The sequence below is a fragment of the Balearica regulorum genome, chromosome W, assembly GCF_011004875.1.
Source record: "Balearica regulorum gibbericeps isolate bBalReg1 chromosome W, bBalReg1.pri, whole genome shotgun sequence".
NCBI lineage: Eukaryota > Metazoa > Chordata > Aves > Gruiformes > Gruidae > Balearica > Balearica regulorum.
Genome location: NC_046219.1, coordinates 5,849,734 through 6,091,522, shown reverse-complemented (window position 1 = coordinate 6,091,522; position 241,789 = coordinate 5,849,734). Strand labels below are relative to the sequence as shown.

The 241,789-nt window shown below is 44.6% G+C and overlaps 1 protein-coding gene across 2 annotated transcripts; it reads right to left on the bottom strand.

Annotated features, from left to right (window-relative positions):
• Positions 1-3,547: 3,547 nt before the first annotated feature.
• LOC104642371 (junction-mediating and -regulatory protein) lies at positions 3,548-137,582 on the bottom strand. 2 transcript variants are annotated; one of them, XM_075738885.1, is made up of 10 exons: positions 136,282-137,582; positions 89,167-89,340; positions 53,437-53,587; positions 51,049-51,218; positions 36,593-36,758; positions 32,773-32,960; positions 13,215-13,301; positions 9,439-9,534; positions 7,581-8,130; positions 3,548-5,118 (listed from the first exon to the last, which is right to left on the bottom strand). In XM_075738885.1, exons 1-10 carry the CDS (start codon positions 137,164-137,166, stop codon positions 4,811-4,813), a joined length of 2,775 nt encoding a protein of 924 aa, XP_075595000.1. In that variant the 5' UTR covers positions 137,167-137,582; the 3' UTR covers positions 3,548-4,810. The 2 variants fall into 2 exon arrangements, with proteins under 2 accessions (XP_075595000.1, XP_075594999.1); XM_075738884.1 differs by having other exon boundaries at positions 7,581-8,133; positions 136,282-137,581.
• Positions 137,583-241,789: the final 104,207 nt, after the last annotated feature.

Below are 241,789 nucleotides of genomic sequence, written 5' to 3'. Positions count from 1 at the left end.
AGCAATGCATAATTCCACTTAAAAATAAAAATCCACATAGTAGTTTGTCTTTCGCGAGAGGAATGGTGAATGGAACACGCTACACAAAGGACAGGGATTGTATATTTCTCAAACACAGTATATGTCATGCTAGTAAAAATAAAATACTAATCAAAATTCAGTTTTCTTAGAATTGTAATAGGCTGACTACTGTAATCACATGGAGTTTCTAGATGGCAGAAGGCTATTTGTATTTATGTACTGACATAACTCTTAGCACTGTGATATCATAAAAGTAGCTGCCTGCAGTCATTACTCATGAAGTTTAGGATTACTTCTAAGTATTCACTGCAGAGAAAGTTGTAACTCTCCTTTAAAAAAAAAGTCAGGATCAAAAGGGAATTATTTTTTTTTCAGCCAATAGGCTTTTGGGTATGAAATACAAATATTTTTGCAGCCACTAAAGGCAATAATAAAAAAACAGCAAGAGAAGCATGCTTTTCACAACTGAAGTATCATTATGTATGTGTTTTGATCTTTTTTTTTAAAAAGAAGGCTGTTTACAGTAATCAAAAGCCATTTTAAACCAAAAGAGAAAAATAAAGTATGAAATTACAAAATATTGCTTCTTATAACAAATGATAAAGTATAACAAACTTCATTCAACATAGTTAAATATTATTTTATAAAAGCATGAAAATGTCTGCTTTAAAAGAGTGTAAGACTATAAATAAACTTCTAAAAAGGTGCTGCAGTATGTCTTGCTAAATGCACCATGCTGGAAGCAAACATGTTCTTGAACATGTACTGAATTCAACTCTTATTTCTCTTTATGCTGTAGTCACTTGTTATTTTTATACTGACATACACTTCTTCAAACTAAGAAGAAAAAAAAATCTTAGTTGCATTTTACTGAATTTCAGCTACTACAGTGCAACTAGGCATTCTGCTCATTCTGGAACATCACACTGCTACATAGCAAGCCTCTCTGCAAGGAGCTATTTAATTGTTTTTTCAAGCAGATGATATATTCAGTGCAGTGAAAGGGAGGTTTTTATATCTGGTCTGATGTCTCAGCCAAATCCCAAAGTTACTCTAACAGCAAGTATTCTCCCAACTCAAAATGCCCCCCCTCGCTTAACTGGCTACACATTACTAACACAAATATAAAAAGTGCTTAAGAATCGGGCATTCTTGATTATATAAAACACACATCTGAACAACTTAGATTTCTGCCCCAAACAGAATTTTTGGAACAAATTAAAGAAAAGAGTGACCTGAAAATTAATGTCAGGCAATTTTTTCCACATACTGAACCATTTGCGAAAGAAAGACTATTTCTTTGCCAAAGAAAGCCTCCTGTGGAATTGATGGTCAAAACTGCTGGCTCTGAATTTTCAGAAATGAAGAGGAAAAATAATCTTCAGCTGGGGCTTCTTTTCTCACTTCAGTGGCTGTGAATCACCTGTTTGGCGGGGGGGAAGGGAAGGAACATCTGAAAAGCTAAATGGCTGTACACGTACTCTGATCAACATATTTGGCAATTCCAACATGCAATACTGAGCAGTGTCTTTAAAAGCCTTGATTCTCTTTGCTCCCAGGGTAACGACACTTTAACTCTGGAGCCAAGACACACAGAGTATGACCAAGTCTTTTTTTGCCTTTTGGTATTATTGGCAGTGAACACAGATTAGAGCTTGAAGAGGCCCGAAATACTGGATTAGAAGACTATGGAGCAAAAGCTCGCTGCTTCACCCAGTTACATTGGCCGTCACTCCCGGGAACCCAGGCTTCGCATTACTTACAGTACTCTAAATGTACTACAGTGATTTATGCATACCATTATGTACATATACACAGATAGGCTTGGGATACTTTTGATAACCAAATTTCATACAGAAGCTACTGCATCTTTATACTGCTTGTTCAGCTGTACTTCAGATAGATACACAGAATGCTTCAACATTTTTGTACATGGGTTAAAGTGTCCGTAAGAAAGGAACTGCTCTTAAAAAAAGTTAGTTGTAACTTTATGTACAAGTTAACGCACAAAGCAGGTAATACAAGAGACGACTAGATCTCCTGCGGGAATTAGTTACTATTAGTTTGTCTTGAAACTTCAACAATTAAGGAAATCAGTGTGCATTTTAATACTACTGCTGCACATACATTAAGACACTTTTTGGCACTTGATAAACATACATCATTATATCAGATTTAGCCTTCATTCCTAAGGCAAATAATTGCATTACATTTAGCCTATAAGGATGTATGTGTATTAAGCATAGTTTGCAAAATATGTGCCAATATACTTTTGTATAACTGTTTTCAACCGAAAATCTCTATGCAACTGGCTTTTTGGATGTGCAGAGCTTACAGTTAAAAATCAGTAGATCAATCTTTTTAATAAAACATGGTATTAAACTGATAACCTTATAATGAAGAATACTATTCTGCAATTTCCACAACAGAGTTTTATTAGATTTTATTCTCGTGTAATAATTACTGGGTAACTAGTCTGTATGTTCAAGCAAGTACACTCATTTATGTGAAAAGTATTTATTCAGTTGAATTTCACAAGGGCTTTGTTTCAATCTGTCTGTTCTCTCAGATTATTTCACACACTTCCATAGTAGGGGTCCGCTTTTCCTTTCTGAGCTGTTAGCTATTTTGTACAACCATTTTCAAATCAAATCTGTACTATCTGTTAAACAGTCTCATCTCATGAAAACAAGATTGTTTTCATAATAAAATATGGTATTGGTAAGAGAAAACAGGTCCCAGGTGTGTGAAAAACTGCAAGGAGCACACACTCAGAACTCTGACACTGCATCCTGCTTTAGGTCCAAGTGATTTCCTCAGCATTTGACAGGAGTGCATCCTTAAAAGGGGAAAATGCCATAACTGTAGACTGTTAAAAAGGAGACAACAACTGGTGCACTACAGGTACTGACTGCATGGAAATGATTTTCAATCTGCACTCTGAACCGCTTCTAAAAGGCTGCAAAAGATAGCAGAGAAAAACACATGCATTTATATCATACAGCAATGTACACATAAGACTTCTAAGAGGATACATTTCCAATGGAAAACATTTAAGGGGTCCACCAACTAGGTTAAAAAAATTAAAATTGGATAAATTCCTTCTTTTTTTTTATAATGACCCATAGTGTTAAAGAGTATTCTTGCTAAATAATGCAAACAAGATACCAAAGAATACGTTAGGTTTAATAGAACCATAAAGTCAAATCACAAAGCTTAAATTTGCTCAGTTATCTAGGAAATGAAAAGAGAATAATTGCACTGGGAATGCCAAGTAAATTCCAAGGCATGTCTTTTTTTATAGTTATCACTTGATTTCTGAAGGGCTGTGGTAGTGGGAGTTTTTCAGTATGCAAATAACAGAAAAAGTTAGATCCAAGCAAAATTATTCTCACTTTGAGTTTCAGCAAGAGTTAAGTACACCCCCACTCCTGAATTTTCAACTCCAAAACTAACAGTATATTTAGTATAGAAGGAGCATTCCATAATTAAACTGTATTAAAACGTTAGTGTGGACAATGGCTAGTTCATGAATAAAGGCAACATTTATTTTCTTTTTTTAAAAAATTTTAAATATAATTATTTGAAAATAGCATACCAATGGAACAGTTTGAGACATAATATTTCATAATCACAACAACATTCAGCAGATGATGTGCTAAGTCACCATCACTTTTTAAACAGCTTTAGCACTTTATCAATAGTCACTCTCCAGCTATGGTAATAACTAACCAGGATAGAATTGCCTGATTGTAAACATCCAAAAAAGGTTATCTTGCTAGCTACGTTGCAAGGATTATAAATATTTATCTTCCATACTCTTGAAAAAGCCTTTGATTTCTAAAAAATTTTTTTTAATTGTTTAGAGATTGTCATACCTCTCTTTTCTCCAAATTTTAAATACTTGCAAATAAGTTTAATGGAATCTTTTATTCAGATTTAAGTTCATCCATATGCCAGTAGCGGAAAAGAACCACCACAGAAGAATAGTGCTGTATGGTGGTGTTGTAATCAAGAATCTCTCTGTGCTACTGATGCAGCCTTAGTTTTGAAAACTAATCTCTTGCCAATTTCTGGTTTGTTCTGAAATCATTAACTTCATCTGCTGAAGTCTAATATCTGTACTTTCAGGCACTGTAGCTTAGTATAATGCAAGTTCATGGGATTCGTAGCAGAAGTATAAATTATATTTGTATATTTACTGTTTATAGTCTAGAAATTCAATTAAGTAATTAAGTCGGAGTGTTTACAGATTGAAACCAAGCTATCGGAGTCAGTCACACAGGGTAACCAATGAGATTTCAATGTGTTCAGCAGTCAAATCTAATTATCCTTCACTTGGAGCTATTCAGTCTGAAGTGATAAACATGCTAAATTTTTACAAGGCCAGAAGTAATTAGAAAGTAAGTAGAGGGTGTGTCCAAGAGAGATTGTGCTGCTCTGTTACTTAAAAGCTTTTTAAAGCGTTTTGGTAAGCTGCAAACAGTCCCTTCAAATTTACTAAATAAAAGAGCTTTTTATAGGAGGAGTCCTGTCTATTCAGCAAAAGTATTCAAACAATAAGAGGCTAAGATATTGCCTAAAAAAAGTTTTCCTTACTATAAACTTTAAATTCTTTTGAAAAGTCAGTGATACTAAATTCCTATGTGCATGTTTTACCATGTTGGACGTCAGACAGTTTAGTCACATTCATATTAAGTCTCCTAGAATGCATAACTTGAGGCTTAGCAGCTATTGCTATACAAAAAGTGTTGAAGAAACATATTTTTAAATGTAGGTTAATTACAGGTTAATTTTCCCAGTCTGTGCAAGGCAAACTCTCCTCTTCATCCTCTGATTCAGGTGATGCTTCCTTAATTCGTCGCAATGCTTCATGGATACTCCTTGTCAGAGGGTCAGTATCAGGCAGAATTGTAAAGGATTTTCTCAAAACATCTTTCTGCACTTTCTTCAGTTTCACCCCTTTCCTGATCTGTGCCAAGATGTTATTGCTATCATCTTCATCGGGAAAAGGAGGGAGACTTCTCTGCTCAACTTTTCTTAAGTGAAAGCTGCCACGCTTCAAAGAAGCCAGCACTTCATCCATTGGGGAACTCACTGCAGAAAAATCAAAAGACCTTCAGTATTATTTTTACTAAATTTATTCAGTCTTCTTTTGTATTTCATACAGACCAAAAAGTAGCCACATGCAATTAATATGATAGTCTCATACCATAAGCATAAAGGAGACTGTAGTATTTTCAGTTTTATCATTCTGTAGCTCTATTATTGTTTTAGCCTCCAAATTTATCTTCCCTATTACCAGGTCAAAACTGGATTATACAGACAATTATAATTTCTGAAACCAAGTAACTTCCTGTCAGGCAGGTAGCAGAACTTTTTGAACAAGATGGCTTTCCTGTTTGCACTCAAGAAAATCAAAACAGCTGCAATGAATCCAACATAATGAAAGTGTATATTACATTATATTTCTTGACTTTGAAACTCAGGTAATGAGTATGCATCTTAAGTATTGGACTGTGCATTCACAGAAATGTAAGCACAGAGGAGAGCCTACATTCTCAGCACTTGCATTTTGTGGCTGATTTTACCTACTGTATGGCTATTACTACATGCCAGTGAGGGAAACAGCAATGCAGTCAACTGCAACAGCATGCATTTTCCTCCTCCTCTGGATTCATGTATGTATCAGCACCTAGTCACAGCATGCCTATATTATTAATTCCCTTCCTTTATAATTAATGAAAACAGAGAAGTAAGAGTTAATACTTTATCATAAATCCTTCCTTTATCACCAATTTGAAACTAGTTCTCTGCAGAAATAAAAATCAGGCTTTGGCTCTTTGAAGAGCTACAAGTAGGTAAGATCTCTATGTCAGAGAATGTAATATAATAAAGTACAACAGTCCAAAATAGCTCCCACACACTAGCACATACAATGTGCAGCACATATCAATCAATAGATGAATATCCATCTCCAGGTTTTTTGTATATTTGTATATCTTTGTATATTTTTAAAACCTGTTTTGCATTTTTGAGTGGACTTTGTCCATCAAACTAACGGCCCAGACAGTTGGAATAGACACAAGGAAAAGAGAAGAAATAAAAGAAGAAAACAGGACTGCACATTTGAAGGAGGAAGGAAGGATTGTAAAATACTCATCTATCAGACAGACAAATTTCTGAAGCCGCTTAGACACTTGGAACATCTCAGGGAATACAGAGCAGCAGGTAGAGTGCTGTTGCAGATATTAATGATACTCTTAAGAGGGAGGATATAATTTGATTTTATATTTGTCATTTTATGATGTATAATCAAATTGCACACACAATACATGTTTTATATAAAATTGAAAAATAAAATGGGTATCAGAAAAATAAACGTGGAGCACAGCAGCATCAAAATTGATAATGAACTTAAGACACTGTACCTGTGACTTGCAAGACTCGGAAGAGCTTAAAAATTCTATAACTATTCAGTTGCTTCAAGGTTTTTCAGCCATTTAAGGACAATTCTAGAAGAAACACTCCTTGTTTCTGCCTGATAGATGAAAACAGTTCTAATTTTGATTTTATCTGGATGAGGGAAAATGCCAATTGAGGGATGTTTTCTGTAGTTGTAATTGACAGAGTCAGATAGAACTTTTAATAAAAGGTTATTATGATCATATTACAGTAGTGTGAACCAAGGCCCACCTGAGGTACTTTTTCTCAGTGACTTCCAGTAAAACAGTTCAGCTGAGCGCTTTTGAAAATCCCATCTCTGATTTTCAAATAAAAACTTTAATATAGCATGTTTCATCAAAACATCAAGATTATTTTGTTCAAACGTGGCTGCCATTCTCCCATTTTATATATGGGATAAAGGATAAATGGTTAAAAACAAGTAGCACAGAATCACAGTGAAGTTGTAACATCTCTCAGCTCAGCCTTATGATCTATTCACTCGCCTCAGTTACCAAAGAAGTTTTTGATCTTTTAACTTTTTATTAACATGCTTTGCTGAATGATTATAGATTTAATTCTTAATTGTAGTTAAATGTATATGTTCTTACTCGGCTCTCAAGGGGACTTGAGAGTTTGTGGATTTTTGTATGAAAATTTGAAGAAACCTTGAAGAAAGCATTCTCAAGGTTTCCTATGTCCCTAGACAAGTATTCATTTTACTAGGTCATAAATTATGTAAAATTCTGTTATTAAAAAAAACACTGCGCCCTCAGGTGAAGCATATGATATTTGCAGTGCTAGCTGTAAGCAAGATAGGAAAAAAGAATCTTTTAGGCAATGTTTAGCTCCATTTTCCAGCTAGTCTAACGTGGTATATCATAGGATCAGTTTCACAAGTGTTTTTTGTCTAACTGAACAAGTATACTGCACGCTGTCATACAGGTCCTAACATTTGTTTGAATTGCCAACATTTGTCAACTGAAAAGGATTTAGCAACTTTCCCATTAATATTAATAATTATAAATAAATCACAGTATACACTTCTCTATATAGCAATTCAAAAGAGGAATTGATGTGCATTACAATTAAATACACAGAAATGAAAACATTACCTCTCCTCCTGTGTAAACCATCTAGATCACTGGTTTTCTTAAGCAGCTTCTTGGCACTGACTAGCTGACTGCTATCAAACAGATGTGCTGTTGGGACACTGGAAGAGTGCTGGACTCCCTTCTCCTCACTCTGATGTTTAACAAAGCTGTCGCTTTTTTCTAAGGATTTGGTGTCATCTTCCTTGGAGGGCAAAGGTGGAAGCGGAGGTGGAGGTGGTGGAGGCAAAGGGAATGGAAGCGGTACTACAGTAACAGTCTCTGGTTGAAGCTCATTACTGGTGAGTGGAGAAGTACTAACATGAGGCAGTTCAGAGGTAACACCATCGGGAGGTAATGCAGTATCTTGAAGTTGCTCTAAGCTTGTGGATTCTTGCACTTGCAAAGGCTGAACTGTATTTTCCAATTCCACCTCTTCACTTTTCTCTTGGATTTGTATGGTTGCTGGCAAAGACTGAGACTGATCTACACAGGACACTGAGCTGGATGCACATTTTCTTCTTGCATGAGCCAGTCGTAGTCTAGTTGATTTAAGTATTACTTGCCCAGAGTACTGCTAAAGTGAAGAAGTTATTTACAATTAGATAAGTATATGCAAGACACTATTTTAGATACTAAGTACTCATCATTAGGGTTTGCCTTTCTGACAAGTAGAATTCATCTACTATTTTCATTCATTTTGCTCTGGGCATAAACCCAAGACAAATATATCCTCACCTTTATGCAAAAATGATCAGTTTTCTTAATTTATATTCTTGGTTAAGCCATAATTTACATGTGATTGGTCTAGTCAGGGATACACATGGGTTAAAGTCAGGATTTCACTAAGAACTCAATTGTACATTCAAAACTTTTTTCTGAAAACTAAAATTCAAAATTCCCTCTTGCTTCCCTTTTCTAAAACTAGTCAGTGGTGTGCACTGCAACAAAGTCCTCTCTGACCTAATATGCTGGCCTTAGATGTGAATCATACTGCTTAAAAAGGTATCTCTTGAAAATATCAAACATTTTGAGAATTTCCAAAGTGTTTTTAATTTAGTTCTTAAATTTGCTGCTTCAATATCTGTCTTTTCAAATTAGCTTCATCCATAGCCATTTTTACGCAAAAGTAAAAGCTACTTCTGAAATGCAGGTCTAAAACATTTTAGACAATTGTGGCATGCCTAAAGCAATAGAGATCGTATCAATATAAATGTGCTCATACATAAAGTCGGTTCATTAACAGGTGCTGGTTAAAATAAGTAAATTTGCTTTAATTTACAGAAGCTATGTAATTTTAAGAAGCCTTGCAAACAATAAGGATATGAAGAGTGTACTGCTAAGCAAGACAGCTTTCCAGTAAAGAAACTTCTCATACATATATTTTTTTATGTATTCAGCAAAACAACAATAAAAACAAGTCTTCACCAATTAATACAGTCTCTGTTTTCTTGCACTTTCATCCCTCTCCTTATTCTCTCCTTTTCATTCCATCTTCTATTCATTTTCTGACACTTACACTGTAATAGGAAGGGGCAGGTATTGGCAGGTGTTATTGCAATCAATGGTAGTGGGGGTATGTCAGATGATAATGGTCTTTGTGGGAAACACCATTTAGATTATACTTCTTTTTGGAAAGTTTCCTATGTATCTTGTCACAATGTGTAGATGTGGCAGCGAACAGAAGCTTATTATGGCACTGGGAATGCAACGGTCAGAGAAATTCGCTACCACCAATGCCATATTTTGTTGTAAATTTTCCAAAGAACAGTTAGCTATAAAATGACAGAGAATAGCTAATAGCATAGTATATAGTCCTGGAATGAGTGAAAATTTCTTTTGCAAAAAAATTGGTGGAAAATAACAACTCTTCTTCTGTTACCTGTTTAAACATGAGAAGTCTGTCCAGTGTTTTCTGTCGTTCCTGACTAACCCAGGAGCTCGCTCTTTCCTCTTCATCTTGTAGTTGATCTTGCTTCTGAGAAAATATACGGTAAACATGTAAATATTACATCCAATGCTATGGTTAGCATCATAAAAAAATTTGAATTAAAATAACTCTTCTACTAATTGTTAGGAATTACCTAACAATCTACTTCTCAAATAAACATGTTTCTGAACTTCAAAACTTTGCCTTTGTCTTCCCCTTAAAAAAAAATTTATGCATTTCATGTTTTATAACCTTGAAGAAATGCAAAGCTCAATAAAGAAAGATTTCAATCTGGAACTGGAGCACTCGAAGACTGGAACTTTTTACCTTGAAAGATGATAAATAACTAGACATAACAAAATATTATACTGAAAAAAATCCCATAAATTTAAAATTGTATAAATTATCCAGACAGAAAACCAGTATCCATTTTCTCTCATTCCAAAACCAAAATGACAGTTCAAATTGCAAGGTTGCACATTTAAAACAAGTCATATTAAAATTTTTACAGTGCAAGAACTCATTGCCACTAAGTTTTGAAGCCAATATTGAGCAAATTATGTAAACATTTTCATTCTAATTTATACTAGTAAACTAAAGTTTTGTATTTAATTAACTTAAGCTGTCATTATTTAATCCAGCTTGATTTTCTGTAATCTTTAAATAAAGGTTTGAAGCTCTTCCTTGCAGCTAAGACAGTTATATTTTTTCTTGTTTGGGAATCTTACCTCACTGAAAATACACATTTGGATCTACCTCCTTTAAACAGTCATCCATTTTCACAAAACTTCAGCAAAGTTACTACATCTTTGAAACAAAACACTACGCTTCAGTCAAATTCATTAAAAGTGGACACTAGTTATCAGATGGCAAAAGTCACTATATGAATAAGTTCAGAAGTTATCAGGAAAAGTGACAGAACAGGTGACTATAAAGAAAACCTCCTGAGCAGAAACAGCAGCTTTAATTCTTAAAGGACCCACAGAATTAAGCATTATTTCTTTTAAAAGATGATGATCATCATCATTAAAAAAAATTATGTCCTTTATAAAAGGCTAACTCCTGTGAGTTCAAGGGAGATAAGTATAGATGTGTTAAGGAGAGGAAGAGAAGGACATGTCTGAAAAATGGTAGACAGGAATGTATTAGGTTTGCATGGCAAGGTTTTGGTAGCGGGGGGGGGTGTGGGGGGTGGGGGGGTGTGTCTACAGGGGTGGCTTCTGTGAGAAGCTGCTAGAAGCTTCCCCTGTGTCTGATAGAGCCAATGCCAGCCGGCTCCAAGACGGACCCGCCGCTGGCCAAGGCCAAGCCAATCAGCGCCTCTGTGATAACATATTTAAGAAGGGAAAAAAAACCAGTTAGAGAGAGCTTTTGCAGCCAGAGAGAGGAGTGAGAAGATGTAAGAAACTCTGCAGACATCAAGGTCAGTGCAGAAGGAGGGGGAGGAGGTGCTCCAGGCGCCAGAGCAGAGATCCCCCTGCAGCCCATGGTGAAGACCATGGTGAAGCAGGCTGTCCCCCTGCAGCCCATGGAGGAAGGATGAGGGGGTGTAGAGATTCCACCTGCAGCCCATGGAGGACCCCACACCAGAGCAGGTGGAGGCACCTGAAGGACGCTGTGACCCCCTGGGAAGCCCATGCTGGAGCAAGCTCCTAGCAGGACCTGTGGATCCGTGGAGAGAGGAGCCCATGCCAGAGCAGGTTTGCTGGCAGGACTTGTGACCCCATGGGGGACCTACGCTGGAGCAGTCTATTCCTGAAGGTCTGCGCCCTGTGGGAGACACCCACGCTGGAGCAGTTCATGAAGGACTGTAGCCCATGGGAAGGACTCATGTTGGAGAAGGTCGTGAAGGACTGTCTCCCATGAGAGGGACCCCATGCTGGAGCAGGGGAAGAGTGTGAGGAGGACTCCCCTGAGGAGGAAGGAGTGGCAGAAACAACATGTGATGAACTGACCATAACCCACATTCCCCGTCCCCCTGTGCTGCTGAGGGGGGAGTAGGTAGAAACTGGGAGTGAAGTTGAGCCTGGGAAGATGGGAGGGGGGAGGTGTTGTAAGAGTTGATTTTATTTCTCATTCCTCTACTCTGTTTTGCTTAGTAATAAATTAGATGAATTCCCTCTCTAAGTTCAGTCATTTTTGCCCGTGATGATAACTGGCGAGTGATCTCTCCCTATCCTTATCTCAACCCACAAGCATTTCGTTATACCTTTTCTCCCCTGTCTAGTGAAGGAGGAGGAATGATAGAGTGGCTCTGGTGGGCACCTGGCCTCCAGCCAGGGTCAACCCACCACAAGGAAACAGGAAAAGGAGAAGAGGACTAGAAGCATGTGGTGAAAAGAAAATAACTGAGCAATGGGACAAAAAAGTTAAAACAAGCACAAAGAAAAGATTATAGCAAGAAGAAAGGATAGTTCTCCTACCACCACACCTGCATATGCAATCAGGTCAAAATTTTTCCTGAACAGTCACAAACTCGAGGCGTTTTTTGTTTGTTTTGGGTTTGATTGTTGGGGGGAATGGGGTGTTTTGGTTTGGGGGTTGTTGGGGGAGTGTTGTTTTTAAATAAGAATAGTGAAATTGCAATTCTTATTTATTTTCAGATTTGGACACATTTGAGGTTATCTTTTCAAAATTCTTCATGAAAACCAGTAGCTGAAAACCTATTTTACAATAATAGTAGAAATTTTCAGTCAAAGTATTAACAGAAAAAAAGACAAAAATATTAGCATAAAGTTCTTTTATAAAGTCCAAGCAGGCAACTCCATGAAGTAAATAATGGAAAAAGCCCTGTAGTGTTTCAGAGACAAAAAAGTCCTTCAGCTTTGTTGTCTTATCTTTATGAGTGATAAATGGACTGCAATCCACGTCGCAAATTCCTTTGCCTTATTGTAAGAACTGGAAAAAAACCATCAATTTTTCTAACTTCCTGAAAGAGTATGCCAATACGTGTGGTCTTTCACAAATAGCCTTTACATAAAATAAATTATGCAGCTGACTTCCTGGACAAATGTATCGATGTTAAAAATGTATAAGGATGAAATAGAATCACTTTTGTAACCTAATTGAAGCCTGAATTAAAAAGACTTGGATTTCAATGCATCTTTGTCAATGATCTTTATTAAATATTGATACTATATCAGCTCCCAAGACCTAGACCAGTATTTTAATATACTTTAAGATAAAGTCTATCACTAGATAAAGTCTAACACAACAGTCAGACTAGCTAGCCTATTCTCTGCGATGAGACTGTGCAGAGAATCGTGGAGCATACAGCTGGAACTACATACTTTATACAACACAATTCAAGTGATTTCTTTTGTAGGCAAAATAAAAATAACAAACAAGCTTATTAAGATTCAAGAATGAATGTGTATAGTTTCTTTATTCATTTCAGCATATCTGACACTGTACTCGGAGATGTCTGGAATGATCTATGTGCACATGATAAAAAACTGCATGCAGCCTAACCCTAGCAGTAATCTCTTAGACTGTGAACCTAGTATTAATGAACTATTTTATTTGCTTGGGTTTAATGTCATCCTAACACAGCTATATACTCCCTGTTACAGCATAATATGATACAGAAGTCCATGGTCCAAAGGTCAAGGATACACGCCATCTTTTTAAAATAGCTATCACTCCAAATGCTCTACTAATTAATGTATAATGAGAAATGCAAGCTATTAACTAAAGGCTAAACTCAACAGCAGAAAACTCAAACTTACTAGTTGAACAGTATGGTGCATTTTGTATTCCTCCTCACTCTGGTGATGTTGCTGGATCTTTTCGTTATGCTTTGCGATACAGATCTCCTGTAGAGACATAAAATGTTATCCATAAAATATAAATTTCAAATATCAATTTACAGTGTATAATGTCACATTTAGCAAACAGTGCTAAGAATTAGAAAAATAAAAATTACACAGCCCATCTCAGACAAGCTAATTTAACTTACAATAAAACCATAAAATGGAAACAAAACCAAAACAAACAAACCCAAACCTATTACTTTTAACTGTCAAAAGAATATATGCAAGTAACAGCTGCTTGCAAAGTTTATTCTACAATACCAGTACAAAAGTGGCAAGAAATGCCAATTTGTCAAATACTTCATAAAATAGTTGTGCAACTCCATGTATTTGTATACATGGATAATAACTAACTCAAATATACTACGTATTTCTGTTTAGGCAACTAGGCAGCTTCCCACTTATAAGTGTCACTTCATCTTTTGCATGTACAATTTGCAAGCACAAACATTAATAAAGTTGTTACAATTTTATGCATGCACAAGCAGGTTCGCTTACTATACCAAGTTCACATTCTAATGTTTGGTTTAAAAACAAGCATTTATTACATTGCCTGTGAATAAGAACAGGTTAAAAATAAACCAGGACATGTTACAATAGATGACAGGAAGAAACATGACACTCAAAGTTAAGGTAGATTATATAAAAAGAACTGAATTAAGTATCAGTTGCAAAGAAAAGGCATGTGCAGGAATTTATAGTAGCGAAGAGACAGACATAGGTCAATACTGAGGGCCAGGAAATCAGACAGTATGGGCAATGACATTAGGCCCAGTACAAGCACCAAACAACTAGAACAAGGTCAGATGTGCAGTTAGGACTCATGGCTGTGTAAGAGGGGGCAGTGTTAGGAAACAGTTTGGAGTGTGACTGCAGCTAGTGTGACTAGCATTGCTTGGGGCAACTGATGGAGTATCAGCCATCAAGCAAGATACTACAGTAGTGGCAGAAAAACACAAAAAACAAAGAGGGGAGGGATAAAAAAAGCCCACAATTTTGGACACTGGGAACTACAGAAAAAGCTATGTTCTCCTAAAAGCTATGGACATACTGTGATCAGAGTTCCTGTATAGGAAAGAAATACCATGCTGCCTTGAATGTTTCTGAACAGTAAGACCATCAATTCTGCTACTGTATACAGGTAACGTTCCAATAAGAGCACAAGTTTCTGTAGAAATACTGTCCCAGCTTCATCAGAGAGGGGTGTGTGTATATATATATATAAACTCTGAAAGGTTGTATATTTGTTTGTTTGTGGGGTTTTTTTCCCTGATGAAAAGTTTAATACAGCTGGAAAAGTTAATTCATTTAATTTGTAACTGCAAAAGTACAAACCACTTAATTTCTGCATTTCAAAGACACAGCAATAACTTTGGAACATTATTAGAGAATCTGAAAGACTTATTCTAATACTGCTACTGATTTACCTTTATAGTTTATTCTCTATTTACATGTTAAGTACAATTAAAAGAATATTTAAAGTAACAAGAAAGACCGTATGTTAGGTTTGGATTGGTTTTGGGGTTTTTTTTGTTTTTTTTTTTAACAGGTTAGCAAGACTAAAGAAATAAAAACAATATGTAAGATACTTTAATATGCAAATTACAGGAATATACTCTCATAAATACTTGGGGGACACACTTTTCTAGAAACATTTTCTCTTTAGCATCAATATTTAAATCTTTCTGATTAAGAGCAATAATGAAAGATATTTTAAGTATGTAAAGAAAGAGGTTAAACCAGACCAAAATATATTTGGTGCTGACTTCCATAGAATCATTTAGGTTGGAAAAGACCTTTAAGATCAGCGAGTCCAATCATTAACCTAATGCTGCCAAGTCCAACCACTAAGCCATGTCCCTAAGCACCACGTCTACACATCTTTTAAATACCTCCAGGGATGGTGACTCCACCACTTCCCTGGGCAGCCTGTTCCAATGCTTGAGAACCCTTTTGGTGAAGAAATCTTTCCTAATATCCAATCTAAACCTCCCCTGGCACAACTTGAGGCCATTTCCTCTTGTCCTATCGCTTGTTACCTGGGAGAAAAGATTGACGTTCACCTGGCTACAACCTGCTTTCAGGTAGTTGTAGAGAGCAATAAGGTCTCCCTTCAGCCTCCTCTTCTCTAAACAACCCCAGCTCCCTCAGACGCTCCTCATAAGACTTGTTGACATGGTTTAGCCCCAGCCGGTAGCTAAGTGCCACGCGCCGCTCGCTCACCCCTCCCCCGGCGGGATGGGGAGGAGAACGGAAAAACAACGGCAAAGCCTCGAGGGTTGGGATAAGGGCAGTTTACTGGGACAGCAAGGGAGAGGGAAAACAATCAACAACAGTGCTGATAACAGATAGTAACAATGGGTGATAACAGAGAACGATTTACTGATCCCACGACCGACCGACCTGACGCTCGACCTGTCCCGGAGCCACGCCGACATGCCGAACCTGCCCCTGCCCGACTAGCCCCCTTTTATGGTGAGCATGATGTCACATGGTATGGAATAGCCCCCGGCCAGCTTGGCTCACCTGTCCTGGCTCCTTGGGAAATTAACTCTATCCTTGCCAGAACCAGGACATTATCCACCCCTTATTCCATACCATCTACGTCATGCCCAGATTATTTTACAGATCTCATTCCCTTACTCTATGGGCTATCGCTCTAAAATGTCTGTCGAGTTCGTTTAGTCCATGGCTTTGGGTTCCATCTGCCATTACAGTCTCTCAGGGCAGGAGCAATGGTGCGTGCTGCTGGATTGTTGCACGCCGCATCCGGAGTCTTCACAGCCAGTGTATCTGGTATGGTCCATGCTCACAGTCTGGATGCCAAAGATGTGATTTTTCGATAAAGTTTCTGGGCACCAGTTGAAGTCAGTTCTAGTTCCATCATCGTGGCACTTTGTTCAGTTTCAAAGACCATCCTTCATTAGTTGTGGGTGATTCTTATGGTCATACCATTGATACAGTATATCGCTATTAACATCATGCAATTTAATTTATGGGCTATTTTCACCCAAAATCAAATCCCCTTGGGGTACACACCGGACTTCCCCATCTTTTCTCATCACCCACCAAGTGCACCCTGGTCCCTGAGCAAAAGCAATCCCGCAGATGGGCTTGCCTTTGCCTGAAGCAGGGATAACCCAAACTGTTTTACCCAACATATTTTTCATGCGCACTACAGGAAATTTATCCCCTTCTACAGGGCGTGGGAATTTTGACTGGGCAGGACCAGCTTGATTGGCAGATCCCCTAGTGTTAGCTAACCAGGTAGCCTTTGCTAAATGTGTATCCCAGTGTTTGAGAGTCCCACCACCCATTGCCCTCAGGGTGGTTTTTAGCAGTCCATTGCACCTTTCGACTTTCCCAGAGGCTGGTGCATGGTAGGGGAGGTGATATACCCACTCAATACCATGCTCTTTGGCCCAGGTGTCTATGAGGTTGTCCTGAAAATGAGTCCCATTGTCTGACTCAATTCTCTCTGGGGTGCCATGTCGCCACAGGACTTGCTTTTCAAGACCCAGGATAGTGTTCTGGGCAGTGGCATGGGGCACAGGATATGTTTCCAGCCACCCAGTGGTTGCTTCCACCATTGTAAGAACGTAACGCTTGCCTTGGCGGGTTTGTGGGAGTGTGATGTAGTCAATTTGCCATGCTTCCCCATATTTATATTTCAGCCATCAGCCTCCATACCACAGAGGCTTTACCCGCTTGGTTTGCTTGATTGCAGCGCATGTTTCACATTGATGGATGACCTGTGAGATGGCGTCCATGCTCAAGTCCACCCCTCGATCACGGGCCCATCTATATGTCACATCTCTTCCTTGATGGCCTGAGGTGTCATGGGCCCACCGAGCTAGAAATAATTCACCCTTACATTGCCAGTCCAAATCCACCTGAGCCACTTCAATCTTGGCAGCCTGATCCACCTGCTGGTTGTTCTGATGTTCCTCAGTGGCCCGACTCTTGGGTACATGGGCATCTACGTGACGTACCTTTACAACTAGCTTCTCCAGCTGTGCAGCAATATCTTGCCACAGTGGGGCAGCCCAGATGGGTTTGCCTCTGCGCTGCCAGTTGCTCCGCTTCCATTGCTGTAACCACCCCCACAGGGCATTGGCCACCATCCATGAGTCAGTGTAGAGGTACAGCGTTGGCCATTTTTCTCTTTCAGCAATATCTAAAGCCAGCTGGATGGCTTTCACCTCTGCAAACTGGCTCGATTCACCTTCTCCTTCTGCAGCTTCTGCAACTCGCCGTGTAGGACTCCATACAGCGGCCTTCCACCTTCGATGCTTTCCCACAATGTGACAGGACCCATCAGTGAACAGGGCATATGGCTTCTCATCTTCTGGTAGTTTATTATACAGTGGGGCTTCTTCAGCACGTGTCACCTCCTCCTCTGGCGACATTCCAAAATCTTTCCCTTCTGGCCAGTCTGTGATCACTTCCAGAATTCCTGGACAATTGGGGCTTCCTATTCGAGCCCATTGTGTGATCAGCTGTGGTGGGTTGACCCTGGCTGGGGGCCAGGTGCCCACCAGAGCCGCTCTATCACTCCCCTCTTTCATTAGACAGGGGAGAAAAAGTACAATGAAAAAAAAACTTACAGGTCGAGATAAGGACAGGGAGAGATCATTCTCTAATTATCATCACGAGCAAAACAGACCGAACTTAGAGAGGGAATTCATCTTATTTATTACTAAGCAAAACAGAGTAGAGGAATGAGAAATAAAACCAAATCTTAAAAACACCTCCCCCCACCCCTCCCATCTTCCCGGGCTCAACTTCACTCCTGGCTTCAAACCTCCGCCCCCCTCAGCGGCACAGGGGGACGGGGAGTGGGGGTTACGGTCAGTTCATCACGCGGTGTTTCTGCCGCTTCTTCATCCTCAGGGGGAGGACTCATTGTTCCCCCGCTCCAGCGTGGGGTCCCTCTCACGGGAGACAGTCCTTCACGACCTTCTCCAACGTGAGTCTCCTCCACGGGGTGCAGACCTTCAGGAGCAAACTGCTCCAGCGTGGGTCCCCCACGGGGTCACAAGTCCTGTCAGCAAACCTGCTCTGGCGTGGGCTCCTCTCTCCACGGATCCACAGGTCCTGCCAGGAGCTTGCTCCAGCGCGGGCTTCCCACGGGGCCACAGCCTCCTTCAGGTGCCTCCACCTGCTCCGGCGTGGGGTCCTCCACGGGCTGCAGGTGGAATCGCTACACCCCCTCATCCTCCCTCCATGGGCTGCAGGGGGACAGCCTGCTTCACCATGGTCTTCACCACGGGCTGCAGGGGAATCTTGCTCCGGCGCCTGGAGCACCTCCTCCCCCTCCTTCTGCACTGACCTTGGTGTCTGCAGATGTTCTTACATCTTCTCACTCCTCTCTCTGGCTGCAAAAGCGCTCTCTAACTGTTTTTCCCCTTCTTAAATATGTTATCACAGAGGCGCTGATTGGCTTGGCCTTGGCCAGCGGCGGGTCCGTCTTGGAGCCGGCTGGCATTGGCTCTGTCAGACACAGGGGAAGCTTCTAGTAGCTTCTCACAGAAGCCACCCCTGTATCCCCCCCCCCGCTACCAAAACCTTGCCACGCAAAACCAACACATCAGCGCAACCCACTTGCTCCACGTAGCATCGGTTGCATGATGTGTAGAAGGAGCCCTCTCTTTGAACATCCAGCCCAGCACTGGGAGTCGGGGTGCCAGGAGGAGCTGTGCTTCAGTGCCAATCACCTCTGAAGCAGCTCGAACCCCTTCATATGCTGCCAATATCTCCTTTTCCGTTGGAGTGTAGCGGGCCTCAGATCCTCTGTATCCCCGGCTCCAAAACCCCAGGGGTCGATCTCAAGTCTCCCCCGGTGCTTTCTGCCAGAGACTCCAGGTAGGGCCATTCTCCCCGGCTGCGGTGTACAGCACATATTCTTTACATCTGGTCCTGCCCGGACTGGCCCAAGAGCTACGGCATGAACTATTTCTTGTTTAATTTGTTCAAAAGCTTGTCATTGCTCAGGGCCCCATTTGAAATCATTCTTCTTCCGGGTTACATGGTAGAGAGGGCTTATTATCAGACTGTAATTCGGAATGTGCATTCTCCAGAAACCCACAACACCTAAGAAGGCCTGTGTCTCCTTTTTGTTGGTTGGTGGGAACATGGCTGCTATTTTGTTGATAATATCCATAGGGATTTGACGCCGCCCATCATGCCACCTTATTCCTAAAAATTGGATTTCCTGTGCAGGCCCCTTCACCTTACTTGGTTTTATGGCAAAGCCAGCCTGCAGCAGGATTTGGATTATTTTCTTCCCTTTCTCAGAAACTTCCTCTGCTGAGTTGCCCCATAGAATGATGTCATCAATGTATTGCAGGTGCTCTGGGGCTTCACCCTGTTCCAGTGCACTCTGGATCAGTCCATGGCAGATGGTGGGGCTGTGTTTCCACCCCTGGGGCAGTCAGTTACAGGTGTACTGGACACCCCTCCAAGTGAAGGCAAACCGTGGCCTGCACTCTGCTGCCAAAGGGATCGAGAAAAATGCATTAGCGATATCAATTGTGGCATACCATTTGGCTGCCTTTGACTCCAGTTCATATTGAAGTTCCAGCATGTCCGGCACGGCAGCACTCATTGGCGGTGTGACTTCATTCAGGCCATGATAGTCTACCGTCAGCCTCCACTCTCCATTGGACTTCCGCACTGGCCATATGGGACTGTTAAAGGGTGAGTGGGTTCTGCTGATCACTCCCTGACCCTCCAGTTGATGAATTAGCTTGTGGATGGGAACCAGGGAGTCTCTGTTGGTGCGGTATTGCCGCCGGTGCACAGTTGTGGTAGCAATCGGCACCTGTTGCTCTTCAACCCTCAGCAACCCTACAACAGAAGGGTCCTCTGAGAGACCAGGCAAACTAGACAATGGTTCAATTTCCTCCGCTTCTAAGGCAGCTATTCCAAAAGCCCACCTGTAACCTTTTGGGTCTTTGAAATACCCTTTCCGGGGGTAGTCTATGCCCAGGATGCACGGAGCCTCCGGCCCAGTCACAATGGGGTGCTTTTGCCACTCATTCCCAGTTAGACTTACTTCAGCCTCCAACAGAGTCAACTGTTGGGATGCCCCTGTCACACCAGAAATAGATATTGGTTCCACCCCTTCATAGTTCAATGGCATTAGGGTACACTGTGCACCAGTGTCCACTAGGGCCTTGTAGTCTTGTGGGTTCGATGTGCCAGGCCATCGGATCCACACAGTCCAATAAACCCTATTGTCCCTTTCCTCCACCTGGCTGGAGGCAGGGCCCCTCTAATCCTGCTCATCACAGTCACTACTCACCTCTTGCAAAAAGGACTTAGAAGTCCCTTTGAGAGGATCAGAAGTGCGATCTGGCCTTTCACTTGGTCTGGGGGGGCTGCCCGGTGGAAACTGGAGCAGCATTCTTTCTGGAAGAGTCCCTTTGTACAGCTGTCTTGCCTTGTAGCTCATGTACGCATGCCCGCAGGGTTGAGGTGGGCTTCCCATCCCATTTCCTCATGTCTTCTCCGTGGTCACGCAGGAAAAACCACAGGATACCTCATGGTGTGTATGCTCTATATCCCCTCTCTGGAGCAGAAAAACGCTTACTCCTAACAGCTGAAATACTGGTCTGTACAGGTGGGGAGTAAGATATATCCTCTTTGAGTTGCCGGACATCCTGGGACAGTTTCTCCACAGCCGAGACTAGGGAGGAAGAAAGGCTCTCCTCATATTGCCGGAGTCAGCCAGCCACTTCGTCCACCGTGGGTGCCTCTTCACTTTTCCAGTCCATTACTGCCAGTGAGTTGGCATACGATGATGGTGCACTTCGCACAAATTTTCACCGCATGGGTTGGGTACATTGGACTTCATCGGGGTCTGTGGGCAACTGTGCATTGTCCGGATCATAATAAACCATCTCCCGCACAGCTAATTCCCTCAGATATTGAATACCTCTCTCCATAGTGGTCCACTTGCCTGGCCGACATACGACATCTTCGCTGAAAGGATACCTTTCCCTCACACTTGACAGGAGGCGCCTCCAGAGGCTAAGGGCCTGTGCTTTCTTCCCAATTGCTTTGTCAATGCCCCCTTCCCTAGACAGGGATCCTAGCTGCTTGGCCTCCCTGCCCTCCAGTTCCAGGCTACTGGCCCCATTATCCCAGCAGCGGAGCAGCCAGGTAATAATGCACTCCCCTGGAAGGCAGCTGAAATCTTTCCACATATCTCTCAGCTCACTCAGGGACAGGGATCGAGTAATCACTTCTGGTTCTGGCTCTTCTTCTTGTTCTCGTGATGGTCCCGGTTCATCATCATCTCTCACTAAGCGAGCTGATTTCCTTGTGTATTTCTTTTTGTGTATAGGGGCAACTGATACTGGTGTGAGTTGATCTTTTGGCTCGACTACAATGCCTGTTGCGGGGGCCTGGGCAGCTGCAGTGCCTGTGGGTCCGCTCTCTCCCTCTGGATGGTGCTGTCTACTATCAAGCAGTGTTTGATAGATTGTGGCCAGGGCCCAGCAGAGCGCAGTAAGTTGTGTCTCCTTGGAATCCCCACAGCATTTTCCTTTCAAATATTCTATCATTTTATCAGGGTCTTGCAATTGTTCAGGAGTGAAGCCCCAAACCGTTGGGGGTGAGAAGGTCTCTAGATACCCGCCCATACTCTCTCACATGCCATGCCAGCCCTGACCATTCAGCCTTGGGGAAGATCCCCGGGTGGTACTCTTGAAAAGATTTTTGCTAACCCTGAACAGGAGTGGGAAAGCATTCAGGAGACCTAGCAATAGGAATATACTGGCATGAACATTCCAAGGGTATTCAAAATTCTCACAAATTGTTGTAACCAACCAAAAGGGAAAAGGGGAGGTGAAAGAGTGGGAGAAGGTATCCCCCCCCATCTTCCCCATAGATTGGGTCCAATTATTAATCAGTTCTGAAAGATATTGAACAAGGTACGGGCCTGACCAAAATGCTACATACACATACCAGCTCAGACCCATGACTGTCAATGATATCTTATCGTAAGTCATTATCACACAATACAACAACATGAGAACACGAACCCCTCTCCCAGAGGTGATAAACAGCGCCGCAGGGATTGCATAGAGTAAACATGGGTTTACAAAACAGAGCCATGTGACCAAACAGAACATCATTATGACCAGTGACTGTTTCAATAACATTATAAATGCTTATAACAACTTTGTTTTAACACACTTGGGTCAGACTTGTCGTCATCACAACCCCTCGTCCCAGCCGGTAGCTAAGTGCCACGCGCGGCTCGCTCACCCCTCCCCCAGCGGGATGGGGAGGAGAACGGAAAAACAACGGCAAAGCCTCGAGGGTTGGGATAAGGGCAGTGTACTGGGACGGTAAGGGAGAGGGAAACAATCAACAACAGTGCTGGTAACAGATAGTAACAATGGGTGATAACAGAGAACGATTTTACCGATCCGAGGACCGACCGACCGACCGACCGACCGACCTGACGCTCGACCTGTCCCGGAGCCACGCCGACACGCCGAACCTGCCCCTGGCCCGCCTAGCCCCCTTTTATGGTGAGCATGACGTCACATGGTATGGAATAGCCCCCGGCCAGCTTGGCTCACCTGTCCTGGCTCCTTGGGAAATTAACTCTATCCTTGCCAGAACCAGGACACTTGTGCTCTAGACCTTTCACCAGCTCTGTTGCCCTTCTCTGGACACGCTCCAGCAGCTCAATGTCCTTCTTGTAGTGAGGGGCCCAAAACTGAACACAGTATTTGAGGTGCAGCCTCACCAGTGCTGAGTATAGGGGGACAATCACTTCCCTAGTCCTGCTGGCCACACTATTCCTGATACAATACTTCTTTGTACTAATAAAGAAACAACATACTTTAATGTAATTAAGTGTCTATGACTTGAAATAATAAAAAAGACTAGGAGGGGCTGAAAACATGTGGCACATCTGAATCATCTTAAGTAATTACAGAAATGGTAAAAAAAAAAAAGTTGCAATTTCATACAGACAAATAGAGGGTTCTACCTGTAAACAAGTTTAAGTGCCTGCAAACAAAGGATGAAGAAAAAATATCTAGTTGGCAACATTAAAGAAAATTATATGGATGATTATGGCAGATGACAAGCTGAACATAACCCAACAATCTCATACTCTGGCAAAAAAGAAACCATCATAATTGGATGTATGAGCAGAAATACAGCCTGCCACACATGTGAAGTAATCCTTCCTTCTCAGCACTGGGAAAGCAGGAGCATTATGTCCAATTAGAGCCACACTTCAAGAAAGATGTTGACCAACTGTAGAGAATTCAGAGAACAATAAGAAGTAATGTTCATTTCTCTTTTAATCACCTGACTGATTTCTGTAGTATCAAATTGTACTTCTACTGAAAAGACCGAAAGGGAGAGCTGAGCAACCATTTCAACCCTCATCACTGGATACACTACCATGTTTAAGACTAGTAACATGCAATATACGTAAAAGAGATCTGTATTAGTATTATATTTAACTAGTTCCAGTGAGCCTTGCTTTCAGATTGAAAAGCATCTCAAGTAAAATGTTAGCTTCTCATTTAGTAAGCTCAGTATGTGCAGAGAACATATTTTATTATAAGCGTTCTATGTAGTTATGCCCTTAAATAACAATAACAACAACAGCAGCATACCAAGTAATCCTATGTCAGCTGTCACTGCAACTAATTAACACCTGTTTTGGCATGGGCTTTAAACTGTGGGCTTGAAAAGTAGTAAAAGTGTCCTATTAAAAGGACACAACACGTGAGGAAGCTTCCTAGGTCAAAGCACAAGTTATGAACATATCCCAAACAGTTTCACCAACCAGTTACTTCTCCCAGTCTGCTCATGATAAGGAATATTTTTCCTAGATTAAAAAAAATTTGATTTCTTCATAACTATTTTTCAAAGATATTTTTAGATCTTTTTCTAGATGCCTTCTACATCTTTGTGTTTTTTTACCTTGACTCTTTGCTATAAATTTAGCTCCCTAATAAAACAGCTGTTTGCTTCATACGATAACCTAATTAATACTACTGTGCAGCCAGCAGGGGATAGATTGGGATAACAATAGAGAGACATCGTGCATGAAAAATCCATAATTAGCTTTCAAGAAATAAGAAAAATAATGAGACTGCTATTAAAATCTTTTCTTTTTAATAACTAAGTCATCAACACAAAGGAACATCAGGAAATGATTGCTTAACAAATGCAGATAGGTTTGTATAAAAAAAAAGAGAATAAAGAGTTTATACTCAGTACAGTGAAAGAACATCAAACTCAGTAAAACCATATGTTTAAAAAATGCTGGCTCAGTAACTAAGAATAACAACTGAAAGAGGTTTCTAACAAGCCTTTAGCAAAAGTTTCTAAATAAAGATTTTGTACAATTATTTGACAACATTATTAAAAAATAAAATCGACTGCAAAAACAAGGAAAGAATTACTGAAAAAAAAAAGAATAGAGACTATAGTCACAGAAGTTTATATTTATATTACATAAAACCTTATTCTACACATAGTAATTGATTCCCTTTCACTGCGCTATCTCTTCAACAGACAAGATTTTCAAATACCCAGATGATGAAACTATCTCCTCCAAAAAATAAAAACCAACAATAGAGAATTGTTTCCTATTGTTTTCTTAATCATGATATCTGCTGCTAGAAGCAAGGCATTCTCCTAAGGGAATCTTCAGCTGTGAGGAGGAGGAGGAAGAGGAGTGGTGGTGTCAGGAATACAGTCTGAAAATCATTAAGCAGATTTTCATCTCAGATCAGCGATAAATGTTTCTTAATTGAGACAGACAGACAGACTGACCTTCAGAAAGAGTTTTACCACATAGTATGTACTTTCCAAATCCATCCTAAAAAAAAAAAATCATTCTTTTCTCTATTTGGCATTCAGTCATCACTGTGCTCATTCTCACCATCTAGACTCCACTTCTGCATCCCATCTAACTCTTTGTTCTGCATGCTTAAATTAAACTGCAAACTCTTCAGAGTAAGAACCCTTTTTTCCTCACAGGTTTGTAAAGTACAATGGTACACATCAGGTGCTATAAGTAGTGTTCATTAACAATGTTTTGCAATATCACTAGGAAGGTCACTCAAGATAAAATGCTTCCATATGCTTATATCAAAGACACAAGAGTCTTGATTTATCAGGTAATTACTAATAAGCTGTATTGGGTTTGCATGGCAAGGGTTTGGTAGAAGGGGGGCTACAGGGGTGGCTTCTGTGAAAAGATGCCAGAAGTTTCCACCATGTCTGATAGAGCCAATGTCAGCCGGTGCCAAGATGGACCCACCACTGGCCAAGGCTAAGCCAATCAGCAATGGTGGTAGCACCTCTGTGATAACATATTTAAGAAGGGGAAAAAACTGCTGTGCAACAGCAGCCAGGAGAGAGGAGTGAGAATATGTGAGAGAAACAACCCTGCAGACACCAAGGTCAGTGAAGAAGGAGGGGGAGGAGGTGTTCCAGGAGCCGGAGCAAAGATCCCCCTGCAGCCCACGGTGAAGACCATGGTGAGGCAGGCTGTCCCCCTGCAGCCCATGGAGGTTAATGGTGGAGCAGATATCCACCTGCAGTCCATGGAGGACCCCATGCTGGAGCAGGTGGAGGCACCTGAAGGAGACTGTGACCCTGTGGAGAGCCTGTGCTGGAGCAGACTCCTGGCAGGACCTGTGAACCCGTGGAGAGGAGCCCACACCAGAGCAGGTTTTCTGGCAGGACTTGTGACCCTGTGGGGAAACCCACACTGGAGCAGTCTGTTCCTGAAGGACTGCACCCCATAGAAAGGACCCATGCTGGAGCAGTTTGTGAAGAACTGTAGCCTGTGGGAAGGACTCACGTTAGAGAAGTTCATGGAGGACTGTCCCATGGGAGGGACCCCACACTGAAGCAGGGGAAGAGTGTGATGAGGAAGGACTAGCAGAGACAATGTGTGATGAAAGGAGTGGCAGAGACAACGTGTGATGAACTGACCACAACCCCATTCCCCGTGCCCCTGTGCCACTGAGGGGGAGGAGGTAGAGAATTTGGGAGTGAAGTTGAGCCCAGGAAGAAGGGAGGGAACAATATTCAGCAGTACTAAGAGCAGCTACAGTAAATACCTATAACATAAATATCCATCAAAATGGCTATGTTCTTTTCTCCCCAATAAGTGCTGCAAAATGGCACACAACAACTGATTCTGCCTATTCTTTTTACTCAAATCAAAATCTTTGATTTTGTCCTGTAAGTTGAAATACATGTTATTCCAATCTGTGATTTCTTTAGTACCTGAAAGCTAAGTATCTCACTGCAGCACTCAACTGCAGATAATGCTACTCTGGGCATTGAAATCAGTAGAGAGCTGGAACTAGTTCTGATAATGCTGCGATGTCCATGCTGTGATGTCTAGCAGTGAAGTCCCACACGGACACATTACCTCAGGTCCTGAAAGCAGTATAGCCAAGTTCTTCCAGCACAATGTTGAGCAGGCATGACTATATTACTCCCACACACAGACCCAGATGAGCATTACTACCATATACATCTGTGTGATGCCAGACTTGTCCGGGCTTGTTGGTGCCGAATACATTGTCACTGTGAGTTGGCAGAAAGTAGTGGGGTGTGGGGTCTGACTTGAGCGACAGCGCAGATTGAGCAACGTGCTTATCTTGCACTTATCTTGCACCTGAACAAAGGCAAGGGATGAGTAACTTGCTCATCTTAACAGATGTGGTGCCTGACGGTCTACTACTCAATCAACTGAGTGATGCCTGGGGTGAGGGGGAGGCTTCACAGCCCCATGTTACTTCGGTAAAGCTAAACAGACCCTCGTACCTCTGTACTGAATGACTTTGTTGTCTGCTACTCCCCCCTTGATCAACAACGCAACAAGCCTTGTTAAGGGCCAATCGGCACACAATTGACTTAATCTCACCTCGCCAAAAGTATAAATCTGGCATTTAGAATCCTCCATTTTGAGGATGAGAACTCCAACTATCCGGACGGGTCGACAGGCCTGGACCTCTCTCCTCCCCAAGCAGGGACGCCTCTTTGGTAAGACTTGCGCCTCCGACTATGTCGGATGTTACCCCGGGAAAACTATCATTAACAAAAGTGTTGAACTATTAACTTGAGCTCAAAATAGTTGCAGTAAGTGCATTTATCAACAGCAATTCCAAACTTTTTATATCTGTCGCCTCAAAAAATTACCTATTTTTTTAACTTTGCAAAACTGGTTCAGTGAAAGTCCTTGGTGGGGTTCTGACAGGCAAACGTTGACTCTGATAAGTGGCTACACACATAATCCTTTAGACATAAACCGTTGACCAAGTCTGGGACTAAGACTGGACCTAGCCGCACCTAGGCTCCTCTCTGAGAAGGAGTTTAGAAAGCAAGGGTGTCCTTTCTGAACCTCGTGCCTCAACGGGAGGACCTCCCTCAGCCACATGTCAGACTTGTACCCTTTTACGTGACATCTCTGCATCATGTCTCTGTGCACAAGTAGGCATGCTGCAACTAGTGCTACAGCCTAGAACATCTAATTCCTTCTGCTTAAACAAGGTATTTTATCATAGCATAACCTGGAAACAAATGAGCCAGTTGAAGGTGACTAGTTAATTATATAGATAAGAAGGCATGCTAAAAAAATCTCTGCTCCTGCTTCAGGGTGACCTCTCAACTTGATAACTCCCATAAGTTAAGTAAGGAACAGCAACCAGTCTGTTGCTTTTGAACAGGTTTGTGTACTACATAAGGTGCCAGTAGTGTCTTTTCATATTCAGGAGAAAATAGTATAACTATTATAATGTAGCCTATATTAATTAGCATAACATGTCAGATAGGATCTATTCCTTAAAGTACTAAAACACCCAGCTTCTTGATACTTTCTTCTTTTTACAAAATCACATAAAACAAACTCAATGACTCTGAGCAAACTACTTTCCATAACTGGCTAACAAGAGACATTTCTTTTAGAATAATTTATTACCCACTACTGCTCTTCCATGTGGGTGGCGATGAAGCTGCAATGCATAGTGCAAAAGTGATCAAAAGAGACTTCAGGGCCTTGGGACAGTTACTGAGGGAATCTGGTGCACAGGTTATTTTTTTCCTCTCTCCTTCCAGTTGTGGGCAGTGACACTGGGAGAAACAGATGGACACAGTCCATGAACACATGGCTCTGTGGCTGGTGTCACTGCCACAATTTTGGGTTTTTTGACAATGGGATGGCCTACATGGCACCAGGCTTGATGAACTCTGATGGGATTCACCTCTCTCAAAGGGGAAAGATGGTCATTGCCCAGGAGCTAGCGGGGCTCATTGACAGAGCTTTAAACTAGGCCCAAAGCGACAAGCTTTGGGATGACACACCGAGGGACGGGGTGCCAGCGAGGGCCCTCAGCCTGTTGCTTGGAGACATGCCGTATACATTGCAGCACTTGAAGTCTTACTGATATGAGCCAGAGGCTCCTGAGGTAACAGGAACCAACAGGGAAACACTGGTAAAATACCTCAAAGGAATTCCAGCCACTCCAGCCAGTCAGTCAGTTTCATCGGGGGCCCAACTGAAATGCCTCTATGCAAACACACAGAGCATGGTGAATAAACAAGAGGAGTTGGAGATGTGCGCATGCCTGCAAGGCTATGACCTTATTGGCATTACAGAGACGTGGTGGGACAGCTCCTATGACTGGAGTGTTGGGATGGAAGGCTACAGGCTCTTTAGGAAGGACAGGCAGGGCAGGCGAGGAGGGGACGTCACCCTCTATGTCAATGACCAGCTGGAGTGCATGGAACTCCACCTGGGGATGGATGAGGAGCTGACCGAGAGCTTATGGGTCAGGATTAAAGGGAGGGCTGGGGCAGGGGACATCATAGTGGGGGTCTGCTACAGGCCACTCAACCAGGAAGACCAAGCGGATGAGGCCCTCTATAGGCAGATAGGAGCAGCCTCACGCTCACAAGCCTTTTGTGGGGATGTCAACCACCCTGATATCTGTTGGAGGGACAACACAGCAGGGCACAAGCAATCCAGGAAGTTCCTGGAATGTATTGATGACAACTTTCTCCTCCAAGTGATAGAGGAGCCCACGAGGAGAGGTGCCATGCTGGACCTTATTCTCACCAACAAGGAGGAGCTGGTGGGGGATGTGAAGCTCAAGGGCAGCCTTGGCTGCAGTGACCACAAAATGGTGGGGTTCAAGATCCTCAGGCCAGCAAGGAGGGCGCACAGCAAGCTCACTACCCTGGACTTGAGGAGAGCAGATTTTGGCCTCTTCAGGGATCTGCTTGGTAGACTACCATGGGACAAAGCCCTGGAAGGAAGAGGGGCCCAATATATCTGGCTAGGATTCAAGGATCACTTCCTCCGAGCTCAGGAGCGATGCATCCCAACAAAGAGGAAGTCAAGCAAAAACACCAAGAGGCCCCCATGGATGAACAAGGAGGTCCTGAGCAAAGTCAAACACAAAAAGGAAGCCTACAGAGGGTGGAAGCAAGGGCAGGTAGCCAGGGAGGAATACAGAGAAATTGTCCGAGCAGGCAGGGATCAGGTTAGGAAAGCTAAAGCCCTGATAGAATTAAATCTGGCCAGGGATGTCAAGGACAACAAGAAAAGCTGCTATAGGTGCATTGGCGATAAAAGGAAGACTAGGGACAATGTGGGATCTCTCTGGAATGAAACAGGAGACCTGGTTACCCAGGATATGGAGAAGGCTGAGGTACTCAATGACTTCTTTGCCTCAGTCTTCATTGGCAAATGCTTGAGCCACACTGCCCGGGTCACAGAAGGCAAAGGCAAGGACTGGGAGAACGCAGAACTGCCACTGTAGGAGAAGATCAGGTTCGAGAATATCTAAGGAACCTGAAGGTGCACAAGTCCATGGGACCTGATGAGATGCATCCATGGGTCCTGAGGGAACTGGCGGATGAAGTGGCCAGGCGACTCGCCATCATATTTGAGAAGTCCTGGCAGTCTGGTGAAGTTCCCGCCGATTGGAAGAGGGGGAACATAACCCCCATTTTTAAGAAGGGTAAAAAGGAAGACCCAGGGAACTACAGGCCGGTCAGTCTCACCTCTGTGCCTGGCAAGATTACAGAGCAGACCCTCCTGGAGACTATGCTCAGGCACATGGAAAATAAGGAGGTGATTGGTGACGGCCACCATGGCTTCCCTAAGGCCAAATCGTGCCTGACAACTTTAATGGCCTTCTATGATGGGGTTACAGCGTTGGTGGATAAGGGAAGGGCAACTGACATCATCTACCTGGACTTGTGCAAGGCATTTGACACTGTCCCGCATGACATCCTTGTCTCTAAATTGGAGAGACATAGATTCGATGGATGGACCACTCGGTGGATAAGGAATTGGCTGGATGGCCGCCCTCAAAGAGTTGTGGTCAACGGCTCAATGTCCAAGTGGAGACCAGTGATGAGTGGCCTTCCTCAGGGGTCGGTACTGGGACCGGCACTGTTCAACATCTTTGTCGGCGACATGGACAGTGGGATGGAGTGCACCCTCAGCAAGTTTGCCGACGACACCAAGCTGTGTGGTGGGGTCGACACGCTGGAGGGAAGGGATGCCATCCAGAGAGACCTTGACAGGCTGGAGAGGTGGGCCCGTGCGAACCACATGACGTTCAACAAGGCCAAGTGCAAGGTCCTGCACGTGGGTCGGCGCAATCCCAAGCACAACTACAGGCTGTGTGAGGAATGGATTGAAAGCAGCCCTGAGGAGAAGGACTTGGGGGTATTGATTAATGAGAAGGTCAACATGAGCCGGCAATACGCATTAGCAGCCCAGAAAGCCAACCGTGTCCTGGGCTGCATCAAAAGAAGTGTGACCAGCAGGTCGAGGGAGGTGATTCTGCCCCTCTACTCCGCTCTGGTGAGACCCCACCTGGAGTACTGCGTCCAGTTCTGGGGACCCCAACATAAGAAGGACACAGATCTGTTGGAGCGAGTCCAGAGGAGGGCCACCAAGATGATCAGAGGGCTGGAGCACCTCTCCTATGAGGGCAGGCTGAGAGAGTTGGGATTGTTCAGCCTGGAGAAGAGAAGGCTCTGGGGAGACTTTATTGCAGCCTTCCAGTACCTGAAGGGGGCTTACAAAAAAGCTGGAGAGGGACTGTTTGCAATGGCATGTAGCGATAGGACAAGGGGTAATGGCCTTAAGCTGAAGGAGGGTAGATTCACATTAGCTAGTAGATTTAGATTAGATGTTAGAAAGAAATTCTTCACTGTGAGGGTGGTGAAACACTGGAACAGGTTGCCCAGAGAAGTTGTGGAGGCCCCATCCCTGGAAGTGTTCAAGGCCAGGTTGGATGGGGCGTTGGGCAACGTGATCTAGTGGAGGGTGTCCCTGTCCATGGCAGGGGAGTTGGAACTAGATGGTTCCCTTCCACCCCAAACCATTCTATGATTTATTCTATGATGATATTGTGTTAATCAGAGACAAGACAGTGACTGAAGAAATATAAAAAAAATGCGAAATATAAAAAAATGCAAAATATAAGGTGTATCAACTACTGTTTTGCTTCATATTTAGGTATAGAAATAGATATATTACTTATGAAGGGGAGGAAAGATCTGAATGTTTTACCCTCAGCCTACTAGAACTGTTTATATAAAGGTGTCATCTCCCTTGTCAAGTGACATGACTGGGAACGTACAACCAATCCTAATTTAGAATGAGGTCTCAACTGAGACTTCTACATAGCCTTATAGTATATAGCATGGGGTGAAAAATCTATTTTTTAACAACTATTACACTGCTCTCTCAAAACTTTAATCTATTCTACTCATTAAGCTATCTCGCTCATTAATAATGCATATTGAAGTAACTGCAAACTGGTAGGGAACTGTAAATAAGTCATTCTGGAAAAAAGGAATGAACATATTTACCTACATTTGATATACAATTTCAAAACATTAGCTGTATTAAAACAATTTTTTGCAAAACATCCCAGCCATGTAACACATAAAGAAAAGTGGCTCTAAATAGCACACCTCATTTTACAAATTAATAATATATACTGGATTTCGTGTATATTTCCTGAATATAGAGAATCGATGACATATGACATAAGTTTAAAAGGATGAGATGAGAGAATGAAAATAGAACTCATTAGTGAGAAAATACCCTTGATTCTCTTCTGCAAATACTACTCTGTAAAAACATGCATTCTAGCATGTACTTTCCACATGAAAGTATTCTGATTAGTTAATAGAAACAAGTTTATTTGTTGACTTTTAAGTGATTAAAGGTTCCTTTAAAGCTAAAAGGCAAGTTGAATCTTAAATATATCAATTTAATGATACATGCTATTGTACTTGATACTCTGTAAAACAACTTTTAGTAAGTAGCAAATATAATCCATGAAAATTCTGAGACACTTGGAAGTTGTATGTGAAATGAAATCTTTTGAAGTTTTATTAGATTTGCTAATTATTCTAGAAATTTGCAATTTAATAATACCTTCTTATTTCTGAGGTAGGCTTTCTTGGCTGAAATACGTCCACGCTTTGCTTCCAGCTGGCGGATTTTTTGTTGTAACTTTTGCAGCTCCTCTTTTTGCAAGTGTACAGATGTTGTCATAGCTTCTTTTTCAAGCATGGCTTCCATACTTTCGTAAGTGTCATAATATACCACTTCATCTCTCTTGTCTGTTATAAAAATGTCAGCAATGAAAAAGTCAAATCAATAGTATGTATTTGATTAACATTTTGTTCAACAACACCCCCCCCCGAATTGCAAGATTTAATGCAGAAGAATGCTATAGTCCTTTCAGAGGAAGAGCAAAATCAAAAGGTCAGAGGAAAAGCACTAAAGAGCAAACCACTGTAGGGCTTTAAAGTTTACATGAAGAACAGAAATCAGTACCAATGAAGCACAGTCTGGTATTCAGGTAAGCTCAGAGCAGTAAAGAACAAATGCAACTGTAAATGTACGCTTGTGTCTGTAGTCTAACTTGATCACAATGTCCACACATGCCTTTGGGTCTCTAATACGAGAGACCCACAATATGCAGCAATATTCTCTGGTCTTCACTACAAAGTTGGGGATATACAGACAGAGGCTGCAGTGGGAGGGTAACTTCAAGGCAATCCTTCAAAGCATTACAGGCCTGAAAAGGAGGTCATTAGGAATAGTTGTATCAACACATTGTTTTTAGCCTCCTGAGTGAAGCATTCAATATAACATTGAGATAATTTCTGAATGTTGCCTTCTCATCTCTTGCCAAGAAGGAAAGAGTGATGATTATAAATCCTTGCAGAATGTTGGGATGAAGAAGCAGCAAAGGCCTCTCGTTCCTTATTTCACTGGCATACCAAGTAGGATATTTTTGTAATACACCAAGAGGGATATGCATTACTGCTAAAACAGGTAGATACAGTTGGCATGACTATCAAGTGTCTACTCTGCAGCACCACCAAACCTTCTCATTTCACCTTCATCAAATACCTTTCAGGAAGACTGTAACTTCCTCCTACTTCTGCTAGTAGATTATCTGGGGAGAGGGGCAGGGTTTTCTTCAGAACACTGTCCATTTTAAAAGCTGTTGTCACTTCATGTTATTTGTGTGTAAGGTCTCTGCTGCAACCAGAATTCTGATTGTGTCATGCTAATTTCAGCTCAGCACAGGATATGACAGGACCAGAAAAGAAAGAACATCACTATATTAACCCTAAAATAAAACCTAATAGAAACAGACCTACTTGAATCTTTAGTGCTCAGTTAAAAAAATAAAATTTCATCCATTCGTAAAACAGGCAAGTCATTAGAACCCACTTTGAGACATCAGTGAGTAAAACCAAAACTCATGGCTAGCAACAACTATAATTTACTACACACTTATAAAATGGAAGAATTTACATGCAAATTTTGTTTTAGAACACTTTCATGCAGAGTTAAAATAGGAATTTATAAGTGAAACCCCAATAGCTCAGATGCAAACAAGTCACATCTACCACTTCTAAAACATAATGCTAAATTATGTTTTACTGTTTGAAAAAAAAACCTTTGCAATTCTATTGCAACATCCATCAAACATTCCAGGAGTTTTCTACAAACAGCTTTTGAGCTTTTCAAATACCTATAAATTTGGTAAGTGCTTAAGCTTCTAATGACTCCACCACTTATAATAAAACAATTAGAGTTATTCTTTTTTAGATACAATCTACACCATTTGCACTTGTTCAACCCACCCCCCAACCAAAGCAGGAACCAACTATCACATTCTCTGTTGACAGCAATACATCCACCACAAAAAAGATCTTACAAGGATGTATGGATAGTTTGTATGGATAGGATAAGACCCTTTAAAATTCTAACCTAATGAACTCACATTTTGTGAACTACAGTACAGGTATTTGGTTAATGACAGTAAAAAACTACTACTGTTGTTTATAATATGACAATCTATTATCATTTGATACTTTTCAGATCCAATGTGCTAAATTTCCAAAAGAAAATGTTTTTCTTCTAGTCTATGACTTTGCAAATTCAAACTGGCAGTCGAATCAAACTATGCTCTCAAAAAATTCTCAGTTGAGAATTCATTAGTAGTTCTGCAGACGTCCCTCAAATCAGAACAGAATCCAAAACTCTATGAAATATCTCTGCAGAGCCAATACAATCAAAGAGTAAAGAATAGCAACAGCCTCTAGAAGTCACTAAGACGCATGTATTTCAAATGATACAGATATGCTCAATTAAAAGGCTATTACTTTACTGACTATAATTACACTTTAAAAAGGAAGCATAACAAAAGATGCAACAGACCATTCTTTTCTAATCGACTCCATAGGAAACAACATATATTAAAAGACCACTATATTTTCATTCAGATTAGGTACAGAACAGTCTTGAAGAGATGCAGCCAATTCAGTGTCACATTCTTCACAAGACTAATTGTTCTATTCCCCCTGCCTGAGTAAAGTCTGAACAGATAATTTCATCCCTTGAACAAAATACAATTTAGGAATTGTATTTTTCACTTTCTGTCCTATGGGATATAACCGAGAGTTGTTAAAAACCAGTAATTCCTTCTAACATAGACAGCTGTCTTTGATTTAAAAAAAAAATCCTTTTAAATTAACAAATTTAAAACAGCAAAGGAAGCCAGAACAGTGAAATATTTTGTTGTCACAGAGGAAGGAGAGGGTTGTTTGTTTAGCTGACTGGGGGGTTTATTTTCAGCCAGGTTGGGGGTTTCTTTTGAGATTTCTGGAGAAAACATTAATGACAAGTCATAATGACCTATGGTGTTTGTACAGCAAGCTTAATCTCTGAGAGCCCTTAGGTTTTACTATCACTACATCAAAGAGAAAGGATTTTGATACACATTTCTTCTCAGCCTCCTGTTCAAGGGATTTCCTTTGGTCTGCAGGTAAGAAAACCATACAGTGTCTTCAATATCAAAATTAAATGTCTAATTTCCCAAGTAAAAACAACTATCTATCTCTAAAGCACTAACTAGCTCTCCGCAGAGGCAAAGCTGTATATTACTTCAAAGAAAATGTGGCAGTTTTCAATCCTCATCTTCTGTACATGCAGTTAATGTTCTAACCATCACAGGCCTGAGAAGAGGAGATTCACACAACAGTGAGAAGAATCTGTGATACCTGTTTTCTCTTTTTCCAGAGTCAACTCACAATACAACTCAGCTTCAAATCTCTCTTCTTAAGTGACTTTTCTATCCATAACAAAATTTGCTATGCAAGCCCTATGCACTAAACAATAAAACAGAGCTTGTGTAAATAAAAACATTAAGTATAAAGAGATCCAAAGGACAGAACTGGATTCGAAATGCTGTATGATTTACCTGTACCATTTCCATAGTTTGTAAGTACACAGGATATAGTAGGTTCTCAAGACATAAGGTTTGCATCACTGCTCGAAATCAGAGACATGGCAATACAACTAGCTTCAAAGTTTAGCTGAAGGATTCTGATCTGCAGGAATATCTTTTGAAAACCAATCACTTCAAAGAAATGAATAATGCCAATGCAATTTTTTTTAATGACATCAGTCCTGTAATTAAAACATTTCGTCCTCCCTAAGGTTTTTCAAACCTTACATAGTATCTTATATGCTTACTTCCAAACGCAGACAATAAGAACCAGACCAAAACTTCTGTATGTGTATGTATACACCTTATGAACAGGTGTAAATTTTAATTTAACAGTACTTATGTTAAAGAAACTGTTCTCATTTAATTCCCACAGGCTTTACTAGACTCTTAGGAAGAGAATTATCTTTTAAAGACATCTTCATTAAAATGCATAAAAAGCACCTGACATCAGTCTTCTGATGCTTTCAAGTTGTGCTGTCAGCAGCAGCTCTTCATATTTCAAGATCTCAAACTGCACTTCATATAATTGAAGCTGTAGATCATAATAATCAGCTTCTAACTGGTCCAAATGGGCTATGGCTTCTGTACCACCTTTCAGGCTCTGGATCTAAATGGAAAGAGAAAAAAAATAAACATGCAACTCCAGGATAATGAGAACAAAACCACAGACTTTACAATTACAGCTAGATACAGTCTGGTACACTAAATATAACATGTTAAAATTTAACACATCAAGAGAAGAAGGTTTTGATCAGCCACACACTTTCAGACATCTTTAATGCTTGACATTTTTTCCACATGGTAATAAAAAAATTCATGGCATTGGATTACTCTTTGTCATTGTCGAAGTGACAAGTCATATAGTCAGTAGTGTGAATCATCCCTACTGCTCTTTTACTCTACTACTTGATTCTCTGAAGATACATAATGAAATTAGTATTCTGTTATCTTCAGTCCAAAAAGTCTAAAAGCTCTTCTGCTAATGGCATCTGAAAAACTATAGTTAAAACTGTCACTTAAGTTGAATTTGAAATTACATGCACTGATCCTCTTACAATGACAACTTAACTGAGGAGATTCTCTACAAATTAAAAAAAAAAAAAGCGAAGGGGATAAATCAGTGCTTTTTATCATATTTTATATATTTTATTGCATAGTTTACCTTCTTAACAAAGCAGAACATCTGTCAAGCCACAGGCCTTTATATTACTTTTCCCAGTTTTTCCTCCAAAATTCTTATAACCTCTATCTAACACTGCAGTTTGAAAGGAACAACTTGAGAAAATTTAAGAAAAGACCAAGTTCTATCTAATCAGAATGTATTGAATTTTACAATATCATTGTTTCTGGAGTTTTTCACAGGAGAAAAAATATCTAGATTAAAATATTTATATATATTTTAGTGCTTATTTGTCATATGTCTGACATAGAAAAGTGATACAAGAAACAACCAAAGAGAACTCAAATCATTCTCTTTCATTCAGCCAAACAAGATTTAACTGATCAATACAGTTGGCCATTCAGACCATATTCAAGAAATACTGATATGCAAGGGGATCTTATGTGCTGTCTCACTTTGGAGGGAATTGAAAGCCATGCAGCTCTACAACCTGTGTGCAGGAAAAGAGTTAGGGTCACATCCAAGTTCTTTACCTTCTGAAAAAATGAATCTCTGATAGTTTCTCCGAGATGAAGGATGAAAGTAATTCTAAATCATACTGAAGATGTGATCAATCTACCTTACCATTCTGATGAAAGGGGATCCAGTTCCTATATTACAGACATTCAATCACTAAAAAGGGATGTCTAACAAGGAGAAATAAAGGACCTAGCAAACTCTTTGCTAGTAGGTTTTTACATTATGGTGGTTTCTTCAAGGAGTAAAAATGTATCTGTAATTAATAGCCAGAAATGGGTTTCCTAGGTTTTATTTATCACATATGCTTAAATATAATTATACTAAAACAGAAAGATATCTGTACTGAATCAAACCAAAGATCCATCTTACTCAATATCTTGTTTCAGACAAAGGTTAACAGCAAATATCCAGGAAGACGAAATATAGTAGGCAGTGCAGTGATACTTCCCTAAAATGTGTCACCAGCCTCTAGCACAGCTTGCAGCTCAAGACTTCTTAAGCCACAGTGCTGCCTTTTATACTAGACTTACTGGATTTTACTTCATAAATTGTCCTATCCCTTTTTTACAGCATGCGAGCTTTTAGCACCTGCATCATTATCCTTTGACAGGGATTTCACAGCTTAATTAAACACTTAAGGAAACAGTTCTCTAAATTATGCTTCTTTCCATATGAGATTGAAGGCTTGTGAATTAATTCTTGTAATTTCTATTTTTAAAATTTCTTCTACTATATTGTATACTTACTGAATGCATCTTTTGTATATCAATTATTAGCCTGAAAGGATCAATAAGTCTTTAAGTGAATATCATAAATCTTACAATCAATAATGTATAATTTATGTTTCAGCCCAGTGTGACACCAAAATGTCTGGCTATGCCATTCTATTATTCTGCATCCATATTAAGTTACTAATTGTGACCAAAACAGTAAAAGTGACATGATATAATTTTTTTTTCAAATTAATGCAACGTCAATCTTCTACCACACCTAAGAACTTTTACTTTGTCAGTGAACTGTGAAATTCACATAAATTTATACTTTTTTTAAATTTAAAAAATAGGTTCCCAAATTTAAGTTCACAGATTTTGTATAAAGACTGCATAGAGATGTAAATAGGCTGTCTTCAGAAGTATCAGCTAATCATGTTATAGCAGCTCAAAATTTCATTCAGCCGCACCAGTGTCTGCCTGATAAAGGACCTGTCTGACAATCAGATCTTATCCCTGCAAGCATACATTACAGATGCTATAAGCTACCTGGTCTCTTTTAGGGATAAAACATCACTGTATTCCATTTTCAGGTGCAACAACAATTAATGGGAAATTAATATTGTTGTATGGTCTTCAGCCAGATATCCTAGGTACATAATGGCCCCTCATGAAAAAGAAAAATGAGGACCTTTAATTTCAACCATTTATGTTAAAACTTTATGTGAGATACTATATATGTGTGATAATTCAAACCAACATCATCACTTTTAGGAAAGTTTCAGCATTGTTTATTAAAAATTTAAGAGTGATTCAATTCCTAATGTTACAAATTGCTATCTAATGTGTACTAGTAATTTGTTGCATCCTTGGTAGGAAAGATATGCACGTAAAAAAGATCTGAGGATTTGAGGCTGATCAACACAGCAAAAGAAACACAAAGAACTTTAAAGTGAGAATGTAATTATAGGAAAGAAACATTTTGCAGTTGGACAAATAACTAGAACCATAAATAATTGATCTTTTTCTTTTTCTTTGAAAATAGGAACTAAACATCAGTGATGCACAAAATCCTACAAACAAAAAAAATATCTTCAAATGCTGGGGTTTGCCCTCTTTAATACTCTTTAAATTAGATTACCCAGTCATTCTCTGGGAAAAACAGTATAAAAATAAATTATATTCTAATAATGTTATTTAAAAAAAAAAAAACTTATGTAGGATTTTGATAACTATATCCAAAGTAGTTTATAATTTTTATGAGTAATTTTCAAATAATTTCTCATTGCATTATTAAAAGCCTAAATATGACTACAAGTTTTGTCTATAGAATGCACCCCATTATTTCACTTGAGGTCCTTAAAACCTTCTGCTTTTTATTTTCTTTAAACACAATAACCACTTAAAATAGTTTTTATTTCAAAGTATTTTTGAACTTTTGATTAAACTGGAGAATATTACATAAATATTTAACGTAAGGTTAAAGAAAAAAAAAAGTCATTTTTACTGCCGATTTCAGTTTGCCAATTTGAACACTGAAAGTGAAGAAAGCCAAAGGATTCCTAATCTGTTATTAAAAATAATAATTCAAATATGTTTAAATAAATCTTCAAAGATTTCACAATTTTAGTTTCTTTCTTAGCCTTTCCAAAAAGCTGTCACAGAAAGAAAAAGTTAAAAAAAGACAAAGCAAGTTACAAAGGTGAAACATACTTTTCTGAAAAATATATTGTTGCATCTTTACCAAAATCACTGTCCATTCCTTACAGAAGAAGATTAATTTTCCAGAAACAGCTATTCATGCCTTCTTGAATAGAATCCTTAATAAAATTCTTATTTTTGCCGATGCATCCAACTCAGGCAAAAGTAAAATGACAGTCGTGAAATCCAAGATATGCTTAAATACTCAAAGTCATTGGAAGCAAATATATCTTTGATTCATGTACAGAAAAGGAAAGTACTCTTAGAATTATGAAACTATGAAAAACATTGTTAAAAAAACCAAGCAGTACTTTGTTGGAATATGATTTTGTTTATGAAAATATCACAGAACATTTATCATGTAAATTAAAAATTGATTTTTAAGTGTATCTTTAGAACTGAACTATACATTTCTAAAAGGAAAAAACAGAAAACTAGTTACTGAATGCTATATATGCAAGAAGGGACTTGTTGGAATTTAAGTCTCCAGTCACTCACTTCCATTTGTCCAAACTATTTTACATAATTAGAGAATTACAAAGGATTCTCACTGTGATTTAATGTTTCCGCTTACTGTCATGAGGACAAGACTTGACAACCAATCCATGAAAGCACTCTGGTCTACCTCAAAAGGGAAGTTTTCATCATTCCCATCAAACAAAATTTAGAACAACAACAGATGGAACTTAAGAGGTACAAAACAGGAAATAAAAAAGCGCAATATATTATTTGTATAATTTCTTTTATTTTTTTTTAATACAGATAACCATAAGGCTGACATAAAAATAAAATAAAAAAATATTATAACCTTATTTTCTCTTCAATTCAGACTTCACAGATGTTGCTCAAATTCCAAGTATCTACATATGCAAAGTTACAACCCATATGCAGCTCCACCTACTGTACCTGAATTGCTTAAATCCCTTATCACACTATACTTGCAATTACCCTCCTTCCACATATGGAGATGCATTAGTGATATATTAGAATCTCTAGTTTTCCTATATAATATTAAAATTGTCATTTTATTAAAATTTAGAAGACACTATCACTATTTAAAAGACACCATCATTGACATGGACAGCTTCTGCAAGTAGTTTTTGACATGTGACTGGAGCAGTCTTCAAACGACCTATACACAAAAAAAGCAAATACATTTATTTGGTTTACTTTCTACAAGAGCTTGTCACAATGCCAAAGAAATTAAGCGAAGTATTAAAAAGAGGACTTTCAAAGTTCAACTACCAACTTCAACAGTTTTATATTATTTTATCCACTAAATAACATCCATGAAGATTCAAAAGAATCAAATAGCAGCAGACCAGCTCTTCTTCCCTAAAACCTACAGGTAATTCCAAGCAAATAACTTCACAATCAATATAATCTTTTAATGAGACTTTGGATATTACTTTCTAACAGGGTTTCTTTTACTTCACAAATACCTATTCCCTCCAAACAGAAGGACTGAGTCTCCCTGAAGTGTACGCACCCAGTACAGCTGGTTGGCAGACTGAACAGGTACACAGAGCAGAAGAGAGGCTGTAGCATGTCCAGCAGAGATATGACTTTAGTGGTTTTGGGAAATTTTGGTCCCAGATTTTCATAATGCTACAGATACTTGCTGATACAAGTGGAAAGTAGAGGAACAGGTGGTGCTAGGTCTCTGTAGGCCTGTCAAGAGTCAGGGACAACATGATATCCAATACAACCCCTTAAGTTTTAATCCAAAAGATACATTCACACCAAGACAATCAGTAATAAACACAAAGAACAATTCTGAGACTGATCCTTGATCTGCTACACTAACGAACGTCCTGCACGTTGATCCAACAGTGCTGTGGTGGGTTGACCCTGGCTGAGGGCCAGGTGCCCACCAGAGCCACTCTATCACTCCCCTCCTTCTCTAGACAGGGGAGAAAAAGTATAACAAAAAGCTTGTGGGTTGAGATAAGGACAGGGAGAGATCACTCACTAATTATCATCACGAGCAAAACAGACTGAACTTAGAGAGGGAATTCATCTTATTTATTACTAAGCAAAACAGAGTAGAGGAATGAGAAATAAAACCAAATCTTAAAAACACCTCCCCCACCCCTCCCATCTTCCCGGGCTCAACTTCACTCCCGGCTTCAACCTCCGCTCCCTCAGCGGCACAGGGGGACGGGGAGTGGGGGTTACGGTCAGTTCATCACACGTTGTTTCTGCCGCTTCTTCCTCCTCAGGGGGAGGACTCCTCTCATCGTTCCCCTGCTCCAGCGTGGGGTCCCTCTCACAGGAGACAGTCCTTCACAAACTGCTCCAGCGTGGGTCTCTTCCATGGGGTGCAGACCTTCAGGAGCAGACTGCTCCAGCGTGGGTCCCCCACGGGGTCACAAGTCCTGCCAGCAAACCTGCTCTGGCGTGGGCTCCTCTCTCCACGGATCCACAGGTCCTGCCAGGAGCTTGCTCCAGCGTGGGCTTCCCACGGGCCACAGCCTCCTTCAGGTGCCTCCACCTGCTCTGGTGTGGGGTCTTCCACAGGCTGCAGGTGGAATCTCTACACCCCCTCATCCTCCCTCCATGGGCTGCAGGGGGCCAGCCTGCTTCACCATGGTCTTCACCACAGTCTTCACCATGGGCTGCAGGGGGATCTCTGCTCTGGCACCTGGAGCACCTCCTCCCCCTCCTTCTGCACTGACCTTGGTGTCTGCAGAGTTTCTTACATCTTCTCTCTCTGGCTGCAAAAGCTCTCTCTAACTTTTTTTTCTTCTTAAATATGTTGTCACAGAGGTGCTGATTGCCTTGGCCTTGGCCAGCGGCGGGTCCGTCTTGGAGCCGGCTGGCATTGGCTCTGTCAGACACAGGGGAAGCTTCTAGCAGCTTCTCACAGAAGCCACCCCTGTAGCCCCCCCCCGCTACCAAAACCTTGCCATGCAAACCCAACACAGGGAGAAAAAGTAGACATCCAAGACAGCCTGCCCTTAACTCCAGCTTACATAGGCTTTATGAAGGTTGCAAAATTTTGTGCTTATCTCCAATTTCTCCAACTAAACTAAGACAGTATTTGGAAAACTCTGTATTGAAACCAAAATAAGAAGATAGTGTTCCTGCACAGGCAATTATTCATAGAAGTTTTTTTAAAGTATTATACATGGAGAAATCCATTTTATTACTGCTCAGGTGACAAAACTTGGAGAATTTGGTGGCTTTCTAGATATTTACAGTGTGAACACATTTTAGGAAACAAAAAAGTGCCTGATAAACATACTAAGTGAAAACTACAGAAACAAAGACATTTTTATTGTCTATTTAAAAAAAGAATTAAAAAATAAAAAAAAATATATAAATCAGCAAGGTGGCTTTAGATTTGGAGAGGAGGGAATTATTAAGTGGAAGAGAAATAAGTATATTATTTCCCATGTGTCTCCCTTTCCTACTGTCCTGGTTTCAGCTGAGATGATTGAGTTAATTTTTCTTTCCAGTTGCTGGTATAGTGCTGTGTTTTGGATTTAGTATGAGAATTATGTTGATAACACACTGATATTTTCAGTTGTTGCTAGGTAGTTGTTGTGTCTACACTAAGTCAAGGACTTTTCAGCTTCTGAAGCCCTGCCAGGTATGCAAGAAGCTGGGAAGGCATAGCTGTCAGGACAGCTGACCCAGACTGGCCAAAGAGATATTCCCTACCATAGAACGTCATGCTCCATATATAACTGGGGTAGTTAACCGGGAGGTGGAATCACTGCTTGGAAACAGACTGTATATATATATATACACACACAGTCACAAACAGACTGGGCATCAGGGTTGGTTTTTTTTTTCCATTCAGCATGTGGTGAGTAATTGCATTTGTGCATCACCTGTTTTATATATATACATATACATTATTATTCCTATTATTATTATTACTCTCTTCCTTTGTTATCCTATTAAAATGTCTTTATCTAAACCCATACTGGCTTATGTTATGATAAAATCATTGACAGTCAGACTAGTGTGGTATTTGTATTTAGCAGCAGCTGAATCTGTATTCAGTGGCGCTGGATCGACAGTGAAAATTTCATCTCTGTACTTCGGGAGCCATCTGTCAGAAGCTATTAATAATAATACTATTATATTAGTCATTACACTTTTTACTTTTTGTCCTCGGAGAGCCAATATGTGGGGGAGACACCTTCCTTCACCTTCCTCTTCTTCTCCATAGCTCAATACCTCTTGAGAATGTTGAATATCCTTGGCATGTTCAGACCAGTATGCTTCTATTGCTAGGTCTCCTGAATGTGGTTCAGGACTTGTTTAGGGTAAAACAACTATTTAAGAATACCACCTGGAGATAATCCCTGCGACAGGCACTGTGGCTACTCCAACCCCCACGACAGGCACTGCAGTTAGTCCAACCCCCACGACAAGCATTGTGGCTACTAAAATCCAAGCAATAAGCACTGCAGCTGAACCAGAGAAACAACCCATACCAGTATCAGTCGCCCCTATACATAAGAAGAAATGGACACGAAAGTCAGCTCGTTTAGTAAAGGATTATGAAGCAGGGCCAACACAAGAAGAGGAGGAAGAGACAGAACCAGAGATAACCACAGGATCCCAATCCCTGAGTGAGCTTCGAGATATGCAAAATGATTTCAGTCTTCGATTAGGCGAGCAACTTGCTACCTGGCTGCTCCAATGCTGGGTTAGTGGGGTCAGTAGCCTGGAATTAGAGGGTAGGGACGCCAAGCAGCTGGGATCCCTGTCCAGGGAAGGGGGCATTGACAAGGTGATTGGAAAAGGGACACAAGCCCTCAGCCTCTGGAGGTGACTCCTGTCAACTGGGAGTGAAAGGTATCCCTTCAGTGAAGATGTTGTATGTCATCCAGGCAAGTGGACCACCATGGAGAGAGGTATCTAGTACCTGAGGGAATTAGCCGTGTGGGACATGGTTTATTAAGACCTGGACAATGTGCTTTTACCCACAGATCCAGATGATGTCCAGTGCACATAACCCATGTGGTGGAAGATTGTACAGAATGCACCATCATCATAGGCCAACTCATTAGCAGTGATGTACTAGGAAGATGAAGAGGCACCAATGCTGAAGTGACTGGCCAACTCTGGAAATATGGAGAAATTTCTCTTTCTCCCTATAGACCTGTGTCTCAGCTGTGAGACTGTCTGAAAAATCCAAAAACTTGTTTGAGAAATAGTCCCAGGAGGTCTGACACCTCAAAGACAATATGTCCAATTCCTCGCTTGTACAGACCAATATCTCAGCTATTAGGTGTAAGTGTTCCCCTGCTCAAGACAGAGGATATAGAGGGTACGCACCACGAGGCACACTGTGCTTCTACCTACGTGACCACAGAGAGGACATGAGGAAGTAGGATGGAAAACCTGACTCAACCCTAGAGGCACGAGTATATGAGTTGAAAGGAAAAACAGTTTTAAATGGGGGTTCTTCCAGGAAAATTGCTGCTCCAGTCTCCAGTGGGCAGTTCCCTAGACAGAGTAGGAGGACTGATCTTACAAAAGTAGCTTCTGATTCCTATTTACAAAAAAGTGAGTAACATGGATGAGATTCGAACCCATGTGTGCCCCAAGAACCCATTTGTCGGAAATGAATATGATGACCAGGACTAGAGCGGCCCTGACTCCAGTCAGATGGAGGAAAGGGACAACTGTGTTTACTGGACAGTGTGGATTCAATGGCCTGGCATATCAGACCCCCAGGAGTATAAGGATCTAGTAGACACCGGTGCACAGTGTACTTTAATGCCATCAAACTATAAAGGGGCGGAACCCATCTGTATTTCTAGAGTGACAGGAGGATCCCAACAGTTAACTGTACTGGAGGCTGAAGTGAGTCTTACTGGGAATGACTGGGAAAAGCACCCCATTGTGACTGGCCCAGAGGCTCCGTGCATCCTGGGCATAGACTACCTCAGGAAAGGGTATTTCAAGGACCCAAAAGGGTACCGATGGGCTTTTGGAATAGCTGCCTTGGAGACGGAGAAAATTGAACCATTATCTACTTTGCCTGGTCTCTCGGAGGACCCTTCTGTTGTGGGGTTGCTGAGGGTCGAAGAACAGGTGCTGATCACTACCACAACCGTGCACCGGCGGCAATACCGCGCTAACAGGGACTCCCTGGTTCCCATCCATAAGCTGATTCGTCAATTGGAGAGCCAAAGAGTGATCAGAAGAACCTGCTCACTCTTTAACAGTCCCATATGGCCAGTGTGGAAGTCTAATGGAGAGGGGAAACTGACTATCGTGGCCTGAATGAAGTCACACAGCCAATGAGTGCTGCCATGCTGGACATTCTAGAACATCAATATGAACCGGAGTCAAAGGCAGTCAACTGGTATGCCACAATTGATATAGCTAATGCATTTTTCTCAATCCCTTTGGCAGCAGAGTGCAGGCCACAGTTTGCTTTCACTTGGAGGGGCATCCAGTACACCTGGCATAAATGGCCACAGGTTTGGAAACACATTTGTAATGCACTGATCCAGACCTCACTGGAAAAGGGTGAAGCTCCAGAACACCTACAATACATTGATGACATCATCGTATGGGGTAACACAGCAGAAGTTGTTCTTGAGAAAGGGAAGAAAATAATCCAAATCCTTCTGAAAGCTGGTTTCGCCATAAAACCAAGTAAGGTCAAGGGACCTGCACAGGAGATCCAGTTTTTAGGAATAAAATGGCAAGATGGACACCATCAGATCTCAATGAATGTGATCAACAAAATAGCAGCTATGTCTCCATCAACTAGTAAAAAGGAAACAAAATCTTTCTTAGGCATTGTGGGTATTATGAGGATGCAGATTTCAAATTACAGTCTGATCGTAAGCCCTCTCTACCACGTAACCCGGAAGAAGAATGATTTCAAATGAGGCCCTGAGCAACAACAAGCCATTGAACAAATTAAGCAGGAAATAGTTCACGCAGTAGCCCTTGGGCCAGTCCGGGCAGGACCAGATGTAAAGAATGTGCTCTACACAGCAGCCGGGGAGAACGGCCCTACCTGGATTCTCTGGCAGAAAGCACCAGGGGAGACTCAAGGTCGACCCCTGGGGTTCTGGAGTCGGGGATACAGAGGATCTGAGGCCTGCTACACTCCAACGGAAAAGGAGATATTGGCAGCCTACGAAGGGGTTTGATCTGCTTCAGAAAGTGTTGACAGTGCTGAACAAGAAAAGTGGCCGATGCTCTACCTCTATACTGAGTCATGGATGGTGACAAATGCCCTGTGGGGGTGGTTGCAGCAATGGAAGCAGAGTAACTAGCAGTGCAGAGGCAAACCCCAGAAAGAATTGAGTCAGAAAACAGGACTCATTTCTGAAACAACATCATAGACACCCGGGCCAAAGAGCATGGCATTGAGTGGGTGTATCACATCCTCTATCACACACCAGACTCTGGGAAAATTGAAAGGTACAATGGACTGCAAAAGACTGCACTGAGAGCAATAGGTGGTGGGACCCTCAAACATTGGGATACACATTTAGCAAAGGCCACCTGGTTAGTTAGCACTAGGGGATCTGCCAATCGAGCTGGCCCTGCCCAGTCAAAACTTTTATGTACTGTAGAAGGAGAGAAAGTTCCTGTAGTGCATATAAAGAATATGTTAGGGAAGACAGTCTGGATTATTCCTGCCTCGAGCAAAGGAAAACTCATCTGTGGGATTTCTTTTGCTCAAGGACCTGGGTGCACTTGGTGGATGATGAGAAAGGATGGGACAGTCCAATGTGTACCTCAAGTGGATTTGACTTTGGGTGAGAATAGCCAATGATTTAAATTGTATGATGTTGTTTGCTACATAACAATGCATGTCATCACTACTATGATTGCTAAATGCCTGTCCTGGGTTCGGCTAGGATAGAGTTGATTTTCACCAGAAGCTGGAACTGGACTCAGCCAGGACAGGTGACTCAAACTAGCCAAAGAGGGTATTCCATACCATGTGATGTCATGCTCAGCATAAAAGGGGGCTAGTCGGGGAGGGGCGGCACGGCTCCAGGACGTGTGACTCGGGGACGGTCCGGCTTCGGGACTGGTCTGAGTGTGTGATCTGAGTTGTACGGTTGTTGGGTGAGAAACTGCATTGTGTATCACCAGTTGTGTATATTCTGTTAAGTACTGTTGTTGTTATTTCCCTCTCCCTTTGCTGTCCCAGTAAACTGTCCTTATCCCAACCCACGAGGTTTTGCCTTTGTCTTCCCATTCTCCTCCCAATCCCACCGAGGGAGGGGGGGTGAGCGAGTGGCTGCGTGGTGCTCAGCTGCCAGCTGGGGCTAAACCATGATAAGACCTTAACAATAGTATTACAGTAGGAATCACCCAGCCTAATGGAGAATGAACTTTGATGAAATGAACAAGGTGCCGAGGTGATGAAATCAGAACTGGTTTCAGCAACAAGCACCCCAGAACTTCCTCAAGATTGACATCCTCAACCTGCAGACTGTGAGCATGGATGGCACCCGATACATCAGCTACGAGCTCTGGATGCAGCATGCAACAATTTAACACCACACGCCATCTCTCCTGCTCTGAGAGACTGTTATGACAGATGGAGCCCAAAGTCATGGGCTAATTCAACTCAAGGGACATAGACTAAGGGAATGATATCTGTGTGTACATATCAAAAAACAGGAAAAGTGATGGTGATTAATTGGAATGTATTGGGAACTATAGCACCTGTGTATGATGTAGATGCTATGGAATAAGGGGTGGATACTGTCCTGGTTTCAGCTGAGATAGAGTTAATTTTTCTTACTAGCCACCAGTATAATACTGTGTTTTGAATTTAGTATGAGAATAATGTTGACAACACACTGATATTTTTAGTTGTTGCTAGGTAGGTTAATGTCTACACTAAATCAAGTAGTTTTCAGATTCTCACGCCCTGCCAGGTGCAAAAGGAGCTGGGAGAGCATAGCCAGGACAGCTGACCCAGACTGGCCAAAGGGATATTCTCTACCATATGACATCATGCTCCATATGTAACTGGGGAAGCTAGCTGGGACATGGAATCACTGCTCAGAAATGGACTACATATATATGTGTGGAGGGGTGAGTGAGCGTGGTGCTTAGTTACCAGGTGGGGTTAAACCATGACACCTACTCAGTGGAGGCAAATTTATATAACCAAGCACAGCAGGAATGTCTTCAATTCTCAAGCTTAAAAGGAGAATCTGTATCACCTCTTTTTTTTTTTTTTTTTACTGTCATCTCATCTAAATACTTCAGCTAATGTAATTGCCAAATATTTTCTTTATAAGACTGCAACCCTTCTTCTCCAATATGGTATTCCCAGTCACTTTTGTCACATCCAACTCTGTGTACTTAGGGCTATTACATTTTCAAAGCCAAAGAAGAAAAATAAAAATAAATAAATAAAAGACTTTTCAGAACAGAAGTTGGTCCTGATATCTCCCCATCTACCATGTTTTGATCCAGAGCTGTCTATCCCTTGTAACACACTATCCCAAAGCATCATGCCCATGTACGCCCATCAGATGTTCCTCATTCCTCCTTCCCAAAAAGCCCCAACGTCTCAGTTCAGAGCCCTTCATCCTCTCACTATACTGCAACAAATCTCTCCTTTTTCTATCCAACCCCTAATGCTTTTGCACATCAAAAATAAACAATCATTCCTTTACCAGACTTAGATCTCATCCAACAAAAATTCACAGAAGGACTCCACTGGGAGAAAAAGAAGATGTGCTAGGGAATAGACAATGCATTGCTACCCTTAACAACTGAACATATTAAATATAATATTTCCAATTGGTACTGCTGGATTCTTTCATCAACTCTTAGCCGAGGATGGCAGCAGCCTAATAAACTCTGGTTTCCAGACAACTCTTGGCTTTCTAAATATAAAGAGCATTGAAATGAAGCAATTTTTTAAATTTTTGTGCTCTGGGTCTTGCATATGCTCTCTCTTCCTTGCAGATCAAGCTGTCTTCTACAGAAGCTCCTAAAATAGGCACATAGTCTAGCAGGCTTGGAAATCTACGAATCTACACAGTGCTAAAGTCAGTTCTCTGGATAACCTTTTCATAACAGAGCCACCAGTTTAATCAAATTTTGCTGAAAGATTTGAGAAGTGCTTTAAAAAACAAGCAACTGATTGAATAAAATGTAAATTAGTATTAGTATGACAGAAAGCTCTTAGCACAGGATATCCATATGATAGAAAATTTTAAAACAGGTTTTGTAGCATTTTTGCTTTTGAGGAGGTGTCATAAAATCCAATAAATGTGGGGTTTTTCTGCTAAGACATTTAAACACAGTTTAATGCATGCACTCTTTCCTCAGGAAAGCTGTAGCTAGCATAACTCACTCTGGAAGACTGCCTTAATAATTAGGGTAAGCAGAGACAAAGAGAGTGCAGTACAATAGGCTAGTCATATGTATATTTACTAATGTTCAGATACCTTCCATCTGGAATGTCAAAACTACTCCAAAAAGGTGATCATGCCTCCAAGAGCTAAAGTGTGGAGATTACATAGCAGCAGATTTCTGTTCCTATCCCTTCTCTTCATTTTATTAATCTCAGGGGATAGCTGTAAACATTAACAGGAAAAACTGTCTTCCTGGTTGACTAACCAGGAAAAGGTGAACAGAAAACATAAATAAGTGGCACAAAACCCACCACACCTACACTGCAACTCTATTTGCCTAATATGGTAGAATGTGGTAAAAGTTAAAATACAAACTATTAGTATTAGAAGCTGAAAAATAATGACTTTCAAGTCTGCTGGGTTTTTGTTTTGTTTTTTTCTCCCCTGAAGTACATCAACATTCTTCAAGGTTTGTTTTTTTTCACATGTTTTATTTTTCTATTTATTGGTATGAAAAATTACCTCCTCCTTCAGTGCATGTTTCTTCTGCTCCAAACAGATTTCTTTAGCACGCATCAACTGCAAAGTCTCCTTAGAAACTGCATACTGAAGCTTTTCCATACGTTCCACTGCTGCTGCCCATGCTGCCTTACCAAATTTTTTCTGGTCTGCTCGCATTCGATCATACACAGCTAGAGAAGGAAAGAAAAAGCAGATAGCTTACCAGTCTACTCTTCAGATCACTAGTGAGTCTACTGTAGAGACTATGCACATATTTGTATCCAAAAACATACAAAGCTCTCTTAGCAGAGAGTAGTCATTCTATGGAATATTAACCTTCATATCCAAGATGTAAGTATTCTTAGGATTTGTGTAAATATGCAATTAGCTATTTGCTGATCATTTTATCATTATAATTCCAATTTTTGTTACCCACAGAGGAACCATTCTGAATACATAGTACTTGAACACTTGAACCACACATTCACAACTCTTGACTTAATAAAAATATCTGGTTAAAATTACCATGGGGCCTTAAACTACATCTCAAATTTTCCCTGCTTCTGAAAGCCCCAATCATCAGCTACTAAAGTCTCCAGTTTCCCTTGATAACTTTTACAATGCAGTCATAAGTTTAACACAAATCTGCAGAATGAAATAAGAATTAGAATTTAAAACAAAAATTTCAGCTTGACCTCAAGTGCGATTCTATGAGAATACTGAATTAAATTGAAATAACAACATCTATTTTCTCAAAATGCAGGTTGCTTTGCAAAATTAATTCAAATTAACTAAAGTACAATCTGCCCTTAATATGCAGAGATGAATGAGAATCTTTTCAGTAAGAGTTCAGAGTAGCAGTAGTCCCATGCTTGATTCAAACTTTCTCTTCTTGAGCCCCAGACATCATCTAGGCTGACACACATGAGATTTTTCACAATTTTTAATATACAGAACAATCACATGATACTGTACACTTAGCTTTGCAAAGCAAAAGCCATGAGAGTCACAGAACTAAAGGGGTAGCATTCAGTCCCTAGGTGCTAGAAGATATTACATGCTGTTATTAGGTACTAAAAAATACCTTTTTGTTCTCATGTGGTTTTCCTCTGTCATCTGTTAATATTTTGGAAAGACAACCCTGTGATCAGTAGGAGGCAAAAAAAACCCAAAACATAACAAAAAAAGCAAGCAATCTGTACACCAAAGGTCTATGGTTGTCAGCAGTCTCCAGGCATTTCATTTCCCACTGTTTTTCCCGACAATCCTGACTGCTGTACATAAACACAGCATGTAAAGAAAACAAAACAAAAACTAACTGTAAATATACATTCTCTATCAACTAATGTGGTATTTTACTTGCCTTTGTCATACTAGTAAAGGAACCAAATTGATTAAATACATTTAGGATTTACTCTAATTAAATTCATTCCAACATGCTTGAACTGGTTTAGTCACTTTTTCAAAATAAGGTGGAGTTTCATGTTATCCTTAATTTGGGTCATCGCTTAAAGAAATCATTTTGCAGTGACTGCTTCTCTTGAGGCAGATCTAGCAGTCATGCAGGGAGATGATGGGAAACCTACCCATCAAAAAAGATTTTCTCCCAGGGGTACAGCTCATTTATCTGGTTGCACAATCATTATCACCAAGGCAAAGAAACAAACAGGAACCCGCACTCAGGCAGGGAAGAAAGTGGGACAAACTCTGTCAGTGGTAGTCCACAGTAAAACTAAATGAAGTGACATGAAACCACATCCTCAGGTTTGTTTGCCCTAATAAACTGATTATTTAGGTTAAAATGGTACAAGGATGAGAGCACAGATGAATATGCAAGTGATACGACCTGGTTTAACTGCACCAACTCTTTAGTAAAACCGCTGCATTCTTCAAGTATAGAAATGCCAAGGTTATATCCATGAAGATTTCTGAACAACAGAGCAGCTTTCAGGGAGTAGTTAAACTGAGTTGTTGATTAATATTTAGAGCTATGAAAAAAATTACTGAAAGGCAGGGGAGACAGGAAAAGGAAATTAATTTAAAGGTAATAAACACTTACTATGGTGATCTGCCAGTATAGAAGATAGAATCCATCAGGAACTCGATGCTCTCTAAATCCTTTGCAAATGTACAGTGCACCTAATACAATCACATTGAGAAGGTGGTTGTGAAACTATATTTAAAAATTTATATTCTGCCTACTTCTGATGATGTTCTGAAAAGGCTTATTTGTGAAAAATTCAAATAGAATCAAAAGAAAAAACAAATGGGAATGACGACTGCATTTTCCTCACGGAGGACTGATGAAAAAAATAAATCAGTCACACAGTACAATACAGAATATGGTAAACATTAAATACACTTTTAAAGATTTGTTATTTGAAGTATAGGATAGTAGAAAATAGCTACCTTTCTGTGCTTTAGCTGTTATTTCAAAGTATTTAACTGTAAGATCTTGAATAGAAAGTACAGCCATGTGGGCTTTTCTCTGCCAATCAGCATCTTCTTTTTGCAGACTCTCAATTCTTCTGGGGCCTAGGTAGTCATTCTCTACCGAGATCTGAAAATAAATCAGTCCATAATCAACAACACAATTAATTGCTGCTATTTTGCCAACAGCAACCAGTTTTAGGGTGGCTAAGAAAGACATAAAGGAGAGAAAACTACCAGCAAATCACCATAGCTTCTATTCAACAGAAAAAACTCTTTGAAGTGCTCCTTTCTGTTGAAAAAGAACATCCACGGTTTCATTACTATTCTTACTGGAAGCACAACAAACTCAAATGTAAATTTGATCTGCCAGTATCTTTTTGTTAAATATCTTATTATCTTCAGATAACAAGCATACTTCATCCAGGCTTTCTTCCAGCCTGAAATATTCACCTGGGAGGCGACTGTCCCTCTCTACACTGCACTGGTGCGGCCCCATCTCGAGTACTGTGTGCAGTTTTGGGTGCTTCAATATAATTACATCAAACTATTAGAGTGTGTCCAGAGGATGACCAAAATGGTGAAAGGCCTCGAGGGCAAGACTTATGAGGAGTGGCTGAGGTCACTTGGCTTGTTCATCTTGGAGAAGAGAAGGCTGAGGGGTGACCTCATCGCAGTCTACAACTTCCTCAAGGGGGGGAAGTGGAGGGGGAGGTGCTGATCTCCTCTTTCTGGTGACCAGCGATAGGACACGTGGAAATGGAATGAAGCTGCATCAGGGGAAGTTCAGATTGGACATTAGGAAAAGGTTCTTCACTGAGAGGGTGGTTGGTCACTGGAACAGGCTCCCCAGGGAAGTGGTCATGACACCAAGCCTGTCAGAGTTCCAATGAGTGTCTGGACGATGCTCTTAGTCATATGGTTTAGTTTTAGGTAGTCCTGTGAGGAGCAGGGAGTTAGACTCAATGATCCTTATGGGTCCCTTCCAACTTGAGATATTCTATGATTCCATTGTGAAATAAATGAATGCTCTTTAGTCAGAACAAAGCTGGAAACAGGGGGATGTGCTGGGGTAGTGGCAAGTAGTCATCAACATTTTAGTAGTTTTCCTATGTTATACATGAATTTTTAAAACATATTTTCCTAGTGACTGGGAGTTCAAATATTTTTCATTGCTAAGACCAAAGCAATTTTATTTTGAAGAGACAACTATCTGAAGCCAGTAAAAGATTTGGAGTTTCTTCTCAAAATTAATTAAAAAAATATAGCTTTCTCTCCTAAAACTGAAAATTTTTTACACCCTTTTTAAAAGTTAAGGTATTAAGCAATCCCACTGCAGACAACAGACTATATATCTAATAATTAAATATTTAAACCTGCTCCTCCAACACCAAAGCCTTAATTTTGAATATTTCATTCATTTACATCAGTCAAGATGACACCTCACTAGTATAAACAAAAAACCCCAAACTCAAAAGCGCTCATAATCATCTATGTCACCAGATATTTTAACCTGAAGTTTTAACGCCTCAAATATTCGTCTTCATTTCACAAAGCTTCAATGTGATCTCAAAGAGCCATTCCACTCTATAGTTAAACTACAGACAGTAGGTTTTTAAGTGACTGTTCAGGATCTACTTCTGCATATCCACTTAGTCCATCTCTTAGAGGGATGATTTTTAAAACTAAAAAAATATACGTCTTCTATGTAATTCTTCATTTCTTGAAAAACGTTTAAAGTCATTTAATAAGGTATTTCATTCTACTTATATATTTCTAAAACCCTTAGAAAGGCAATGGGGAAAAAAAAGTGAACAAATGATAAGTGAATAATAATTTTACTAGATAGGTTGTAACATGTAATTTGATGAAGCACATATGTACTGTGAGTTCCACAGGGAATGCTTATGAATGGACAGACAAGAATTTCCAAATAAACCTCAAACTGTATGTATATACCAGTGAATGATGACTGGTGAAGTTAATGCTTTCCATTTATGCAGAACTCTGAAACAGCAAGTTCCTTTGAGAAGTAGGATAAAAAGTTGAAAAAACAGTTAAAAGTCTTCCTCTTCTATTCCTTGGTAAAGATGAGGTAATTTGATACTGGAATTGACATGGGATCACTGAGTAATGTGAGTAACATTCTCGTTAGCCATCATTTCTAAGAGAATAAGAAACCTCAAAGTAACATTTCTTCATAAAGTTTTGCCTGCCAAAACATTATTCACACACAATACAAGCTAGAGAGATTTACGAAGGCACAACACAATTGTATCTTTGTTCCCTAGAGTAAATATTTAAAAGTAATAAAACCAGGAAGCATCTTTTCATTAACTGCAATCCCAAGTATGTTACCCATACAGTCATTCATGCTGAGGGTATTCATATGGCAAGGCACAGAAAACCCAAAAAGCCTTTGATTTAGTAATATCCATACAAGTACGCATATTTATGCGTGACCTTAAGCAGATGATCATGGTCCTGCAAAGCTTTAGAAACTGGGGAAACAAGGAAGAAGATGGAGCTGTAAATGTTTATGAGAATGAACCAGATCAAGGTGGTATGGTTACTGATGAGTACTTTCCCTTTCTCTTTATGCATCTGTTCATATACACATTCACATTTAAAAGACATTGAGCAGCATACTCCACAAATGACTAATGTCTGGAAGGACGTCCCCAAGTAGTTGCATGAAGAAGAACAGACCAACATCATGCCTTGAGGCTGCAGCAATAGTGGCATGCTTAACAAAAGTCTGCACAGAGCCCCAGAAAAATACACAGGTGCCCTGGTTTCAGCTGAAATAGAGTTAATTTTCTTCACAGTTGCTACTATGGGGCTATGTTTTGGATTTGTGCTGGAAACAGTGTTGATAATATAGAGATGTTTTTGTTCTATGGACCTGTTGTTGTTGAGCAGTGCTTACACAGAGCCAAGGCCTTTTCTGCTTCTCACACTGCCCTGCCAGCGGGATGGCTGGGGTTGCACGAGAAGTTGGGAGGGGGCACAGACAGGACAGGTGACCCCAACTGACCAAAGGGATATTGCATACCATATGATGTCATGCTCAGTTTATAAGGAGCTTGTGGAAGAGGAAGAATGGGGGGGAGCAGCAGCGTTCGGAGTGACGGTGTTTGTCTTCCCAAGTAACCGTTACACGTGATGGAGCCCTGCTTTCCTGGAGATGGCTGAACGCCTGCCTGCCCATGGGAAGTGGTGAAGGAATTCCTTGTCTTGCTTTGCTTGCGTGTGTGGCTTTTGCTTTACCTATTAAACTGTCTTTATCTCAACCAACGAGTTTTCTCACTTTCACTCTTCTGATTCCCTCCCCCATCCCACCAGGGGGAGAGAGCGAGCGGCTGCGTGGGGCTTAGTTGCCGGCTGGGGCTAAACCACAACAACATGACAGAAGTATTTCCCTAGTGCTGCTTGAACTGACCTGCCCTGATGCTTAGCAGTATTATAGCCTATACCTATACAGCTTGTTATCTAGCAAGACAGTCAAACTCATGGTCTATTGACCATGAACATGAATAGATGAGGATTCTTCTTGAAGTGTCTTGCAGTACTGTGGTGGGTTGACCCTGGTTGGAGGCGAGGTGCCCACCAGAGCCACTCTATCACTCCCCTCCTTCACTAGACAGGGGAGAAAAGATATAACGAAACACTTGTGGGTTGAGATAAGGACAGGGAGAGATCACTCACTAATTATCGTCACGAGCAAACCAGACTGAACTTAGAGAGGGAATTCACCTAATTTATTACTAATCAAAACAGAGTAGAGGAATGAGAAATAAAATCAAATCTCAAAACACCTCCCCCCTCCCCTCCCATCTTCCCGGGCTCAACTTCACTCCCAGTTTCTACCTACTCCCCCCTCAGCAGCACAGGGGGACGGGGAATGGGGGATACGGTCAGTTCATCACACGTTGTTTCTGCCGCTTCTTCCTCCTCAGGGGGAGGACTCCCCGGCTCCAGCATGGGGTCCCTCTCATGGGAGACAGTCCTTCACGACCTTCTCCAACGTGAGTCCTTCCCATGGGCTACAGTCCTTCACGAACTGCTCCAGCAAGGTCTCTTCCATGGGGTGCAGACCTTCAGGAGCAGACTGCTCCAGCGTGGGGTCCCCCACGGGGTCACAAGTCCTGCCAGCAAACCTGCTCTGGCGTGGGCTCCTCTCTCCACGGGTCCACAGGTCCTGCCAGGAGCTTGCTCCAGCGTGGGCTTCCCACGGGGCCACAGCCTCCTTCAGGTGCCTCCACCTGCTCCGGCGTGGGGTCCTCCACGGGCTGCAGGTGGAATCTCTACACCCCCTCATCCTTCCTCCATGGGCTGCAGGGGGACAGCCTGCTTCACCATGGTCTTCACCACGGGCTGCTGGGGAATGTCTGCTCTGGCACCTGGAGCACCTCCTCCCCCTCCTTCTGCACTGACCTTGGTGTCTGCAGATGTTCTTACATCTTCTCCCTCCTCTCTCTGGCTGCAAAAGCTCTCTCCCTAACTGTTTTATTTTCCTTCTTAAATATGTTATCACAGAGGCGCTGATTGGCTTGGCCTTGGCCAGCGGCGGGTCCGTCTTGGAGCCGGCTGGCATTGGCTCTATCAGACACAGGGGAAGCTTCTAGCAGCTTCTCACAGAAGCCACCCCTGTAGCCCCCCCGCTACCAAAACCTTGCCCCGCAAACCCAATACACCTAGTAAACCAAATGAGGATAGAATGAGGAGATGCAAATACAATACTGTGTTCTACATGGAGCAGCTAAACACTTACCTGTTTGGTCCCCTCTCATTACACAGAGTGATGACAAATCTAGATTAATGACAATGTCAGCAGGAGTTCAGAATGCCAGTGCGAAATAGCTGATGTACCCTCAGTCTGGAGAGGAGTGCTGTTGTGCCTGGGGTTTTCTTGTGTATCAGGCAATAAGCATCTGACACTTATCTGTGAGTTTGGCTTTCAAAATTGCTATTATTCACTGATATAAAATATCCATTCTGCAGAGCCATACATGGTAGTTTTGGACATGACAGAAGCCACCCCTGTAGCCCCCCCACTACCAAAACCTTGCCACGCAAACCCAATACATTCCACCCCTCGCCTCTGTGAATCACATATTTAAGAATTATTATAAAAATACACATTCACCACAGAAACTTCACAGACACCAAATCACATCAACAGGAAAAAAGAAGAAAAAAAGAATTCCTCACACCAAAATCAAAATAACATCATCACAGCACCAAACAAGAATGGACAATTTACACACACAATCCACCCCTCGTCACTTCACCACTCTTATTTTGCTCTCTAGCTATGTTCAGTCCATGTTTTGCCCGTTATCTCTTCCAATTACTATCCTTATAGTATAGAAGGAAAGCAAAAGACCAAAGCACATCTAATGTTCATGATATGCAAGGACAATACAGAGGGACATTTTAGCCTTTGAATTCTGCAGCTTGGATAAGGTGCGCACACACACAATGTTAACTTCCTGACTCCGAAGTCATTAAATGATGGAGGAAGGAGCAGGCTCTATTGTTTCAAAGGGGACATACATTCAATAGGTGAAGACAGAATCTAAGTACCAGCAGGGAACAGTCTTTGACAGGTGAAAAACCCCAGCTGCTTCCTTAAGAAAGGTGGCTAGGTAGGAGCTGAGGATGAACCTTAAACTGAAAAGCTTGTTTCTTTCACATCTGGCAAGTACCCTAGGTTAATAGGAAAAGAACCTGGACCATTTGACCATAAAGAAATGCTAAGTTTAGTTCTTACTGCAATTGTTTAGGATATCCATGACCGGAGACCAGAGTACACTGCTTGTCCCAACAACCATTTAACAGATATGCCAGCCAGAGGCAACTGAAATTCAAGGTGACAAATTCAGAATGAGAAAGTTCAAGAATAAGGGAAAAGAGTCCTGGAAATCAAGAGCTGCAAATGATCAGAAGATCCAGACTGATTCCTGGAGTAAGCGTCCTCAGCCACAGAGATCTTTGTCACTCTTTGGATAGTCTAGTTAAGGTCAGGATAACACACTGTGGCCACTTGCTACTGGCAGAAAGCATCTCAGACCACTCATGCGGCAGTAGGAGTCAAATGAATCAAACAAAATTCAGGGAAGTTAACTGTTTATCAGCACAACAGAAGTGTTGAGGGATGTTATTTGTTTAATGTAAATAAGCAAGTTTTAATTACAGCAAATTACTTAGGATTATAATATGGTGTGGTTTGTGCTGTTTATTTAGCTTTACTTAGCATGAGCAGCTAGATTTGCTGAAGCCTTTAGGCCATGATAGAGTTTTTTTTCTTAGCAATTTTCCTAGCAGCTGGTACAGCGCCATGTTTAGTCTTTTAGTATGGGAAAGTGTTTTGATATCACACTGATGCTTTGGTACTGTTTTTCCCAAGTCTGGGACTCTTCAGTTCTCCATGTTCTGTCAGCGAATGCAGGTGCACAAGGAGTGTAAACCAGAAGATAAGGAGGCTCCAAGCTTTGGCTGAAACTGCAAATCAACAAGATAAGAGCCTACCTGCCTGGACACAGAAAAAGAATCCAATTAGATGTTAGAAGACCCCAAACCAAAAATCACCATTGGACTAAAAGACGCATAGCCAATGTGTGAAGGGCACGTGAGGGGCGAGTGTGTAGATCACAAGGGTATAATTGCCCAGGAATTTCTTTGTTCAGGGTCCCTCTCTTTGGAGGCACCCAGCCCGGGCTGTTCTTGCTGCTGTACCTTTTAATTAAATTAATTATTTTATAAAATATGACGCCTGAGATTCTGCTATGGGAAACTTGGAGTCAAACCGAAAAAAGGGGGAAGCGTGCCCAAGAATACGTGTGTACGTGTGTGGCACCATGAATGGTGCGTGAATGCTTGGGCAGCAGCTCCTCCTTTACACAGTAAGAATATACAAAACAAGTGCTGAACAGAATAATTTCTCACCACATCAAGTTGATGCTCCACAAGACCCTGAGCTGACTCACCTCCTGGCCCACCTCCGATTTATATACAGAAGATGACGTCATATGGTATGGAATAACATATAAGCACAAGCAATCCAGGAAGTTCCTAGAATGCATTGATGATAACTTCCTCCTCCAAGTGATAGAGGAGCCAACAAGGAGAGGTGCCATGCTGGGTACTCAATGAGTTCTCTGCCTCAGTCTTCATTGGCAAGTGCTTCAGCCACACTGCCCAGATCACAGAAGGCAAGGACTGGGAGAATGAAGAACTGCCACTGTAGGAGAAGATCAGGTTCGAGAATATCTAAGGAACCTGAAGGTGCACAAGTCCATGGGACCTGATGAGATGCATCCGTGGGTCCTGAGGGAACTGGCGGATGAAGTGGCCAGGCGACTCTCCATCATATTTGAGAAGTCGTGGCAGTCTGGCGAAGTTCCTGCTGACTGGAAAAGGGGAAACATAACCCCCATTTTTAAGAAGGGTAAAAAGGAAGACCCAGGGAACTACAGGCCAGTTCCTGTCTCACCTCCATGCCTGGCAAGATCATGGAGCAGACCCTCCTAGAGGCTATGCTCAGGCACATGGAGAATAAGGAGGTGATTGGTGACAGCCAACACGGCTTCACTGGGACTGGCACTGTTTAACATCTTTGTTGGCGACATGGACAGTGGGATCGAGTGCACCCTCAGCAAGTTTGCCAACGACACCAAGCTGTGTGGTGTGGTCGACACGCTGGAGGGAAGGGATGCCATCCAGAGGGACCTTGACAGGCTGGAGAGGTGGGCCCGTGCGAACCGCATGAAGTTCAACAAGGCCAAGGGCAAGGTCCTGCATGTGAGTCGGGGCAATCCCAAGCATGACTATAGGCTGGGCGAGGAATGGATTGAAAGCAGCCCTTAGGAGAAGGACTTGGGGGTATTGATTGATGAGAAGCTCAACATGAGCTGGCAGTGTGCGCTTGCAGCCCAGAAAGCCAACCGTGTCCTGGGCTGCATCAAAAGAGGCGTGACCAGCAGGTCGAGGGAGGTGATCCTGCCCCTCTACTCCCCTCTTGTGAGACCCCACCTGGAGTACTGCGTCCAGCTCTGGGTGCCCCAGTACAAGAAAGACATGGAGCTGTTGGAGCGAGTCCAGAGGAGGGCCACAAAAATGATGAGAGGGCTGGAGCACCTCTCCTATGAGGACAGGCTGAGAGAGTTAGGATTGTTCAGCCTGGAGAAAAGAAAGCTCCGGGGAGACCTAATTGCGGCCTTCCGGTACCTGAAGGGGGCCTACAGGAAAGCTGGTGAGGGACTGTTTATGAGGGAGTGTAGTGACAGGACAAGGGGTAATGGGCCTAAGCTGAAGGAGGGTAGATTTAGATTAGATGTTAGGAAGAAATTCTTTACTGTGAGGGTGGTGAGGCACTGGAACATGTTTCCCAGAGAGGTTGTGGATGCCCCATCCCTGGAAGTGTTTAAGGCCAGGTTGGATGGGGCTTTGGGCAATGTGGTCTAGTGGAGGGTGTCCCTGCCCACAGCAGAGGGGTTGGAACTAGATGATCTTTAAGGTCCCTTCCAACCCAAACCATTCTATGATTGTGTGCTCACGCTCTGCGGGTTGAACACATCAATCTCGAGGAAGTTGCTGGGCGCTCATTGCTGAAGCCAGTTCTGGTTTCATCACCTCTGCACCATATTTGGTTTCATCAAAGTTATTTCTTCATTAATCTGGATAATTCTTACTGTAATATTATTACTATGGCATATAGCAATCATAATAACGATGACATGCATTCTTATATAACAATTAATTTCATACAATTTAAAACATTGACTGTTCTCACCCCAAATCAAACCCCTGGAGATACACAACTGGACTGTCCCATCCTTCTGCATCACCCACCAAGTGCATCCAGGTCCTTGAGCAAAAGCAACCCCAGGTATGGGTTTCCTTTACCCAAAGTAGGAGTAACCCAGACTGTCTTCTCCAACATGTTCTTCATGTGCACTATGGGGACTTTATCTCTTTCTACAGTATGTAAAAGGTTTGATTGGGCAGGGCCAGCTCTATTGGTAGATCCCCTGGTGTTAACTAACCAGGCGGTCTTTGCTAAAAGTGTATCCCAGTGTTTGAAGATCCCACTACCTATTGCTCTCAGTGTAGTCTTTAATTAAATTAATTATTTTATAAAATATGACGCCTGAGATTTTGCTGCAGGAAACCTGGGGTCAAGCCTGAAGAAGGAGGAAGCATGCCCAAGAATACGTGTGTACGCGTGTGGCACCATGAATGGTGTGTGAATGCTCGGGCAGCAGCTCCTCCTTTAACAGAAGCTTGGCATTGTGTGTTACAAACATAAATAGCCTTTCCTAGAGTAGCCAGAGATATTCTCATGCAAGGGGAAGGAAAGCAATCAAGTTACCGTAATATTTTCATGAGAGGATCTAATTTTGTGGAAAGCAGACTGTCAGAAGGAGAATCCAGAAAGGTATTCAATGAACACACACTGCACTTAAACACACACTGTGTCATTAAAGGCAGGTTCTTGCTTCCCATCTTCGTTTCTGTTAGGTCAGTGACTTTCTGAGAGAGCCCACCTCTGAAGATTCCAGGTTATAAAAAACTGTCGTGGTTTAGCCCTAGATGGCCGTTAACCACCACGCAGCCGCTCGCTCACTCCTCCCCCTCCAGGGGGATGGGGAGGACAATGGAAAAAAACCTCATAGGATGAGATAAAGAGAGTTTAATAAGATAAAAAAGGAAGATTATTATTATTAATAATAATAATACAAGAACAACAGGAACAACAATAATACCAGTGATGCACAAATGCAATTGCTCACCACATGCAAAAAGAAAAATAAAACAATCTGATGCCCACTCTGTTTCTGAGCAGTGAATCTGCCTCCCTGCTAGCCTTCCCAGTTATATACGGAGCATGACGTCATATGGTAGGGAATATCCCTTTGGCCAGTCTGGGTCAGCTGTCCTGGCTATGCTCTCCCAGCTCCTTTTGCACCTGGCAGGGCGTGAGAATCTGAAAACTACTTGATTTAGTGTAGACATTAACCTACCTAGCAACAACTAAAAATATCAGTGTGTTGTCAACATTATTCTCATACTAAATTCAAAACACAGTATTATACTGGTGGCTAGTAAGAAAAATTAACTCTATCTCAGCTGAAACCAGGACAGTATCCACCCCTTATTCCATAGCATCTACATCATACACAGGTGCTATAGTTCCCAATACATTCCAATTAATCACCATCACTTTTCCTGTTTTTTGATATGTACACACAGATATCATTCCCTTAGTCTATGTCCCTTGAGTTGAATTAGCCCATGACTTTGGGCTCCATCTGTCATAACAGTCTCTCAGAGCAGGAGAGATGGCGTGTGGTGTTAAATTGTTGCATGCTGCATCCAGAGCTCGTAGCTGATGTATCGGGTGCCATCCATGCTCACAGTCTGCAGGTTGAGGATGTCAATCTTGAGGAAGTTCTGGGGTGCTTGTTGCTGAAACCAGTTCTGATTTCATCACCTCGGCACCTTGTTCATTTCATCAAAGTTCATTCTCCATTAGGCTGGGTGATTCCTACTGTAATACTATTGTTAAGGTCTTATCATGGTTTAGCCCCAGCTGGCAGCTGAGCACCACGCAGCCACTCGCTCACCCCCCCTCCCTCGGTGGGATTGGGAGGAGAATGGGAAGACAAAGGCAAAACCTCGTGGGTTGGGATAAGGACAGTTTACTGGGACAGCAAAGGGAGAGGGAAATAACAACAACAGTACTTAACAGAATATACACAACTGGTGATACACAATGCAGTTTCTCACCCAACAACCGTACAACTCAGATCACACACTCAGACCAGTCCTGAAGCCGGACCGTCCCCGAGTCACACGTCCTGGAGCCGTGCCGCCCCTCCCCGACTAGCCCCCTTTTATGCTGAGCATGACATCACATGGTATGGAATACCCTCTTTGGCTAGTTTGAGTCACCTGTCCTGGCTGAGTCCAGTTCCAGCTTCTGGTGAAAATCAACTCTATCCTAGCCGAACCCAGGACAGGCATTTAGCAATCATAGTAGTGATGACATGCATTGTTATGTAGCAAACAACATCATACAATTTAAATCATTGGCTATTCTCACCCAAAGTCAAATCCACTTGAGGTACACATTGGACTGTCCCATCCTTTCTCATCATCCACCAAGTGCACCCAGGTCCTTGAGCAAAAGAAATCCCACAGATGAGTTTTCCTTTGCTCGAGGCAGGAATAATCCAGACTGTCTTCCCTAACATATTCTTTATATGCACTACAGGAACTTTCTCTCCTTCTACAGTACATAAAAGTTTTGACTGGGCAGGGCCAGCTCGATTGGCAGATCCCCTAGTGCTAACTAACCAGGTGGCCTTTGCTAAATGTGTATCCCAATGTTTGAGGGTCCCACCACCTATTGCTCTCAGTGCAGTCTTTTGCAGTCCATTGTACCTTTCAATTTTCCCAGAGTCTGGTGTGTGATAGAGGATGTGATACACCCACTCAATGCCATGCTCTTTGGCCCAGGTGTCTATGATGTTGTTTCAGAAATGAGTCCTGTTTTCTGACTCAATTCTTTCTGGGGTTTGCCTCTGCACTGCTAGTTACTCTGCTTCCATTGCTGCAACCACCCCCACAGGGCATTTGTCACCATCCATGACTCAGTATAGAGGTAGAGCATCGGCCACTTTTCTTGTTCAGCACTGTCAACACTTTCTGAAGCAGATCAAACCCCTTCGTAGGCTGCCAATATCTCCTTTTCCGTTGGAGTGTAGCAGGCCTCAGATCCTCTGTATCCCCGACTCCAGAACCCCAGGGGTCGACCTTGAGTCTCCCCTGGTGCTTTCTGCCAGAGAATCCAGGTAGGGCCGTTCTCCCCGGCTGCTGTGTAGAGCACATTCTTTACATCTGGTCCTGCCCGGACTGGCCCAAGGGCTACTGCGTGAACTATTTCCTGCTTAATTTGTTCAATGGCTTGTTGTTGCTCAGGGCCTCATTTGAAATCATTCTTCTTCCGGGTTACGTGGTAGAGAGGGCTTACGATCAGACTGTAATTTGAAATCTGCATCCTCATAATACCCACAATGCCTAAGAAAGATTTTGTTTCCTTTTTACTAGTTGATGGAGACATAGCTGCTATTTTGTTGATCACATTCATTGAGATCTGATGGTGTCCATCTTGCCATTTTATTCCTAAAAACTGGATCTCCTGTGCAGGTCCCTTGACCTTACTTGGTTTTATGGCGAAACCAGCTTTCAGAAGGATTTGGATTATTTTCTTCCCTTTCTCAAGAACAACTTCTGCTGTGTTACCCCATACGATGATGTCATCAATGTATTGTAGGTGTTCTGGAGCTTCACCCTTTTCCAGTGAGGTCTGGATCAGTGCATTACAAATGTGTTTCCAAACCTGTGGCCATTTATGCCAGGTGTACTGGATGCCCCTCCAAGTGAAAGCAAACTGTGGCCTGCACTCTGCTGCCAAAGGGATTGAGAAAAATGCATTAGCTATATCAATTGTGGCATACCAGTTGACTGCCTTTGACTCCGGTTCATATTGATGTTCTAGAATGTCCAGCATGGCAGCACTCATTGGCTGTGTGACTTCATTCAGGCCACGATAGTCAGTTTCCCCTCTCCATTAGACTTCCACACTGGCCATATGGGACTGTTAAAGAGTGAGCAGGTTCTTCTGATCACTCTTTGGCTCTCCAATTGACGAATCAGCTTATGGATGGGAACCAGGGAGTCCCTGTTAGCGCGGTATTGCCGCCGGTGCACGGTTGTGGTAGTGATCAGCACCTGTTCTTCGACCCTCAGCAACCCCACAACAGAAGGGTCCTCCGAGAGACCAGGCAAAGTAGATAATGGTTCAATTTTCTCCGTCTCCAAGGCAGCTATTCCAAAAGCCCATCGGTACCCTTTTGGGTCCTTGAAATGGCCACCAACAGGACCCATCAGGGAACAGGGCATATGGCTTCTTGTTTTCTGATGATAGTTTATTATACAGTGGGGCTTCTTCAGTGCGTGTCACCTCCTCCTCTGGCGACATTCCGAAACCTTTGCCTTCTGGCCAGTCTGTGATCACTTCTAAGAATATTGGGCAACTGGGGTTTCCCATTCAAGCCCACTGCGTGGTCAGTGCGACCCATTTACTCCACGTAGCATCAGCTGCATGATGTGTAGAGAGGGCCTTCCCTTTGAACATCTAGCCCAGCAGAGGTAACTGAGGTGCCAAAAGGAGCTGTGCTTCAGTACCAGCTACTTCTGAAGCAGCTCAAATTCCTTCATATGCTGCCAATATCTCTTTTTCAGTTGGAGTGTAACAGGCTTCTGATCCCCTATATCCTCGGCTCCCAAATAGTAGAGGTCAACCTCGTGTCTATCTAGGTGGTTTCTACCAGAGGCTCCAGGTGGGACCATTCTTCTTGGCTGTGGTGTACAGCACATTTTTTACATCTGGTCCTGCTCGAACTGACCCGACTGCATGAACTATTTCCTGTTTAATTTGTTCAAAAGCTTGTCTTTGCTCAGGGCCCCACTTGAAATCATTCTTCTTCCACGTCACTCAATAGAGAGGTCTTACAATCAGTCTGTAACCTGGAATATGCATTTTCCAAAACCCCACGACACCTAAGAAAGACTGTGTTTCTTTTTTGTTTGTCGGTGGAGACATAGCTGTTATTTTATTGATCACATCCATTGGGATATGACGATGCCCATCTTGCCACTCTGTTCCTAAAACCTGAATTTCCTGTGCAGGTCCTTTGACCTTACTTTGTTTTATAGGAAAACCAGCTTTCAAAAGAATCTGGATTATTCTTCTTCCCTTCTCAAACACTTCCTCCGCCGTGTTGCCCCACACAATGGTGTCATCAATATACTGCAGGTGTTCGGGAGCTTCACCTTGTTCCAGTGCAGTCTGTATCAATCCATGACAGTATTTTATTTTAATCAATTTAATTTTGTTTGCTGTTAGAATGAGATCAGAAGGAAATGAATTGCTTTGCCTATAATCTTTGAGAACAGTGTTTAGTGTCCTCCTCTTTTGGAGGAAGACATAAAAAGAATGGAAGATGTATAATTTGTGTGTTAAATTTTTGCTGTTCCTGTGAAACTTTAGGCAAGAGACAAGCCTACAGGAGGGAAGGGAGAAACAAACACCAAATTCTGTGTGCTCAGAGGAGGCTTATTAGAGTAGGACAGCTGAATTCTCTGCAGATTCCTTCTTTGAAAAAAAATAACCAAAACAAAAGTTCATAACAAAGTTAAAGCATTTAGAAGCTTGACAACACAGTTCAGTGTTGTCCATGATAGACGTCATTTCTTCTTTTTCTTTTTACATGATTGTGTGCTAGATTTTCAGGTGTATTTTGCCTCATTTAGTGTGAAGGATGGATTATTCAGTATGAGTGAAGCACTTAAATATTGCTGAATTTGGAAAACATAATGAAAAAGGTAGAAGATTATGGAAGGAGAAAAGGATGGCTTATTATGAAGTGGAACACAACTCTGGAAAAGTGACTTCTGCCAAAATTTCTATTTAATTATGTATTAGTCATCCGATCCTAGAACAATGTGTTTCAGCAGTCATGTTTCTCTTTTTTTTTTGGGCTCACAGCTTCAGAAACCTAGTTTTGTTTGTAGAAATTCTTAATATTTGTAAGTGCTGCTCAAATCCATGGGGACCATGGCAAAGTGCTTACCAGATATCATGCGTTCTTGAAAAAAGTGGACATTGGAAACACAGCAGTGTTTGGGACTTACTTTTTTTGTTTTTAAATAATATGGGAATAATCCTGCTCACCCCAAGACCTTTAGGGGGACACACAAATAAAAGCCAATTTGTAATGAACTATATTATCAAATTGAGAAATGCTCACCAACGAAGCAATTATGTACTCAGTTCAAGATTAAAATGTAAGATACGCTTACTAGACATATTCTGTAGGTCTAATATGACCATATTTTGTATGGTAAGTGTGAAAAATTGTATTGATAAGCCAGCCAAACACTCAGAACTATAATTATGTTCACGGAATGCTGGAGAAGGTATAATAAAGGAATTGAAGACAGTATTGTAATTTATGTATACATAAAAGCTGTGCTGAGTTTGTATAGGCATTTTTAAATGTCACTATTTCTGGACTGTTGCTGTTTTAGATACAATAATATGTAAAGACATTCAACCAGTGAGTTTTAGCATGTTAATTTCACTGTTTGCATTACTGGTCCATTTCTTCTGATTTCAGACTCTTGCATGTAACATAGGCATCAGGGAAGTGAAGCTTGATATTCAAATGCTGTATTATATGTTTTAGGCTATCTGTATATTTCCCCTGCAAATTTTTCATTTATCAAAATGGATCATTTCCCTGTGAAAATTTAGCAATTTTTTTGTATGTTAAAAATACGCATTGCCATAGCAGAAAAGTGGGAAGTAGTAGGTATCAGTAGCTGGAAACCTGAAGGTGAAATACTTCTCCTGAAATTTGGAAGAAGCAGAGTTAGCTACCTATGCTCTGGTGCCTTTGATTTCAGATAGTTAAATCTTATTTTTTTCAGATCCTCCATATATAGTGCAGTCGTCTTCTGAAAGTATGGAGGGAGCAGTTCTAGTGGTTGATATTTGCCTATAGAAGTTACTCTGACAGAGTAATAGGATCAAGCATTAAGGCCTTTAAGACCAAGATATAAAGTGGTCTTTGATACAGGTTACCAAATCTGGTTATTTGAAAAAAATCTTTCAGAAGAATAACTTCATGGGCAAAAACCCCAAACCTTTTATGTATGTACAGTTGTATTCACTGGCCTTCAGAGAGAGAAAGAAACTACCTTCTTATTTTGAATTTTTATGGTCTTATAATTGTGGACCAGTATTTCACAGTCATGGTGAGTAGACACTGTGTTTGATCAAACCCCAGATGAAATCAGTGGGAGGTTTTCTTTTGTTCATGCTTTTTTTTTAAATTTTTTAAAATGTACTTGGTATTAGACTATAGATAAAATGTAAGATAAATTGTTTTATAACATATATGTAGATGTCAGCAAAACTTTGACACAACCATTCTTGAAGGTCTGAACTGGACTGGATTTGCTTAACTGGCCACTGATAGTATCTTGATACAGGTGAGAGACTACAGTCATCATTACCTCTCAATTCATCTTCAGGAAATGAGAACATTAAAATGTAGTTGTACATTAATGATGTGTTGGGTTTGCGTGGCAAGGTTTTGGTAGCGGGGGGGCTACAGGGGTGGCTTCTGTGAGAAGCTGCTAGAAGCTTCCCCTGTGTCTGATAGAGCCAATGCCAGCCGGCTCCAAGACAGACCCGCCACTGGCCAAGGCCAAGCCAATCAGCGCCTCTGTGATAACATATTTAAGAAAGAGAAAAACAGTTAGAGAGAGCTTTTGCAGCCAGAGAGAGGAGGGAGAAGATGTACGAACATCTGCAGACACCAAGGTCAGTGCAGAAGGAGGGGGAAGAGGTGCTCCAGGCGCCAGAGCAGAGATCCCCCTGCAGCCCGTGGTGAAGACCATGGTGAAGCAGGCTGTCCCCCTGCAGCCCACGGAGGAAGGATGAGGGGGTGTAAAGATTCCACCTGCAGCCCATGGAGGACCCCACACCGGAGCAGGTGCAGACACCTGAAGGAGGCTGTGGCCCATGGGAAGCCCACGCTGGAGCAAGCTCCTGGCAGGACCTGTGGACCCATGGAGAGAGGAGCCCACGCCAGAGCAGGTTTGCTGGCAGGACTTGTGACCCTGTGGGGGACCCACGCTGGAGCAGTTTGCTCCTGAAGGTCTGCAACCCGTGGGAGAGGCCCACGCTGGAGCAGTTCATGAAGGACTATAGCCCGTGGGAGAGACACACGTTGGAGAAGTTCGTGAAGGACTGTCTCCCGTGAGAGGGACTCCATGCTGGAGCAGGGGAACGATGAGAGGAGTCCTCCCCCTGAGGAGGAAGAAGCGGCAGAAACACCGCGTGATGAACTGACCGTAACCCCCATTCCCCGTCCCCCTGTGCCGCTGGTGGGGGGCGGAGGTTGAAGCCGGGAGTGAAGTTGAGCCCAGGAAGATGGGAGGGGTGGGGGGAGGTGTTTTGAGATTTGATTTTATTTCTCATTCCTCTACTCTGTTTTGCTTAGTAAAAAATTAGATGAATTTCCTCTCTAAGTTCAGTCTGTTTTGCTCGTGACGATAATTAGTGAATGATCTCTCCCTGTCCTTATCTCGACCCACAAGCTTTTCGTTGTACCTTTTCTCCCCTGTCTAATGAAGGAGGGGAGTGATAGAGCAGCTCTGGTGGGCACCTGGCCCTCAGCCAGGGTCAACCCACCACAATTAAATATATTTAAAAGCACTCAGTTTCATTGTATACATATTTATTATCTTCACTGACATGTTAATTCACTTGAATGTGAGGGGGTTTTAAGGACTTTAAATATGCTAATGTTGAGGTCTAGCACCAGAAGTAAGAGAATAGAGCAGCATATAGCTTGATAATTCATCAAATTCATTTTTTTGAAACTGTAGAATGCTTTATTAGTCTATGTTGTGCTTCTCTTTCAAGCTCCTTTAAGCAGATACTAATGTAGTTAAAAAATCTAACTCTGGCTCAAACATCTACAGATTTATATGTTGCTTTAATACTTGGTGATGAAGTGCAATAGTGAACCTTATAGCTAATTTGACTTTGATTTGTGTAAAATGAAATACTTTGAAATAAATTATGTTGCACTGAACATTTTAACTTTTGGTTAAAAAAAAAGTTTTCACGAAGTATGAAACAAGTTCAAAGGAGAACATAAGTTTAGTGATGAGGATAGCTAGCAAAGTAGAGAGAATTACTTAAAAATACTTAAAGAGAAATACTTGGGGAAAAAAATCTCTCAGAGTCAACTGAAGATGCTTTTGGGAAAGGAGTGGACATCAATGCTTCATACTCTTAATTTGTAGTCTTGCTCCCATACATCAAATGGATGAGTTCTGTATTACTAAATCCATGTTTTTATCATTGGCTCTAGAATAACTGATGTCTTAGTGATCTGGTTTTTGAACCATGCGGTTTTTGGGGTTTTTTTTAAAGTTTCATAATATTTTGAGTGCATGGTGGTCTTGCAGTGAAAAACATGAAAACAAAGCTACATAAGGTGTATTGGAGGACACTAAAGCAGCGCTGATTAAAATGTATAGATTACTTGCATGGCAATCAGCATTCCTAAGTTTCTTTTGGTATATCTGTAGCTGAAGATGTATCCTCACATCATCAGAAAACATAAGCTTGGCTTTTGAAAAACCTGTAGAGTAAGGAATAAATGGTAATCTAAAATTATGCAAAATGGTTGATTTGCAAATGAAGGTAATAAACTTTGTTGAAACTATTGCTTTCTTGTTTCTGGTATAATATGCTGAATTATGCTGTGATAGTCTTTATAGTCTCAAAGTCTGTTTAGGAAGGGCTGTATGCCAGTTTCTGTTTACATTCTAACCTATAAATCCTGCAGATTTATTATATAGCTTTTCTTCATGTGAACTCATACCAAAATGTTTTGCTGACTTAAAATTAGGATTTTATGGGCTTTCTAAAAAAATAGTGCTCTAAACAGGTGATCTGATGTAAGGCAGGCTGGTAGTCTGAGTGAGGAACCTGAACTCTTGGTATGAGATGGCTGACTATAAAACTGTGGCATGTATCTGATCACTTAGATCTGCCTATCTGAAAGGTGAATGGAGTACAAAACTGCTCTGGATGTTCAACTGTAAAATTGACTAACAAAATTTGTAGAAAAATCTCATTACGTTTGAATGCCAAATGTTGGGTTTTTTAAAGTTTCCTTACAAAAGGCTGGGCTGGATAACAAAACAAAATGGCAGGTGAAATTGTCAATAAATGTAATGCGTGTGCAGAAAGGTGATGACAACTTCCAAAATTATACATGCATATTTGTATGCACTTAATTAGCTGTTGCTCCTGAGGAAAAAGCTATGAGAATTATCTTGGGAAGTTCTCTGAAAATGGCTTGCCTTTCAGTATTTTTAGAGGAAAGGTTTTCAATTATTTAAAAAGACCCCAACCAAACACAAAAAAACCCAATCCATCCAAACACCCCCCCAAAACCCCAACCCCCCACAAAATAGAAAACAATATCATACCTTTGTATATATCCATGGTATACCTGCATCTTGAACACTGCAGATTTAGTTTCTCCCTTTCAAAAACATACTGTAGAATCAGAATAGTTACAGAATGGCAGTGAGGATGATAAGGGTATTTCCCTGCTAACAGCCTCAGTGCAAGGACAGAGTAAATGAATCTGATTACCTTAGTTTGGAAAGCATGCAATCCATGTAAGATAAGAAAGAAATCTATAAATCATGAATGGTAAGGTGAAGGAAATATCAAATGATTTCTTTCGGTCTTTCTCATACTAAAAAAAAATAAAAATAGGAGCCTCTCAATAAACTTGTGGTGCTTTAAAACAGCCTGCAAGTAAAGGAAAACCAATTAAATTCTTATTAAATGTACCTTACATGCTCTGTGGCAATAATTTCCACAGTTTAATTATGGACACTAAGTATATATGCATTCTAGAAAGAGACAGACCCATCAGTGGCTATTAACAAAGATTCAGATTAGCCATCAGCTCAGGAAGCCTTGAAGCCATTCAGGTAACAGAATTTGGGAGATAATCACTCTATTCCTACCTTATGTCTGTCTCTTTTTTTTTCTCCAAGTCTTAGTTATTACAATTGGAAGCAACTGTATAAATAAATAAATATATAAATAAAATAAATAAAATGGGGGAAAAGAGTAAGGAAAGATGCAGAATCAGAGTCTACATTCAAAAAGGCATCTTGATGAAACTGAAAGGATTTTAAACATGCAGAAAACACTAAATTGTGTGTCTCTGAGGATAAGAGTAAAGAAGATGAATTGAGAGGTAATGATGACTGTAGTCTCTCACCTGTATCAAGATACTATCAGTGGCCAGTTAAGCAAATCCAGTCCAGTTCAGACCTTCAAGAATGGTTGTGTCAAAGTTTTGCTGACATCTACATATATGTTATAAAACAATTTATCTTACATTTTATCTATAGTCTAATACCAAGTACATTTTAAAAAATTTAAAAAAAAAGCATGAACAAAAGAAAACCTCCCACTGATTTCATCTGGGGTTTGATCAAACACAGTGTCTACTCACCATGACTGTGAAATACTGGTCCACAATTATAAGACCATAAAAATTCAAAATAAGAAGGTAGTTTCTTTCTCTCTCTGAAGGCCAGTGAATACAACTGTACATACATAAAAGGTTTGGGGTTTTTGCCCATGAAGTTATTCTTCTGAAAGATTTTTTTCAAATAACCAGATTTGGTAACCTGTATCAAAGACCACTTTATATCTTGGTCTTAAAGGCCTTAATGCTTGATCCTATTACTCTGTCAGAGTAACTTCTATAGGCAAATATCAACCACTAGAACTGCTCCCTCCATACTTTCAGAAGACGACTGCACTATATATGGAGGATCTGAAAAAAATAAGATTTAACTATCTGAAATCAAAGGCACCAGAGCATAGGTAGCTAACTCTGCTTCTTCCAAATTTCAGGAGAAGTATTTCACCTTCAGGTTTCCAGCTACTGATACCTACTACTTCCCACTTTTCTGCTATGGCAATGCGTATTTTTAACATACAAAAAAATTGCTAAATTTTCACAGGGAAATGATCCATTTTGATAAATGAAAAATTTGCAGGGGAAATATACAGATAGCCTAAAACATATAATACAGCATTTGAATATCAAGCTTCACTTCCCTGATGCCTATGTTACATGCAAGAGTCTGAAATCAGAAGAAATGGACCAGTAATGCAAACAGTGAAATTAACATGCTAAAACTCACTGGTTGAATGTCTTTACATATTATTGTATCTAAAACAGCAACAGTCCAGAAATAGTGACATTTAAAAATGCCTATACAAACTCAGCACAGCTTTTATGTATACATAAATTACAATACTGTCTTCAATTCCTTTATTATACCTTCTCCAGCATTCCGTGAACATAATTATAGTTCTGAGTGTTTGGCTGGCTTATCAATACAATTTTTCACACTTACCATACAAAATATGGTCATATTAGACCTACAGAATATGTCTAGTAAGCGTATCTTACATTTTAATCTTGAACTGAGTACATAATTGCTTCGTTGGTGAGCATTTCTCAATTTGATAATATAGTTCATTACAAATTGGCTTTTATTTGTGTGTCCCCCTAAAGGTCTTGGGGTGAGCAGGATTATTCCCATATTATTTAAAAACAAAAAAAGTAAGTCCCAAACACTGCTGTGTTTCCAATGTCCACTTTTTTCAAGAACGCATGATATCTGGTAAGCACTTTGCCATGGTCCCCATGGATTTGAGCAGCACTTACAAATATTAAGAATTTCTACAAACAAAACTAGGTTTCTGAAGCTGTGAGCCCAAAAAAAAAAGAGAAACATGACTGCTGAAACACATTGTTCTAGGATCGGATGACTAATACATAATTAAATAGAAATTTTGGCAGAAGTCACTTTTCCAGAGTTGTGTTCCACTTCATAATAAGCCATCCTTTTCTCCTTCCATAATCTTCTACCTTTTTCATTATGTTTTCCAAATTCAGCAATATTTAAGTGCTTCACTCATACTGAATAATCCATCCTTCACACTAAATGAGGCAAAATACACCTGAAAATCTAGCACACAATCATGTAAAAAGAAAAAGAAGAAATGACGTCTATCATGGACAACACTGAACTGTGTTGTCAAGCTTCTAAATGCTTTAACTTTGTTATGAACTTTTGTTTTGGTTATTTTTTTTCAAAGAAGGAATCTGCAGAGAATTCAGCTGTCCTACTCTAATAAGCCTCCTCTGAGCACACAGAATTTGGTGTTTGTTTCTCCCTTCCCTCCTGTAGGCTTGTCTCTTGCCTAAAGTTTCACAGGAACAGCAAAAATTTAACACACAAATTATACATCTTCCATTCTTTTTATGTCTTCCTCCAAAAGAGGAGGACACTAAACACTGTTCTCAAAGATTATAGGCAAAGCAATTCATTTCCTTCTGATCTCATTCTAACAGCAAACAAAATTAAATTGATTAAAATAAAATACTGTCATGGATTGATACAGACTGCACTGGAACAAGGTGAAGCTCCCGAACACCTGCAGTATATTGATGACACCATTGTGTGGGGCAACACGGCGGAGGAAGTGTTTGAGAAGGGAAGAAGAATAATCCAGATTCTTTTGAAAGCTGGTTTTCCTATAAAACAAAGTAAGGTCAAAGGACCTGCACAGGAAATTCAGGTTTTAGGAACAGAGTGGCAAGATGGGCATCGTCATATCCCAATGGATGTGATCAATAAAATAACAGCTATGTCTCCACCGACAAACAAAAAAGAAACACAGTCTTTCTTAGGTGTCGTGGGGTTTTGGAAAATGCATATTCCAGGTTACAGACTGATTGTAAGACCTCTCTATTGAGTGACGTGGAAGAAGAATGATTTCAAGTGGGGCCCTGAGCAAAGACAAGCTTTTGAACAAATTAAACAGGAAATAGTTCATGCAGTCGGGTCAGTTCGAGCAGGACCAGATGTAAAAAATGTGCTGTACACCACAGCCAAGAAGAATGGTCCCACCTGGAGCCTCTGGTAGAAACCACCTAGATAGACACGAGGTTGACCTCTACTATTTGGGAGCCGAGGATATAGGGGATCAGAAGCCTGTTACACTCCAACTGAAAAAGAGATATTGGCAGCATATGAAGGAATTTGAGCTGCTTCAGAAGTAGCTGGTACTGAAGCACAGCTCCTTTTGGCACCTCAGTTACCTCTGCTGGGCTAGATGTTCAAAGGGAAGGCCCTCTCTACACATCATGCAGCTGATGCTACGTGGAGTAAATGGGTCGCACTGACCACGCAGTGGGCTTGAATGGGAAACCCCAGTTGCCCAATATTCTTAGAAGTGATCACAGACTGGCCAGAAGGCAAAGGTTTCGGAATGTCGCCAGAGGAGGAGGTGACACGCACTGAAGAAGCCCCACTGTATAATAAACTATCATCAGAAAACAAGAAGCCATATGCCCTGTTCCCTGATGGGTCCTGTTGGTGGCCATTTCAAGGACCCAAAAGGGTACCGATGGGCTTTTGGAATAGCTGCCTTGGAGACGGAGAAAATTGAACCATTATCTACTTTGCCTGGTCTCTCGGAGGACCCTTCTGTTGTGGGGTTGCTGAGGGTCGAAGAACAGGTGCTGATCACTACCACAACCGTGCACCGGCGGCAATACCGCGCTAACAGGGACTCCCTGGTTCCCATCCATAAGCTGATTCGTCAATTGGAGAGCCAAAGAGTGATCAGAAGAACCTGCTCACTCTTTAACAGTCCCATATGGCCAGTGTGGAAGTCTAATGGAGAGGGGAAACTGACTATCGTGGCCTGAATGAAGTCACACAGCCAATGAGTGCTGCCATGCTGGACATTCTAGAACATCAATATGAACCGGAGTCAAAGGCAGTCAACTGGTATGCCACAATTGATATAGCTAATGCATTTTTCTCAATCCCTTTGGCAGCAGAGTGCAGGCCACAGTTTGCTTTCACTTGGAGGGGCATCCAGTACACCTGGCATAAATGGCCACAGGTTTGGAAACACATTTGTAATGCACTGATCCAGACCTCACTGGAAAAGGGTGAAGCTCCAGAACACCTACAATACATTGATGACATCATCGTATGGGGTAACACAGCAGAAGTTGTTCTTGAGAAAGGGAAGAAAATAATCCAAATCCTTCTGAAAGCTGGTTTCGCCATAAAACCAAGTAAGGTCAAGGGACCTGCACAGGAGATCCAGTTTTTAGGAATAAAATGGCAAGATGGACACCATCAGATCTCAATGAATGTGATCAACAAAATAGCAGCTATGTCTCCATCAACTAGTAAAAAGGAAACAAAATCTTTCTTAGGCATTGTGGGTATTATGAGGATGCAGATTTCAAATTACAGTCTGATCGTAAGCCCTCTCTACCACGTAACCCGGAAGAAGAATGATTTCAAATGAGGCCCTGAGCAACAACAAGCCATTGAACAAATTAAGCAGGAAATAGTTCACGCAGTAGCCCTTGGGCCAGTCCGGGCAGGACCAGATGTAAAGAATGTGCTCTACACAGCAGCCGGGGAGAACGGCCCTACCTGGATTCTCTGGCAGAAAGCACCAGGGGAGACTCAAGGTCGACCCCTGGGGTTCTGGAGTCGGGGATACAGAGGATCTGAGGCCTGCTACACTCCAACGGAAAAGGAGATATTGGCAGCCTACGAAGGGGTTTGATCTGCTTCAGAAAGTGTTGACAGTGCTGAACAAGAAAAGTGGCCGATGCTCTACCTCTATACTGAGTCATGGATGGTGACAAATGCCCTGTGGGGGTGGTTGCAGCAATGGAAGCAGAGTAACTAGCAGTGCAGAGGCAAACCCCAGAAAGAATTGAGTCAGAAAACAGGACTCATTTCTGAAACAACATCATAGACACCTGGGCCAAAGAGCATGGCATTGAGTGGGTGTATCACATCCTCTATCACACACCAGACTCTGGGAAAATTGAAAGGTACAATGGACTGCAAAAGACTGCACTGAGAGCAATAGGTGGTGGGACCCTCAAACATTGGGATACACATTTAGCAAAGGCCACCTGGTTAGTTAGCACTAGGGGATCTGCCAATCGAGCTGGCCCTGCCCAGTCAAAACTTTTATGTACTGTAGAAGGAGAGAAAGTTCCTGTAGTGCATATAAAGAATATGTTAGGGAAGACAGTCTGGATTATTCCTGCCTCGAGCAAAGGAAAACTCATCTGTGGGATTTCTTTTGCTCAAGGACCTGGGTGCACTTGGTGGATGATGAGAAAGGATGGGACAGTCCAATGTGTACCTCAAGTGGATTTGACTTTGGGTGAGAATAGCCAATGATTTAAATTGTATGATGTTGTTTGCTACATAACAATGCATGTCATCACTACTATGATTGCTAAATGCCTGTCCTGGGTTCGGCTAGGATAGAGTTGATTTTCACCAGAAGCTGGAACTGGACTCAGCCAGGACAGGTGACTCAAACTAGCCAAAGAGGGTATTCCATACCATGTGATGTCATGCTCAGCATAAAAGGGGGCTAGTCGGGGAGGGGCGGCACGGCTCCAGGACGTGTGACTCGGGGACGGTCCGGCTTCAGGACTGGTCTGAGTGTGTGATCTGAGTTGTACGGTTGTTGGGTGAGAAACTGCATTGTGTATCACCAGTTGTGTATATTCTGTTAAGTACTGTTGTTGTTATTTCCCTCTCCCTTTGCTGTCCCAGTAAACTGTCCTTATCCCAACCCACGAGGTTTTGCCTTTGTCTTCCCATTCTCCTCCCAATCCCACCGAGGGAGGGGGGGTGAGCGAGTGGCTGCGTGGTGCTCAGCTGCCAGCTGGGGCTAAACCATGATAAGACCTTAACAATAGTATTACAGTAGGAATCACCCAGCCTAATGGAGAATGAACTTTGATGAAATGAACAAGGTGCCGAGGTGATGAAATCAGAACTGGTTTCAGCAACAAGCACCCCAGAACTTCCTCAAGATTGACATCCTCAACCTGCAGACTGTGAGCATGGATGGCACCCGATACATCAGCTACGAGCTCTGGATGCAGCATGCAACAATTTAACACCACACGCCATCTCTCCTGCTCTGAGAGACTGTTATGACAGATGGAGCCCAAAGTCATGGGCTAATTCAACTCAAGGGACATAGACTAAGGGAATGATATCTGTGTGTACATATCAAAAAACAGGAAAAGTGATGGTGATTAATTGGAATGTATTGGGAACTATAGCACCTGTGTATGATGTAGATGCTATGGAATAAGGGGTGGATACTGTCCTGGTTTCAGCTGAGATAGAGTTAATTTTTCTTACTAGCCACCAGTATAATACTGTGTTTTGAATTTAGTATGAGAATAATGTTGACAACACACTGATATTTTTAGTTGTTGCTAGGTAGGTTAATGTCTACACTAAATCAAGTAGTTTTCAGATTCTCACGCCCTGCCAGGTGCAAAAGGAGCTGGGAGAGCATAGCCAGGACAGCTGACCCAGACTGGCCAAAGGGATATTCCCTACCATATGACGTCATGCTCCGTATATAACTGGGAAGGCTAGCAGGGAGGCAGATTCACTGCTCAGAAACAGAGTGGGCATCAGATTGTTTTATTTTTCTTTTTGCATGTGGTGAGCAATTGCATTTGTGCATCACTGGTATTATTGTTGTTCCTGTTGTTCTTGTATTATTATTATTAATAATAATAATCTTCCTTTTTTATCTTATTAAACTCTCTTTATCTCATCCTATGAGGTTTTTTTTCCATTGTCCTCCCCATCCCCCTGGAGGGGGAGGAGTGAGCGAGCGGCTGCGTGGTGGTTAACGGCCATCTAGGGCTAAACCACGACAGTTTTTTATAACCTGGAATCTTCAGAGGTGGGCTCTCTCAGAAAGTCACTGACCTAACAGAAACGAAGATGGGAAGCAAGAACCTGCCTTTAATGACACAGTGTGTGTTTAAGTGCAGTGTGTGTTCATTGAATACCTTTCTGGATTCTCCTTCTGACAGTCTGCTTTCCACAAAATTAGATCCTCTCATGAAAATATTACGGTAACTTGATTGCTTTCCTTCCCCTTGCATGAGAATATCTCTGGCTACTCTAGGAAAGGCTATTTATGTTTGTAACACACAATGCCAAGCTTCTGTTAAAGGAGGAGCTGCTGCCCGAGCATTCACACACCATTCATGGTGCCACACGCGTACACACGTATTCTTGGGCATGCTTCCTCCTTCTTCAGGCTTGACCCCAGGTTTCCTGCAGCAAAATCTCAGGCGTCATATTTTATAAAATAATTAATTTAATTAAAGACTACACTGAGAGCAATAGGTAGTGGGATCTTCAAACACTGGGATACACTTTTAGCAAAGACCGCCTGGTTAGTTAACACCAGGGGATCTACCAATAGAGCTGGCCCTGCCCAATCAAACCTTTTACATACTGTAGAAAGAGATAAAGTCCCCATAGTGCACATGAAGAACATGTTGGAGAAGACAGTCTGGGTTACTCCTACTTTGGGTAAAGGAAACCCATACCTGGGGTTGCTTTTGCTCAAGGACCTGGATGCACTTGGTGGGTGATGCAGAAGGATGGGACAGTCCAGTTGTGTATCTCCAGGGGTTTGATTTGGGGTGAGAACAGTCAATGTTTTAAATTGTATGAAATTAATTGTTATATAAGAATGCATGTCATCGTTATTATGATTGCTATATGCCATAGTAATAATATTACAGTAAGAATTATCCAGATTAATGAAGAAATAACTTTGATGAAACCAAATATGGTGCAGAGGTGATGAAACCAGAACTGGCTTCAGCAATGAGCGCCCAGCAACTTCCTCGAGATTGATGTGTTCAACCCGCAGAGCGTGAGCACACAATCATAGAATGGTTTGGGTTGGAAGGGACCTTAAAGATCATCTAGTTCCAACCCCTCTGCTGTGGGCAGGGACACCCTCCACTAGACCACATTGCCCAAAGCCCCATCCAACCTGGCCTTAAACACTTCCAGGGATGGGGCATCCACAACCTCTCTGGGAAACATGTTCCAGTGCCTCACCACCCTCACAGTAAAGAATTTCTTCCTAACATCTAATCTAAATCTACCCTCCTTCAGCTTAGGCCCATTACCCCTTGTCCTGTCACTACACTCCCTCATAAACAGTCCCTCACCAGCTTTCCTGTAGGCCCCCTTCAGGTACTGGAAGGCCGCAATTAGGTCTCCCCGGAGCTTTCTTTTCTCCAGGCTGAACAATCCTAACTCTCTCAGCCTGTCCTCATAGGAGAGGTGCTCCAGCCCTCTCATCATTTTTGTGGCCCTCCTCTGGACTCGCTCCAACAGCTCCATGTCTTTCTTGTACTGGGGCACCCAGAGCTGGACGCAGTACTCCAGGTGGGGTCTCACAAGAGGGGAGTAGAGGGGCAGGATCACCTCCCTCGACCTGCTGGTCACGCCTCTTTTGATGCAGCCCAGGACACGGTTGGCTTTCTGGGCTGCAAGCGCACACTGCCAGCTCATGTTGAGCTTCTCATCAATCAATACCCCCAAGTCCTTCTCCTAAGGGCTGCTTTCAATCCATTCCTCGCCCAGCCTATAGTCATGCTTGGGATTGCCCCGACTCACATGCAGGACCTTGCCCTTGGCCTTGTTGAACTTCATGCGGTTCGCACGGGCCCACCTCTCCAGCCTGTCAAGGTCCCTCTGGATGGCATCCCTTCCCTCCAGCGTGTCGACCACACCACACAGCTTGGTGTCGTTGGCAAACTTGCTGAGGGTGCACTCGATCCCACTGTCCATGTCGCCAACAAAGATGTTAAACAGTGCCAGTCCCAGTGAAGCCGTGTTGGCTGTCACCAATCACCTCCTTATTCTCCATGTGCCTGAGCATAGCCTCTAGGAGGGTCTGCTCCATGATCTTGCCAGGCATGGAGGTGAGACAGGAACTGGCCTGTAGTTCCCTGGGTCTTCCTTTTTACCCTTCTTAAAAATGGGGGTTATGTTTCCCCTTTTCCAGTCAGCAGGAACTTCGCCAGACTGCCACGACTTCTCAAATATGATGGAGAGTCGCCTGGCCACTTCATCCGCCAGTTCCCTCAGGACCCACGGATGCATCTCATCAGGTCCCATGGACTTGTGCACCTTCAGGTTCCTTAGATATTCTCGAACCTGATCTTCTCCTACAGTGGCAGTTCTTCATTCTCCCAGTCCTTGCCTTCTGTGATCTGGGCAGTGTGGCTGAAGCACTTGCCAATGAAGACTGAGGCAGAGAACTCATTGAGTACCCAGCATGGCACCTCTCCTTGTTGGCTCCTCTATCACTTGGAGGAGGAAGTTATCATCAATGCATTCTAGGAACTTCCTGGATTGCTTGTGCTTATATGTTATTCCATACCATATGACGTCATCTTCTGTATATAAATCGGAGGTGGGCCAGGAGGTGAGTCAGCTCAGGGTCTTGTGGAGCATCAACTTGATGTGGTGAGAAATTATTCTGTTCAGCACTTGTTTTGTATATTCTTACTGTGTAAAGGAGGAGCTGCTGCCCAAGCATTCACGCACCATTCATGGTGCCACACACGTACACACGTATTCTTGGGCACGCTTCCCCCTTTTTTCGGTTTGACTCCAAGTTTCCCATAGCAGAATCTCAGGCGTCATATTTTATAAAATAATTAATTTAATTAAAAGGTACAGCAGCAAGAACAGCCCGGGCTGGGTGCCTCCAAAGAGAGGGACCCTGAACAAAGAAATTCCTGGGCAATTATACCCTTGTGATCTACACACTCGCCCCTCACGTGCCCTTCACACATTGGCTATGCGTCTTTTAGTCCAATGGTGATTTTTGGTTTGGGGTCTTCTAACATCTAATTGGATTCTTTTTCTGTGTCCAGGCAGGTAGGCTCTTATCTTGTTGATTTGCAGTTTCAGCCAAAGCTTGGAGCCTCCTTATCTTCTGGTTTACACTCCTTGTGCACCTGCATTCGCTGACAGAACATGGAGAACTGAAGAGTCCCAGACTTGGGAAAAACAGTACCAAAGCATCAGTGTGATATCAAAACACTTTCCCATACTAAAAGACTAAACATGGCGCTGTACCAGCTGCTAGGAAAATTGCTAAGAAAAAAAACTCTATCATGGCCTAAAGGCTTCAGCAAATCTAGCTGCTCATGCTAAGTAAAGCTAAATAAACAGCACAAACCACACCATATTATAATCCTAAGTAATTTGCTGTAATTAAAACTTGCTTATTTACATTAAACATATAATATCCATCAACAATTATCTTTTTTTCTTTTGTCTCATTAACTTGTCTTTATCTCAGCCCATGAGTTCGTTTTTTCCTTTTACATTTTCATTTCTCTCCCCCATCCCACTGGGAGCAGTGAGTGAGCAAATGGCTGTGTGGTTAATTTAGCTGCCTGCTAGGCCAAACCATAACAAACATACTTTTACAACCAGCTTCTCTAGCCGGGCAGCAATATCTTGCCATAATTCAGCAGCCCAGATGGGTTTGCCTCTGAGCTGACAGTTGCTCCGCTTCCATTGCTGTAACCACCCCACAGGGCATTGGCCACCATCCATGACTCAGTACAGAGAGAGAGCATTGGCCACTTTTCTCTTTCAGCACTATCTATGGCCAGCTGGATGGCTTTCACCTCTGCAAACTGGCTCGATTCACCTTCTCCTTCAGCAGCTTCTGCAACTCGTCGTGTAGGACTCCATACTGCAGCCTTCCACCTCCAATGATTTCCCACAATGCAACAGGACCCATCAGTGAACAGGGCTTCTCATTTTCTAGTCCTTTATTATATGGTGGGGCCTCTTCAGCATGCATCATCTGCTCTGCTGACATTCCAAAATCTTTGCCTTCTGGCCAGTCCATAATCACTTCCAAGATTCCTGGGCGACTGAGATTTCATATTCAAGCCTGCTGTGTAATCAGTGCAACCCACTTACTCCACGTAGCATCGGTTCCATGATGTATAGAGGGGACCCTCCCTTTGAACATCCAGCCCAGCACCAGCAGTTGGGGTGCCAGGGGGATGCTGTACTTCAGTACCAATCACTTCTGAAGCAGGTCAAACCCCTTCATATGCTGCCAATATCTCTCTTTCAGTTGGAGTGTAGTGGGCCTTGGATCCTCCATATCCTTAACTCCAAAACCCTAGGGGGTCAACCTCAAGTCTCCCCTGGTGCTTTCTGCCAGAGACTCCAGGTAGGGCCATTCCCCTCGGCTGCAGTGTAGAGCACATATTCTTTACATCTGGTCCTGCCCGGACTGGCCCAAGAGCTACTGCGTGAACTATTTCCTGCTTAATTTGTTCAAAGCCTTGCCGTTGCTCAGGGCCCCATTTGAAATCATTCTTCTATCGGGTTATGTGGTAGAGAGGGCTTACAATGAGACTGTAATTTGGAATATGCATTCTCCATAAATCCACAACGTCTAAGAAAGATTGTGTTTTCTTTTTGCTAGTCAGTGGAGACATAGTTGCTATTTTATTGATCACATCCATTGGGATTTGACAACGCCCATCTTGCCATTTCATTCCTAAAAACTGGATGTCCTGTGCAGGTCCCTTGACCTGAGTTTGTTTTATGGAAAAAACGGCTTTCAGAAGGATTTGGACTATTTTCTTCTCTTTCTCAGAGATTTCTTCTACAGTGTTCCCCCACACGATGATGTCATCAATGTATAGCAGGTGTTCTGCAGTTTACACCCTGTTCCAGTGCAGTCCATGGCAAATGGTGGGGCTGTGTTTCCACCCCTGGGGCAGTCGGTTCCAGGTGTACTGGATGCCCCTCCAAGTGAAAGCAAACTGTGGCCTGCACTCTGCTGCCAAAGGGATCGAGAAAAATGCATTAGTGATATCAGTTGTGGCATACCAGTTGGCTGCCTTTGACTCCAGTTCATATTGAAGTTCTAGCATGTCTGGCACGGCAGCACTTGTCGGTGGCGTGACTTCATTCAGGCCATGATAGTCTACTGTCAGCCTCCACTCTCCATTGGACTTCCGCACTGGCCATATGGGGCTGTTAAAGGGTGAGCGGGTTCTGCTGATCACTCCTTGGCTCTCCAATTGATGAATCAGCTTGTGGATGGGAACCAGGGAGTCTCTGTTGGTGAGGTATTGCTGCCGGTGCACTGCTGTGGTAGCAATCAGCACCTGTTGCTTTTCAACCCTCAGCATCCCCACAACAGAGGGGTCCTCCAAGAGACCGGGCAAAGTGGACAGCTGTTCAGTTTCCTCCATCTCTACGGTAGCTACACCAAAAGCACACCAGTACCCTTTTGGGTCCTTGAAATACCCTCTCCTGAGGTAATCTATGCCCAGGATGCACGGAGCCTCTGGGCCAGTCACAACGGAGTGCTTTTCCCAGTTATTCCCAGTTAGACTCACTTCAGCCTCCAACAGAGTCAACTGTTAGGATCCCCCTGTCACTCCAGAAATACAGATGGGTTCTGCCTCTTTATAGTTCGATGGCATTAGGGTACACTGTGCACCAGAGGCAGGGCCCCTCTAGTCCTGGTCATCATATTTGTTACCAGTGAACGGGTTCGTGTGGTGCACATGGGTTTCAATCTCATCCTTGCAACTCACTTTTTCTAAATACGAATCAGAAGTTCCTTCCATAAGATTAGAACTAAGATCAGTCCTCCTACTCTGTCTGGGGAACTGCCCGCTGGAGAGTGAGAAGAACACCCATTTGAAATTGCTTTTTTCTTACAATTCACGTACTCATGCCTCTAGGGTCAAGGTAGGTTTTACATCCCACTTCCTCATGTCCTCTCTGTAATCACCAGGTAAAATTGGACATATCCTCTTTGACTTGCTGGACCTCCCGGGACAGTTTCTCAAACAGGTTTTCAGATTTTTTGGACAGTCTTTCCACAGCCGAGACACAGGCCCACAGGGAGGAAGAAAGATTTTATTCGTATTGCCGGAGTTGGCCAGCCACTTCATTCACTGTTGGTGCTTCTTCATCTTTCCAGGCTAGTACTGGCAATGGTTTTGCATATGTTGGTGGTGTGCTCCGTACAAACTTCCGCCACATGGGTTGAGTACATTGGACTTCATCTGGATCTGTGGGTAGCTGCATGTTGTCTGGGTCATAATAAACCATCTCCCACACGGCTAAATCCTTCAGGTACTGAATACCTCTCTCCATGGTGGTACACTTGCCTGGGTGACATACAGCATCTTTTTGAAGGGATACCTTTCCTTCATGCCTGACAAGAGTCAGCTCCAGAGGCCGAGGGCTTGTGTCCCTTTTCCAATTGCCTTGTCAATGCCCCCTTCTCTGGACAGGGATCCCAGCTGCTTGGCTTCCCTACCCTCTAATTCCAGGCTACTGGCTCCACTATCCCAGCATCAGAGCAGCCAGGTGACATGTTGCTCACCTAATGGACGACTGAAATCTTTTTGCATATCTCAAAGCTCACTCAGGGATAGGGATCCTGTGGTTATCTCTGGTTCTGTCTCTTCCTCCTGTTCTTGTGATCGCCCTATTTCATCATCCTTTACTAAACAAGTTGATTTTCGTGTTCCTTTCTTCTTATTTATTGTAATGGTTACTTGGTGTTCTGGTTTCAGTAAGGATAGAGTTAATTTTCTTTCTGACAGCTGGTGTAGTGCTGTGTTTTGGATTTAGGATGAGAATAATGTTGATAACACATTGATGTTTTTAGTTGCCAAGCAGTCAAGGACTTTTCAGCTTCTCATACTGCCCTGTCAATGAGAAGGCAGGGGGAGCCCAAGAAGCTGGAAGGGGGCACAGCCAGGATAGATGACCCAAACTGACCAAAGAGATATTCAATACCATACGAAGTCATGTTCCGTTTATAACTGGGAGGTGGGCTGAGAGGCATGTCAGCTGGAGGTCTTGCGCAGCAGCTGGGGGTCTTGCACAGCATCAACTTTGATGTGATGGCGTTTGTCTTCCCAAGTAACTGCTACGTGTGATGGAGCCTTGTTTTTCTGGAGATGGCTGAATACCTGCCTGTTGATGGGAAGTGGTGAAGGAATTCCTTGTCTTGTTTTTGCTTGCGCATGCAGGCTGGGAGGCTGGGCAGCTAGGGTTCTTGCGTAGCATCGACTTCGGGCGATAAGAAATTGTGCTGTTCATCACTTGTTTTGCACATATTATGATTATTAATATTATTATTATTTTCTTTTTTTTGTGTTTGTCCTATTAAACTGTTTTTATCTCAACCCATGAGTTTCCTTCCTCACTTTAACTCTTCCAATTTTCTCCCCCATCCTGTCGGGGAGAGGTGGTGACCGAGTGGCTGTGTGATGCTTAGTTGCCAGCCAGGGCTAAACCACAACACTTGGGAAGACAAACACCATCACACCCAAGTTGATGATGTGCAAGACCCCCAGCTGCCATGCTGGGCAGTGATGCTGAAATGCAATTGCTCACTGCATGCATAAAAAAAATCAACCCAATGCCCAGTCTGTTTCCAACCAGTGAATCTGCCTCACAGCTAGCTTCCCTAGTTATATACGAAGCATGACAGAGCATGACGTTCTGAGGTAGGGAATATACCTTTGGCCAGTCTGAGTCAGCTGTCCTGCCTATGATCTCCCAGCTTCTTGTGCATCTGGCAGGTGTAGCTGAAAAGTCCTTGACTCGTTGCTAGGTAGTTGTAGTATCTATACTAACTAAAAACATCAGTTTGTTATCAACATTTTTCTCATACTAAATCCAAAACACAGCACTATACCAGCTACTAGAAAGAAAATTAACTCTATCTATCTCACCCAAAACCAGGACAGCTCTATCCCAGCCAAAATCAGCACAAATACTTATTAAAAAATCCAAATTCTTAAAAAACAAACTAAACCAACTTCCCCACAAATCAAAGACAGATACCTAATAGAGAAAAACTCTAAAAATGTTAAATAAAGTAATTACAGAAGGCATAGGCAATCTTGACTAAATACTGATATTTGTATTCAAGCTTAATTATCCTTGTAATTTTTTTTTCATTTTAGCAACTCATTCTGCATTTTCTTCCATCCTTACTCTGCCCTATATCCAAACTTTATCTTTCTCCTTGTCAGTCTTTATATTTAAACAGTATTATATGTTCACAACTCCAATTTCTCTGAGATAGTAAGCATCAGAATTATTCCTGTTATGCATGAAAATGGAGCTAATCCTTGTCATAAGGGTTTATAGAAACCTAAGGATCTTTGTTCCATTATTAAGCCTTCCAGAAAAACATATGCAGCAAGTTAACACAAACCATCGCATGCACAAGTTCTATTTATAAACCAGTTCCTCTACCCTAGCTACCCAGTGTAATATATATTTTATCATAATAGATACAAGTACTGCTTTCTCTCAAAGAATGAAATGGAAAAAAAAAGAAGAAAAGAAGAAAAAAAAGAGATGGTATATTTCTCTACCACATAATACAGATGACCAAATTTTATAACTCAAAAATTGCCAAGTGAGGAAGAGAACTTAATGTACATTAGATGCAGTAATTAACTACAGAACATGCCTCTGAAGTTTACCAAGGTTATTCTTTCAGGAAAAATAAGAAATTATCATCTATTTTAAAACTGAAATCCAAGAGATCAATAATTTAAAAAAAAAACAAAAAGGAGAAAGAAAAAAAAGACTCTTAATTCATGTTCCATAGTCAATACGATAATTATCTTCTCATTTGACAAAATAAGGAAAAAAAGGTAAATAAAAAAATAAATCATCTTTTCCTGTGCTACAGCTACAAATTCAGATAAAATGGGAACTATTTCATCATGCTGCAGAAAGCTTTCTATTAAATGTGTTGTGCATAATCTTCAACAGTATAATATATCTGAAAAAATATTCACCCCAATTCTCTATGCAGCAACATTTATCATTTGGGGGAAAAAAAAGTACAACTTTTAGTTCAAATATCATTACATTATCTCACAGAGTTAGTTTCAGATTGCTGAACTTTCTGAAAAATTACTGCATAATAAAAGTAGTAAACAGTAACTGAAAAGCATGATTTCCCCATTAATAAGAAGTTCGGTACCTTTACCATACCTTTATCTGCTGTCTTCTAAGCATCGCAAGTTCCCTCATATCTCGGAATGGCTGTAGTAAGTACTGGTAGAGCTCCATGGTAGCTTCTGCAAGACTACTGTAGGCGTCATCTTCCATTTGATACAGTTCAAGCAGCTCTACCATGCTTTCCGTGTTCTTATGTTTTTCCAGAAGCTGTAAAAAATGCACTAATTTTAGTGAATGTGTTCAAACATTCCTGCTAAAAGTGACAGTCATTTAAAAAAACATTTTTTAGTCTATCCTTTCGCATTATCTTCTCTATCCCATAAAATCATCACTCAGACATACAAAAAAAAAATCTTAAACCCCACCCACATCTTGAATTTAGCCAGTCAAGTATGAGCATGTCTCTGATAACCTTAACTCAAAATGTGCATCACTCCTATTACTTTTTTCTTTTCAAAAATCTTTGGAAGGTAATGAGTATGAGCACAAAGCACAAAAATCAACTTAGTACTAGAATCTATAATGTAGTAACCAAATAAGCTACTTCACACATTTCCCACTTTCAGGTATGAGGGGAGAAGTAGTGATAGGAAAGGAGACAAAAGAGAAGTCACATTTTGATCTTTCGAGGCTTTTTTTTTTTGCTATTTTTTTCTATCTGTACTTTGGATCTGCACAGCCCTGTTATATCAGTGCAGCTCCAGACACAGATCTAGACATAGACAAGAATCTATGTGAAACAAAAAAGTGATCTGCATTTCTGGTAATTTTGTCTTCCATTTTATTATTTTTCCCTAAACAGTTTAGGCATAAAAGTTCAAATCTACAAAGTTTCCATTAGTTGTTTTTTTAAGAAAGAAAATTATCAAAGTATTATAAGCTTTAAATAAAATACTTAAAATAATTTATCTTTTAATTCATATAAGAAAACACAACATCAAAGTCTGTCCATTCCTTCCTTTAGTTCTCATGAAGCCGAAAATTCATTTGTTTGTACAAATTTGCTACAATATATGTTTTTAATTTATGTTTGTTTTGCATCTGTTTAGGGCATTTTCCCGGGCAGACCTCACATGCTGCTGGAAATCTTTTACCATTTCTAAAAAAATATTCAACTGTTTAACAAAAACTAATCTATCTCATACAGACATGTGGAGTACTCGATGTATTTACAAAGACAAGATTATCTGAAATTAATCCCCCTCATGTAATTTTCAAAGTGAAAATCTCTTGTCCTTTAATATTATCATCTCAAAAGCATATATTCATAGTCCAAGTTTATTTAAACTTAACATAGATTAGGAACACTATGGAACAAAAAATTACAAAGATTAGAGAAAACTTATCACCATTTAAAAGAAAATCAATCTCATTTCAGGAACCTAACAATACAATACAGAGTTGTTTGGGGTTTTTTTAATAGACCATTCTTAAAGTCTATTTAATAGTTCTGATATTTTGGAAGACAGTCACAACTTTGCAAAAGTTGGAATTAAAAAGTGCCAGGAAATGAAGGACTGTTTCAATTTTATGACCATCAGTATAGTACAAAGACATTTTAAGGATGCTAAAAGCAAGTATCTACTTATAATTAGTTGGTTGTTCAGTGAAAATCATGTCTATCACTGGAAACAATATGATAAAGTAATGAAATATCATGACACTCCTGAACATAGAGATGTTAAGTAAATGGGCATCATTTCAAGGTCTTGTCCATGTCCAGTTCTATTTGATCTATTGCCAGGGTTTCTCCAATCCTAAGCTAGAGGTACTCCTCAACTCCTTCAGAAATACCAATCCCTCCATGAAAAAAATACAAGCGAGGGTAGGTTCTTTATACAGAACATATGTTTTTAAATTATTAACACAAGGTAGGCAACCATTCTTCCTTCCTAAGGCAAGGATCCACAAAGATTCTATGTCCTGTTCCTAATGAAGACCTTTTTGAATGAAAATGGTGATGAAGTTTAATTTAAACTACAGTTGCCAGAAAAGAAATAACAAAGCTGGAAAACTGATTTGGAAACAAAAGAGTATCACTTTATTTGGTCTGAAGCAAAGACCAAAGAGCTATGAAATAGGGATATTCTTCAAAACAGGTAGGAAGGTTACCAACTTGCAAGCACTGGTTACAGACAGCCTCATTACACCAATCCATCTATTAATATGTTCTTATGAAGGCTCATTCAGACAGTGTTTTGGGGAAAAACATTTGAACATTAACCTTTTCTACAAAGGTTGCAAACCAGCTCAAAAGCACATGGAAATTATTTTGTCCTGTCAGATCAACATCATAAAATTGCTGCCTCAAATTTCATTTGGGTTAAAAGCTATATGAGAGAAAGAAGAGTCTGAAGAAGTATGAAAAATTCCAGTTTTGGAAAAGAAAAACAAACAGCACAGAGAAATTATGACATGCATTTGAAATTATAGTTATGATATACAATGTTTAAGGGAATACAGAAGGGCCAAACTATTCTGTCACTTTTTGGAACTGATGTGTTTACCACTAGAAGAATAGTCTTCACCAATATGGTGTGAACAGAAGATTGATACATTTGATTCCACTTCTAGACAGAGCCTTGTAAGCCTGATGAAGAGTCCAGGCTGCTTTAGTGCTACCAGCCCTAAATGGGCCACTGACATAGGAGACGGATGGTGTCCCGTCCCACTCAGAGGGTGAGGGTGAGGTTAACTTTTTAATTCTCTGCGTGGTAATGAGAAGTAACGACAATTACTTCAGAGGTTCAAACCAACTATAAATTTACTTAAAATTCAGTGGAACTACAAAAGATAGAGGCTTGGCAAAGGTCATAACAATGCTCAAAATTTAGCAGAACTATGAAAGGTAAGCATTTAGCAAAATGTGTGACAATATTACCCTAATGTGCCGAAAATTAAGTTACAAAGAGAGTGATAGAGAGGAAAAGAAAGAGAGAAAGAAAAGAGAGAGAGAGAAAAGATATCACCACCCTCGGATCCAGCGATGTTCTCAGCTCGTAGTTGTAGTCTTCAGGTGGTGGGCGCGCGCCGAAAATTTATGTTTCCACTTTTTATAACCCGATGTGCCTGCCCCATAGGCGGGGGTCTGTCATCACTGAGCAGGCGCAGTATGTGCTCAGGAATGTTCAGAAATGTTCTAGAAATGAGTCGGTGGGTTGTGGGGGTCCTGGGGACTCACTGCCCCCCCCCTTCAGGGCTGACCAAGCGAGTGGTGATCTGTCACAGGCACATGGTGCACAGGGTACAGATGGTCATTGTTTACGTGTTTCAGGAATAGAGGAGTGGTCTCACAAGATGTTATCCTGCCTCTGCAGGCTCCGTTTTTGTTCAACACTCCCTAATCATCATCAGCCCATCCCTGTCCATGTCAAAACGGGTGTTTGCGACATTCACTTGTTATCAGAGCCTCACAGATGGTGATAAGGTAGCTGTGTAGAGGACCTCTCCCACTTTGCTCTATAAAGCAGTTTGATGGAAGCTTTCCTGTTCTAGATCAGGTGAAGCATTTTGGTTTAGCGGCCTGCCATCCAGACAGTATTCAGATTATCAGATAACACTAATGCTGAATCTAGCAAAAATCCACTGAATTAATAATGTCAAAATGCAAATCAGGCCCTCCATAGACTCACAGGTAGTTTAAATAAGTATGTTCCAATTTTCACACAGGTAGTGCCTAGATGATATGCTATATTAAAAACATGAAAATTCAGTTAATACCTTCTAGTAAGATGGAGATATTGGTTAATCTGCCCAAATGCCTAAAACAAACTGGTACATTAAAACTGTGCAGTTTTCAAGGTGTTAGCATAAAATACACGAACAATTCCTATCGCATATATTATGCCCCACTCATGATTAATTCTCAATACAGACATTCAGTGTTATCACAGAATCATAGAATGCTTTGGGTTGGAAGGGACCTTAAAGATCATCTAGTTCCAACAACCCTGCCATGGGCAGGGACACCCTCCACTAGACCACATTGCCCAAAGCCCCATCCAACCTGGCCTTCAACACTTCCAGGGATGGGGCCTCCACAACCTCTCTGGGCAACCTGTTCCAGTGCCTCACCACCCTCACAGTAAAGAATTTCTTCCTAACATCTAATCTAAATCTACCCTCCTTCAGCTTAAACCCATTACCCCTTGTCCTGTCACTACACTCCCTCATAAACAGGCCCTCCCCAGCTTTCCTGTAGGCCCCCTTCAGGTACTGGAAGGCTGCAATTAGGTCTCCCCGGAGCCTTCTCTTCTCCAGGCTGAACAATCCCAACTCTCTCAGCCTGTCCTCATAGGAGAGGTGCTCCAGCCCTCTGATCATCTTCGTGGCCCTCCTCTGGACTCGCTCCAACAGCTCAATGTCTTTCTTGTACTGGGGCCCCCAGAGCTGGATGCAGTACTCCAGGTGGGGTCTCACAAGAGGGGCAGAATCACCTCCCTCGACCTGCTGGTCACGCCTCTTTTGATGCAGCCCAGGACACGGTTGGCTTTCTGGGCTGCAAGTGCACACTGCTGGCTCATGTTGAGCTTCTCATCAATCAATACCCCCAAGTCCTTCTCCTCGGGGCTGCTCTCAATCCATTCCTTGCCCAGCCTATAGTCGTGCTTGGGATTGCCCCGACCCACGTGCAGGACCTTGCACTTGGCTTTGTTGAACGTCATGTGGTTCACACGGGCCCACCTCTCCAGCCTGTCAAGGTCCCTCTGGATGGCATCCCTTCCCTCCAGCGTGTCGACCACACCACACAGCTTGGTGTCGTCGGCAAACTTGCTGAGGGTGCGCTCGATCCCACTGTCCATGTCGCCGACAAAGATGTTGAACAGTGCCAGTCCCAGTACCGACCCCTGAGGAACACCACTCGTCACTGGTCTCCACTTGGACATTGAGCCGTTGACCACAATTCTTTGAGGGCGGCCATCCAGCCAATTCCTTATCCACCGAGTGGTCCATCCATCGAATCCATGTCTCTCCAATTTAGAGACAAGGATGTCATTTGGGACAGCGTCAAATGCCTTGTACAAGTCCAGGTAGATGACGTTTGTCGCTCATGCTTTGTCTACCAATGCTGTAACCCCATCATAGAAGGCCACCAAATTTGTCAGGCACGATTTGCCCCTAGTGAAGCCCTGGTGGCTGTCACCAATCACCTCCTTATTTTCCATGTGCCTGAGCATAGTCTCCAGGAGGGTCTGCTCTGTAATCTTGCCAGGCACGGAGGTGAGACTGACCGGCAGGTAGTTCCCTGCGTCTTCCTTTTTCCCCTTCTTAAAAATGGGGGCTATTTTTCCCCTTTTCCAGTCAGCGGGAACTTCGCCGGACTGCCAGGACTTCTCAAATATGATGGAGAGTGTCTTAGCAACTTCATCCGCCAGTTCCCTCAGGACCCGCAGACACTTCTCATCAGGTCCCATGGAGCTGTGCACCTTCAGGTTCCTTAGATATTCTCGAACCTGGTCTTCTCCTACAGTGGGCGGTTCTTCATTCTCCCAGTCCCTGCCTTTGCCTTCTGTGACCCGGGCAGTGTGGCTACAGCCCTTGCCGGTGAAGACTGAGGCAAAGAAGTCATTGAGTACCTCAGCCTTTTCCATATCCTGGGTAACCAGGTCACCCGTTTCGTTCCAAAGAGGACCCACACTTTCCCTCGTCCTCCTTTTATCACTAACATACCTATAGAAGCTTTTCTTGTTGTCCTTGACATCCCTGGCCAGATTTAATTCTATCAGGGCTTTGGCTTTCCTAACCTGATCCCTGGCTGCTCGGACAATTTCTCTGTATTCCTCCCTGGCTACCTGCCCTTGCTTCCACCCTCTGTAGGCTTCCTTTTTGTGTTTGACTTTGCCCAGGAGCTCCTTGTTCATCCATGGGGGCCTCTTGGTGGTTTTGCTTGACTTCCTCTTTGTTGGGATGCATCGCTCCTGAGCTCGGAGGAGGTGACCCTTGAATATTAGCCAGCTGTCTTGGGCCCCTCTTCCCTCCAGGGCTTTGTCCCGTGGTATTCTAGCAAGCAGGTCCCTGAAGAGGCCAACGTCTGCTCTCCTGAAGTCCAGGGTAGTGAGCTTGCTGTGCACCCTCCTCGCTGGCCTGAGGATCTTGAACCCCACCATTTCATGGTCCCTGCAGCCAAGGTTGCCCTTGAGCTTCACATCCCCCACCAGCTCCTCCTTGTTGGTGAGAACAAGGTCCAACATGGCACCTCTCCTCATTGGCTCTTCTGTCACTTGGAGGAGGAAGTTATCATCAATGTGTTCCAGGAACCTCCTGGATTGCTTGTGCCCTGCTGTGTTGTCCCTCCAACAGATGTCAGGGTGGTTGAAGTCCCCCATGAGGACCAGGGCTTGTGAGCGTGAGGCTGCTCCTATCTGTCTATAGAGGGCTTCATCTGCTTGGTCTCCCTGGTCAGGTGGCCTGTAGCAGACCCCCACTATGACGTCCCCTGTCCCTGCCCTCCCTTTAATCCTGACCCATAATCTCTCAGTCAGCTACTCATCCATCCCCAGGTGGAGCTCCATGCACTCCAGCTGGTCATTGACATAGAGGGCAACACTCCTTCCTCGTCTTCCCTGCCTGTCCTTCCTAAAGTGCCTGTATCCTTCCATCCCAACACTCCAGTCATAGGAGCCATCCCACCATGTCTCCATGATGCCAATAAGTTCATAGCCCTGCAGCTGTGCGCACATCTCCAACTCCTCTTGTTTATTCCCCATGCTACGTGCATTTGCATAGAGACATTTCAGTTGGGCCCCCCAATGAGGCTCACTGACTGGCTGGAGTGGCTGGAATTCCTTTGAGGTATTTTACCAGTGTTTCCCTGTTGGTTCCTATTACCTCGGGAGCCTCTGGCTCATCTCCTCTAGACTTCAAGTGTGCTGCAGTGTATCCAGCACATCTCTGAGCAACAGGCTGAGGGCCCTCGCTGGCATCCCATCCCTCCAACCTTGGCATGTCATCTCACAAGATGATACACAATCAGGAACAAGTGATACCTTAATTTTATCCACTTAAATAGACTTTCCCATTATTACTGGTGTTTACAGAAAAGTTACCATAAATTATTATTTGTTCTCATTGTGTACAGTTAGAGTGTAATTCTTGTGGGCCACTAATGTTTGATTAGTTGCTTTACATGTCTGTAATACCCATTTCATTCTATTGTCAAAAGCTTGTGCAGCTTCCCATCCGGTGTTATTAGATCTTAGGGTTAGTGTAACATGGCCGACTATCAGTCCTTGACCTCGTGCTATTACAGATGGTATTCTTCCTGTAATTGCAGTTCTAAAGATGGGTTGTGACTTATCTTCAGTGCCCGAGCGTCCTGGTTTTGGCTGAGATAGATAGAGTTAATTTTCTTCCTAGTAGCTGGTATAGTGCTGTGTTAGGGATTTAGGATGAGAATAATGTTGATAACACACTGATGTTTTTAGTTGTTGCCAAGCAGTCAAGGACTTTTCAGCTTCTCATACTGCCCTGCCAATGAGAAGGCAGGGTGTGCCCAAGAAGCTGGGAGGGGACACAGCCAGGACTGCTGACCGAAACTGGCCAAAGGGATATTCCATACCATATGATGTCATGCTCCGTATATAACTGAGGGGTGGGCCAGGATATTAGGAAAAGGATATTAGGGAGGCAGTTCGGCTCGAGAACTAGTTGAGTATTGGCTTGGGGTGGTGAGCAATTGTGCTGTGCATCACTTGTTTTGTATATTCTTCTATTATTATTATTGTCTTCCTTTTCTATGCTACTGAACTGCATTTATCTCAACCCATGAGTTTTACCTTTCTTTTTCTTTCTTTTTGATTCTCTCCCCATCCCACTGGGGGTGGGGAGTAAGCGAACGGCTGTGTGGTTGTTTTAGCTGCCTGCTCAGTTAAACTGCGACATGGAGTTGTCCCATGGGAAACGTGAAAAGATGGAACCTGTCAGAGACAGGTTTTGAGTGTATGTTCCAGTTACAGTGTTCCCACGGTGATAAGGTAACACCACTTTTTGCTGTAAGAGAAGACATCTATGTTTTGAACATAATTGAAGCCTCAGTTATGGGTAACTTGCTCCCTTTAGTGTCTATAGCATCCCATACTCCTCTTCCTTTGTAAAACAATGGAGTCATCAAGATTGATCCCTGAGTTGGATATTTAACCACAACCTCATCTCCAGGACTTCAATAGGGTTTCACTTCTGTTTTAACAGGAATTTGTGCAGCTACTGTCATGAATTCCTTATCTATGGGAATTCCCATGGGAGGTTTTGCTTATTTAGCCGACATATACCTTCCCACAAAAGGGATCCCCACTTAGAGTTTTTAATAGATTCACTCTTGTTTAGTTGTTGTTTTAGTAGTCCATTCCATCATTTTACTATCTCATTATTTTGAGGTAGATATGGTAGGTGAAAAGTTCATTGTACTCCATTTGAAACTCACTAAGTTTGCACTTCTTATTCTTAAAATGTGATCCATTAACAGACTGTATTTCTCTGGGCAAGGGAAAAGTAGCAAACCACCGGTTTAAACCAGCAAGAGTTGCTAGGCAAGTCATGGTTTAACCCCTGCTGGTAACTAAGCACCATGCGGCCACTCGCTCACCCCTCCTCCCCCAAGGGGATGGGGAGGAGAATGGAAAAAAAACCCTTGTGAATTTAGATAAAGACAGTTTAATAGGATAACAAAGGAATAGAATAATAATTATAATAATAGTAATAATAATGTCAACAACAACAATAATAATAATAATAAAAAACAAGTGATGCACAAATGCAATTGCTCACCACATGCAGAAGGAAGAAAACAGCAATCCAGTGCCCAGTCTGTTTCCAAGCAGTGATTCTGCCTCCCAGCTAGCTCCCCCAGTTATATACAGAGCATGATGTTCTATGGTAAGGAATATCCCTTTGGCCAGTCTGGGTCAGCTGTCCTGGCTATGCTCTCCCAGCTTCTTGTGCACCTGGCAGAGCGTGAGAAGCTGAAAAGTCCTTGACTTAGTGTAAATACTACAACTACCTAGCATCAACTAAAAACTAAAACCATCAGTGCGTTATCAATATTATTCTCATCCTAAATCCAAAACACAGCACTATACCAGCTACTAGAAAGAAAATTAACTCTATCTCAGCCAAAACCAGGACAGGGACCAATATAATCTACTTGCCAAGTTTCCTAGAGTAGTTTACCTTCCCTGAGACTGGCAAACTCTTGTCCTTTCAACATGTACTGTACCATTGTTTGACAAAAATGGCAAATGGGAAAAAATGGGAAATCTTTTACTGAGAGGTATGTCTTCATGAGATCTTTATGAAATAACAAAAATATTGGAACAGAGATAAAACCATGTAAAAGAGAAGTTGATGATTTTTGTTGCATCTGTCTGGTGATGAGTCAGGAGCAATTAAGTGAGAGATCAGAATGTCCCAGAATGCAAAAACCCTGAGATACGTATGAACAATCTTTTATTGAACCTTTTAAGGAGCCCTGGGGAACACCGCTTGTGACTGGCCACCAACTGGATTCAACTCCATTCACGGGTCTTTGGACCCGGCCATCCAGCCAATTTTTTTACCCAGCGAAGTGTACGCCCATCCAAGCCATGAGCAGCCAATTTCTCTAGGAGAATGCTGTGGGAAATGGTGTCAAAGGCTTTCCTAAAGTCTAGGTATACAACATCCACAGCCTTTGCCTCATCCACTAAGCAGGTCACCTTGTCATAGAAGGAGATCAGGATAGTCAAGCAGGACCTGCCTTTCAGGAACCCATGCTGAATAGACCTGATCACCTGGTTATCCTGTATGTGCCACATGATGGCACTCAAGATGATCTGCTCCATAGCCTTCCTCAGCACCGAGGTCAGACTGACAGGCCTGTCGTTCCCCAGATCCTCCTTCTGGCCCTTCCTGTAGATGGGCATCACTTTTACTAACCTCCAGTCAACTGGGACCTCCTTGCTTAGTGTCCTGGTTTCAGCTGAGAGGATTGATTTTCTTCATAGTAGCTAGTGTGGGGATACGTTTTGGATTTGTGCTGGAGACAGCATTGATAATACAGAGATGTTTTTGTTCTATGGACCTATTGTTGAGCAGTGTTTACACGGGGCCAAGGCCTTTTCTGCTTCTTGCACTGCCCTGCCAGCGGGATGCCTGGGGGTGGACAAGAAGTTGGGAGGAGACACAGACAGGACAGGTGACCCAAACTGACCAAAGGGATATTCCATACTATATGACGTCATGCTCAGTTTATAAGGAGCTTGGGGGAAGAGGGGGGGGGCGGCGGTGGCATTCGGAGCAATGGCGTTTGTCTTCCCAAGTAACCGTTACGCGTGACGGAGCCCTGCTTTCCTGGAGATGGCTGAACATCTTTCTGCCCATGGGAAGTGGTGAATGAATTCCTTGCTTTGCTTTGCTTGTGCGCGCGGCTTTTGCTTTACCTATTAAACTGTCTTTATCTCAACCCACGAGTTTTCTCACTTTCACTCTTCCAATTCTCTTCCCCATCCCAATAGGGGGGGAGTGAACGAGCGGCTGCGTGGTGCTCAGCTGCCGGCTGGGGTAAAACCACGACGCTTAGCCAGGACTGCTGATAAATGATAGAAAGTGGCTTGGTAAGCACTTCTCCCAGCTCCCTCAGTACCCTTGGGTGGACCCCATCCGGCCCCATAGACTTGTGTGTGTCTAAGTGGTGTAGCAGGTCACGATCCATTTCCCCTTGGATTATGGGGGCTTCATTCTGCTCCCCGTCCCTGTCTTCCAGCTCAGGGGGCTGGGTACCCAGAGATCAACTGGTCTTACTGCTAAAGACTGAGGCAAAGAAGGCATTAAGTATCTCACCCTTTTCCTCATCCTTTGTCACTGTTTCCCCTCACATCCAACAAAGGACGGAGATTTTCCTTAGTCCTCCTTTTGTTGTTAATGTATTTATAAAAACATTTTTTATTGTCTTTAACTGCAGTAGCCAGGTTAAGTCCTAGCTGGGCTTTGGCCCTTCTAATTTTCTCCCTGCATGGCCTAACATCATCTTTGTAGTCCTCCTGAGTTGCCTACCCCTTCTTCCAAAGGCCATAAACTCTCCTTTTTTTCCTGAGTTCCAGCCAAAGCTCTCTATTCAGCCAGGCTGGCCGCCTTCCCCGCCGGCTCGTCTTTCAGCACATGGGGACGGCCTGCTCCTGCACCTTTAAGATTTCCTTCTTGAAGAATGTTCAGCCTTCCTGGACTCCTTTGCCCTTCAGGACTGCCTCCCAAGGGACTCTGTCGACCAGGCCCCTAAACAGAACAAAGACTGTCCTCTGGAAGTCCAAGGTAGCCATTCTGCTAACCACATTCCTTACTTTTCCAAGAATCGAAAATGCTATCATTTCATGATCGCTATGCCCATTGATGGCCTCCAACCATCACATCGCCCACAAGTCCTTCTCTGTTCGCAAACAACAGGTCCAGCAGGGCGCCTTCTCTAGTTGGCTCACTCACCAGCTGTGTCAGGAAGTTATCTTCCACACACTACAGGAACCTCCTGGACTGTTTCCTCTCTGCTGTGTTGTATTTCCAGCAGACATCTAAAAAGTTGAAATCCCCCACGAGAACAAGGGCTAGTGATCATGAGACTTCTCCCAGCTGCTTATACAATATTTCATCTGCCTCTTCATCCTGGTTGGGTGGTCTATAACAGACTCCCATCATGATATCTGCCTTGTTGGCCTTCCCCTCTGATTCTTATCCATAAATACGTCACCATCATTAAGCTCTAAACAATCAAAACACTCCTTAACATACAGGACCAGAATGAATACATTAATCTCACTGTGAAACACTGTGCAGTAGTCGTTAAATGTTGGTCTGAGTCAAGGGGTGGAATGTGACTGACCAATAAACCCCTACAATGAAAGAACGCTTAGAGGAGATAGGCAAGGGTGATGTGCCCGTGAAGCTCGAGAAATAATGTAGGATGTGACTGATCACAGCTCTTGCAAAGAAAGCTGACTTTATCTTAATATCAAGGGGACAGGAGTGTGGCCTTTGTTTTAAATAAACAGCTTTCAACAGTTGAGTGGATCAACTGCTGTAGTAAACGTTTCTCCCTGAGTTCATTAAAAGAGTGTGTCTGAGTTTTAGCCAGTCCAGCATGGAGGGGAGTGAATATTTGGCTCACTCCAACTAGGCAACTAACAAAAGAATTTCAAAGAGAGCAACAGCACTTGAGCTGGCTTCAACTCACACATTCCCTCCCAGTGTTTGGGGGTGCCCAGTGTCGTGATGGTAAGCATATTCTAGATACCAGTAATGGGAATCACATTGGTATTGTGATTGAATTGCGTATTGTTTTCCCCTTTGAGAGAGGTGAATCCCATCAGAGTTCATCAAGCCTGGTGCTGTGTAGACTGTCCCATTGTCAAAAAAACCAAAATTGTGGCAGTGACACCAGCCACAGAGCCATGCATTTATGGATTGTGTCCATCTGTTCCTCCCAACGTCACTGCCTGCAACTGGAAGGAGAGAGGAAAAAATAACCTGCGCTCCAGATTCCTTCAGTGACCATCCCAAGACCCTGAAGTCTCTTTTGATTGTTTTTGCATTACACGTCGTGGCTTCGTCCCCACCCACATGGAGGAGCAGTAGTGGGTAGTAGTCAGAGGGCCGTACCAGGCTGGGGAGTTTCCTAGTAATATCTTTAACCCGGGCCCCCGGGAGGCAGCAGACTTCTCTGAGAGGAGGGTCTGCCCTACACATGGGGCCCTCTGTACCCCTCAGAAGGGAGTTGCCTACAAGTATAACCTGTCTTTTCTTCTTCGTGGAGGTGGTCACGATACGGGGTGTGGGCCTTTCTGGCCTTGGTGATACCTCTGGTGTAGCTCGACTGTCATCCATGTCCTCCATTGACTGGCCTTCCACAGCCAGAGCCTCATACCTGTTATACAGAAGCACCTGGGAGGGTGAGGTGGGCAAAGAGGAGGTTTGCCTGCCACCCCGAGTGTGGGCTTGCTTCCATTCACTCCTTCCTTTTAAGCTACAGCCTTCAACCTGGCAGGGGGACGATACAGGGTCCCCTTCACCTCGGGTTTTGTTTGGTGGCTGTCCCTGCTTCCGTCTCTGGGGGGCAGAGCTTGGCTCCACCAGTCTGTCTCTCTCTCAGCCTCCCTAATGCTCCTTAACCTTTCCACTTCCTCTCATAGCTCTGCCACCAGGCTGAGCAGATCATCCACCTGGTCACACCTCACACAGCCGTTCTCACTACTGCTGTCCGCTACCAGTGATAGGCTCTGGCACTCCCTGCAGCCTGAGAGCTGGGTGGCTGCATGTTTTTGTGGCAGATCTGTCTGAGTTGCCACATCCATTCTAATGAGTGCAGAGGTCAGAGCTTTCTGCCGGGTGGATTGCCATAGCTAAGCTCCTTCTGAGGGGGTGATGACCACCAATGGAACTCACCTCCTGAGCCAGTAGGGTGACTAGGCCCTCCCTGCGTGCCATCTCACCACGCCCTGGCTGATGTGCCACGCTCTGTTTGCCCGCTCTGTTTGCAGTGCTCCCCAGGCTGCTTTTTATAGGTGTGGGGATGGGCGCCATTGCTCTGGCAATGCTCAGGCCTCGTCAGCGGTTCCCGCGAGAGCTGCCAGCTCGTGGCAGGTTTCTTCCGCTCCCCTGGCATTTCCCTGCCTCTGGAAAGTCAGGAAAACCCCCTGTGAACCTGGATCTGCCATTCCGCTGCGAGTCGGGCTGGCACCGGAGCAGCTCCCTTCAGCGACTAACTGCTGGGTTCTGTTTACAGCATGTTTAAATCTCCCGCCATTGCTCTGGTAGCGCCCAGGCCTCATCAGCGGTTCCCGCGAGAGCTGCCGGCTACTGTTCATTTAATTCAACAGTCTCGGTATGAATTTTTACTTTCACAATTTTTAATTATATTACTTAAAGAAATGGGTGGAGGAGGGTAGAGTAATATCCTGTACAGGCCTGACTAGTGCTATACCCACTGAATACTGCATTTATTTAAGAATCATGTTTCACATATGTTACATTGTTCACAACTAAATAAATCCATATATTTTAGGCAACTATTATGCAGATATATTCTAGCCAGCAGGAAACACATTTTTGTGTTTTTAGAAGCTGTAGAGAGCAATGAGGTTGCCTCTCATCCTCCTTCTCTCCAAACTACAAAGCCAAGAGTCCTTAACCGCTCCTCATAGAACTTGCCTTCCATCCCTTTCACCAGCTTTGTTGCCCTCCTCTGGACACATCAAAGTACCTTAACATCCTTCTTAAATTGTGGGGGCCCAGAACTGCACACAGTACTCAAGGTGAGGCTGCACCAATGCTAAAGACAGCGGGATCATCACCTCTTTTGACCGAGTGGTTATGCTGTGTTTTGATGCACCCTAGGAGGTGGTTTGCCCTCTTGGCTGCCAGGGCACACTGCTGACTCATATTGAGCCTGCTGTCAAGCAGCACGCCCAGGTCCCTTTCTGCAGGGCTGCTCTCCAGCCACTCCTCTCTCAATTTATACTTGTGTCCAGCATTACTCTGTCCCAGGTGCAGAATCCAGCATTTGGACTTGTTAAATTTCATGCCATTAATCATTGTCCAATGCTCCAATCTATCTAGATCCCTCTGCAAGGCCTCCTTGATATCCATAAAGTAGAATTTTCCACTTTGCAGGGACAGAAATGTGTTTGGGTTAGTGCTTAGACACTGTTTCATTTAGGGTTAAATGCACTACTTGCTTTGCTGACGACTATACCTTTGAAGAAGAGCTGAAAGACTGATAAAAAGCATGCTTTGCTAAAGAGTATCCTTGAAGGAGAGCTGGAAAACTGATAAAGAGGAAACATCCTGCCCCAGAAGGCACCGAGAGCTGGGCGATTGCCAGAGAGGCCTGAAGTCAACAAGAATCGGCAGTAACTAGGGGAAAGGGAAAGGTGGCTGGGGGTGGGGCTGGGTTCGCCACCACCCACCCAATTAAAGGACTATGCAAGTTACACCCCCCACACACCCTCAAGGAGCATGCGTGCTAATTTAAAGATGCTTGACCAACAGTAGATGATGCGGTAATTAATAACCAATTAGCGTAAATTTAGGCGGGTTTTTCTAATCCTGTAACAAGATCTACCTGTGGTAGATTCTGTGTGCAGTGCGCTAGCTTTGTGGAATTACCACCTAGCACCCATCTCTGCACAGACATGAAATAAATATAATACCTCTGCTCTGTGTGTATATTGGCGTACTGCACACCGGGTAAACAATCCCACTTTTGGGACAACAGTTTTCTGGTGACCCAGGTGGGACTACGCTGACAGCCTTGCCCGGATAAACTTGCTGTACCCGACGAGGAGAAGCTGACCGACTGGACTCCAGCACACACTGACCTGTTGATCAGGGACTCCAGCGGCCCCTCTCCTGCAGTCAGGTGGTAAGCAACACAATGGTGCAAGGGCTATTTGAAAGAGGTGTTTAAGAGGAAAAGGGGAGGGGGGAAGCGAGACTTCTTAAGGAAGCAGTGGGAGTTGTTCTTTGCTTAAGCTCTGCATAAGACGCATCAGAAAAATACACAGCAGCAGCGTTGGTTTGTTTCTACACGTTGTTTTAAGTAATGTAGGGGAGAGATCCCTTGTTTTGTATTTGGAATTTTGGTGTATGAAACGTTGGGTTAGGAAATTCTTTTGTTTGGTACCAAAATGGGTTCCGCTGCTTCCAAGGAGGCTCTTCTTTGTTCTCCCTTAGGATGCATCCTAAAGAATTGGAGTAAATTTGGGGGGAACCCCACGACTAGGGATAAATTAAAACAGTATTGAAATGAATGGTGGCCACAATATCAATTGGATAATGGTGAAAAATGGCCTGAAAATGGGTCTTTGAAATATCATACTATATTTCAATTAATGTTGTTTTGTCAAAGAAATGAGAAATGGGATGAGATAGCATATGCGGATTTGTTCTTTGCGTTGAGAAGTGATTTGAATGTTAGAAAGAAATATGGTTTGATGGATTCGGAATACCAGAAGGGAATATATCCTTTAACCGAGGGAAAAGAAAGAAAAGGGAAAAGAGTGTTTGTGTTGTACGAATTGTAAGATGGGAAAAAGCAGGTCAGAAGACATGGAGGAAGATGTTCAGCTATTGGTAGCCCCCCTGAAACAATTAGAATCAGATTCCACAAGTGAGGAGGAAAAGGAAATTACTGGTCCTGTTTCTGAAAGAACTAGGGGACAGAGATGGAGAGCTGTACTCTCGCAAAGGCGAGCAAAATTGCAGGCTTCTTTGCTGGCTGCCCTGACAGAAGGACAGGGAAGAAGAGGTGTACGAGGAGGATTCAGAGGCACAGGCAGGGGTCACGGAGGTAGCAGAAGAAGCTGCTGTGAAACTTTTCTAAGAAGAAACCAGTGAGCCCATTATAAGCAGGAGGATCATTGGAAAAGGGAATGTCCGTGTCTTTTTGAATAGCCAAGAGGAAGAGAGAGAGAAAGCTGTTGGGATAATGGCAGAGATGGGATTAGATCTAAGGGGACCGGAGGAATCCATTAAAGTTTCCCCAGCCAATCCTCTGGTTCCAATTAAGCTGGGGACTGAAACAATAGATTTTCTGATTGATAGCGGGGCCACCCATTCTGTATTAACTAGTTGTAAGGGACCCTTAAGTAAGACTAAGATAAGCGTTGTTGGTGCTACAGGGAAAAAAACTTTGAGGCCATTTTTACAGCCTATGGAACTCGCCAATTGGGGATACTAAATTAACACACAAATTCCTCTATATGCCGGAATGCCCTTTACCATTACTTGGACGGGATTTACTCTGCAAATTAAATGCACAATTAACCTTCTCTGAAGATTCTGTTCAGTTACATATTCCCCCAGAGAATGCGTGAAGAGCTCAGATATGCCTGTTGACTGAGAAGAATCCTACGGAAGAGGGAGATATTCCTGATGAAGTGTTGGACGCGGTAATACCTATAGCGTGGTCCTCGGGAACTCCAGGATGAGCCAAGAACATGACTCCGGTAAAGACTAAACTGAAACCAGGAGCCCAGCCAGTAAGAAAGAAACAATATCCTATTAAATTGGAAGTTCGGAAGGGACAGGAACCTACAATAAATTCTTTTTTAGAACATAGACACCGGAATGTCGTAATAGTTTTGATGAAATTAAGAGAAAACTGATGGAAGCCCCTGCACTAGGGCTCCCGAACTTGAGAAAACCCTTTCAGTTATATGTACATGAGAGACAACAAGTGGCACTAGGGGTGCTGACACAGAAATTGGGAAGCTGGAAGAGACCAGTGGGATACTTTTCCAAACAACTGGATGAGGTCAGTAAAGGTTGGCCCGCCTGCTTGCGAGCAGTAGCGGCGACTGTAGCCCTAATTGAGGAATCTCGAAAACTAACCCTGGGCCAACCAATTACCGTGTTTGTACCTCATGCTGTATCGTCTCTCCTTGAAAATAAGGGACACCACTGGATATCCCCGAGTAGGTTAGCTAAATATCAAGCTGTGCTGTTAGAACAAGATGATGTCATACTTTCTTTGACCTCCACCTTGAATCCTGCCACCTTACTCCCAGTCTCTGAGTCTGATGAACTGCAACATGATTGTGTAACCACTATTGAACAAGTGTATTCCAGTAGGCCGGACCTACAAGATGAACCCCTACCTGATGCCGAAGCGGAACTCTTCACTGATGGCAGCAGTTGCGTGTTGGAAGGAAAACGAAGAGATGGATGCATACTGGTAACAAATAACCAAACATTAGAAACCAGAGCACTGCCTAGCAATACATCCGCTCAAAAGGCAGAATTGATAGCACTCACTAGAGCTTTAGAGCTGAGTCATGGAAAAAGGGTCAATACATATACTGATTCTAAATATGCTTTTGGAGTGGTGCATGTGCATGGAGCGATTTGGAAAGAGAGAGGACTATTAAACTCACAAGGAAATCCAATAAAATATGGGACAGAAATTATGAAACTCTTACAAGGAGCTCTTCAACCAAAAGAGGTTGCAGTAATGCATTGTAAAGCTCACCCAAAGGGAAACAGTGAAGTCATAAAAGGAAATCGAAAAGCAGATCGGCTAGCTAAAGCAGCAGCCATGAGGGAGTCCAACTTAGAAGGAGCTTGATCTCGTTTAGAACTGTTACCACCAAAATACACTGAAAAGGAAAACCAGTTGGCAGAACAATTAGATTGCTCCAAAAATGATCAAGGTTGGTGGGTGACGCCACTGAAACAATTATCGATTCCTGAAAAAATGATGGAAACTGTGCTTAAAAGACTGCACCAAGAAACGCATAAAGGAGCAGATGCACTGGTATTAACTGCTAAAAGAAATGGGGTTTGGCCCAAAATGCAGAGCATAGCAGATATTGTAGTAAAGAAAGGTACCATCTGTTGTGCTAATAACCCAGAAATTGGGAAGAAGATTATGGGAGGACTTGTGAAATGAGGAATAACTCCTGGGGAATACTGGCAAATAGACTTTTCAGAATTACCTAGATGTAACCAGTATAAATATTTATTGGTATTGGTAGATACCTTCTCTGGTTGGCCAGAGGCTTTCCCTTGTCGTACCAACAAAGCTAGAGAGGTAATTAAAATCTTGTTAAAAGAAATTATACCCAGATTTGGTATTCCAGAGGGGATCTCCTCTGATAATGGACCTCATTTTATTGCAGAAATAGTACAGGAAATTTCCAAGTTTTTGCAGATTAAGCGGGAACTGCACACCCCCTGGAGGCCTCAGTCTAGTGGGAAAGTAGAAAGAATGAACCAGACTCTCAAAAGACAAGTTTCTAAACTTTGTCAGGAAGCACACCTTAAGCAGACAGAAGCCTTACCCATAGCTCTTTTGTGAATTCGAATAACCCGTAGGGTCAAGGAAGGAATAAGCCCCTTCTTTGAAATCCTATACGGGAACACATATCCTACAAACCTTTTAAATGTCAAGGGAGACCAAGTGCATATAAAAGGTCAGGCTGCAATTAAAGACTATTTGATTTCTCTTTCGCAGACTTTATCTTCACTACACAGGTACCTAAATCAAAAGGTGTCTCTTCCTTTGGACACACCAGTTCACCCGTTCCAACCAGGAGATGTTGTTTACATAGGGACCTGGAAAGATGACCCACTAAAAGAGAAATGGAAAGGACCCTATACCATGCTACTGATGACTTATGTCCCTCTACTTTGACTGCAGTATAATTCCTGGATTCATTATACAAGGGTAAAAAGAGCACCAAGGCCCGATGAAGATGAATGGACCTCCACATCGACCGGAGAAGTTAAGCCTCGATGAACTGTACCTGAGAAACAGGACTTGCCTAAGTAGAGGTGAAGTGCCCATAAAGCCAATTGTTTTCATATTTAGGATGAATAATCTAGTTACCTATTGTTTTGCTGTTTATGTATAGAATGAATTTTTTTTTCTTTCACGGGGATAATTATAGAACCTCCTCAGACAGCATTATTAATTTAACTCTGGTAAAATTGTAAATATTATAATAGTATATTCAGTATTAGCTGTCGGTGAAGGACAATTGTAGTTGTAATGAAAAGAAATAGTGAGACATATGAGACCGATGAGAAGAGATCTCATAGTCTCAAAGGGGGGGGAAAAATGATATCCATAAAGTAGAATTTTCCACTTTGCAAGGACAGAAATGTGTTTGGGTTAGTGCTTAGACACTGTTTCATTTAGGGTTAAATGCACTACTTGCTTTGCTGACGACTATACCTTTGAAGAAGAGCTGAAAGACTGATAAAAAGGCATGCTTTGCTAAAGAGTATCCTTGAAGGAGAGCTGGAAAACTGATAAAGAGGAAACATCCTGCCCCAGAAGGCACCGAGAGCTGGGCGATTGCCAGAGAGGCCTGAAGTCAACAAGAATCGGCAGTAACTAGGGGAAAGGGAAAGGTGGCTGGGGGTGGGGCTGGGTTCGCCACCACCCACCCAATTAAAGGACTATGCAAGTTACACCCCCCACACACCCTCAAGGAGCATGCGTGCTAATTTAAAGATGCTTGACCAACAGTAGGTGATGTGGTAATTAATAACCAATTTGTGTAAATTTAGGTGGGTTTTTCTAATCCTGTAACAAGATCTACCTGTGGTAGATTCTGTGTGCAGTGCGCTAGCTTTGTGGAATTACCACCTAGCACCCATCTCTGCACAGACATGAAATAAATATAATACCTCTGCTCTGTGTGTATATTGGTGTACTGCACACCGGGTAAACAATCCCACTTTTGGGACAACATCCTGTCCCTCAACAGAGTCAACAGCACCTCCCAGTTTAGTATCATCAGCAGACTTGCTAATGGTGCATTCAACTCCTGCATCCAGATCATTGATATCTTGAGCAGAACTGGCCCTAGAATTGAGCCCTGAGGAACACCACTGGTGATTAGTCACCAGCCAGATGTAGCCCCATTCACTAGAACCCTTACAACCCTTTGAGCTCTACCCTTCAGTCAGTTCTTCACCCAGCGCACTGTGAACTTGCTCATCCCACAGTTGGACAACTTGTGCAGAAGGATGCTGTGAGGGACAATATCAAAAGCCTTTGTTAAAATCCAGAAAAACTATATCCACTGCCTTCCCTTCACCCACTAGGCAGGTGATCTTATCATAGAAGGGTGTCAAATTAGTTAAACAGGACTTTCCCTTTCTGAACCCATTTTGACTGTGCCTAATGATTGCATTGTTCTTTAAACGGCTTTCAACAGCACCCAGTATAATCTACTCCATAATTTTTACAGGTACTGAGCTTAGACTAACAGGTCCGTACTTCCCTGGGTCTTCCCTCACACCCTTCTTGTAAATTAGAATAATGTTGTCTAGCTTCAAGTCAGCAGAGACCTCCTCAGACTCCCAAGACCTTTGGTAGAGGTTCAAGAGGGGTCCTGCTGTAACATGCGCTAGCTCCTTCAGTACTCTGGGATGAATACTATCAGGCCCCATGAACTTGTGAACATTCAGCTGATACAGCAGGTCCCTTACAATTTCATTGTCCACAAATGCAAAGTCACTGTTCCCACAATTACGGTCCTCCGACTCAGGGGACTGGACAGCCCAAGGTCTATCAGAAGTCATAGCAGTCCGGTGAAGTTCCCACTGACTGGAAAAGGGGAAACATAACCCCCATTTTTAAGAAGGGAAAAAAGGAAGACCCAGGGAACTACAGGCCAGTCTCACCTCCGTGCCTGGCAAGATCATGGAGCAGATCCTCCTGGAAACTATGCACAGGCACGTGGAAAATAAGGAGGTGATTGGTGACAGCCAACATGGCTTCACTAAGGGTAAATCATGCCTGACAAATTTAATGGCCTTCTATGACGGGGTTACAGCATTGGTAGACAAAGGAAGAGCAACAGACGTCATCTACCTGGACTTGTGCAAAGCATTTTACACTGTCCCGCATGACATCCTTGTCTCTAAATTGGAGAGACATGGATTCAATGGATGGACCACTCAGTGGAGAGTTGAGTTCCCTGAGGAGAAGGAGCTAGGAGTGTTGGTGGATGAGAAGCTCAACATGAGCCAGTAATGCGTGCTTGCAGCCCAGAAAGCCAACCGTGTCCTGGGCTGCATCAGAAACAGCAAGACCAGCACGTCAAGGGAGGTGATTCTGCCCCTCTACTCCGCTCTGGTGAGGCCCCACCTGGAGTACTGCATCCAGCTCTGGGGGCCCCAGTACAAGAAAGACATGGAGCTGTTGGAGCGAGTCCAGAGGAGGGCCACAAAAATGATCAAAGGGCTGGAGCACCTCTCCTATGAAGACAGGCTGAGGGAGCTGGGCTTCTTCAGCCTGGAGAAAAGAAGGCTCCGGGGAGATCTAATTGCGGCCTTCCGATACCTGAAGGAGGCCTACAGGAAAGATGGTGAGGGACTGCTTATGAGGGACTGTAGTGACAGGACAAGGGGTAATGGTTTTAAACTAAAAGAGGGTAGATTTAGATTAGATGTTAGGAAGAAATTCTTTTCTGTGAGGGTGGCGAGGCACTGGAACAGTTTGCCCAGAGAGGTTGTGGCCGCCACATCCCTGGAAGTGTTCAAGGCCAGGTTGGATGAGGCTTTGGGCAACCTGGTCTAGTGGAGGGTGTCCCTGCCCATGGTGGGGTGGTTGGAACTAGATGATCTTTGAGGTCCCTTCCAACCCCCAAAAAAAGCAGCATTGAATGCCTATGCTTTATCTTCATCCCTATTAGTCAGATGACCATTGTCCTGGTTTCCGCTGAGAGGGTTAATTTTTTCATAGTAGTTAGTATGGGGCTATGTTTTGGATTTGTGCTGAAAACAGTGTTGATAATATAGGGATGTTTTTGTTATATAGACCTGTTGTTGTTGAGCAGTGCTTACACAGAGTCAAGGCCTTTTCTGGTTCTTGCACCACCCTGCCAGTGGGATGGCCAGGGGTGCACAAGAAGTTGGGAGGGGACACAGACAGGACAGCTGACCCACACTGACCAAAGGGATATTTCATACCATATGACGTCATGTTCAGTTTATAACGAGCTTGGGGAAGAGGAAGCGGGGGGAGGGGCAGCATTCGCAGTGATGGCATTTGTCTTCCCAAGTAACCGTTACGCGTGATGGAGCCCTGCTTTCCTGGAGATGGCTGATGTGCGCACAGCTTTTGCTTTACCTATTAAACTGTCTTTATCTGAACCCATGAGTTTTCTCACTTTAACTCTTCCAATTCTCTCTCCCATCCCACCGGGGGGAGTGAGCGAGTGGCTGCGTGGTGCTCAGCTGCTGACTGTGGTAAAACCACAACAACCATCTTCAACAAGTATTGGTTCAATGTTTTCTTTAGACCTCCTCTTCTATTAACATACTTAATGCCCTTCTTATTGCCTGACACAACGCTAGCCAGTTTCAACTCTAATTGAGCTTTGGCCTTTCATGTCTTCTCCCTGCATATACAAAGCATGGCTCCGTAGTCTTCCTGCAAAGCCTGACCTCACTTCCAGAGATCGTACAATTTCTTTTTCCTCTTGAGCTCCACGAGGAGTTCCCTGTTCAGCCAAGCTGGTCTTCTGCCCCACTTGCTTGACTTTTGACACAGTGGAATTGCCTGCTCTTGTGCTTCTTGGTTCTTAAAAACTGACCAGCACTCATGGACTCCTAAGCCCTCAAAAGCAGATTCCCAGGGTACTCTGCTAAGTAGCTCCCATAATAGCTTAAAGTTTACTCTCCTGAAGTTCAGGGTAGCAACTCTGTTGACTCTTTTTCTCATTACACTGAAAATTTTCAACTCAACCATTTCATGATCACTGCAGCCAAGACAGCCACCTACCATCACATCTCCAACAAGTCCTTCTCTTTTCACAAATAGCAAGTCTAGGAGGGCATCTTTCCTAGTTGGGTCCCTGAGTACTTGTGCCAAGAAGTTATCTTCCACAAACTTCAGGAATTTCTAAGACCTGCTCGTCACAGGAGTATGGTATTCCCAGTTGATGTCTGGGAAGTTGAAATCTTCCATAAGGACAAGGGCTACCAATCCAGAGATTTCTCTTAATTGCCTATAGAATAACTCATCAGTGCTATCATCCTGGCTGGGCGATCAGTAGTAGACACCCACTAGGACATCTCCTTTGTTTTCCATCCCCCTAATCCTCACCCAGAGGCACTCAACCACATCATCACTAACTGTAAGGGCTGTACAATCAAACCTCTCCCTTGCGTATAGTGCGACACCTCCACCTCACCTGCCCTGCCTATCCCTCCTGAACAGCCTGTAGCCCTCCATCCCAGCACTCCAATAGTGGGAGTCATTCCACCAAGTCTCACTAATACCAATGATATCACAGCTCTGGGAAACGACCAACGCTTCCAGTTAATCCTGTTTGTTTCTCATACTGCGTGTGTTGGTGTACAAGCATTTCAGATATGTTCCCGCGCCCTCCGTGCTCCCTGGAGCAGTGTAAATGTTCTCACTAACATTGCCACCCTCAGGCAATGCCATGTCAACCCTTGGCTTACCTACTGCAATCCTATTGGTATCCTCTTCCCTCATGAATTCTAGTTTAATGCTCTCTCGATCAGTCCTGTCAGCTTATGCCCAAAGACGTGTTTTCCCCATCAGGACAGGTGGATCCCATCAGGCCCCAGCATACCTTGTGCCTCAAAGGTTCTTCCATGGTTTAAAAACCCAAAGTTCTGGTGGAGGCACCAGTTCTGGAGCCAGGTATTGAAATCCTGGGCTCACCTGTTTCTTCCAAAGTCTCCCCCCATTACTGGGAGGATCGAGGTAAACATTGCTTGTGCTCCTGAATTTTTTAGCATTCTTCCCAGGGCTCTGAAATCTCTTTCAGACTTTTTTGTTGTGACATCATTAGCACCCACATGAAAGAGCAGGAATGGATGGTAGTCTGAAGGTTGAACTAGGCTCTTCAATTTTGTGGTGACATCCAAAATTCAGGCCCCAGGGAGGTAGCAAACTTATCTGAAAAGAGGGTCTGGTCTGCAAATGGATGCTTCCATTCTGCACAGGAGGGAATCACCAATGACCATAATTTGTCATTGTTTCTCCACGGCACTGGTCTTAATGCAGGTTTTGTTGTGAGGGGTTGGTCTCTCTGACCTTGCAAGACTGCTTGCGCAGGTTCCTCCTTCTCATTATGCGCTTCGTCTACCATACCCAGGGCCTCATACCTATTCTGTAAGGGTATCTTAGAGGGTAAGGAGGGGTTTCTCTTACCAGTCCATGGTGTAACCTTCTTCCACTGCTTCTTATCCCTAGTAATGTTGCCTTCCTCCTGGCACAAAACAGATCCTTGTCCTGCCTCCGTAGTGGCCACGCTGAGTTGGCTTGCATGCATCAGAAATGGCAGAGTACAGCTCCATTGATCAATCTCCTTCTCAGACTCTTGAATACTCCCCAGTCTGACTACCTCCTCCTGCAGCTCAGCCATCAAGCAGAGCAGTTCATATATCTGGTCGCACCTCCACAGGCTTACTTGCTATCACTTTCCACCTTCAGGAACATCCCTTCGCACGTCCCACAGCTGTAAATCTGGGTGGTCACATGCTTTGACAGGAGCTCTCTCTGTGTGGGTGCATTGGTTCTATGGGGTGAGAGAATCACAGAATGGTAGGGGTTAGAAGAGACCTCTTGAGATCATCTAGTCCAACCCCCTTGCTAAAGCAGGATCACCTAGAGCAGGCTGCACAGGATCACATCCAGGCGGGTTTTGAATATCTCCAGAGAAGGAGACTCCACAACCTCTCTGGGCAACCTGTTCCAGTGCTCGGTCACCCTCAAAGTGAAGAAGTTTTTCCTCATGTTCAGATGGAACGTCCTGTGTTCCAGTTTGTACCCATTGTCCCTTGTCCTGTCACTGGGCACCACTGAAATGAGTCTGGCCCCATCCTCTACACACCCGCCCTTTAGATATTTATAAGCATTGAGGAGATCCCCTCTCATTCTTCTCTTCTCCAGGCTAAACAGACCCAGCTCTCTCAGCCTTAACTCATATGAGAGATCCTCCAGTCCCCTAATCATCCTCGTAGCCCTCCGCTGGACTCTCTCCAGCAGTTCCCTGTCTTTCTTGAACTGGGGAGCCCAGAAATGGACACAGTACTCCAGATGGGGCCTCACCAGGGCAGAGTAGAGGGGGAGGATAACCTCCCTCGACCTGCTGGCCACAATCTTCTTAATGCACTCCAGGATACCATTGGCCTTCTTGGCCATAAGGGCACATTGTTGGCTCATGCTTAATTTGTTGTCCACCAGGACTCCCAGGTCCTTCTCCACAGAGCAAGGAAGAATCTCAGGAGAAGCAGAGAACACTCCTTTTTGCCAAATGGTCACCATGCTGCCCACTGCCATGCACCTGCCCACTGGGAAATATATACGCTTGTCCATTGCAATCAGTTGGGCTGATTGTTTTAGCCTGTTTAAATCTCCCACGCTGCCAGGTCCAGGCTCCGCCCCTTACTGTTCCATCCAATCAGCAGGTCTAGGGTCAGTTGCTTGGGGAATGCCCCCTGTTCAGACAAGCCTCTCCTTGTCTGTATGCATCCCTCTTGTGTCCCCTGCTGCTGCTTGCTGCTGCTCCTGGTGCTCCTTGCACTGCTCCAGCATCCGTTGCAATCAGCTAGGCTGATGTAACAAAGATTATTTCTGTCTTCAGAATGATAACTCTGAACAAAAAGACTTATAGGCAACACCTCACCCTGAAGGCATGGCAAAGAACTTTATTTTACTCATGCCCTAATGAGTTCTAAGTAACTTTTTTCTGCAGGAGTCTGATAAAAAAAAAAAAAATCCAAAGCCAGAAGACTGAGAACATACATTACATAAGTGTTCATGCTGTGCCATAAAACACATTAACTTTTGGTCCACAGACTCTCTTCTTCTGTGCTTCTGAACTATGCTATTAGTCAGGAAAACATATTTAAGAGTCTCAAAACTGATAACCGTCTAGACAAACTAATATTTGCATACAATGAAAACATTTACTTAGCAACCCTTTCTTTGCTTAAAAACCCTTCCATTGTATAAAGTTTGCAATGTCAGGACACATAGATCTAGCCAAACACCCACTCCACTAAAGAAAATATATTCTTCTACAAAAACAAAGGTGAAAATTTGATGGGAAGAAAAAAAATGAAAAGGTATAATTAACTTCGCTCTGAAGTCAACTCCTCAGAATTGCAACATCAGCACTGAATTAGTACTCTTACCAGTTTTACAATGTATTTGGCACGGTAGAAGATATTCTCAAATGTCTGATATCAATGTAATATTAAGACATTTAAAAATCTAATTCAAAGGGAGTATTGTGACAATACCAGATTCAAAGCACTATAAGGGTGAATTTACTTTTTAAAGTTGAGATGAGCTAATGGCTTGCTTCTACCAAAATGAGAGCCCACTTCCCATACCTCTTCTTTTTCTTCTTCCAACGCCACCCCAGTTCCTTGTTCCTTCTACTCTCAGGTGCACTCTTCCTCCACTGCATCAGCTTTGGTGTTCCTCAGACCCTTCAACAAACTAGCTTTCTGCCAGATGCTCAGTTATTTCTGTAGTTTCTCTTGGATTAATTTACTGAGTTGAATCAGCACACCACAAGGAAAGAGAAGCACAACAGGAAGGAACACAAATATGAAAACAGAAGGATGGAAAGAGATATGTATTGGGTTTGCATGGCAAGGTTGTGGTAGCCGGGGGGGGATGGACGACAACATGGACAGAGGGGGACGACAGGGATGGCTTCTGTGAGAAGCTGCTAGAAGCTTCCCCCATGTCTGATAGAGCCAGTGTCAGCTGGCTCCAGGACGGACCTGCCACTAGCCACAGCTGAGCCAATCAGCAACAGTGGTAGCACCTCTGTGATAACATATGTAAGAAGGGAGGGAAAAAAACAAACCACCAGGAGCAATTGCAACTAGTGAGAGGAGTGAGAACATGTGAGAACAACAACTCTGCAGACACCAAGGGGGAGGAGGTGCTCCAGGTGCTGGAGCAGAGATTCCCCTGCAGCCTGTGGAGAAGACCATGGTGAAGCAGGCTGTCTCCCTGCAGCTCATGGAAGTCCAAGGTGGAGCAGGTATCCAGCTGCAGCCCATGGAGGACCCCACACCAGAGAAGGTGGATATACCTGAAGGAGGCTCTGACCCTGGGAGAAGCCCATGCTGGAGCAGGCTCCTGGCAGGACCTGTGGACCCATGGAGAGAGGAGCCCATGCTGGAGTAGGTTTGCTGCCAGGACTTGTGACCCCATGGGGGACTCACACTGGAGCAGTCTGCTCCTGAAGGTCTGCACCCTGTGGAAGAGACCCACACTGGAGCAGTTTGCGAAGAACTGTAGCCCGTGGGAAGGACTCATGTTGGAGAAGTTTGTGGAGGACTGTCTCCCATGAGAGGGATCCCACACTGGAGCAGGGGAATGATGAGAGGAATCCTCCCCCTGAGGATGAAGAAGCAGCAGAGACAGCTTGTGATGAACTGACCACACCCCCCATTCCCCATCCCCATGCACTGCTGGGGGGGAGGAAGTAGAGAATTCAGGAGTAAAGTTGAGCCCAGAAAGAAGGGAGGGGTGGGGCAAGGTGTTTTTAAGATTTGGTTTCATTTCTCATTACTCAACTCTGATTTGATTAGCAATAATTTAAATTAATTTTCTCAAGCTGAGTCTGTTTTGCCCATGACAGTAGCTGGAGAGTGATTTCCCTGTCCTTATCTCAACCCATGAACCTTTTGTTATATTTTCTCTCCCTTGTCCAGCTGAGGAGGGGGTGTGATAGAGCGGCTTTGGTGGGCACCTGGTGTACAGCCAGGGTCAACCCACCACAAGATAGGATCCCTCCCTTTCAACACCAGCAACCTGATGATCCATTTCTTCAGCTGCATTCAACAGCACAGCTGATGAGCCACCTTTAAACCTTGAACTGATAGTTAACTCAAATGGCCCTCTGTGTGATTTCCCAAGGCTGGTACATTTCAACTTGTTTTCAACCTCTGCAGTATGTGATACAATGGTGAAATCATGGAAAGTCAGGCCCAAGGAAGAAACAGCATTATGCATGATTAAATCCAATTTTTAATGTTTCTAAGCTAAAATAATTATTTTTTTTTATTTAAAAGTTGAATACAACATCCAAAAAAGCCCAAAAGAAAGAACACATTTACAGCCCACTATTACTAATAAAAAGCTAGATAACATATCAATCATAGAATCATTTAGGTTGGAAAAGACCTCTAAGATCACCAAGTACAATCATTAACCTAGCACTGCCAAGTCCAACCACTAAACCATGTCCCTAAGAACCACATCTACACGTATCTTAAATACTTCCAGGGATGGTGACTCAACCACTTCCCTGGGCTGCCTCTTCCAATGCTTGACAACCCTTTTAGTGAAGAAATTTTTCCTAATATCCAATCTAAACCTCCCCTGATGCAACTTGAGGCCATTTCCTCTTGTCCTATCACTTGTTACTTGGGAAAAGAGACCAACACCCACCTCACTACAACCTCCTTTCAGGTAGTTGTAGAGAGCAATAAGGTCTCTCCTCAGCCTCCTCTTCTCCAGGCTAAACAACCCCAGTTCCTTCAGCTGCTCCTCATAAGACTTGCTCTCTAGACCCTTCACCAGCTCTGTTGCTCTTCTTTGGACATGCTCCAGTAGCTCAATGTCCTTCTTGTACTGAGGGGCCCAAAAGTGAACACAGTACGCGAGGTGCGGCCTCACCAGAGCCGAGTACAGGGGCATGATCTCATCCCTAGTCCTGCTGGCCACACTATTCCTGATACAAGCCAGGATGCTGTTGGCCTTCTTGGCCACCTGGGCACACTGCTGGCTCATGTTCAGCCGGCTGTCAACCAGCACCCCCAGGTCCTTTTCCACCAGGCAGCTTTCCAGCCACTCTTCCCCAAGCCTGTAGCGTTGCATGGGGTTGTTGTGACCCAAGTGCAGGACTCAACACTTAGCCTTGTTGAATCTCATACAATTGGCCTTGGCCCATCGATGCAGCCTGTCCAGATCCCTCTGCAGAGCCTTCCAACCCTCAAGGAGATCAACACTCCTGCACAACTTGGCGTCATCTGCAAACTTACTGAGGGAGCACTCAATCCCCTCATCCAGATCATTGATAAAGATATTAAAGAGAACTGGCCCCAAGACTGAGCCCTGGGGAACACCGCTTGTGACTGGCCACCAACTGGATTTAACTCCATTCACCACAACTCATTAGGCCCAGCCATCCAGCCAGTTTTTTACCCAGCGAAGCGTACGCCCATCCAAGTCATGAGCAGCCAGCTTTTCCAGGAGAATGCTGTGGGAAAGAATCATCAAGAAACTCCTGAAATCCCATATCATGCACACTATTTTTCTTCTGACTCTAACAGCAAATATCATGTAAATGGCAGCTATTAAATCACTTTCATAACAGCACAACACTTCAGAAGAGAGCAATTTAAATTAGTATCAGGTGAACACAGATTTGTTCATATTTGTGTTACCTCTTTGGGTTGGTTTTGTTCCTGTTTTCATGAAGAAATGAGGGGGAAAGGATACACGTTAAATATTATGGAGAAATAAAATCCATGTGTGATAAAGCAGCATAACAAAACACAGTTGAAATTATACATAAAATTTACCCGTTAATTCAAATCTTCCACAACTGCTCCAGTACTGCAAGTAGTTTAGGATTTTTTAAACTCCTCCCACATATGGATTTTTTTGCTGAACTATACTACTCTGAAGTGACAAAAGAGTACAATTTAAAATTCTGACATCTGATAAGTATAAACAAATATCACACTACTAAAGGCTGAAGAATTTGGACTCTGAAGCAACAGTGCTATATGTAGAAAAATTATAAACTTTCAGAAACTTCTAAAACTGATCTACAGATTTTCTCCCTCAAAAGTTTATTTTTCATTTTTTAAATTTTAATAAAACAAATATAAAGTACAGTGTTATTTAAGGTTGTTTTTTTAAAAACAAGCCCTAACCCAAATTTGTTCTACTTTAAGCATGAGGTTCCACTAGAAAACTCTCAGAGGTTCCTTCTAACATAATAGTCTGTGATTCTAAGTTATTGAAAAATTTTTATCATACCTTCTCCCCTAAAATAGCTGAAAACAAGCCATGATGCAATGCTGTTATGTGAAAAGTTGTGCTACTACTCATTTTAGATGACCTATATAAATTCTCTGCAAGTCATCACAAATGCTAATTAATTATTTAAAAAACATTTTTCAAAAGAAACAAAACATCCAAATCCCTCAAACCAATATCAGCAATTTTTTTAAAAAAAGGTCATATAAATACTTGTATACAAAAGCATTTTAAAAAGCACTATAACAGAAGCATAAAAAACCCCAACAGTTTTCAGTATCACTTCAGAAAGTAGAGGTACTCAGTTTACCTTCAGAAACAGTGAAAAAGGTTGCTAAATGACTGGAAGTGTTTCATGACAATGTCCTGGTTTCAGCTAGGATAGAGTTAATTTTCACCAGAAGCTAGGATGGACACCAATCAGGACGGGTGACCCAAACTAGATCAAGGAGTATTCCATACCATATGACATCATGCTCAGCATAAAAGGGGGCTAGTTGGGGAGGGGCGGTGTGGCTCCTGGACAGTCCGAGTGTATGGTTATTGGTCTTTGGGTGAGAAATTGCATTGTGTATCACTCACTTTGTATATTGTAAGTACTGTTGTTGTTATTTCCCTCTCCCTTCGCTGTCCCAGTAAACTATCCTTATCCCAACGCATGAGGTTTTGCCTTTTTTTTTTCCGATTCTCCTCCCCATCCCACCAAGAGTGGGGAGGGGTGAGCGAGTGGCCGCGTGGTGCTTAGCTGATGCCTGGGCCTAAACCACAACAGTCCTTTTTGGCGCTCAACATGAGGTTCAGATAATGACAAATCTGACCAGAGCGTGTTAAAACAAAGTTGTTATAAGCATTTATTATATTAGTTAAACAGCTGCTGGTCACAATGGTGATTTGTTTGTTCACATGGTTGTGGCATGTAAACCCTTACTCGCTGTATGTATTTCCTGTGGCACTGTTTATCACCTCTGCGAGAGGGATATGGATTCTCATTTTGCTGTACTGTGTAATATCGACTTAATGATATAACATCACTGGTCATGATGTTAAGCTGGTATTTGTATGTGGCATTGCTGTCATGTCTGTACTTTGAACAACGTTGATCAGAATTGATTAATAATTGCACTCAATCTACGGGATAGACAGAGAGCTCTTTCTCCTGCTCTTTAACCTTCCCTTTTCCCTTCAGGCTGGTTACAACAGCTTTTGAGAGTTCTGAATACCCTTGGAATGTTCAAGCCAACATGTTCCTATTATTATGTCTCCTGAATGTGTTTCAAGTCCGGTTTAGGGTTCCAAAAAAATGTTTTAAGAACACCACCCAGGGATCTGCCCAGAGGCTGAATAGTCAGGGCTGGCATGGCATGTGGGAGAGTATGGGCAGGTATCTAGAGAACTTCTCACCTCCAATGGTTTGGAACTTCACTTCTGAACAACTACAGGACCCTGATAAAATGATAGAATATTTGAAAAGAAAATGCTGCGGCTATTCCAAAGAGGCACAACTTACTACACTGTGCTGGGCCCAGGCCACTATCTACCAAACACTGCTTGATAGTAGACAGTGCCATCAGGGGGAAGAGAGGGAGAACAGACCGACCAGCACTGTGGCTACCCCAACCCTGGAAACAGACACTATGGATACTCAAACCCCAGTGACAGTGATACCTATAAAGTAGAATTTTCCACTTTACAGGGACAGAAATGTGTTTGGGTTAGTGCTTAGACACTGTTTCATTTAGGGTTAAATGCACTACCTTGCTTTGCTAACGACTATACCTTTGAAGAAGAGCCGAAGGACTGATAAAAAGCATGCTTTGCTAAAGAGTATCCTTGAAGGAGAGCTGGAAAACTGATAAAGAGGAAACATCCTGCCCCAGAAGATGCTGAGAGCTGGGGGATTGCCAGAGAGGCCTGAAGTCAACAAGAATCAGCAGTAACTAGGGGAAAAGGAAAGGTGGCTGGGGGAGTTTACCACCACCCATCCAATTAAAGGACTATGCAAATTACTCACACACACACCCCCTCAAGGAGCATGTGTGCTGATTTAAATATGCTTGACCAATAGTAGATGATGCAGTAATTAATAAGCAATTAGCATAAATTTAGGTGGGTTTTTCTAATCCTGGGGTAGACTTGACCATGGATGCTATCTCACAAGTTATCCATGAATGTTGTGCTGAGTAGACCCTGGCTGGCTGCCAGGTGCCCACCAAAGCCGCTCTATCACTCCCCCTGCTCAACTGCACAGGGGAGAGAAAATATAAAAGGCTCACGGGTCGAGATAAGGACAGGAAGAGATCATTCACCAATTACTATCATGGGCAAAACAGATTCAACTTGAGAAAATTAATTTAATTCATACCCAATAAAATCAGAGTCAAGTAATGAGAAATATTAATACATAATATATAATATTATAACATAATACAATTAAAACACCTCCCCCCACCCCTCCCTTCCTCCCGAGCTGAACTTTACTCCCAGTTTTCTCTATCTCCTTCCCCTGAAGCGGCACAGGGGGATGGGGAATGAGGGTTGCAGTCAGTTCATCACAAGCTATCTCTGCTGCTCCTTCCTCCTCAGGGAGAGGACTCCTCACACTCTTCCCCTGCTCCAGTGTGGGGTCCCTTTCACAGGAAACAGTCCTCCACGAACTTCTCCCACAAGTCTTTCCCATGGGCTGCAGTTCTTCACGAACTGCTCCAGCATGGGTCTCCCACAGAGTGCAGTCCTTCAGGACCAGACTGCTCCAGCGTGGGTCCACCATGGGGTCACAAGTCCTGCCAGCAAACCTGCTCTGGCGTGGGCTCCTCTCTCCACAGGTCCTGCCAGGAGCCCACTCCAGCACAGGCTTCTCCCAGGGTCAGAGCCTCCTTCAGGTATATCCACCTTCTCTGGTGTGGGGTCCTCCACAGGCTGCAGATGGATACCTGCTCCACCTTGGACTTCCATGGGCTGCAGGGGGACAGCCTGGCTCCCCATGGTCTTCTCCACAGGCTGCAGGGGAATCTCTGCTCCAGCGCCTGGAGCACCTCCTCCCTGTCCTTCTGCACTGACCTTGGTGTCTGCAGGGTTCTTTCACTCACATATTCTCACTCCTCTCTCGGGCTGAAAAATGATGCTTGTTGGGTTGGGTTTTTTTTCCTTCATAAATATGTTATCACAGAGGCACTACCACCATTGCTGATTGGCTTGGCCTTGGCCAGCAGCGGGTCAGTCTTGGAGCCAGCTGGCACTGGCTCTATCAGACACAGAGGAAGCTTCTAGTAGCTTCTTGCAGAAGCCATCCCTTTAGCCCCCTGGCTATCAAAACCTTGCTACGCAAACCGATACAATGTGAAATGTGCTGCAATCAAGCAAGCCAAGCGGTTAAAGCCTCTCTGGTATGGAGGACGATGGCTGAAATATAAATATGGGGAGGCCTGGCAGACTGATTATATCACACTCCCACAAACCTGTCCAGGCAAGCGCTATGTACTTACAATGGTGGAAGCAACCACCGGATGGCTGGAAACATATCCTATGTCCCATGCTACTGCCCGGAACACTATCCTGGGCCTTGAAAAGCAAGTCCTGTGGCGACATGGCACCCCAGAAAGAATTGAGTCAGACAACGGGACTCATTTCCAGAACAACCTCATAGACACCTGGGCCAAAGAGCATGGTATTGAGTGGGTGTATCACATCCTCTATCACACACCAGCCTCTGGGAAAAATCAAACAATACAATGGACTGCTAAAGACTACCCTGAGAGCAATGGGTGGTGGGACCCTCAAACATTGGGATACACATTTAGCAAAAAGCCACCCGGTTAGTTAACACTAGGGGGTCTACCAATCGAGCTGGCCCTGCGCAATCAAATCTTTTACGTACTGTAGAAGGAGATAATGTCCCCATAGTGCGCATGAAGAATATGTTGGGGAAGATAATCTGGGTTACTCCTGCCTTGGGCAAAGGCAAACCTATCCGTGGGATTTCTTTTGCTCAAGGACCTGGGTGCACTTGGTGGGTGATGCAGAAGGATGGGGAAGTTGGACATGTACCTCCAGGGGATCTGATATTGCGTGAAAATAGCCAATAAATTAAATTGTATGCTGTTAATTGCAAAATAACCCTGTCATTGTACGTTATTATTACTACATCAATGGTATTACCGTAACAATCACCCAAATTAATGAAGGATGTACTTGGATGATACTGACCAAAGTGCAGTGATGATGAAACGAGAACTGACTTCAGCAACTGGCGCCCAGCAATTTCCTTGAAATCGACATCTTCAACCCATAGGCCATGAGCATGGTGGGCATCAGATACACCAGCCACGAGCTCCGGATGCAGCATACAACAATCCAACAGCACACATCATCTCTCCTGCCCTGAGAGACTGTTATGACAGATGGAGCCTGTGGTGGGTTGACACTGGCTGGAGGCCAGGTGCCCACCAAAGCCGCTCTATCACTCCCCCTCCTTCACTAGACAGGGGAGAGAAAATATAATGAAAGGCTTGTGGGTTGAGATAAGGACAAGATCACTCACCAATTACCATCACAGGCAAAACAGACTCAACATAGAAAAAAAAAATCATCTAATTTATTACTGAGCAAAACAGAGTAGAGGAATGAAAAATAAAACCAAATCTTAAAACACCTCCCCCAACCTCTCCCATCTTCCTGGGCTTAACTTCACTCCCAATTTTCTACCTTTTCCCCACCAGTGGCACAGGGGGATGGGGAATGGGGGTTGGGGTCAGTTCATCACATGTTGTCTCTGCCGCTCCGTCCTCCTCAGAGGGGGACTCCTCACACTCTTCCCCTGCTCCAGTGTGGGATCCCTCTCACGGGAGACAGTCCTCCATGTACTTCTCCAACACGAGTCCTTCCCATGGGCTGCAGTTATTCACAAACTGCTCCAGCATGAGTCTCTCCCATGGGGTGCAGACCTTCAGGAACAGACTGCTCCAGCACGGGTCCCCCGTGGGGTCATAAGTCCTGCCAGCAAACCTGCTCTGGTGTGGGGTCCTCTCTCCACGGGTCTGCAGGTCCTGCCAGGAGCTTGCTCTAGTGTGGGCTTCTCATGAGGTCACAGCCTCCTTCAGGTCCCTCCACCTGATCCAATGTGGGGTCCTCCATGGGCTGCAGGGGGACAGCCTGCTTCACCATGGTCTTCACCATGGGCTGCAGTGGAATCTCTGCTCTGGTGCCTGGAGCACCTCCTCCCCCTCCTTCTGCACTGACCTTGGTGTCTGCAGAGTTTCTCACATCTTCTCACTCCTCTCTCTGGCTGCAAAAATCTACCGCTAGGGGCTGTTGCTTGTTTTTTGGTGGGTTGTTTTTTTTTTTCTTAAATAGGCTATGACAGAGGCACTACCACTGTCACTGATTGACTAGACCTTGGCCAGTGGCAGGTCCGTCTTAAGAGCCGGCTAGCATTGCGTCTATCAGACACAGAGGAAGCTTCTAGCAGCTTCTCGCAGAAGCCACCCCTGTAGCCCCCCCCAACCAAAACCTTGCCACACAAACCCAATACAGAGCTCAAAGTCATGGACAAAATGAACTCAATGGACATTTTAGAGGAATGGCCTATAGACTAAGGGAATGATATCTCTGTGTGTGTGTGTATATATACATGAAAGACAGGAAGAGTGGTGGTGATTAATTGGAAATTGTAGGATATGAGCATGATAGTATAGAAGGAGGAGTGGATAATGTCCTGGTTTGGCTAGGATAGAGTTAATTTTCACCAGAAGCTGGGACAGGACACAGCCAGGACAAGTGACCCAAACTAGCCAAAGGGGTTTTCCATACCATACAATGTCATGCACAGCATAAAAGGGGGCTAGTTGCAGAGGTGCAGCTCTGGGATGGTCTGAGTGCAGGCTGAGTGTCCGGTTGGTCGGTGGGTGAGAAAATTGTGTTGTGTATCACCGGCTTTGTATATTCTAAGTACTGCTGTTATGTTCCTCTTCTTTTGCTGTCCCAGTAAACTGTCCTTATCCCAACCCACAATTTTTACCTTTTTTTTTCCTGATTCTCCTCCCCATCCCACCAAGGTGAGGGAAGGGTGAGCAAGCAGCTGTGGTGCTTATCTGCTGGCTGAGGCTAAACCATGAGAAACATCTTTTCAGGATCAACTAATTTATAAAAAATAGTACACTAAGCATTCACTTTTTTCTGAATGGGTAATGGTTGTCTGCCCCATATGTAACAAAAAAACCCCAACTGTATATTTGATAACTTTAACCATACAAATACCACAAACAGAAAAGAATAGATAGAAAGGAAATCCAAAGATAGGGTCTTACCAGTAAGAGGTTTTAATTGAAAACAACCTTAGCCAAAATGTTTGCAACTGGTCAGCTGAGTCATAGGGAGATACACCACCAGCATTCTATTTAGAATTATTTAGAATATTCTATTCTATTCTGTGAACTGCTCCAGATGATGATTTTCAAAAACTAGCTTGCCAGGTAAGCTGTCTTCACACTAAAATGCCTTTCTGTTTGTGACCAGAAGAGTTAATCCAAAAGTAAAATCCAAACTGCACAACTGTTTGTTCAGCCTTGAGAAAAGGCTTAGAGGAGACCTTATCATCATGTTCCAGTACTTAAAGGGTGGCTACAAAGAAGATGGAAACTCCCTTTTTACAAGGAGTGACATGGAAAAGACAAGGGGTTCAAGTTACTCCTGGGGAGATTCCATTTGGACACAAGAGGAAAATTTTTCACTATGAGAACAATCAGCCATTGGAATAATCTCCCCAGGAAAGTGGTGGATTCCCCAACATTGGACACTTTTATGATCTGACTGGACAGAGTGCTGGGCCATCTTCTCTAGACCGTGCTTTTGTCAAGACAGGTTGGACCAGATGATCCTTGAGGTCCCTTCCAACCTGGCATTCTATGAAATGAGCCTCAAATAAGTGATTATTAGGAATAAAGGACACAGTTGACAAGCAAGAGCTAGTAAACAAGGAGACATTTGTGGAGACACTGCAAGTTAAAAATCTAGCACTGTGTGTTAAAATTCTTCATGAAGGCTTCAGACAAACTAGTAACAGTTTGGTTTATATTTCAGGCCCAAATTCTTCAGAAAATGGGAATTGGGCAAGTTTCAACAACAAACTAATTAAAACAAAAACACGTGTCCCTTGTTAATTTATACAGCTTATGACTGGAATATACTATGAGATCATCTAATCTCCAGTCCAACAAATTTTGACTGTTTTCTTTATTTTTATAATCCTGTTTCAAGTTATGCAAGGGCTTTAACAATTATTTTTAAACACTAACCCATATGCTAGAAGATATCGCCACCAGATTTCTGATGAGATCATATTATTACTTCCTGTAAGGGCACAACAATTCTTTCTTCATTCTTAAAACATTCTTGCATGTTTGTTATTAAACAGCACTGCAGTTAAAGCAAGGATTTTCAGTAAACTATCCAAGATCATTGTTCTGAATGGTTACAATGATGTTCGTACTATGCAAGATGTACGAGCAATTAAAATAAATTGTTCCAATGTATATTAACTTTGGCTCCCTTCCTCAAAAACTCTCAGTCTTCTCATCTAGATCAGTATGTATTACATGCTTAAATCTACAGTTGCTATTAGCCTCATACACCCCAGTGGCAGGACAAAACTTCTGGACACTCAATTTTTAACACAGTAAAATGTTTACAACAACAGAATATTGTATTTCTAAGCTTTTACTACATAGTAAATGAACAACAACTAGTAATAAGTTTTTTAAAATAAACTTAATTGATTTTAGCTAGGGTTTGGGTTTATTTTTTTCCAGGATAGAGAAAAGAAACAATGTAACTTATATTACTGGCAACTCCTGAGTACTCCAGTTGACAAAAAATATATTAAAAAAAAATTACAAAATATGTTCTAGGTGCAGGTTCCTCTACAGAATTCAATACATGTTCATTTGCTTCTCTTGGTTTTGTACAGTACTAAAAAAATACATTGTGGCATTACAGAATCACCCATAGTAGAATTATTGTATCACCAAATGTTAATAGTTGATTCTTCTCTGGACAAAAATAAAGGACAAAGAGGAGAGAGTTAGAGTCTATGATCCTTACGGGTCCATACCAGCTTGAGATATTCTAGGATTCTATTTAGAAGATACTCACAACTGATAAAGTAGCAGTCTCAACATCCCACAATGCAACCTTATTCTTCTGCCAACTCCTATTTTGCAGATATCATTCTGCATTGGGTTTGCATGGCAAGGATTTGGTAGCAGTGGGGCTACAGGGATGACTTCTGCGAGAAGCTGCTAGAAGCTTGCCCCACGTTTGACAGAGCCAGTGCCAGCCAGCTCCAAGACAGACCTACTGCTTGCCAATGCTAGGTCAATCAGTGATGGTGGTAGCATCTCTATAACATATTTAAGAAGGGGAGAAAAAAAAAGAAAACATCTGTGGCAAAACAGTAGCAGGTAGAGAAGAGTGAGAATATGTGAGGGAAAAAACCCTGCAGACACCAAGGTCAGTGAAGGAAGAGGGGGAGGAGGTACTCCAGGCACAGGAGCAGAGATTCCCCTGCAGCTTGTGGAGAAGACCATGGTGAGGCAGGCTGTCCCCTTGCAGCCCACGTAGGTTCACGGTGGAGCAGATATCCAGCTGCAGCCTATGGAGGACCCCACGCGAGAGAAGATGGATGCACCTGAAGGAGGCTGTGACCTCATGGAGAGCCCATACTGGAGCAAGAAGGCTGAGGTACTCGACAACTTCTTTGCCTCAGTCTTCACTGGCAAATGCTTGAGCTGCACTGCCCAGGTCACAGAAGGCAGGGACTGGGAGAATGCAGAACCGCCCACTGTAGGAGAAGATCAGGTTCGAGAATATCTAAGGAACCTGAAGGTGCACAAGTCCATGGGACCTGATGAGATGCATCTACAGGTCCCAAAGGAAACTGGCAGATGAAGTGGCCAGGCCATTCTCCATCATATTTGAGAAGTCCTGGCAGTCCAGTAAAGTTCCCACTGACTGGAAAAGGGGAAAAATAACCCCCATTTTTAAGAAGGGAAAAAAGGAAGACCCAGGGAACTACAGGCCGGTTAGTCTCACCTCTGTGCCTGGCATGATTATGGAGCAGACCCTCCTGGAGACTATGCTCAGGCACATGGAAAACAAGGAGGTCATTGGTGACAGCCAACACGGCTTCACTAAGGGCAAATCATGCCTGACAAACTTGGTGGCCTTCTATGATGGGGTTACAGCATTGGTGGATAAGGGAAGGGCAACTGACATCATCTACCTGGACTCAGGCAAAGAATTTGACACTGTCCCACATGACATCCTTGTCTCTAAATTGGAAAGACATAGATTCGATGGATGGACCACTCGGTGGATAAGGAATTGGCTGGATGGTCACACTCAAAGAGTTGTGGTCAATGGCTCAATGTCCAAGCGGAGACCAGTGACGTGTGGCATTCCTCAGGGGTCGGTACTGGGACCGGCACTGTTCAACATCTTTGTCGGCAACATGGACAGCGGGATCGAGTGCACCCTCAGCAAGTTTGCCGACAACACCAAGCTGTGTGGTGTGGTCGACACGCTGGAGGGAAGGGATGCCATCCAGAGGGACCTTGACAGGCTGGAGAGGTGGGCCCGTGCGAACCGCCTGAAGTTCAACAAGGCCAAGTGCAAGGTCCTGCACGTGGGTCGGGGCAATCCCAAGAATGACTATAGGCTGGGCGAGGAATGGATTGAAAGCAGCCCTTAGGAGAAGGACTTGGGGGTATTGATTGATGAGAAGCTCAACATGAGCTGGCAGTGTGCGCTTCCAGCCCAGAAAGCCAACCGTGTCCTGGGCTGCATCAAAAGAGGCGTGACCAGCAGGTCGAGGGAGGTGATCCTGCCCCTCTACTCCCCTCTTGTGAGACCCCACCTGGAGTACTGCGTCCAGCTCTGGGGGCCCCAGTACAAGAAAGACATGGAGCTGTTGGAGCGAGTCCAGAAGAGGGCCACGAAGATGATCAGAGGGCTGAAGCACCTCTCCTATGAGGACAGGCTTGAGAGAGTTTGGGTTGTTCAGCCTGGAGAAAAGAAGGCTCTGGGAAGACCTAATTGCAGTCTCCCAGTAACTAAAGGAGGCCTACAAGAAAGATGAGGAAGGATTGTTTATCAGAGAGTGTAGTGACAGGACAAGGGGTAATGGCCTTAAGCTGAAGGAAGGTAGATTTAGATTAGATGTTAGAAAGAAATTCTTTATTGTGAGGGTGGTGAGGCACTGGAACAGGTTGCCCAGAGAGGTTGTGGAGGCCCCATCCCTGGAAGTGTTTAAGACCAGGTAGGATGCGGCTTTGGCCAACGTGGTCTAGTGGAGGGTGTCCCTGCCCACAGCAGAGGGGTTGGAACTAGATGATCTTTGAGGTCCCTTCCAACCCAAACCATTCTATGATTCTATGAAGTTCCTGGCAGGACCTGTGGACCCATGGAGAGAGGAGCCCACGCTGGAGCAGGTTTGCTGACAGGACTTGTGACCCCATGGGGGACCCACGCTGGAGCAGTCTGTTCCTGAAGGATTGCACCCCGTGGGAGAGACCCATGCTGGAGCAGTTTGTGAAGAACTGTAGCCCATGGGAAGGACTCATGTTGGAGAAGTTCATGGAGGACTGTCTCCCGTGAGAGGGATCCCACACTGGAGCAGGGGAAGAGTGTAAGGAGTCCTCTCCCTGAGGAGGAAGGAGCGGCAGAGACGATGTGTGATTAACTGACCCCAACCACCATTCCCCATCCCCCTGTGCCGCTGGAGGGGAGAAGTTAGAAAATTGGGAGTAAAGTTCAGCTCGGGAGGAAGGGAGGGGTGGGGGGAGGTGTTTTAATTGTATTATAATATTATATATTAATATTTCTCATTACTAGACTCTGATTTTATTGGTTATGAATTAAATTAATTTTCTCAAGTTGAATCTGTTTTGCCCATAATAGTAATCGGTGAATGATTGAGCCCGGGAAGAAAGGAGGGCGAGGGGAAGGTGGTTTAAGATTCAGGTTGTATTTCTTATTATCCTACTCTGATTTGATTGTTTATAAATTAAATTAGTTTTCCCCAAGTCGAGTCTCTAATTGCTGAGTGATTTCCCTGTCAACCCACGAGCCTTTTGTTATATTTTTTCTTCCCTGTCTAGCTAAGGAGGGGGAGTGATAAAGCAGCTTTGGTGGGCACCTAGCTTCCAGTCGGGGTCAACCCACCACACATACTGATGTAGTCAATATGTATCTTAAGAATATTGTCATTCTCCTTCTCTCTCCTCCTATCCTATCTTTCTTCTCTCCCTACCATATTCCTTATGGCTAAATTTTCAACTCCTAAAAAAAATAAACAAGTTTGACAGATGTATCTGTAGTCAAACCAAGTCCTCATTTTGACTTAAGTTCTCACCAATAACAGCAATTTTCTGGTGCCCTGCAATGGTTTGTTTCTACTAATATTAAAAAGGGATTCTAAAAGCACCTCCACAAGAGGAAAAATGGTAGGTGCAGCCATTTCTGAAAACCTCTGCTTTTCAGTATCTTCTTCAGCTCTGTGGTATAAATATTTACATATATAAAGAACAACATAAACCTTACCGATCATATGTAAGCAGTGTCTTGTCCTATTATAGAAAGAAATTTTAAAAGATGCAGCGATTAGAAAGAATCTGCTTTCAAATTCTAAACTTGCTTGTGTAATACTATCTCAGCCAGAAATAGAGGGTAAAAACAGTTACTGGATTTAGAAAGCAATATTAAAAGGCATTGACTTGAAGGTAGGATATTCCATTAAAGAGAAAGAAAATAATGCTGGAAAAATTGAGAAAAAAATATGCAAGAAAACCAAGTTAAACACGAAGAAAAGACAACTCAACATCATCTGTAAAAGCTAAGAAATTAAGTGGGCTGTGAATCCCATGGAGCACAATGGATTACAGAGTGTTTATTATATAGGTGGTACCCATCTCTTCAAAATATTCTGGCATATTAAAATGCTGCAACTGCATATCAACTAGAAAAACTTTAAATGAAAAAATAGAGGAAAGTCTATCTCTACATCTAGGGAAACAATTACTGTTTTATTTGATATTCCCCTTCAAAATAATCTCATCATCAGAATACTCCTCCAACTAGAAGACAAAAATGGTTTCTCAATCCCAGTTCAGACAATTAAACAGAGTATATATTGCATTTTATTTCCTTTTTTTTTCCCCTAGGTATTTAGACAGGGAAATGAGCTATGAGACTGGCAAGCTACTGTCTTCAGTTTCTAAAAGTTAAGTCTACGATTACTGACTAAGAGTCATATTGAACAGCATTGCTATATTTTATAGAATGTACTCTTATTTTTCATATAAGGCAAGTTTTGTCAAGGAAGACCTCATTTTTTAAGCAGATATCCTTTTCTTTGTGTACATATCATTTGTACGTTTTGAAGAAATGTACATTATTTTAAGCATTCTACTGTTTTCAGATACAGCAGCAACATTCATCACCTTTAGCTAGCTCTTGTCAAACTAACAAGGCATTAATAAAACAACGCATGCAGTCTATCTACATGTGTATGCTATAAGTGCATTGTAGAAAGGGGGAAGAAAAAAAAAAAAAGGGAAAAAAAAATGACTTCAAATCCAAACCAAACATCCCACTGAGACTGGAAAAAAGACAACACAAAAAGATTGAAAAAAACAAAGGTAGTAGCCAAAAATCTAATTAGCCTACAATCACAAGTCTATACATCTCTGAAGCAGTTTGCAGCTACCTATAAAACAGAAGTAAAAGGGAAGAGCAGTAGAAAAAAATAAACCTTTACTCAAGAAGATATCAAATGGAAGAAGGATAAAAGATTTCCAATGAAAAGGTAAATTGTTATTTTGCTTAGAACTTAGGTTTTAATACACAGACTGAGGAGAGAAACAAATACTGTGATAATGTGGTCTGATGTTCTTTAAACACTGAATTCCTAGAAGCCATTTTAAAGCATGTATTTTAAAATGGTATGTAATCACACCTTAGACTTTCAGCAACTTTAAGTCCATCGTATGATTAAGCTGTTGCATATTTAATTATCTTTGCTGCTATAAGGGTCCAAGAATCTCAAGTGATATAGCCCTCTCTACCTTACATCCACATCTTCCATGAGTATCACATCATAATTAACTTGTAACATGTATTTACATAAACAGAACACATTTCAGGAACTCACTGAAACGCTTTGAAAACAAAATATCCATGTGATTTGGATTTTTATTATTTGCAGAAAAGGGGAGGGGGGTAACCACTCCACATTTAATTCTGTTTATCTGAAAGTGTACGACAGTATCCTTACTATTTGGTTTGATACTTGCAGGAGTCAGGTGTGGACTTCCAACACTTAAAATGCTGAGCCTTTAAAATATTTATTAACTTAGGACTAGTTTGTAACAACCAGAAATAATTGCTAATGACTCTGGCTGCAGATTAGATAAATAAAAATATGATGGCTGTAACAAGAGTACAGAAGAGAACTTTTTCTGCCTTCTAGATGCAAAGTTTAATATTTTAGAAATACTGTCCAAGAAGTTGGAATCCCAAATAAGGACTCAATGGCATCCTCTCTGTTGAAATAACATCTTTTTATCTGGTCATTAACTGATTCTGTATCATGTCTCCATTTGGGAGCTCAGACCTCTAGCTGAGCACCCGAGGAATTTTTTTTTTTTTTTAAACAGACATAAACTTAATGAACAAGGGCTCCAAACAAGAATTTATTAGTTTTCAAAAATGATGTAGAAAAATATTTACCCCTTTAGATGCAAGTTTTTACTTTAACATAAATTAACTGTTCTTAAGTTATTCCAGAATTAATAGTTTTATTTGAAAAAATAAAAATATGTGCTATTTCAAAACTGCAAATTATACAGCAGAAATTAATTCCAGGTCATACAGTTCCTCTACAACTATTTTTCTTCCTCATCTTGGATCTGTTTCTACTTGCAACATTCTTCTGGCTTATTAAAGGTTTATATTTGAGACAGAGATAAAAATGTCTATTACAAAGAGCAGCAATTATTAACTCCTGTGAAAATAGACTGGTTTGTGGGTAACTTATGAAAAGCAACAGACGGCCAAGTAGGGGATGCTGAAACAATGAGCACAAGAGGTTTTGCTGCTCACTTTGCTTCTCCACCCCAAAGAACATAATCAACAGAAACTGCAAGCATTTCTCAAGTAATATTCTAACTGCACAGAGGAATTTGTCCCGGAAAAATAGATATATGAAATAACTATACACTGCAGAAGCATATTTTTAAATGTTAAGCCAAAGTCTTGGAGTTGTAAACTTGGTTTTTTTGCACAATTTTATATTAATGAAAACCCTCCATATTCATTATGCTCCTTGATACTATTTTGGTTGTCAATGCTGCTCAATTCCTTCCCCTTTTCCCCAAAAGTTCTAATAAGAGGTGAAATAATTTAAAATTGCAGGAATCCAACATTCCCAACAGCTAACAGGCAGACTTCAAGTACAGGTGGAAAAATAAATTAAAGTGAGAGATGAAACATTGATTCAGTAGGTTTTCTTGAAAGTATGAAAAACCTTTATTTCAGAAATACCTAGCAATACTCATCATCCATTGCTTCATTTGCTTAGAATTGCAAATGACAAACAATATCATTATTTGCTTAGAAGACAGACATTTCCTGTAGACTAAGTAAACCACTAACAGATAAGGAAGAGAGAAACTTGAGAGCCAAAAGGGAAAGAGCAGGTCATTCTAATGGTTTCTTTTCTTAAACATGAACTACCTTTAATTAAAGAAGGATTGATTTACACAACTGACAGTAGTACAGCTGTACTGACTTTAGGTACACTACTGGATTGGTTATCATGGGAAAGGAAAGTTGTATTGTAGTCAAATACACAAGTATGCTCCATCATTTTGTCTGTACCAAGTTCTGAACATTAACAAAAAGAGTAAGATGTTGTAGTTTAGAGATCCTGATGGATAAAGCTTGTGTTGCCTCTTGATAACTGATTTATTTTTTGCTGACAGTACTGGTGCTAACAAAATAGAAGTTGAGATTCTCCAAGAAACAAATAGTTCTTACACAGTAATTCCAATTTAGTGTTTCCTCACAAACACTATGCACTTTAACAGGAACTTGTCCTGCTCAGCTCCTTATAAAAACTGCTGAGCTGAAGGCCAAGTGAATCTAAGTACATGCTCCCAAGCATTCATGCAGTCAAAGAAAAAAGTGAATAACAATATGCTTTCATATTCTCTGGACTAAAACTACTGCAGACTATTAGACTAATTACTGGCTGTATATCAAAATTAATGAAGATTAATTCAGACCTTTAAACAGCCATGAAAAAAAAAAGAAAAATCACAATGATATATCCTAACACAACAGTTTGGAAATAAACTTGTACCTGACAATGCACTTGAGATACCCTTATCATGATTTCATCACTAATAAAACAACAATTTTCTCATACTCTGTAACTCCAGTCACTAAGGAAAAACTCGGCCCAAATCCTACAAAGACTCAAAACTATGCCATCAAAACCAGCAAGCACATATGCTCATACTCCATTGAGAAAAAAAACCCAAAATGTTCACCACTGCACATTTTTGAACACACAATATGGGTAGGATATGTGCAGGCAGCTGAAGCAGCCCAACTCGATCTATATCCATACAATAGAATTTGGATGGTGTTTGCAAAAATATAAAATTCTATAACATGATTCATACATATAGTTGCACCTAGACAGATCCAGGCACATTCTGGACCAAGGCCACCGAAACATAAAAACAAGTGTAAAATTCTCCTTTTTCACTGGAAAAATCTGGGTCCTCATATATCTCAGTCCACAAAGATGTGGAAAAAATTCTCACACACTGATGCTAGAAGTTAGCAGAACCTCCTCAACTACTTTCATCTAAACAGTATATGGTATGAGAAAGAGACAACATGTTCTAAAACATGCAAGTCTTGTCAGACACTAGCAATAGCAACACAGTAAATACTCACTAGGACCAGATAGCTTGCTTTTTAAAATCCCAACTCTAAGAACTTACCAGCTGAACTAAAGTAGTTACTCCAATTGCACTGGAAAACATCATCTCACTTGAAATAGCAGATTCAGCACCCAGTACCTGTAGGAACTTAGAAATTTCTGGCCTCAAGTGCCTAAATTGTACTGTCAAAATAAACAACACACGTTGCTGCTCCCATTAAACAGAAAAATTCAGATTCCAACACTTTCTGGTGCAAAGCAACAGAACAACAAAAATCTGGGAGCAAGACCTTGCCAAATCCCTCAGATTCTTGTTCACAAACATCTACGTTCATTTACACAGAATAAAATACTGAGCCACACTTAGATGACTAGGAAAATCTGCACCTTCTTAAATCCTGGCCCTAGAGACCTTGGAAAGGTTAAGCCTCATTTTCTTACTTTGATTCTCAAAGCTTGCTTTTTTCTTTTAAGACAGTTTCCCTGTACTTTTTTTTTTTTGTCCCATGGATCGATCAATTCTGCAAAGGTAGAGGGGAGCAGCTGGAGAGAACAACTAAAGAAGATGCCAGAGTAAGGAAAAGGTGGAGATATCTGGACCATGCGGTAGCCTCACCTCCTGGATACGCCTGCGGGCCCGCTGCAGCACCTCCTCGTACCCCTTTTGTCGCAGCTCACTCAGACTCTCATAATACTCTTCGGGGTCGTCAGTCTCAGTGAAGAGTATCTGCGAAAGAATCTTCCAGCCGCAGGTATCCAAGCTGTGGAGCAAGTAAACTTGCAGTTTGTAGCAGAGAGCATCCATCTCCTCCTCGGATCGCTCCGGGGCTCCGAACAGCACCGTCCACATACCCGAGGGCTCCTCGGGGAAGGCAGGGAGGTAGGGTTCCAGCTCCGAGTTCACCGAGGACAGCTGCTGGTGCACAGCCCGCAAGTCTTGGAAGGAGAAGAGGCCGGCCCAGCTGCACTCCTCCCCAACGGGCTCCGCGTCGGGAGCGGCCGACTCGGCTGCCTGCAGCGGCGAGGGCGGTAGCGACAGCGAGGCGGCCTCCTCCTCTTCCTTCCCCAGCTCCAGCGTTCCTATCTCTTCGGCGGCACCTGCCACCTCCGGGCCCCGCAGCGGCCTCCAGGCCGGGTTGCTCTTGGCGCGCAACGAACTCTTCGGCAGCGCCTCGGCCGCCGCGCCCCGCAGCCGCGCCTCGGCGAGGAGATGCGAGGAGCCGCGCGCCAGGCCGGAGTCCGGGCCCTTGCTCAGTGTGGGGATGCTGGCCTTGGAGGCGGCTCTGGCCTCGGGGCTGGCGGAGCCACCGCGGTACACCTCGCGAGAGCCGCTGCGCTGGCGCTGCGCCGTGCGGTTGTGGCAGGTGATGGCAAACTTGCTCTCGATCTCATTCCAGGCTACGATGAAGACAAATTTGTGCTTCTCCCGCTCTTGGAAAGCGTGAGGCCTCACGGCCACCCAGTCGACCTCCAGCGTTTCCTCCACGGCAAAGGCGGACATGGCGCTATGCGGCTTCCCACGCACACACCCACACCACACTCCTGTCCTGTCCTACCCCGTCAGCCGCCCCCGCCGCGCGCTGGCCGGCAACAGCTCCCCGCAGCCCCACCTCACTGCCCACCATCAGCCATCTTAGCGGCGAAGGGGCAGGGAAGGCGCCAAGGGGAGGGAATGCGCTGGATCCCAACCGAGGCGACGGGAGTGGGGAGGGAGGGAGGACAAAGAGGAATCACTTCCTCTGCTGCTCGGCGCGCCTGCTGCCAGGGAATCCCACTGCTGCCGTTCCTGGTCATCAACCTGCCACCGCGGCGAATAATGTCTAGTACCCCCACACAGGTACTTGACACACGCCCACGCGGGGCAGGATCTGTTTACAAGCGGCAATAACTCTACAACAACTCAACTCAACAACACCCCCACCCCCACAGCCACCCAAAGCCCCGCCTTTCCACCCCGCGGGGTGCCTTCCCCATTGGCTGTCGCTCTGGTTTCCCCGGCGTAGGGAAGTGGGCGGAACCTCGCGCCTCGTCCCGCCCATTCTCTGCCGGCCAAGCTCGCGATTTCCCGCCCTCCTTTTCGCTCTCCCGTTGTGGGCGGGGGGAAGGGCGGTGCCCCGCCCCTTCCCTCGGACGTACAACGCGGCTGTTCGGCCGCCGCCCGCTGCATACTGGGAAGGGCATGTGCTGAGCCGTGTCTGTTGGGTTGTGGGGGTGGGGTTGCTGCTATCTGATTTCTCCTGGGGTTAGGCGAGTGGAGGCTGCCTAGTAGAAGCGGGCTGTTCAGGCTGAAATCTGCCACTCCTGTCGTACTTATGATAGAGGGAACTAACACTTAAGGGAAATGGCAGGACCATTAACTAGCTTAAGCCACATATCTAGTAATCTTAACCCTTACGTAAGATGTTTTAACAAGAACTAGCGTAAGGAAGGGTCAAGATGACCCTTCGCTCTGCTTGCATTTTTGTAACCAATCACAAGATAAGGAGGTAGTAAATCAGAATGGAATGAACACGGAGGATTCTCTGCTAATTAGGAACTGGTCTGAGTAAGTTTTGTGGTGAAGGTGAAAAGTGCACAGTGAGGAAGACATACGGCCTTCATCCCTAAGACCCCGGCCCACGACCACCAAGAGGCACTGCGCGTGCGCAGCTGAGAGGAGTTAAAGGCGGAGACAATGGAAATGAACTCATTGTAATAAGACCGCCTTTCCACGGAAAGATCATGAATATGTATAGGTGCTTTTTGAATATGTAACATTTTGTTGTATAAAATTCAAAGGGAATTGTCGCAAGGTGCGCACGATTTTGGTGGGATGACCCCCCGTGCTGCCCAGCGCTGAATAAACATACCTACTTTACAACTTTCCCAGTTGTGGAGTCCGATTTTCCGCACATCATTTTGGCGAGCCAGCCAGGAGACACTCTGCTCGGCTGCGGGATTGACTGCAGAGCGGACGCTCCTAGGCGCGCCCCGAGCACTTCTCTCGGAGGAGCCTCCACTTCCAGCCGCTCACGGCAGGAGTAGACAACAACCTCCTGAAGCTGCGGATAAACGGTATGTTTAACAAGGGGGCCAGTAAGTCGTAGGGGACGCCCACGCTTGGCCAGGGCCGCTGGTAAATCGCGCAGAGACGTCTGGCGTACAGCATAGTCCCCGTATGGGAGGAGGGTACCCTGTATGTTAAGAAGGGGATTCGCTGACCGATAGAGCGGCCGCTAGCGATCTTGGGAGTAGATCAAGTGAATCCGAGGTTATCACTGCATCCCAGCATCGGAAGCCAGGACGGACCTGCTAAGGACTGTGTAAGAAGCAGGAGAAGGGTAAGTGAGCCTCAAAGTGTGCAGCTGCTGAAGGGATAACAACTAGAGCGTGAACTGTATGATTTATCTATGAAACGCCCAGGTATTTTATGTTTAAAGCATGTGTGTGTGTGTGTGTGTTTGAGACACAGCACCGCTGTGAAGCGAGTGGGAGTCCTGATTTGCGGTTCCGTGATTCCGCGAGGAACACGGCCAGAGACGGACAAAGCGTCTGAAACGTTTGTAAGATCTGTAAATGTTTTTGATATATGTAAGTTGGGCTGCTGCGGTGTTTAGTCAATCTCCTAAGTATCGGAGGCCTGGCTGATCATCAAAGTGGCAGGACGGAGGGAGTCACTCCTTCAGTGGTTTGGGCTCGAACCTTGGGAGTATTTAAACAAAGGAGGGAACTGGATAAGGAGGGGAGAGGAGCAGATTTTATTAAGAAGAGCGTATTTAACACCAACTGGACAGATAGTAGCCCTAAATTGGGAACAACCTGTCCCAGATACCTTTTTTAAACCCCCATATTGATGGAGGGTGATTCCTTGTTTTGTGCGTGGGCTTACTAACAAATTATGCGAAAATTGGCATTCGGCCTGGGTCTTGTTAGAGTGTTCATTTTGTAAGGAAAGGTGGTATTGTTTATCTGGAAGGCAGAAAGCTGAATGTCCTAAGTGCTTTCCCAAAATCCCCAGCTTTGTGATTGGGAAAGGACTTATCAAGAATCCAAAACAGGAAAGTTTGCGTGTAAAAAAAACAAAAACAAAACCCCACCCAAAAACCCAAAAGACCTAATCCCAGAAATTTGGGGACGTCTGGGAAAAAGGATTGAAAGAGAACCGTGGGGATTTGTAAGAGGAGGTTTGCGTGGAAATTAAAACGGGATAGAGAAGGTAGCAGGAAAGAGTTTGTGAAAAAGGAAAAAGAAATTATTAGGATGGGCAATACCCAGGGAGGCATTCTAAAAAAGAGTCCCCTAGGCTGTGTACTTGCTCACTGGAAGGAAATTGCTGGGACTGGAGGCACAGAGAGCAGGAAGACCCTTATTAAGTACTGTAATCAGTGGTGGCCGCTGTACAAACTAGAAGATGGAGCCAAATGGCTGTTGAATGGGTCAACTGATTATAACACTATCTTGCAATTAATGCTGTTTTTAAGAAGGGAAGGAAAACGGGATGAAGTATCATATGCAGATATGTTTTTCACCCTCCGAAATCATCCGGAGTGGCAAAGGGACTGTGGGATGGTGCCACCACAGGACCCAATGGTACTTGCCCTTGAAAGAGAGAGTAACAAGGAACTTAAAGGCAAGCTGAAGCGGTGCTGCTCGGCATGTAGTATTGGACAAAGATGTACAAACGTAAACAAAAACCGCCAGGCACTAGAACAAGATCTAACCGATTTGTTTAAGCCTCCCCCTCGATCGCAGGAGCAGGATGTGGACTCGGACGGAACCTCCACTCCCCCGACTAGCCCTGTATCCTCCCGTACTAGGCGGAAGCCCGCCCTGACGGTCCTGCAGGCACCTCTCCGGGAAGCAGTAGGACCTGATGGTGGGACAATGCTGATCAAGGTACCTTTTTCCACAATTGATTTAGAGGCATGGAAAAGGGTTGCTAAGGATTACAGGAACGATCCGGTGAGTGTGACCAAACATTTTCAGTTTATCGTAAAGCAACACAACCCCGATTGGAATGACATACAATTATTGTTAGAATGTATGACCGAGACGGAAAAACAATTGATTTTTAAAACTGCAGGGGATCTGGCTGAGGACCATTATAAAGTCTAGGGAGGAGACGTTAAAGAATACCTCCCCCTTCAGGACCCAAAGTGGGATGCGAATAGGTCCGCCCATATGGAGAAATTGCGGGCATATCAGGGATGGATTTCAAAAGGAATGGAAAGAGCCATTCCCCAGACCATAAATTGGTCAGCACTATATGCAATTAAGCAAGGGCCTTCCGAGTCACCATCCGAATTCCTGGATCGACTGAGGGACGTAATGCGCCATAATACACCACTGGACCCTGGGTCAGAGGTAGGAATACAACAACTAGTTTCTTTATTTTTGGGCCAGTCTACAGGGGATATTAGGCGAAAGCTCCAAAAGCTGTGTCCCACAGAGGGCAGGAACCTGGAAGTATTGTTGGATGAGGCATGGAGAGTGTTCAGCAATAGAGAGGAAGATTACAAACGGGGACAGAGAAAGGTGGTAGTGGTCGTCAAGGAAGAAGAAGAGAGAAAACCCAGGCAAGGACCGCCTTGATTAGACAGGGATCAATGTGCGTTATGCAAAGATTTGGTCACTGGAAGAATGAGTGTCCAGAAAGGCAGGGAAATAAGGGGAAGGGACGAAGCAATCAGAAAAGAGGGATAGTGGCCCATGTGAAGGAGGACTGACGGGGACCTGGGGAATCTACCCTAGCGGATCCACTGGTTATAATGAAGCTAGGGAAAGAACAAAAGAAGATAGAATTTCTGATCAACACAGGGGCAACGTATTCGGTTTTAAACCAAGCTTTGATGCCCCTGGGAAATGACTATATCATGGTAAAAGGGGCAACTGGCCAAAGTGAAAAGGCATATTTTTGTGAGCCTCTGAGATATAAACTGGGAAAACAATGGGGCATTCACAGATTTCTGTATATGCCCAACTCCCCGAAGGCACTTTTGGGAAGAGATTTATTGGAGCAATTGGGTGCAATAATTAAATTCGAAAAGGGAGAGATTACTCTGGAGGTAAATGATCAGCAGTATATCCAAATAATGAGTTTATCACTAGCTAGTGTTCCCACAGAAGGAAAAATCGGGGAGGAGATCACGAATCAGGTGTACCCCAGGGTATGGGCCACTGATATACCCGGAAGAGCAAAGAATGCCCCACCTGTTGAGGTCAGGCTCAAAGAAGGAAGGCAGCCAGTAAGAATTAAACAATATCCCCTGAGGAAGGAGAACAAGGAAGGAATCCGGCCAGTGATGGAAAATTTTCTACAACTAGGATTACTAAAGGAATGTGAGTCCGACTTTAACACTCCCATATTACCTGTCCGTAAGCCCGACGGATCATACCGGGTAGTCCAGGACTTACGGGCTGTAAATAAGATAACTGAAGACCTCTACCCAGTAGTGGCGAATCCATACACCTTGCTGACTGTATTGACACCTGAACTAACCTGGTTTACCGTTTTAGACCTGAAGGATGCCTTCTTTTGCCTCCCTCTCCATAAAGCCAGCCAGAAAATATTTGCATTCAAATGGGAAAATCCTAAAAGCGGTTGTAAAACTCAGCTTACTTGGACGGTGTTACCACAAGGGTTCAAAACCAGCCCTACTATATTTGGTAATCAACTTGCAAAAGATCTTGAGTCTTGGGAAGCCCCACCTGAGGAAGGGAAGCTGTTGCAATATGTGGATGACATCCTGATTGCCACCAAGACAAAGGACGCTTGTATGACCTGGACGGTGAGTCTGCTAAATTTTTTGGGGCTCCAGGGATACCGGGTATCCAAGAAAAAGGCCCAAGTAATGCAGCGCAAAGTCATTTATCTGGGCTATGAAATTAGTGCTGGACAAAGGACTTTGGGACAGGCCCGAAAAGAGACAATATGCCAAACCCCGAGACCAAAAACAGTGAAAGAGTTACGAACTTTCCTGGGGATGACTGGGTGGTGCCAACTATGGATCTATAATTATGGACTGCTTGTTAAACCCCTGTACGCACTAACAACCACTGAGCAGAAACCCCTTAAATGGAGCAAAGAGACCATACAGGCCTTTGAGTTGCTAAAGAAGGCCCTGATGTCGGCCCCAGCCTTAGGACTCCCAGATGTGAGTAAACCATTTTTCCTTTTTTCCCATGAGAAGCAGGGGATTGCCCTAGGAATATTAGCGCAAGATCTGGGCCCGTACCGACGAGCAGTTGCCTACTTTTCCAAACAATTGGATGCAACTGCAAAGGGCTGGCCTGGATGCTTGCGAGCGGTCACGGCTGTAGTACTAAACATCCAGGAAGCCCGAAAATTCACCCTGGGCCAGAAAATGACTGTGTTTGTTAGTGTCCCATACAGTATCTGCAGTACTGGAAACGAAAGGTGGACACTGGCTTTCCCCACAAAGATTCTTGAAATATCAGGCTATAACAGTAGAACAAGATGATGTGGAGATTGTAGTCACTAACATTATCAATCCAGCCTCTTTCCTCAGTGGAAACACAGGAGAACCAGTGCATCATGACTGTCTGGAGACCATCGAGGCAACATATTCGAGCTGTCCGGACCTGAGAGACAGTCCTATGGAAAACACGGAAAACTGGTTCACGGATGGAAGCAGCTATGTCCTAAGTGGTAAAAGACATGCCGGATATGCCATTACCACCAGCCAGGAAGTAATAGAGTCAGGGCCCTTGCCCATGAATACCTCTGCGCAGAAGGCAGAAATAATTGCTCTGACCCGCGCCTTGGAATTGGCCCGAGGCAAAGCTGTAAATATCTATACAGACTCAAAATATGCCTTTGGAGTCGTGCATGCGCATGGAGCAATCTGGAAGGAGAGAGGATTATTGAACTCACAAGGCAAAAACATCAAGCATGCGGAGGAGATCCTGAAGCTGTTGGAGGCAGTCCAACTCCCTGAGAAAGTGGCAATCATGCACATTAAGGCGCACCAGAAAGTGAACTCAGAGTTGGAAAGAGGAAACGAGCTGGCGGACAGAGAGGCAAAACAGGTAGCCAAAACAAAGGTAAAAACAGAAGGGGCTTTGGTCCCTGACGGGCAAATCTCCCTAGAAGGTAAGCCAAAATATACTAAGGAAGATCAGAAGCTTATCATCGACCTAGAAGGGTTGTATAATAACGAGGGGTGGGCTCTCGTCCCACAAGGGAAACTAATCATTCCCTCTTATCTAACATGGTCTCTGATAAGGGAAGAACATAGGAAGAGGCATTGGGGGGCAGAAGCTCTATATAAACACCTGATTAGAGAGATTGTAGCTAGGAATCTATACACCACTGTGAGGCAAGTAACTCAACGGTGCGATATTTGCCTCCAGACTAATCCCAAGAATACCCCCAAACCAGAAATGGGCCAAATTGGGAAAGGCAACGGGCCTGGGCAACAATGGCAGATTGATTTCTCAGAACTCCCAAGAAGAGGGGGGTATCGATATTTATTGGTATTAACTGATACCTTTTCAGGTTGGCCAGAGGCTTTTCCTACCAGGACAGCCAAGGCTCGGGAGGTAACCAGAACATTAATACAAGAAATAATACCATGCTTTGGGGTTCCGGCAACCATATCTTCTGACAGAGGACCACATTTCATCTCAAAAGTAGTACAACAAATTAGCTGCCATTTGGGTATAGATTGGCAGCTTCATACCCCATATCGCCCTCAGTCGAGTGGCCAAGTAGAAAAAATGAACCACTTAAACAGCAGATTGTGAAATTGGGACAGGAAACTAACTTGGCCTGGCCTCAGTCTCTTCCTTTGGCTCTTTTGCGCATACGAACCAGGCCAAGAGCAAAGGAGGGGCTGAGTCCTTTTGAAATTTTGTATGGACGACCCTATGGAATACAGAAAGGGATGTCCACACAAGCAGGGGAGGAAATTATGTCTTCATACATGGTGGCATTAGGCAAACAACTCAGCAGAATTGAAAAACATGTGGTTGGGACTCGAAGCAGGGGTTTGGATGGACCTGTACATAACATAAAACCTGGAGATTATGTATATGTGAAGTCTCTTACAGAAAAGACCCTGGAACCACAATGGGAAGGACCGTTCCAGGTACTCCTCACATCCTTCACAGCAATAAAGATTAAGGAACAGAATGCCTGGATTCACCACTCCCGTGTGAAGAAGGCACCTAAAATCTCCATGGAGAGTCACGCAAGTACAGCAAGGAAAGGTTACCTTGTCACGACGCTGACTGTAAGCCTAATAGGGGGACTTGAGGCATGGGAGAATAATGCCTTTTTACAGCTACATGACAAAATTGCTAATGCCATGAACTGGTCTGATTGATTGCTGGATTTGCTCACGATTGCCCACAAACGTAGGACAGGGCCACCCGGTGGTCGCCACCAGTTTTCCCAACTCTTCGGAGATAGCCAAGGCCTTTAGTAATATATCCCTCACAGAATACACGGAGATACCAAAAAGGAATCTCGAGTGGCAGATAGATTTAAGCATACTCTGGAACGAGACCACGGAAGTACCTTGTGTCCAGAGGTGCTACCTGGAAAACACCACAAAGAGTACGGGAGGGAATAGAACAGATAAAAAATGTGGAAGTACAAGTTTTGTTGGGGCTTACCCTAATTGCACAAGTTATATCAAGTATGGAGGTGCAAATATGTGGAATAGCAACCAGACTCGAAGACATGTCAGCAGTACCCCCAAAGGCTGGCCCACCCCTGTGGGTCAGGGATGGTACTGGATCTGTGGGAAGTGGGGGTACAAAGTATTGCCCTTAGGGTGGAAAGGTCAATGTGCTATAGGGACTATAGTTCCTAACATTACTATTGTACAAAACTGTGGTGGGTTGACCCTGGCTGGGGGCCAGGTGCCCACCAGAGCCGCTCTATCACTCCCCTCTTTCATTAGACAGGGGAGAAAAGGTACAATGAAAAAAAAAAACTTACGGGTCGAGATAAGGACAGGGAGAGGTCATTCTCTAATTATCGTCACGAGCAAAACAGACCGAACTTAGAGAGGGAATTCATCTTATTTATTACTAAGCAAAACAGAGTAGAGGAATGAGAAATAAAACCAAATCTTAAAAACACCTCCCCCACCCCTCCCATCTTCCCGGGCTCAACTTCACTCCCGGCTTCAACCTCCGCCCCCCTCAGCGGCACAGGGGGACGGGGAGTGGGGGTTACGGTCAGTTCATCACGCGGTGTTTCTGCCGCTTCTTCATCCTCAGGGGGAGGACTCCTCTCATCATTCCCCTGCTCCAGCGTGGGGTCCCTCTCACGGGAGACAGTCCTTCACGACCTTCTCCAACGTGAGTCTCCTCCACGGGGTGCAGACCTTCAGGAGCAAACTGCTCCAGCGTGGGTCCCCCACAGGGTCACAAGTCCTGCCAGCAAACCTGCTCTGGCGTGGGCTCCTCTCTCCACGGATCCACAGGTCCTGCCAGGAGCTTGCTCCAGCGCGGGCTTCCCACGGGGCCACAGCCTCCTTCAGGTGTCTCCACCTGCTCCAGTGTGGGGTCCTCCACGGGCTGCAGGTGGAATCGCTACACCCCCTCATCCTCCCTCCATGGGCTGCAGGGGGACAGCCTGCTTCACCATGGTCTTCACCACGGGCTGCAGGGGAATCTTGCTCCGGCGCCTGGAGCACCTCCTCCCCCTCCTTCTTCACTGACCTTGGTGTCTGCAGATGTTCTTACATCTTCTCACTCCTCTCTCTGGCTGCAAAAGCTCTCTCTAACTGTTTTTTCTCTTTCTTAAATATGTTATCACAGAGGCGCTGATTGGCTTGGCCTTGGCCAGTGGTGGGTCTGTCTTGGAGCCGGCTGGCATTGGCTCTATCAGACACAGGGGAAGCTTCTAGCAGCTTCTCACAGAAGCCACCCCTGTAGCCCCCCCCCGCTACCAAAACCTTGCCACGCAAAACCAACACAAAAACTTAACTAGTTCAGGCACGCTCGGTTTATTACGAACTTATATGAAACCTGTGGCCCATCAAACCTGGGGAAAACGGAACCCTTTAGTAGAAAGACCAACCAGCTTTCATAGCTTTGCGAGGTGGTTTATCCCATGGTTGGGGGTTAGTGAATTAGAAAAGGCCTTAGTCAACATTTCGGCTACAATGGAAATTATTAATAATGCTACAGCTGATGCGCTCACGGCTCTACGAAAAGAAATCTCTTCTCTAGAACAGGTGACACTCCAAAACAGGCTGGGGCTGGATTTGCTTTTTGCTAAAGAAGGAGGTTTATGTACGGTTATTGGTGAACATTGCTGTACCTATGTTAACCAAGACAAAAGGATTGAAAAGGATTTATCTCAACTTTGGGAAAAAAACAAAATCTTGCATGAAGTGGCCAAAGATAACACATCTTGGGGGTTTAGTGACTTAGTGGAAAGATTAACATCCTGGTTACCGAATTTGACATGGTTGAAACAATTGTTTGTTATGACAATTATGGTTATAATCCTGTTTATAGCTCTGTGTGTAGTAGTTCAATGTGCTTTAGGGTGTTGTCAAAACACGGGGAATTCTTACAGCGAATGGAAGAAATATCAACTAAGGCAAAGGTTAGAATCAAATATTTTGAGAAAGTATTAGATAAAGAGTCATTGTATTAGCTGTAGTAAAAGAATTTACTAACCTTTTTGAAAAGGGGGGATTGATAGAGGGAACTAACACTTAAGGGAAATGGCAGGACCATTAACTAGCTTAAGCCACATATCTAGTAATCTTAACCCTTACGTAAGATGTTTTAACAAGAACTAGCGTAAGGAAGGGTCAAGATGACCCTTCGCTCTGCTTGCATTTTTGTAACCAATCACAAGATAAGGAGGTAGTAAATCAGAATGGAATGAACACGGAGGATTCTCTGCTAATTAGGAACTGGTCTGAGTAAGTTTTGTGGTGAAGGTGAAAAGTGCACAGTGAGGAAGACATACGGCCTTCATCCCTAAGACCCCGGCCCACGACCACCAAGAGGCACTGCGCGTGCGCAGCTGAGAGGAGTTAAAGGCGGAGACAATGGAAATGAACTCATTGTAATAAGACCGCCTTTCCACGGAAAGATCATGAATATGTATAGGTGCTTTTTGAATATGTAACATTTTGTTGTATAAAATTCAAAGGGAATTGTCGCAAGGTGCGCACGATTTTGGTGGGATGACCCCCCGTGCTGCCCAGCGCTGAATAAACATACCTACTTTACAACTTTCCCAGTTGTGGAGTCCGATTTTCCGCACATCACTTGCACCGTGGCTTCTGAGGCAGCGCTGGCTTTGCCGCGGCTCTGACCTTACTGTTAACTCCCTGTCAGTCCATCGTCCCGGTGGGGCTCAATCACTTTCCACCGGCGGAGTGAGATATAGCTTTTTTTTCTGACTAGCATCCTGTCCTTGGAAACTAAAGTATTTGAGGAGAGTCTCTGGCAACCCAAACATTTTCTGGTCATTAACAAAGCAACCTTGTATATTGAGGAGAATCAAGGTTATGTTTATTATTATTAATACCCAGTCATAGCTGTTAAAAAAAAAGAAGGAAATCATGGCTCAGCAGCCAGAGGAAAGACCGTATCTGTGTTATAAAGGTGATGTGTGCTGTACATCTCTGTGTTGGTTTTGCATGGCAAGGTTTTGGTAGCTGGGTGACTCTACAGGGGTGGCTTCTGTGAGAAGCTGCTAGAAGCTTTCCTTGTGTCTGATAGAGCCAATGCCAGCTGGCTCCAAGATGGACCTGCCTCTGGTCAAGGCCAAGCCAATCAGCGCCTCTGTGATAACATATTTAAGAAGGAAAACAAAACAGTCAGAGGGAGCTTTTGCAGCCGGAGAGAGGAGTGAGAAGATGTAAGAACATCTGCAGACACCAAGGTCAGTGCAGAAGGAGGGGGAGGAGGTGCTCCAGGCACCAGAGCAGAGATCCCCCTGCAGCCCGTGGTGAAGACCATGGTGAAGCAGGCTGTCCCCCTGCAGCCCATGGAGGGAGCATGAGGGGGTGTAGAGATTCCACCTGCAGCCCGTGGAGGCACCTGAAGGAGGCTGTGACCCCGTGGGAAGCCCGCGCTGGAGCAAGCTCCTGGCAGGACCTGTGGATCCGTGGAAAGAGGACCCCACGCCAGAGCAGGTTTGCTGACAGGACTTGTGACCCCGTGGGGGACCCCACGCTGGAGCAGTTTGCTCCTGAAGGTCTGCACCCCATGGGAGAGACCCACGCTGGAGAAGTTCGTGAAGGCCTGTCTCCTGTGAGAGGGACTCCATGCTGGAGCAGGGGAACAATGAGAGGAGTCCTTCTCCTGAGGATGAAGAAGCGGCAGAAACAACGTGTGATGAACTGACTGTAACCCCCATTCCCCATCCCCCTGTGCCACTGAGGGGGGGGCGGAGGTTGAAGCGGGGAGTGAAGTTGAGCCCGGGAAGATGGGAGGGGTGGGGGGAGGTGTTTTGAGATTTGATTTTATTTCTCATTCCTCTACTCTGTTTTGCTTAGTAATAAATTAGATGAATTCCCTCTCTAGGATCACTCTGTTTTGCTTGTGACGTTAATTAGTGAATGATCTCTCCCTGTCCTTATCTCGACCCATAAGCTTTTTGTTATACTTTTTCTCCCCTGTCTAGAGAAGGAGGGGGAGTGATAGAGTGGCTCTGGTAGGCACCTGGCCCCCAGCCAAGGTCAACCCACCACAATCTCAGAGAACAACATTCTTTTCTATTACCGTAAATTTAGGCATCAGATCAAAGCACCTGTAAAATGATCTGGAAGATTTGATTATACCCCATGTAGGAGTGTTGGAGATATGGGTTAAATAAAACAAAGGATGCTACTTAGCCTCTGTAAATAGTTAACAAGGCGCATCCCTGCGAGAAGGAACAAGATGACACCATCAGCACAACAAGAAATACCAAGGTAAGCACAAGAGGAATTCTACTACTGATAAAGTCAAAGAGCTATTTGAACTGTGAGTGAACTATCCTAATTAGCATAGTAAAACCACACCTCTAGAGGAGAAAAAGCCCTCTATTCACATAAACCCATTCCTCACTGAGCATGCTTAGTAAAAAGATAGCATGCTGTAGCTTTAAGCAGAGATGGGGCATAGCAAGGGGCAATAAAAGCAAGGGTAATCAAGCATAATTGTAAAAGTAGATGCGGAAGTGCTGATAACGGTTGCTTGAAATGTATAAATGCTTACCGTGTGGTAACCAAGGTGTGCTAGCTTTGTGGAGTGACCACTTAGTGCTTATCTCTGTGCAGATGTGAAATAACACACAGAGCGAGATATTTGTTTATCGGTTCTTTGCACATCAGGTAAAGAACCTCATTTTGGGACAACAGGAGTGAGCAAGCAAGCAAAGAATATGTTGGTGGAGGAAATATAGTCTCTGTTAGGTATTCAGAAACAAATTTTCAGTGGATGAATGTAAGCAGCAATCTAATTTTGTCTTCAGTAATGCATGAAAGAAATTTAAACAACGAAGATGTAATAGCGTGTTTGTGTGTATATATGTATATATTGCCAGGCTTAAGAGAATTAAACATGGATTCAAAATTTTCCATTAGCCAAAGGATCAGAGTCCTAATATTTCAGGTACATTACTGTAGAGGCCAAGGTCTTTGAAGCAGTATTAGCTTGGCTGTTCTCAGATAGCAGAGGGACAAGCTGGTATGGTTTAAAGCAGATATTAGGTAAATGTAATGTTTCTGAGCTACCTGAAAACTAGTCTGAAAATCACTCAGCTACAGTCAAATTTCTGATAGGCCTCTTTTTATGCAGTAGAAAACCTGTGCTGTCAGCTCTCAAGAGCTATTATATTTTGCAAAAAACCTTATAGGAATAAAAACTTGCAAGGAAATAGCAATTTTTCAAAATCACATTATGAAGAAGCACTGAGTAGCCTTCATAGTAGCTTCTGTATTGCAGGACATGCATAACTTTTCATTCATAAAAATATAAAGGGTAGGCTTTTCAGATGTTGGTGATTTGTTCTTAAAGGTGGTTACAGGAAATATGTCACTGATCTCTGCCAAATAAAACAGCAAAAAAATAATTACATTCTTAAAGATGTTGGGGATTAAAATAGTTTACTTATAGAATATTAGAATTAATTGTGTGATCACTTAAAATTAGGTTGAATTGAAACTTGAGTGATTTTGCTTGGCATGGGTGACTGGAGTGCAGAAGCCCTAGGCCGCAAAATGTAACTGAACTTTAGCTGAACCTTTGCGTGGTTGAAAAGGAGAAGTACTGGGAGTCTTGCACAATGAGATAAACTGGACCAAGCCTATAATTCAAGGGAAAGACCTTCAAAGAAAGAGAGAAACCATTCCATCTCAAGTCAACAGAAGACAGACAAGACCCAGATGCAGATAAGATGGGAGGATGATGAAACTGCATGAGTAGATAAAATTTTAAAGGTGTTACTCCAATTATCGTAGAGGAAAAGCGGCTATTAAATTGATTGGACAAAAAGTCTGTGCATGTTGCATGGACAGGCACGTGAACACCTTGTGTAGTAGATTGTGAGGCCTTAAAAGGCACAGGAAAATAACCAAGGGCGCCTCTTTTCAGAGATACCCAGCTTGAGCTGAAATAAACTGACTCTGGCAGAACCTAGGGTCTGAACTCTTCTTTAGAGTTGAAGGGTAAGACTGGATCCAGCTGTACCTAGACTCCTCTCTGAGAAGAGTTTAGAAAGAAAGGGGGTCTAGTCTGAACCTCACGACTCAGTGGGACAGTCTTCTTGGACTCTTTTATAACAAAAGGCTAGTAGTTGCCTTCTGAACAGGACTTGTGGTGGAGTGTACTCTTTGTCACTAAGCAGAAGTGGGTTAGGTAGCACCCAATCAGCCTGACTGTGTTTCCCACACTTTAAAAAGGTGACAAGTTTGTGGCAACTGAAATGACTGCTGGGGAGTGTTTCTGAAGAGAACCCAAGCTGCCTGGAGAGAAGTGAGCTGCTGCCATGCTGCTGCTGAGGATGTGGCACTCCAGCGCATGTGGATCCCATTGCTAACCTGGAAACTGTATACATGAGAGGCCTAGTTAACCTTACAACCAGGGCTGTTGGAAGTAGCAGTTACTCAGCTGACAAACTGGATTATTACCTTTTAAAATAGCCAAAGCTTTTTGAGAGCCACAAGCGTTCTGTCACTAGTGAGCTGAAATGTAAGGTTGTCACCGAAACCCGGGAATAAACCTCGTAACACCAATGTAGTGTTAAAAGGCAGGCATTCTTTATTGCAGCGCTGGATGCACGGGGGATAGCTCCACCCAATGTGCATACAGGTGATCACCAACACACAGGTTACGTAGGATCAAAATATACATATTCATTGTTTTTTCTCAGGAAGGGCAGTCCTATGATAATCATTTCTTGGAATCCATTTCCATATTCTCCTCCCTGTCATGCATGCTCAGTGATTTGAGTTGGTGGTCCTCAAGGGGTCTCTGGTGGTCGTCAGTGGTTGCGCACCCGTGTCCACTGGGTGACCCTCTTCCAGGCATGTGCGGTATCCTTGCTGTGGGTGCACCTGTCCATAATGACTCCAAGCCTATTGTTCAGTTGGGTAGGGACTGTACATGGAACAGAGCAGCATTGTACCTTGCCATGGTCAGTTAGCTTCAATACCTATGACCTTGGTTACAAACTAATTATCTCAACCTGATTCTATAGTTTCTGTTTCACAGCCCCTATCCCATGGTTACATTTCCCCCCTTTGGAAGTTTTGAAGTAATAACTTTTCAATACTTCCACTCATATTTTCCTATCCTAGACACATTACAGATGTTCTTAAACTTGTAACCATAGCATCTACACCCCAGTGTGTCTGCTCGTTTCTCTTTTGCAAGTTCTAACATAACTTGTGGAGTTATTATTACCTGATTTTCTCATGTTAACCACCATCCTTCCATATTCTGAGATGCTTTTAAGTGCTCTGCCAACTGTTCATCTAGTTTGCTGTATCTTGCTTTTAAATTTGGAATTTTCATCTGTTTTACTGGTACTAGTGCAAGGATACCTTGTCCTGCAGCCTCCTTTGCAGCTTTATCTGCCAATCGATTACCGTCTGACCAAATTGATGAGCCTTGCAGTGCATTACGGCCACTTCCTTCGGTTTTTGGACATCTTGTAGGAGTTGAAGAACTTCCTCCTTATGCCTTATCGGTGATCCTTGGGCTGATAACAGTCCTCTTTCTTTCCAGATAGCTCCATGAGCATGGATCACACCAAATGCATATTTGGAATCCATCCATATGTTTACCCTTTCCCCTTCTGCCATCCGTAAAGCCTGCTTTAGCGCCACCAATTCTGCTTTCTGCGCTGATGTATTTGCAGGTAGCGTCCCTAACTCCAGTATCTTGGTGGTGGTAACAACAGCATACCCGGCCATTCGCCTTCCTTCTTGCACAAAACTGTTTCCATCCGTAAACAGTTCCAGATCAGGATTCTCCAAGGGTTCGTCCTTCAGGTCCGGTCTGCTGGAATAAACTTGTTCAATGGTCAGCAGACAATCATGTTCCAATTTCTCAGTAGGATTTTCTGTTGACAGGAACATTGCTGGATTTACAATTGCTGTGGGTTTTAATTCCACATCATCTTGTTCCAATAGGACAACCTGGTATTTCAACATTCTGCTAGGGGATAGCCAGTGACCCCTCCTTTTGTTCTAAGACAATTATTACCATGTGTGGTACGTATACCACTATCTTTTGGCCCATAGTCAATTTTCGGGCTTCCTGAATCAGCAGCACCGTTGCTGCCACGGCACACAAACATCCCGGCCATCCTTTACTCATGTTGTCAAGTTGTTTGGAGAAGTACCCCACTGGCTGCTTCCAGGATCCCAGCCGTTGCGCCAGCACTCCAAGGGCCAGATGTTGCCTTTCATGCACAAACAGCTCAAAAGGTTTGGTTAGATCAGGTAAACCCAATGCAAGGGCCATCATTAATGCCTTTTTGAGTTCTTTAAATGATTTGTGGCATTCAGGTGTCCAAGCCAAGTATTGGCCTTTGGATTCCTTCAGGGCTTCATATAGGGGTTTCACATACAGTCCATAGTTTAGAATCCAGAGTCGACACCACCCAATCATTCCCAGAAGGGCTCTCAGTTCCTTTGGGCTGTTAGGTTCGGGAATCTGACAAATGGCTTCTTTTCTTTCGTTTCCCAATTGTCTCTGTCCTTGAGATGTCTCAAATCCCAAATAAATCACTGCTTCTTTCCCTATCTGGGCCTTGTTTCTGGAAACTCTGTATCCCCCTTGGCCCAGGAAATTCAATAAACTGATGGTCATTTCAAAACATGTTTCTTTGCTTTCTGTCATCCACATACTGTAATAATATACCTTCTCCTTGATTCTGTTTCTTCCACATTTCTAACTCTTTTACCAATTGATTTCCAAATATTGTGGGGTTATTTTTAAATCCTTGTGGAAGTACAGTCCAGTCCATGTTAGTTGTGTTTTTCGTCCTGTAGCAGGACTTTCCCATTCAAAAGCAAATATGCTTTGACTTTTTGTATCCAGAGGTATGCAAAAGAAGGCATCCTTTCAATCCAGTACAGTAAAACATTTATGTTCCTCCTTCAAAGATGTCAGTAAAGTGTATGGATTGGCCACTACTGGGTGTATATCTTGAACTATCTGATTTATGGCCCTTAAATCCTGAACTAATCAATATTCCTTGCCTCCTGATTTCCTTACTGGCAATATAGGGGTATTGTATTCTGATTCACATTCTACTAACAGCCCATATTCTAAAAATTTTGTAATTAATCCCTCTAATCCCTTTCGGGCTTCCCACTTAATAGGATACTGTTTTTGTCTTACTGGCTTGGCTCCAGGTTTTAAAGTCACCTTTACCGGTTCTGCCAGTTTGGATCATCCTGGGACTTCACTTGCCCATACCAAAGGAGTTACTGCATTGTCCACTTCTTCTGGAATCTGTTCCTCCTTGGAGGAATCCTGTAACATAAACACTCTCGCCTCTATGGCTTTTGATTCTGGTATTAGTAATCTAATTTCTCCATCTTTAAAAATTATTTGTGCATCTAATTTGCTTAATAAATCTCGTCCCAATAAAGGCAACGGACAGTTGGGCATGTACAAAAATTGATGTGTTACCCACTGTTTTCCCAGCTTAAATTTTAACAGTTTCAAGAAAGGCCAGTTCTCTTTTCGCCCTGTCGCACCAACAACCTCTGCTGATTTATGGCTGAGTTTTGCTTTACATGTTTATTATTCTCAGTCAAGATTGCCAGAATTTTTCCATCCCTTTGCATTTGTCTGACTTCTTTTTCTTTTTCTCTGTTGTTATACACAGTCCAGGCTACTTCAAGCATTTTACCTAAATCCCTGGACTCAGCCCCTTCCAATTTCTGGAGCTTTTTCTAGGGCCGATTGTCCCATAAATATAGAGGCCAACTGTATAGCTTCTTCCGTGGTTTTTCTGGGTCCAAATTAGTATATTTTCTAGCAGTCACCTTCAGTCTTTCCATAAAGGCTGAAGGGGATTCATTTAATTCTTGTCTCACTTCATAAAGTTTAGACCAATTACTTGCTTTTGGCATTGCATGTCTAACACCAAACAAAATCCACTTTTGATATCTAGTCAACATCCCTCTGGGGCCCAGTTGATTAGGGTCCCACTCAGGATTTGTGGATGGAAAATTCTGGTCCACTGTCCCCTGTATAATCCCATTAGCATGGGCTCCTTCTACTTGTTTTCTGGCCGTGTTCAATACCATTTTCTTTTCAGTGTCTTCCAACAAAGTATCCAATATTACTTGCAAATCCTCCCAATTGGGGTTTTGGGTTCTCATTATTGTTTCAACTACTTTGGCAACTCTTTCAAGATCATCCCGATAAGTGCCTGCAGTTTCTTTCCATGCTCTTCAATCAGTTATTGAGAAGGGAACTTTTACCATTACTGGGCCCTCATTGCCAACTGCCTGTCGAAGAGGGGCCTGGAGGGGAGTTAATCCGTCTCCTCCCCCTCTTCCCCTTGTCCTCCCAGCAATCAGGCTGAATCCTTCTGCCTCCCCTTCCACAGGAGGGGCGGAAGCATTGTTAGCCTCCAGATTTTGATCCCCTTGATCATTTCCTACCCTTCTACGAGGTGCAACCAATAATTCAACATCATCATCTTCAAATTCACATTTAAAACACCATTCACCAATATCACAAGCTGAGCAACTTTTTCCAAATTTTTATCAGGTTCCTGCCCCTTTAATGCCATTACTGCAAAACTAGGTGAAATCAATTCACATTGCCTTTGCCATTCCAGACGATTTCGCAGTGTGAAAAACAAATCTACATATGCCATTTCATTCCATTTACCTTCCTTCTTACAAAATAGCATCAATTGCAAAATTGTGTTATACTGCAACGTCCCATTTTCCAGCCACTTTTCCCCACTCTCTATACAGTGGCCACCAGTGATTACAATATTCAATCAATTGTTTCCGAGTCAAAGGATCAATTTTTCCCAGATCTTTCCAATGTTCCAAAATACATCCCAGTGATGTTTTTCATGGGATTGGTTTCTTACTTGGAAAGGTATCCATCTCCCAGGGACTTAGTGGTTGTGATATTGTGCACTATCACAAGCACTAGTCAGAGGGACCCCAACCCGTGTTAGAGCTCCCTCAGGGATTTCTCTCGGTGCGGGCCTGTCCTGCCACAGTGGTAAGAGAAATCCCAACCTTGGAGGCTTCCCCTCCCCTGTGGGCCCTGCTCCACAGGCTTTCACCTAGCAGAGACTTTTACCTGAGACGTCTCCCTAGACCAACTCTGTGCAGCTTTCACCACGCCTTACGAGCATGCCTCCCATGCTCTTGGTGCGGGCCTGTCCCGCCACGGTGGTGAGAGCCACGGGGCTCCTTGAATAAGGCCTTCAACTCGTGCTCTCGGTGCAGGCCTGTCCCACCACGGTGGTAAGAGCAAATATTTAAAAGAGCAAATATTCAAATCAAATAAGAATGCCTTTACCTCTCCCAGGGGTCTTGCTCAGAGCTCTTTGGTCCGGGGATCGGAGGTTCTCCCCGAGAATTCCCCGGTGCTGGCTGGAGGTCCTGCAATCCCACGGATCCGTCGAGGTTCAAAAGCAGGGTCCCATCTGGGTCGCCAGAAACTGTCACCGAAATCCGGGAATAAACCTCGTAACACCAATGTAGTGTTAAAAGGCAGGCATTCTTTATTGCAGCGCTGGATGCACGGGGGATAGCTCCACCCAACGTGCATGCCAGGTGATCACCAACGCACAGGTTATGTAGGATCAAAACATACATATTCATCGTTTTTCTCAGAAAAGGCAGTCCTATGATAATCATTTCTTGGAATCCATTTCCATATTCTCCTCCCCGTCCCGCATGCTCAGTGATTTGAGTCGGTGGTCCTCAAGGGGTCTCTGGTGGTCGTCAGTGGTTGCGCACCCGTGTCCATTGGGTGACCCTCTTCTTCCAGGCATGCGCGGTATCCTTGCTGTGGGTGCACCTGTCCATAACGACTCCGAACCTATTGTCCGGTTGGGTAGGGACTGTACATGGAACAGAGCAGCATTGTACCTTGCCATGGTCAGTTAGCTTCAATACCTATGACCTTGGTTACAAACTAATTATCTCAACCTTATTCTATAGTTTCTTTCTCACGGCCCCTATCCCACGGTTACAAGGTTAGGAATTCAATTGATATCATTTTTTTTTTTGTAAGAATTGGGTCAAGCACCAGAACTTTTAAGGCAGGGAGCACTCTGAGTCATTGGTATCCCTGGGTGGTCTCCAAGAAGTGATATTTAATAAGATCTTGAGTTAGTAAGCCAGTGAAGAATAGGTTTGCAAACTTCCAGGAGTTGCTCTGTGCTTTTTCTGCCTTGCAGTATCATTTCCCTTAGCCCATATCTGCTGGTTCTCAGACATAATCTCAGTTCAGGTTGGTGTTGCGAAAACAAGGAAACTATGGAATCCAAATTCAGCACAAAAGGAGATATAGCAAAAGATTCCCAGCTGCATTGATTGTAGCCTGCCTAGGCAGATCCATACATAATCAATGCCAAACTGGGCTGGTGTTAGGATGAAACCCTGTGGAACTGCACATGTGTGGGGTGGATTAGTAATTGCCAGGCATAAAAGGTTGGGTCTTCTGTGGATTGAATAACCTGAACCACTGCAAAGTGATCTCAGCTAGTGCTGCCTAAATTGTCTTTTGCGTGCTGATGTTGTGAACAAGAGAAATACTCCTGTAAGTGTTTGTGCAAACATTCCAGCACCTAGCATGTGACTCCTACAGCATGCTGCAGGCTGAACCGAAATTATACCCTTCTGAACCTGAATTTTTGAACACCTTGGATAAACTAGCTTTAGTACAAAGCAGTTTTGAGAAAACCAGGTCTCATCTGGGAAGCCTGATTTAAAGTTTGATCAATTCCAAACAACTGCTGTTGCAATTTGATTTCTGTCCAAATACAAGACTATTGTATTCTCAGTTAACCAGCTGCGCAATTCCTTACAGTAGTCGAGATGAAGAGAGGATATTCAATAGCGTGCTTCAAAGTACCGTAGTATTGGGTGTATTTTAGGTGTCCTGAAATTGCTATTAAGTATTGTGCTTAACACAGCTATGCTGGACAAGCATTTTTAATAGGTTTCTGTTGATAGTATGATTCAAATTTTAATGTGGGCAAGCCAAATAACAGTGTCTGTTTATTTTTGGTGGGAGTTTTTTTTCTGGCAAAAAATTGAAGAGTGTTTTTTAGAGTATGTGTGAAGTGAGACAAGAAGCCGGCTGCATAAAAGTATTGTTGACTTTGTGATGGCTTAGTAGCAATGAAACATCCACACAAAATTATACTTTCTTGTAATAGTTGTATCTGCACTTGAAATTCTGGAAGTGCCTACCCTTAATAGTTTTGATATAAGAGGAGATTTGGGGTAGTTTCCAACTTCAAGGAATTGTATTGTGCAGGAGAACCAGTATAGCTGCAGTACATGTGATAGCCCATCCATTTTATAGAAGAAAACTGTGTACTTGGGATATTTATGCTGGCTCTAAACTGAAGAATTTTCTGCAACCAAATATTATTGCAGTTGTAAAACATGTGGAGTTATTACTGTGTGGTAAGTGTTACAAATGTGTGATAAACTGAGCATGTAATGTAATCTCTCACTGCTGAGGGGACTCAGTAGTTTAAATATAAATCAATCTTTCCTTGAAAGGAATCATTCATAAAAGTTAATCTCCCTTTTAGGCAAACAACCACACTGGCAAAGTTAGTTTGCCTGTTCAAGTGAAAGGCAGAATGAACTTAATGGAGAAAAATTACATTGGTAATACTCAAGAATCCCTCTTTGAAAGCTCAGATGATACAAAACCTAAGTTTCCAATTTAAACATGCCATTGTAGTGAGAAAATTCTAAGTTTAACTAATAATAATTTTACTAAATTGTATGAAAGTAATCAGTAGTCTCTGATAAAAAACAGTTTGCAACAAGAGTGACAATTGGAGCAGTCCTGTCTTGCAGGCTGGATGAGTTGGGGATGATGGTGCTTGCAGCTCTCTAGTTGTTTACAAAGCAATTCTTCAATTTGTTTGTTTAGAGAAACCATATTCTGAGGTGCTCCACCCAAGTACATGGGGATAGGGAAAATGATCCTGATGACAGAAGGAACAATTTGTAGCTTTGAGAAATTAAAAGATTTTTAAAAGTATTTGATTTTTGCATTAAGTGAAAAAATGCAAGCAATATTTCTAACTTAAAAAAATATTTTTTGTCATACTTATTATCTCATAATTAAACAAAGATAATTTTATCAAGCAATTCCCCAAAAATCATATTTTCTTTGAGGACAAGAGTGAAAAAGTCCAGTCATAATATTTTGAGATTCCTCAAAATAGATTTATAAAGGAAATGCCTACTTGGCTCTGAATACAGTGTACTGAGCTGTGCAGCAATACCAAGACTATAGTGGAGCATTGGAAGATGTTATTCAATGAAAGAGGAAGCAATATGTTTAGCCACATCCACAATTCAACTCAGTCAATCAAGAACATTTGTAACTAGACAGGGGAAGCCACAAACCACAGAACAAGTATTCAGTCATAACAGACAAAATACCTACATGAATTTAAAAAAAGGAAATTATAGTTCCTGCTGTTCCTTTGGTCTGAGGGAGAAAAACTTTGAATGCTGGATGAGTCACTTGTATTTCCAGTATGTTTCCAGGCCATCTGACCCCTGCAAGATTCTGCAGGGCTTGTGTCATTGTATTATATGCTGGCTGAGATGAGCATAACAGACTATTTATTGTAAGCACAGCCAATGCTGTCCTTGGGTCACAATTTGGATGGTAAAATTTCTAAATATATTCTCTAAAAGGCTTAGAATAGATTGAGTAATGGACCTAAATTACGCAATTATGCGATTAAGGGGTAAATATACCATTTATAGCCAATACTGAAGAGGCCTTAGCTTGAGTCTGATAAATTTCATCTATTAAGGTGACAAAAATCTGCACTGAGCCAAGAAAGCATCAGGATTTTTTTGCATTGTTTGTGACTTTCAAAGCTGTCTTACCAGACAAGGAATTTTATTTCCAATCAAGACAATGCCTTAGGAGAGTGTCAGGAAATTTGTCTTTTGCTGTCCAATTAATCCTCATTGCTTTCTTTGTATTGCTGAATATTCTAAGCATGATCATTTATTGACTTAAGTATCTGTGACTGTGGTGGGTCGACCCTGGCTGGGGGCCAGGTGCCCACCAGAGCCGCTCTATCACTCCCCTCTTTCATTAGACAGGGGAGAAAAGATATAACTAAAAAAAAAACTTATGGGTCGAGATAAGGACAGGGAGAGATCATTCTCTAATTATCATCACGAGCAAAACAGACCGAACTTAGAGAGGGAATTCATCTAATTTATTACTAAGCAAAAGAGAGTAGAGGAATGAGAAATAAAACCAAATCTTAAAACACCTCCCCCCACCCCTCCCATCTTCCCGGGCCCAACTTCACTCCCGGCTTCAACCTCCGCCCCCCTCAGCGGCACAGGGGGACGGGGAATGGGGGTTACGGTCAGTTCATCACACGGTGTTTCTGCCGCTTCTTCCTCCTCAGGGGGAGGACTCCTCTCATCATTCCCCTGCTCCAGCATGGAGTCCCTCTCACGGGAGACAGTCCTTCACGAACTTCTCCAACGTGAGTCTCCTCCACAGGGTGCAGACCTTCAGGAGCAGACTGCTCCAGCGTGGGGTCCCCCACGGGGTCACAAGTCCTGCCAGCAAACCTGCTCTGGCGTGGGCTCCTCTCTCCACGGATCCACAGGTCCTGCCAGGAGCTTGCTCCAGCGCGGGCTTCCCACGGGGCCACAGCCTCCTTCAGGTGTCTCCACCTGCTCTGGCGTGGGGTCCTCCACAGGCTGCAGGTGGAATCTCTACACCCCCTCATCCTCCCTCCATGGGCTGCAGGGGGACAGCCTGCTTCACCATGGTCTTCACCACGGGCTGCAGGGGAATCTTGCTCCGGCGCCTGGAGCACCTCCTCCCCCTCCTTCTGCACTGACCTTGGTGTCTGCAGATGTTCTTACATCTTCTCCCTCCTCTCTCTGGCTGCAAAAGCTCTCTCTAACTGTTTTTTCTCTTTCTTAAATATGTTATCACAGAGGCGCTGATTGGCTTGGCCTTGGCCAGCGGCGGGTCCGTCTTGGAGCCGGCTGGCATTGGCTCTATCAGACACAGGGGAAGCTTCTAGCAGCTTCTCACAGAAGCCACCCCTGTAGCCCCCCCCGCTACCAAAACCTTGCCGTGCAAAACCAACACAGTGACTTATAAAATCACAAGAACACTCATAATTTTTTTTCACCAAAATATTCCAATGTTTATAATTCTGCCTCTCTTTCATACACATCAGGGAAGCCCATGGATACTTATCTTTATTATTTGCTCAGTCTCAAGGATACCCAGTGCATTTTGAGTAACTTGCTAGCCTCACCACAGAAACTAGTGTATATCCAGCCTGCATGTAATTTCCCTGCTGTTTGAGCTATACTATTCTAAATACCTGACCTGCTCATGTTAAAGCTGCCTTGTATACATTCGTGCAAGATTCAGTCACAGCTCTGGCTGCAGTGCAGACATAATTAAAACATTTGAAGAACAACATCTTAGAAAACATATACATTCGTATTTGGTTATTGCAACAGCAACAGAGTACGCTAATGTAGAGGCAGAGTTGGGGCAGAAGCTAATACACAAGGCAGAATAACACCAGTATTAACAGACTTTGGAACATAAAAAATCTTAGACTTGTATGATGTTTACTAAGCATGGAGTATTTTCCTAGACATTTTGAAATTCCATCTTCTAATAAAATGCAAGTCAGCAGGCTAGAGGGAAGTTTAAAGTCTTACTAGCTTTTGAGCAGAAATAACTACTGATAGCAGCTACAGTTTGTCAGATATGTGTTCCAGCATTTTGGGATCCAATGAGATTGGAGACAGTTCAAGATGGAGAACAGCCTGCTGGGTAAAGAAATGCACACTAGTGAGAAAGTCTTGCTACAAAATTCTCCAGAGCACTACGGGAACACTCCACACAACAGCACAAACTCAGTTTACAGAGTGAAAGGTCACAATAATGCTGCTGATGGTACAGGTGAGCCTTAATCCTGAGTGTTCATATCAATGCATGTCAGGATGAGACCCCTACATCTAGGAGATCTGAGGTGTTCTCCTCTACACATCAGTAGAAGACCTGACATTTAGCCTCACTTACAAAAGAAGTTCTCATCCTGATTAAACTGTTCTGGAGAAATACTGGATAGCATCAGCTTCTGTCTGTAGACATAGCTACACCTGAAGCTGCTACATACTTGAGTCTGATCCAGTTACTCAGTACAGGAGAAACAGATGGTATCTTCATCTGGTTCCATCTTCAGATGAATTATCATGTGACTCCACTGCCAGAACTGAAGAAGGGAAACAGTCCTGGTAGAAAGAAGTCCAAATCTTCTGTTCAGGGGCCTACATGTTTCCCAGCAAACTGGTAAATCATAGAATCATAGAATGGTTTGGGTTGGAAGGGACCTCAAAGATCATCTAGTTCCAACCCCCCTGCCATGGGCAGGGACACACTCCACTAGACCAGTTTGCTCAAAGCCCCATCCAACCTGGCCTTGAACACTTCCAGGGAGGGGGCAAGGGGATTTCCCTTTACAAACATCACTGCTATGAACCTTAAGTGCATAGACTCATTGCACCGATGTGAATGAAGCAACCATCTCCCTTTCAGAAATACAGAATGTGTTGGGTTTGCATGGCAAGGTTTTGGTAGCTGGGGGGGCTCTACAGGGGTGGCTTCTGTGAGAAGCTACTAGAAGCTTCCCCTGTGTCTGATAGAGCCAATGCCAGCCGGCTCCAAGATGGACCCACCGCTGGCCAAGGCCAAGCCAATCAGCGCCTCTGTGATAACATATTTAAGAAGGAAAACAAAACAGTCAGTGAGAGCTTTTGCAGCCGGAGAGAGGAGTGAGAAGATGTAAGAAACTCTGCAGACACCAAGGTCAGTGCAGAAGGAGGGGGAGGAGGTGCTCCAGGCGCCGGAGCAAAGATCCCCCTGCAGCCTGTGGTGAAGACCATGGTGAAGCAGGCTGTCCCCCTGCAGCCCATGGAGGGAGCATGAGGGGGTGTAGAGATTCCACCTGCAGCCTGTGGAGGACCCCACGCCGGAGCAGGTGGAGACACCTGATGGAGGTGGCCCCATGGGAAGCCCGTGCTGGAGCAAGCTCCTGGCAGGACCTGTGGATCCGTGGAGAGAGGAGCCCACGCCAGAGCAGGTTTGCTGGCAGGACTTGTGACCCCGTGGGGGACCCACGCTGGAGCAGTTTGCTCCTGAAGGTCTGCACCCCATGGAAGAGACCACACTGGAACAGTTTGTGAAGGACTGTAGCCCGTGGGAGAGACACACGTTGGAGAAGTTTGTGAAGGACTGTCTCCCGTGAGAGGGACTCCATGCTGGAGCAGGGGAATGATGAGAGGAGTCCTCCCCCTGAGGAGGAAGAAGTGGGAGAAACACCGTGTGATGAACTGACCGTAACCCCCATTCCCCGTCCCCCTGTGCCGCTGAGGGGGGCGGAGGTTGAAGCCGGGAGTGAAGTTGAGCCCGGGAAGATGGGAGGGGTGGGGGGGAGGTGTTTTAAGATTTGATTTTATTTCTCATTCCTCTACTCTGTTTTGCCTAGTAATAAATTAGATTAATTTCCTCTCTAAGTTCAGTCTGTTTTGCTTGTGATGATAATTAGTGAGTGATCTCTCCCTGTCCTTGTCTTGACCCATAAGCTTTTCGTTGTACTTTTTCTCCCCTGTCTAGTGAAGGAGGGGAGTGATAGAGCGACTCTGGTGGGCACCTGGCCCCCAGCCAGGGTCAACCCACCACAGTCCTTTTTGGCACCCTAAATGACTGTGGTGGGTTGACCCTGGCTGGGGGCCAGGTGCCCACCAGAGCCGCTCTATCACTCCCCCTCCTCAGCAAGGCAGGGAGGGGAGAAAGGAAGATGGAAAAACAACCCCAAACTCGTGGGTCGAGATAAAGACAGTTTAATGTAGCAAAAGCAAAAAGCCGTGTGCAGAAGCAAAGCAAAAAGCAAAAGATTATTCTCTATTTCCCATCAGCAGGCAATGTCTGGCCACTTCCTGGGAAGTAGGGCTTCAGTACATGTACTCCTTACTCTGGAAGACAAATGTTAAAAAAAAAAAGAATGCCCCTGCCCTGTTCCTCCCCCTATCTCTCAGTTTCTTATTGCTGAGCAGACGTCATATGGTATGGAATATCCCTTTGGTCAGTTTGGGTCGGCTGTCCTGGCTGTGTCCCCTCCCAAGATCTTGCCCACCCCCAGCCTGCTGCTGAGGGGGGAAAAGAAATGTTGGAGAGACAGCCTTGAGGTGTGCTGGCACTGCTCAGTAATAGCCAAAACACTGGTGTGTTATCAGCACCTTGCTAGCTACCAAGACACAGCACAGCACCATGAGGGCTGCGGTGGGGAGAATTAACTCCATCTCAGCCAGACCTAATACACAGAACTAACAACAAGATTCACAAAAAAAAAAAAAATTTAATTAAGAAACAAGACAGCATTTAGAAAGAATTCTCATGTTAAGCAGTCTTACCCTCAAATCGAAGCATAAGTTCATAAATATCCAAAGTCAGGAAGTATGTACATTTTTAACAGTTACGTTTCCTGAATGCCTCTGCACTCGTATAGAATTGCTTCAGCTTCTCTGGACCACTTACTGTCTACCTTCATCCGAAGACTCCTTGAAATGAGGAGATGTATTCACATTTAGAGAATGAGCTCCACAAAAGTGTACCAATGATGCCAACTACCATTTAGATTCATTGTCACATGAAAGTACAGTAGTGCTACCTCCTCTATATATCATGGTAATGGTTAAAGAATTTGCATGAAACATGGGAAAGAGGGATTTAATACTTTTTGCCAGAGAGATTTCAGTCCCGCAGAATATCTCGTATCCAGGCTATAGGATATACTATAAAAGCAGCTTTTAAGTATTGTTGAATTTTATATTCTACAAAATAACATGATTTTATTTATCCATTAACAGAGGAATATAGAACAAGCAAGACCTAGCAAAGCACTTACAGTTTCCTTAAACTTATTATTTCATTTGGTTTCTCTCCGTCCAACTCTCTAGCCTGTCCAGATCTCGCTGAATGTCAGCGCAGCCTTCCAGTGTGTCGGCCACTCCTCCCAGTCTAGTATCATCAGTAAAGTTGCTGAGGGTACACTCTGTCCCCTCGTCCAGGTCATTGATGAATATGTTGAATAAGACTGGACCAAGCACTGACCCCTGGGGCACACCACTAGATACAGGCCTCCAACTAGACTCTGTGCTGCTTATCACAACCCTCTGGGCCCTGCCATTCAGCTAATTCTCAACCCACCTCACTGTCCACTCATTCATCCCCCACTTCCTAAGCTTGCTAACAAGGATATTGTGAGAGACAGTGTCAAAAGCCTTGCTGAAGACAAGGTAGACAACATCCACTGCTCTCCCTTCATCCACCCAGCTGGTCATGCCATCATAGAAGGCTATCAGATTGGTCAGGCATGATTTCCCCTTGGTGAATCCATGCTGACCACTCCCAATAACCTCCTTCTCCTCCACATGCTTATTGATAAACCCCAGAATAAGTTGCTCCATCACCTTTCCAGGGATGGAGGTGAGGCTGACTGGCCTGTAGTTTCCTGGGTCCTCCTTCCTGCCCTTTTTGAGGACCGGAGTGACATCGGCTGTCCTCCAGTCCTCAGGCACCTCTCCTGTTCTCCATGACCTTTCAAAGATGATGGAGAGTGGCCTAGCAATAACATATGCCAGCTTCCTGAGCACTCGTGAGTGTATCCCATCAAGGCCCATGGATTTGTGGATGTAAAGTTTGCCTAAGTGTTCTCTAACCCGATCCTCCTCGACCAAGGGAAGGTCTTCCTTTCTCCAGACTTTCTGTCCTACCTCCAGGTCCTGGGATTCCTGAGGGCTGGCCTTAGCAGTAAAGACTGAAGCAAAGGCAGCATTCAGTAACTCTGCCTTCTCTGTATCCTCCATCACCAAGGCACCCACCTCATTCAGCAGTGGGCCCACATTTTCCCTAGTCTTCCTTTTGCTGCTGATGTACTTGAAAAAGCCCTTCTTGTTGTCCTTGACATCTCCTGCCAGTTTTAATTCCAAGTGGGCCTTAGCCTTCCTCATTGCATCCCTACACACTCTGACAACATTCCTATATTCCTCCCAAGTGGCCAGTCCCTTTTGTCACATTTGGTAAACTTCCTCCTTCCCTTTGAGTTTTTCCAGGAGCTCCTTGCTCATCCATGCAGGTCTCCTGCCTCCTTTGCTTCTTTTCCTACTCTTCGGGATGCACTGATCTTGAGCTTGGAGGAAGTGGTACTTGAATATCGACCAGCTCTCTTGGGCCCCCTTACCTTCTAGAGCCCTAACCCATGGGATTCTCCCAAGCAGGTCTTTGAAGAGCCCAAGGTTAGCTCTCCTGAAGTCCAGGGTTGTAATCCTACTTACTGCCCTGCTCCTTCCACGCAGGATCCTGAACTCCACCATCTCATGGTCACTGCAGCCAAGGCTGCCCCCAACCTTCATATCTCCAACCAATCCTTCTTTGTTTGGTACTACAAGGTCCAGCAGCACCCCTCTCCTCGTGGGCTCCTCCACCACCTGAGTCAAAAAGTTATCATCAGTGCTCTGCAGGAACCTCCTGGACTGTGCATGCCTGGCTGTGTTGCCTTTCCAGCAAATATCAGGGTGGTTTAGGTCCCCCATGAGGACCAGGGCCTGTGATCATGAGGCTACTTCCAGCTGTCTGTAGAAGGCCTCATCAACTTCCTCTTCCTGATCAGGTGGCCTGTAGTAAACACCCACAACAGTGTCACCCATATTAGCCTGCCCCTTAATCCTTACCCATAAGCTCTCGACTCGTTCTTCATCCACCCCTAGGCAGAGCTCGATACATTCCAGTTGCTCTCTCACATAAAGAGCAACTCCACCACCTCGCCTTGCTGGCCTGTCTTTCCTAAAAAGTACATAGCCATCCATGACAGCATTCCAGCTATCCCACCATGTCTCTGTAACTGCAATGAGATCACGGTCCTGCAACCACACACAGACCTTTAGTTCTTCCTGTTTATTCCCCATGCTGCGTGCGTTGGTGTACAGGCATTTCAGAGAGGTAATTGAGTGTGGAGTTTTCCCTGGAGGGGTGCAAGTGGGTCCACCATAGCCATACACACCCTTGAGGTGGTTGGCCTTCTGGTTCTCATCTTGGGAGGCAGCTAAGGAACATCTGTCGCTGCTCTGGTTAACCTAGCTTATTCCCCAGTTGGATGCGATGGCTTGAGCATTGCCACTTTGGACCCTACCCCCTGAGTCCTTCATTTTAAAGCCTGCTACACCAAGTTGGGCATCCAGCTGCCAAAGATTCCCTTGCCTCTTCTAAACAGGTGGATCCCATCCCTCTCTAAACAGAATCAGACCACTTCTGTATCTGTATTCAGCATAGGCAGAGCAACAGTGACAGCTTCATCTCTGTACTTTGGGAGCCATCTGTCAGCAGGTATTAATAATTATACTTTTTACTTTTTCTCCTTGGAGTAGGGAATCCAATCAGCTGGGATCCCTGTCCAGGGAAGGGGACACTGACAAGGCAATTGGAAAAGAGACACAAGCCCTCAGCCTCTGGAGGCAACTCTTGTCAGGCATGAGGGAAAGGTATCCCTTCAAAAAGATGTCATATGTCACCCAGGCAAGTGGACCACCATGGAGAGAGGCATCCAGTACCTGAGGGAATTAACCATGTGGGAGACGTTTTATTATGACCCGGACAATGTGCAGTTACCCACAGATCCAGATGAAATCCAATATACCTGACCCACGTGGCAGAGGTTTGTACAGAGTGCACCACCAGCGCGTGCCAAACCATTGGCAGTACTGGCCTGGAAAGATGAAGAAGCACCAACAGTGAATGAAGTGGCTGGCCAGCTCCGGCAATACGAATAAAATCTTTCTTCCTCCCTGTGGGCCTGTGTCTCGGCTGTGGAAGGACTGTCCGAAAAATCTGAAAACCTGTTTGAGAAACTGTCCCAGGAGGTCTGGCAACTCAGAGAGGATATGTCCAATTCCCCGCTTGTACAAACCAGTGTCTCAGCTATTAGGAGTAAGTGTTCCTCTGCTGAAGAGAGAGCATATAGAGGGTACATACCATGAGGCACCCTGTGGTTTTCCCTGCGCAACCACGGAGAGACCATTAGGAAGTGGGATGGAAAACCTACCTCGACCCTAGAGGCACGAGTTCATAAATTGCAATGAGAAAGAGTTTTAAATGGGGATTCTTCCAGAAAAATTGCTGCTCCAGTCTCCAGTGGGCAGTTTCCCAGACAGAGTAGGAGGCCTGATCTTACTTCCGACCTTACGGAAGGAGCTTATGATTCGTATTTACAAGAAGTCAGTAGCAAGGATAAGATTCGAACCAACGTGTGCCACACGAACCCATTCGTCAGTAATGAATACTGTGACCAGGACTAGAGGGGCCCTGCCTCCATTCAGACGGAGGAAAGGGACAACTGTGTTTACTGGACTGTGTAGATTCAATGGCCTGGCACATCAGACCCCTAGGAGTATAAGACTCTAGTAGACACCGGTGCACAGTGTACCCTAATCCCATCAAGCTGTGAAGGGACAGAACTCATCTGTATTTCTGGAGTGACAGTTTACTGTATTGGAAGCTGAAGTAACCCTAACTGGGAATGAGTGGCAAAAGCATCACATTGTGACTGGCCCAGACGCTCTGTGCATTCTTACCATAGACTCCCTCAGGACAGGGTATTTCAAGGACCTAAAAGGGTACTGGTGGGCTTTTGGAATAGCTGTTTTGGAGACGGAGGAAATTAAACACCTGTGTTGTGGTTTAACCTCGGCTGCACACCAGGTGTCCACCAAGCTGCTCTATCACTCCCCTCCTCAGCAAGGCAGGGAGGGGAGAAAAATAAGATGGAAAAAACAACTCCAAACTTGTGGGTCAAGATAAAGGCAGTTTAATGTAGCAAAAGCAAAAGGCCGTGTGCAGAAGCAAAGCAAAAAGCAAAAGATTATTCTCTACTTCCCATCAGCAGGCAATGTCCGGCCACTTCCTGGGAAGCAGGGCTTCAGTACGCATACTCCTTACTCCAGAAGGCAAACATTGTAAAAAAAAACCCCAAATACCCCCACCCTGTTCCTCCCCCTATCTCTCAGCTTCTTATTGCTGAGCAGACGTCATAGGGTATGGAATATCCCTTTGGTCAGTTTGGGTCAGCTGTCCTGGCTGTGTCCCCTCCCAAGATCTTGCCCACCCCCAGCCTGCTGCTGAGGGGGAAAAGAAATGTTGGATAGACGGCCTTGATGTGTGCTGGCACTGCTCAGTAGTAGCCAAAACACTGGTGTGTTATCAGCACCTTGCTAGCTACCAATACAAAGCACAGCACTAGGAGGGCTGCTGTGGGGAGAATTAACTCCATCTCAGCCAGACCCAACACAAGCTGTCAACCTTGCATGGTGCCGATTGCTACCACAGTGGTGCACCAGTGGTAATACTGCCCCAAGACTCCCTGATTCCCATTCATAAGCTGATTTGTCAACCGGAGAGCCAGGGAGTGATCAGCAGAACTCGCTCACCCTTTAACAGTCCCATATGGCCAGTGCAAATATCCAGTGGAGAGTGGAGACTAACAGTAGACTATCGGGGCCTGAATGAAGTCACGCCATCACTGAGTGGACATGCTAGAACTTTAATATGAACTGGAGTCAAAGGCAGCCAAGTGGTACGTCAGAATTGATATAGCTAATGACTTTTTCTCAATTCCTTTGGCGGCAGAGTGCAGGCCACAGTTTGCCTTCACTTGGAGGGGCATCCAGTACACCTGGAATCAACTGCCCCAGGGGTGGAAACACAGCCCCACTGACATGGTTTAGCCCCAGCCAGCAGCTGAACACCACTGGGCGCTCACTCACCTGCCCCCCTCAATGGGATGGGGAGGAGAATGGGAAAACAAAGGCAAAGCCTCATGGGTTGGGATAATGAGAGTTTACTGGGACAGCAAGGGAGAGGGAAACAATCAACAACAGTGCTGATAACAGATATTCACAATGGGTGATAACAGAAAGCAATTTACCGATCCCATGGAGCATGACATCACATGGTATGGAATAGCCCCCTGGCCAGCTTGGCTCACCTGTCCTGGCTCCTTGGGAAAATTAACCCTATCCTAGCCAGCACCAGGACATTATCCACCCCTTATTCTATACCATCTACGTCATGCCCAGATTATTCACAGATATCATTCACTTACTCTATGGGCCATCCCTCTAAAATATCCGTTGAGTTCATTTAGTCCATGGCTTTGGGTTCCATCTGTCATTACAGTCTCTCAGGGCAGGAGCAATGGTGCGTGCTGCTGGATTGTTGCACGCTGCATATGGAGTTTTTCACAGCTGGTGTATCTGCCATGGTCCATGCTCGCAGTCTGGACATTGAAGATGTGATTTTCAAGGAAGTTCCTGGGTATCAGTTGCTGAAGTCAGTTCTAGTTCCATCATCGTGGCACTTTGTTCAGTTTCAAAGTCCATCCTTCATTAGTTTTGGGTGATTCTTATGGTCATACCATTGATACAGTATATCGCTATTAACATCATACAATTTAATTTATTGGCTATTTTCACCCAGAATCAAATCCCCTTGGGGTACACACCGGACTTCCCCATCCTTTCTCATCACCCACCAAGTGCACCCTGGTCCCTGAGCAAAAGCAATCCCGCAGATGGGCTTGCCTTTGCCTGAAGCAGGGATAACCCAAACTGTTTTTCCCAACATATTTTTCATGCGCACTACAGGAACTTTATCCCCTTCTACTGGGCGTGGGAATTTTGATTGGGCAGGTCCAGCTTGATTGGCAGATCCCCTAGTGTTAACTAACCAGGTGGCCTTGGCTAAATGTGTGTCCCAGTGTTTGAGGGTCCCACCACCCATTGCTCTCAGGGTAGTCTTTAGCAGTCCATTGTACCTTTCGATTTTCCCAGAGGCTGGTGCATGGTAGGGATTGTGATACACCCACTCAATGCCATGCTCTTTGGCCCAGGTGTCTATGAGGTTGTTCTGAAAATGAGTCCCGTTGTCTGACTCAATTCTCTCTGGGGTGCCATGTCGCCACAGGACTTGCTTTTCAAGACCCAGGATAGTGTTCCGGGCAGTGGCATGGGGCACAGGATATGTTTCCAGCCATCCAGTGGTTGCTTCCACCATTGTAAGCACATAACGCTTGCCTTGGCGGGTTTGTGGGAGCATGATGTAGTCGATGTGCCATGCTTCCCCATATTTATATTTCAACCATCAGCCTCCATACCACAGAGGCTTTACCCGCTTGGCTTGCTTGATTGCGGCACATGTTTCACATTCATGGAGGACCTGGGAGATGGCATCCATGCTCAAGTCCACCCCTCGATCACGGGCCCATCTATATGTCACATCTCTTCCTTGATGGCCTGAGGTGTCATGGGCCCACTGAGCTATAAACAATTTACCCTTACGCTGCCAGTCCAAATCCACCTGAGCCACTTCAATCTGAGCAGCCTGATCCACCTGCTGGTTGTTTTGATGTTCCTCAGTGGCCCGACTCTTGGGTACGTGGGCATCTACATGACGTACCTTTACAACCAGCTTCTCTAGCCAGGCAGCAATATCTTGCCACAGTGGGGCAGCCCAGATGGGTTTGCCTCTGCGCTGCCAGTTGCTCCGCTTCCACCGCTGTAACCATCCCCACAGGGCATTGGCCACCATCCATGAGTCAATACAGAGGTACAGTGTTGGCCACTTTTCTCTTTCAGCAATGTCTAAAGCCAGCTGGATGGCTTTCACCTCTGCAAGCTGGCTCGATTCACCTTCTCCTTCTGCAGCTTCTGCAACTCGCCGTGTAGGACTCCATACAGCAGCCTTCCACCTTCGATGCTTTCCCACGATGCGACAGGACCGATCAGTGAAGAGGGCATATGGCTTCTCATCTTCTGTTAGTTTATTATACGGTGGGGCTTCTTCAGCACGTGTCACCTCCTCCTCTGGCGACATTCCGAAATCTTTCCCTTCTGGCCAGTCTGTGATCACTTCCAGAATTCCTGGACAATTGGGGCTTCCTATTCGAGCCCATTGTGTGATCAGCGCAACCCCCTTACTCCACGTAGCATCGGTTGCATGGTGTGTAGAAGGAGCCCTCTCTTTGAACATCCAGCCCAGCACTGGCAGTCGGGGTGCCAGGAGGAGCTGTGCTTCAGTGCCAATCACCTCTGAAGCAGCTCGAACCCCTTCATATGCTGCCAATATCTCCTTTTCCGTTGGAGTGTAGCAGGCCTCGGATCCTCTGTATCCCTGACTCCAAAACCCCAGGGGTCGACCTCGAGTCTCCCCCGGTGCTTTCTGCCAGAGACTCCAGGTAGGGCCATTCTCCCCGGCTGCGGTGTACAGCACATATTCTTTACATCTGGTCCTGCCCAGACTGGCCCAAGAGCTACGGCATGAACTATTTCCTGTTTAATTTGTTCAAAAGCTTGTCATTGCTCAGGGCCCCATTTGAAATCATTCTTCTTCCGGGTTACATGGTAGAGAGGGCTTATTATCAGACTGTAATTCGGAATGTGCATTCTCCAGAAACCCACAACACCTAAGAAGGCCTGTGTCTCCTTTTTGTTGGTCGGTGGGGACATGGCTGCTATTTTGTTGATAATATCCATAGGGATTTGACGCCGCCCATCATGCCACCTTATTCCTAAAAATTGGATTTCCTGTGCAGGCCCCTTCACCTTACTTGGTTTTATGGCAAAGCCAGCCTGCAGCAGGATTTGGATTATTTTCTTCCCTTTCTCAGAAACTTCCTCTGCTGAGTTGCCCCATAGAATGATGTCATCAATGTATTGCAGGTGCTCTGGGGCTTCACCCTTTTCCAGTGCAGTCTGGATCAGTCCATGGCAAATGGTGGGGCTGTGTTTCCACCCCTGGGGCAGTCGGTTCCAGGTGTACTGGACACCCCTCCAAGTGAAGGCAAACTGTGGCCTGCACTCTGCTGCCAAAGGGATTGAGAAAAATGCATTGGCTATATCAATTGTGGCATACCATTTGGCTGCCTTTGACTCCAGTTCATATTGAAGTTCCAGCATGTCTGGCACGGCAGCACTCATTGGCGGTGTGACTTCATTCAGGCCACAATAGTCTACTGTCAGCCTCCACTCTCCATTGGACTTCCGCACTGGCCATATGGGACTGTTAAAGGGTGAGCGGGTTCTGCTGATCACTCCCTGACCCTCCAGTTGACGAATTAGCTTGTGGATGGGAACCAGGGAGTCTCTGTTGGTGCGGTATTGCTGCCGGTGCACAGTTGTAGTAGCAATCGGCACCTGTTGCTCTTCAACCCTCAGCAACCCCACAACAGAAGGGTCCTCCGAGAGACCAGGCAAACTAGACAATGGTTCAATTTCCTCCGCTTCCAAGGCAGCTATATCAAAAGCCCACCGGTAGGCTTTTGGGTCTTTGAACTACCGTCTCCGGAGGTAGTCTATGCCCAGGATGCATGGAGCCTCTGGGCCAGTCACAATGGGGTGCTTTTGCCACTCATTCCCAGTTAGACTCACTTCAGCCTCCAGCAGAGTCAACTTCTGGGATCCCCCCATTACACCAGAAATAGATATTGGTTCCACCCCTTCATAGTTCGATGGCATTAGGCTACACTGTGCACCAGTGTCCACTAGGGCTTTGTACTCTTGTGGGTTCGATGTGCCAGGCCATCGGATCCACACAGTCCAATACACCCTATTGTCCCTTTCCTCCACCTGGCTGGACGCAGGGCCCCTCTAATCCTGCTCATCATAGTCACTACTCACTTCTTAAAAAAAGGACTTAGAAGTCCCTTTGAGAGGATCAGAAGTGCGATCTGGCCTTCCACTTGATCTGGGGGGCTGCCCGGTGGAAACTGGAGCAGCATTCTTTCTGGAAGAGTCCCTTTTTAGAGCTGTCTTGCCTTGTAGCTCATGTATGCATGCCCGCAAGGTTGAGGTGGGCTTCCCATCCCATTTCCTCATGTCTTCTCCGTGGTCACACAGGTAAAACCACAGGATACCTCGTGGTGTGTATGCTCTACATCCCCTCTCTGGAGCAGAAAAACGCTTACTCCTAACAGCTGAAATACTGGTCCGTACAGGTGGAGAGTAAGATATATCCTCTTTGAATTGCTGGACGTCCTGGGACAGTTTCTCCACAGCTGAGATGAGGGAGGAAGAAAGGCTCTCCTCATATTGCCGGAGTCAGCCAGCCACTTCGTCCACCGTGGGTGCCTCTTCACTTTTCCAGTCGATTACCGCCAGTGAGTTGGCATACGATGATGGTGCACTTCGCACAAATTTTCACCACATGGGTCGGGTACATTGGACTTCATCGGGGTCTGTGGGCAACTGTGCGTTGTCCGGATCATAATAAACCATCTCCCGCACAGCTAATTCCCTCAGGTACTGCATACCTCGTTCCATGGTGGTCCACTTGCCTGGCCGACATACGACATCTTCGCTGAAAGGATACCTTTCCCTCACACTTGACAGGAGGCGCCTTCAGAGGCTAAGGGCCTGTGCCTTCTTCCCAATTGCCTTGTCAATGCCCCCTTCCCTAGACAGGGATCCCAGCTGCTGTTTGGCCTCCCTGCCCTCCAGTTCCAGGCTACTGGCCCCATTATCCCAGCATCAGAGCAGCCAGGTAATAATGTGCTCCCCTGGAAGGCAGCTGAAATCTTTCCGCATATCTCTCAGCTCACTCAGGGACAGGGATCGGGTGATCACTTCTGGTTCTGGCTCTTCTTCCTGTTCTCGTGATGGTCCCGGTTCATCATCATCCTTCACTAAGCGAACCAATTTCCTTGTGTATTTCTTTTTGTGTATAGGGGCGACTGATACTGGTATGGGTTGATCTTTTGGCTCGGCTACAGTGCCTGTTGCAGGGGCTTGGGCAGCTGCAGTGCCTGTGGGTCTGCTCTCTCCCTCTGGATGGTGCTGTCTACTATCAAGCAGTGTTTGATAGATTGTGGCCAGGGCCCAGCAGAGCGCAGTAAGTTGTGTCTCCTTGGAATCCCCACAGCATTTTCCTTTCAAATATTCTATCACTTTATCAGGGTCTTGCAATTGTTCAGGAGTGAAGCCCCAAACCATTGGGGGTGAGAAGGTCTCTAGATACCCACCCATACTCTCCCACATGCCATGCCAGCCCTGACTATTCAGCCTTGGGGAAGATCCCTGGGTGGTAATCTTGAAAAAATTTTTGCTAACCCTGAACAGGAGTGGGAAAGCATTCAGGAGACCTAGCAACAGGAATATACTGGCCTGAACATTCCAAGGGTATTCAAAATTCTCAAAAGCTGTTGTAACCAACCAAAAGGGAAAAGGGGAGGTGAAAGAGTGGGAGAAGGTATCCCCCACTGTCTTCCCCATAGATTGGGTCCAATTATTAATCAATTCTGAAAGATATTGACCCAGGTACGGGCATGACCGAAATGCTACATACACATACCAGCTCAAACTCATGACTGTCAATGATATCTTATCATAAGTCGATATCACACAATACAACAACATGAGAACACGAACCCCTCTCCCAGAGGTGATAAACAGCGCCACAGGGATTGCATAGAGTAAACACGGGTTTAGAAAACAGAGCCATGTGACCAAACAGAACATCATTATGACCAGCGACTGTTTCAATAACATTATAAATGCTTATAACAACTTTGTTTTAACACACTTGGCAATGTTATTTGCTTGTTAGGACCATCTAATGATAAGTGTGTTGTCCAGCTTCCATCACTAGCAACCCAAACAGTGTGTCCCATGACTGGTAAAGTTCTGTGATCACAGTAAACTGTTTCCCTCTTTTCAGTAACTCCTGACCAGGTATCATTGATGCTAGTAGAATAATTTCTACATAAACATCCTAATCTCAAAGCTCTAGTGATCAGCCCAATTCTTTGTAGTTCCTCATTGGTGGAGTCACAATTATATATTCTTGTGCAATTCCAAGGTGAAATCTCCTTGGTTTTTAAATCTAAGGTGGGTAATATTCGGGTACTTTCCCCATCTGACCTCCCTTTGCTCTATAATCCTAGTTCCTGTCCATTCAAAACACCAATTCGTGGGGTCAAAATACTGATATCGGCCTTGATTTACAGTTTTCCAAATAGAACCTAAATGGAAACCCCAAGGTAGATTGTTCCTGATTTCCTCGCATAATTCTTCTGTAATGGTTCTATTGCTATTTTCAGTCACCACTTTTATTTCATGATACTTACACCACACTAGATTTTTAAAACTCAGCTAGGGAATTCCTCCCATCTTTTGACATATGTCTCAATCCGATACCACTTTGGATTTCTCCTCAGTAACCCCTTTTTCCATGGAGAATACATCCCAGTGAGTGTTATTCCAACAATGAGTAATATTTCTATCTTCTATTTCTACTTGACTTTGAAAAGTTCTATTCAAATTGAAAGTCAGTATTCCCCATTCCAATGGTTCTTCTGCTGACTTAGGCAGGGGTAAACAAGTTGTTACTTGGCTGGTGTTTTGGATTCTCCCGAAGGATTGGACTAGCTGTAAAATTACATTTCCACTTACAATACCAGGTTGTGTTAGTTTTGCGTGGCAAGGTTTTGGTAGTGGGGGGGGCTACAGGGGTGGCTTCTGTGAGAAGCTGCTAGAAGCTTCCCCTGTGTCTGATAGAGCCAATGCCAGCCGGCTCCAAGACGGACCCACCGCTGGCCAAGGCCAAGCCAATCAGCGCCTCTGTGATAACATATTTAAGAAAGACAAAAACAGTTAGAGAGAGCTTTTGCAGCCAGAGAGAGGAGTGAGAAGATGTAAGAACATCTGCAGACACCAAGGTCAGTGAAGAAGGAGGGGGAGGAGGTGCTCCAGGCGCTGGAGCAAGATCCCCCTGCAGCCCGTGGTGAAGACCATGGTGAAGCAGGCTGTCCCCCTGCAGCCCATGGAGGGAGGATGAGGGGGTGTAGCGATTCCACCTGCAGCCCGTGGAGGACCCCACGCCGGAGCAGGTGGAGACCCCTGAAGGAGGCTGTGGCCCCGTGGGAAGCCCGCGCTGGAGCAAGTTCCTGGCAGGACCTGGGGATCCGTGGAGAGAGGAGCCCACGCCAGAGCAGGTTTGCTGACAGGACTTGTGACCCCGTGGGGGACCCACGCTGGAGCAGTTTGCTCCCGAAGGTCTGCACCCCGTGGAGGAGACTCACGTTGGAGAAGGCCGTGAAGGACTGTCTCCCGTGAGAGGGACCCCACGCTGGAGTGGGGGAACAATGAGTCCTCCCCCTGAGGATGAAGAAGCGGCAGAAACACCGCGTGAGGAACTGACCGTAACCCCCACTCCCCGTCCCCCTGTGCCTCTGATGGGGGGTGGAGGTTGAAGCCGGGAGTGAAGTTGAGCCCGGGAAGATGGGAGGGGTGGGGGGAGGTGTTTTTAAGATTTGGCTTTATTTCTCATTCCTCTACTCTGTTTTGCTTAGTAATAAATAAGATGAATTCCCTCTCTAAGTTCGGTCTGTTTTGCTCGTGATGATAATTAGAGAATGATCTCTCCCTGTCCTTATCTCGACCCGTAAGTTTTTTTTTTCTTTCATTGTACCTTTTCTCCCCTGTCTAATGAAAGAGGGGAGTGATAGAGTGGCTCTGGTGGGCACCTGGCCCTCAGCCAGGGTCAACCCACCACACAGGTGTTTTACACAACCATATTAACAGTAAAATCAACAAACACACACTATGCATTTTTCTTAAATCATAGTTTCAACTTATCTCTTCCCATAGGTTGCACAGTCCAGTGATCTTGCGATGGAACTTTCTTTATACAAGTGTAATGGATCCACGAATCAATTCCATTGAGTTTGATAGCTGTGTAGGTTGTGAGTAAAATCTGGAAAGGTCCTTTCCACCTCTCCTTCCAATCTCCTGGTTGGAATGCATGGACAGTGGTGTCAAGGGACAGAGGTGCTCTGTCAGCTACAAATCTGTGGAGAGAAGACAACACTTTCCCTAGAGATATTACATATTCTTTTAAATAATGTTTTCCTATTTGTTTGGGATCTGCTCTGGCTCTGGCAGTTTGATATGGTTTCCCATACAATATCTCAAATGGGCTTACTTTTTCAGCACTTTTTGATTGAACTCTAATTCTTAAAAGAGCAAGAGGCAATGCATCTGGCCACTTGATCTGGGCTTCCTGACAGATTTTACTCATTTGCCTCTTCAAATTTTGATTCATTCTTTCTACCTTTCCACTGGACTGTGGCCTCCAGGGAGTATGTAAATCCCATTTTATTCCTAATATTTTAGCTAAAATTTTAACTGATTCTGCAACAAAATGAGGTCCCCTATCTGATGACAATCCTAGTGGCACCCCAGATCTTGGTATTATTTCCTTTAATAGCACTTTTGCTACTTCTTTCGCTTGATAGGCTTCAGGCCATCCTGAAAATGTATCTACCAATACTAAAAGATACCAATACCCATTTTGCCTAGGGAGTTCCGAGAAGTCAATCTGCCAATAGTCTCCTGGTGAATTTCCTCTTCTGGTTATTCCCTGTAAGAGTCTTTGGCAAGTTTGAGGATTATTCTTTAAACACAGTTCACATCTTTGCACTATGCTTTTCACAATTCCTGTCATTCAAACACTAATTACTTGTGGTTTTAGTGCTTCGGTCAGGGACTCTATTCCCCAATGAGTCTCTGCATGTTTTCTCTCAGCTAACTCCCTCATTAGTTCTTGTGTTACAATTACCTGGTTTGTTGGCGTAACCCACCATCCTTCATAATTTTTCTTGGCTTTCGTCACTTCTGCCAGCTTATCATCTTCAGGGGTATATTTCAGTTCTTTTGTTTCTAAATTCTGTTGCTTCCGTGGTAAGAATAGCAGCACCTGTTTCCCCGCTGCTTCTTTTGCTGCTTTGTCGGCTCTTCGATTCCCCATTTGAACTGGCGAATGTCCATGTTGATGAGCTTTACAATGCATGATAGTTATCTTAGCTGGCAAGTGGACTGCTTTTAACAAAAGTTCAACGGTGGGCCCATATTTTACTGGTGAGCCCTGCAATGTTAAGAGTCCTCGCTCTTTCCAAATCGCTCCACAGGCATGCACAATTCCAAAAGCAAATTTTGAATCAGTCCATATATTTACCTTCTTTCCTTTGGATAACTCCAACACTATTAGTAGAGCAATCAGTTCTGCTTTCTGGGCCAATGTATTCGATGGCAGCACCTTTGCCTCCAGGATATTTCTTCCAGTTACCACTGCATATCTGGACCTTCAGGTGCTGCCCTGCATGAAACTGCTTCCATCCACATACAGCTCCAAGTCAGCTTCTTCAAGGGGATCATCCTTTAAATCAGGTCTGCTGGAGTACACCTGTTCAAGAGTCTGTAAACAGTTATGAGTTAATTCTCCTGATTCTGCACTGGCTGTTAGGAACATTGCAGGATTGGTTACAGTTGTTACCTTAAGTTCCATGTCATCTCATTCTAGCAGCACCACTTGATATTTTAACATTTGACTAGGAGATAACCAATGACCCCCCTTTTGTTCCAATACCATGGTCACTGCATGGGGTACATAGACAGTCATCTTTTGTCCTAGTGTTAGTTTTTGAGATTCCTGTATCAGCAATATCGTCGCTGCTACTGCTCTCAAACAAGTGGGCCATCCTTTACTCACATTATCCAATTGCTTAGAAAAGTATCCCACTGGCCATTTCCAGGATCCTAACTTTTGAGTTAGGACTCCTAATGCAATATGTAACCTTTTGTGCACAAACAGTTCAAATGGTTTCTCCAAATTAGGAAGCCCTAGTGCGGGTGCACTCATCAAATATTCTTTTAATTTCTGAAAGGCTTTTCAACATTCCAGTGTCCATATTAATATTTGCTCTTCTCCTTGGAGAGCCTCATATAAAGGTTTCACTATTAACCCAAAGTTCACAATCCAAAGGTGACACTACCCGACCATGCCCAGAAAAGCCCTCAATTCTTTCTTTGAGTTTGGTTCAGGAACCTGACAAATTGCTTCCTTTCTTTCCTGCCCTAGACTCCGTTGTCCTTGAGAAATAGTAAATCCCAGGTAAATTACTTCTTCCTTTGCGATCTGGGCTTTCTTTTGGGACACTTTGTATCCTGCTAGACCTAAAAAGTTCAATAATTCAACTGTGTTTTGTAATACTTTTTCCTTTGTTTCTGTTGCCAACAAAATGTCATCAACATATTGTACTAAAGTTAAGTCTTTATGATCTTTCTTCCATTCCTCCAGCTCTTTTGCTAATTGATTTCCAAAAAATGGTTGGGCTATTTTTAAAGCCTTGCGGCAACACAGTCCAGCACAATTGTGTTTTCCTTCCAGTGGTGGGATTTTCCCACTCAAAGGAAAATATCTTTTGGCTTTCTGTAGCTAGCGGCAGGCAGAAGAAAACATCTTTTAGATCCAGTACCATGAATCACTTATCAGTTTCCTTCAAGGTTGTTAATAAAGTATAGGGATTTGCCACTACTGGACGCACATCTTGGACAATTTGATTTATTGCCCTCAAATCTTGTACCAGCCTATATTCCCCTATACAGTGGGGCTTCTTCACGGGCAGGATTGGAGTATTATATTCTGACTGACATTCCCTTAAAAGTCCCTATTTTAAAAATTGTTCTACTACTGGATCCAGTCCCTTTCTAGCTTCTAATTTCACAGGATACTGTTTTCATCTTACCGATTTGGCATCTGGTTTTAGTTGAATTACCACAGGTTCTGCTGCCCTAGATCTTCCAGGTGTTCCTGATGCCCAAACCAAAGGAATCACGGCATCCTCGACTTCTTTGGGTATTTCTGGTGGTGGCATCTCCTTCTGTAACATAAACACTTGTGCATCCAAGCCTTTATCTTGTGGTATTATTACTTGAATTTTTCCTTTTTCAAACGTTATCTGTGCATTTAATTTACTCAATACATCTCATCCCAGCAAAGGCATAGGGCAATCTGGTATATACAAAAATTGATGGGTTAACACCCTTTCTCCAATTTTACACTTTATAGGTTGGAAAAATGGCCTATTTTCCTTTTTCCCTGTGGCACCAATCACTGATGTTTTCTCCTTTGACAATTTCCCAGTTCCTTTACAAGTATTTAATACTAAGTCGCTCCTGTATCTACTAAAAATTCCATATCATTGTTCCCCACCTTTACTATAACCAGGGGCTCATCTACTGGGGAACGTTCTTCAGCCCCCGGTCTCCCTCAGTCTGAGTCCAGGGTGAGCAGAGGCATTGCTTCCCTCTCCCCCTTCCTCAGTTGAGGGCACTCATTTTTCCAATGCCCTTTCTTTTTACAAAATGCACATTGATCCTTTTCTAATTGGAACCTTGGGGGTCTGGGATTCCCTCTCCTGGGTCCCCTACGCCCTTGCCCTTTAACCTTGCTTGTTTCCAAAGCTATCATTGCAGCTAATAGTTTTGTTTCTCTCGTCTTTTCTTTCTTTTTACGCTCCTCCTCCTCTTTTTCTCTGTTATTAAATACCTTCCAGGCATTTTCTAACATTTTGTCCAGAGAACGTGCATCAGCACCTTCTAATTTCTGCAATTTACGCTTTATATCTGTACTTGATTGTCCCATAAATATGTGAACCGGGGAAACTTCATCCCTTTCATTCTCGGGATCTAAATCAGTATATTTTCGTGCCATTTCTAACAGTCTTTCAAGGAAGGACGAGGGATTTTCGTCCTTTCCCTGAATGACCTGGTACAATTTTGACCAATTCTTAGCCTTTGGTATTGCATTTCTTATACCATATAGAACCAACCTCTGATATTCGGTTAACATCAGTCTTTGGGGGGGGTGGTTATTTGGGTCCCAATTTGGATTATTTTCAGGGAAATGTCTATCTAGCTGTCCAGCCTGTACTGCCTGTGGGTGAGTTCTCTCTGCCTCTTCCCTTGCCTTTGCCGGCACAATACGCTTTTCCTCAAATGTCATCAAATTATTCAGGATAACCTGCAAATCTTTCCAGTCAGGGCCTTGATTATTAATAATAGTTTCCATTACTTTGGCCACTCTATCAGGATCTTCCCGATAGATCCCTGCCATTTCTTTCCAGGCTTTTAAATCAGAAACTGAAAAAGGTACTTTTACCCAAATGGGTCCCTCTGGCCCCACAGCCTGCCTAAGAGGGGCTTGTAAATGAGCCTTTCGAGTTCTTGTCCTACAGCAATGGGGCTCATCCCTTCCTCTGGATCACTATGATTCAGGGAGTCTGGATCAGGAGGATTGGGAGTCTGAACACCTGGACGTTCAGACTCCCGATCCTGGTTAAGTCGAGGTGGCAATGTTAACATTTATATATCCTGCTCCTCCTCATTGATTTCTTTTTCTTTCAATCTGGTACATCTTTTTCCCACACTACAGGCAGAACAGCATCTTTTGGAGGTTTTACTTCCTGGTACCACTGTCATAACTTGATCCTTATTTAAGTTGCACGTTCACCAGATTGGCCAATCATTTTTCAGTGAAAAACAAATCTACATATAGTGTTTCATCCCACTTTCTTTCCCTTCTACAAAACAACATTAGCTGCAATATAGTATAATTTAAACTACCATTTTTCAGCCATTTCTCCTGATCGTCCAAAGTATACAGTGGCCACCAATGATTACAATATTCAACAAGCTTTCTTCTAATTAGAGGATCTCCTCCAAACTTATTCCAATGTTTCAGAATACAACCTAGAGGTGAACATTTTGGGATCCCACCCTCCAGTGATTGTTGTATTCCCATTATTACTACACCTTTTTAACTCGAGTTACCAATATAAACTAAAACCAAAATTTGGACTCCGGGCATCCCCGTACAAGCGTCCAAATTACCAATAATTCAGGCTCTCGCCCTCCTGGTGGGACTCCAACCCACAACCTAAATCCGAACTCCGGGTATCCCTGTAGTAGTGTGGGGTGCCAGACTTATCCAGGCTTGTTGGTGCCGAATACAGGGCCGTTATGACCCAGCAGAAGGGGCCCTGGGGGAGTCCAGCTTGGGCGAGAGCAGGGATTGAGCAACTTGCTTATCTTGCACTGATAAGCACTGGACCTGAACAGGGGCAGGAGATGAGCAATTTGTTCATCTTAACAAGATGCAGCGCCTGACAGGTCTGCTCCTTAATCAACTAAGTGACGCCTGGGGTGAGGGGGAGCCTTCACAGCTTGACATTACTTTGGTAAAACTAAACAGACCACCGCTCCTCTGTACTGAATGCCTTTGTTCTCTGCCACTTCCCGCCCCCCCAGCCCCGATCAACTGCACAACAAGCCTTGTTAAGGGCTAATCGACACACAATACCTGACTTAGTCCCACCTCGACAAAAGTATAAATCTGGCATTTAGAATCCTCTTTTCTGAGGACGAGAACTCCAACTATCCGGACGGGTCGACGGGCCTGGACCTCTCTCCTCCCCAAGCAGGGACGCCTCTTTGGTAAGACTTGCGCCTCCGATTATGTCGGATGTTACCCCGGGAAAACTATCATTAACAAAAGCGCTGAACTATTAACTTGAGCTCAAAATTGTTGCAGTTAGTTAGTGCATTTATCAACGGCAATTCCAAACTTTTATATCTGTCGCTTCAATAAATTACCTATTTTTTCTTTTCAACTTTGCGAAACTGTTTCAGTGAAAGTCCTTAGTGGGGCTCTGACAGGCAAACGTTGACTCTGATAAGTGGCTACACACATAACCCTTTAGACATAAACCGTTGACCAAGTCTGGGACTAAGACTGGACCTAGCCGCACCTAGGCTCCTCTCTGAGAAGGAGTTTAGAAAGCAAGGGGGTCCTTTCTGAACCTCGTGACTCAACGGGAGGGCCTCCCCCAGCCACACATCAGACTTGTACCTTTTCACGCGACAAGTAGCGTGCGTATTTCCAAAGTGCGCATTACCAAAACCAAGCAAAGCAAGTACAATACTCACAGTGCGGCCAGCAGTTACCAATCGATTTCAGAAACCAATGTCGTTCTCAAAAATCTGTCTGGGACTCACCTGAGAAGAGGAATGGTCGCACCTTCCTCTGAAAATCACTTTGGTGTGCGCACTGGGAACCCTAACGATTCCTCCACGCTGCCGAGCCTTCAGAAAGCAAGTCCCATCTGGGTCACCAAAACTGTTACTGCTCAAACGGCAATAAAAACTTTCCAAACAGAAATGCAGTTTAGAAAGCCAATATTGGTTTATTCAGCGCTGGGGTGCATGGGGGATCTCTCCTCCTAACATGCACACCTAGCCCACAAACATACACATATTTATATTCTCAAAACACACATAGTTACAATTACATCACATAGTTACATAGTTACTTCATTATGATTGGTGTAAAACTTTCTTGCTTTGCTTTTAAAGCTATAGACTTAAAGAAATTCAGAGAGCATGCCCAGTGGGGGGTGGTCATACCTTGGAGGCAGGTAGCTTTTAGAACGGGTGTGTGTTTTGGTATTATAATTAGATTATAATGAACAAAGTTCACTCATAGGACATGATTTTGACAGAAAATGAAATATTACTTGGCTCGTGTACCAACTACACAATTTATCAGCTCCATGGTACCACCAAGCTCTCAGGTTCTCATTCTTAAAATGTTTTTATTAGTTACCTGTTAGGTTGGGGCTGTACAGGGACCATAGCAGCAAGACTCATTACTAACAACGCAATCATTCGACCATTACCTTACTATTGCGAATAATCTCATCACCTTGTTTAAAGAGACCATACACAACCTATCCCATCACCATAGTTAAAAAAAAGTTAAACACATCAGTTACACTCAATACCATGCTCTTTGGCCCAGGTGTCTATGAGGCTTTTCCGAAAATGAGTCCCGTTATCTGATTCAATTCTCTCTGGGGTGCCATGTCACCAAAAGACTTTTCAAGACTCAGGATAGTGTTCCGGGCAGTGGCATGGGGCACAGGATATGTTTTCAGCCATCCGGTGGTTGCTTCCACCATTGTAAGAACATAACGCCTGCCTTGGCAGGTTTGTGGGAGCGTGATGTAGTCGATTTGCCATGCTTCCCCATATTTATATTTCAACCATCATCCTCCATACAACAGAGGCTTGCTTGATGGCAGCGCAGGTGAGCCAAGCTGGCCAGGGGGCTAGTCCATACCATGTGATGTCATGCTCACCATAAAAGGGGGCTAGTCGGGGAGGGGTGGGTTTGGTGTGGCTCCAGGATGGTCTGAGCATATGCTTCGTCCTTGGATTGGTAAATTGCTTTATGTTATCACCCATTGCGAACATTCAGTTATCAATCAATGCTGTTGTTGATTGTCTCCCTCTCCCTTGCTGTCCCAGTAAACTGTCATTATCCCAACCCTTGAGGCTTTGCCTTTGTTTTCCCATTCTCCTTCCCATCCCGCAGGGGGGCAGGGAGTGAGCGAGCAGCCGCTGTGTGGTGCTCAGCTGCCTGCGGGGGCTAAACCACGTCAGTCCTTTTTGGCACCCAACGTGGGGCTCGAGGGGTTGTGATAACGACAAGTCTGACCCAAGTGTGTTAAAACAAAGTTGTTATAAGCATTTATAATGTTACTGAAACAGTCGCTGGTCATAATGATGTTCTGTTTGGTCCCATGGCTCTGGTTTGTAAACCTCAGTTTACTCTATGTAATCCCCGCGGCGCTGTTTATCACCTCTGGGGGAGGGGTTCCTGTTCTCATGTTGCTGTATTGTGTGATATCGACTTATGATAAGATATCATTGACGGTCATGGGTCTGAGCTGGTATGTGTATGTAGCATTTCGGTCATGCCTGTACCTTGGTCAATATCTTTCAGAATTGATTAATAATTGCACCCAATCTATTGTGAAGACAGGGGGGATACCTTCTCCCACTCTTTCACCTCCCCTTTTCCCTTTTGGTTGGTTACAACAGCTTTAGAGAATTTTGAATACCCTTGGAATGTTCAGGCCAGTATATTCCTATTGCTAGGTCTCCTGCATGCTTTCCAAGTCCTGTTCAGGGTTAGCAAAAATTGTTTTCAGAATACCACCCAGGGATCTTCCCTGAGGCTGAATAGTCAGGGCTGGCACGGCATGTGGGAGAGTATGGGTGGGTATCTAGAGACCTTCTCACCCCCAATGGTTTGGAGCTTCACTCCCGAACAACTGCAAGACCCTGATAAAGTGATAGAATATTTGAAAGGAAAATGCTGTGGCTATTCCAAGGAGACACAACTTGCCGCACTGTGCTGGGCCCTGGCCACAATCTACCAAACACTGCTCGATAGTAGACAGCACCATCAGGGAGAAGAGAGGGAGAACAGACCCACTGGCACTGCAGATACCCAAACCCCAGCAACAGGCACTGTAGCCGAGCCAAAAGACCAACCCATACCAGTATCAGTCGCCCCTATACACAAAAAGAAATACACAAGGAAATCGGTTTGCTTAGTGAAGGATGATGATGAACCGGGACCATCACGAGAACAAGAAGGAGAGCCAGAACCAGAAGTGATCACCCGATCCCTGTCCCTGAGTGAGCTGAGAGATATGCGGAAAGATTTCAGCTGCCTTCCAGGGGAGCACATTATTACCTGGCTGCTCTGATGCTGGGATAATGGGGCCAGTAGCCTGGAACTGGAGGGCAGGGAGGCCAAACAGCAGCTGGGATCCCTGTCTAGGGAAGGGGGCATTGACAAAGCAATTGGGAAGAAGGCACAGGCCCTCAGCCTCTGGAGGTGACTCCTGTCAAGTGTGAGGGAAAGGTATCCCTTCAGCAAAGATGTCGTATGTCGGCCAGGCAAGTGGACCACCATGGAACAAGGTATCCAATATCTGAGGGAATTAGCTGTGCGGGAGATGGTTTATTATGATCCGGAAAATGTGCAGTTGCCCACAGACCCCGATGAAGTCCAATGTACCTGACCCATGTGGCAGAAGATTGTATGGAGCGCACCATCATCGTATACCAACTCACTGGCAGTAAACAAGAGGGATGCATACAGACAAGGAGAGGCTTGTCTGAACAGGAGGCATTCCCCAAGCAACTGACCCTAGACCTGCTGATTGGATGGAACAGTAAGGGGCGGAGCCTGGACCTGGCAGCGTGGGAGATTTAAACAGGCTAAAACAATCAGCCCAACTGATTGCAATGGACAAGCGTATATATTTCCCAGTGGGCAGGTGCATGGCAGTGGGCAGCATGGTGACCATTTGGCAAAAAGGAGTGTTCTCTGCTTCTCCTGAGATTCTTCCTTGCTCTGTGGAGAAGGACCTGGGAGTCCTGGTGGACAACAAATTAAGCATGAGCCAACAATGTGCCCTTATGGCCAAGAAGGCCAATGGTATCCTGGAGTGCATTAAGAAGATTGTGGCCAGCAGGTCGAGGGAGGTTATCCTCCCCCTCTGCTCTGCCCTGGTGAGGGCACATCTGGAGTACTGTGTCCATTTCTGGGCTCCCCAGTTCAAGAAAGACAGGGAACTGCTGGAGAGAGTCCAGTGGAGGGCTACGAGGATGATTAGGGGACTGGAGGATCTCTCATATGAGTTAAGGCTGAGAGAGCTGGGTCTGTTTAGCCTGGAGAAGAGAAGAATGAGAGGGGATCTCCTCAATGCTTATAAATATCTAAAGGGCGGGTGTGTAGAGGATGGGGCCAGACTCATTTCAGTGGTGCCCAGTGACAGGACAAGGGACAATGGGTACAAACTGGAACACAGGACGTTCCATCTGAACATGAGGAAAAACTTCTTCACTTTGAGGGTGACCGAGCACTGGAACAGGTTGCCCAGAGAGGTTGTGGAGTCTCCTTCTCTGGAGATATTCAAAACCCGCCTGGATGTGATCCTGTGCAGCCTGCTCTAGGTGATCCTGCTTTAGCAAGGGGGTTGGACTAGATGATCTCAAGAGGTCTCTTCTAACCCCTACCATTCTGTGATTCTCTCACCCCATAGAACCAATGCACCCACACAGAGAGAGCTCCTGTCAAAGCATGTGACCACCCAGATTTACAGCTGTGGGACGTGCGAAGGGATGTTCCTGAAGGTGGAAAGTGATAGCAAGTAAGCCTGTGGAGGTGCGACCAGATATATGAACTGCTCTGCTTGATGGCTGAGCTGCAGGAGGAGGTAGTCAGACTGGGGAGTATTCAAGAGTCTGAGAAGGAGATTGATCAATGGAGCTGTACTCTGCCATTTCTGATGCATGCAAGCCAACTCAGCGTGGCCACTACGGAGGCAGGACAAGGATCTGTTTTGTGCCAGGAGGAAGGCAACATTACTAGGGATAAGAAGCAGTGGAAGAAGGTTACACCATGGACTGGTAAGAGAAACCCCTCCTTACCCTCTAAGATACCCTTACAGAATAGGTATGAGGCCCTGGGTATGGTAGACGAAGCGCATAATGAGAAGGAGGAACCTGCGCAAGCAGTCTTGCAAGGTCAGAGAGACCAACCCCTCACAACAAAACCTGCATTAAGACCAGTGCCGTGGAGAAACAATGACAAATTATGGTCATTGGTGATTCCCTCCTGTGCAGAATGGAAGCATCCATTTGCAGACCAGACCCTCTTTTCAGATAAGTTTGCTACCTCCCTGGGGCCTGAATTTTGGATGTCACCACAAAATTGAAGAGCCTAGTTCAACCTTCAGACTACCATCCATTCCTGCTCTTTCATGTGGGTGCTAATGATGTCACAACAAAAAAGTCTGAAAGAGATTTCAGAGCCCTGGGAAGAATGCTAAAAAATTCAGGAGCACAAGCAATGTTTACCTCGATCCTCCCAGTAATGGGGGGAGACTTTGGAAGAAACAGGTGAGCCCAGGATTTCAATACCTGGCTCCAGAACTGGTGCCTCCACCAGAACTTTGGGTTTTTAAACCATGGAAGAACCTTTGAGGCACAAGGTATGCTGGGGCCTGATGGGATCCACCTGTCCTGATGGGGAAAACACGTCTTTGGGCATAAGCTGACAGGACTGATCGAGAGAGCATTAAACTAGAATTCATGAGGGAAGAGGATACCAATAGGATTGCAGTAGGTAAGCCAAGGGTTGACATGGCATTGCCTGAGGGTGGCAATGTTAGTGAGAACATTTACACTGCTCCAGGGAGCACGGAGGGCGCGGGAACATATCTGAAATGCTTGTACACCAACACACGCAGTATGAGAAACAAACAGGATTAACTGGAAGCGTTGGTCGTTTCCCAGAGCTGTGATATCATTGGTATTAGTGAGACTTGGTGGAATGACTCCCACTATTGGAGTGCTGGGATGGAGGGCTACAGGCTGTTCAGGAGGGATAGGCAGGGCAGGTGAGGTGGAGGTGTCGCACTATACGCAAGGGAGAGGTTTGATTGTACAGCCCTTACAGTTAGTGATGATGTGGTTGAGTGCCTCTGGGTGAGGATTAGGGGGATGGAAAACAAAGGAGATGTCCTAGTGGGTGTCTACTACTGATCGCCCAGCCAGGATGATAGCACTGATGAGTTATTCTATAGGCAATTAAGAGAAATCTCTGGATTGGTAGCCCTTGTCCTTATGGAAGATTTCAACTTCCCAGACATCAACTGGGAATACCATACTCCTGTGACGAGCAGGTCTTAGAAATTCCTGAAGTTTGTGGAAGATAACTTCTTGGCACAAGTACTCAGGGACCCAACTAGGAAAGATGCCCTCCTAGACTTGCTATTTGTGAAAAGAGAAGGACTTCTTGTTGGAGATGTGATGGTAGGTGGCTGTCTTGGCTGCAGTGATCATGAAATGGTTGAGTTGAAAATTTTCAGTGTAATGAGAAAAAGAGTCAACAGAGTTGCTACCCTGAACTTCAGGAGAGTAAACTTTAAGCTATTATGGGAGCTACTTAGCAGAGTACCCTGGGAATCTGCTTTTGAGGGCTTAGGAGTCCATGAGTGCTGGTCAGTTTTTAAGAACCAAGAAGCACAAGAGCAGGCAATTCCACTGTGTCAAAAGTCAAGCAAGTGGGGCAGAAGACCAGCTTGGCTGAACAGGGAACTCCTCGTGGAGCTCAAGAGGAAAAAGAAATTGTACGATCTCTGGAAGTGAGGTCAGGCTTTGCAGGAAGACTACGGAGCCATGCTTTGTATATGCAGGGAGAAGACATGAAAGGCCAAAGCTCAATTAGAGTTGAAACTGGCTAGCGTTGTGTCAGGCAATAAGAAGGGCATTAAGTATGTTAATAGAAGAGGAGGTCTAAAGAAAACATTGAACCAATACTTGTTGAAGATGGTTGTTGTGGTTTTACCACAGTCAGCAGCTGAGCACCACGCAGCCACTCGCTCACTCCCCCCGGTGGGATGGGAGAGAGAATTGGAAGAGTTAAAGTGAGAAAACTCATGGGTTCAGATAAAGACAGTTTAATAGGTAAAGCAAAAGCTGTGCGCACATCAGCCATCTCCAGGAAAGCAGGGCTCCATCACGCGTAACGGTTACTTGGGAAGACAAATGCCATCACTGCGAATACTGCCCCTCCCCCCGCTTCCTCTTCCCCAAGCTCGTTATAAACTGAACATGACGTCATATGGTATGAAATATCCCTTTGGTCAGTGTGGGTCAGCTGTCCTGTCTGTGTCCCCTCCCAACTTCTTGTGCACCCCTGGCCATCCCACTGGCAGGGTGGTGCAAGAACCAGAAAAGGCCTTGACTCTGTGTAAGCACTGCTCAACAACAACAGGTCTATATAACAAAAACATCCCTATATTATCAACACTGTTTTCAGCACAAATCCAAAACATAGCCCCATACTAACTACTATGAAAAAATTAACCCTCTCAGCGGAAACCAGGACAATGGTCATCTGACTAATAGGGATGAAGATAAAGCATAGGCATTCAATGCTGCTTTTTTTGGGGGTTGGAAGGGACCTCAAAGATCATCTAGTTCCAACCACCCCACCATGGGCAGGGACACTCCACTAGACCAGGTTGCCCAAAGCCTCATCCAACCTGGCCTTGAACACTTCCAGGGATGGGGCGGCCACAACCTCTCTGGGCAAACTGTTCCAGTGCCTCGCCACCCTCATAGTGAAGAATTTCTTCCTAACATCTAATCTAAATCTACCCTCTTTTAGTTTAAAACCATTACCCCTTGTCCTGTCACTACACTCCCTCATAAACAGTCCCTCACCATCTTTCCTGTAGGCCTCCTTCAGGTATCGGAAGGCCGCAATTAGATCTCCCCGGAGCCTTCTTTTCTCCAGGCTGAAGAAGCCCAGCTCCCTCAGCCTGTCTTCATAGGAGAGGTGCTCCAGCCCTTTGATCATTTTTGTGGCCCTCCTCTGGACTCGCTCCAACAGCTCCATGTCTTTCTTGTACTGGGGCCCCCAGAGCTGGATGCAGTACTCCAGGTGGGGCCTCACCAGAGCGGAGTAGAGGGGCAGAATCACCTCCCTTGACGTGCTGGTCTTGCTGTTTCTGATGCAGCCCAGGACACGGTTGGCTTTCTGGGCTGCAAGCACGCATTACTGGCTCATGTTGAGCTTCTCATCCACCAACACTCCTAGCTCCTTCTCCTCAGGGAACTCAACTCTCCACTGAGTGGTCCATCCATTGAATCCATGTCTCTCCAATTTAGAGACAAGGATGTCATGCGGGACAGTGTAAAATGCTTTGCACAAGTCCAGGTAGATGACGTCTGTTGCTCTTCCTTTGTCTACCAATGCTGTAACCCCGTCATAGAAGGCCATTAAATTTGTCAGGCATGATTTACCCTTAGTGAAGCCATGTTGGCTGTCACCAATCACCTCCTTATTTTCCACGTGCCTGTGCATAGTTTCCAGGAGGATCTGCTCCATGATCTTGCCAGGCACGGAGGTGAGACTGGCCTGTAGTTCCCTGGGTCTTCCTTTTTTCCCTTCTTAAAAATGGGGGTTATGTTTCCCCTTTTCCAGTCAGTGGGAACTTCACCGGACTGCTATGACTTCTGATAGACCTTGGGCTGTCCAGTCCCCTGAGTCGGAGGACCGTAATTGTGGGAACAGTGACTTTGCATTTGTGGACAATGAAATTGTAAGGGACCTGCTGTATCAGCTGAATGTTCACAAGTTCATGGGGCCTGATAGTATTCATCCCAGAGTACTGAAGGAGCTAGCGCATGTTACAGCAGGACCCCTCTTGAACCTCTACCAAAGGTCTTGGGAGTCTGAGGAGGTCTCTGCTGACTTGAAGCTAGACAACATTATTCTAATTTACAAGAAGGGTGTGAGGGAAGACCCAGGGAAGTACGGACCTGTTAGTCTAAGCTCAGTACCTGTAAAAATTATGGAGTAGATTATACTGGGTGCTGTTGAAAGCCGTTTAAAGAACAATGCAATCATTAGGCACAGTCAAAATGGGTTCAGAAAGGGAAAGTCCTGTTTAACTAATTTGACACCCTTCTATGATAAGATCACCTGCCTAGTGGGTGAAGGGAAGGCAGTGGATATAGTTTTTCTGGATTTTAACAAAGGCTTTTGATATTGTCCCTCACAGCATCCTTCTGCACAAGTTGTCCAACTGTGGGATGAGCAAGTTCACAGTGCGCTGGGTGAAGAACTGACTGAAGGGTAGAGCTCAAAGGGTTGTAAGGGTTCTAGTGAATGGGGCTACATCTGGCTGGTGACTAATCACCAGTGGTGTTCCTCAGGGCTCAATTCTAGGGCCAGTTCTGCTCAAGATATCAATGATCTGGATGCAGGAGTTGAATGCACCATTAGCAAGTCTGCTGATGATACTAAACTGGGAGGTGCTGTTGACTCTGTTGAGGGACAGGATGTTGTCCCAAAAGTGGGATTGTTTACCCGGTGTGCAGTACACCAATATACACACAGAGCAGAGGTATTATATTTATTTCATGTCTGTGCAGAGATGGGTGCTAGGTGGTAATTCCACAAAGCTAGCGCACTGCACACAGAATCTACCACAGGTAGATCTTGTTACAGGATTAGAAAAACCCGCCTAAATTTACGCTAATTGGTTATTAATTACCGCATCATCTACTGTTGGTCAAGCATCTTTAAATTAGCACGCATGCTCCTTGAGGGTGTGTGGGGGGTGTAACTTGCATAGTCCTTTAATTGGGTGGGTGGTGGCGAACCCAGCCCCACCCCCAGCCACCTTTCCCTTTCCCCTAGTTACTGCCGATTCTTGTTGACTTCAGGCCTCTCTGGCAATCGCCCAGCTCTCGGTGCCTTCTGGGGCAGGATGTTTCCTCTTTATCAGTTTTCCAGCTCTCCTTCAAGGATACTCTTTAGCAAAGCATGCCTTTTTATCAGTCTTTCAGCTCTTCTTCAAAGGTATAGTCGTCAGCAAAGCAAGTAGTGCATTTAACCCTAAATGAAACAGTGTCTAAGCACTAACCCAAACACATTTCTGTCCTTGCAAAGTGGAAAATTCTACTTTATGGATATCATTTTTCCCCCCCCTTTGAGACTATGAGATCTCTTCTCATCGGTCTCATATGTCTCACTATTTCTTTTCATTACAACTACAATTGTCCTTCACCGACAGCTAATACTGAATATACTATTATAATATTTACAATTTTACCAGAGTTAAATTAATAATGCTGTCTGAGGAGGTTCTATAATTATCCCCGTGAAAGAAAAAAAAATTCATTCTATACATAAACAGCAAAACAATAGGTAACTAGATTATTCATCCTAAATATGAAAACAATTGGCTTTATGGGCACTTCACCTCTACTTAGGCAAGTCCTGTTTCTCAGGTACAGTTCATCAAGGCTTAACTTCTCCGGTCGATGTGGAGGTCCATTCATCTTCATCGGGCCTTGGTGCTCTTTTTACCCTTGTATAATGAATCCAGGAATTATACTGCAGTCAAAGTAGAGGGACATAAGTCATCAGTAGCATGGTATAGGGTCCTTTCCATTTCTCTTTTAGTGGGTCATCTTTCCAGGTCCCTATGTAAACAACATCTCCTGGTTGGAACGGGTGAACTGGTGTGTCCAAAGGAAGAGACACCTTTTGATTTAGGTACCTGTGTAGTGAAGATAAAGTCTGCGAAAGAGAAATCAAATAGTCTTTAATTGCAGCCTGACCTTTTATATGCACTTGGTCTCCCTTGACATTTAAAAGGTTTGTAGGATATGTGTTCCCGTATAGGATTTCAAAGAAGGGGCTTATTCCTTCCTTGACCCTACGGGTTATTCGAATTCACAAAAGAGCTATGGGTAAGGCTTCTGTCTGCTTAAGGTGTGCTTCCTGACAAAGTTTAGAAACTTGTCTTTTGAGAGTCTGGTTCATTCTTTCTACTTTCCCACTAGACTGAGGCCTCCAGGGGGTGTGCAGTTCCCGCTTAATCTGCAAAAACTTGGAAATTTCCTGTACTATTTCTGCAATAAAATGAGGTCCGTTATCAGAGGAGATCCCCTCTGGAATACCAAATCTGGGTATAATTTCTTTTAACAAGATTTTAATTACCTCTCTAGCTTTGTTGGTACGACAAGGGAAAGCCTCTGGCCAACCAGAGAAGGTATCTACCAATACCAATAAATATTTATACTGGTTACATCTAGGTAATTCTGAAAAGTCTATTTGCCAGTATTCCCCAGGAGTTATTCCTCATTTCACAAGTCCTCCCATAATCTTCTTCCCAATTTCTGGGTTATTAGCACAACAGATGGTACCTTTCTTTGCTACAATATCTGCTATGCTCTGCATTTTGGGCCAAACCCCATTTCTTTTAGCAGTTAATACCAGTGCATCTGCTCCTTTATGCGTTTCTTGGTGCAGTCTTTTAAGCACAGTTTCCATCATTTTTTCAGGAATCGATAATTGTTTCAGTGGCGTCACCCACCAACCTTGATCATTTTTGGAGCAATCTAATTGTTCTGCCAACTGGTTTTCCTTTTCAGTGTATTTTGGTGGTAACAGTTCTAAACGAGATCAAGCTCCTTCTAAGTTGGACTCCCTCATGGCTGCTGCTTTAGCTAGCCGATCTGCTTTTCGATTTCCTTTTATGACTTCACTGTTTCCCTTTGGGTGAGCTTTACAATGCATTACTGCAACCTCTTTTGGTTGAAGAGCTCCTTGTAAGAGTTTCATAATTTCTGTCCCATATTTTATTGGATTTCCTTGTGAGTTTAATAGTCCTCTCTCTTTCCAAATCGCTCCATGCACATGCACCACTCCAAAAGCATATTTAGAATCAGTATATGTATTGACCCTTTTTCCATGACTCAGCTCTAAAGCTCTAGTGAGTGCTATCAATTCTGCCTTTTGAGCGGATGTATTGCTAGGCAGTGCTCTGGTTTCTAATGTTTGGTTATTTGTTACCAGTATGCATCCATCTCTTCGTTTTCCTTCCAACACGCAACTGCTGCCATCAGTGAAGAGTTCCGCTTCGGCATCAGGTAGGGGTTCATCTTGTAGGTCCGGCCTACTGGAATACACTTGTTCAATAGTGGTTACACAATCATGTTGCAGTTCATCAGACTCAGAGACTGGGAGTAAGGTGGCAGGATTCAAGGTGGAGGTCAAAGAAAGTATGACATCATCTTGTTCTAACAGCACAGCTTGATATTTAGCTAACCTACTCGGGGATATCCAGTGGTGTCCCTTATTTTCAAGGAGAGACGATACAGCATGAGGTACAAACACGGTAATTGGTTGGCCCAGGGTTAGTTTTCGAGATTCCTCAATTAGGGCTACAGTCGCCGCTACTGCTCGCAAGCAGGCGGGCCAACCTTTACTGACCTCATCCAGTTGTTTGGAAAAGTATCCCACTGGTCTCTTCCAGCTTCCCAATTTCTGTGTCAGCACCCCTAGTGCCACTTGTTGTCTCTCATGTACATATAACTGAAAGGGTTTTCTCAAGTTCGGGAGCCCTAGTGCAGGGGCTTCCATCAGTTTTCTCTTAATTTCATCAAAACTATTACGACATTCCGGTGTCTATGTTCTGAAAAAGAATTTATTGTAGGTTCCTGTCCCTTCCGAACTTCCAATTTAATAGGATATTGTTTCTTTCTTACTGGCTGGGCTCCTGGTTTCAGTTTAGTCTTTACCGGAGTCATGTTCTTGGCTCATCCTGGAGTTCCCGAGGACCACGCTATAGGTATTACCGCGTCCAACACTTCATCAGGAATATCTCCCTCTTCCGTAGGATTCTTCTCAGTCAACAGGTATATCTGAGCTCTTCACGCATTCTCTGGGGGAATATGTAACTGAACAGAATCTTCAGAGAAGGTTAATTGTGCATTTAATTTGCAGAGTAAATCCCGTCCAAGTAATGGTAAAGGGCATTCCGGCATATAGAGGAATTTGTGTGTTAATTTAGTATCCCCAATTGGCGAGTTCCATAGGCTGTAAAAATGGCCCCAAAGTTTTTTTCCCTGTAGTACCAACAACGCTTATCTTAGTCTTACTTAAGGGTCCCTTACAACTAGTTAATACAGAATGGGTGGCCCCGCTATCAATCAGAAAATCTATTGTTTCAGTCCCCAGCTTAATTGGAACCAGAGGATTGGCTGGGGAAACTTTAATGGATTCCTCCGGTCCCCTTAGATCTAATCCCATCTCTGCCATTATCCCAACAGCTTTCTCTCTCTCTTCCTCTTGGCTATTCAAAAAGACACGGACATTCCCTTTTCCAATGATCCTCCTGCTTATAATGGGCTCACTGGTTTCTTCTTAGAAAAGTTTCACAGCAGCTTCTTCTGCTACCTCCGTGACCCCTGCCTGTGCCTCTGAATCCTCCTCGTACACCTCTTCTTCCCTGTCCTTCTGTCAGGGCAGCCAGCAAAGAAGCCTGCAATTTTGCTCGCCTTTGCGAGAGTACAGCTCTCCATCTCTGTCCCCTAGTTCTTTCAGAAACAGGACCAGTAATTTCCTTTTCCTCCTCACTTGTGGAATCTGATTCTAATTGTTTCAGGGGGGCTACCAATAGCTGAACATCTTCCTCCATGTCTTCTGACCTGCTTTTTCCCATCTTACAATTCGTACAACACAAACACTCTTTTCCCTTTTCTTTCTTTTCCCTCGGTTAAAGGATATATTCCCTTCTGGTATTCCGAATCCATCAAACCATATTTCTTTCTAACATTCAAATCACTTCTCAACGCAAAGAACAAATCCGCATATGCTATCTCATCCCATTTCTCATTTCTTTGACAAAACAACATTAATTGAAATATAGTATGATATTTCAAAGACCCATTTTCAGGCCATTTTTCACCATTATCCAATTGATATTGTGGCCACCATTCATTTCAATACTGTTTTAATTTATCCCTAGTCGTGGGGTTCCCCCCAAATTTACTCCAATTCTTTAGGATGCATCCTAAGGGAGAACAAAGAAGAGCCTCCTTGGAAGCAGCGGAACCCATTTTGGTACCAAACAAAAGAATTTCCTAACCCAACGTTTCATACACCAAAATTCCAAATACAAAACAAGGGATCTCTCCCCTACATTACTTAAAACAACGTGTAGAAACAAACCAACGCTGCTGCTGTGTATTTTTCTGATGCGTCTTATGCAGAGCTTAAGCAAAGAACAACTCCCACTGCTTCCTTAAGAAGTCTCGCTTCCCCCCTCCCCTTTTCCTCTTAAACACCTCTTTCAAATAGCCCTTGCACCATTGTGTTGCTTACCACCTGACTGCAGGAGAGGGGCCGCTGGAGTCCCTGATCAACAGGTCAGTGTGTGCTGGAGTCCAGTCGGTCAGCTTCTCCTCGTCGGGTACAGCAAGTTTATCCGGGCAAGGCTGTCAGCGTAGTCCCACCTGGGTCACCAGAAAACTGTTGTCCCAAAAGTGGGATTGTTTACCCGGTGTGCAGTACGCCAATATACACACAGAGCAGAGGTATTATATTTATTTCATGTCTGTGCAGAGATGGGTGCTAGGTGGTAATTCCACAAAGCTAGCGCACTGCACACAGAATCTACCACAGGTAGATCTTGTTACAGGATTAGAAAAACCCGCCTAAATTTACGCTAATTGGTTATTAATTACCGCATCATCTACTGTTGGTCAAGCATCTTTAAATTAGCACGCATGCTCCTTGAGGGTGGGGGGGTGTAACTTGCATAGTCCTTTAATTGGGTGGGTGGTGGCGAACCCAGCCCCACCCCCAGCCACCTTTCCCTTTCCCCTAGTTACTGCCGATTCTTGTTGACTTCAGGCCTCTCTGGCAATCGCCCAGCTCTCGGTGCCTTCTGGGGCAGGATGTTTCCTCTTTATCAGTTTTCCAGCTCTCCTTCAAGGATACTCTTTAGCAAAGCATGCTTTTTATCAGTCTTTCAGCTCTTCTTCAAAGGTATAGTCGTCAGCAAAGCAAGTAGTGCATTTAACCCTAAATGAAACAGTGTCTAAGCACTAACCCAAACACATTTCTGTCCCTGCAAAGTGGAAAATTCTACTTTATGGATATCAAGGAGGCCTTGCAGAGGGATCTAGATAGATTGGAGCATTGGACAATGATTAATGGCATGAAATTTAACAAGTCCAAATGCTGGATTCTGCACCTGGGACAGAGTAATGCTGGACACAAGTATAAATTGAGAGAGGAGTGGCTGGAGAGCAGCCCTGCAGAAAGGGACCTGGGCGTGCTGCTTGACAGCAGGCTCAATATGAGTCAGCAGTGTGCCCTGGCAGCCAAGAGGGCAAACCACCTCCTAGGGTGCATCAAAACACAGCATAACCACTCGGTCAAAAGAGGTGATGATCCCGCTGTCTTTAGCATTGGTGCAGCCTCACCTTGAGTACTGTGTGCAGTTCTGGGCCCCCACAATTTAAGAAGGATGTTAAGGTACTTTGATGTGTCCAGAGGAGGGCAACAAAGCTGGTGAAAGGGATGGAAGGCAAGTTCTATGAGGAGCGGTTAAGGACTCTTGGCTTTGTAGTTTGGAGAGAAGGAGGATGAGAGGCAACCTCATTGCTCTCTACAGCTTCTAAAAACACAAAAATGTGTTTCCTGCTGGCTAGAATATATCTGCATAATAGTTGCCTAAAATATATGGATTTATTTAGTTGTGAACAATGTAACATATGTGAAACATGATTCTTAAATAAATGCAGTATTCAGTGGGTATAGCACTAGTCAGGCCTGTACAGGATATTACTCTACCCTCCTCCACCCATTTCTTTAAGTAATATAATTAAAAATTGTGAAAGTAAAAATTCATACCGAGACTGTTGAATTAAATGAACAGTAGCCGGCAGCTCTCGCGGGAACCGCTGATGAGGCCTGGGCGCTACCAGAGCAATGGCGGGAGATTTAAACATGCTGTAAACAGAACCCAGCAGTTAGTCGCTGAAGGGAGCTGCTCCGGTGCCAGCCCGACTCGCAGCGGAATGGCAGATCCAGGTTCACAGGGGGTTTTCCTGACTTTCCAGAGGCAGGGAAATGCCAGGGGAGCGGAAGAAACCTGCCACGAGCTGGCAGCTCTCGCGGGAACCGCTGACGAGGCCTGAGCATTGCCAGAGCAATGGCGCCCATCCCCACACCTATAAAAAGCAGCCTGGGGAGCACTGCAAACAGAGCGGGCAAACAGAGCGTGGCACATCAGCCAGGGCGTGGTGAGATGGCACGCAGGGAGGGCCTAGTCACCCTACTGGCTCAGGAGGTGAGTTCCATTGGTGGTCATCACCCCCTCAGAAGGAGCTTAGCTATGGCAATCCACCCGGCAGAAAGCTCTGACCTCTGCACTCATTAGAATGGATGTGGCAACTCAGACAGATCTGCCACAAAAACATGCAGCCACCCAGCTCTCAGGCTGCAGGGAGTGCCAGAGCCTATCACTGGTAGCGGACAGCAGTAGTGAGAACGGCTGTGTGAGGTGTGACCAGGTGGATGATCTGCTCAGCCTGGTGGCAGAGCTATGAGAGGAAGTGGAAAGGTTAAGGAGCATTAGGGAGGCTGAGAGAGAGACAGACTGGTGGAGCCAAGCTCTGCCCCCCAGAGACGGAAGCAGGGACAGCCACCAAACAAAACCCGAGGTGAAGGGGACCCTGTATCGTCCCCCTGCCAGGTTGAAGGCTGTAGCTTAAAAGGAAGGAGTGAATGGAAGCAAGCCCACACTCGGGGTGGCAGGCAAACCTCCTCTTTGCCCACCTCACCCTCCCAGGTGCTTCTGTATAACAGGTATGAGGCTCTGGCTGTGGAAGGCCAGTCAATGGAGGACATGGATGACAGTCGAGCTACACCAGAGGTATCACCAAGGCCAGAAAGGCCCACACCCCGTATCGTGACCACCTCCACGAAGAAGAAAAGACAGGTTATACTTGTAGGCAACTCCCTTCTGAGGGGTACAGAGGGCCCCATGTGTAGGGCAGACCCTCCTCTCAGAGAAGTCTGCTGCCTCCCGGGGGCCCGGGTTAAAGATATTACTAGGAAACTCCCCAGCCTGGTACGGCCCTCTGACTACTACCCACTACTGCTCCTCCATGTGGGTGGGGACGAAGCCACGACGTGTAATGCAAAAACAATCAAAAGAGACTTCAGGGTCTTGGGATGGTCACTGAAGGAATCTGGAGCGCAGGTTATTTTTTCCTCTCTCCTTCCAGTTGCAGGCAGTGACGTTGGGAGGAACAGATGGACACAATCCATAAATGCATGGCTCTGTGGCTGGTGTCACTGCCACAATTTTGGTTTTTTTGACAATGGGACAGTCTACACAGCACCAGGCTTGATGAACTCTGATGGGATTCACCTCTCTCAAAGGGGAAAACAATACGCAATTCAATCACAATACCAATGTGATTCCCATTACTGGTATCTAGAATATGCTTACCATCACGACACTGGGCACCCCCAAACACTGGGAGGGAATGTGTGAGTTGAAGCCAGCTCAAGTGCTGTTGCTCTCTTTGAAATTCTTTTGTTAGTTGCCTAGTTGGAGTGAGCCAAATATTCACTCCCCTCCATGCTGGACTGGCTAAAACTCAGACACACTCTTTTAATGAACTCAGGGAGAAACGTTTACTACAGCAGTTGATCCACTCAGCTGTTGAAAGCTGTTTATTTAAAACAAAGGCCACACTCCTGTCCCCTTGATATTAAGATAAAGTCAGCTTTCTTTGCAAGAGCTGTGATCAGTCACATCCTACATTATTTCTCGAGCTTCACGGGCACATCACCCTTGCCTATCTCCTCTAAGCGTTCTTTCATTGTAGGGGTTTATTGGTCAGTCACATTCCACCCCTTGACTCAGACCAACATTTAACGACTACTGCACAGTGTTTCACAGTGAGATTAATGTATTCATTCTGGTCCTGTATGTTAAGGAGTGTTTTGATTGTTTAGAGCTTAATGATGGTGACGTATTTATGGATAAGAATCAGAGGGGAAGGCCAACAAGGCAGATATCATGATGGGAGTCTGTTATAGACCACCCAACCAGGATGAAGAGGCAGATGAAATATTGTATAAGCAGCTGGGAGAAGTCTCATGATCACTAGCCCTTGTTCTCGTGGGGGATTTCAACTTTTTAGATGTCTGCTGGAAATACAACACAGCAGAGAGGAAACAGTCCAGGAGGTTCCTGTAGTGTGTGGAAGATAACTTCCTGACACAGCTGGTGAGTGAGCCAACTAGAGAAGGCGCCCTGCTGGACCTGTTGTTTGCGAACAGAGAAGGACTTGTGGGCGATGTGATGGTTGGAGGCCATCAATGGGCATAGCGATCATGAAATGATAGCATTTTCGATTCTTGGAAAAGTAAGGAATGTGGTTAGCAGAATGGCTACCTTGGACTTCCAGAGGACAGTCTTTGTTCTGTTTAGGGGCCTGGTCGACAGAGTCCCTTGGGAGGCAGTCCTGAAGGGCAAAGGAGTCCAGGAAGGCTGAACATTCTTCAAGAAGGAAATCTTAAAGGTGCAGGAGCAGGCCGTCCCCATGTGCTGAAAGACGAGCCGGCGGGGAAGGCGGCCAGCCTGGCTGAATAGAGAGCTTTGGCTGGAACTCAGGAAAAAAAGGAGAGTTTATGGCCTTTGGAAGAAGGGGTAGGCAACTCAGGAGGACTACAAAGATGATGTTAGGCCATGCAGGGAGAAAATTAGAAGGGCCAAAGCCCAGCTAGGACTTAACCTGGCTACTGCAGTTAAAGACAATAAAAAATGTTTTTATAAATACATTAACAACAAAAGGAGGACTAAGGAAAATCTCCGTCCTTTGTTGGATGTGAGGGGAAACAGTGACAAAGGATGAGGAAAAGGGTGAGATACTTAATGCCTTCTTTGCCTCAGTCTTTAGCAGTAAGACCAGTTGATCTCTGGGTACCCAGCCCCCTGAGCTGGAAGACAGGGACGGGGAGCAGAATGAAGCCCCCATAATCCAAGGGGAAATGGATCGTGACCTGCTACACCACTTAGACACACACAAGTCTATGGGGCCGGATGGGGTCCACCCAAGGGTACTGAGGGAGCTGGGAGAAGTGCTTACCAAGCCACTTTCTATCATTTATCAGCAGTCCTGGCTAAGCGTCGTGGTTTTACCCCAGCCGGCAGCTGAGCACCACGCAGCCGCTCGTTCACTCCCCCCCTATTGGGATGGGGAAGAGAATTGGAAGAGTGAAAGTGAGAAAACTCGTGGGTTGAGATAAAGACAGTTTAATAGGTAAAGCAAAAGCCGCGCGCACAAGCAAAGCAAAGCAAGGAATTCATTCACCACTTCCCATGGGCAGAAAGATGTTCAGCCATCTCCAGGAAAGCAGGGCTCCGTCACGCGTAACGGTTACTTGGGAAGACAAACGCCATTGCTCCGAATGCCACCGCCGCCCCCCCCCTCTTCCCCCAAGCTCCTTATAAACTGAGCATGACGTCATATAGTATGGAATATCCCTTTGGTCAGTTTGGGTCACCTGTCCTGTCTGTGTCTCCTCCCAACTTCTTGTCCACCCCCAGGCATCCCGCTGGCAGGGCAGTGCAAGAAGCAGAAAAGGCCTTGGCCCCGTGTAAACACTGCTCAACAATAAGTCCATAGAACAAAAACATCTCTGTATTATCAATGCTGTCTCCAGCACAAATCCAAAACGTATCCCCACACTAGCTACTATGAAGAAAATCAATCCTCTCAGCTGAAACCAGGACACTAAGCAAGGAGGTCCCAGTTGACTGGAGGTTAGTAAAAGTGATGCCCATCTACAGGAAGGGCCAGAAGGAGGATCTGGGGAACGACAGGCCTGTCAGTCTGACCTCGGTGCTGAGGAAGGCTATGGAGCAGATCATCTTGAGTGCCATCATGTGGCACATACAGGATAACCAGGTGATCAGGTCTATTCAGCATGGGTTCCTGAAAGGCAGGTCCTGCTTGACTATCCTGATCTCCTTCTATGACAAGGTGACCTGCTTAGTGGATGAGGCAAAGGCTGTGGATGTTGTATACCTAGACTTTAGGAAAGCCTTTGACACCATTTCCCACAGCATTCTCCTAGAGAAATTGGCTGCTCATGGCTTGGATGGGCGTACACTTCGCTGGGTAAAAAAATTGGCTGGATGGCCGGGTCCAAAGACCCGTGAATGGAGTTGAATCCAGTTGGTGGCCAGTCACAAGCGGTGTTCCCCAGGGCTCCTTAAAAGGTTCAATAAAAGATTGTTCATACGTATCTCAGGGTTTTTGCATTCTGGGACATTCTGATCTCTCACTTAATTGCTCCTGACTCATCACCAGACAGATGCAACAAAAATCATCAACTTCTCTTTTACATGGTTTTATCTCTGTTCCAATATTTTTGTTATTTCATAAAGATCTCATGAAGACATACCTCTCAGTAAAAGATTTCCCATTTTTTCCCATTTGCCATTTTTGTCAAACAATGGTACAGTACATGTTGAAAGGACAAGAGTTTGCCAGTCTCAGGGAAGGTAAACTACTCTAGGAAACTTGGCAAGTAGATTATATTGGTCCCTGTCCTGGTTTTGGCTGAGATAGAGTTAATTTTCTTTCTAGTAGCTGGTATAGTGCTGTGTTTTGGATTTAGGATGAGAATAATATTGATAACGCACTGATGGTTTTAGTTTTTAGTTGATGCTAGGTAGTTGTAGTATTTACACTAAGTCAAGGACTTTTCAGCTTCTCACGCTCTGCCAGGTGCACAAGAAGCTGGGAGAGCATAGCCAGGACAGCTGACCCAGACTGGCCAAAGGGATATTCCTTACCATAGAACATCATGCTCTGTATATAACTGGGGGAGCTAGCTGGGAGGCAGAATCACTGCTTGGAAACAGACTGGGCACTGGATTGCTGTTTTCTTCCTTCTGCATGTGGTGAGCAATTGCATTTGTGCATCACTTGTTTTTTATTATTATTATTATTGTTGTTGTTGACATTATTATTACTATTATTATAATTATTATTCTATTCCTTTGTTATCCTATTAAACTGTCTTTATCTAAATTCACAAGGGTTTTTTTTCCATTCTCCTCCCCATCCCCTTGGGGGAGGAGGGGTGAGCGAGTGGCCGCATGGTGCTTAGTTACCAGCAGGGGTTAAACCATGACTTGCCTAGCAACTCTTGCTGGTTTAAACCGGTGGTTTGCTACTTTTCCCTTGCCCAGAGAAATACAGTCTGTTAATGGATCACATTTTAAGAATAAGAAGTGCAAACTTAGTGAGTTTCAAATGGAGTACAATGAACTTTTCACCTACCATATCTACCTCAAAATAATGAGATAGTAAAATGATGGAATGGACTACTAAAACAACAACTAAACAAGAGTGAATCTATTAAAAACTCTAAGTGGGGATCCCTTTTGTGGGAAGGTATATGTCGGCTAAATAAGCAAAACCTCCCATGGGAATTCCCATAGATAAGGAATTCATGACAGTAGCTGCACAAATTCCTGTTAAAACAGAAGTGAAACCCTATTGAAGTCCTGGAGATGAGGTTGTGGTTAAATATCCAACTCAGGGATCAATCTTGATGACTCCATTGTTTTACAAAGGAAGAGGAGTATGGGATGCTATAGACACTAAAGGGAGCAAGTTACCCATAACTGAGGCTTCAATTATGTTCAAAACATAGATGTCTTCTCTTACAGCAAAAAGTGGTGTTACCTTATCACCGTGGGAACACTGTAACTGGAACATACACTCAAAACCTGTCTCTGACAGGTTCCATCTTTTCACGTTTCCCATGGGACAACTCCATGTCGCAGTTTAACTGAGCAGGCAGCTAAAACAACCACACAGCCGTTCGCTTACTCCCCACCCCCAGTGGGATGGGGAGAGAATCAAAAAGAAAGAAAAAGAAAGGTAAAACTCATGGGTTGAGATAAATGCAGTTCAGTAGCATAGAAAAGGAAGACAATAATAATAATAGAAGAATATACAAAACAAGTGATGCACAGCACAATTGCTCACCACCCCAAGCCAATACTCAACTAGTTCTCGAGCCGAACTGCCTCCCTAATATCCTTTTCCTAATATCCTGGCCCACCCCTCAGTTATATACGGAGCATGACATCATATGGTATGGAATATCCCTTTGGCCAGTTTCGGTCAGCAGTCCTGGCTGTGTCCCCTCCCAGCTTCTTGGGCACACCCTGCCTTCTCATTGGCAGGGCAGTATGAGAAGCTGAAAAGTCCTTGACTGCTTGGCAACAACTAAAAACATCAGTGTGTTATCAACATTATTCTCATCCTAAATCCCTAACACAGCACTATACCAGCTACTAGGAAGAAAATTAACTCTATCTATCTCAGCCAAAACCAGGACGCTCGGGCACTGAAGATAAGTCACAACCCATCTTTAGAACTGCAATTACAGGAAGAATACCATCTGTAATAGCACGAGGTCAAGGACTGATAGTCGGCCATGTTACACTAACCCTAAGATCTAATAACACCGGATGGGAAGCTGCACAAGCTTTTGACAATAGAATGAAATGGGTATTACAGACATGTAAAGCAACTAATCAAACATTAGTGGCCCACAAGAATTACACTCTAACTGTACACAATGAGAACAAATAATAATTTATGGTAACTTTTCTGTAAACACCAGTAATAATGGGAAAGTCTATTTAAGTGGATAAAATTAAGGTATCACTTGTTCCTGATTGTGTATCATCTTGTGAGATGACATGCCAAGGTTGGAGGGATGGGATGCCAGCGAGGGCCCTCAGCCTGTTGCTCAGAGATGTGCTGGATACACTGCAGCACACTTGAAGTCTAGAGGAGATGAGCCAGAGGCTCCCGAGGTAATAGGAACCAACAGGGAAACACTGGTAAAATACCTCAAAGGAATTCCAGCCACTCCAGCCAGTCAGTGAGCCTCATTGGGGGGCCCAACTGAAATGTCTCTATGCAAATGCACGTAGCATGGGGAATAAACAAGAGGAGTTGGAGATGTGCGCACAGCTGCAGGGCTATGAACTTATTGGCATCATGGAGACATGGTGGGATGGCTCCTATGACTGGAGTGTTGGGATGGAAGGATACAGGCACTTTAGGAAGGACAGGCAGGGAAGACGAGGAAGGAGTGTTGCCCTCTATGTCAATGACCAGCTGGAGTGCATGGAGCTCCACCTGGGGATGGATGAGTAGCTGACTGAGAGATTATGGGTCAGGATTAAAGGGAGGGCAGGGACAGGGGACGTCATAGTGGGGGTCTGCTACAGGCCACCTGACCAGGGAGACCAAGCAGATGAAGCCCTCTATAGACAGATAGGAGCAGCCTCACGCTCACAAGCCCTGGTCCTCATGGGGGACTTCAACCACCCTGACATCTGTTGGAGGGACAACACAGCAGGGCACAAGCAATCCAGGAGGTTCCTGGAACACATTGATGATAACTTCCTCCTCCAAGTGACAGAAGAGCCAATGAGGAGAGGTGCCATGTTGGACCTTGTTCTCACCAACAAGGAGGAGCTGGTGGGGGATGTGAAGCTCAAGGGCAACCTTGGCTGCAGGGACCATGAAATGGTGGGGTTCAAGATCCTCAGGGCAGGGAGGAGGGTGCACAGCAAGCTCACTACCCTGGACTTCAGGAGAGCAGACGTTGGCCTCTTCAGGGACCTGCTTGCTAGAATACCACGGGACAAAGCCCTGGAGGGAAGAGGGGCCCAAGACAGCTGGCTAATATTCAAGGGTCACCTCCTCCGAGCTCAGGAGCGATGCATCCCAACAAAGAGGAAGTCAAGCAAAACCACCAAGAGGCCCCCATGGATGAACAAGGAGCTCCTGGGCAAAGTCAAACACAAAAAGGAAGCCTACAGAGGGTGGAAGCAAGGGCAGGTAGCCAGGGAGGAATACAGAGAAATTGTCCGAGCAGGCAGGGATCAGGTTAGGAAAGCCAAAGCCCTGATAGAATTAAATCTGGCCAGGGATGTCAAGGACAACAAGAAAAGCTTCTATAGGTATGTTAGTGATAAAAGGAGGACGAGGGAAAGTGTGGGTCCTCTTTGGAACGAAACGGGTGACCTGGTTACCCAGGATATGGAGAAGGCTGAGGTACTCAATGACTTCTTTGCCTCAGTCTTCACCGGCAAGGGCTGTAGCCACACTGCCCGGGTCACAGAAGGCAAAGGCAGGGACTGGGAGAATGAAGAACCGCCCACTGTAGGAGAAGACCAGGTTCGAGAATATCTAAGGAACCTGAAGGTGCACAGCTCCATGGGACCTGATGAGAAGTGTCTGCGGGTCCTGAGGGAACTGGCGGATGAAGTTGCTAAGACACTCTCCATCATATTTGAGAAGTCCTGGCAGTCCGGCGAAGTTCCCGCTGACTGGAAAAGGGGAAAAATAGCCCCCATTTTTAAGAAGGGGAAAAAGGAAGACGCAGGGAACTACCTGCCGGTCAGTCTCACCTCCGTGCCTGGCAAGATTACAGAGCAGACCCTCCTGGAGACTATGCTCAGGCACATGGAGAATAAGGAGGTGATTGGTGACAGCCACCAGGGCTTCACTAGGGGCAAATCGTGCCTGACAAATTTGGTGGCCTTCTATGATGGGGTTACAGCATTGGTAGACAAAGCATGAGCGACAAACGTCATCTACCTGGACTTGTACAAGGCATTTGACGCTGTCCCGCACGACATCCTTGTCTCTAAATTGGAGAGACATGGATTCGATGGATGGACCACTCGGTGGGTAAGGAATTGGCTGGATGGCCGCCCTCAAAGAATTGTGGTCAACGGCTCAATGTCCAAGTGGAGACCAGTGACGAGTGGCATTCCTCAGGGGTCGGTACTGGGACTGGCACTGTTCAACATCTTTGTCGGCGACATGGACAGTGGGATCGAGTGCACCCTCAGCAAGTTTGCCGACGACACCAAGCTGTGTGGTGTGGTCGACACGCTGGAGGGAAGGGATGCCATCCAGAGGGACCTTGACAGGCTGGAGAGGTGGGCCCGTGAGAACTGCATGAAGTTCAACAAGGCCAAGTGCAAGGTCCTGCACGTGGGTCGGGACAATCCCAAGCATGACTATAGGCTGGGCAAGGAATGGATTGAAAGCAGCCCCGAGGAGAAGGACTTGGGGGTATTGATTGATGAGAAGCTCAACATGAGCCAGCAGTGTGCGCTTGCAGCCCAGAAAGCCAACCGTGTCCTGGGCTGCATCAAAAGAGGCGTGACCAGCAGGTCGAGGGAGGTGATCCTGCCCCTCTACTCCCCTCTTGTGAGACCCCACCTGGAGTACTGCGTCCAGCTCTGGGGGCCCCAGTACAGGAGAGACATGGAGCTGTTGGAGCGAGTCCAGAAGAGGGCCACCAAGATGATCAAAGGGCTGGAGCACCTCTCCTATGAGGACAGGCTGAGAGAGATGGGGTTGTTCAGTGTGGAGAAGAGAAGGCTCCGGGGAGATCTAATTGCAGCCTTCCAGTACCTGAAGGGGGCCTACAGGAAAGATGGAGAGGGACTGTTTATGAGGGAGTGTAGTGACAGGACAAGGGGTAATGGCTTTAAGCTGAAGGAGGGTCGATTTAGATTAGATGTGAGGAAGAAATTCTTTACTGTTAGAGTGGCAAGGCACTGGAACAGGTTGCCCAGAGAGGTTGTGGATGCCCCATCCCTGGAAGTGTTCAAGACCAGGTTGGATGGGGCTTTGGGCATCCTGCTCTAGTGGAAGGTGTCCCTGCCCGCAGCAGGGGGGTTGGAACTAGATGACCTTTGAGGTCCCTTCCAACCCAAACCGTTCTATGATTCTATGATTCTATGATTCTATGATTCTATGATTCTATGATTCTATGAAAAGGGCACTTGCGGGCTTTTGGCATAGCTGCCTTGGAGACAGAGGAAATCAAACAGCTGTCTACATGCCCGATCTCTTGGAGGACCCTTCTGTTGTGGGACTGCTGAAGGTCGAAGAACAACCTGTGCGAATTCCTACAACAATGGTGCAGTGGCGGCAATATTGCACCAACCAAGATGCTCTGATTCCCATCCATAAGTTGATTTGTCAACTGGAGAGCCAAGGAGTCATCAGCAGAACTCGCTCACCCTTTAACAGTCCCATATGGCCAGTGCAAAAGTCTAATGGAGAGAAGAGACTGACAGTAGTCTATTGTGGCCTCAATGAAGTCACACTGCCGCTGAGTGCTGCCGTGCCAGACATGCTAGAACTTCAATATGAACTGGAGTCAAAGGCAGCCAAGTGATATGCCATAACTTATATCACTAATACGTCTTTCTCCATCCCTTTGGCGGCAGAGTACAGGCCACAGTTTGCCTTCACTTGGAGCGACGTTTAGTACACCTGGAATCGACTGCCCCAGGGGTGGAAACACAGCCCCACCATTTACCATGGACTGATCCAGACTGCACTGGAACAGGGTGAAGATCCAGAACACCTGTAATACATTGACAACATCATTGTATCAGGCAAAAGAGAAGCAGAATTTTCTGGGAAAGCGAAGAAAATAGTCCAAATCCTTCTGAAAGCCAGATGTGCCATAAAACAGAGTAAGGTCAAGGGACCTGCACAGGAGATCCAGTTTTTAGGAATAAGATGGCAAGATGGGCGTTGTCAGATCCCAATGGATGTGATCAACAAAGTAGCAGCTGGGTCTCCACCAACTAACAAAAAGGAAACACAAACTTTCTTAGGTCTTGTGGGTTTCTAGAGAATGCGTATTCTAAACTACAATCTGATTGTAAGCCCTCTCTATCAGGTGACCCAGAAGAAAAATGATTTCAAATGGGACCCTGAGCAACGACAAGCCTTTGAACAAATTAAACAGGAAATAGTTCATGCAGTAGCCCTTGGGCCACTCCAGGCAGGACCAGATGTTAGAAGTGTGCTCTACACCGCAGCCGGGGAGAATGGCCCTACCTGGAGTCTCTGGCAGATAATGCCAGGGGTCACTCGAGGACAACCCCTGGGGTTTTGGAGTTAGGGATAAAGAAGATCCGAGGCCCGCTATACTCCAATTGCAAAAGATATATTGGCAGCATATGAAGGGGTTTGAGCTGCTTCGGAAGTGACTCGTACTGAAGCACAGCTCCTCTTGGAACTGCCAGCCCAGAATGCAAAGATTTCTCAATGTCGCCAGAGGAGGAAGTGACGTGTGCTGAAGACACCCCACTGTATAATAAACTACCAGAAAATGAGAAGCCATATGCCCTGTTCACTGATGGGTCCTGTCGCATTGTGGGAAAACATCGGAGGTGGAAGGCCGCTGTATGGAGTCCTACACGGCGAGTCGCAGAAGCTGCTGAAGGAGAAGGTGAATGGAGCCAGTTTGCAGAGGTGAAAGCCATTCAGGTAGCTTTAGATATTGCTGAAAGAGAAAAGTGGCCGATGCTCTATCTCTGTATTGACTCATGGATGGTGGCCAATGCCCTGTGGGGGTGGTTACAGCAATGGAAGTAGAGCAACTGGCAATGCAGAGGCAAACCCATCAGGGCTGCCCCATTGTGGCAAGATATTGCTGCCCATCTAGAGAAGCTGACTGTAAAAGAGTCGGGCCACTGAGGAACAACAAAACAACCAGCAGGTGGCTCAGGTAGATCTGGACTGGCAATGTAAAGGTGACTTATTTATAGCTCGATGGGCCCATGACACCTCAGGCCATCAAGGAAGAGATGCAACATAGAGATGGGCTCGTGATCAAGGAGTGCACTTAATCATGGACACCATCACACAGGTTATCCATGAATGTGAAATATGCTCTGCAATCAAGCAAGCCAAGTGGTTAAAGCCTCTCTGGTATGGAGGACGATGGCTGAAATATAAATATGGGGAGGCCTGGCAGACTGATTATATCACACTCCCACAAACCTGCCAAGGCAAGCGCTATGTACTTACAATGGTGGAAGCAATCACTGGAACGCTGGAAACATATCCTGTGCCCCATGCCACTGCCTGGAACACTCTTCTGGGTCTTGAAAAACAAGTCCTGTGGTGACATGGCACCCCAGAGACAACTGAGTCTGACAATGGGACTCATTTCCGAAACAACCTCATAGGCACCTGGGCCAAAGAGCATGGCACTGAGAGGGTGTATCACATCCCCTATCACACACCAGACTCTGGGAAAATTGAATGACACAATGGACTGCTAAAGACTACCCTGAGAGCAATGGGTGGTGGGACCTTCAAACATTGGGATACACATTTAGCAAAAGCCACCTGGTTAGTCAACACTACAGGATCTACCAATCGAGCTGGCCCTGCCCAATCAGAACTTTTACGTACTGTAGAAGCAGATAAAGTTCCCATAGCGCACATGAAGAATATGTTGGGGAAGACAGTCTGGATTACTTCTGCTTCAGGCAAAGGCAAACCCATCCATGGGGTTGCTTTTGCTCAGGGATCTGGGTGCACTCGGTGGGTGAAACAGAAGGATGGGACAGTCCAATGTGTACCTCAAGGGGATCTGATTTTGGGTGAGAATAATCAATGATTTAAATTGTATGATGATAATTGCTACATAAGAATGCATGTCATTGTTATGATTGCAATATGCCACAGTAATGCTATTACAGTAAAAATCACCCAGACTAATGAAGAACGAACTTTGCATCGGGCATGATGCAGAGTTGATGAAACCAGAATTGGCTTCAGTAACGAGCGGCCAGCAACTTCCTCGCGACTGACATCTTCAACTTGCAGACTGTGAGCATGGATTGCGCCAGATACATCAGCTACAAGCTCTGCATGCAGCATGCAATAATACAACATCACACACCATCTCTTCTGCCCTCAGAGACTTTTCTGACAGATGCAGCTCAGACATCATAGACTAAAGGAAATCAACAGACTTTTTAGAGTAACGACCCATAGACTAAGAGAATGATATCTGTGTGTCCATATCAAAACACAGGAAAAGTTATAGTTCACATATTCACAGATTGGTAGGGCTTGGAAGGGACCTCTGGAGATCATCTAGTCCAACTCCCTGCTGAAGGAGGATCACTTAGAGCAGGTTGCACAGGATTGCGTCCAGATGGGTTTGGAATATCTCCAGAGAAGGAGGCTCCACAACCTCTCTGGGCAACCTGTTCCAGTGCTCGGTCACCCTCAAAGTGAAGAAGTTTTTCCTCATGTTCAGATGGAACTTCCTGTGTTCCAGTTTGTGCCCATTGCCCCTTGTCCTGTTGCTGGGCACCACTGAGAAGAGTCTGGCCCCTTCCTCTAGACATCCACCCTTTAGATATTTATAAACATTAATGAAGATCCCCTCTCATTCTTCTCTTCTCCAGGCTAAACAGACCCAGCTCTCTCAGCCTTGACTCATAAGGGAGATCCTCCAGTCTCTTAATCATCTTTGTAGCCCTCCACTGGACTCTCTCCAGTAGTTCCCTGTCTTTCTTGAACTGGGGAGCCCAGAACTGGACACAGTACTCCAGATGTGGCCTCACCAGGGCAGAGTAGAGGGGGAGGATAACCTCCCTCAATCTGCTGGCCACACCCTAGGATACCATTGGCCTTATTGGCCACAAGGGCACATTGCTGGCTCATGGAGAGCTTGTTGTCCACCAGGACTCCCAGGTCCTTCTCTGCAGTGCTGCTTCCCAGCAGGTCAACCCCTAACCAGTACTGGTGCCTGGGGTTGTTCCTCCCTAGGTGCAGGACCCTACACTTGCCCTTGTTGAATTTCATTAGGTTCCTCTCTGCCCAACTCTCTAGCCTGTCCAAATCCCGCTGAATGGCAGAGCAGCCTTCTGGTGTGTCGGCTACCTCTCCCAGTTTTGTATCATCAGCAAACTTGCTGAGGGTACACTCTGTCCCCTTGTCTGGGTCATTGATGAATATGTTGAATAAGACCAGACCCAGTACTGACCCCTGGGGCACACCACTAAATATGATATCCATAAAGTAGAATTTTCCACTTTACAGTGACAGAAATGTGTTTGGGTTAGTGCTTAGACACTGTTTCATTTAGGGTTAAATGCACTACCTTGCTTTGCTAACGACTATACCTTTGAAGAAGAGCCAAAGGACTGATAAAAAGCATGCTTTGCTAAAGAGTATCCTTGAAGGAGAGCTGAAAAACTGATAAAAAGGAAACATCCTGCCCCAGAAGGCGCTGAGAGCTGGGTGATTGCCAGAGAGGCCTGAAGTCAACAAGAATTGCCATTAACTAGGGGAATGGAAAGGTGGCTGGGGGAGTTTGGGACCACCCATCCAATTAAAGGACTATGCAAACTGCCCACACACACTCTCAAGGAGCATGCATGCTAATTCAAATATGCTTGACCAATAATAGATGATGCAGTAATTAGTAACCAATTAGTGTATATTTAGGTGGGTTTTTCTAATCCTGTAATAAGATAAATATGTGGTAGATTCTGTGTGTGATGTGCTAGCTCCCTGATGAGGAGAATCGGACCAACTGGACTCCAGCACACACTGACCTATTGATCGGGGACTCCAGCGGCCCCTCTCCTGCAGTCAGGTGGTAAGCAACACAACCTTACAATGCTGTTTGAAAGAGGTATTTAAGAGGAAAAGGGGCCGGGGGAAGCGAGACTTCTTAAGGAAGCAGTGGGAGTTGTTCTTTGCTTAAGCTCTGCATAAGACGCATCAGAAAAATACACAGCAGCAGCGTTGGTTTGTTTCTACACGTTGTTTTAAGTAATGTAGGGGAGAGATCCCTTGTTTTGTATTTGGAATTTTGGTGTATGAAACGTTGGGTTAGGAAATTCTTTTGTTTGGTACCAAAATGGGTTCCGCTGCTTCCAAGGAGGCTCTTCTTTGTTCTCCCTTAGGATGCATCCTAAAGAATTGGAGTAAATTTGGGGGGAACCCCATATATTTAATTGGTGTGCTAGCTTTGTGGAATTACCACCTAGCAGTCATCTCTGTGCAGACATGAAATAAATAAAATACCTCTGCTCTGTGTGTATATTGGTGTACTGCACACCAGGTAAACAATCCCACTTTTGGGACAATAAATACAGGCCTCCAACTAGACTCTGCGCCACTTATCACAACCCTCTGGGCTCTGTCATTCAGCCATTTCTCAACCCACCTCACTGTCCACTGATGGTGATGAAGTGGAATGTATTGGGAAGTATAGGACCTGGGCATGATGTAAATGATATGCAAAAAGGGGTGGATACTGTCCTGGTTTCGACTGAGATACAGTTAATTTTCTTACTAGTAGCCAGTATAGTGCTGTGGTTTGGATTTAGGATCAGAATAATATTGATAACACACTGATGGTTTTACTTGTTGCTAGGTAGTTTTTGTGTCTACACTAAGTCAAAGACTTTTCAGCTTCTCACGCCCTGCCAGGTGCACAAGAAGCTGGGAGAGAGCATAGCCAAGGCAGCTAACTCAGATTGGCCAAAGGGATATTCCCTACCATATAATGTCATGCTCTGTATATAATTGGGGAAGCTAGTCGGGAGGTGGAGTCACCGCTCGAAACAGACTGGGTATTGAATTGTGGGGTTTTTCTGCATGTGGTGAGCAATTGCATTTGTGCATCAGTTATTTTTTATTATTGTTGTTGTTGTTGTTATTGTTATTGTTGTTTTTGGTATTATTATTATTATTCTCTTCCTTTGTTATCATGTTAAACTGCCTGTATCTCAACCCACGAGTTTTTTTCGATTCTCCTCCCCATCCCCTCATGGGGGGAGGGGTGAGCGAGTAACTGCGTGGTGCTTAGTTATCGGCCAGGGTTAAACCATGACACCATGACAGCAGTATATCTAGGAATGCGCTGTTTCTAGTCAGCATGTCCAGCATCTGTAGTGGGAAGCAGTCCTCAATGCATTCCAGGAACTTCATGTATGACTTGTGTCCCAGTATCTTGTTTTCCCAACAATGTCTGGGTAATTGAAGTCACCCGTGAGGACCAGGTTCTGTTAGCCCGAGACTTCCTTGAGCAGCCAAAGTAACGTTTCATCAGGCTCATCATCCTGATTGGCAGGTCAGTAACAGACAGCTAATATATGATCCCCTTTGGTAACAATCCCTATTATCTTCATCCAAAGGCATTCGATAGAACTTTTGTGGTCTCTATAGCTCATCTCCATGCACTCAGATTTCTCTTTTACATAAATTGCAAATCCACCCTCTATTCTTCCCTTCCTATTTTTCCGAAAAATTTTGTAGCCATATATTGTGGACTTCCAGTCATGTGAGTTTTCCCAAGTTTCTATGATTCCTATGACATCATAACTCTCAGACTGGGCAAAGAAGGTGGCAAAGTTACTAACTGAATATTTGTTCGGTCAAGATCATAGAATTATAGAATCATAGAATGGTTTGGGTTGGAAGGGACCTCAAAGTTCTAGTTCCAACCCCCCTGCTGTGGGCAGGGACACCCTCCACTAGACCAGGTTGCCCAAATCCCCATCCAACCGGGCCTTGAACACTTCCAGGGATGGGGCCTCCACAACCTCTCTGGGCAACCTGTTCCCAGTGCCTCACCACCCTCACAGTAAAGAATTTATTTCTAACATGTAATCTAAATCTACCCTCTTTTAGTTTAAAGCCGTTAACCCTTGTCCTGTCACTACTTGCCCTTGTAAAAAGTCCCTCACCATCTTTCCTGTAGGCCCCCTTCAGGTACAGGGAGGCTGCAATCAGGTCTCCCCGGAGTCTCCTCTTCTCCAGGCTAAACAACCCCCAACTCTCTCAGCCTGTCCTCATAGGAGAGGTGCTCCAGCCCTCCGATCAGCTTCATGGCCCTCCTCTGGACTCGCTCCAACAGCTCCATGTCTTTCTTGTACCGGGGTCCTCAGAGCTGGATGCAGTACTCCGGGTGGGGTCTCACAATAGCAGAGTAGAAGGGGAGAATCCCCTCCCTTGACCTGCTGGCCATGCTTCTTTTGATGGAGCCCAGGATATGTTTGGCTTTCTGGGCTGCAAGTGCACATTGCCAGCTCATGCTGAGCTTTTCATCAACCAAGTCCTTCTCCTCAGGGCTGCTTTCAATCTGTTCTCCACCCAGCCTGTATTTGTGCTTGGGATTGCCCCAATGCAGGTGCAGGACCTTGCACTTGGCCTTTGTGGTGGGTTGACCCTGGCTGGGGGCCAGGTGCCCACCAGAGCTGCTCTATCACTCCCCTCCTTCACTAGACAGGGGAGAAAAAGTATAACGAAAAGCTTATGGGTCGAGATAAGGACAGGGAGAGATCACTCACTAATTATCGTCACGAGCAATACAGACTGAACTTAGAGAGGGGAATTCATCTAATTTATTACTAAGCAAAACAGAGTAGAGGAATGAGAAATAAAATCAAATCTTAAAACACCTCCCCCCACCCCTCCCATCTTCCTGGGCTCAACTTCACTCCCGGCTTCAAACTCCGCCCCTCCCCAGCGGCACAGGGGGACGGGGAATGGGGGTTACGGTCAGTTCATCACACGTTCTTTCTGCCGCTTCTTCATCCTCAGGGGGAGGACTCCTCTCATCATTCCCCTGCTCCAGCATGGAGTCCCTCTCACAGGCTACAGTCCTTCACGACCTTCTCCAACATCAGTCCTTCCCACGGGCTACAGTCCTCCACGAACTGCTCTAGCGTGGATCTCTTCCATGGGGTGCAGACCTTCAGGAGCAAACATTTTTCTTCTTAAATATGTTATCACAGAGGCCCTGATTGGCTTGGCCTGGGCCAGTGGCGGGTCCGTCTTGGAGCCGGCTGGCATTGGCTCTATCAGACACAGGGGAAGCTTCTAGCAGCTTCTCACAGAAGCCACCCCTGTAGCCCCCCCGCTACCAAAACCTTGCCATGCAAACCCAATGCACCTTGTTGAACTTCATGAGGTTTGCACAGGTCCACCTCTCCAGCCTGTCAAGGTCCCTCTGGATGGCATCCCTTCCCTCCAGCGTATCGACCTCACCACACAGCTTGGTGTTGTCAGCAAACTTGCTGACGGTGCACTCAATCCCACTGTCCATGTTGCTGACAAAGATGTGAAACAGAGCCACTCTCAGTACTGACCCCTGAGGAGTGCCACTCGTCACTGTTCTCCACTTGGACATTGAGCTGTTGACCGCAACTCTTTCAGTGTGCTCATTCATCTTGAGTGCGCTCACCAGGCATGTGCAGGACAACCAGGGGATCAGGCCCAGACAGCACGGGTTCATGAAAGGCAGGTCCTGCTTGACCAACCTGATCTCCTTCTATGACCAGGTGACCCACCTAGTGGAAGAGGGAAAGGCTGTGGATAACAATCTACCTGGACTTTAGTAAAGCCTTCGATACTGTCTCCCACAGCATTCTCCTAGAGAAGCTGGCGGCTCATGGCTTGGACAGGTGCACTCTTCGCTGGGTAAAAAACTGGCTGGAAGGCCAAGCCCAGAGAGTAGTGGTGAACGGAGTTAAATCCAGTTGGTGGCCGGTCACAAGCGGTGCTCCCCAGGGCTCAGTCTTGGGGCCAGTTCTCTTTAATATCTTTATCAATGATCTGGATGAGGGGATTGAGTGCTCCCTCAGTAAGTTTGCAGATGACACCAAGTTGGGCAAGAGTGTGGATCTGCTTGAGGGTAGGAAGGCTCTGCAGAGGGATCTGGACAGGCTGCATTGATGGGCCGAGGCCAAATGTATGAGGTTCAACAAGGCTAAGTGTTGAGTCCTGCACTTTGGTCACAACAACCCCATGCAATGCTACAGGCTTGGGCATGAGTGGCTGGAAAGCTGCCTGGTGGAAAAGGACCTGGGGGTGCTGGTTGACAGCCGGCTGAACATGAGCCAGCAGTGTGCCCAGGTGGCCAAGGCCAACAGCATCCTGGCTTGTATCAGGAATAGTGTGGCCAGCAGGACTAGGGATGAGATCATGCCCCTGTACTTGGCTCTGCTGAGGCCGCACCTCGCGTACTGTGTTCACTTTTGGGCCCCTCAGTATAAGAAGGACATTGAGGTGCTGGAGCATGTCCAGAGAAGGGTAATGAAGCTGGTCAAGGGACTCGAGTGCAATCTTATGAGGAGTTGCTGAGGGAACTGGGGTGGTTTAGCCTGGAGAAGAGGAGGCTGAGGGGAGACCTTATTGCTCTCTACAACTACCTGAAAGGTGGTTGTATTGAGGTGGGTGTTGGTCTCTTTTCCCAAGTAACAAGTGATAGGACAAGAGGAAATGGCCTCAAGTTGCATCAGAGGATGTTTAGATTGGATAGTAGGAAGAATTTCTTCACTAAAAGGGTTGTCAATCCCTGGAACAGGCTGCCCAGAGAGGTGGTGGAGTCACCATCCCTGGAGGTGTTCAAAAAACGTGTAGACGTAGCACTTCGGGACATGGTTTAGTGGTTTAGTAGGCATGGTGGTGTTGGGCCAACAGTTGGACTTGATGATCTTAGAGGTCTTTTCCAACCTTAAAGATTCTATGATTCTATTATTCTATGAGTGTGACCATCCAGCCAATTCCTTATCCACCGAGTGGTCCATTTGTCAAATCCATGTCTCCAATTTAGAGACAAGGATGTCGTGCGGGACAATGTCAAGATCTTCAGACATTAATGACTTTGAATTATAGTTAGCTGGGATGGATTTGATGTTGTGACAGCGTTGAAAATGTCTCATTCTGCCCTCTAATCTTGACATATCTAGAACCCTGCATGAGGGGTTCTAATCTTGACATATCTAGAACCCTCCATATCTAGAACACATGGATAAACAGTCAAAAACCTCTGCATCCTGAAAGAATTTATAGAGAGCTCTGAATGAACAAAAACAGAGGGAAGAAGAATGCAGAATAGACATTCTTTTAAAAGCATGTGAGGAATTTTATTTGTTTTAGTATAAATTCTAGGGGTTTTTTTTAGTATTTATGATTTCTTGCGGCATTATGTTTGGTTTAGAAACCATATTAAGGATGTTAGTTCTTTTTATTAGAATTATTTCTTAAATTCTAAGTAATCTCTTTAGTATGAGTCCTGAAACTTGGACTTCTCACAAATTCAGACAACGTCTACAATAGCAAGTAGTGTTAGCCCATAGGAGAAGATTTGTAGAGTGAAACAGTTGGTGATGAGGTTCCAACACCCACACTATAGGTTTTTAGGAGAGTTTTACTTTGGGCTTTCCCTAGTCTTCTCCCGTGGACTGAATAACCATTAAAAGTTGGAGTACAACACGTGCTCCTGTAGTAGATTTTCCTATTTAGTTTAATCTGAAAGAAATTCTGTTTGTGTGGTCTGAGATGCCTCCAGGATGTGACCAGTCATGGTAAGTGGGAACAATCAAGAGGTTCTCTCCAAACACTCACTTCTGATCTGCTACTGCACAGGCATCACTAGGGGTCACAAAAGAAATTCAAGCTATTTTGATTTCTTTTCTGTTTTTCCTGAAAAACTTGCAAAAGAAGTAACCTCCCCAGGTGTTATCCCCAGCTTTCTGCAACAAGTAGCAACAATAAGCATACAGAAAAGAACATTTGCCTTCAGCCTTGGAATCACTATCCAGCAGGTAACCCCTAAGCAAGCCGTATTACAAATTTAAAATGAATGCATCTTCAGCCTCACTACTGGTTGGACCTGGGGACATGAACATGGAGCGGTAACAACCTCGCCTCCCTTGAGCTGTTGGATCCAGCATCATATATTTTCCTCTAACAGGTTGCTATTAAGAAACATGCATGGCTATGGGAGTAATGTCATATATGCAAATAAGTCCCCTTAAGGTCAATGAATATGTATTCACATGAATGATTACATATGTAGATGTCATATTTTTGCAGAATCACAGTCATTATACTGGTACAATCAAGACATATACTGATATTTTTGCCTAATCACACAATATCAGAACACCCACCATAAGATGAAAACTTTAAAAAAAAGATTTGGCACTGTTTGAGGGGAAGATATTACAATCTTTGTTCACATCATTAGACTTTAATGGAACTTATGATATAGATGAAGGCTACAGCACTAAATTCTGATAGTATGGAACAATAAAGATTTAAGCTTTTAGAAAATGTAGGGAAAACAGGTTCTCTGTGTTATCCGGAAAGTATATCACCCACACTGCAAATTCTGATTATATCTTCTACAGAATGCTTTTCTTTTCTTTTCCTGTGCCTATTTTATTAAACAAAATACTTTCATTCTGTGTAACTTTCTGTACTGTTTTTATCATCTTCGATGATATATTCATAGAATCATAGAATCATAGAATGGTTTGGGTTGGAAGGGACCTCAAAGATCATCTAGTTCCAACACCCCTGCCATGGGCAGGGACACCCTCCACTAGACCACATTGCCCAAAGCCCCATCCAACCTGGCCTTGAACACTTCCAGGGAGGGGGCCTCCACAACCTCTCTGGGCAACCCGTTCCAGTGCCTCACCACCCTCACAGTAAAGAATTTCTTCCTAACATCTAATCTAAATCAACCCTCCTTCAGCTTAAAGCCATTACCCCTTGTCCTGTCACTACACTCTCTGATAAACAATCCTTCCTCATCTTTCTTGTAGGCCTCCTCTAGTTACTGGGAGACTGCAATTAGGTCTCCCCGGAGCCGCCTTTTCTACAGGCTGAACAACCCAAACTCTCTCAGCCTGTCCTCATAGGAGAGGTGCTCCAGCCCTCTGATCAGCTTTGTGGCCCTCCTCTGGACTCACTCCAAAAGCAGAATGTCCTTCTTGTACTGGGGACCTGTGGTGGGTTGACCCAGGCTGGGGGCCAGGTGCCCACCAGAGCTGCTCTATCACTCCCCCTCCTTAACTAGACAAGGGAGAGAAAATATAACAAAAGGCTCATGGGTTGAGATAAGGACAGGGAGAGATCACTCACTAATTATCATCACGGGCAAAACAGACCGAACTTAGAGAGGAAATTAATCTAATTTATTACTAGGCAAAACAGAGGAAAGCAATGAGAAATAAAACCAAATCTTAAAACACCTCCCCCCACCCCTCCCTTCTTCTAGGGCTTAACTTCACTCCTGGCTTCAACCTCCTCCCCGCTCAGCGGCACAGGGGGACGGGGAATGGGGGTTACGGTCAGTTCATCACACATTGTTTCTGCCGCTTCTTCATCCTCAGGGGGAGGACTCCTCTCATCATTCCCCTGCTCCAGCGTGGAGTCCCTCTCACGGGAGACAGTCCTACGTGAAATTCTCCAACGTGAGTCCTTCCCATGGGCTACAGTTCTTCACTAACATCTCCAGCATGAGTCCTCCATGGGGTCACAAGTCTGGCCAGCAAACCTGATCTGGCATGGGCTCCTCTCTCCACGGATCCACAGGTCCTGCCAGGAGCTTGCTCCAGCTCAGGCTTCCCATAGGGTCACAGCCTCCTTCAGGTGCCTCCACCTGCTCTGGTGTGGGGTCCTTCACGGGCTGCAGGTGGAATCTCTACCCCCCCTCATCCTTCCTCCATGGGCTGCAGGGGAACAGCCTGCTTCACCATGGTCTTCACCATGGGCTGCAGGGGGATCTCTGCTCCAGCGCCTGGAGCACCTCCTCCCCCTCCTTCTGCACTGACCTTGGTGTCTGCAGAGTTGTTTCTCTCACATCTTCTCACTCCTCTCTCTGGCTGCAAAAAGTCCCCCCTAGGTTGTTTTTTTTTCCCTTCTTAAATATGTTATCACTGTTGTTGATTGGCTTGGCCTGGGCCAGTGGGGGGTCCATCTTGGAGCTGGCTGGCATTGGCTCTATCAGACACAGGGGAAGCTTCTAGTAGCTTTTCATGGAAGCCACCCCTGTAGCCCCCCGCTACCAAAATCTTGCCACACAAATCCAATAAAGGACCCCAGAGCTGGATGCAGTACTCCAGGTGGGGTCTCACAAGAGTGGAGTACAGGGGCACGATCACCTCCATCAACCTGCTGGCCACACAGTTTTTGATGCAGCCCAGGACACGGTTGGCTTTCTGGGCTGCTAGCGCACACTGCTGGCTCTTATTGAGCTTCTCATCAATCAACACCCCCAAGGCCTTCTCCTCAGGGCTGCTTTCAATCCATTCCTCACACAGCCTGTAGTTGTGCTGGGTATTGCGCTGACCCACGTGCAGGACCTTGCACTTGGCCTTGTTGAACTTCATGTGGTTCCCACGGGCCCACCTCTCCAGCCTGTCAAGGTCCCTCTGGATGGCATCCCTTCCCTCCAGCGTGTCGACCACACCACACAGCTTGGTGTCGTCCGCAAACTTGCTGAGGGTGCACTCCATCCCACTGTCCATGTCGCTGACAAAGATGTTAAACAGTGCCGGTCCCAGTACCGACCCCTGAGGAATGCCACACGTCACTGGTCTCCACTTGGACATTGAGCCATTGACCACAACTCTTTGAGTGTGACCATCCAGCCAATTCCTTATCCACCGAGTGGTCCATCCATCGAATCCATGTCTCTCCAATTTAGAGACAAGGATGCCGTGTGGGACAGTGTCAAATGCCTTGCCCAAGTCCAGGGAGATGATGTCAGTTGCCCTTCCCTTATCCACCAACACTGTAACCCCATCATAGAAGGCCACCAAATTTGTCAGCCACGATTTGCCCCTAGTGAAGCCCTGGTGGCTGTCACCAATCACCTCCTTATCTTCCATGTGCCTGAGCATTTTTTCCAGGAGGATCTGCTCCATGATCTTGCCAGGCATGGAGGTGAGACTGACCGGCCTGTAGTTCCCTGGGTCTTCCTTTTTTCCCCCTTCTTAAAAATGGGGGTTATGTTTCCCCTTTTCCACTCAGTGGGAACTTCACCAGACTGCCAGGACTTCTCAAATATGTTGGAGATTGGCCTGGCCACTTCATCCGCCAGTTCCCTCAGGACACACGGATGCATCTCATCAGGTCCCATGGACTTGTGCACTTTCAGGCTCCTTAGATATTCTCAAACCCGATCTTCTCCTACAGTGGGTGGTCCTGCATTCTCCCAGTCCCTGCCTTTGCCTTCTGTGACTTGGGAAGTGCGGCTCAAGCACTTGCCAGTGAAGGCTGAGGCAAAGAAGTCATTGAATACCTCAGCCTTCTCCATATCCTGGGTAACCAGGTTGCCTGTTTCATTCTGGAGGGGACCCACATTTTCCCATGTGATAACTGAGAGCGGCCTAGCAATAACATCTGCCAGCTCCCTCAGCACTCGTGGGTGCATTCCATCAGGGCCCATGGATTGGTGGATGTCGAGTTTGCCTAGATGGTCTCTAACCCGATCCTCCTCGAACAAGGGAAGGTCTTCCTGTCTTCCTTTCTCCAGACTTGCTCTCCTACCTCCAGGGTCTGGGATTTCTGAGGGCCAGCCTTAGCATTAAAGACTGAAGCAAAGAAGGCATTCAGTAACTCCGCCTTCTCTGTATCCTCCATCACCAAGGCATCCACCTCATTCAGCAGTGGGCCCACATTTTCCCTAGTCTTCCTTTTGCTGCTGATGTACTTGAAAAAGCCCTTCTTTTTGTCCTTGACATCTCCTGCCAGTTTTAATTCCAAGTGGGCCTTAGCCTTCCACATTGCATCCCTACACACTCTGACAACATTCCTATATTCCTCCCAAGTGGCCAGTCCCTTTTGTCACATTTGGTAAACGTCCTCCTTCCCTTTGAGTTTTTCCAGGAGCTCCTTGCTCATCCATGCAGGTCTCCTGCCTCCTTTGCTTCTTTTCCTATTCTTTGGGATGCACTGATCTTCAGCTAGGAGGAAGTGGTGCTTTAATATTGACCAGCTCTCTTGGGCCCCCTTATCTTCTAGAGCCTGTCCTGGTTCTGGGAAGGATAGAGTTAATTTCCCAAGGAGCCAGGACAGGTGACCCAAGCTGGCCAGGGGCTATTCCATACCATGTGACGTCATGCTCACCATAAAAGGGGGCTAGTTGGGCAGGGACGGGCTTGGCGTGGCTTCGGGAAGGGCTGAGCATCTGGTCGGTCTCGGTGGGTGGGTCGTGGGATCGGTAAATCGTTCTCTGTTATCACCCATTGTTACTATCTGTTATCAGTACTGTTGTTGATTGTTTTTCCTTCTCCCTTGCTGTCCCAGTAAACTGCCCTTATCCCAACCCAGGAGGCTTTGCCGTTGTTTTTCCGTTCTCCTCCCCATCCCGCCGGTGGAAGGGGTGAGCAAGCTGCGCGTGGCACTTTTAGCTGCCGGCTGGGGCTAAACCACGTCAAGCCCTAACCTATGGGATTCTCCCAAGCAGGTCTTTGAAGAGCCCAAAGTTAGCTCTCCTGAAGTCCAGGGTTGTAATCCTAATTACTGCCCTGCTCCTTCCACGCAGGATCCTGAACTCCACCATCTCATGGTCACTGCAGCCAAGGCTGCCCCCAACCTTCATATCTCCAACCAATCCTTCTTTGTTTGGTACTACAAGGTCCAGCAGCACCCCTCTCCTCGTGGGCTCCTCCATCACCTGAATCAAAAAGTTATCATCAGTGCTCTGCAGGAACCTCCTGGACTGTGCGTGCCTGGCTGTGTTGCCTTTCCAGCAAATATCAGGGTGGTTGAATGTGGGATGCCCGACTTGTCCAGGCTTGTCCTGACGGGTCTGCTCCTTAATCAACTAAGTGACGCCTGGGGTGAGGGGGAGCCTTCACAGCTTGACGTTACTTTGGTAAAACTAAACAGACCACCGCTCCTCTGTACTGAATGCCTTTGTTCTCCGCCACTTCCCCCCCCAGCCCCAATCAACTGCACAACAAGCCTTGTTAAGGGCCAATCGGCACACAATACCTGACTTTTAGTCCCACCTCGACAAAAGTATAAATCTGGCATTTAGAATCCTCTTTTCTGAGGACGAGAACTCCAACTATCCGGACGGGTCGACGGGCCTGGACCTCTCTCCTCCCCAAGCAGGGACGCCTCTTTGGTAAGACTTGCGCCTCCGATTATGTCGGATGTTACCCCGGGAAAACTATCATTAACAAAAGTTTTGAACTATTAACTTGAGCTCAAAATTGTTGCAGTTAGTGCATTTATCAACGGCAATTCCGCACTTTTATATCTGTCGCCTCAATAAATTACCTATTTTTCTTTTCAACTTTGCGAAACTGTTTCAGTGAAAGTCCTTAGTGGGGCTCTGACAGGCAAACGTTGACTCTGATAAGTGGCTACACACATAACCCTTTAGACATAAACCGTTGACCAAGTCTGGGACTAAGACTGGACCTAGCCGCACCTAGGCTCCTCTCTGAGAAGGAGTTTAGAAAGCAAGGGGGTCCTTTCTGAACCTCGTGACTCAACGGGAGGGCCTCCCTCAGCCCTCAGACTTGTACCCTTTCACACGACAGTAAAAATCCCCCATGAGGACCAGGGCCTGTGATCATGAGGCTACTTCCAGCTGTCTGTAGAAGGCCTCATCAACTTCCTCATCCTGATCAGGTGGCCTGTAGTAAATACCCACAACAGTGTCACCCATATTAGCCTGCCCCTTAATCCTTACCCATAAGCTCTTGACTCGTTCTTCATCCATCCCTAGGCAGAGCTCGATACATTCCAGTTGCTCTCTCACATAAAGAGCAACTCCACCACCTCGCCTTGCTGGCCTGTCTTTCCTAAAAAGTACATAGCCATCCATGACAGCATTCCAGCTATCCCACCATGTCTCTGTAACTGCAATGAGATCACGGTCCTGCAACCACACACAGACCTTTAGTTCTTCCTGTTTATTCCCCATGCTGCGTGCATTGGTGTACAGGCATTTCAGAGAGGTAATTGAGTGTGGAGTTTTCCCTGGAGGGGTGCAAGTGGGTCCACCATAGCCACACACACCCTTGAGGTGGTTGGCTTTCTGGTTCTCATCTTGAGAGGTAGCTACAGGACATCTGTCGCTGCTCTAGTTAGCCTGGCTTATTCCCCAGTTGTATGCAATGGCTTGGGCTTTGCCATTTTGGACCCCACCCCCTGAGTCCTTTAGTTTAAGGATGGCCTCTTGGTTTCACCAAGTTGGCCAGCCTGCTGCCAAAGATTCCCTTGCCTGTTTTAGACAGGTGGATCCCATCCCTCCCTAACAGGTTATAGTCAAAGAATTTCCCATTGTCATAATGTCTTCCTTGTACTGAGTGGCTCAAAACTGAACACAATATTCAAGATGCGGCCTCACCAGTACCAAGTACAAGGGGACAATAACTTCCCTAGTCCTACTGGCCACACTGTTTCTAATAGAAGCCAGGATGCTATTGATCTTCTTGGCCACCTATGCACACGCTGGCTCATATTCACCCAGCTGTTGACCAATACCCCCAGGTCCTTTCCTGCCAGGCGGCTTTCCAGCCGCTCATTCCCAACCCTGTAGCATTGTATGGGGTTCTTGTGACTGTGGGGGGTTGACCTTGGCTGGATGCCAGGTGTCCACCAAGCCGCTCTATCACTCCCCTCCTCAGCAGGACAAGGGAGGGTGGGCAGAGAAAATAAGATGGAAAAAACATCATGAGTCAAGATAAAGGCAGTTTAATACAGTAAAAACAAAGGTCAGGTGTGGAAGCAAAGGAAAAACAAAAGATTTATTCTCTATTTCCCATCAGCAGGTGATTTCCAGTCACTTCCCAGGAATCAGGACTTCAGTACGTGTAGTGGTTGGTCCAGAAGACAAATGTCATAATTAACAAATGCCCATCCTTCCTCCCCCTATCTCTCAGCTTCTTATTACTGAGCAGGCGTCAGATGGTATGGAATATCCCTTTGGTCAGTTTGGGTCAGCTGTCCTGGCTGTGTCCCCTCCCAAGATCTTGCCCACCCCCAGCCTGCTGCAGGGGGGGGGGCGGGAAGAATTGTTGGAGAGACAGCCTTGATGTGTGCTGGCACTGCTCAGTAGTAGCCAAAACACTGCTGTGTTATTAACACCTCGCTAGCTACCAATACACAGGGAAGGGATGCCAAGAACAAGAAGGGCTTATTCTTGTACATCAGTAGCAAAAGAAAGACTAGGGAAAATGTGAACCTGCTGCCAAATGAGGTCTGTCGTGGTTTAGCCCCGGCCAGCAACTAAGCACCATGCAGCCACTCGCTCACTCCCCTCTGGTGGGATGGGAGAGAGAATTGGAACAGTAAAACTGAGAAAACTCGTGGGTTGAGATAAAGACAGTTTAATAGGTAAAGCAAAAGCCACGTGCATAAGCAAAGCAAAGCAAGGAATTCATTCACCACTTCCCATGGGCAGGCAGATGTTCAGCCATCTCCAGGAAAGCAGGGCTCTGTCACATGTAATGGTTATTTGGGAAGACAAACGCCATCACTCTGAACGCTGCCCCCCCGTCCTTCCTCTTCCCCCAAGCTCCTTATAAACTGAGCATGAGGTCATATGGTATGGAATATCCCTTTAGTCAGTTTGGCTCAGCTGTCCTGTCTGTGTCCCCTCCCAACTTCTTGGGCACCCCCAGCCATCCCACTGGCGGGGCAGTGCAAGAAACAGAAAAGGCCTTGACTCTGTGTAAGCACTGCTCAGCAATAACAGAAACATCTCTATGTTATCAACACTGTTTCCAGCACAAATCTAAAACATAGCCCCATACAAGCTACTATGACAAAAATTAACTCTATCTCAGATTAAATCAGGACAGGTGGGTGCTCAGAGAATACAGAGAAGGTGGAGTTATTGAATGCCTTCTTTGCTTCAGTCTTTAATGCTAAGGCCAGCCCTCAGGAATCCCAGACCCTGGAGGTAGGAGAGAAAGTCTGGAGAAAGGAAGACCTTCCCTGGGTCAAGGAGGATCGGGTTAGAGACCATCTAGGCATACTCAACATCCACAAATCCATGTGCCCCGATGGGATCCACCCATGAGTGCTGAGGGAGCTGGCAGATGTTATTGCTAAGCCACTCTCAATCATTTTCGAAAGGTCATGGAGAACAGAAGTGCCTGAGGACTGGAGGAAAGCCAATGTCATTCCGGTCTTCAAAAAGGGCAAGAAGGAGGACCCAGGAAACTACAGGCCAGTCAACCTCAACTCCATCCCTGGAAAGCTGATGGAACAGCTCATTCTGGGGGTCATCTCTAAGCATGTGGAGGAGAAGAAGGTTATTGGGAGTGATCAACATGGATTCACCAGTATCTTCATAGGTAAGTGTGTTGGGTTTGCGTAGCAAGGTTTTGGTAGTGGGGGGTGTGTGTGTGTGTGTGTGTGGCTACAGGGGTGGCTTCTGTGAGAAGCTGCTAGAAGCTTCCCCTGTGTCTGATAGAGCCAATGCCAGCCAGCTCCAAGATGGACGCACCGCTGGCCAAGGCCAAGCCAACCAGCGCCTCTGTGATAACATATTTAAGAAAGAGAAAAAACAGTTAGAGAGAGCTTTTTGCAGCCAGAGAGAGGAGTGAGAAGATGTAAGAAACTCTGCAGACACCAAGGTCAGTGCAGAAGGAGGGGGAGGAGGTGCTCCAGGCGCCGGAGCAGAGATTCCCCTGCAGCCCGTGGTGAAGACCATGGTGAAGCAGGCTGTCCCCCTGCAGCCCATGGAGGAAGGATGAGGGGGTGTAGAGATTCCACCTGCAGCCCATGGAGGACCCCACGCTGGAGCAGGTGGAGGCACCTGAAGGAGGCTGGGACCCTGTGGGAAGCCCATGCTGGAGCAAGCTCCTGGCAGCACCTGTGGATCCGTGGAGAGAGGAGCCCATGCCAGAGCAGGTTTGCTGGCAGGACTTGTGACCCCGTGGGGGACCCACGCTGGAGCAGTCTGCTCCTGAAGGTCTGCACCCCATGGAAGAGATCCACGCTAGAGCAGTTCATGAAGGACTGTAGCCCGTGGGAAGGACTGATGTTGGAGAAGGTCGTGAAGGACTGTAGCCTGTGAGAGGGACTCCATGCTGGAGCAGGGGAATGATGAGAGGAGTCCTCCCCCTGAGGATGAAGAAGCGGCAGAAAGAACGTGTGATGAACTGACCGTAACCCCCATTCCCCGTCCCTCTGTGCCGCTGGGGAGGGGCGGAGTTTGAAGCCGGGAGTGAAGTTGAGCCTGGGAAGATGGGAGGGGTGGGGGGAGGTGTTTTAAGATTTGATTTTATTTCTCATTCCTCTACTCTCTTTTGCTTAGTAATAAATTAGATGAATTCCCTCTCTAAGTTCAGTCTGGTTTGCTCGTGATGATAATTAGTGAGTGATCTCTCCCTGTCCTTATCTCGACCCACAAGCCTTTAGTTATCCTTTTTCTCCCCTGTCTAATGAAAGAGGGGAGTGATAGAGCGGCTCTGGTGGGCACCTGGCCCTCAGCCAGGGTCAACCCACCACAGTAAGCTTAGGAAGTGTGGGTTAGATGAGTGGACAGTGAGGTGAATTGAGAACTGGATACATGGCAGGGCCCAGATGGTTGTGATAAGCAGCACAGAGTCTAGTTGGAAGCCTGTAGCTAGTGGTGTGCCTCAGGGCTCAGTACTGGGTCCAGTCTTGTTCAACATATTCATTAATGACCCAGCTGACGGGACAGAGTGTACCCTCAGCAAGTTTGCTGATGATACAAAAAAGGGAGGAGCGGCTGATATACCAGAAGGCTGTGTTGTCATTCAACGAGATCTGGACAGATGAGAAAATTGGGCAAAGAGGAACCATATGAAATTCAGCAAGGATAAGTGTAGGGTCCTGCACCTAGGGAAGAACAACCCCAAGCACCAGTACAGGTTAGGGGTTGACCTGATGGGAAGCAGCACTGTGAAGAAGGACCTGGGAGTCCTGGTGGACAAGCAGCTCTCCATGAGCCAGCAATGTGCCCTTGTGGCCAAGAAGGCTAATGGTATCCTAGGTTGCATTAAGAAGAGCGTGGCCAGCAGGTCGAGGGAGGTTATCCTCCCCCTCTACTCTGCCCTAGTGAGGCCACATCTGGAGTACTGTGTCCAGTTCTGGGTTCTCCAGTTCAAGAAAGAGAGGGAACTGCCTGAGAGAGTCCAGCAGAGGGCTACAAATATGATTATGGGGACTGGAGCATCTCTCGTATGAGGAAAGGCTGAGAGAGCTGGGTCTGTTTAGCCTGGAGAAGGCTTATAAATATCTTATAAATATCAATGCTTATAAATATCTAAAGGGTGGATGTCTAGAGGAAGGGGCCAGACTCTTCTCAGTGGTGTCTAGCAACAGGACAAGGAGCAATGGGTACAAACTGGAACACAGGAATTTCCATCTCAATATGAGGAAAAACTTCTTTACTTTGAGGGTGACAGGGCACTGGAACAGGTTACCCAGAGAGGTTGTGGAGTCTCCTTCTCTGGAGATATTCAAAACCCACCTGGACATGATCTTGTTCAGCCTGCTCTAGGTGATCCTGCTCTAGCAAGGGGTTTAGACTAGATGATCTCCAGAGGTCCCTTCCAACCCCTACCATTCTGTGTTTCTGTGAATCTGTCTTACCAGTACAAAGCACAGCACTATGAGGGCTGCTATGGGGAAGGTTAACTCCATCCCAGCCAGACCCAATACAATGACCCAAGTGCAGGACCCGGCACTTAGCCTTGTTGAATCTCATACAATTGGCCTTGGCCCATCAATCCAGTCTGTCCAGATCTGTGCACTCAATCTCCTCGTCCAGATGATTGATAAAGATATTAAACAGAACTGACTCCAATACTGACCCCTGGGGAATACCATTTGTGACTGTCCACAAACTGTATTTAACTCCATTCACCACAAGTCTTGGGTCTCGGCCATCCTGCCAGTTTTTTACCCAGTGAAGAGTATGCCCATCCAAGCTATGAGCAGCCACTTTCTCCAGGAGAATGCTGTGGGAAATAGTGTCATTTTGAAATGTAAATACGATGATGGAATATACAGGTGTTATTACTGATTATTTGAAGTTTGGTTCTCCTTACTGCCTCCCTTATAGTTTGTCAGTCAGGTTTGTGTGTCTCTGTGTTCTTGTTTATGGCTGCCTCCTTTTCTTATTATCCCTTTTTTTCACTGAAAAGGCCCTTGATCAGATACCCTTACAGAAACAGATGCTTTCTCCTTCCACATACCCTTGCAACAACTAATGCCTGCAATATTTTTACAATCTTAAAAAGTTTTAAAACATTCAATACTTTTTTTTTGCCTCGGTCTTTAATGATAGTGATAGACCTTGGGCTGCCTGGTCCTAAGAATTGGAGGACCACGATTGCACTAATAGTGACTTTCCATTTGTGGACACTGAAATTTTAAGGGACCAGTTATATAAGCTGAGTGTTTACAAGTCCATGGGGCCTGATGGGATTCATCCTAGAGTACTGAAGGAACTAGTGGATGTTACAGCAGGACCTCTCTCGATCATCTACCAAATGTCTTGGGAGCCTGGGGAGGTCCTTGCTGACTGGAAGCTAACCAATGTTATTCCAATTTTCAAGAAGGGCAAGAGGGAAGACACAGGAAACTACAGACCTGTTAGTCTAACCTCAGTTCCTGGAAAAATTATGGAGAAGATCAGACTGGGTGCCATTGAAAGGCATTTAAAGAACAATGCAATCATCAGGAACAGTCAGCATGGGTTCACAAAGGGAAGGTCCTGTTTAAATAATTTGATCTCCTTCTATGATAAGGCCACCAGCCTAGTAGATGAAGGGAAGGCAGTGGATGTAGTTTTTCTGGATTTTAGTAAGGCTTTTGATACTGTCCCTCACAGCATCTTTCTGGACAATTTGTCCACCTGTGAGATGAGCAAGTACATGGTGAGCTGAGTGAAGAACTGGCTGAACAGCAGGGCTCAAAGGGTCATAGTGAATGGGGCTACATTTGGCTTGTGACCAGTCACCAGTGGTGTTCCTCAGAGCTCAATTCTAGGGTCAGTTCTGTTCAATATTTTTATCAATGATCTGGATGCAGGAGTTGAATGCACTGCTAGTAAGTTTGCTGATGATACTAACTGGGGAGGTGCCGTTGACTCTCTCGAGGGACAAGAGGCCTTGCAGAGAGATGGAGATAGATTGGAGCATTGGGCAATCATCAGTGGCATGAAATTTAATGAGTGGTGTGGTTGACACTCTAGAGGGAAAGGATGCCATCCAGAGGGACCTTGACAGACTTGAGGAGTAGGTCCATGTGAACATCATGAAGTTCAACAAGACAAAGTGCAAGGTTCAAACATGGATACAGGCTGGGCAACGAGTGCACTGAAAACAACCCTGTGGAGAAGGACTTGGGGATGTTGGTGGATGAAAAATTGGACATGAACCAGCAATGTGTGCTTGCAACCCAGAAAGCCAACAGTATCCTGGGCTGCATGAAAAGTGTGGCTATCTGGTCAGGGGAGGTGATTCTCCCCTCTACTCCCCTCTCGTGAGACCCCACCTGGAGTACTGTGTCCAGCTCTGGGGGCCCCAGTAGAAGAACGATATGGGGCTGTTGGAGCAAGTCTAGAGGAGGGCCAAGAAAATGATGAAAGGGCTGGAACACCTCTCCTATGAGGACAGGCTGAGAGAGTTGCGATTGTTCAGCCTGGAGAGGAGAAGGCTCTGGGGAGACCTAATTGCGGCCTTCCAGCACTTAAAGGGGGCCTAGAGGAAAGATGGTGAGGGACTGTTTATCAGGGAGTGTAGTGACAGGACAAGGGGTAACGGTTCTAAACTGAAGGAGGGTCGATTTAGATTAGATGTTAGGAAGAAATTCTTTACTGTGAGGGTGGTGAGGCACTGGAACAGGTTGCCCAGAGAGGTTGTGGAGGCCCCATCCCTGGAAGTGTTCAAGGCCAGGTTGGATGAGGCTTTGGGCAATGTGGTCTAGTGGAGGGTGTCCCTGCCCATGGCATGGGGGTTGGAACTAGATGATCTTTAAGGTCCCTTCCAACCCAAACCATTCTAAGATTCTATGATCTGCTATAAACTGAAGCCTTCAATCTATTTGCTATTTGGAGGAGAATTGGAAGACAAAGGTAAAACTCGTGGGTCAGGATGACAGTTTCCTCGGACAGCAAATGAAGAGGAAAATAACAACAACACTATATAGAAAACAGGTCATACACAATGCAATTTCTCACCCAGACATGACCAGACAACCGAACACTCAGACCCGCCCCTACTCAACTAGCCCCCTTTTATGCTGAGCATGACATCATATGCTACGGAATACCCCTTTGGCTAGTTTGGATCACCTGTCCTGGCTGTGTCCCATCCCAGCTTCTTGTGAAAATTAACTCTGTCCTAGCCGAAACCAGGATATTATCCATGCCTTATTCTATACCATCTATGTCATGACCAGATCCTACACTTCCCAATTAATCCCCACCATTTTCTCTGTCTTTGATATATATATATACACACACACACATATGTACACAGATATCATTCCCTTAGTCTATGGGCCATCTCTCTAAAATATCACTTCCAGAATTCCTAGGTGACTGGGGTTTCCTGTTCGAGCCCACTGTGTGACCCACTTACTCCACCTAGCATCAATGTAGAGGGCACCCTCCCTTTGAACATCCCGCCCAGCACTGGCAGATGGGGTGCCAGGAGGAGCTGTGCTTCAGTATCAACCACTTCCAAAGGAGCTTGAACCCCTTCATATGCTTCCAATATCTCTTTTTCAGGTGGAGTTTAGAGGGCCTCAGATCCTCTGTATCCCTGACTCCAAAACCCCAGGGGTCGACCTTGAGTGTCCCCTGGCATATTCTGCCAGAGACTCCAGGTAGGGCCATTCTCTCCAGCTGCAGTGTAGAGCACATTTTTAAAATCTTGTCATGCCCAGACTGGCCGAAGGGCTACTGCATGAACACTTTCCTATTCAATTTTTTCAAAGGCTTTTTTTTTCTAAAGGCCCTATTTGAAATCGTTCTTCCACCCAGTCACCTGATAGAGAGGGCTTACAATCAGACTATAATTCCGGATATGCATCCTCCAAAAACCCACAACTCCTAAGAAAGCTTGTGTTTCTTTTTTACTAGACGGTGGAGACATGGCTGCTATTTTGTTGATTACATCCATTGGGATCTGATGGCGTCCATCTTGCCATTTTATCCTAAAAACTGGATCTCCTGTGCAGGTTCCTTGACCTGAGTTTCTTTTATGGTGAAACCAGCTTTCAGCAGGATTTGGATTATTTTCTTCCCTTTCTCAAAAAGTTCTTCTGCAGTGCTGCCCCATACGATGATGTCATCAATGTATTGCAGGTGCTCTGGGGCTTCACCCTTTTCCAGTGCACTCTGGATCAGTCCATGGCAGATGGTGGGGCTGTGTTTCCACCCCTGGGGCAGTCGATTCCAGGTGTACTGGACGCCCCTCCAAGTGAAAGGATACTGCGGCCTGCACTCTGCTGCCAAAGGGATCGAGAAAAACCTGTTAGCAATATCGGTTGTGGCATACTATTTGGCTGCCTTTGACTCCAGTTCATACTGATGTTCTAGCATGTCCAGGACAGCAGCACTCATTGGCGATGTGACTTGATTCAGGCCATGATAGTCTACCGTCAGCCTCCACTCTCCATTGGACTTCCGCACTGGCCATATAGGACTGTTAAAACGTGAGCGAGTTCTGCTGATCAATCCTTGGCTCTGCAGTCGACGAATCATCTTATGGATGGGAATGAAGGAGTTTCGGTTGGTGTGATATTGCCGCCGGTGCACTGTTGCGGTAGCGATTGGCACCTGTTGTTCTTCAACCCTCAGCAACCCCACAACAGAACGGTCCTCCAAGAGACCAGGCAAAGTAGATAATGGTTCAATTTCCTCCGTCTCCAAGGCAGCTATTCCAAAAGCCCACTGGTACCCTTCTGGGTCCTTGAAATACCCTCTCTGATGGTAGCCTATGCCAAGGATGAACGGAGCCTCTGGGCCAGTCACAATGGGGTGCTTTTCCCAGTTAGACTTACTTCAATTTCCAACACAATCAACTGTTGGGATCCCCCTGTCACTCCAGAAATACAGATTGGTTCTGCCCTTTCATGGCTTGATGGTATTAGCATACACTGTGCACTAATGTCCACTAAAGCCTTGTACTCTTGTGGGTCTGATGTGTCAAGCCATCAAATCCACACCATTCAATAAACCTGATTGCCCCTCTCCTCCACCTGGCTGGAGGTAGGGCCTCTCTAAGCCTGCTCATCATATTCACAGAATCACAGAATCACAGAATGGTAGAGATTGGAAGGGACCTCTGGAGATCATCTAATCCAACTCCCCAAATAAAGCAGGATCATCTAGAGCATGTTCCACAGGATCGTGTCCAGGTGGGTTTTGAATATCTCCAGAGAAGGAGACTCCACAACCTTTCTGGGCAACCTGTTCCAGTGCTCGGTCACCCTCAAAGTGAAGAAGTTTTTTCTCATATCCACATGGAACTTCCTGTGTTCCAGTTTGTGTCCAATGCCCTTTGTCCTGTCACTGGGCACCACAGAAAAGAGTCTGGCCCCATCCTCTTCACATCTAACCTTTAGGTATTGTCCTGGTTCTGGCTAGGATAGAGTTAATTTTCACAAGGAGCCAGGACAGGTGAGTCTAGCTGGCCAGGGGGCTATTTCATGCTCACCATAAAAGGGGGCTAGTTGGGGAGGGGCGGGTTCAGCAGGGCTCTGGGACCAGGACTGGCTGAGCATCCGGATCGGTTGGTTGTGGGATTGGTAAATTGCTTTCTGTTATCACCCCTTGTGAATATCTATCAGTACTGTTGTTGATTGTTTCCCTCTCCCAGTAAACTGCCCTTATCCCAACCCACAAGGCTGTGCCTTTGTTTTTCCATTCTCCTCCCCATCCCACTGGGGGAGGGGTGAGCGAGTGGCAGCGTGGTGCTCAGCTGCCAGCTGGGGCTAAACCACATCAGGTATTTATAAGTACTGATCAGATCCCCTCTCAGTCTTCTCTTCTCCAGGCTAAACAGACCCAGCTCTCTCAGCCTTTCCTCATAAGAGAGATGCTCCAGTCCCCTAATCATCCTCGTAGCCCTCCGCTGGACTCTCTCTAGTAGTTCCCTGTCTTTCTTGAACTGGGGAGCCCAGAACTGGACACAATATTCCAGATGTGGCCTCACCAGGGCAGAGTAGAGGGGGAGGATAACCTCCCTCGACCTGCTGACCATGCTCTTCTTAATGCACCCCAGGATACCATTAGCCTTCTTGGCCACAAGGGCACATTGCGGGCTGATGGAGAGCTTGTCCACCAGGACTCCCAGGTCCTTCTCTGCAGTGCTGCTTCCCATCAGGTCAACCCCTAACCTGTACTGGTGTTTGGGGTTATTCCTCCCTAGGTGCAGGACCCTACGCTTGTTCTTGTTGAACTTCATTTGGTTCCTCTCACTACTCACTTATTGCAAAAATGACTTAGAAGTTTCTTCAAGAGGGTCATATGTACGATTAGCCCTTCCACTCGGTCTGGAGGACTGCCCACTGGAAACTGAAGCAGCATTTTTCCTGGAATAATCCCTTTTTGTTATTGTTTTGCCTTGCAGCTCACTTAGTTGTGCCTCTAGGGTTGAGGTAGGTTTTCTATCCTATTTCCTCATGTCTTCTCTATGGTCACGCAGGTAAAACCACAGGGTGCATCATGGTGTGTACTGTCTATATCCTCTCTCTTGAGCTGAGGAACTCTTACTCCTTATAGCTGAGATAGGGGTCTGTAGAGGTGGGGAATAGGACATATTCTCTTTGACTTGCTCGAACTTCCAGGACAGTTTTTCCACAGCCGAGATGAGGGAGGAAGAGAGACTTTCTTTGTATTGCTGGAGTCAGCAAGCCACTTCATCCACTGTTGGTGTCTCTTTGCCTTTCCAGTCCATTACTGACAATGAGTTGGCCTACGACAATGGTGCACTCCATACAAGCTTCCACCACATGGGTCGTGTGCACTGGACTTCATACAGATCTGTGGGTAACCACGTTGTCCAGGACATAATAAAGGTCTCCCGCACAGCTAATTCCCTCAGGTACTGGATGCCTCTCTCCATGTTGGTCCACTTGCTTGGATGACATACATCATCTTCACTGAAGGGATACCTTTCACTCCCGCTTGACAGGAGTCACCTTCAGAGGCTGAGGGCTTGTGTCTTTTTCCCAATTGCCTTGTCAATGTCCCCTTCCCTAGACAGGGATCCCAGCTGCTTGTTTTCCCTACCCTCTAGTTCCAGGCTACTGGCCCCATGATCCCAGCATCAAAGCAGCCAAGTAACAATGATGTGCTCGCTTGGATGATGGCTGAAATCTTTTCACATATCTCGCAGCTCACTCAGGGACAGGGATGGGGTCATTACCTCTGGTTCTGGCTCTTCCTCCTGTTCTTGTGGTGGTCTTGGTTCATCGTCATCCTTTACTAAACGAGATGATTTTTTGTGTGTGTGTATTTCTTCTTCTGTATAGGGGCGACTGATACCGGCACGGGTTGGTTCTCTGGTTCAGCTCCACTGCATGTCACTGGGATTTGAGTAGCCACAGTGCCTGTTGTGGGGGTTGGAGTAGCCACAGTGCCTGTCGCTCTGTTCTCCCTCTCTTCCCCCTGAGGGCGCTGCCTACTATAGAGAAGTGTTTGGTAGATACTGGCCAGGGCCCAGCACAGTGTGGTAAGTTGTGCCTCTTTGGAATAGCCACAGCATTCTCTTTTCAAATATTCTATCACTTTATCAGGGTCCTGTAGTTGTTCGGGAGCGAAGTTCCAAACCATTGGAGGTGAGAAGGTCTCTAGATACCTGCCATATTCTCCCACATGCCATGCTACCCATGACTATCCAGCCTCAGGACAGATCTCTGGGTGGTATTCTGAAAACATTTTTTTTGTAACCCTAAACAGGACTTGAAACACATTCAGGAGACCTAGCAATAGGAACATGCTGGTTTGAACATCCCAAGGATATTCAAAATTTTCAAAAGCTGCTGCAAGCAGCCTGAAGTAAAAAGGGGAGGTGAAAGAGCCAGAGAAAGTATCCCCCCTCCTATCTTTCCCATAAATTGGGTGCAATTATTAATTAATTCAAAGAGATGTCATCCAAGGTATGGACATGACAGCAATGCCACATACAAATACCAGCTTAAGCTCATGACCAGTGATGTTATTTTATCATAAGTCGATAGTACACAGTACAGCAAAATGAGAATCCCAACCCCTCTCCCAGAGGTGATAAACAGCACTGCAGGAAAAACATAGAGCAAGTAAGGGTTTACACACCACAGCCATGTGAACAAACAAAACGCTGTTGACCAAGTCTGGGACTAAGACTGGACCTAGCCACACCTAGGCTCCTCTCTGAGAAGGAGTTTAGAAAGCAAGGGGGTCCTTTCTGAACCTTGTGACTCAACGGGAGGGCCCCCCTCAGCCACACATCGGACTTGTACCCTTTTATGCGACAGTAAAACCGGCATTACAGATGGGATTTCCATGGATAAACTGCTGCAAAAATATAAGTGTGCACCATCCCAAGCAGGAATAGAATGGGCCCAAATTTTTTGGAAAGATGAGGACAAAGTGGTAGAGCGGATAGAACAGTGTAGAAGTGAGCAAAAGATCAAAAAAGGTAAAGGCAAAGGAATTGTTTGTGCAGTGTTTAGGACTTGCTCGTGCACAAAAGGAAATTAAAAAGTCCCCTCCCCCTGAACAAATTGCAGATATAGAATATGCCACTTTGAAGTCAGAAAATGAAGTATTGAAAACATCATCGACCTTTGAAAAGGAAAACAGTGAGAAATTGAAGACATGAGTAGATGCTCTCATGATTGAAAAACAAAACTTAAAAACAGAAAACGAGGAACTTAAAATGCTATTAGCCTCATTTGAAAGGTGAGAAGAACAATTTTTACATATTTCCTCATTGATACAGGTGCTCAAATGTCATTAATCACCAAGGAGACCATGGAATGCCTAAATGTGAAACCCGTTCGACGTAATGTAAAATTTACAGGGCTTGATGGGATTGTAAAGGAATGCCCCACAGTGAAAACTGCTCTGTGGCTCCCAGGTGAGAGGAAATTGACCCGCGCTGAAGTATTGGTTGGTGCCGCCCACACTAACATACTGGGATTCGATGTGTTGTATGACAGAGTGTGGCAACTCCTCGATGGGTCAGTCTGGCGTTTCGTCAGACGGGGTGATGGAGAAATAGCATGGCTTGAAGAGGATGAAACTAAAGCTATAAACTTATTAGAGATGTCTATACCTCTACCCCCATCGAGAATTACTAATGTAAGGCAGTACCCCCTGCCAGCAGCCGCACATTCAGGCATTGATGGGGTGGTAACAGATTTAGAAAAAGGAGGTATTATCACTCGCACACTCTCCCCCTATAATTCTCCTGTCTGGCCAGTAAAAAAGCCAAATGGACAGTGGCGGCTTACAATTGATTATAGGCGATTAAATTACAATAACGCACCTTTAATGGCAGCCGTTCAAACATTGCAGAATTAGTAACCCAAATTCAGGGAGCATCACACCCATGGATGGGGACTTTAGATGTCAAAGACATGTTCTTTACGATCCCACTCAAGGAACACAATAAGGCCCAATTCGCTTTTACTTGGAAAGGGGTACAGTACACCTTTAACAGGCTGCCACAGGGATATAAATGCTCTCCCACTATTGTCCACAACGCCTTGGCAAAGGTTTTAACAGAACTTTCCAGCCCACTGGGTGCCACGATATATCAATATATCGATGACATACTGACAGGAGGAGAAAACTCAGAGGAAGTCAGGCATACCATGGAAGATTGCAATGGTTTTACCCCAGCTGGCAGCTAAGCACCACACAGCAGCTCGCTCACTCCTCCCTGGTGGGATGGGGAGTGAATTGGAAGAGTGAAAGTGAGAAAACTCATGGGTTGAGATAAAGACAGTTTAAAGTAAAAGCCATGCACACAAGTAAAGCAAAACAAGGGATTCATTCACCACTTCCCATCAGCAGGCAGGTGTTCAGACATCTCCAGGAAAGCAGGGCTCCATCATGTGTAATGTTTACTTGGGAAGACAAATGCCATCACTCCGAATGCCACCACCCCCCCTCCTTCCTCTTCCCTAAGCCCCTTATATGCTGAGCATGACATCATATGGTATAGAATATCTCTTTGGTTAGCTTGGGTCAGCTGTCCCAGCTGTGTCCCCTCCCATCTTCTTGTGCACCCCCAGCCTACTTGCTGGCAGGGCAGTGTGAGAAGCAGAAAAGGCCTTGACTCTGTGTAAGCACTGCTCAACTGTAACAAAAACATCCCTATATTATCAACACAGTTTTCAGCACAAATCCAAAATACAGCCCCATACTAGCTACTATGAAGAAAATTAACCCTCTCAGCTGAAACCAGGACAAAAGTGTACGAGAAAAACTGATAACTTTGGGACTAGATGTTCCCCCATCCAAGTGTCAGGAACCCACCTAAGAGGTTAAGTTCCTGTGAGTCTGGTGGATTAAAGGAGCTATTTCTATTCCCCCAGACACCCTGGAGAAAATAGAATATGGGCAGAATCCATCTAGCATCAAGGAGTTACAGAAAGTTCTGGGAACTTTAGGCTATTAGCACAAACATATCCCTGTTTTTTTCTATTATTGCCCATCCCTTATACAATCTGCTCAGAAAAGGTAAATCATGGGAATGGACTTAACAGCATGAGAACACGTTAGAATTGTTAATAAGAGAATCATAGAATCATAGAATCATAGAATGGTTTGGGTTGGAAGGAACCTCAAAGATCAACTAGTTCAACCCCCCTGCCATGGGCAGGGACACCCTCCACTAGACCAGGTTGCCCAAAGCCTCATCCTGTGCTGGTTAAACTTACCCAATGGTACTAACAACCCCAAAGAATCTTTACTATTGGGAAGCGAAAGATAACTCCGGAAAACTCCATTGAATCAGTACTAGGTGGATAGTACCCACCTTCTAACCTAATATCTGCCGGTCAAATCAAGACCAAGCACTTCTTTTGTGTTCACAGGTACTCCGAATGACAGGAAATTGCACCTGAGATCAAGGACTTCCCTATACCAATCTAGAATGCCCCTAAGGACTGCTAATTTTTATTTGTTGGGTATTTCACACCATGGGTTTGGTTCCTCCCCAAAGTTTATGATGCTTTATGTAGCATGTGTTTATGTCACAATCTGCATACGCCCATACCTAAACAGGAGACATCTTGTGATGGAACATATAACATAATGGTATATGAGGCTTGGGAAAGCAACACTCTCAACTATTCAGACCACGACAGTTACAGCAATTTCTGAAATTTAACAAATCACTACTTTGGCCTGAGTTTCAAAAGTAGGGAAAGTCCCATTTTTAGAACTTGTTACCTCCACCACAGCATGGTTATTGGGACTATATGCAGACTACTGACTGGTGTATTGATTGGGATGGGACCATTGGATTACTGGACGATCCCATACAGATCAATATCCAATATGCAAACTTTAATATTTCCCGCTCAGATAGTCCAAAGTGCTATAATTGG

What these genes read in the sequence shown, in the direction of transcription:
- LOC104642371 (XM_075738884.1), bottom strand. Translation starts at nt 137,166, where the DNA reads ATGTCCGCCTTTGCCGTGGAGGAAACGCTGGAGGTCGACTGGGTGGCC. An exon ending in TTAGAAGACAGCAGATAAAG is followed by an intron (nt 53,588 to 89,166) that starts GTATGGTAAAGG and finishes ATTTATTTTCAG; the next exon opens with ATCTCGGTAGAGAATGACTA. An exon ending in AACATGCACTGAAGGAGGAG is followed by an intron (nt 36,759 to 51,048) that starts GTAATTTTTCAT and finishes CTTTCCATTTAG; the next exon opens with ATCCAGAGCCTGAAAGGTGG.